The 286996-nt window shown below is 41.8% G+C and overlaps 1 protein-coding gene across 2 annotated transcripts; it reads right to left on the bottom strand.

Moving 5' to 3' along the window:
* Window positions 1-86263: 86263 nt before the first annotated feature.
* EBF2 (EBF transcription factor 2) lies at window positions 86264-277720 on the bottom strand. 2 transcript variants are annotated; one of them, XM_038573773.1, is made up of 16 exons: window positions 277016-277719; window positions 274340-274496; window positions 273233-273296; window positions 272871-272926; window positions 272292-272365; window positions 265934-266002; window positions 143759-143840; window positions 128866-128983; window positions 127029-127159; window positions 126001-126127; window positions 105491-105579; window positions 104082-104147; window positions 103821-103998; window positions 102064-102249; window positions 93643-93810; window positions 86264-88728 (listed from the first exon to the last, which is right to left on the bottom strand). In XM_038573773.1, exons 1-16 carry the CDS (start codon window positions 277144-277146, stop codon window positions 88697-88699), a joined length of 1728 nt encoding a protein of 575 aa, XP_038429701.1. In that variant the 5' UTR covers window positions 277147-277719; the 3' UTR covers window positions 86264-88696. The 2 variants fall into 2 exon arrangements, with proteins under 2 accessions (XP_038429701.1, XP_038429702.1); XM_038573774.1 differs by lacking the exons at window positions 86264-88728; window positions 93643-93810 and adding an exon at window positions 97578-97965 and having other exon boundaries at window positions 277016-277720.
* Window positions 277721-286996: the final 9276 nt, after the last annotated feature.

Genomic DNA, 286996 nt, shown 5'->3' with positions numbered 1-286996 from the left:
GCACTCTCTTTCCCAAATAAATAAAGTCTTAAAATAAATAAATAAACAAGTAAATTAGACAGAGGTTGAAAGTAAAGGCTAAGAAAAGATATACCATGTAAATACTAAGATTAAGAAAAGTGGTTTGACTCTATGACTATCAAGAAGTAGATTAAAGAAACGAGTATTACTAGAGATAAAAAGAATAATTGTGTTAAAAAGAAAAGACATAATCTTGGCACAACTATGTGGGTATACTAAAATTTAATTGTATATTTTAAATGTGAGAATTACATGGTAGATAAATGATATCTCAATAAAGCCATTAATAAAAATAAATAAGGGATCCCTGGGTGGCGCAGCAGTTTGGCGCCTGCCTTTGGCCCAGGGTGCGATCCTGGAGACCCGGGATCGAATCCCATATCGGGCTCCCGGTGCATGGAGCCTGCTTCTCCCTCTGCCTGTGTCTCTGCCTCTCTCTCTTTCTCTCTGTGTGACTATCATAAATAAATAAAAATTAAAAAAATAATAAAAAATAAATAAATAAATAAAGCCATTAAAAGACAGAAGAGAAAAGGTCACTTGGAAAGTTTTGAAATGATTTTCATTGAGTAATATACTGTATCACACTCCTGCTGGGTTAGCCACCCCCTTTTTTTTCTGCTTTAGTTGTGGAATGTGTTGAATTAAATTAATCAAGGCTCATTTATAGTCAAAAGTTTATCTATAGAGACATGTTGCATGTTTATTCTTTTATTCATTTTTTTCATTCATCTCCTTATCTGTTATACTATGAATGGCATTTAAAATAGTTTCGTTCATTTAATAGCATGTTAATCTTTATAATATGTTTTAAAAGTAACAAAACATGTTTACCTTTATACTTTGTCATGTTATTAGCTGAATCAATTTTTAAAATTCTTATCACAGAAGAGAAAAATACATAACAATTCTAGTATGTCTACACTTAATAACAAAGTCTCAAAACATATAAAATAAAAATTGAAAGAAGTAAAGGAAAAAATAGACAATTTTACAATTATTAAATATAAACATGTAAGATAGTTAAATATTTTAATAGCCCTTTTTCCATAATTGCCAGAACAAGTGAGAAAAAAATCAGTGTGTGTATAGGAAATTTGAACATTATCAATCACCTTGGCCTAATTAATATTTATAGGTCACTACATCCAATAACCACAGAACACATACTCTTTTCAAGTGCACATGGGACTCTCAATAGTAGAACACATGCAGGACTATAAAATTTCTAGTACATTTTAGTGGGTTAAAATAATTCAAAGTATGTTTCCAGAACATAACATTAAACTAGAAATCCACAACAATAAACTCTAAAAAATTCATCAAAACATGAAAATGCAACACACTTCTTATGAACTATTACAAAAGAAATAATAAATTAGAAGACATTTTGAACTGAATAATGATAAATACTTATATCAACATGTGTGGAATGCAACTAAAACAGTTCTAGAAGGGGGATACATGGCTTGAATGACATATTAGAAATGAAGAATGAGATAAAATCATTTGCTTAAGCTTCCACTATAAGTAATTAGATAAAAAAGAACAAATTACATTCCAAATAAGTAAAAATATAATTAAGATGAGAGCAAATATTCAATAAAATAGGCAAATGCAGTAGAGTAAATAAAGCCAAAAACTGGTTTTTCAAAAGACTGATAAAATTGATAAACTTTTAGTTAGGCTGATTGAGAAAAAAAAAAAAAGAAAAATATCAGGAAGAAGATAGGATAGCTTCATAGGTCCTGTAGATGTCAGAAAAATAATAAAAGGATACTATGTATAATAGTTTGTCAAAAATTGTGATGACTTAAAATAATTGTGATGACATAGATGAAACTGAAAAATGCCTTAGAACTAGAATTTCTCACAAAGAAAGCTACAGGGACAGATGGTTTGACTGGTAGATCCTATTAATAGTTGAGAAAAAATAATATCAATCTTATGCAGTCTCTTTCCAAAAATAGAGGAGAGGATAATTCCCAAATCATTTGTTGAATCTGGGATTATTCTAATACCAAACTCAAACAAAATATAAGAAAGAAAATTACAGACCAATATGTCCCATGAACGTAGATGGACAAATCCTTAAAATAATGTTAGCAAATCAAAGCCAACAATATATAAAAATGATCAGGCAATATGACATAGAGGTAATTATCTCACAAGGTATTACACTGGTTCGGCTTTGTAAAAAATTTGCCACAGTAGCAGAATATAGAGAAAAATATGTAATAATCTCAATTGATACAGAAAAGTACTCATTCATAATAAATACTCTCAGAAAACTAGAGAAGGTAAGAAATTTCCTCAACCTCAGTCATCTAAGGTCATCTATGAAGTCTATGAAAAGCTGATAGCTATCACCATACTTGATGCCCTCAGCTTGAAAACATAGCTAGGGTATATGATTTCATTATTTCTACTCAGCATTGTTCTTGAGTTCCTAGCCAATGCATTAAGATGATAAATAGAAATAAATAGCATGTACATAAGAACAGAAGAGATAAACTGTTATTTATTTGTTTATGTTGAAAAAACCCTGCACTTGTGTAGAAAGTGCTAAGAAAGCCACATGAAAATGAATACAATTAATAAGTGAAGTTAGCACTTTCTCAAGATATAAAAGATGGCTATTGTTTTTTTCATTTTCTGGCAACAAACAATTAGAAAATGAAATATTTTAGAGAGTAGTAATGTGGCAGGAAATTAGGAGGACCCTATGCTTGCCTCCTCCCATGAATACTACTAGATAACTATCAAACCACCCTGAATACTCAGAAATTGACCTCAAGTCTAGTAGAACAAACTCCACAACTAAAGGTAGAGAAGAAACCACACTAAAGAAGGTAGAAAATGCAGAGATATAATTTGGGAGAGAAATAGATCATGGCCACAATGGTGGGGTGAGAGTCATGAACACCGAAAGGGGCAAGAGACAAACTAGCATTCAGGGAAGTGTATGAGGAAAATGAATCCCCATAACAATTGGCTCAAAAAGTAAGAGGGGCTGAATTTTGTATTTTTGCAACCAGTGGGGCTTAACACCTGGAGTTTTAAAGGTCAGTGTGTTCAGCCCTGGGAGAGATCAGAGAGCATTGGGGCTGCTCTTGGAGGGAATAAAGGGCAAATAGCCTGGGAACATAAAACATGGAAACAGTGCTCTCGGGAACTCTTGGGGACACAGAGTGGGTAGGTTATTTGCTAATCTCAGAGTGTATCCCAGAGAAAATATTCACAATATTTCTGGGAAGAAAGGAACTAACTGGTGTCATTTCCCTCCTCCTCCCCTCATTATAAGCACAGGGCCACCTGTGCAAAACAGCATAGCACTGACAATCCTTACCTAATTTACTTACATTAAGCCCTGTCCCCCAAGCTCCAGTGGAACCAACTCTTGTAATCACACTTGCCTCAGTCCCAGTGCAGTGAGCCCCCTATTCTAGAAGACCATCACAAACCTCTGCTCACACCATGTCTCCTGACATGAGTTTTGTGGAACCTTGGTTCTGGTGGTAGTGGTGACAGGTCTCATTTCACAAACAGACCTGAGCACACCTAGTTAAAATGCTCCACTTTCAGGACAGGGACCAAACACTGCCCACAACAGGCAAAGAGAGCCTTTGTAGCAACTAGCCTGGAGGATAAAGTGGCCATGACAAAATAGCAAAGCACATGCAGCATACATTGGAGAAATTCCTGGAAAAGCCAGGCACTAAGGAACTGAGGCAACTACACAGCAGGGCACTATCCTCTTCATCATAAGGTCATTACCTCCAGAATATGAGATAGCTGACTTTCCTAACACAGAGAAACAGGCACAGAGACTTAGATAAAATGAGAATACAGATAAATTTATCCCAAATGAAAGAATAGGACAAGGCCACAGCTGGAAATCTAAGTGAAACTGATATAAATTACATGTCTGATGGAGAATTTAAAGCAATGGTCATAAGGAAACTCACTGACTTGAGAAAAGAGTGGATGATATCAGTGAGACCCTTAACACAGAGATAAGGAATAACATAGCAGAGATAAAGGGGTTAATAAATGAAATTAGAAACATGCTTGATTGAATGAACAGTGGGATGGAAGAAGCAGAGGAATGAATTAATAATGTAGAAGATAGAATAATGGAAAGTAAACTGAAAAAAAGAAAGAAAAAAAGAACTATGCAAAATGAGAATAACCTTAGGGAACTGTGGCTCCATCAAACATAACATTCACTTTATAAGAATGCCAGAAGAAGACAGAGAAAAGGGGGCAGAAAATTTATTTGAAGAAATAATAGCTGACAACTTTTCTAATCTGGAGAAGGAAACAGATATTCAGATCCAAGAGGCACAGAGAATTCCATAAAAATCAACAAAAGCAGGCCAACACCAAGACATATTATAATTAAATTAGCAAAATATAGTAATTAAGAAAAAATTTTAAAAGCAGCAAGACAAAAGAACAGTTACATGTGAGGGAAAACCCCATAAGGCTAGCAGGGGATTTTTCAGCAGAAAATTTCCAAACCAGAAGGAAGTGATATGATATACTCAAAATGCTGAATGGGAACAATCTGCAGCCAATAATATTCTATCTAGCAAGGCTATCATTCAGAATAGAAAGAGAGATAAGGAGTTTCCCAGAAATTGAAAACTAAGGGAGTTCATGACCACTAAATTCACCCTGTAAGAAATATTAAAGGGGACTCTCTGAGTGGAATTGAAATACCAAAAGTGACAGGATGAGGTAGGAAACATAAAGGCATTAAAAATGAATTTTTTTTTGTGAAAAACCAGTCAAGGAACTCACAAAAGAAGAGATATAAGATATAACAACATATATGTAAGACATGGAAAGGAGAGGAGAAAAGAATGGGTTCAAACTTAAATGACCATCAACTTAATATATACTGTTATATGCATAGGTTACAATGAAAACACATGGTCCAAACCTTTGGGGGTGAAGCAGAAGGAGTTCTAAGAGGAAGTTTATAGCAATTTTCTTGCTTAGGAAGCAAGAAAAATCACAAATAAACAACCTAACCTTACACATAAAGGAGCTAGAAAAGAAGAACAAACAAAACCAAAAGCCAGTGGAGGGAAAGAAATAATAAAAATTAGGATCTCTGGGTGGCTCAGCAGTTTAGTGCCTGCCTCCGGCCCAGGGCATGATCCTGGGATCCCAGGATTGAGTCCCATATCGGGCTCCCTGCATAGAGCCTGCTTCTCCCTCTGCCTGTGTGTCTGCCTGTCTCTCTCTCTCTCTCTGTGTATCTCATGAATAAATGAATAAAATCTTTTTTAAAAAAGAAATAATAAAAATTAGAGCATATATAAATAACATAGAAACAAAACAAAACAATAGAACACATCAATGAAACCAGGAGCTCATTCTTGGAAAAAAATCAATAAAACTGGTAAACTTCTACCAAGACTTAACTAAGTAATAAAAGTGAAAGGACTCAAATAAATAAAATCAGGAATGAGAGGAGAAATAACAACCCACACCACAGAAATACAATCATAAGAGAATATTATAAAAACTATATGCCAACAAATTGGACAACCTAGAAGAAATGGATAAATTCCTAGAAATGCATAAACAACCAAAACTGAAGCAGGAAGAAATAGAAAATCTGAGCAGATTGAATCAGTAATCAAAAAATTCCAGACAAACAAAAGTCCAGGACCAGATGGCCTCATAGGCAAATTCTACCAAACAATTAAAGAAGAGTTAACACCTATTCATGTCAAACTATTCCAAAAAATAAAAAAAAAATAGAAAAGGAAGGAAAACTTCCAAGTTCAATCTATGAGGTCAGCATTACCTTGATACCAAAACCAGATAAAGACACCACTACAAGAGAGAACTACAGGCCAATGTCCCTGAGGAACATAGATGCAAATATTCCCAACAAAATACTAGCGAACAAAATTCAACAGTACATTAAAACATCATTCACCATGACCAAGTAGGATTTATTCCTGGGTAGCAAGTGTGGTTCAATATTTTCAAATTAATCAATGTGATACATCACATCAATAAGTGAAAGGAAAAGAACCATATGGTCATTTCAATAGATGCGGAAAAAGCATTTGATAAAATACAATATCATTCATGATAAAAAAAAAAACCCTCAGCAAAGTAGATTTAGAGGGAACATATCTCTGCATAATGTAGGCCATACATGGCCACTGCTAACATCATCCTTAGTGGAGAAAAACTTTCAGTTTTTCTCTATGATCAGGAAAGGATGGTCACTCCTACCACTTTTACTCAACACAGTACAGGAAGTCCTAGTCACAGCAATCACACAACAAAAAGAAATGAAAGGCATCCAATTGGTAAGGAAGAAGCAAAGCCTTCACTATTTGCAGACGATATGATACTATATATAGAAAACCTGAAATATTCTACCAAAAAACTGCTAGAACTGATAACTTTTTTTTTTTAATTTTTATTTATTTATGATAGTCACAGAGAGAGAGAGAGAGGCAGAGACACAGGCAGAGGGAGAAGCAGGCTCCATGCACCGGGAGCCCGACGTGAGACTCGATCCCGGGTCTCCGGGATCCCGCCCTGGGCCAAATGCAGGCGCCAAACCGCTGCGCCACCCAGGGATCCCTAGAACTGATAACTTTTAAAAAGTCACAGGAGGGATCCCCGGGTGGTGCAGCGGTTTAGCGCCTGCCTTTGGCCCAGGGCGCGATCCTGGAGACCCGAGATCAAATCCCACGTCGGGCTCCCGGTGCATGGAGCCTGCTTCTCCCTCTGCCTATGTCTCTGCCTCTCTCTCTCTCTCTCAGTGACTATCATAAATAAATAAAAATTTTTAAAAAAGTCACAGGATACAAAATCAATGTACAGCAATTCATGGTATTTCTGTACACGAATTATAAAGCAGTTGATAGAGAAATTATGGAAACAGTCCCGTTTACAACTGTACCCAAAATAATAAGATACCTAGGAATAAATCAAACCAAAGAGGTGAAAAACCTGTACTCTGAAAACTATAAAACAGTCGTGAAAGAAATTGAAGATGACACAAAGAAATAGAAAGACCTCCAAGTTCATGGATCGGAAGAACAAATATTGTTAAAATGTGTATGCTATCCAAAGCAATCTACATATTTAATGCAATCTATCAAAATACCAACAGAGTTTTTCATAGAACTAGAACAAAGAATCCTAAAATTTGTATGGAACCAGAAAAGACCTCAAATAGCCGAAACAACCTTTACAAAGAAGAGCAAAGCTGGAGATATCACAGTTCCAGACTTCAAGTTATATTACAAAGCTCTAGTAATCAAAACAGGATGGTACTTGCACAAAAACAGACATAGATCAATAGAATGGACTAGAAAACCTAGACATAAACCCACAACCAAATGGTCAATTAATCTTCAGCAAAGTAGAAGCATTATATCCAGTGAGAAAAAGAGTCTTCATGTTGGACAGCAACATGCAAAAGAATGAAGCTGGACCACTTTCTTACATCATACACAAAAATAACTTCAAAATAAATTGAAGACTTAAATGTGAGACCTTAAATCATCAAAATCGTAGAAGAGAACACAGGCAGTAACTTCTTTGACATCAGCTGTAGCATTTTGTTCTAGATAGGTCTCCTGAGGCAAGGGAAACAAGAGCAAAAATAAACTATTGGCTCTACATCAAAATAAAAAGCTACTGAACAACAAAGGAAATAATGAACAAAACTAAAAGGCTGCCTACAGAATGGGAGAAGATATTTGCAAATGACCTAGCTGATAAGGGGTTAGTATCTAAAATATATAAAGAACTTATACAACTCAACACCCAAAAAACAAATAATCCATTTAAAAATGGGCAGAAGACATGAACAGACATTTCTCCAAAGAAGATATACAGATTGCCAACACATACATAAAAAGATATTTATCATCACTTACCATCAGGGAAATGCAAATCAAAACTGCAATAAGATATTACCTCATACTTGTCAGAATGGCTGAAACCAATAACACAAGAAACAGCAGATGTTGGCAAAGATGTGGAGAAAAAGGAACCCTCATGCACTGTTGGTGGGAATGTAAACTGGTGCAGTCACTCTGGAAAGCAGTACAGAGTTTCATCAAAAAGTTTAAAATAGAACTACACTGCCGTAAGATTTTTCGCTCTCCACTCCCTCTGCCCCTCCCCGCTTCTCAAAAACAAAAGAAAAACTTGATGGTCAGGTCAGAGGGGAGTTGGGCAGGGGGATAGGTGAAATAGGTGATAAGGATGAAGGACTGTACTTGTGATGAACACTGGGTGATGTATGGAATTGTTGAATCACTGTATTGTACACCTGAAACTAATGTAACACTACATGTTAACCAGCTGGAATGAAAGTAAAAACTTAAAAAGTTGAAAAAAAAAGAGATGAAATGAAATATTTAAAAATCATTTCCATAGCATGGAAGAAAATAAAAATATTGGGAATGAATTTAATGAAGAGGGTGCAAGACCTCCTTATTGATAACTAAAAAAATTTGCAAAGAAAAACAAAAAGAAACCTAAATGAATGGAGAGACATACTATAAATTGGAAGATTAAATTTTATGAATTGAAATATTTGATTTTGTTCTGATTTCAGTTCTTTCCTAATTCATCTATAGATTTAGCACAATTCTGGCAAAGTTACAACAGTATTTTTTACATAGAAGTGGGCAATTTGAATCTAAAATTTATATGGAAATGTAAGAGATGTAAAAGAGCCCCAAAAAATCTTTGAAAAAGAATGTTTGGAGATGTACACCACCTGATTTTAAGACCTACATAAAGCTACAGTAATTAAGACAGGGCATTATTGGCAGGATGATAGATAAATAGAACTGAATAGAGTTCAGAAATAGGTCCACAGATGCACAAATGATTTCTGACAAAGTTTCCAGGTTAATTCAACAAAGAAAGGATAGTCTCTTGAACAAATTGTGTTGGATCAGTTGAATACCCACATAAAAAAAATTGAACTTTGATCTCTACTTCCCACAATACACAAAAATTAATTCAAGGTAGTTCCTAGACCTAAATATAAAAGTGAAACCTAAAAAATCCATAGAAAAAAATCCTTTTGACTTTGAGACAGGCAATGTTCTTTTAGACATTACACAGAAAGCATTAACCATGAAATAAAATTTGGTAGGTTGAACTTTGTAAAAACTTAAAACTGCTTCTCAAAAATGTGGTCAACTGCTTAAAGGTCTTCTTCTCCTAATATGTCCATCCCTTTGCAATGTGACTTTGCCATTTCTCACATCCAGAGACAGAGATTTTTTTCTCAGTCTCCTGAATAAAGGCTGGTCTTGTGGTTTTCTTGGACCAGAAGAATGTGGCAGACATGATGTTTTGCAAGTTCCAGAGCCTAGAACTCAAGCCTTGTAGATTCTGCGTTTGCTCTCTGCAACACTGCATTGAGGCTGCCATGTAAGGAAGTCAGTCCAGCCTACTGGAGGATAAGAAACCATGTGGAATTACCCAGTTTCCCAGAAGCCAATGCCAGCGTCTACACATGTGTATGAGGACATCTTGAGCCTTGCAGCCGAGTCAACCCTCTAACTGAATCAGCCTTATAAATAATCCCGGACTAAACCAGAAGAGTTGGTGCTTAAACCATGGAATTGAGAAATAATCAATCATCATTGTTTAAAACCACGAAGTTTTGTGGCGTTTTGTTATACAGCAAAAGCGAAATGAAAGAGAAATTGGTACCTGGAGGTGGGACGCTGTGATACAAAAACCTGAAACATTGCCATTGGCTTGGGGACTAGGTGGCAGATTGAGGCAGGAAGGATGCAGAAATAAACAGTGAAGACTGAAAGATCACAGGAAAGTTCTGTGGAAGGCTGACAAAAAGACCCCAGTTATGTAATGGTGGAAACATTGGCAAAATTGTCATCCCTAGCAATTTAGGAGCTGGAAATGTATTAATGAACTTGTGAGTGTGAATAAGGAGATTTCTAGGTACAATGTTGAAAGTATCAATTCATGTTTCAGCTACACATGATAAGATACATGGAGAGAGAAATGAACTAAAAAAGTAAATGGTTTTCAAAGAGAGATTAAGACATGTATTAAGCTCAGTAATGGAAAAAAAATCAGACTTGAAAATAAAACTAATTTGTAAAATAAAACTACATTTGACCCTTGAACAACCCAGGCATTGGGGCACTGACCCTTGCACAGTCAAAAATCCTCAAAAACTTAACCATTAATAACTAACCATGACTGTAAACCTTACCAATCACATAAACAGTCAATTAACACATATTTTGTATGTTGTGCTGTGTTATACACTGTGTTCTTACAATAAAATAAGAGAAAAGGAAATGTTATTAAGAAAATCTTAAGGAAGGGAAAATACATTTACCGTATTATACTGCATTTATATATATAAAAAAATCTACATATAAGTGAACTTGTGCAGTTCAAAGCTGTGTTGTTCAAGGGTCAACCATTTTTCTTATTCCCAGTCTCTCCCAGGGGAAGCCTTAAAGTAGGAAATCGCCTCTGGGTAAAGATTAAATTAAGGGTGTGGCTTTGAGACAGTGTTTTTAGGAGCTCGGAACAATTTAATGGTGCCAAGACCCTCTCAATCTTCACAAAGGGCTGCTAAGCTTCACAAAGGCCTTGTCCCCAAAGCAGCCTCACACATGCCCTCTGTCAAAGTTATAGATATAGCTTTGGGAGCATTTAATGAATTCCAATCAAATTCATGGGAAAGCCATAATTTTTAACAAGTTGTTTTAGAAGAAACACCACCAGCTTTACAGACACATGGTTCTTCGACTTCCTTGCATTCATCATTTTGTCCCTTCTGAAGTGGCTTCTGCAGCTTCTACTCTATAGAAACTGCTCTCTTAGTGGATGACAATAAGTGCCTCCCCCTCCCCCTGCAAATGCATATCGAATGGACTTTTCATTCCTTCTTGGTTCCTTGAACTTTTTGGAGTATTTACCACTGGTGCTCTCTCTCATTTCCTTTAAACTCTTCTGTCAATCTGACACTACACAGCCTTACTTCTCCTTCAGCTTTTCCAGTTGATTCTTTTCCGACCTCTTTATGATTTTTCTTCCTCTTGCTCACTGAGCAAATCTAGTTCTGGGCCATCCTCTCTTCTTTCTCTGTATTTATTTCCAGGGTGATCTCATATTAACCCCATGACTTAAATTTCATGTCTGTATGGATATTTACATGTGCATCTTCATACCCTACCCTCATTTCAGAACTACAGACCTTCCATTTCAACTATTTTTTAAGTCAATGTCTACCCTTTGAAGCTCAATTCACTTAGGACAAAGTCCGAACTTTGCCATTGTATCTCTAGAGCATTGCCCAGTGCTGAGCATGGTGTCTGACATATAGTGGGTGTGGAATTGGGCAATTTATTGATGTAATGGGTGGTTAGGTGTTCAGGGACAATGGCCCCGAATTTCTTATTTGAGTTACTGCAGAGATGATCAAATCTGCCTCACACAATCTAACCTGGAATTTAAAATGCTCCCCAATCTGGCCACTTGCCTCGCTCTCCAAAATTATCTCAGATCCTTCCCTTTAACCAAACATCTGCTTTTCATCTCCTGGGCATGCGTCAGACAGTCCCACCTACCAAGCCACCCCTTCCATCTGGAATGCACTCCTCCAACCTACCAGTCAGAATCCTATCCGTGCTTTAAGACTCAACTCAAATAGCATTTTATACAATTAGAATAGTTTCTCCAATTACCCCAAGCAGAAAGACTTGTACCTCCAAGGACATATCAATCTTGTTATATGTACTGATCATATAACATTCCTTCTTACTCGTGTTGTAGCCATTCGCATATATGTTTTATTATACCTATGAGACATAAAGCTTTAAGAGGTAGAGATTGTGTTTCATTTATATTCTCAATTCCTCCAAGTACCTAGCCCATCATGTGACATATAATAAATGCTTAATAAATAATTATAAAATGGAAGAATAGGATAGAGATGAATGAATAATTGAAGGCAAGGAGGAATGAATGGATGAAGTCGTTGAGAATAACTGTTCCCCAGTTGCTTTTACATACATACCCTTCAGCAAGTTCTTAATAACTGTACTGAATGTGCCAACACTCAATGAAGCATGTGTTCAAGAGAAAATAAGAGACCAAGAAATCAGCTTGTCGGAAGAACTATCAAAGTTTGGGCTAATTGATCCATGGCTCAAAGTTTGTCGACTATTGGTCCCAGGTAGAACTCCTGTGCCAATTAGTAGAATAGACAGTAAAAATAGAAGCCAAGTGAAATGTTTATACTTCTCCAGGCTCACCATATATAAATTATTAATGCTTCCTGATACTACATTTTCCCTGAATATATTTAAATGTGAATATGTTGATGGAAGCAGAAAATGCATTTATATTTCCATTGCTCCAGTATAATTTATAAAACTAACATGTATAGTATATTTCTGATTACCAAATAAATACTTTCATTGTGGAAAACTTACAAAGCACAGAGAAGCTCAAAAATGAAATTAAAATCACCTATAAGCTCTTTCTTGTGGTAAGTCAGTTAATATATTGGAACATATTATTTTAAGGATGTTTTTCTAAGTTTGGGATAATTGCATTTTCTCATTTGCTTACTTAATCTCAGTACACTTGGAATTTTTTCTGTGATTAAACACTCAATAGAATATAATGCTCAATGGTTGTTGTATTGATGTTTGTAAGACCTATTTATATGTCAAAAATATCTCTTGCCATATATTATAATCATAACTTCCCAGTGTTTGTGTGCTTGTGAACTTCAGTTATGTCGTTTTTTTTTATATATATAATGTTTTCATTTTATGGTGTCTGATATATACTTCTTTTCCTTCATAAATTCTGTCCTTACATGTATACAGATTGATATACTTTTGCTTATCCTTTTTATATTTTAAACTTTCAATCAACTCATAGTTTATACTGAAGGTGGTGTGGGATGAGATTATGACTTTATTTTTCTCCCCAAATAATTAGGTAAGCCTCCCAGTACTATTATTAAACAATTGCTTTCTTTGAACAATTTGAACACCGCTCTTACCATATATTGAATTCTTACACATACTATTTTCTGCTCGAGATTTTCTATTTTGTTTCATTTTTCTGTTTATCTAAGAGGACACTTTTCATTATGCTAGAATTATAAGATGTATAAATATTTACTAAAGTAATTTCACCTTTCTTCTTCTTTTTAGAAGATTTGTTGGCTTTTCTTATCAATTTTTCCAAGTAAACTCTTAAAATGGCTTACTCAAGTTCCAAAAAAAAAAAAAAATCATTTTAGGATCTTTTGATTTATTAAGATTCATAAATTAAATAATGATGAATTGATAACTTGCAAAATCTTGTGTACCCATCCAGAAACCTGATTCTATTCCAACTATTCTTTCATCAGTTGTTTTCTTATGCAGCAAGCAATTTTTTATTTCATTTATGTCTAGGAATCTCATTTTGTTGTTGTTGCTATCATGAATGGAACCTTAATTCATTATATTTCTAACAGAATATTGCTGACATAATGCATATTTATTTTTAACTGGTCAGTTTAGTGAACTCTCCTGTAAGATCTAAGAAGCTTACTTAATTTTATCAAATTATTTTTTATTAAGTTTTTATTTTAATTCCAGTACAGTTAACATATGATATTGTATTACTTTTGGGTGTAATATCGAGTGATTTAACAATTCTATACATTACTCAGTGCTCATCAAGATAGGTGTACTCTTGATCCCCTTCACATATTTCATCCCTCTCCTCAGCTACCTCCTTTCTGATATGTTTTATTTTAAATTAATATCTTCACAGAAATGTGACAGGGAGTCCACTTTCACCACTGTTGTTTGACATAGTACTGAAAGTCGTAGTCTCAGCAATCAGACAACGAAAAGAAATAAAAGGCATCCAAATCAGCAAAGTCAAACTTTTACCTTTCACAGATGACATGATAAATAAACTCTGTTGGAAACTCAAAAGACTCCACCCCAAAATTGCTAGAACTCATACAAGAATTCAGCAAAATGGCAAGATATAAAATCAATGCACAGAAGTCAGTTGCAATTCTATACATTAACAGTGAGGCAAAAGAAAGATTTTTTGTGTGTGTGTCAGAGTGAAATTTATTATATAAATGCTTGTCTTAAGAAAAAAGATTCAAATATACTTAACATTACATACTTAACATTACATCACAAGGAACTAGAAAAAGGAGAAACTTAGCTGAAATCTAGTAGAGAAAGGAAATAACAAAGAAAAATTAGAAATAAAATAGAGATCAGCATAAACAATAACAACATTGAAAGTAATGATCATTTTTTCAAAAAAGTACAAAAAATTGACAATGATTTAATTGTATTAATTCAGGAAAAAGGAGAGAAGACTCAAAAACCAAAATGAAGAGTGGAAGAGAAAACAATACAGCAGATAACAACAGAAATACATAGTGTGATAACAGATATAAGCAATTATATACTAACAAATCAGATAACTTAGGGGAAAAAAAGATAATTCTTAAAGAAGTACAAGTTACCAAGATTGAATCATGAGTCTTAAATCCAAGAAGTAGGAAATCTCTATAGACAAATAAGAATATAGTTGAATTAGGAATAAAAAATCTCTCAGGACAGAAAAACCCAAGACCACAAGGTTTCATTGGTGAATTTTACAAACATTAAAAAAAAATTTAATGACAATCTTTATTAAAATCTTACAAATAATGGAATAGAGAGAACACATTCAAAACTCATTCTATGAGGCCAGTAGTACTCTAATACTAAAGCAGGATAAAAACAATGTAAGAATAAAAAAAGTCTAGTTTGTCTCATATAAGCATTGCTACTCTGACTTCTTTTTGACATTCATTTGTGTGATACATGTTTCTCCAACTCCTCACTTTCAATCTGCAGGTCTAAAATGAATCTCTTGTACAGAGCACATAGATGGGTCTTTTTTTTTTTTTAACCATTCTTACACCCTATGCCTTTTGATTAAAGTGTTTAACCCATTTACATTCAAAGTAATTATTGATAGATATGTATTTATTGCCATTTTATTACTTGTTGTCATTGTTTCCAGACATTTTCTCTGATCCTTTCTTATCTTTGTCACTTTTGGTCTCTCCTTTGTACTCAGAGTTCTCTCTAATATTTTTTGCAGAGCTAGTTTAGTGGTCATGAACTCCTTTAATTTTTGTTTGTCTGGGGAACTTTTTATCTCTCCTTCTATTCTGAAAGATAGTCTTGTTGGATAGAGTATTGTTGGCTGCAAATTTTTCTCCATTCAGCACTTTGAATAAATCATGCCACTCCCTTTTGGCTTGCCAAGTTTCTCTTGAGAAATCTCCAGCTAGCCTTATGGGTTTTCCCTTGTTAAATTAAGGACGAGTTAAGGACTTCTTTTTGTCTTGCTGCTTTTAAGATTTTTTTTTTCTTAATCACTATATTTTGTAAATTTAATTACAATATGTCTTGGTGTTGGCCGGCTTTGGTTGATTTTGATGGGAGTTCTCTGTGCCTCCTGGAACTAAATGTGTTTCTTTCCCAGATTAGGGAAGTTTTCTATTATTTTTTGAAATAAATTTTCTGCTCCGTTTTCCTCTCCTTTTCTTCTGGACTCCTATAATACTAATGTTATTACATTTGAGGAAGTCACTGAGCTTCCTAAGTCTATTCACCTATCCCATAATTCTTCTTTCTCTCTTTTGGTCAACTTCATTGTTTTCCATTATTTGTCTTCTAGGTCACTAATTCATTCTTCTATTTCCAGCCTGCTGTTCATTGCATCAAGCCTGGTTCCAATCTTTTTTATTGCATTCTTCATATCTAATTGATTGTCTTTTATTTCTTCTATCTCTTTGGTAGGGGTCTCACAGATGTCCTCTATTCTTTTCTCAAGCTCAGTAAGTATCCTTATGATTGTTTGCTTTAAATTCTCCATCAGAGAATTTATATCTATTATTTAGATCTGTTTCACTTAGATTTCTGATCATGGCCTTAACTTGTTCTTTCATTTGGGATAATTCCTCCATCTTGGCATTTTGCCTCTGCCTTCCTCTGGTTATGTCTCCTGTTCCTGAAAGTAATGGCTTTATGAAGAAGAGGTCATGTAGTCTCCGGGGTCTGGTACTTTGGGAAGTGTCTCCAGTTTGTGCTGAATGCACTCTGCTTTGGATTTTGGCTGCTCTGTCCTTCAGGCTAGTTATCTGCAGTCTCTCCTTGCCTGCTGTGGCCAGTGTTTGGTTCCTGGCTTGAATGTGGCAAGTTTTAACTAGATGTGCTTCGGTCTGCTTCTGAAATGAGACCTGACACCAACTCCACCAGAACTGCGGCCCTGCGGAGCTCTAGTTGGGAGACATTGTGTGGACAGGGGTTTGTGCTGGTCTTCTGAGGGAAAGCCCCCCGGCCCCCCACAACTGGGACTGAAGCAAGCTTGTCTGAGAAGGGCAGTCCTGCCAAAGCAGAGAACAGTGGGGCTTGGTGTAAGCAAGTTAAGCAGCCAGTGTCCAAGCTGAACTGCTTCCCTCAGGTGCCTCTATGTTTATGCTGAGGAGTGGGGGAGGAAATGGTGCCAGCCAGTGCTTTTGTTCCTAGAGGGGCACCTCCCTGAATGTTGCCTTTCAGGGAAGCGCTCCCAGAATAGTGAATAATCTCTCCCCTGTGCCCTAGGCATTCTTCAGATGCTGTTTCCATGCTGTCTCCCCTCAGGTGGTTTGCCTGCTTTCACTCCAGGAGCAGAGCAGTGACCTTCTGGCTCTATCATTGCCAAGCCCACTGAGCTTTAAAACTCCAGGCTTTAAGCCCCACTGATTGCAAAAACTCATGAAATTCAGCTCCTCCTATTTTCCCAGCCAATGGCTTTGGGGAAATGTTCTCCTTGTGCATCCCCCGTGTGCTCTACTCTCTCTTCCCTTTCTCTGTGACCACAATTCCCTCACCTCTGCAGCAACCATGACCCATTTCTCCCCTAAACCACATCTCCTCACTTCCTACCTTCTTTACCTTCTTCTATGTGGCCTCTTCTCTCCCTTTAGTTGTGGACTTTGTTCTGGCAATCTTCAGGCTGATTCTGGGGTATTTAGGATCATCTGATAGTTATCTAATTGTGTTCATGGAATGAGATGAGCCTAAGGTCCTGCTAATCCACTGCCGTCTTGGCTTCCTTCTTTCCTTCAAATTCTTAAGTATATCACCTAAAATATTTATCTATTTTATATTGTTGATTTGTAGGAGTTCTGCTATTTGCCTTCGTATCTGATAGAGTAAATTTCTTTGATACCTTTTTTTTTCAAAATTAATTTAACAATCAAGAACTTAACATTTTTCCATATAAATTTTTATTTTATTATTATTTTGAGAGAGAGAGTGTGTGTGCACATGTGTGCACAAGCAAGGGGAGAGGGGCAAATGGAGAGTGAGAGAATCTCAAGCAGGCTCCATGTCCAGTGCAAAGCCCATTGCAAGGCTTGATCTCACAACCCTGAGGTCATGACCTAAGCTTAAATCAAGAGTCATATGCTCACCTGACTGGGCCACCCATGTGGCCCTCTTCCACATAAATTTTTAAATAAAGCTGTTGAGTTTATTTTTAAAAGTCCAGCTGGAATTTTAATTGGCCTTGTATTGCATATTGAGACTGTTTAGTTGTATTAAAATCTGTATATTGGGGAGCCTGGGTGGCTCAGCAGTTTGGCACCACCTTCAGCCCAGGGTGTGATCCTGGAGACCCAGGATCAAGTCCCACATGGGGCTCCCTGCATGGAGCCTGCTTCTCCCTCTGCCTGTGTCTCTGCCTCTCTCTCTCTCTTTCTCTCTGTGTCTTTCATGAATAAATGAATAAAATCTTTTAAAAAAAATCTGTATATCATGAGATGCTATCTCATCCACGAGCATAAGTCTATTTTATTCAAATCTTCCATTACATTCTATGCGTTGTAAAATTTTCTCTCTAAAAGCTATATGCATTCCAGGTACTTAATAAAATGTGTTGTGATTGTGAATGATACATTATTTCTTAATTTAGTTTTGAATTGGTTATTGTTGTCATGGAAGAACACTGTAAAAGTCTGGCTGAGCTCTTTTATTAGTTGAAACAACCCCTATTAGGTTTTAGACATAGATGATCATATTTTTATTTTTTTAAAAAATTCCTTATTTAAATTCAATTTAGTTAACATATACTGTATTATTAGTTTCAAGGGTAGAGTTTAGTGATTCATCAGTTGCATATAACACCATTGCTCATTATACCAAGTACCCTCCTTAATAACCATCACCCAGTTACCCCATCCTCATCCCTACCTTCCCTCCAGCAACCCCCAGTTTGTTCCCTAAACTTAAGAGTCTCCTATGGTTTGTCTCTCTCTCTCTGATTTTGTCTTATTTTCTTTTTCCTTCCCTTACCCTTTGTTCATTTGTTTTGTTTCTTAAATTCCATGTATGAGTGAAATCATATGGTATTTGTCTTTCTCTGACTTATTTCACCAGCATAATACCTTCTAGTTCTATCCACATCATGGCAAATGGCAACATTTCATTCTTTTTTGATGGCTAATATCATATATATATATATATATATATATATATATATGGATATGATGGCTGAGTAATATCATATATATATATATGGATATATCATATATATATATATATATATATAATCTCCCATCTTCTTTATCCATTCATCTGTTGATGAACATCTAGGCTCTTTCCATGTTTTGGCTATTGTGGGCATAGCTGCTATAAACATTGGGATGCAGGTGCTCCTTCAAATCACTATGTTTGTATCCTTTGGATGAATACCTGCTAGTGCAATTGCTGGGTCATAGGGTAGCTCTATTTTTAACTTCTTGAGGAACCTCCATCCTGTTTTCCAGAGTGGCTGTACCAGTTTACATTTCCACCAACAGTGTAAGAGGGTTCCCCTTTCTCCACATCCTTGCCAACATCTGTTGTTTCCTGAGCTGTTGTTCATTTTAGCCATTTTGACTGGTGTGAAGTGGTGTTTCATTGTGGGTTTGATTTGTATTTCCCTGATGCCGAGTGATGTTGAACATTTTTTTCATGTGCTTGTTGGCCATTTGTATGTCTTCTTTGGAGAAATGTCTGTTCATGTCGTCCATTTCTTCACTGGATTATTTGCTTTTGGAGTGTTAAGTTTGATAAGTTCTCTAAATGATTATATCATTGGCAAATAATGATAGTTTCAATCTTTCCCTTCTTAATCTTTGACCTTGTACATTCAATGCTTTGTTAAACATACTAGTGATGGATAAAATGCTTATTTTACTTAAATCTTAAAGAGATTATGTTCCTAGAATTCTCCATTGAGTTTGATATTTGCCTTGGGGTTTTTAGCATAAAATCTTTATCAAGTTAAGGAAGTTCCCTTTTATTCTCAATTCTTTAAGAGGTTTTTAAAAATATCATAAATATTTTAATTTAGTCTTAGAAAGTCTTTCTCTGCATCTACTTTTAATGTGGTGAATTTTACTGATAGATTTTTCTGATGTGAAACCATTTTTACTTCTTTGGATAAACTCCTGATCAAAATACCCACTCTTTGGTTTAATTAACTGATATTTTCCTTAGAATTTGTATATCTATAAAAAAAAAAAAGAATTTGTGGATTAATTTTTTCTTTCTTATAACATGCTATCTTCATTTTTTGGTATTATATAGAATTTTATTTCTTGATTGTAATGGATATGTGGTAAATATATTTTGGTAAATTCATATTATATTCATATTATACTAACTTTCTTAACTTATTTTTTTCCTCCTGGAATACTTTCTGCAAGAATATTTCCAAAAATATTTGTAAAAAAAACTTTTTTTATACACTCATATTTAAATGATGATTTCTGTGGATATAAAATTCTAGGCTTTAAAATAATTTCTTTCAACATTTTGAACATATTTCCCCATTGCCATATTCCTCTGGTACTACAGTTAAGAAATCCGATGTCAAACTATTTCTTGTTTCTTTGTAGGTGATCTGCTTTTTTGTCCTGGAAGCTTTTGGAAATATTTCTGTGGTTTTGATGCTTTAAATTTTTATGATTTAAGATGTAGATACTTAGTGTGGGGTGTTTTTATATTTACTCTGCATTTCTTTTTTAACTTGAAGGTTAATTTTTTTAAAATATGGAAAATTCACAATTATTTATATCCTCTCCACTGTATTTTTTCTCTTCTTGCATTTCTAAATATATTTTACATTTTTTGTTTTTTAAAATACATTCTTTGTGTCTTTGGGGAGAGTTCTTTAATATGATCTCAAAATGATTACATGTCAGCATTCAAGCTATTATTTGAACTCTATCCATTTGTTTTTCATAGCTAATATGTACAGATACATTTTCATTATAACTTCTCCCTCCTTCAGTGTTGAACATGTCTTTCTTTTCATGTTTTGAACACACCTCTTCTCATCTCATTGGTATTTTAAATTCTTGCTCTATTTCACCACTTTCTCTTTGTCTGGTTTAACTTGTTCAGATTGTGTTCCGTTTTACAAAGGTTGTGAAAATGTCTTGTTATTATATCTAAAACCCTTGCTATCTCTTGGAGGTTTTGTTTCAATCATAAGGCTCAGGTTCCAGGTTGTACTCCCTCCCTCCCTGATGAGAAAATGCTTGAGCTCCATTGTCTCTATTTTTGCCTGGCTCAGCCTCTTTAGGAGCTGTAATCACCTACCTATTGAAATATGGATGGGTATTACTGGGGTAAGAATACTCAGGGATAAGCCCTATTTGTATTTGTTTCTGTTTTCCAGCTTTCTGGAAGTATAATTGACAAAAATTGCATATATTTAGAGGGTACTATGTAGTGTTTTGATACGCATAAGCAGGTGTGAAATGATTACCACAATCAAATTAATTAACACATCCATCACCTTACATGGTTAATGATTTTTGGGGGGAACATGGTGGTGTGGGAACATTTACAAACAACTCTCTTTGTAATTTCAATGGATGAGACTCAGACCTAGAAAAGGAGGAAATCCTTCCATTCATGACAACATGAACGAATCTGGAGGGCATTATGCTAAATGAAATGAGCCAGACACAGAAAGACAAATACTATATGATCTCACTTATATGTGGAATCTACAAAAGAGGAACGCATAAAAGCAGAGAATAGAATGGTTGGTTGGCAAGGGCTAGAGAGTTGGGGAAAATGGGATGGTGTTGGTCATAGGGCACAAAGTTTCAGTTATGCAGGTTAAATAAGCTCTGGAGATCTAATGCACAAGCCCTAGTTTTTAACTGCACTCTGTTCCAGGCAGGTTGACCGCTAGCTTGACTTTAATCTCTCCCCTTATTGCTAGGGCTGGTACTCTGCTGCTGTTGCTGTATCTGTTGTTATGTATGATATCATATATAACATTCTGCCTTGCAGGAGTAAAGGGACTAATCCTGAAGGGAAAGAAAGGTGCACTAAGAAAATTTTCCCTAGTCCAATCTGGGGTACCCAGTTCTCTTTCCATATTATTTGCCTATATTCCTATACAACCAGGAACCCAATCACATGACTGGAGCTTCTAGCAGTTTTTTTTTTTTATGTTAACTATGATTCATTTGCTAACAGTTCAAAATTTGTGTATTTATGTTCATAAACAAGATTACGTTATATTTTATTTTATTGTTTTATTTTGTCCATTTTGGGTCGATCTTATATTTACCCTTTAAAATGAGTTGGAAAACTTTTCCCCACTTTCCAAAAATTATTTATGGAAAATAAGGAATAGCTATTCCTTGAAAGTCTAGAAAAACTAGGCCATAAAATCATTCAGAGTGGTAATCTTTTTGTGTGTGTGGGAAGAAACATTCTACCAATTAAGTAACTTTGAAGGACATTGACAGGTTTTTACTTTTATCTTGAGGTAATTTTGAGAATTTAGATTTTTTTGGATAGCTGTCCATTTCTCTAAGTTTAAAATGTATTGGCATAAAATTATTCATAATGTTCTCATGATTTTTAAAAAGCTCTTTATGGCAAGTTATGGCCCTTTTATACATTACTAATTATTATTTATGACTTTTTTGATCATTATATATTCCCTTCCCCTCCAACTCTTTCTGGTTTGGAAATTATAATTTTTATTTTTAAAAACTAAAATATGAGCAGTAACTCATATATATATATATATATATACTCTTTCATATATGTATATGTATATATATTTATATATATACATTCTTTTTTTTCTGATGAAAACTATACAAGAATCCTTGGGTGGAAGGTCCTCAGATTGATAGGATTAGCACAACTCTTCCACCATCTTCATTATTGCTGTCTGCAGTTTTAGGTTTGTCTTTAAAAATACACCAAAATTAATTACCTTGAGTCAATTATTTTATGAAATTTATAAGCATATTTTATCAGGATTTAGGCTCATCATTGTTTCTTAAGCATTCCCTTTTGTTAAGGTTACTGGTCACTTTTTAATGGTGCCTTCAAGGTGGGTTGGAAGATGAAAAGCAATGTCAGTTCCTGTATGTCTAGAAAAGTTTTATTTCATCCTCACTTTAAATGAATAAGATGATCTATCTATCATCTATCAATCATCATAATTTGCCTATGTCTGTAGGGTACATCATAATTTGATCTAGCTTAATTTGGGACTTCATAGAAAGGTATGTAACTATATATATAGTTCTCTGGGACTTGTTTCTTTTTTATTTTTTTCACACAGTATAGTAAGATTCATCCAGGTCATTTTTTATGTAGTTGTAGTTCTTTCATTTTCTCTCCTATGAAATATTCCATTGTGTGAATTTACACAATTTAACTTTTCCCTGTCAACAGACATTTAGGGTGTTGGTCAATTTTTATATATGGATAGTGCTACTAGGACATTTTTGCACCTCTCTTGAGACATATGTACTAAGTTTGCTAAGTTTTGAGGTATAAGGGTATTCAATTTGACATTATAATGTCAAATTGATTTTATAAATAATTGTATCTATTTACACTCCCAACAATTACATGTGAGGATGAAATTGACACATATTTTTGCCAAAACTCAATATAATCAGATTTCTTTAATTTTTAAAAATCCAATCAGTAAGAAAACGGCACCTCATTTTGTCTCTATTTGAATTTCCCTATTAACTAATGGAGTTGGACATCTCTTCCCTTTTTTTTAGTCATATGATTTCCTCTTCTGTGGAATTCAGAAAATCTTTTATGTGTGTCCAATTGAGTTGTTTGTTTCTCTCTTATCAAGTTATAGAAATTTAAAAATATAGTCTCAATTTGAATATTTTGTTGGCAACATGAGGATTTTCAACCAGTTTGTAGTTTGATTTTTCACTTTTTAAAGTGTCTTTTTCTTTTTAGCAGTTTTAACAGTCTCAATGTAGTTGAATCTATCAATCTTTTCTTTTTAAAGTTGGTACTTTTAGTGTATTATTTACCTAATCTTACCTTAGCACAAAGCCAGAAAGACACTTAAAATTTTTTCTCAAAGTTTTTTTATGTGACCCAGTTTTTCCACTTTCATGTATTACTTCTTCCAGTTTTATTAAAAAGTAATTGACATACATCATATGTTTAAAGTGTACAGTAAAATGGTTTGATTTGCATTACTGTGAAAAGATTACCACAATTAACATCCATCATTTCATACAGACACAAAGAAAAGAAAAAACTTCTTGTTTGTGTTGGAAATTTTTAGGATCTATTCTCCTAACACCTTTTTTATATATCATATGACAGTTGCTAACTAAAGCCATCATGTTGTGTATCATATCCTCAGTACTAATTTATCTTATCATTGGAAGTTTGTACCTTTTGACCACTTTCCTCCTACTTCCCCTCCCCTAGTCATCTGCTCCTGGTAAACACAAATCTGATCTCTTTTTTTGATGAGTTTGGTGTTTTGTTTGTTTGCTTTTAGATTCCACATATAAGTGAGATCATACAGTATTTGTATTTCTGTTTCTAACATATTTCATTAGTGTAATGATTTTAAGATTCATCCATGTTATTGTATATGGTAGGATTTTAAGAATTTTTTATTGTTGAATATCTATATCTATATGTATATATGTATGCATCCTTTATCCATTCATCCATCAGTGGACACTTAGGTTGTTTCCATATCTTAGCTATTGTACATAATGCTGCTATGAATACAGGAGTGCAAATATCTTTTTGTTAGTGTTTTATTTTCCTCTGGATTCCCAAAGGTGGAATTGCTGGATCACATGCTAGTTGTATTTTTAATTTTTGAAAAACCTCCATACTGTTTGCCATATTGGCTGTGGTAATTTACAATCCCCCCAACAGTGCATGAGTTTCCTTGTATCCACCTCCATGTCACCATTTGTTATTTCTTGTCTTTATGATGGACATTCTGACATTTGTGAAGTGATATCTACTTGTGGTTTTGCTTTTTTTTTTCCCAATGTCTAGTGATGTTGAGCATCTTTTCACAGACCTGTTGGCCTTTCATATATCTTCTTTGGAAAAATGTCTCTTCAGGTCCTTTGTCCATTATTTAATTGGATTATATAGTTTTTTGCCATTGAGTTGTATATGTTCTTTACATATTTTGGATATTAACCCCCATATCAAATATGTGGCTTGCAAACATTTTTTCTGATCCCATAGTCTTTTCACTTTGTTGGGTTTCTTTTGTTGTGCAAGTTTTCAGTTTGATGTAGATGCCCTTTTTTATTTTTACTTTGTTGCTTGTACTTTAGGTGTGATTTCCAAAATATAACAGTGTTTAAATGGAAGCTGAGAATTTTCAGTATAGTATCCATTTTTAACAGCTCTTTCTTGCTTTTTTTTTTTTAAAGATTTTATTTATTTATTCATGAGAGACACACACTGAGAGAGAGGCAGAAACATAGGCAGAGGCAGAGGGAGAAGCAGGCTCCATGCAGGAAGCCTGATGCGGGACTCGATCCCAGGTCTCCAGGATTACGCCCTGGGCTGAAAGCAGACGCTCAACTGCTGAGCCACCCAGGCATCCCCAGCTCTTTCTTTCTTAAAATATCTCTATTTCTCTATGTGTATTTTAGAGAAAACATTTTAGCACTTGCTTCCAATTCACTAACTCTCCCTTTAATTATTTTTTGCCAAGAGATTATCTTGTTAATTAGATCAACAACTGTATTTTTCAATTTATGTTTGAATTAAAAAATATTCACTTGTTCTTTTACATTTCATAATTTTCTTATTTGTGGATATTAATCCTTCATTTATGTCTTTGAAGACTCTAAACATATTTATTTTGAAGTCCATCTCAGATTGTTCTGTCACTTTGTTTCCATTTGTAGTAAATTAATGTTTTTGTTTTTGTTTTTACTGAAGTTCGATTTGCCAACATGTAGAATAACACCCAGTGCTCATCCCATCAAATGCCCTCCTCATTGCCCATCACCCAGTTACCCCAACCCACCGCCCACTTCCCCTCCTGCAACCTAGAGTTAGGAGTCTCTCATGGTTTGTCTTCCTCTCTAATTTTTCCCACTCATTTCCTCTCCTTTCCCTTATAATCCCTTTCACTATTTCTTATATTCCCCATATGAGTGAAACCATATATTCTGGGTTGTTGGTTTTATTGATTTTTTTTTCTCTTTGTTCATTTTCTTTGGAATTTACATTTTCAGGATCATTTTGAATGAGTAGATATTTTTCTCTTTTCCTCTTTTTCTTTTGACTCATTCTCAACTTAGTGGTCTTGACCTTAGGTCCCCGAGAACCATGCTTATAATGGTGACCCAGCCCTCCTTACTCTGCAGTTAAACTTGGGATGTCATATCTTCAGCTTGGCTTGATTCTTTTCTTGGTCTTAAGACTCTGCTTTTTCTTTCTTCTCCTGGCCCAAGAAACACTCAGCGATAATATTTAGAAAGACTGAAATTCATACTATCTGAATAGTATTTTGTATTCTATATTTTCTTAATTGCTAAAGTCAAGAGTGAAATATTATCTCTTGTCCTACTTTCGATGAGGAATTTATGTGATAAAGTTTTACTTCTTGGTTTTGCTGACATGATTTAGGATTTCAAAATAAGATTATTGATCTCAGTTTATGATTTTAAATAGCCAGCTTTCCTCATAAATTGGAAATGCTCCCTTGTAAAGAATAGGAACATTTATGATTTTCTAGACTTCCATAAAATGGAGTACCAGTGAGCATGAAGAAGATGAAGATATTTTGGGGACTGCCAATTTTCTTTTATCCAAATTGCAAAAAAAAAAAGGAAAAATAAAAGCAACATTACTAAAATAGATGCTCTTTGCAGGTCTTTCTAATAGGTTTTTTTATTTTGTTTTTTGTTTTTTTAGAGCAGGTTTTGGCTTATCCTGTCATTGTTAGTAGCTTACCCAATAAGGATAAATTAACTCATAAGAATGTGAAAGTATTTATTATTTTTAAAAAGATTTTATTTATTTATTTGAGAGGGAGCATGAGCAAGAGAAAGAGTGCACAAGTAGGGAGGAGGGGCAGAGGAGAAACAGGCTTTTGGCTGAGCAGAGAGCCTGATGTGGGGCTTGATCCTAGGACCCTAGAATCATGAACTGAGCTGAAGGCTGGTGCTTAACTGATTGAGTTACCTGGGCACCCTGAATGTGTAAGTATTTAAATAAAACATATTTGCAGGCACTGTAGATACAGCAAAACCCCAAACCTAGAACTGGATAGCATTATGCTATCATGGAATTTATAGTCTAGTTAAATAAACTATGAATTATCCACAGATCCTCTTCAAGTTCACCTTCAACACGTTCCATTCCGTCTTCCATTTCCACAGCTTCTATGAAGGATACTCATAGCCTCCATGTGCCAAATCCAAAAGACTTTTCACTGTAGTTGATGTCTTGACAACATTCAAAAACATTGACTATTTTTTAAAATCAATTTTCTCTCTTAATTTTGATGAGACAAAACTCCTGGTTTTCCTTCTATTTTTCTGGCTGTTCCTCTATAATTTTGCTGATAAATATTGGAGTTCTCAAGCTTATTACTGAGTTTCCATTTCTATCAACACTTTCTCCTTATGAAGTCTTATCCAATTCCATAGCTTTAAATAATGTATAATGAGGATTCTCAAAATTAATCATCAGTTTTAAATTTTCTTCTAAGCCCTGACATCATAGGTATAATACTTATTTGAAAGTACTACATGGATGTGTAATAGTCAACTCAAACAGACTATCAATTGTTGCCCACTAAACGTGTTCCTTCTAAATTATTCCCTTATCTCAGTAAATGATTTTACCAGCCAGTTGCGAGGCTAACAGTCTAGGAATCTTTTATCACTTTTTCTTATTCCCAATATCCAATCCATCTCATTACCCACAAAATATATCTTGGATCGATGTACTTTTCTCCATTCCCATTACCACTACTGAAGTCTGAGGCAGCATCATCTCCTGCCTAGACCACAACAATATGATTCTCACTGATCAACATGCTTTCATGCCAGCCACACTCCGGTCTCTTCTTCACATGGCAAAGTGATCCTTTTAGAATATAAATCATAGCATGTTATTCCCCTGCTTAAGACCCCTCATGACTTCCCAGTGCTGTTAGAAAAAGTCCAAATCCTCTTAACATGAATTATTTCACCAACTTTATCTTGTTCTTTTCTCCCCCAGTTCTTTCCAATTTTTCAAAATGGTAGGGTTTTTTTTTTTTTTCTTTTCTGCCTTAGATTCTTTGTATTTGCTGTTCTCTATGCTTGGGAGGTACTTTCCCTGGCTCTTTGCAAAGCTTTGACTCAACTACATCATCATCAAAGAAATTTTTCTCTGACCACACTCCCCCACATTGTTTAATTCAATTAATGTTTTCTTTTTTCCTTCATACTGTTATATGAAATTATTTTATTGTTTTTTAATTTATTATCTATCTCTACCCATTAGAATGTTAGTTCAGTAAAGGAAGGAAACTTTGTCTTGCTCATTGATGTAGTTTCACAACCTAGAACTAGGGTGACAGTATAATTTATTGTCCAAACTGATGCATTTGTGTGTGTTTCTGGCTAAAATAGTAAGATGGATGGAATACAAAGATAACAGTTGTAAACAGGTACTACACCAGGCAAACTATGATGTATAGTCAATCTGCTGAGAGCATTATCTGACACCTACCTGGCCCTCAATAACGAACTTTTAAAAAACAATTACAAAATCACATAGTGCTAAGTGACAGAAGCTGACATGAAAATGTTTCATACTATCTGACTCCATTTCTATGAGATTCTAGAAAAGACCTCACTATGGGGATGGTAAACAAACATTTGCCAGGGACTTGGGAGAGGGGAAGGGTTGAATAGCTAAAAGACAGTGGATTATTTAGGGCAGTGAAACTATCCTATGTGATATTGCAATGGTGAATACATGACACTCTGCATTTGTTAAAACCATAGAACTTTGCAGTACAAACAGTGAACCTTAATAAATGCAAAATGTAAAAACCATTGAGTCAGGGGATCCCAGGATAGAACATGGGCTATGACAAAAGATTTTGTATGGTAAATGGATAAATAACCTCACTGAAGGAAGTGTGTGTATGTAGGGGGTGAAGGGGTGGTGCCCACCTAAGTAACTTTAGAAGTGAGTGGAAACTGTGAGACTAAACCATATGGAACTGCACATAAGCACTGGACTCTGTTTGGTAAAGTCGTTTCCCACAGGATATGGGTTAACAGTTCTGAAACCACTATATATGTATACTGGAACTGAACAATTAATTAAATGGATGTAGTTGGTGTAAGCCAGATTCTCACTGTTGGAATAAAAAGTAAAGAGAAGCAAAAAAGGAGAGGATACTAGAATGACCCATCTGGTACTGAATTAGAGCTGGGGGCGTCAGTAAAAACTCATGTTTAGTTTAATATAAATATGGATAAATATGTATAAAAATACAGATATATGGGGCAGCCCCGGTGGCTCAGTGGTTTAGCACCGCCTTCAGCCCAGGGTGTGATCCTGGGGACCCGGGATCGAGTCCCACGTCGGGCTCCCTGCATGGAACCTGCTTCTCCCTCTGCCTGTGTCTCTGCCTCTCTCTCTCTTTCTCTGTGTCTCTCATGAATAAATAAATAAATAATCTTAAAAAATATATATGTATGCATGAGGGTTAGTATACATATATTTCCTTGCTCTGTCATCATGAGCACATTTGGCATGCAGATCATGGCTTCCAATATCTTCTCCAACAAGAGAAATCACAGCTTTTTGAAGAGATGGCTGATTCTATGCCTGAGGCAGGGAACATACAAGATGAGCTTCTAGTAGTGCCAGAAAATAATCAAGTGTTCACACACACACACACAGAAGAATGGAGGTATGTCAAAGGAACACAGCAGCCAACCTGAAAGAACTCTCTTGGGCCAAAACTGGAACAAATTGAACAACAAAATAAATAACATAATGTTAGGCTATAGCCTAAAATATAAGTATTCAGGAGTCCATACTGTTATATATAAATGATTGAATAAATTAGTAAGTGGAAGAGAAGAGATAGCTCTCTTATGCCAAAAAAATTCCAAAGAATTTATATAGAAACTCATTTCTCAAGGAAGTGGAACATAACTCCCTGTTTTTAAAGTGAGGGCTTCACATGGTTACTTCCTTCAAAAGAGTAAAATATCAAAAGGGGGAAAAATGACTTTACAATAAAGAAAGCTGACGAAGACTACCACAGCCAGATGATCAGGGCCACCATCAGTGGTGATAAGTCTTGTTGATAGTGCATACCCTTGACAAGATGTGATGACAATTCCTCCCCCAAGCCATAACCCCAGTCTAGCCCTAATTGAAATATCAGGCACACCCAAATTGAAGAATGGCTTATAAAATATCCGAACAATACTCCTCAAAACTGTCAAAATAATGAACAATAAGAAAAGCCTGAGAAATTGTAATAGTTCAGAGGAACCTAAGAAAACATGATAACCATATGTAATGTGGTTACCCCAGATGAGATATTAGCATGGAAAAATATGTTAATTAAAAAATTAAGGAAATATGAATAAAATTTCAAATATATAGAATACTCTATGAACACAAAAAAGGATGATTGACTTAGTCTGTTGATATGGGGCAGAGCAGGCTCCTTTAGCAAAGTTATCCATAAACTGAAGCCTGAAAGATGAATAAAGCCAGTACAAGATGGATTCTGAGTCGGGAACAAGTTGAAGAATATTCTGGACAAAGAGAAGCTTATAGGATGACCCACAGTAGAAAAAAATCATGTAACATTGAAGAAAAGTAAACAAGTCCATCATCTTACATCCATCATCCCATTCTTTCTCCAGAATAGTTCTTAAAGAGGCTATGATTAGTCCCAATTTACAGATGAGAAAATGGAGGCCATGTTCCCAGAGGCATAATGGCTGATTAAAAGAGAATTGGAAGCCCAGCCCATCAGACTCTAACACTTATATCCTTTTCTCTCGCACTACTTTCCATTTTCCTAAGAAAGAATTACATAAAAGTGGGCTGTGGCCAAGCAGTTTCTCACTTCCGAATGAGCAAAACTGAGTCTGCAAGGAGTTAACAAACAGATCAGCAGGGATTCTGGGAATGGTTGGCCAGAGCACCATTGGTTCTCACTAAGTTGCTCTCACAAGAAGCGCTCTCTCACTTGCCAGGAATCAGAGTCCTCTGAATCCAGAGGTCAAATTCCAACCTGTGAACCCAAGGGGAATTATGTATCATGAAAATATGGCCTGGGAGCTGGAACCAAAAAAAAGAAAAAAAAAGCCTATTATGGAAATTAGAATTATAGCAGTGGAAGGAGGGATGGGGTTGGAAACAGGCTGTATTCTGGTAGGAGACAAGCAGACAAGGGGAAGGGTTCAGTCTCTACTAGGAAGGTGTGACCAAGGAGAGTCAAGAGTCAGACCAACATTGTTAATTTAAAGGATTCTGCTGCCACTTCCCTGTCTGGCCCCTTTCGGCCTCCTCCATCGCTACCACTTTACCAAAAAAGCCAGGAGGAACTGTCCAAACCTGAAAAGTCTCAATGGTGTCCTCACTGACCAAGCCCGGGATTGAAGCAACATTTGGTGGAGGAGGGTAGAAAAAGGGATACCTTACACAAAACAAACTCAACACTGGATGGAAGCATTACAGCGCTGGTAGCAAAGGGAGTGATACAGAAGTTTTTCAAATGCCAAAAAGAGAGCCAAAAATAATTTAGAACACCCATAACAACATAAAAAAAGCACTCGGAGGAGGTTGAATATTAGGGAAACTTGTTATAATGAATCATTAGATCAACTGCTTTTAACCTAAAGTTCTAGGGATATGTTTACCAACGAAAAGGGACAGCAAATAAAATACTATCCTATGATTATTGGCCAAAAGAATGTGGGGCTGGGAAGGAGAGCAGGGAAAAGCAGGTACTCTTGTTTGTCCCTCCCTCACAGTTCCCAGGTGAATTCCTTAGGTGAGCAATTCAAAGGTTCAGCAGTATGGCATCTTTTGGGTGCCCTTGAGCTCTCCTAGTTGGGCCTACAGATCTGATCTGTCCTGGGTCCCGCCCACCCAGAGGATGGCCTTTTCAGAGCCTAACTTGTTGTTTGTGTGGTCGTTTGAGAGATAGCCAGAATTTTCTCTAGGGTGCATTAGACTGTAGGGATCCTGGTTTGGGGCACGCCTAGTATCTCCTAATTACTTAGCTAGAGAAACTCAATTTTACCACACAGATGGAGTCAGGCATGTTGTTCTCTTTCCAAGCAAGTTTGAATCAAAGGGAGGTGTGGTAGAGATTCAGAACTTTGAAGCTGGAAGCAATTGACATTTGGATCCTGGAGGAGGAAGGGGAAGTATTTGTGGTTCGTGTTTACATTGGCTCAGATAACAGGGCTCAAACAGTTGCGGTATGACTTTCTCATCATCACGCCCTCTGCATCAGCTGCACAGAGCTGGCTAAGTGGGGTCCTAGGGACATTCTTCACCAGCTGACCTTTGTCCTGGCTGTTTCTAACACAAGCACCATTAGCTGTCTTGTAGCTTGGGATATTAAATGTCGGAGAGTGGGGGTAGGGTAGAGTTCACCAGGTCAGCCTGCTGCTCTGACTCTGAGTATAGCATACTGTGGATTGCTTGCCAAGAGGTTCTGTACAAGAAGGTGTTATGACTAAATTTTTAACACAGAATGGGGCTACTTGGGGACAAATATATGAGGTATGTATGCTAAGTACTATGCACTTTTTTACAAAAAAAACATACCAGAAAGTATCACTTTTGGATGAATACTGCTGACTTTAATGTACATACTCATGAGGCCAGCAGTATGCTGACGCCATTTTGATCCTAACGCTGAATACCCTTAATGTTGGAACTCATCTTTGGAAATGGTCTTAGGGGACTTGTTACATTCCTTTGTATATTATCAATGGTGAGTCTTCATTCTTGGAGGATATATTTGATTTGAAGAAAGAGCCAAAAGTCATGATGACCTCATTATGGTAGGTGATTTGGCAGAGAAACATTGTTTTTGGTGAAAATAATTATAAAACCTTTCTTCCCCCTCTCTAGCATCATCTCTCTAACTGACATCATAGAGTCTAAGATTTTTACTTTTGGAAAGATTAGGAGAAATAAAGTAAGGCATTCCAAAAGAACTTCATGCTGAATGATATTTGGACAATCTAAACTCAGTTCTGAATTTGGAGTATCAATATCATCCATTCAGGGACTATTAAAAAAGAATGGTATTTCAAGCCAATAAAATTAGTAATACTAATATTTGTGCAATGCTTTTAACTTTTCAGAGGGCCTCTGGAACCCGTATTTAATGGTTGCCAAGTTACAATGAGGTAATATTTGATTGCAGCAATTTTTAACCCCTTCAGGTATAGTTAAAGAGAGGAACTTAAACTAATATTTGAAATACTTGGTGCTCTGATTGGATGAGAATGGGTGGAGAAAGTCTTATTATTTTTTAATACACTATCATATTTTATGGTGACATACTTAGGAACCCAGGCTCAGGAGCCAGCTTACCAGAGTTCAAATCTTATCTTCATTGCTTACTTAGCTCAAACTAGCCGCTTGAAACCTCAGGGGTTTTTTTTATCTGCAATATAAAAATAATAATAGTACTTATCTCAGAATTTTTTTTAATTATCAAATGAATGTAAGGTGTACATATTGCACATAGTAAGCACTCAATGAATGTTAATTGTAACTATTAGTATTATTATTTTCCAAGCCACACTATAAAATAGGCAGGACAGGCTTTCTGAACCTCAATTTTATTTGATTGGCACAATAATCTTGATTGTAAGACATGAAAATGCCCAAAGAACAACGTGTAAGAGTGTGAAACTTTCTAAAACTCCCTGCATACAAGATAGATTATAATGATAAGATCTGTTTTTCCTGTCAATTATTCTAGTGAACAACATACTCCGTTTCAGAACTTCATGATTAAAATGGAATTTGTAAACTCTATTTTTATCTGTTGCTTCTTCCCTAGTCAGGGCATTTCTGAAAAGGTGTAATGTATGCCAGTGCTTTAAAATTATCATAGAAGTAATGCACAATATGAATTTTACATGTACTTTCTCCTGTATGTTCATTCAAAATCAATGCAAATGGTTGCAAATTCCTCTCCCAGAGAACATTCTAGAAAATTTTGTAGGATTTTCGGTTATGCAGATAAATGGAAAAGTCTTCTTCAACTAATGCTGTTAATTTGGGGTTTACATAATAGAATTTAAGTATTTGAATATAAATGATATCCTTTTTTCAGCCAAATGCTATGATACTTATGTTAATGCCTTGTGATCAAGGGAAAGTCATTTAATTATTCTGGATAATCGTTGGCCAAATTACTCAATTTTTAATCTAAAGTTCCTCATCGATAAAACAGGGTTAAAAAATAGTACTAAACTGAGAAGGAGGATATATGAGTGTTATGTATAAAAAAATCTGCCATCATTTTGTGTAGGTGTCTCCATTGGGGAGTTAACTGTTCTATGAAAAAGGAAATGAAAATACTTACCACCATGCCTGGCACATAAGCTCTCCATAAAGATGAGCTACTAAGCAGCAGCAGCAGCAGCAGCAGCAGTAGTAGTAGTAGTAGTAGTGGTAGTGTTATAATAAAATGACCACTACTGTCCTTCAAGATCTCATTGAAATATGAGCCCACTCTCCCTTTCTAATCCCAACACATGATTTATTCACTTATCACAAGATGCTGGATTTTATTGTATGTGTGCATAACCCAAGCACTTGAAAGGATGCACACACGCTTCAAAAGGTTTCCTTCTATTGCTCCAAGCATTGAACATACTTATGAATATAACTAAGACAGGGTCCTTGAGCTGAAAGAAAGGGTAAAAAGGTGTTATGGTGCCTGAGTGACCCTGGTTCCCAGGATATAGCAAAGAGCCAATAGAATTCGAGTAGTGTGGTTGGGATGGGCAGCATTAGGGTGGTAAAAGCACATGCGGAGAGAAGGAATGAGAGGTAAGGCCCTCATGTCAAGGGGGCCCCACATCCAAGGCACCAGGTGTTAGAAAAGAAGAGGGGGCCTTATTGACCTATCCAGACAGCCCTACATCAAACACTTCATGTTCTCCTCAAGCTGAGTACTGTTTTCTCTACAATGCTTACCCTTTCTCCCCAAACACCCTAAGTAACCCCCCTCTGAGTCTTATGGTGTTATCTTAGTATAATTGTTTGACTAAGGAAATTCTCTCCCTAAGGACTGACTTCAGATGATTTTATTTTTGCCGCTGGCTACCCTCAAATATTCTTTATTGAACATTCATGCCCCTTCTCACTAGGAAATGGGTCCTTTCATGGAACTTTGTTTAAATCCCATAATAATTCAATCATTTTTAGTTATTAAAATTTAGTGTGGTTCCATTTCAAAATTGAGCTTCATATGTGGTCCAAAGCACTTCTAGTTCCCCAGGTGAGGAGAGGCTTGTTCACTAAGAGTTGGAATAAATGCCCTACTCTTTGCTTACCCCTCTACACTCACCAAAGTGCGTTTCCTCTGAAGTGAGGGTAGGGGAGGAGGATAGAAGGAGCAGAATATTCTGAAAGGACCTTCTCTTGGTAACCCTTGCCTCACTCTGGTTTGATCTTTTTCTGTGTGTCTGCTGAAATTGTGGCCTTTATGTAAGAGGATGGCTACATTTTTGTTTTTCCGGGGGATGTTCACTCCCACCCCCTTCGTTGTCAAGGAGTTGGTTGCTTGGTACAGCACCCTTGTTGGCTGTTAGCCCTGCTAGTATTGCACACCCTAGCTTTCCTTTGGGTTGGGCATGACATTTTTTTGGCCCAGTAAAGTCTGGGCTGCCCATCTGCTTCTGCCTCTCAGCTGAGCACTATGGTTCTTCACCTGGAGACACAGGTACTACTGGGTACTCTTCCTCAACCTCCGATGCCCTATGAGAACTGGGAGGAGGAGGATTTTGCTTCATGTTCATTCTGTACACCTGTCATTACATTGCCTTCAAGCCCTGATGATGGCTCAGACGCCTCAAGGGAAACTTCTACCTTCAGAATCTCAGGATGAGATTCATGCTGAGCCCCTTTATACCCCAGAGAGGAAAGACGAGCTTCTCTCCACAAACCCCTCACTCCTTACAAAGCTGATCAATGCCCTTTTTTTCTCCCCAGTAGAAGTGGGCTGAGAAGTGGTCCAGGAGAGTAGTTCTGACACCTCTGGGTAAGCAACATGGGGTAGTGTCTGGTGCCAGTCTGGTGCCAGTCACTGACATATACTCATGGATCTCTTTAGTGTCTAGGAGTCCTGGTTCCTTTCATGTTTGGCTGTGGCGCTTAGACATTAGGAGAAATCCCCTCTTAACATCTTACTCTTTCATATTGGAATTTTCTGTTTATTCATCCATACTTCCTGTCATGAGCTTTAAGAGGACATAACTTATGTCTTACTCATCATATTTTTTACATGTCTCAAAATTTTGTTATTGTGGAAAAATAAACATAACATAAAATTTACCTGAATTTATCTTAACTATTTTAAAGTATGTGGTTTATTTTTTTTTAAGATTTTATTTCTTTATTCATGACAGAGACAGAGAGAAAGGGAAAGGCAGAGACACAGGCAGAGGGAGAAGCAGGCTCCATGCAAGGAGCCTGACATGGGACTCGATCCCTGGTCTCCAGGATCAGACCCTGGGCTGAAGGCGATGCTAAACTGCTGAGCCACTGGGGCCGCCCAAGTATGTGGTTTAGTGCCATTAAGTAAGGGTGGAGACATCACCACCATCCATAAGACAGAACTTTTCACCTTCCATTGACAACTCCCATTTCCCCTCCCCCAGCCCCTGGCGACCACCATTCTGCTTTCTATTCTATGAATTTGACCATTCTAGTTACCTCACATAAGTGGAATCACACAGTATTTGCCTTTTTGTGATTGGCTTAATTCATTTAGTATACTATCCTTAAGATTAATTCATATTGACCCATGTGTCAGAATTCCCTTCTTTTTTAAGGCTGAGTAATATTCTATTACTTGTATCTACCACATTTTATCTGCTCACCCATCAATTAGTGAATTGCTTCTACCTTTTTAGCATTATGAATAATGCTTCTATGAACATAGGTATACAAATATTTCTTCAAAACCCTGTTTTCAATCCTTTTGGGTATATACCCAGAAGTGGAAGTGCTGAATCATATGATAATTCTATGTCTAACTTTTTAAAGTGTTGTCAAAATATATTCCATAGTGATTGCACTACTCTACATTACCACCAACAGCGTGCGAGGATTGCAATTTCTCCTTATCCATTCCAACACTTGTTATTTGCTTTTTAAAATAGTAGCCATCCTAATGTGTGAAACATGATATCTCATTGTGCCTTTGCTTTGCATTTCACTAATGATTAGTGAGGTTGAACATCTTATTATATACTTGTTGGCTATATATCTTTGAAGAAATGTTTATTCAAGTCCTTTGTCCATTTTTAAGCAAAATTAATTGATTTTTTTTGTTTCTGAGTTACAGAATTTTTAAATATATTCTAGATACTAACCCTTTATCAAATATGTAATTTGCAAATATTTTCTCCCATTCTGTAGGTTGCCTTTACATTCTATTGACTGTGTCCTTTGATACACAAAAATTTTAAATACTCCCATTTACCTATGCTTGTTTTTACTGTCTGTGCTTTTGGTGTTGTATGTGAGAAATCATTACCAAGTCCAGTGTTATGAAGATTTTCTTTTATGCTTTCTTCTAGAAGTTTCATAGTTTTGGGTCTTACATTGAGGTCTTTAATCCATTTTGATTTAATTTTTGTATATGGTGTAACATAAGAGACCAACTTCATTTGTTTGCATGTGGACATCCTGTTTTTTCCAACATTATTTGTTGAAGACACTGGCCTTCTCCCAGTGAGTGTTCCTGGCATCCATAAGATCATTTGGCCATATATGCAAGATTTTATTTTTGGACTCTTTATTCCATTATTCTAAATGTCTTTATGCTAGTACCACACTGTTTTGATTACTATATATTTATAATAAACTTTGAAATCAGGAAGTGTAAGACCTCCAAACTTTGTTCTTCCTTTTTCAAGATCATTTCAGCTATTCACGTTTCCTTGAAATTCCATATGAATTTTAAGATGGACTTTTTGCAAAAAATGTCACTGAGATTTTTATGGGAATTGTGTTAAATCTGTAGATCACTTTGAGTAGTACTGATATCTTAGCAATATTAAGTCTTTCAAATCATAAACATATTATTTTTGTCAATTTATTTGTGTTTTCTTTAATTTTTAAATTAATATTTTATAATTCAGTATATAAGTCTTTTTGCTCCTTGGTTAAGTATGTCCCAAGTATTTTATTCCTTCTGATTGAAGGAATTGTTTCATTAATTTCTTCTTTAGATTGTTCATTGTGAGTGTTTAGAAACACAATTAATATTTGTGTGTTAATTTTGTATGCTGCAATCTGATGAATTTGTTTATTAGTTCTGCGTGTGTGTGTGTGTGTGTGTGTGTGTGATCTTTGGCGATTTCTATAATTAAGGTTATGTCATCTGCCAACAGAGAAAAAAATTACTTCTTCCTCTTCAATTTGGATGCTTTTAATTTCTTTTTCTTGCCTAGTTGCTCTGACTAGGATTTCTACATTTATTGAACTGAATGTAAAAAAGAAAAGCACTAGATCTTTCCAACCATGTGGCAACCTATCCTGGATAACTTCACTGAGAAGGGATGGACCTGGAGAAGCAAGGCCTTTAGGTCAGAACTTGGGCCATCAGGACAGGGCTTACAAGGCTGGCCATGAATGCTGGGTGGTGACACCCTGTGAGATGTGGTGGGGTCTTCAGGCATAGAATGGATCAGGGAGACATAGTTGTCTTGCCCATTATGCAGCTCGGAACCTGCAGAGTGAACTTAACCTGGCTATGGGAGCCAGTGGGTCTAGCATGCTTCCTGAGCCCAGCTTGGACAGCTCTTTTCACACTGCTAAAGAGACCACTTGAGGTGCTGTGCAGTAATCCACATGAGAGGTTGTCTGGCAGGAGCAAAGCCTGTCTATCTCTGCGCTTTTGGAGAAGTAGAGTTCAGGCTAAGAGTCACTTAGGGGCTTCTCAGGATGGAGTGGGGCGCTCTCACTTCTTGCCCTTTCATAGTTATGACCAGGAAGGGCTATAGAGAACCACAGGTAGTACATATGTGTGAAGAAGGCATGGCCAGCTTTTGTCTCACAGTTTCTTACTCCACCAGCTTCGAGCCTGCTCTCACAGAAGCAATTCCATAACCTGAAGGGGCATACCTTATCCCCTGCTATGGACAACCAAAGTTGGCAGGCTGTTATTTTCATTTTTATGTAAAGAGCTATTCTACTTACCCAGTATGATTTCGGGCTCTCATTTGTACCTCTGCCATTCCCACCTACCCCGACCCTGACAAGAATCTCTCTTTACCATTTGCATTAGCTCACTTTTGCACATTCCCCACACTTAGTGCTTAGCAGTTGTTTGATAGATAGGTGCTCGATTCCTTCCATTACTATAGTCTTTCCACAGTGTCTTAGTTGATAGAAGATGGAGAAAGGATGTGTTCTCTGATGCAATCATAGAGACCAAGGGGAAATGTGTGTGTCAATGAGACTTTCCTCTGTTTCATTCTTCTCATTTTTATTCAACTACCCAGAGACCAGCATTCTCATTTGAGGTCTTTTGAGAAGCAAGCAAACACAGCAGATGACAGGCAATGCTAGCTAGCAATTTTTTTCCCCCTTCAAAGCAGGCTAGCAGGTTCAAATAAAATACACTGAAGAGGAATTACATGAAACCAAAACGGAAACTGTGAAGCGCAAGCTGATATTTTTAGAAGTTTGTATAATGACAGGTCAGATTCCTGAGGATTAGCCAAAGTGGCAAATCTAACACCATTTATTCAAAAGAGGGTAAAAGATATAGCAGGCAATTATAGTTTAGCAGCAGTTGTGGCGGGGGTGGGGGGGGGATCAACTCTTCTTGAACTTACTGAGGGGACAGCTTGAAAAGTGTAATTTGAATATAGATAGCCAACCAGAAGGTTTCTATGAGGAGGGGCTTGGGAAGGTGGAGGAAAGGGAAAGGAGAAGGAAGGGGGTTGCCAGGAGTTCATTATTTTCATATTTTAAAGCCCTGAATAGTTTGAAAGGTTGATTGCCAGAGGGGACCAGGAAAATTAGTGGTTGTTTGATTCAGGATCAATTTTCAAATCTGCCCAGTTTATAATTGTGCGCCTCTCGCTGTCATCACTCATGTGATTCAGGCTCCAGATGTTCAGAGTTGAAATGTCCCCAGGGCTCGCCACCTCCTTGGTATGCCTCTGAGCCTTTCTGTCTTCCCCCACCAAATAGTTTTCCCCTGGACTTGTTTATTGATATCTGAAATGCCTGCATCAGGGCTTAAAAATAAGAGGTGAAAAAGAGACACTTAAAACACAGGCCTAGGCTTAATGTGTATTATCTTTGCAAGAAGTGGCATTGATTAAATCCACACTCAGACATGATGGGCCAGGATTCTGCTCTTTTCCAAGGGCAGATTTTTGCAAGGACAGAGTTCTGAGATTCCTGTGAATGAGGAAGATACGGATATGAGGAGGGGTGGGGGAAAGGGAGCACAGAAGACAAATTTGGATAACCTGATGGTTGGGGTTAGGACTCACCTTAGTTGCCTGTCTTGGTGTTTATCATTCCTGAGTTTAAGGATAATGGGGGAACTTCAGAACTGGACAGGATCTTTAAGATCATCTGGCACAGCCTTACTCAAACTCGGTTCAGTAAGCTCCCAGGATCCACAAACATATTCTTAGTCTACAAGGTTTTAAATGAGATTTAGAATTTTGTCCTCTCATTTTAATGGTGATATATTTTCATAATATTCAGGGCATCTGAATACAGATGTAGAGTTATGTGATCTTAGGACAGTTTATGGGGTTTTTTTTGAGGGGGGGGCACCACCCAAAGGGAACTTGTACCTGTGCTTGTCCAGGTAGAGCAAGTTGGCAGGTCCTAATATTGCAGTGACAGCTACCAGCTAGTGTTCTCTGTATACTCACACTGAATTCTTTACCAGTAATAAACACAAGACTTGTTTGCCAAAAATAATTTACAATTAAAAGACACTTTCATAGACTATGATTTTTTCCCTAAAGTTTTTTTTTTAATAAATTAAGACTTTGATTTGACATCGTGGAAATGATATACTGTAACAGATGGCTAATGAAAAAGAACAGAGTCAGGTTTAATAGATGAATTATGCATTTCATAAAGTTAGGATGAAATACTATCATGGCACACTGTATGAATGAAAGTTTCCAATAATTTTAAAAGAGGAAAGTGATATGAGAATTTTGTCATCACATAGCACACAGAAATATAAACATATCAAGCCCCAAAGTAACTAGGTTGTAGCCTTCAGCACCCTATTCGTGTTGGGGATAACAATTTAGTTTCTGCCAAACAACATTACTTATTATCTTAAATTAATGACTTTTATTGTCTTTTGAGTTTTGTTTCTATTTACTTTGTGAATGTGACTTTGTAGTCTCTTAATCCTTAGAAGAAGTTATGTCTAATCTTATATTTGTGTAAAACATAATAAAAATATATTAAGTCAACACTGTGTTTGCAATTTTTCCCCCATAACAAGGAGTCTGTATATAACTTATCCTCAAATTAACACTAATTCTGGTCCTTTGCTCTCATTTAAAGAGATGATTTTTCAGTGTTATGGGTTATTTCTCAGTGTTGGAGCCCCTATAGTCTTTCCAAAGAAAGCTCAACTGGCTTGTCTATATATATATATATATATATATGGCTTATTCTATATTTTGCATGGTGTAATGACTCTTTCTCTATTCCTACATTTGCTTCTTTCATTCCCCAGATTCCCTCAGTGTTACACCAACCACAGCAAATTTCTGTTCATATTTCAAGACCAGCTATTGAAGGCTGCTTCTTCTTTGAAACTGTTTTTTCTAATACCATCAAGCAATTCTCCAATTTTTAGGGGACACTGACTGGATAGCCCACAAATTTCTCCCAATTCTCATACTACCTACCTGGAGATAGCATCAGATCCCTCAGGTTAAGGACTCAGTCCCAAAAAGCTGTCCCCACTTTAGAGGCTGCTACAAGTCCAAGTTGTCACTTGACTGGCTATAAATCAGAGGTTTCCCTGATCCCCTTCTCAGGCTCAATGAATTTGCTACAGTGGCTCAGAGAACTCAGGAAATCAGCCTATTTACGGGGTTGCTGGTTTATTACAAAGGATATTAAAGGATATGAATCAATAGCCAGATGAAGAGATATATAGGGTGAGGTTTGGAAGAGTCCCCAACACAGAAATTTCTATCCCTGTGGATTCAGAGGTGTGCCACCCTCCCAGCATATAGATATGTTCTGATTCACCAGCCTGGAAGCTCTCTAAACTTGTCCTTTTGGGTTTTTTTTTGTTTTGTTTTGTTTTGTTTTGTTTTAATGGAGATTTCATTACGCAAGCATGATTGATTAAACTTTTGGCCAATGGTGATTGAACTTAACCTACACCCCTCTCCCTTGTTTGGAAGCTAGGGATGGGATGGAAAGTTCAACTCTTTAATCATAATTCCACTGGCAGCCAACCCAGTCCTTAGTGGCTTTCCAAAAGTCACCTCATTAACAGAAACTCAAGTATGGTTCAAAGGGGTTTGTTATAAATAACAAGACACTCCTTTCACCTTTATGGCTCTGAAACTATTTTAAGAACCAAGGACAAAAGGAATCACTACAACAGAAGATGCTCCCATTGCTTTTATTCCTGATAAAATTCCAACGGTTTTAGGAGCTCTGACTCAGAAGCTGGACAAAGACCAAATATATATTTCTTACTATAAATCACAATAGCACAGACGCCTTTTTTCTTTTCCTGATGTGGTGAGTGGCTTTCTCTGTTTCCTGCAGCTTGCAGTTTCTATGTCTCATGCAGCACTCTTCTTAGGACATTGAACATATCTACTTACTCCCCAAACTTCTGATTCAAGCTTCTCAAAGCTGTGGACCTAGCCTTACCCATCCACTATTCTAATCTGCAGCTCATTGTATATTATCAATAAAAGTCTATTCGGTAAGTTAGAACTCTCTATATTAAAATAATACATCCTAATGAGACTCACCATCACATCATTGCAAGATTTTTAGGAGACATGAAGCTGGCTAGATTTATTTTTACCAAATCAGAGCATGAGAGGAATAAAACAGAAAGAGAGGAAAAAATTGCCAGCGATACATTATTAGAATCCCTGGAATTCATATGCAGAAATGGGCAGGAGGCTGTCTCAAAGGTCAGCTTTTGACCCTCCCATTTATGTTTGAGGAAGAGGGCTAGAAGTTAATTCTTGTTTGAATCTGGCTTTGTGATTGGTTACCAATGGAAAGACTTCTCCTCTCTGCAGGAAATGATGCCATCACATTGAGAAGCTGTTTTTTGGATTGGCAAATGGAAAATGTTCTTAATGAAAACACAGAATAATCACTCTGAGTGTGGAGAAGAAGCACTGGGAGGAAAAAGGAGAAAGAATACATATTAAATAGATGTGCCTACCAGCATACTGATGAGGAAAGGGATTTAGAGGTTATTGTAGGGGGGAAAAAAACCTCTTCATGTTATTATCCTAATGCTTTTCTGTAGCTTAAAAAGTGAATATACAGAATGTGTCATAAATGGAAGGAAAATGCCAATCAGTGGTTTCTAAAATGAGGTATGGTGGTCACTTTCTAAAGTTATGATGGAGTTCAATGTTCTGGCCTATTAAACAGCCCAACCCCTAAATTCACTTTCACATGTCAGACTATTTGTCCAAAGCTTGGTTTAGAAAATATGGTCACCAAATTATCAAGCATATATTACAATAACCATTGTGGGCCATATCTACTAAGTACTGAAATACATTCTTAACACTTATATATATTAGCTTATTTTCGCCATTTTACTCAGGAAATGGAGTCACCAAGCAGGTAAAAAATTTGGCCAAGGTCACATAGCCAGTCATTCAGCCTAACTTCAGAGCCCCAGCTGCCTAGCATTATGACATTCTGTCTTCATGGTGGAAAAACATGGGCTTTGGAATCAGACCAGTCTCCATACAAATCCTGACCATTGGCCCTTGGCAAAGGACAAGTTATTTAATGTTTATCAGCTTCCATTTTATCCCATGCAAAATGGGAATAATATTTAACTCACAGGTTTTTGTGTGGATTAAGTAAGCTACTATATATGAAGTTCTTGGTATAGTACAAAGTAGACAATTTCCCCACACTTACACTATCCCTGCTTTAGGAATGTTTAGAAGACAGAGCCTTAAGGTTTTTGGAATGAGACATGATGCATGAGGCTGGCTTTATGGGCTGGTGTCACTGAGAATGTATATCCCATCGGGTTAAGATCCCACTGCGGTCATGGACAGGTGCAAGAGGATGCTCAGAATCAAAGCCTGATGAGATTGTTCCTTCTGTACTTGTATATTCTTTTCTAGGGAGATATGGCTTAGGAAAATAAGGAAAATGAGACTTAAAATTAAATTGCTTCCACTAATCTTGTGTGCTCTTTGCAAACAGAGTAAAATACCTCCATATATACACAGGCATAGCTCTCATGGGATTGGTGATTAGCTCATGTCCTTTGCCCAGCTCATGTCTCAAATGGAGCTGAAGTTCTGATCTTCTTGGAGAGTTATAGATGGATGATATGGAAGCAAGGGATGAGGCTTACTGGAAACTGTAAACAACCTCATGTTGGGGGTGGACGGTGGGTGATCACTTCTTCAGTGTTCTCCCAGCCCCAGCCACTCACGTTGTTCAATGAAACTAACGAGATTCTTAGAATCTTTTCTACTGTCCTAAGAATGCCAGTCTACAGACCCAGAGTCATCTCCATCAATAATTTAAGCCAGAGTGAGGAACTACCATCAGGTGGCACCAAACCACAGCTGGCACAGAAATGATTGGGATTGCATAGCCAGACCCCTAGAATACCTCCAGAATATCAAGTTGGTCATGAGTGCAAAGTCGACCTGGTCGTTTCATTAGCTTTGAACAAATGAGAGATGATACTTTATACAATTGAAGTTTCTGGACAAGAACATACCATGTTCTTGTGGGTTTTATCATATATGCTCAATAGCAACTGTCTGGGGACATATGTTAAGGGCTTGGGATTCAGAAACAAATAATACAGTCCCAACTTCTAGGAGCTCATGGTTCAGTGTGGAGACAGTAGACTAAACAGGCAGTTACACCATGGTGTGTGACAAGTGCTACCACCGTGGAAAGCAAGAGATGCTTTGGGACTGCAGGGGAGACACAGGAGGGACATCTGAACGATTTTCCCGAGGGGGAACAGGAAAATGGGAAGAGCATTCCAGGCAGAGGCAGAAGCTTGTACATCAACCTAAAGGACTCATGGTCTTTTCCCTAGAAGTAGGGAAGAAGAACATGAGAATGAGATATGAGTCATGAAGGACCCCAAATGCTCTGATAAGGAGCTTGAACTTTGTGCTGTATATTAATAAGTCTTTGTCTTTTCTGGGAGGCAGACTATAATAAAATTTATGGTCTTCTTGCTTTGGGGTAAAAAGATACAGTGTGACACACACTTACACATACTTTTCCATTTTCCCTTTAACTTCAGGGACAGTTGTGGGTCTTCCGGCACCCCTTATTTATGGACTCCTGGTTAAAACACCCCACCTAGAAGTGGTAGAGATCAGTAGAAATCAGATTTTAGATTGAGCAAGAATGTGTCCATCAAATGACTGGTCATATAACCACTGAGATGGGAACACAGATACTGGATTGGAAGAATAACCTGAAACACAGGAAGATGGGACCACAGTTGGAAGCCTGTTGTCAAGGTTTAGACAAAACAATGGTTTGTTCAATCTCCTCTACTTTCAAACCTTTTGTTGGGTGATGGATAAGACGTAAAACCCAATCGTTGGACTCAGAGCATTTTCTGCCCCCCCCCATTCTTTCTGAGGAAGTGCTCACCTGAGGGAAGGCAAGGGCAGGGTAACAAGAGAAGCGGTAATCAAGGGGTGATCTATAACCCTAGGTTATAGATTGCCTAGGATGGCACCCCAGAAGTTCATCTCTGAGAACATGCTCCTGGAGCAAGTCGTCTGTTTCCAACAACCACAGTGCCATCTCACTAGGAGATGAGCAAGTCTCTAGGTAACAGGATGTTACTGGTTTTTCTGTGTACTGGGGAGAGAGACACATGCACAAGGAGGGAAAAGTTCATTCTTCTAGCAGTGAAAGAGGGATGTCGGGACCTGAACTAAATCCTGACCCTTCCTGTGAGAGCCTGGGAAAGTGTCTCCATACTCCTCTTCCTTCATCTAAGGGAGTAACAATAAAAGTGCTAACTTTTGCTAGGAGGAGTAAGAAGGAGGAGAGATTACAAAGCACTTTGTAACTTCTATAGGAAGCTGATACAGCCCTGGCGGATGGCAAGTATTATAGCGTCTTTGTTTTCTCACCAACTTCTGATTTCTGCCATCAGTAAAGGCCCCCCTCCCCACAGAAGTCAGGGAGCCCCACATCCCTTCCTTGTGGCCTTTTTCAACTGTGTTTCCATGTGACTGCAATATGGTGGAAATTCAGAAGGACAAGTTCCATGAAGCAGTGGGAAGTTTGGAGGATTGAGCCAGCCTCACTACCTCTCTGAAAGAGCTGCTAGGGGAAGCCAGGGCTGGCTCCACTGCACATGGTTTGGTTTTTGGTTGGTTGGTTGGTTGATTTTTTAAGTTTGGGTTTAATTGAATTTGATTGAAGCCAAGAGGGCCTCTAGCACTTGCTGCCCCCATAACATGGGCACTAGCTGCTCAGAATGGTTTTGTTACCTTGAAGTCCTGCTGTGGCAGACTGATACACCCGTCCATCCAGTTCCATGCCTGCTGCTTTTTCCGTAGGACCATTCTCGCCCCTGAAGAATGTGGGAACGATGAGCCCTACTGGAATCTAAACTAAGCTGCCGTTCCCTTCAGACTCCCAAATGCTTGCTCCACAGTGTGATGTCTTGTTGGGCTTGAGATTGTTTCTTTTCTCCCTTTCTTTTTTTTTTTTTTTTCTTTTTTTTCCGAAGAGTTAGGTTTTGGCATCATTTCTGTCAGTTGCACTGGAACATGAGAGGAGAGTAGCTACAGGTAACAGATTATTTTTAATTCTGCCTTGTTATTTGGAACTGATTTCCCATATGTTGTTGTTGTTCAATTCCTTGCATGAATTTTCTCAAATATTTGTAACATATGTCATATCTATATGCAGATTTTAAATTATGGATGCCTTCATCCAATCATTTTCGAAGGAGGAAAAACCCAAGTCTAATACTCTCAAGCAGGACCACAGTCTCCTGGGCATCAGTTATCGTTCAGGTAGACACATCTGGTGAAATGCATCACATCAAATTAGTATCAAGGGTATTGAGACTCTGAGACTACAGGCAGACAACCCCCTTCTAATGTACTGCTTTTTAGATTGTTGGGGAAACTTGAATCCCAATTCTCTTGTGAAATGAGTGATACTAACATGCCTGTTCAAATGCTCAAAGTGAAGATCAAAGCAGCAGTGTCCAAATTGCCTTTGCAAACAAAGCAGCCCCTTGCATCCCCCCTGGGGAAACCGTGCTAATTTTATCTACTCTCCCTGGCTCTTCTGCTATTAAATAGCAATAAATAAATGTTTTTTTCTGGGTTTGCCAGTGGCTTATTTGTCTGACAAACAAGCTCATTTCCTTTTAAGTGTGAGGTTTTAGTCCAACTAATAGAATTAATCTATTTTTAATGAAAATGCGAATGGCTTTTACTTAGAAATCTACCTACCCATCTCCCTCTCGGCAAGAGGCCCCTCCCCCAGCGCCTTCTCTGAACACATACAACCAGCCATGAATATTTCAATACATCTCAGGCTTTCAGATCAATATAGGCAACTCTCAAGCCCTATTGATTTTCAGAGGTTTGACTCACAAGGGTGATAAATATTTCTCGACTTATGAAACCTGAGTTAAAGAGGCTTTGCTGGCCCTTCAACTTTTCCAGACATCTTTGTCTCCTTTTCTGTCCTCTTCCCATATTCCTTCTGCTGGTTCTCCCTCCCTCCCTCTACCCCTGCACTACCCCCCCTTCAGCGCCATCCCCCCTATGCTCCCCAACAGCCCTGAGATGGAGGTTTATGACTAAGCAATAAGTCCTGGAGAAGCAGGCACTATTTCCCCACTGGATCCCCTTCAGGTCAGAGGGAGAAGGGGCCAAGGAAGGACAGCAGCCATAGAGCGATTCGGCCCCCATCCATCTCGCCTGCAGGGACCCTGCCAGCTTTCCTCCTGTCTCTCTGATTCATTTATCAGCACAGCCGACTCCTCCTCCTGCACACCTCTGAAGATGTAATCCCAGAAGGCGACCCTAGCAACATACGAGGAATTCCCCACTGAGGCACAGGAGCTGAGCTGCTCCATATGGGTAGGAAATAAGCTAATTATACAGTCAGCCATGTCCAATGCCAGGATGTATGTTGTTATAAGTTTATCCAGCCTAGTTATGAAGCAGTGAGCCCAAGATTCTTGGAAAATTTTACTGAACCTTTGGTAGTTGATCTACTGTGATGTGCATTGGATTAGGAGGAATTTGGAGACCTTGGTGTGGATTTCTCTGGCTAGCCCTGGGGAGTTGATCAAATCAAATGACGTCCCTTTGTGAGCCTCTATTTTATCATTTATAAGATATATTCACTTATTCATTCATTTATTTAACAAATCTTTATTGAGTTCTTCCTATGTGCTAGGGACAGAGGCAGGAATGGCAAACAATGCAGATGCAAGTCTCTATTCTCTTGAAGCCTATCATGTAGCCAGGACTAGTCAGGACCATACTAATGTTTCATCCTCCTCTGAACTCCCAGAGTGCATGCTTCTAGATATCACAAAGACAATGTATTATATAAATATGTCATTATCATGTTTACAGTCTGATCCCTTGCTAAACTGTGTGTTGTTTGTTGGTCTGGATTGTCCCTAGATCTTCAGAGATGTTTGTTCACTAGGTGTTAGTTATACTTTGTGTCCTGCTCAACATAAAATAGAACTGAAGTAACAATCCTCTGTGTGGAGCCTCAGCAACAACAAACTCAGTAGTCACGATCCTGCCTCAATGGTTTTTCATTCCAAGTCTTTGTGCAAGAGAAAGCATATGAAAGGACTTACAGAAACCAAGTTATAAACTGTCAAGAAATTGTAGCTGTCCTTTCAATGGAAAGTTAGAGATGACCAAAATGATCCCAAGACCAAAAGAGACAGATTGAAGTCTGTCTTTTGAAGCACAATCATCTTTTGAGCAAAAGTATGAGCAAACAACTCATTTTTTGTGATAGTCTGGTATATTTTTGGATTTGAACCGTTAAAAAGTTTTAAATTTATTTTTATTTTTAACTTAAAAGTTTTTCAAGCTTTATTGAGATATAATTAATGTATAACATTGTGTAAGCTTAAGGTGTACAATGTGTTGATTTGATGCACGTATATATTGTAGAATGATTACTACAATAAGTATCTGCTAACAGATGAATGGATAAAGGAAATGTATGTATTTGCAGTGGAATATTATTCAGCCATTAACAAGAAGGAAATTCTGCCATTTGTGACAACACTGATGAATCTTGAGGGCATTATGATAAGTGAAATAAGTCAGAGAGAAAGACAAATACTGTCTGATTTCATTTATATTAGATTATAAAAAAAGTAGCATGTATAGAAAACAGTGAGTAAATCAGTGGTTGCCAGGGATGGGGGGTTAGGGGAGAGAGGGAGTGAGGAAATTAGTGAAGTTGATCAAAGGGTACAAACTTCCATCTGAAACTTTTAAATGAAGTCGCGTTTGCTGTTAAGTGAACAGCACTCAGATTCAGTGGCTTATGTTGGAAAAGACTCACAAGTCTCCTTCTAACATTGGTGTTACTTGATTCTACATGGCTTTGTTGATAATTTATGTGAGCACAGAAATAAGTCCCCTCCTTTTTCTCTCTTACTCCCTCTTAAGTCACACAGAGTGAGCACCCCTTTATCCGGGAAGAACTCTCTGGGAGCTTCTTTCACCCAAGGCTCAGTGAACGGCTTCTTCCACAGTTACCTCTGTTGCAGTGATAAGTTTTCCTGATTGCTTCTTCCACTAAACTTGGAGCTTTCTGAGGACAGAAGTTACATTTTATTCTCGTGACACTTCTGACATCTTCCTAGCACGTTGCTGGTGCAAAATAGGTACTAGTAAATGTTTACTTCGAATAAAATTGAGAAATTCTCTGCTTAACAAGTTGAATAAATAAATATTAATAGAAGGTCTAATGTAGGGAGTGGGGAGGTGCTCATGTCATTCCTATTTGCTCTTAAACCCTCAAGAAGCATGTAAGAAAGGAATCAGGAATCATTTACCTTCTGTTTCCATTTCACTGGAAGAAAGCGATGACCATTTTGGTATTATTGAAAGATATTTGGTCTTTGTCCCCAGTTTCTGGAATAGACCTACTAAAAGTTTTAGAATTTCCTGAGTGGTAATTGTAGTAAGGGCCTCTTTTGTTCTAATGAGGCAACTCTTAGGAGGCCCCACATAGCTCCTAAATGGCAGCTGGTCATAGCTTCAGTGGGGGCTGGTCACCAAAAAGACCAATCTGGGATTAGAAGCTTGAAACTTTCAGCCTCACATCCAATCTTCAGGGAGAAGAGACAGACTGGGGATTGATTAATAACCGACGTCCAACAATGTCATCAACCCTGCTTACATAGTAAAACCTCCATTAAAACCCTAAACTATGGGGTTCAGAGAGCATCTGGGTTAGTGAACACACTGAGGTACCAAGAGAGTGTGTTTGTCCCTAGTACATTTTCTTGTGCGTTTCTTCCATTTGGCTGTCCCTAGATGTATTCTTTATAATAAAATGCTAATAGTGAGTGAAGTCTCCACCTGATAATTTTAGAAAATTATCTAACCTAAGAGGGGATCATGGAAACCCCAAATTTGTTTCCAAGTCAGACAAAGTGTGAATATCTCGGCACCCCACTTGAGACTGGTGTCTGAACTGAGGACCGTCTTGTAAGACTGAGCCTTTAAGCCTGTGGAGTCTGGTGTTCATTTGAGGGTAGTTAGTATAAGAATTGAACTGAATTCTAGGATAACCACTTGGAATCAAAATTGGTTGATGTCAGGAGAAAAAGCCATACATTTCATATCAGAAGTGTGAGTAAAACCAGCTCAACCATGAAGACAGCCTTTGCTGTTTGCTTTGGCAATAAAACCATCTCCTTCTATGGGAGAAGGCCCAATCTCCCATCATGAGGACATAAGCTTGCAACTGAGTGAGTATTTCTTAAGTGGGGTTTGCAGGGAGTGGTGTACAGAAGAGGGGATATGGTGAAGAGTTCTTAGGGGCAGGAACTGGTTTGGGGAGAAGATGGAACTCTAGGGCTTCTCATTTGCTCTGGAAATTCTGAAAGATCTGAAGACCCTCCTGGGGAACAATTCAGTTACCCTCCACCAGAGACAGAAATGCAAACCACACTGTAGAGCACAAAGCTGCTCTCCAACTTGGCAACCCAACACCCAGATGGTGGCAGAGCTAGCAGTGGATGTGGCAGTAGGAACACGGTTATGGTGTGAATGACAGCAGCTTTGCCCTCAGCGTACCAGATGCTTTGCTGGTTGCTTCTACCACTTGTCTCATTTTGTACCTCTCAAAATCCTTTTGTAGATAAAGTACTATGATCTTAGAATACAGATCAAGACATTAATTCTGAAATTCTGGAAAAAATATTGATTTCTCACATGAGAAGTCACAAAGGCTGCAAATGTCCCAAACTGAGTGTGTGGCTAGGAGATAAGATAAGCAGAGCACTTATATTGCATCAGTATTTTCAAAGCGTTTTTTTCTTTTGGTGGGGGCAGTATTTTATATATTATAAATGTGAATGCAAATTTTACTTAACTATGTAAATATTAAAAGCACGTCCTGCAAAGGAACCCCTGGTTGGCTAAATCGGTGGAGCATGCGACTCTTGATCTCAGTGTTGTGAGTTCAAGCCCCATGTTGGGCATGGAGCCTACTTTAAAAAAGAAAAAGAAAAGAAAAAAAAGAAAAGAAAGAAGAGAGAAGAGAAGAGAAGAGAAGAGAAAGAAAGAAGAGAAGAGAAGAGAAGAGAAGAGAAGAGAAGAGAAGAGAAGAGAAGAGAAGAGAAGAGAAAATAACATCTGCAAAGAACGTGTGCACAGTAGCAGGTCTTCAGACCATATCCCAGCACTTCCAGTGGCGTCAGAGTCTTTGACAGAAAAGTTTGAAACTCACATACGTGAGTTCTGAGGTCTCACAGCTTGCCATCTGAAGAAGTTGCAAAGAACGTCAAAGTGCTCTTAGGCATTAACTCTGGAGTGTAATTTCTTTTCCCATTTCTGAGAAGCAGAGAAGGGACGGATAGTTTTATTAATCAAATGTGCAAGCAACATTTGTTCTTCAGCTAATAGTTTGACGCTTCACATCCATGGCATACCCTCCATCGCCCCCACGTACCCCTTATTCCAAATAAGACATGCTCTGAAAGTACACTCAATATGGGATAAAAAAAATCAAGTTGCTGTCTCTTAGTGTCTAAATGCATCACATGTAATCAATCATTTGGATGGATTTCTCACTAAGTGTTGAGGATATATGAGTGGAGGTCTGATAAAAAAAAATCGAGGTTATTTCAAGTTTATGAAATTTACTTTCAGGGGCCTCAGAGGGCACTCCAGAGCATCTGAAACTAAGTTTACTTGGGGTGTTCTGATGATTTCTGTTCTACATGTTATACCATCCATGGAAAGAGACAAGAGTTTCAAAGATGAGTCCCAAAGTAGAAGTCTCAAAGGCAGGTGCTCTGAATTGATTTGCTGTGGCGCTACCTCTTATGTGGGTGACTCTACCTTGTGGGGCCCAGGCTTCATTTATATGACCCAGGCGATGCTGGGGGGTGGGATGGGGACAGCTAGTAACACACATTTCCCCAACTGAGCAGCTTTCCTTTTATATCTGCCTCCTTTGCATTGGGCCTTTCTCTATGAAGCAAGTATTAGCCGACTATCACTCCGTACCCCAAACAGTGCTAAACTTCAATTCTAAAGGGTAACCCACTGCAGATTAGGATTTTCAGGCTAAAAGGCACTGTGAATATCGCCTTGTCAAATCTTCTTACTTTACAGTGAGGAAATAGGACCATAGTTATGAAGTGACCTGTCTTACATCACAAAATTAGCTAATAGCAACACTGAAATACGACAGGTATCTCTGGACTCTCATCTCAGTGCTTTATTCTTCCAAATAGTCTGCCATCTTTTCCAGGCAAACATTTTGGAACTTCAAAAAGTATTTGACTCATCTGGTCACTTATCTCTGAAAACAGAGTTCATGACTTCTGATACAAACTGAGAAATTGAAAATAATTTCTGATTGGGGCATTATTGTTGAGCATAAATTCTCTCTCCTCTCTCTCCCCCACAAAGGGAGTAGACTTTTCCATACCACTAGAGGGCTTAGTCATGTGACCTTTTTGGCCAGGCAAATGTGAACAATTATGAAAATAGCACATCTGAGCAGAGGTATGTTATTATGGTGTGAGTTCTGTGTTCTCTCCCTTTACTATAGAAGGACATGCCCCAGCCTCCTACTGCTCCTTCATCCTGGATCCTAAAGTGGAAAGACATGAGACACTGCTGAACTTAACTTGGTGTAATGTGGCTGAAATGCTGACCTACAAACCCACGGGCAAGATTATAGGTTTGTTGTTGGAATCCATGGAAATTTGGGAAGATTGTTTATTATCTATCTTATCACAGGACAAGCTAATAGACTCAAGCAAACCTTTTCTTAGATATCCATACCTTTCCCTCATCTTTCTCATTGCAGTGTATAAGCTCAGGTTGTCACTTCATTTTTTAAGGTAAGAAAGTTGCACCCCAGATTAGATGTTTTTTGTAAGAGCACAATGGAAAAGCATAGAGGCATAACTAAAGTTAAAATTCATATATCCTTCTTGATTTTCACAGTTTAGTTTCATATGGTATTTAGACATAAGATTCTTTTCAGGTTGAAAAAAAATCAAGGCTATTTGGTTTTGTCTCTATCTATCTATCTATCTATCTATCTATCTATCTATCTATCTATCATCTATCTATCTATTATCATCTATCATCTATCATGTCTCTCCCTCACCCCATTTCTCTATTAATCTATTTATCCATCCAACTATGGATTTGTTTGAACTGGAAAAAGATAGTCTTAAAGTTCCATTGTGTTTACTGTTGTGGGGTTGACATTTTCGTGTCTAAAAAAAATCAGCTGAGTTGATAATGTTTAGTTGATCTGTCTGCATCTGATTATGCTTGTTTCCAGATCCAAGCAGTTGTTAATGAAACAGTTGCTGTTTTGTTGACAGAACAGTAATTACTTGATCTTAGGACTCAGTAATTGCACAAGCCCCCTCTGTATACATTACTAATTACATTAGCAATTATATGGCATTTTAAAGACAAAGAAATGACTGAAGCGATTGCAGTGTCACAGGTAACCTGCTGTTAGATTTCAATCACATTCCTCACGTGCCATGATGTGCTGAAGCAGCTCTGATGCATCTGTGACACTGACTTGAAGAAGAAATGGCCTAAGACTTCTTGTCGATGAACCCACTGCCTGGTGGGAAGTGCATCAAGTGGGCAGCGAGAATGTCAGGAAAGTATCTTTAGTTCTCCTGTCCTTCCTCTATTGAAAGAAAAATCAGAGAGAGAAAGGTTGGACAAAGAAAAAAATTCATTCGTTTATTTAACAAATATTTATTGCATTTTACTATGTTAGATGCTAAGTGACAAGTGTAGTCCATGGCTCTGTAGAGTTTATAATCTTGTGGAGAAGACAGATGATAAGCAAAACAACAGTAAAATAAATTGGTAATGGTCAGAGTAATGCTTGTTAGCTGCTGTAACAAACAACCCCCCAAATCTCAGTGACTTCATATAATAAAATTCTATCTCTTATGCAGGTCTTGGTCAGCTCTTTCCAAGCAGTGGCCCAAGGATCCAGCTATCTTGTGTCATGGCCCCATGATTCTGGACTTCTTAGTTCACAGCTGTGTAGACAGGAAAAGAGTTGCGGATCTTGGGAGATTTTAGAGACCAAGCCTAGAGGCCATACACCATTTCCCCTACATTTTACTGGCTGAAATTGAGCACAGGGCTCCTTTCTCTCTGCAAAAAAGGTGAGAAAATATAAAAAGAAAGGAAGAAATGAGCACTCACCCCGTGTCTGCTGCATACTACATAATTATAGATGATGACTAGTGCTTTGGAGACAAGCACACAGTACAATGAAAGCATGCAATGGGAACCTTCACCCACTTTGCATCCAGCATCCATTCCTCCTTCTGGTAAGAGTGTACTCATTGCCTGAGAAGGGAATTACTCTCCATTGTGTGTAGTTTTCGCAGAGCTCTCATTCAAGTTCTCCTGCTGTTCCACCCCATTCCTATGAGGCTTGTGCACATGGTATGAGCTGTGCCCATCAGATTCTCTCCCTGGACCTTAACCTAAACTGGAAAGAAACAAAAGACAAGGAAAGGCAGGATCTCATTCTCTGCTGTGAATACACCATAAATAGACCAACCATTAGTTCTTGTTACTTGAGTCCATGTATCACTGGTCCCTGTCCTTCCTGAGCTTATTTCTCAGCTTTCCTTTCAATATCTGCATGATCTCATATTGTTCCAGTTAACTCCCTTTCTTCCTGAATTAACCAGTTGTTTTCTGTGCTTGCACCAAAGAACTAATTGACACAGGGGTATCATTTAGGTTGTGAGGTTCAGTGTCTCTCTGAGGAGCAGCATTTTTGGCTGATGCATGAAGCATAAGTTGGGGTTAAGTAGGTAAAGAGTGCAGAAAATGGTTTTTAAGGCAGAGGAAATCATATGTGCCAAGATCCTGGTGTTAAAAAAACTTACAGTGTTTGAAAATAGCAAAGTATGCCTGTTTGGCTAGAGATTGTGGAGTGAAGGAGAAGATGACATGAGATGGAACTGGAGAGGTGAGAAGATAATAGATTGCCAATGCTTCGTATTTTGGATTTTATCCTAAGTACAATAATAAGCCACTAAGGGTTTTAAAAAGGAAAGAGAGATGACTCAATCTACACTAAAAAAAAAAAAAAAAAAAAAAAAAAAAAAAAAAAAAAAACAACAGCAAAACACTCGAGCTAATCTGTGAGACACAGACAGAAAGGAGTCAGAGTAGAAGCAGGAAGATCACTCAAGAGTTCAGGAGTCAACAGATGGGAGGCATGACAGTGGTTTGTCTTGGTGGCTGGCAGAGCAAATAGAGGGAGGAAGATACTCTGGCTATGTATCGGGATAAAACTGACACAGCTTGCAGATAAATAATATTCTGGAGGCAGGGAAGGGGAGGCAACAAGAATGACAAACATTTCTGGAGGTTATAGTTAATTGAGATTTAGAAAAAAATTAACAGAGGAATAGGTGAGAAGGATAGAGTTAAGTAAGAATGCCTTTTCGATGTGTTAAGCTTCAGCTGCCTTGGAGATTCCAAGCAGTCTTGTCAAATGTTGATATATAGGTCTGGCATTTAGTAGAGAAGTCTTGGTTAGAAATATAAACCTGGATAGTATGGACATAGACACTGTATTTGAAGCCATGGAGAGGAAGAGACATGATACCTGTTAACTCCTGGATCCATTAGCCTGGAAAATAGACGATAAACTTACACGTCCCACCCGCACACCTAACCAGTTTTGGACTACGTTGTGTCCCTCTGAGCCCTGGGCTTTTAACAAGCCAGCCCTTCCTGCCCTACCTAGCCAGGACACAGTTGAAATGGCTCCCTCTCTTCCCAAAACTTCCTTTGTTCCTTAGTCATTCCTCCTCACCTTTCAAGCCCCTTGCCTAATTTCTGAGTAAAGCAGCCCTGCTCCTGCCCCCCATTTGTGAACAATTTGTGTTCCTGTAGTGCAGCCCCTGGCTCTCTCCCTCACCGGCCCATGCTAGTTCTAATCTGTGGATTATTTCTGCTTCCCTACCTGATCCAGCCTGGCCTCTGAGACGTGCTCCTGGTGAGCTCCAACCTTTGAGAACTAGCACCAGGCCTTTACAGTGCGTCGTGGTGCCTGGTCATTGGCCTGACTACTGCTTTCTAGAATTGAGGGAATGGGTAAAGCAGAGAGAGAACAGCAGATGCTGGCTTCTGGGAAACCAGCCTGGTGACCTGAAACTGGAGAAGTTCCCCCGACGGTGTGAGGAGGATTGTCCTCCTGACCCCTCACCTCCCCACAGCCCTGGGTCACCTTCCTCTGTTTACTGAGAACACGCCTGTGAGAAAAACAGGGCCTGCCTGGGCCAGTGAGCAGTGTATGAGAGAATTTGAACTTTATCGATCTTGACATTTCTGCCTTGGTATGTGTGACTGTTCTTACACATATGGATTGGATCAAATGAGATAATTTATGCGAAAGCACTTTGAAATTTTTAGAGGGCTATCCAAGGTACTGCTTGTTGTTATTACTACCATCCCACAGGAAAGGCTTGCCTCTTTAACATACCCAAGTATTTGATTAAAATTAGGTGGCAAATTGGCAAACCTATAAAGTGCTTTCTTGTGAAGCCTGTCACCTATACCTATGGTGACCATATGGCCTGCATTTTCCAGGATGGCCCAGAGTCCATGTAATTTTATTCTTTACAACAGAAGTGATTTGTTAAATTCTTAACTAAATGTCACTTAATGATTAAACCTCTGTAAGACTTTTCTCAAAAATAAATCCATAAGTCAAAATAAAAACTTTTGTCAGACCATGCATTTTAATTTTTGGAGAAGTACTTGCTCCATATTTATTACCGTCATCTACATATAATGGGAAGTACTCTGAGAAGTCAGAGCATCTCTTTTATCTTGGATGTCCTATCTGGCAAGGCGGCGAAAATGAAAGGACAATCAATTCTTCTCCTTTTTATAAATGAATAGATTCAAGCCAGAATGATCTGTGTGGTACTGTGGCATCGTGAGGACAGCCACCCTGCAATTAGTCGGATTTCAGTGGAAGGGGAAGAGAAGAATGAGGACTGGCCACAGTACCTTTGTCCCTCGTTAGTTCTCACTCCTCTCTTTTATTTCTGGTCATTCCATGTTTGCCAACAGACACTGTAACAGCAGTGTCCACACATGATCCATGTCCATGGCTATGGGAATGAGTCCTGAACTGAGACCAAGAGAGGAGGAGGGACGTGGGCCAACTGCTTGTTACCTACATGCTTATTCTTTAGGGCAGAGAAGGAGGTGGGTGGAGACATCACTTCCTGATCTATTCTGAAGTAGCTGGCCCACGGGGCACCTGAGAAATGTTTCACCAATGCCTGCATCCTCTTCACTACTTCCTCTTCTTTGTTCCCTTTCAAAACACATTCTCCTTTGAACAGCCTTCTCCTAAAATCCTAGCACAGGGGCTTGGTTGGTACTGCTCCGTAGGGATTCAGTGGAGAGGTCATTTTTGGTCTTCAAGTCAAGAGAATTTCTTTAAGTGAGAAAAGTCCAGCTTCTAGAACTTTGTATGACAGGTTGCATTTGAACTTCAGTTAAATCTGGCCCTGACTCCACCACCAATGAGCACCGTGAGCCAGGGCAGCTCAATGAGCACAGTAGGCCCTACTTTTCTTAACTGTGCTGTGAAGGAATGGCCCTTCCAGGCCCATGGAACAGTTCAAAGGACAGAGCACTTTTTGTTCCAGATACTCTTCACCCGGCTTTACAATTTAAGCTTCGCACTCAGCTCTTCCACCAGGTCACACAGCTACAATGTTTCCTGTTTATATAAATCAGGTTTGATGAATGTTGGAACAAACACCTGCTAGATGCTTGGCACTTGTACACACCTTTTTATCATTGAAACTCATCTTCCAAATAACACTATAGGGATGAGATATAACAACATGTACAAAAGCATCTGAGAAAGAATGAGGACTCTGAGTTTCACAGAGCTCACACGCCTCACTTAAGGTCACTCAGATGATAAGCAGCCAAACCAGGATTTCAACCCTGGTGTTACAGTTCCAGAGCCAGTGTTCTTCCCAGCATATCATAGCCATTGCATTTAGAAGTTGATGCTTTTTAAAAGAACCAACAAAATAAATAAAATAAAATAAAGGAAAAGAAAAAGAAAATTCTGTAATCTGGTAAGTCTTCTAAAATTAAAGTTTAGAGAAGAATGTAAGTCATTTTGAAAAGTGAATCACCACAGCATTGCCTGGCCAGGAAAACTTTCGAAAGGAAACACGAACAAAGATATAAATGTTCCCATTCTGACTTTTGATAGTATTTAGATCCTTTCACTTCCAACAAGGCTGCAGTCTGTTCTTCGATATTCGGGCTGGCCTTGGGGACTCTTCTGGTATAGATTTACAGAAATAAGCTCCATATCCTACCATAGCCTAAAGAAGGACATTTGGAACAACTTGTTCTGGGCCAAAAGTCACATTTATACTTCATGGATTGGAATACAAGGAGGGTCATGGGGACACATAGGGCAGGATTTGAAAGGATGGAAGGAGAGGGAAGGACTATTCTTCGATCCTCTAGTATATGCCAGAAAGCAAGAGGTGTGCTTTCACTGCTTCGTATCATAACCACTGTGGTGCCACGAGGTAGGCCGTATGATCCTAGTTTTGATCACAAGGAAGCTGAGTCTTATGACTATGGAGGATAGTGGCTTGCTCATAGCTACAGATCCAGTGGAGAAAATGGAAGAATCTTGCAAGAATCCCAGCATTTTTACTTGAATAAAGGGATGCATGGTATTGCCATTTGCTGATATAAAAGACTTGGATGAGAGGATAAGTTTTGGGGGGACTCAAAAGTTTCTTTCGGATGTGTTGGATTGAGCTTTCTGTGAGATATCCAAGTAGGCAGCTATCTGAACCTCAGAAGAGGAAATATAAATGTGAGAGATGTCAGCATATAAACAGGTACTAAAAGCCAAGCTAGAGCTGAGCATGTAAACTGGCACAAGCTCTGCAATTAGAGGTGACCATGTAGTTTATCATCCAAACCAGACACTTAAGAACAAGAGCTTATTATTATTATTAACAACAAAACTGGGACAAGTTCCTTGGCAAACTAGAGCAGTTGTGTATTCTCTCTCTAGAAGGTAATCTGGCAATATTTGTAAATTACAAATGCACATGTTCATTCACCCACTTCTGGGAATTTATCCTGCAAATAAGCTATAAATAGTCTCACATACATGCAAAAAGGACACATTTTTTGAAATATTAATTATATTATTATTAATAATGGCAAAAATGGAAAACAACATAAATGTCAATAAATAGGGAAAGGGCCAGATAAAATACATACATAAAAAATTGCAAGGGATTAAAGGGGGAAAAGCCTGCTGGGCCCGGGGACACAGGCTGCTAGGCCCGGGGACACAGCCAGTGAATGGTGTGAGCTCATAACAGGTCCCGGGCTTCTCTCCTGGTTCTCTCACTTCCTGCTCTTCTGGGGGTGGGAGCTGTAGCGGGTGTGCCTCCCTCTCAAGAGAACCCTCTAGGGCTTGGGGCTCTTCCTTCTCTTAAAAAAAAGGGGGAGGACGCCTGGGTGGCTCAGTGGTTGAACATCTGCCTTTGGCTTAGGTTGTGATCCCTGGGATGGAGTCCACATCGGGCTCCCCACGGGAAGCCTGCTTCTCCCTCTGCCTATGTCTCTGCCTCTCTCTCTATGTCTCTCATGAATAAATAAATAAGATCTTTACAAAAAAAGGAATATAATGAAGCCATTAAAAGCCAAACTTCTACTTATGGAAATCTTCAAGATGTTAACTATACTTTTTATAAGTGTGTAGCATGTATTATTGTTTGTGGAAAAGAGAGGCAGAGGATAATATATACATGTATATATATATATAGAGAGAGACTATCTCTGGGAAAATACACAAGAAATTGGTAAAATTGATTACCTACAAAGAAGAAAATTGGATGTCTACAGGACAGCTGTCATAGGGAAACTTTTCAACATACCTTGAATTTTGAACCATGTTAAAATATCACCTCTTAAAGAAAAAAAAATTAACTTAAAGATCAATAAAATAAAGTCAGCCTGAACTTTAACTTGTAGAAGAAATGTATTGTGAAGCTGGTAATGTTTCATACATTTTTTTTTCTTTTTCTTTTTCTTTTCTTTTTTTTTTTTTTTACATTTTTTTTTTCTTACGTGGTGAAAACCACAAACACTTAGATCATACTTAGAAAAATGGTACATCTCATGTGTGGTAACCAAGATATCCTCTGTCAGACCAACAGACTGACACTGAATAAAAGATGGCAAAATACCATCAACTAGCATTCCAGATGAAAACCTGGAAAAGGGCAATAATAGTATTCAGACAGGCAGTGAAGTTTAGGAAAGAAGCTCCACTGCACACTTGTTACCAGTATACAGGGATGGCCAGGCTCTCTATCTGCTCCTGGGTGAGTGAATAGAAAATAACAACATGAATCTATACAAATGTTCTGCAAATGTAATGATAAATAGTGTAGAGCCCAAGATGCAGATAAAGAGCATAAAATTTAAAATAATTTAAAAGAAAAAGAACTGAGTGAAATGATAGACTGAAATTTAAAAAAGAGTGACATGAAATAGCAAGAAAAAAGATATATATGTGTGTGTGTGTGTGTGTATATATATATATATATATATATATATATATATATATATATATGACACAGTTGCAGACTGAAATTAAAAGTTGTAAAAAGTTTCAGCTGCCATGGAGAACTGGTCCCAGGCTAGTCTTTCTTCCTTTAACAATGAGTGAACTAGACAAAATACATGAAGTGGCTCCTTTCAGACATTGGAAACAACAGAGAAGGACTGTGACAGTGAAGGAAAAGAAACAGTGCGGGAAATCATGGTCTTACAATTACTGTGGCTTCATGCCCGAAGGCACTTTCTGGACCTCAGCATAGCGACTGCAAGGAGTCGCTCAAGCAGAGGAGGGCTGTCTCTCTGAGTTGAGGAGACAGAGATTGAAGTTTACAAGGTCTAAGGTGGCTGGAAGTTCTGGGGTAAGCTACTGGGGACAAAGAAGCAATGCAGAGAAAGAGAGACAGAAATCTGCAGAAGCGCCTCCTAGAGTTCGATGTTAAATATTAAGCTATCCATATATAGGGTGCAATTCCATTAGGCTCTACAAAATCTACTGATGAGGACTGTAAAGCTGAGCAACTGGCAAAGCTCACAGGACCTGTGAGATGTTAAACTTTCAACCAGCCAAAGAGGAGAGACATTGTTGAACAGCTAGGCATTCAGTACATACCCCTTTAATGAGAGGGCTAACTTAACCGTAAAGAAAAGGTTACTCTAGATTTTCCCTTACAAATTTAACCAAATCCACAAAGGATCAAACTGATCCTTTTCAAAATAAAAAGCAACTCTCTTTAAAGACAGACAACAAAATCCAGACACTTAACAATATTACATTCACAATATCCAGGATCCAATAAAAAAAATTACTAGACATATAAAGGAGCAGGAATATATGATCCATAACCAAGAAAAGAATCAGTTGGCAGAAACAGACCAGAAATTATAGAGATAATGGGATTAGCAGAAAGGGACTTTAATACAGCTATTAGAAAAATGTTCAAGGATTTAGGGACAATTATGAACATAATAGGGAAAGAAGGGTATAAAAAGAATCGATTGGAAATTTTAGAACTTAAAAATGCATTATCTGAAATTTAAAAATTAAATGTGTTCATTAGAATACTACACACAGAGCAAGAAGAGGTCAGTAAATTTGAAGCCATGACAATACAAACTGTTCAAACAAGCAGAGAGCAAAAAATTGGAAAAAAAAAAAGAATAGAGTTAAGTGACTCATGGGACAATATCAAATGATCATATAATTGTAGTCTCTGAAAACTGCAAAACATTTCTCAGAAAGCTTTAGAAAATATCTAAACACATTGAGGAATACACTATATTTATTTGTCAGGAGACTCAACATTGAGATGTTCATTCTCCCTAAATTAATCCAAAGACTCAACACAATCAAAATATCAAAAGACTTTTGGTAGGAATTGATAAACTGGTTCTAAAATTTATATGGAAATGCAAATATCTAAAAAAGCCAAAAAAATAAAGTTCAAAGACTGATTTCAAGACCTACTATAAACCTCAACTTAAGACCAGTAAGGTATTGGCATAAAGATATATATATATATATATATATATATATATATATATATATATATATATATGAAGCAGAATAGAAGAAATAGGCCCACACCAAATATAAGCTCAACTGATTTTGACAAAAATGCCAAGATAAAACTCAATGTGAAAAGAACAAATGGTTCTGGAATAATGGATATCCTTAGGAGTTTGGAAAAAAGAAAAAGAACTTTTCAACCTTATTTCAGACCAAACACACAAATAACCTAAAATAGATCATAATTTAAATATAAATATAAAATTCAAAGTTCTAGAAGAAAAAAAAGGAAAATCTTTGCAACAGTCAACCATTCAACATTGGGATAGGCAAAGATTTCTTAGATCAGATGCGTAAAGCACTATCTGTAAAACTGAAAAAGATTGATAAATTAAATTTGACAAAAATTTAAAAGTGCACCTCTCCAAAAGCCATTTCAATTCTATATCCATATGCAAAAAACTCAACCCAAACTAAACCAAACTGAAACCAAACCCAAACAACCCCCTCACCATAGACCTAAGCTGCAGACACTTACAAAACTTAACTCCAAATGGATCATCATACGACTTTTAGGAGAAAACTTAGGAGAAAAAAATCTTTAAGATCTAGAGTTAGGTGAAGAGTTCTTAGACTTGAAACCAACAGCACAATCCAGAGAAGGGAAAACTGATAAATAAGACCCCATTAAAATGAAAAGTTTTGCTCTGCAGAGGATGCTCTGAAGAGGAGGAAAAGACATACTACAGACTGGGAGGAAACATTTGCAAACATCTTATCCACCCAAGAACTATGATTTAGGGTATATGAAGAATTCTCTAAAACAAACAAAAATTCAATTAGAAAATGAGCAAATCACAAAGAAATATTTCACTGAAGGTGGTATTTAGAAGACAAAACACACATGACAAGATATTCAACCTCATTAGCAATTAGGGAAATGCAAACAAGAATTACAATGAAAATCACTACATACCTATCAGAATGGCTAAAATAAAAAACAGTGACAAGACCAAATGCTGGCAAGGAGGCAGAGAAACTGGATCGCTCAGACTTTGCTAATGAGATTATAAAATGGTACAGCCACTTTGGAAAATGATTTGGCAGTTTCTTATGGTACTAGGCATGCAATTACCATATGACCCAGCAATTGCACTCCTGGGCATTTATCCCAGAGAAATGAAAATTTATGTTCACACAAAAACCTGTACATGAATGTTCATAGCAGCTTTATTCATAATAGCCCCAAAGTGGAAACAACCCAGATGTCTTTCAATGAGTGAATAGTTAAACAAACTGGTATGTGGAATACTACTCAGAATTAAAAAGCAACAAACTGCTGATACATGCAACAACTTGAATGAATCTCAAGGGAATTATGCTGTGTGTGGGGAGAAAACTCCCAAAAGACTGCATCCTATATGATTCCATTTCCATGACATTCTTGAAATGAACAACATTGGGATGGAGAACAGACCAGTGATTGCCAGGGTATGGGGACAGGGTATGGTAGAGGAAGGAAGACCTATAGGTATGGTTATAAAAGGGCAACACAAGGGAGCCTTGTGTTCTGCATCTTGACTATGAATCATACACACATACATGCACACACATACAAAGTTTTTTGTATGTGCATATATATACATACATACGTTTTAAATAATTTTATCACTTGTGTAGGTTCATGGATTCATAGTCAAGAAGAAAGACAAATACAAGAGATTGCATACTATATAATTCCATTTATATGAAATTCTAGAAAAGGGAAACGTATTTTTGGAGGCAAAAAGCAGAACAGCAGTTGATTGCAGTCAAGGGCAGAGGTTAGTACCAGAGATAGCCAGGTACCTCAAGTCCAAAGCCAGCACTTATGGAAAATGGGTTTATTCTAATAAAACAACAGGACTCTTCTCTGTTGCAGAAAATGACAGTACCAGAAAGAAAGCTGACCAAGAACACTCAATGGAGAAAAGAAAGTCTTTTCAATAAATGGTGCTGGGAAATTTGAATATTCACATGGAAAGGAATGAAACTAGAACCGTTCCTTACACCACTTATGAAAACTATCTCAAAATGGATTAAAGACTTAAAAATAAGACTGGAAACCATAAAACTCCTAGAAGCAAACAAAAAAGTAAATACTTTTTGACATGGGTCTTGGCAGTGAATTTTGGAAATGACACCTGACGTATAGGCAACAAGAAAAAAAAATAAACAAGTGGGACTACTCCAACCAAAAACCTTCTGTACAGCAAAAGACAAGATCAATACAATGAAAAGACATCCTGTGGAATGGGAAAAATATTTGTGAATCATATATCCGATAAGGAGTTAATATCTCAAATCTATAGAAAACTCATACAACATACATGTCATGAATAGACATTTTTCTGGAAATATATGAATGGCCAACAGGCACATAAAAAGATGCTAAACATCACTCATCATTAGGGAAATACAAATCAAAACCACAATGAGATATCATTTCAAGCCTAGTAGAATGGCCATCATTAAAAAGATAAGACATGACAAACCATAAAACTTCTAACAGAGAACATAGGCAGCAATTTCTTTGTAGACAGCAGCAACACTTTTCTAGATACGTCTCTTCAGGCAAGGGAAACAAAAGTAAAAATAAACTACGGGGACTACATCAAAATAAAAAGGGTTTTCACAGTCAGTGAAACCACTGACAAAATGAAAAGACAACCTACTGAATGAAAAGATACTGTGTGATCTCACTTATATCTGTAATTTTAAAAACTCACATAAAAAGAAATCAGATTGCAGCTACCAGTGGTAGAGAGTGGGGTGGGGAGGTAGGGTAATTAGAGGAGAGTGGTCAAAAGGCACGAACTTTCAGTTATAAGTACTGGGGATGTGATGTACAACAAGCTGACTATAGTGAACACTGCCGTGTGATATATAGGATAATTGTTAAGAGAGAAAATCCTAAGAGTTCTCATCACAAAGAAAAATATTTTTCTTTTTTGTATCTGTAGGAGATGATGACTGTTAACTAAACTTATTGTGATAATTATTTTACAATATAAGTAAATCAAGCCCCCATGGAGTACACCTTAAACTTATACAGTGCTGTGTATCAATTACATTTCAACAGCACTGGGAAAAAAAATATTTCTCTTTAACCTATTTTTAAAGAGGAAGCTGACTACAATTTGGTGGCACAACCCTTTCATCCTTGATACAAATGGTTAGCAAAGAATGCACAAGCCTAGTGAATCTCAATAATGTAATAATATTGATTCAAAAATATCTTTTTACCTTAAATTTAAAAAATATATATCTTTCTACCTTAAATCTTCAACTTTTTCTCCAATATCCTGAACTGTTTTTTTAAATGGTCATATGTTAGCCCACAGAGAAAATATATCAAAAAACATCTTAAATCAGAAATTGTACAGTCCACATTCTGCAATAATGCAAGAAAAATAGAAATTAGAAGCAAAATTATGAAATAAAAGTTCCCATTGCTTAAGAATTAGAATACATACTACACAATACTCGGATCAAAATGCAAAACCAAAAATAAGAATATTGTATCAGTTCCATGGTTAAGTGACACAACTCATAACATCATATGACAGAGGGATGTATTGAGATGATCCTGATGTAACACAAAGAACTAAAAAACTAAAAGGCAACAGCCAAGGCATCCCAGGAAAGCCGAGGAAGGCTGTGTCTGGACTCACACTGGGAGCTCATAGAGCCTCACTGAGGCTGTAGCTAAACCTGGGAAAAGCAGGTTCAGTAGACAAAAACAATAGTTATTATGACTCCATAGATGAGAAAAATACAATTTAAAACCAGTGGATTGGAACCAAATCTGTCCTTAGAGAGAAATTAAATAACATTAAATCATTTTGTTTCTAATAAGTGAAAAAGTAAATAAACTTCACTTAAGTTAAAACAGGAAAGATCCCCACTATACCATCCCCCTAAAGTGAAGAAATAAGAAAAAAAAAGTAAACTGAAATTTTAATAGAGAATTAGTAATAAGTCTAAAAATCGATTCTTTTTTGGTTGTTGTTTAGAGAGAGAGAGCATGAGTGGGGACAGGGGAGGGGAGGGGTAGGGTTAGGGGAGGATCAGAGGGCAGGAGAGAAAGAATCCCAAGCAGGCTCCACACTTGTGCACAGCCCCATCATGGGGCTAGATCTCACAACCCTGAGATCACAACCCAAGCGGAAATCAAGAGTCACATGCTCAATCAACTAAGCCACTGCAGCACCCCCTAAGAATCAATTCTTTGAAAAAAATAATCAAGTAAATCATTAAAAGTCTAACCAAAAAATATATATACTAAATTAGATCACAAGAGAAATCCAGTAGGAACTGTGTGTAATTCTATGTTAATCAATTTGAAATTCTCAATGCAATGGTCATTTATGTAGAAAAATTTAAGGTAATAAAAAAAAATTTAAGGTAATAAAACTGACAAAAGATAAAATAAAAATCCTTAATTAATCAATAATTAGTGAAATAGAAGAGGCTGTCAGAATATTGTCTCTAACAGAAGCTCCAAACCCACATATTTTTATGAACAAGTTTTAATTTTTTTTCAGGAAAAATAATTCATTACATAAGCTAGAAAATAATGAAAGTTTTCCAATTTATTTTATGAGTCTACATATCCCTCAAGAATGCAAACTTGGTACTTCTAAAACTGAAAAATATAAGCCAGTCTTACGTTTGACTTGACTACAAATCAAACACAGCAGCTTATTTAAACAAAGAATACAGGAGAACCAGGAATTCAAAAATGGTTGGATGATAGAACATCTATTGAGGTAATTCATTATTTTCATAAATGAAAGAGTGAGTTGCATGATTATCTTACTAGTGGCCAAAATCCATTTGATAATTTAAATGTCATTCTTGATTTTTACCAAAAAGTTTTAAAATGAAACTTCTTAGCAAGAAAGCATAGGAGACTTCCTTAGCCAGAGAAAGAATATTTATGTCAAATTGGCCAACATCACATCTAATTGGGCAACCTGGATATTAAAGTCAGACCTAGGCATGGGAGCTTGCTATCATCACAACTTTTTAATATTTTCCTGGAACTCTTAGTCAACAGGACATCAACAGAAAGAAATATGAAGTATAAATATTGGAAAGGAGAGAAACACTGTGATTTGCCTCAAAGGTTACGAGAATAATATCCTTGATGGGCTTGAGCTTTTGGAAACCAAATTCTCCTTATTTTCTGCTTTTTGCTCAGTTCATTTCTCCCCAGGGGCAATGAGCAACAAGTCTTCTATCTGCTTCAAGTAGAGAGAAAAGGAAGAGGGAGAAGACAAGAGGAACTGGAAACAGCTCAAAAATATTACTGCACACACACAACAAACACACATGTGCACACAGAACACAAATCTGGAGAAACGGATAATAAGATATCTATTTCTTGCTGGTAAAATAACAGTTGATTTTTTTCTTCATGCTCTTCAACGATATTCAAATTTTCTACAGCAAACATTTATTACTCCCATAGTAGACAAAATATACATTATTTCAAAAGAGGAGGCAAACAAGGGAATTGTAAGAAATCATACCAGAGCTGTGGCTGGGGGGTGGGGGGGAGTTGAGGAGCAGAATCCAAGGGGAATGGGTCACTGGGGAGCAGAATCCAAGAGGAATGGGTCACTAAAACAGTGGCTTTACCACCAGAAGACTTGGATTTATTTCTAGTTGCATCACTTATAAGCCTGTTAACAGGGAAATCACTTAACTCTCCTAGCCTCAATTTCTTTGGGGAAACTCTTCTTCCCTACTCCTCATGTTCCCACCTGGAGGGGCTTCCCTGGAGAATTAGGACCTTCCTTTGCTTGACACTGGAGCTTATGGCTCAAGTTACCATACATTACAACTTGCCCAGCCCCGTTAATGCTTTTTTCTCACAGTATTTATTCATTTCTTCCCTTTCACTATCAAAACTCTCCTCATGTAAACAATACATTATGTAGTCACTCTACTCATGGCAGCTTTGTCCATGGGAAAATGGCAATTTTCATAGTTTTAAATAAATGTGGACTTTAGCAAACTCTGGCTGTCACAGCAAGCAGGCTGCTCAGGTCTTGGTGAAGCCCATGGGCTCATGCGGCTGCTGCACCTCACCTGCAGCTACTTCTATAGAGCACCTTGGTGTCTTGTGCCAGGCAAAGGTAAAGTAGGGCTAGATCAGATGTCCTGGATGTCAACCCACTGTGTTGTTTCAGATCCCATTTGGAGCTGAGGGAAAGAACCATGGAGGGATTAAAAAGCCAGTTGGATTCACATGATTTACTCATACTTTCCAGAATTCACCCCAGTTTGGCTCTGATTTGCTAAATATGTAAGCACTGACCAAGATTTTAGATTTCAGGACCTATATTATGGGTTAAGCCACAGATTTTCTCCTTCCCCCAAATATTGCTGGCCTCTGGCAACATAAATACTGGGGTCTGAAAAAAAAAAGTGTGATAAGTTAACTTCTCTGGTGGCTGGAGATTTCTTGTGGTTCTAAACTTTGTGGAATATGGGCCTGATGCGATAATAATCTTATGTGTTCCATTAACTCTTTGAACTCTTTAAAAATGGGGCTCCTGAGAGGCCGTGAAGGAACCACACCCATTCCCATGGAAGACAGCCCAGTCTGCAGCTGCTAAAGGCCAAGACCCTCTGGCTGAGACTGAGCAGGACTGGAAATGGAGAAATGAAATTTTGGACATGAATTTCTTCGCATATCAGGTCGCAGGAAAAACTGAAAATTCGAATTCAACTTTAATTTCTTTGGACTTTTAACCCTACAAGTTAAGGAGATTTAACTTCAGACATTAATTCTGTTGGACTGAAACTTCTTTGGACTTTCTCTAGAAGAGTATTTTTTAATTTTTGGACTTCAACATCTCCTTGGAATTTCCTAATGGGCAGGAGTTCATATCCAAATTTGGTCCCCTCTATGTTGCTGGAATCATGTAATTGAATATATTGTTATTTAACCACGTTGCAGAACCTCTGAAAAGCGTTATATTGGAGAACATGGCTGAACAGTTTTGCGAGGAGGAAAACAGAAGCAGGAGTGCATTGGCACTTCGTTAAATGAGCAGCATCTTTGGATTCATTCAGGGTCTTCTGAGGGCAAATTCTTAACTGTCCACCTATGATCCCAGGATTTTCCAAAGGAGATGTGGCTAGTCCTGGAGGGCTGGTCTCATAAAGTGGAAGTGGTACCACTAGGACAAATAGCCACACCTGTGATGACCACACGCTTGAGGGTTAAACTCAGTGGTGTGAACAAAAGAGCTGGGATGCACCAGGAGAAATCACTTCCTGTCGTCTCCTTGTGATTCCATGAGTAATATTTCCGGCTCTCCTGCCCCCCTCGCCTGCTCATCCCTGAGAGGAGGAGAGAGTTACCCACTCATGAAATGACAGCCTTTGGTAGATGCTTCTCAGTTGCATGGAGCTCACCTATCCAAAGTCTTGAAGTGTGAGGATTGTGCTCCTGCTGAATTCTCAGTAAGTGAATCTGCCATGAAGACCCAAACCTGTACCTGAATGGGCTGCCCCGGGTCTATGCTCCCGCATGTTGTGTGTGCCTGTGGGGAGTGGGATGGGAATGTTGACAGACTCCTTGCGTGTGTCAGCTGCTCTCCCCAGCAACTGTTACCAGTAATAAAGCTGACGGTTTCCTCTTCACTTGCCTGGCTCCTGTCGGTTCTGAACTTGGGCAAGAACAGAGGTATTTGTTTAGTCTGAAGAGCCCTCAGGAAACCTCACCTTTAAAGGGTGAATAATAGGGGATCCCTGGGTGACTCAGTGGTTTAGCACCTGCCTTTGGCCCAGGGTGTGATCTTGGGGTCCCGGGATCAAGTCCCACATCAGGCTCCCTGCATGGAGCCTGCTTCTCCCTCTGCCTGTGTCTCTGCCTTCTCTCTGTGTGTCTCTCATGAATAAATAAATAAAATCTTTAAGAAAAAAATAAAGGGTAAATAAGAAGCACCGCTACCATACAAAGTTGTACTGAAAAGCTCAGCAGCTAACGGATGGGAACTTATTTTGTAAATTGCTGCTGATGATGTAGTTTGGCCAATGACCATGGCCAACCTTTCTTGGTTCTAAGATGAGTATCACCCACATTGAAAAAGCAGAACTTCAAAGGACATGGCTGGCTGTCATGCATCAGCAGAGTGAGTGGCCACCACTTACTGACTCCCTACTCTGTGCTGGGCACTCAGGACAGTGTCCCACTCTGAGCATTTCTGGCTCTCTTGACTTTACAGCTTTCCTCAGAACGGGAGAGGAAAGGAAGTCCGTGAGAGAATGCTGCGGTGTGTGCCAACAGGAGGCCCCAGATGCCATTTCCCATAAATACAGAATAAACACATTTGCTATTGACACTGCCTCGTGCAAAAAGAGCTGGGAAGTGGCTGGCCCCCACTCCACACTTTTCTTCCAGGTTGGAAAGGGGCATAGCTTACCCACTTCTTTTCTCCCAACTGGAGATCTTTGTGTGTCAACTTCCCATTAGCTATTCTGTCGACAGGGCGGCCGGCCCCAGCTGCCCCGTGCACCCTATGCCCCAAGCAGAGATAATGAGACAGTGCTACTTATATAACCTGGTCTGATTAGAGGCTCAGATCTTTGCACCTCAACAGCTGTGTGTTGTCACCAATGGAAATTTTTAACTCGTCTGCCAATTCCCAGGTCGCCCAAATAAGTGGCTGAAAGAGTGGCTGCTGTTTCATCGTTTATTAGAACGGAATTTAGGTTCTGATAAACCCTAATGCTGAAAATTAGCTCCGAGGAAACTGGCTACGGTTCCTGGTCTCTGGCTGATAGGAACAAGTAGAATTTATTCAGGTGGGTTTTTTTTTATCCTGTAGCCAGTTCAGCACACAAATTACTTCAGAGCTATTTTTAAAAACGTAATAAGACCAATACTTAGGAGAGCCAGATGCAGTGTGAGGAGGATCAGAAAGCATCTATTATGGGCTCGACATTCACTCTCCCACAAAGCCTCGAATGATATTGAAAAATCTCTTCCTGCTCTTCCTGGTGGCCTCACCACGTCGCCGGAGTCCTCTGGGTGTTGGTCAGACTTGCCATGGGTGAACAAGTCATTTCAGCCACCAAAGTCATGTTAGAATTAGCCTTTTGATTCGGGCAGAGTGAGGGGCACTCAGAGGAAGGCTTTTCAGACCATGTGTTACACAGAGGAGCTCCCTCCAGGATGATGGGTCTGTAATCCGCTCATTCAAAACTCTGGCCCTTGCACCTTCTTTTCAAGGTCTACAAAGAAAGAAGTTTGGCCTCCATGGTGGTGTGTTTGAGCATCTCATGCCCACTTCAGAGGAAAAAGACAAAATTCTTTTTCAGACACCTTCTGGAACTTTCCTTCTTATTCTGACACTATGAAGCATCAACCCTCCTTCGTCACCACTCCCCTCTGATTCCTTCCTGCATGGAGGTTGTAATGAATTCCTCCCCCTTGGCCTTTCCTTCTGCAGACCAGAATGCTCCAGAGATCTACCAGGATACACTGTGTTCCCAGCTGGGAGCCTCTGTGGGAGAGGAGGAGGCCGGCCACTAAGCAAAGTTATAGGACACCGTTCCTGGCCTCGTTGAAACTTACCATCTAGTGAACAAATTCTTTAATTTTTCCCTGTCAGGAAGGGTTTTCTTGACTCTCCCCCGAGCTTTTGTTCATTTTGGCCTCATTCTTCCTAAGCCTTTCCAAGTTCTCCCGATTCCTTCTTCTTGTCGGAGGTCCAGCTTGAACCCCATACAGGAAAACAATAATCTTATTTTAAAAGATTTCTAAATTCAAAAAACTATAACGTCTTGCTTATATTATTTTAAAATTCAAATGGGAAATCAGGGGAATTTGAAGCAGAGTTGGATTCTGGCTCTGCCACTGCTCGGCTGCTCAGTGTGCGGCCAGGCCCCTAACCTTTCTCAGTTTCAGTTATGCCACCTCCAAACTGTGGGTAGGGGACACCTGGGTTGCTCGGTGGTTAAGCATCTGCCTTCAACTCCGGGCATGATCCCAGGGTCCTGGGATGGAGTCCCACATCAGGCTCCCTGCAGGGACCCTGCTTCTCCCTCTGCCTGTGTCCCTGTCTCTCTGTGTGTGTTTGTCATGAATAAATAAATAAAAGCTTTAAAATAAACAAACAAACAAACACACAGTCCACCACAGGCTTGCCAGGAGCATTAGAGACTAGGAGTGAGGCCTCCCAGTACTGATGTTTTTCCTTATACTGAAAAATTGAAAATGCTAAAAATGACTCCCGCCTTCTCATAGATTAAAATAAAACAGGCTCATGGTTCTCCAAAGCCACAGCAGCACCCCCAGCACCTGCTCTGTGGTACCTTTCCTGAGACAGGGCTCAGGGCTCTATGGTTCGTGCATCTCCTGTTCACATGATGTCTTGGAGCTGTGTGTCCATAAACCAGCCCCTCCCTCGGGGAATGAAGCCCCCCTGAGGCCATGGAGGGGGGCATCGACTCATCTAGGGATTCCCCAGTACTTCTGCACTCACCTCCCAGCTTATAAAGCACTTTCACGTGTACTAACATATTATCTCAGTTAATCCCTTCAACAATCATGTGAGCTTGTTCCTCAGGTCCACAATACAGAGGATCAAATGCGCTCAGGAGAACCTTATAAACAAGATAGCTTGAACATAGATCTTGGTCTTCTGGTGGTAAATGTTGCGTTTCTGCAGCCCTCTATGCCGCTGGCCCCGGGTTCTCCATCCCTGATTCCAATGCTGTTTCCTTTACACAGTCAACACTCTCCTCTGCGGCCTGGAGCTAAACCACCCCCAGGAACACTAAAGACTCCAGTAATCTGCGGGTCTGTGAATCCCAGGAACACAGCTCAAGCCCCCAGTTACCTGCGATGGACCGAAGCTCCCCCAGAGAGGCCCAGGCTGCCTGTGGGGGCTTGCTCAGCCTCCCTGTTGGCTTCCTCCAGGCCCCAGAATCTTGCCTGAAATGGTTCTGTGGTATCTACAAAAGCCTCATGAGCAGTTTTAAACTCCAGACAACACGTTGACAAGAAAGGTGTAGCTGGAAATAGCTAAAGCCACACAGTTGGGAGGACCAGAGTCATGGGCTATAAACAACTTACAGGGGCTTCTGGTATTAAGTTCCATTAAGCTTTACTTCCTCATCACCAAAATGGTTAGCAAGTGCAGATAAGGGGATCTCTGTGTTGAGCACAACCAGATTTCTTTTCCTGAGTCACAGTGTACCACAGTTCCTCCCCCGTATCTATCCTGGGACATACCTGGGTGCTTCCCTTGGCCTCTGCCAATGGACTTACTCAAAGGCTCTGTCTGAGCAGAAGTGTGGCCAATCTCCTTGTGCTCCACAAAATGCTTGTTGCTTCCTCCTCTCAGTGAGAGGGAAACAACTCTTTCTGTTTCCTTAACCCCATAGTCTTATATCTCAGTTGATTCTGGAAGCTCTGTGTTCTCAGCCTGGCGATGTCTGCATTATAGTGAGGGAACAGGTGCTGTCTCGCACTCTTTCTGGACAAAACGTGGGTTCCAAGATAGAAATTGATTCCCTGGTGGACAAAAGCCTTCATCTTTATCAACAGTCTTTCTGACTGTAGCAGACAGCACTTTGACATTTTTTCTACTCATTTCCAATCACAGATGAGCTCACTGTGTGTGCAGAGAGCAGACCTTTGCTGACATCTTCACCTGAATTAGAAGGGGATTGTCATACCTCCAGCATCCTTGAGAGTGGGAGAGAAGTGCTCCTTTCATGCCCTGTGTTCTTTGTACAGCCTAAGGACAGCAAAGTAAGTAGGGAGCAGGATAAAGGGGGAACAAAATAGGCAACATAGGCCCCATCTGCCATAAGGCTTAGACACTTTTTCCCTTGGAGTTATCTTTCTGTGTCTCTTTTTGTCTCTTTATCTTTCTTTCTCTCTTTTAAACCATTTATGAAGGTATAATTGACATACAATAAATGGTTCCTATATAAAGTGTACTCTTGGATAAGTTTTGACATATATAAACACCCATGTAAGCATCACTGCAGTGAAGCTAGTGGATATCTCTATCACCCTCAAATGCTTCCCCATGCCCCTTTGTAATTTTCCCCTCAACTCGCAGCAATCACAGATCTCCTTCCTGTCACTGTAGATTGGCTTACTGCTTTTAGAATTTTATAAAAATGGAATCATATAGTACATAACTTAAAAATAAGCCATTTATTGAGGTATGATTCACATACAATACAACTTACTTGTTTTAAATATAACATTCATCAGGGTTCTCCAAAGAATCATATATATCTATATCTATATCTATATCTATATCTATATCTATAATCTATTATCTATCTATCTATAGAGAGAGATTTTAAGGAATTGGCTCATATAATTGTGGGGGCTGGCAGGTCTGAACTTCTAGGGCAACCCAGCAGGCTAGAAAGAAGCAAGAGTTGATGTTATAATCTTGAGGCAGAATTTCTTTTCCTAGAAACTTCACTGTTTGCTCTTATTAAGGCCTTTCAACTGATTTCACAAGGCCCATCCACAATATTATCAAAACGAAATCTCTTTTACTTAAAGTCAAGTAAATATTAACTTGGTAGATATTAACTACATCCATAAAATACCTTCACAACACCTAGATAAGAGCTTAATGAAATAAATAGGTACTGTAGCCCAGCCAAACTGACACAAAAAACAACCATCAAGCGTACAACTCAATAATTTTAGTTTCTTTATTTACTAAAATTGTGTCACTATCACCTACAACCTAATTTTAAAACAGTGCTATTGCCCCAAGGTCCTAAACACTTTTTCTCTTGGATTTATCCATCTTTTTTTTTTTTTTTTTTTTTTTTGCCATCAAGATTATGAGAGGAAAAGGGAACAAGACTACTACCTCTAGTCTAATTCTTGAGATTTTCTAATCTAACCATTTTTTTTATTTTTTAGCAAGGCTTTTCTGTAATTGCTTACTGAATAATCTATTACTTATCAATATACCAGAACTGAAAAAAAGCCTAACATGGGCTAGTTTCTTTCGTTTGTTTTTTTTTTGGGGGGGGGATTTTTTAGAAAGAGAGTGTGAGTGGGGATTAGGGGCAGAGAGAGAGACAGGATCTCAAGCAGGCTCCATGCTCAGAGAGGAGCCCATTGCAGGACTTGATCTAACCACCCTGAGATCATGACCTAAGATGAAATCAAGAGTTGAATGCTTAACTGACTGAGCCACCCAGGCACCCCAAAGGCGAATTTCTTGATTCATGTTCAAGAGCACTGAAGTCTCCTGGTAGGTATTGAATCCTGCTCTGTGCTAGGTACCTTCACAGGAGTCATCCCATTTGATTCTTACCTAAACCTCACAAAGCAAAGAGGAGTCAGCCCATTTTGCAGAATACAGTAGAGTCCCAGAAAGGCCAAAAACTGACACGTTCAATCAACAGACAAACTGAAATTTGAAAAGAGCGCCTCTGATAGTTAAGTCCTCCCATTGCAGCCCAACTGCCCACTTTGGATGTCCCATGTTGTATGTGCTTTAAAGAGCCTGCTACTGAATCACGTGTACATGATTAAAACTTGTCAAGATGAAGATAAGCACTGTGAAGGTCCTGAATGCAAGAAGCTTGGCTGGGACGTGAGAATCCCCAGCTTGAGAAAGGACACCGCAAAAGGGCACTGGCATATTTATGTAGATTTCTTTGTTACAACGGTTGAAGTCCTTGGCTTTTAGGAAACTAGGTTAGAGCATGCTGGGAAAAGCACCCTTCCCAGATATATTCCCTCTTGTCTCTCTCTTGCCAACATAGTGCTCTGTTAGGCAGAAAGAGCCCAGTGCTTATATGAGGGACCTGGAGCATTTTGCCTAAGGCTTTGTGTCTCCTTTGCTCCTTCCCCACATTCTGCACCTGCTGCCTTTGCCACAGGCTCCTTCTCCTCTGCCACTCTGATGAATGTCAAGGTGAGACTCCATGTTCTGCTGTCATTTCCAAGGAATGGATGCCATCAATCATGTCTTCTGTGCTCCCACAAAGGAACAGCCCCCTTTTCACTCCCCATATCAAAATGTGTCCTACAGAACAGAACCTAGGTATCACTTCTACTTGTGCCTAAGGCCTCTGAGAATTTACTTAACTGAGCTTTTCTTCAGCATAGTACTCTGTTCCATGCCAGCATCACTTGCTACACTAGAGAATTCTTCTGTTCTTGTTTTAAAATAAAATTCATATTGTATTGTATATTTGAAAGTTGCTAAGAGAGTAGATCTTAAAAGTCTTCATCACAAGAAAAAGTTTTGTAACTATGTGTGGTGACAGATGTTAACTATGCTTACTATGGTGCTCATTTTGTAATATATACAAATATCTAATCATTATATTGTACACCTGAAATTAATAAAAGGTTGTATGTCAACTATACTTCAATAAAAGAAATCAAATATATACTGTGAAAAAAAAATTAAAAAAAACAAACAAAAAAAACAAAAAACAAATATATACTGTGTTCTCTCTTCATTTTCTCCCTTCCACTCTCTGACGTTCCTACTTAACAAAAGCATAGTCAAACAATTAAGGGAAGAGAATACTAACAGGGATGCAAACTATATGCTATGCATATTAGCATATGCTTACAAACTTACAGGCCTTTGGCCAGTACAATATGATTCAACATAGAAGAAAGGTTTAGCCTGATGCATGAGCATTTCCCCAAGCTTCTGGGCACACCACCTTCTCTACCATCAATATGCCAACCCTGCTAAACCTGAAGAAAAAGCTAATTTTTAGAAGGCTTATTATACAGAAAGACGGTTCTTTTTGGTTTCCTTGCAAAGCCAGGGTAAGTTTCCCAGAAGAGCTGGTTTGATTTCTCTTCTCACCTCTTGCCCACTCAGTGAACTCAGGGAAGTGATAGATTCTTGGGCTTCAGCCCACACATAAGTAAGGATGGTGAAGACAAGAACCAGTTGCCTTAAGTTCTCAGAAACAAGAAAGTGAAGGCATCAGTGCATCACTTAGTAGGGGTTTTTGTGCCTTATACCACAGAACTCTGTATACCCTGGACTTCCCAGGACAAATCCAGTTTCAGATATATCGCTACCTGTCAAATCCCAAGTTCTAATTCTTGGCTAACAAAATATGATCACTTTGGTTATAGGTGAGCCCGTGCTAGTTGAGATCATTTTGGTAACTAATTTTTCTTGGATGGTGTCAAAGATGACTCTGAGCTCTACCAAACTGTACAAATGAGTCATATTATTGAGATGATACAGTGCAGTTACCAGGTGGTTCTGCTAATAATTAGAAACACATTTCTATATTTCATAGAACCAAGCAAGGAAAACATGACCAGGAAAATGTTACATGTGGGGACAATTATTCAATAGGTCCTTGGCTGAGACTTGTGGATATGAACATAATTCAGAGGCAAAAATGAAATACTAGAATAATACATGGAGATTTCTTTTATTGATGCTGCATTACAGAACACAGGAATTAACATTCAGCCAAGTCTTGATTATTCAAGGAATGATGACCCAACGTGTGGATTACCAAACCTTTTCCTCCCCTTTCTCAATGTCATAGTCCAGGGCTTTTCAGATTTGAGTAATGTGTGTAGAAAAAAACCTTTAAGAGGCCAGAGTATTTCTTAAATTATTTATATTAAAATTATAAAATTTGTACAGAACTAAACTTTTTTAAAAAGGTTTTATTTATTTATTTGACACAGAAAGAGAGTGTGAGAACAAGCAGGGGGAGTGGCAGAGGGAGAGGAAGAAACAGTCTCCCCACTGAGCAGGGAGCTCAGCTGCAGGGCTTCATCCCAGGAAACCCAGGATCATGACCTGAGCCGAAGGCAGATGCTTAACCGACTGAGCCACACAGGCGCCCCTGCACAGTACTAAAGTTTAAGATTGAATACTTATGCTTTCATATATGCTTGTTTTGAATAAAAATAATTTGTAAAGTAAAAAATCAAAATAAAAAATCAATTAAATATTCACAACATTAATTTACACTGGCGGATGATGTTGTTTTGCTGAAACAACATGAGGCAACAATGCAATCTTTCCATGTGACCAGAGCAGAGGAGAAGGAAATATTAAAGATCAGAGGCAGACTCCCACAAGCCCCACATCCTTCCATAGAAAGGCATGTTCCTCCCCCAGGGATTTAGGAACCATGGTTTGAGGAATACTGTGGTTATCCACTTAGAATTGATGATCTTTTTCTACAAGGGCGAGTAAAAAATGTGAAACCAAAATGGGTCAGCTATCCTTCTTGTTGGTAAAAGTTCTCACTAAGGGGAACTTAGGGTGATTTGTAGATTCAGATCAACTTCTGACCCCCTTTTATTGGTTTCTCATTGCCCTGGCTATTAGAGGATTATCTATAATATTGCATCTTCAGAATTGCCTGCCTACTGCACAGAATGGGCTGTAGCACAGCATGCAGACACAGGCTTTTCCAAAGACTCCCACATTGATTTTCTAAAGACTGGAGCACATCTATTAGGACTCCCTTACATTGTAAGCAGATCCACTTGAAGGAGCAGCCAACTCATGTATTGTGATGTAAATGGTGTTGTTCCACACCCAGCACTTTCATCTTCCAAGAGTTCCACAAACACTGACTAATTAATAAGCTTCCTTTCAGTGCTGGCAGGGAGGAGTTGTAAGGAAAGAGTGATGGGTGGTTTTCCAGATAAACACATGTTCATTTTTAGCTAAGGCTTAGGAGAAAGAAACAAAAATGTATAGAGCCGAACACTTACTTTGTCTACCACTTTCACATTCTTTATTTTATTTAAACCTCACAACAGTCTTGGCAGGGAAAGAATCTTGGCATAAAGGTCTTTTTGTCACCGGCTTTACAGATGGGGAAATTACAGCTCCTAAAGATACTTTTCCGATAGTTATATAGTTATAAGTGGAGGCTGGAGGTGGGATTTGAACTCAGATCTGCTAATTTCCAGTGCTTACACTCTTTCTGTGACTCCCTCCTACACAGACTGGAAGTTTGGCATTTTTGCTGTATTAGTCATTATCGTTGTAATTGTTAACAGCAAATGTTATTAATATTCAATGACCATAATATTTCAAAATTATTTAGTCACGATCTTTGAGGCATTTAGAGTTCTACACAACTATTCTGCTCTTAGTTCAGAAATGGCAAATATTTGGATTTGATATTAGAAATCACTTTGGTCTCATTTCTGTCTTACAAGCAATTTTTCATGGGTTCGAACTCTTGGAACTTGCAAAAATCTGGAAATGAAAACAATGTTTGCTTTGTCCTCAAAAGTTATGCTCATGACACACCAGATGTTCTCGTCTATGATTTAAAAAAAACAAACTCTTTTTAGCTTTGAATGGAAGCAAACATAGACTGGTGTTAAGGACACATCTTTCACTCCTATTATCACTTACAAAGAGCTGGGACTGTGGCTTCTCCTGAGTGTGCCACTCCTGGGTATGCAAAGTGCTACAGAACTCCTTCCTGGCAGGGCGCTGATTTGCCCACCTTGATTTTTATCATTGGTTCAAAGAGTATCATGGCTAAATAATGGTGCTAGTGCTATTCACTCTTCATCCACAAAACAGACTGGATTGAGCCTCATGCTCTGATTCCTTCCCTTCTGAGCACCTGAGAGGCAGCTAGGACCCTAAGAGGAAGATGTGAACTGACCCCAAGGCAGGAGCAGGTGCTGTAGTTCTGCTCATTCAAAGAGGATAAACCAGAGTCTACTGGGTTTCAGTGCCCACTGAGTCCTCACACAGGCTAATGGGAAGGCTGGGCTGCAAATCTTGCTCGAGCTGCTGTTGTTGAATTGAAGGAGCCTCTATGGAATGCAAATATTTTATATATTCATTCAATTGTTAATTTTTTTGTTAAGTGCCTGCACTGTGCCAAGTATTACTCTAAGTGATGGGAAGAGAGCAGTGAAGACCAAAAACAAAAATTCAACATTCCTGGAGCTTTTGTTCTTTAATGTACATAGGTGTTTTTATTTATTCATAATAACAATGTATATATGCGTATATATGCATATATATGTGTAAGTATATATATCCTCAGTTATGTACATTTTTCATTATGCAATCTTGAATAAATCACTGTATTGAGTCTTCATCTTCATACACATGATTTACATTATGATGGACATGTGAATATGTGCGTATACATATATACATATAGTTGTTCTTGATTGGATGGTAGAATTTGAATCCAGATCTCTGAATTTTAGCCATTTCCATTTTATCATACTGTCTTCTGTGCAAATAACTCATGGAAAATAGATTTTTACCATTCAAAGTGGGATCAGTTTTCAGGGGATAGCCAAAAGCACTGATGGTCCAATAGTTTATGTGCCACTTCAACTTATTTCTGACAGTCAAGCCTGAGCCCTTTCTTTGTATATTATTCATTGTAACAAATTCCAGTAGTAGTTTTGAGAATTACTTGTATTTTATTATTTGTATTTGACATAATCCAGTACAGAGAGTGAAGAAGATAGCCATTGGTCTGGGCCACAGGAGCTGGTTTACAAGAGTAACCTACAAGGTCACAGGTAGAATGACGGGGTTCATAGTACCATGCCACAATCCCATTTTCTTGAATTACCATGTTTTAGAGAATATGAAGACATCAGACTGGCATGCTATCATAAGACCTTTCCATCAATTCCCATTCAAAATCACTTTCTAGGAAAATAGGGAAATGAGAAAGAGAGGCATGAATTTCATCTTGGATGAATCTAGGAAAATTGGTTATCCCAAATCATAGTTTATGGGGAAGGCATGGCAAGTGGCAGTGGGAGTCAAACAAGAACGTGTAAAGACTGAGAAAAGATGCTTCAGCTAATAAAGCTGAAGATAAAGCTGGCCAGATGAGGTGAGACTATCCTAAGGTTGAAACCAATGGTCTGTTATTGAAACAACTAGAATTAACATATTCTGACAGTAGACATCTCTCTGAACCCCATTTTGCAGAGACATAAAGTATACCAGGCAAGACCGGAAGTACCCAAACAAGCCGTGTATGTGAGAAGTAATCAGTTGATGAGGAAGATTAGTGTGTACTATGGATGATGACATAGATCTGTTTCATTTTGCCGAAGAGGATGCAAAAGCTAAAACAAGTGTCTCTCTCTCTCTTTGGTCTTGTATACACACACACACACACACACACACACATCCCTCTGATATAAGAATTTCTGCTAGCCTGGTACAATGTCTTAGATGCTTCCCTCTCAAACTTCTGGCAAATCCAGAAAAAACTCACTTCAAAGATGAGTATTATCAAGAAAGCATCAAAAAAAAAAAAAAAAGATTTACATGCATATACCATAAGAGGGGGAAAAAAAAGAAAAAAGAGAACAAATGATAAGTGGTGAATACTCACCAGAAAAAAAAAGTTTTCATGAACTGATGATAATTCTGATCAAGTTCATTGCCATAATAATTAATAATAATAATAATAATAAACAATAGTTTCTTTATAAAATAATAGCTCAAAGCAGATATGCAATAGCTCAATGAAAATAGGCAACACATTATAAAGCAATGGGATATAAGCTGGTACAGCTTATGAAAAAAGTGAAGCCAAAATTAGAAGCATCTGAAAGCTTAAGGCCATGTTTGAGGGAGTACAGTAGAGAACAAGCATGTGAATAACAATCTACAGGTGTGCTAAGAGTCAAGGGTGGCTAAAGAGACCATGACAGACATGAATGATGGACACTTGGAGATCCAGCATATGAATAACTGGAGTCTCTAGCAAGAAGGACCACAATGAAGGAACAGAGAATGTATTTTATGTTACAATGAAAGAAAAATTTCCAAAAATGAAAGAAGGCTTGAAGCTATACATTGAGAGGGAATGCTGCATCCCAAGGGGGAAAAATACACAGAACTTATCAACACTAAGAGAAATCCCTGGACTTCATATACAAAGAAAGACACTTTCATGCAAGCAGATAAAGATACCAAGGGTGACCAGCTGCCAGTTTGCATGCTTTCCAGGCATCATTATTTACCACGCTCCCTTTCACACTCAGAAGTGAGTGACTTACACAACAAATTATAGGATTTCCTTGCTTATATAAAGGGGATAAGGGCACCTGGTGGCTCAGTCAGTTGGACTTCAGCCTTCAGCTCAGGTCCTGATTCCAGAGTCCTGGGACTGAATCCCATGTCTGGTTCCCTGCTCGGTGAGGAGTCTGCCTCTCCCTCTGCCACTCCCCTGCTCATTCTCTCTCTCTCTCTTTCAAATAAAGAAATAAAATCTTTAAAAGGGGGGGAAATAAAAGAGAGAAATGAGAAGAAGATGCATGACTTCGAACATCACCATGGCAACATTCAAACCTCGGAGCTTGCTTTAAAAAAAATAAAAACAAAAAAAGCAAAAGAAAACCAACAGAAAACCTCTTGTATGAAGGTCTCAGAGAAAGAAAGTATAACCCCAGAAATTTTATACCCAACCAAACAGCCATTCAAATCAAAATAGAGCAATCATTTAAAAAAAATATGCATGAACCAAAGAGTATAATTCTCTGGAGTCCTTAAATAAACTGTGGGAAAACAATCTTCAGTTAACCAAGAAAGAAAAAAAAAGAACCCGAGCAGTTGTGCCCCAATTTGAAATCATTATATCTCTCCATTCCCCACAATATGTTCCTCTTTATTCCCCACCTTAGTTAACGTTAGTGCAGAATCCAATTGTCTAACTAGCAGACTGGGACTTATACTAGTCCCATCTTCTCCCTCATTCCCACATCTAATCAGTCAGTAAAGGCCTGTCAAACTGCAAGGCTTTGTCTCAAATATTTCCTCTACTTTCCATCTCTACTGGCAGTCCTTAGGTCAGGTAGGAGTCCCTCTTATCAGGATTCTTGCAACATTGTCCTAATTGCAGGAGTCATTTAAAAACACTTATCGCCTCGCAAGGCACAGGAGCTGACCATTCAAAATGGGCACCCTGTCGTAGGCACCAGGACAGCACACTGGTGCATATCAGCCGTCTTTTGTCCCTCATCTGTTTGGCCTCCTAGCCACCAGTATCCAATCCATAATTCATACTGTAGCCACTGGTTTTTCTATAGCATAAACTGTATTGTGTCACTCCTTGACGCAGGTTCCTGGAACAATTTCCCACTACCTGCTGCATTGTCCTGGGGATGCAGTCTAAACTCTTGAGCATGGTGAGCAAGATCCTGCTTCATGAAGTCTCACATTCACTCTCTCACATTCACTGCCCTACAGCCACTGTGAACTTGCGGTTTGGTGAAGGCACTATAAGCTCTTTGTGATTCAAATGGGTGATAGATAAGTCAAGTGTCATATCTGGAACAGGAATGGAATGCACATTTCCCTAAAAGGCCCTGGTTCTGGTTCTGAAATTACATCTGAGCAAGACAAAAAGCCACATGAGCTAAGTTCCAGGGCCAAGGGGCAAAACAACTGCCCCCACAGGCTACCAGCCAGAGGCTTCTTCCTCATTTCCTCTCATTTTGAGATTTCTCTGTTTATTAAGCAACCAGCCACTTTACATTATAGACACACTTCATCACTTTTTTTGATTAGTTGACTGACAAGATAGTCCCCAAGGAGTGGACTCTCCAAGTGAAGTTATTTCCTCTCATTTGTGACAGATCGGCTACCTCTCCCACACGACAAGGCAGAGGCTGTCTCGGGCTCAGAATTCAGTGTACTCATTCACTAATCTAACAGGTATCTATCTGTTGAGTACCTCTGGCACTAAACTTGGTGCTCCACAGGAAATATCGAGAGCAATAAGGCCCCAGTGCTTGTAAGCCTTCACTCTAAAGTACACAACAAGTGAATACAAATTGTCATGAAGACACAAGTGGAGTTTGATTAAAGAGAATAAGTGGGAAATTTGCAATGGTCAGAGGTCAGCCAAGCCCTCCCCAAGTAGAGGATAATTGAACCCAGTCCTGAAGGATGAGAAGACAAAGACTGCAAAGAGCAAGCTCCCCCCTGTGAGAAGACCAAGGATGAGCATGGTCCAGGCAGAGCAAGTTTTCACAGAGAAAAGTAAAACTGCAGTGGGAGCTTTCTCAGATTACTGCTTAGAAAGAGCATCTCATCTACTCATGCAAGGGATGTAATCTATGTGGTTTGAAGATAACTATATCCTGGTAGAGAGAAATAATTCCATCATGCATATGTTTGTCAATGTTCTCCTTGAAAATGACATTTAGAATCACGTTAATCTAAATGTGCTTTGTGAATTTCCCTTTCCAGGTCTTGGTTCGTGATGGTCTTCCCATTTGCAGTGCTCACCACCACCCTCTGCCACAAAATTCCTACCATTCTTGGAAGGCCTACCAGCCCTGCCTCCCTCATGGAAACTTCTCTGACCACTCCAACCCTCTGTGATTGCCATCTTTTCCGAGCTCCTGCAGCCCTTTTATCTTCCTGTATAAGCTTTTCCCTGCTATGGATTATTTCCTTCCAAGGGTTGGCATCTTGCTCTCTTCCTGTAATCTAAGATTGGCCTCAAGTCTTTGTGTCCATCCTCCAATTCTTTACTGTCTGATGGATCAATTATAACATTTATTCAACATACAGTTTCAAACCTAAGTAGACTACTCACCTACCTTAAGAATTCTATAAGACCAAAGACCAACCTAGGAAGTAGAATCTCTTTATGAAGGAATTTGACCAGATGGATATATAGATAAATATATATGGAAAAATGACCCAAAGTCATACATATTCTCTCGTCCAAGTGAGTACCTCAGAACACTTTCCATGTAAGCAAAAGCTGTAGTAAGATTTCCTCAATCAGAGCTCAGGGACTAACAGTTATGAGACAATCCCCAAACTTAAGAGCAAATCCCAAACTAATTTTTTTCACTCCAGGAAAAAAAAAAAGGCAAAGTTCCAATCATTTTTACAGTACAAAAATTTTATTTTTCGTTAGGATAATTTAAAGTTTAAAACTGAAGTAGACATATTCATTTTACAAACAAGATATTCTTTAATAAGTAAGACCATTAAAAACAGTAAACAAAAAAGCTGTCTTTACAAAAAGCTCTGTGCATAGCAACTTTATACTGTATATAACTGACAAAGCAAAACGATAAAATGAAACTATACAGTTTGAAAATGAGACCCTACTGTACAAAAGGTAGAGAAGATAATGGTTTTTAAACCATGCATATTGAAATGTGCAAAGAAAAACTGGGAAAAAATATGATGCTATAACAAAAAATGAGATAAATAATGAAGTAAATTGTCCCTTTAAATGGAAAATCTTACACAGCTCCTCTTACAAAGATAGGATAGAATCTGTAGTTACCTATAGAAATACTCGTATTCCAAGTGGCACGAAAAATAACCTGGGACCAGAATGATTCACCAGCAAGACTGAAGAGGACAGAGTAGCTTTGTTCTTAATTTATTAGTACACTAAAAATAATCCTTACACACATTTGTACAATTAAATAGATCGGTTGCTGCCAAGGTTCTAGCTGAATGGTCAAGGATGTCTGGTATTTAGTTACACACATTTTTCGGTGGAAAGCTACCAACAAATTCTACAATCAGTTTGAAGACAGTACTGCACTCATCTTCATGCAAGAGCAAAATTCACAGATTCTAAAAGCAATGCTACTTAAAAAAAAAAACATTTCCTTATGTTGGATTGGCTCGAATCCAGGTCTAAACATGCTCAGTTTTGTTCCGCCTTCACTTTTGGAGGGTAATCTTTGTATTCCACACACTCCTCCCCTTCGATCAGATTTTTCGTGGGGGACCTTTTTCTCATTTGTTTCCTGTGTTTTGGTGCTATAAACCCTGACCATGAAGGACTGTCAGCAGTAATTATAAGCATGCCCAGTTTCCAAAACCTTGGATTCTCATGTGCATAGGAATAATATTTGGGGCATATTGAGTAATTCCAGAATAGTTGAAAGCAAGTAAGACCATTGGGGACTGGATCACTAGCTGTGGGCAGGTATCAATGGGACAAACAGAAGGGGGGCCGGATTTGTGAAGTCGTCTAAAATTGGCTCAGATGCACCAAAGATGTTTTTCCATGAGAGCTGCAACAATTTCTAATGTTAGAACCTCAAACCGAAATCTACATATGGACTGTGCTATGGTGCCAATGAATCAACAAGGAGAACCTTTACTGGACATCCAAATACAAAAAAATGACATCCTTATTGGAAATCCAAATAAATCTGGATACATCTCCAGCATCACACAGACTTTCAAGACTCAGCCACTGTTAGCAGCTCCTGCAATGTTTCTCTGCCTAAGAGCTAGTCCCCCAAACTCCCGAGAGCCCATTGCAGCCCTGGGTCACTGTGCTGCTCGGAACACAGATACCCCTAATCTCTAACCCTGCTAAGAATCTCCATTTCCATCTTTTTGAATATCAGGAGAGGGATTAAGGGCTTTTAACATTCCTCTTCCACACACCATGCCATTCTTGCCTGAAAACTGTGTCAAGTAAGATACATATTTTTTTCAAGAGAGTTGAATGCCATGAGAGGAAATCTGCAGAGAGAAGAAAGGACGTGGACATTCTAAAATTCACACTTAACAGTCTAAGAAACAGGATCATCTTCTTTAAATCCTGTCTCCGAAGTTCTGTGGGGCTTACACCTCTGTGCTTGACTAAGCAACCAAAGAGGAGGGGACATGTGGCTCTGTTGGGGGGGGGGATTCCAAAGGGGCCACTTGGGTGGGAAAGTCACATGGCTTTGGCTCTTCTTTTAGATGAGACATGTCTTTCCTCGGGACACAAAGCCTGGGATGCACTAAAACATGGGAATTCTCTGCACCGCTCAGAGGAGAAGGTTGAAAGCTAACATAAATTTGTTAAAAATTCACAAAGTGAATACCAAAAGGGACACGTAGACTATTTAGAAAGTGGACGGAGCTGGGAATGAACTGATGAGTTTGAGTATTTGTGTATGCGCATGGACTGAATCTTTGTTTCCGCATCAGACTGTTCTGTAGGAATCTATATAAGGTACATGTTCTTGCCCATGGGTCAATAAAATGATGGAAGAAGAGGGGGATGCAGGATGGGGGATAAAAGTCTAGTAAGTAACTGCAGTAATAATCACACACCTTTTAAACTTGTTACTACTTGTTTGCATCATTTTCATTTTACATCAGGAAGAGAAATTCCTCTCTCTTCCAAAAAAGGTCTTAATTTCTACCTCTACTTACAATAAGTTACACGTTTATTTATTTAAATAATTGTAAAACATTTTAAAATTTTTCCCTTTTTTTGTTTTTTTGTTTTTTAAAGAGATTAAACTATAAGCAAACACACATACAACAACATTTCATCATTCAATTCAGGTTTCGTTTAAGAAAGTCTTCCATGCTGGTACCCTGTTTTGTTCAATTTTTTTTTCTGCATAAACTAAATTGGTATCTGAAAGGCTTCATAGAAAATAGAAACTTTCAACTTTTTTTTTCCTACAAAGAAAAACAAATAGTATCCAAAATATTAAGCATGAATTGTTTGCCAATTTTTTTCTTAAATATTTTACAAACATAGGAAGGTGGTTCTCATAATGTTCATAACAAAGAATTGCATTTCTGCTCTTAGCACTGACTACGTCAATGACATATTTTGTCCTTGTCCCCAAGAGGGTCAGTTTGTGTAGCCACCATGAGAGCTATGCGAGAAACGTGAGATCAGGTCCGATGCAGCTCCGTGCATACCCAAATCTGTCCGTCATGTTCATTCTGGGGCACAACTCTCCCCAAAGAGCTCATAGTGCTTTCTTCAGGATTGGTCCATCAGAGTTAAGTAGTTTTGTGCTATAAGGAAGCAGTTCTTCTTCTTCTTTACATTGGGGGCACGACAAGTCCGGTCATGGCTGCAAGGAAAGAGTGGCACAGGAATGAGACTCAGAGATGTTGACACTGAAGCCTACAACCCAGAGAGAGGTCAGGCACTGGGATCGACAGGGGACAATCCAGGGAGATGATGCACTCAGTGGTTGTAGAAACCCATTTCTCTAGCACACAGCCTGTCAGAGGCACTGAATCACTGAATCACCGAATCACTGGAACATAAACAAGGCTTGTTGAAGTTTTGTTGGGAGGCCAAGACCTATGTTTTATCTTGTTTTATATTAATGGCTTGTATACTTGGCATGATGGACATCAACACATAAGCTAGATTTTAAGGTATTTGTGATATATTTCTTTTTCATCATTAGACTATGATGATCTCTAGATTATATGGTTTCAAATCACTAAGTTGAAACAGGAAAGGAAACTCCAGGTGCCGAGCCTATGGAGTAACTTTCCAGGCATCAATTTATAACAAATAAGGCTTTCTCACCATCCCAAGTTTCTCTCCATTCTAGCTGAAAGTGATGAACTATTTTTCCCCCTAACTAGCTCATCTTCCTTTGGTGTTCATGCTGATATGTGATGCTTGTTCACTAATGAGTGCTGATCCACTGGAATAGAAGACTTAATTTAGTTCCTAATTTGGAAATCACCCAGTCTCTACTCTTCATCCCCTCCATCCCCGAGTAGTACCCAACGTCTCCTCCACCTAGTGAAGAGGACACAGACGATACCTGTGGGGGGCATTGGGTCCAAGGCTTCCCCTTGATATGGGAAACAAAGCAGCATTAGCACAATGTGGAAAAATCACACAGCAAACTGCACTCCTCTGACCTTGGCTTTCAGGTGATGAACCCATAGAATTTTCACATTCTTGGGTATCAGCAGAGTAGTCTCCTTGCCTCAAAACTTCAAACCACATCTTGTATTTGATCCTTTGAGTTTTATTGTCTCTGTCTCATCTAAAGCTTATCAACGATCATAGAAGCATTTTGCTGAGTGGTGCTTCCTAAGCTGACAAGCAAATGACCAAAATTCTTCCTGCTTCTCCTCAACACCACCTCTCTCTCCTCCCCCAGTCTTCTTCCTCCTGTCTCTCCTCCCTCTGCCCCTTCTTTCTCTATCCAGCTAGTCTTCTTAGGCAAAATTGTCAGCCGTCTATTTCCCTGCCCATACAGCCTTTATTGAATGTTTGTGAGATCTGGATTAAGGTCTTACACAGCTAGCAAAGCCTTAATTATTTTTGCCTGTATTACTATATATTGAATCGATGTAACTTTTCAATAAAGGCAGTTCAATTCTGGACACTCCCTGATGATTTGGAGACATAGCAACCCTGGTAATTATCCCAGAGTGTAGGAGGGTTTTTTTATTTTATTTTATTTCTTTTCCTGGAGGGAGCTGGAAAATGAATCAGGCACATAGTGCATAATATTATCTCGACAATCTATACTCATCACTGCAAATGCCTGATAAATGAGGTAGAAGGTGGGACACTGCACAGAGCTTTCTGGCAGTAGGATTGTGGCTCACGTTTTCAACTTTAACTTGTCTATTACACTTAAAACTCATCAGCCCCTTCTTTTTTCTGCGTCCTCAGAGAGTTACCCTACAGAGCTTATTAAAAAGGGCAGAGCCACTCAAAGAAGAAGATCCAGTGCGTGCCGGAAGAACGGCAGATGTCACATTGGGCACTAGGTGGGCTGGATCTCTGTTCCACGGTGACCCTGACATTTTCCTTGTTGAAACCACAGCCAACAGACAGAAAACAGAAATTAATTAGAGAAGAAGTAAGCATGTTTGTAAGGGGAGGGGAGCATGCTTAACCGCACTTTGTCCAATTTCTTTCTACCTTTGGCATTTCATGGGAAAACAATAATCCACCTTCGGTCCAGGTGGAAAGCAGGTATGGGGGAAGGGTGAGGAGAGGAATTGCACTATTCTTGTCCCTGGAGACACACCGGGTTGTCACAGCACAGGGTCTGGAGTCAAAATGTCTGAGGTCAGCTTACTGTGTTGCTTTGAGGAAACCACTTAACTAAAAAATAGTGATAATGGGGACACCTGGGGGGGCTCAGTGTTTGAGCATCTGCCTTCGGCTCAGGTTGTGATCCCAGATCCTGGGATCGAGTCCCATATCGGGCTCCCCACAGGGAGCCTGCTTCTCCCTCTGCCTATGTCTCTGCCGCTCTCTGTGTGTCTCTCATGAATAAATAAATAAAATCTCTTTTTTTTTTAAAAAAAAAAAGGGTGATAATGGTATGACCTTCACCTTTCCCTCACATGTGAGGCTTGGGCAAGGTAATTCGTGTAAAGCACTTGGTTCAGTGTCTTGCACGTGGTGCTCAAAAGCAGCAAGGCCCAGAGTCGATTGGATGCATGTCACTCCTGCAGATAATTGAGACCACCTCACCATGCAAGTCAAGAGCAGAACCTCTCCAACAGCCTGTGATCACCCAAGCGCCTCAGACCACACTTTTACACTGTCCATCTCTACAGACATGGAGCTTCCTGCTGATCACCTCTGCAATCCCAGGATTCCTTCACTCAGTGACTATGGCCAGAGTATTTGATGTCAGCTTGTTTTCTCCTTCTATGCATCAGTGGGATGCCTTGTAGCATTGGACCTGGAGCTTCTAGCCACCTGATACAAAAGGAGGACAAGTGGGAGCCTGCACTCCTAATTTACGCACTGCTCTTTCCCTCCTCCTCCTCCCCCTCCCCCTGCCTTCCTTCTTCTTCTTAAGGTTCAAATCACCAGAGAAATCCAGAGGGAATTGTAGGATCCAAAAGCGGCTCAGGACTTCTCAGTGATCCTACAGAAATGAGATTCTATCCCAGAGCCTACGTGTAATTGATGACATCGTCACTCCCACAGACATGGAACGTGTGGCTCAGCCACTTCCTCAGTCTAATTATTCTGACCTGCACTGACCAGGAGTTCACATGGCTGAGGACCCTAGAGAGGGTCTTATGGCTATTTTGGCTACTGCTTCCCCCACAGAGAAACCTCACTATGACCACACTGACTCTTCCATCTCTTGGGGCCAACCCAACCCTCAGTGGGTGATACCACAACGAGAGTTGGGAATGCAGCAACAAGCAGGGTGGGGATTCCAGGCCATGGGAGCCAGTGAAAAAATGCATCCTGGCATGCTCAAGGGCCAAAGCCAGGCAGGCCCCACACATGAATCTCTCTGGATAGTACAGACCAGAAGATTTGAGACAACCTCAACTGCCCCCACTGAGCGCATGTAAGAGAGAGAAGATGGAGGAGGGGTAGAAGTGGAAATCAAGCTATATTTTTTCTCCTCAAAGTGAAGCTGAAAATGTTGGCATGGGTTGTCTGGAATGAGGAAGGGGCTGTATCCCTCCCGACTTCCTCTTGCACCTGCACTCCCTCTTAGCCTTTCATGGGGCCTCTACTCTGCATCTCCCCAATGAGAACTGTGGGGCCCCCACATGGTTAAGTGATATGACTAAAACCACAGAACTTAGAAAGGGGAGACATCATCCCTGAAGTGGGTGTGTAGAAGGCAAAGATGCAGCAGATATTCAACAATTGTATACATTTCCCAGTCTGGAGATGAAGAAGTTCTGAGTGTATCCCCCAAGGATGCGATGGAAACCACACTGGTCCTTGAAGAGAGATGGGGCAGGTGGTGACACTGAGTTATAGGCTGATCCTGTTTTTCTATGGACCGGACATCTAGATGAAAATGAAATATATATACCTATATATACTTCTCCCCCTCAGATACACAGATGTTTCCAACTACTCACACATTGGGTGGCATGTTATCCAGCTGCTTTGTCTAGATGGAAGTAAAAGAATTTTCAGGGACTCTTCCAAGTTCTGGGTTTTCAGTTCCCATTTCACACTTTCTCTGTCAAGTCACTTGACTTTGAGGAGACACCACTGTCTCTTACGGTAGAGTAGGACAGGAACCTACTGTGCCTCCCAGAGCTCTGCTGGGCCACAACTGGCTGATGAACCCTCACAGAGGATCCCCAGAGGATCAGGAATCTATGCACAATATAAAGCTATTAGGCAGATGCCATCACAGGGATGGCACAGTTCTTCCAAGGCTCTGTTGACCTCAGAGGCTTTGATCCATGAGGGGTTAACCAAACCTCTGCCCTTCTTGGTTTTATCCAACACTTGCTTGTCATGAATGTTTTCATGTCAAGACTCAGAGAAGAGCCTGAAAATAATGTGGGTCGTCAGGATCCATAGTGTTCAGCAGGTTCCAATTTGCTCTTTTGCCATCAGCTGCCTCCCATTCAGTGAGACGATTAGATTCTCATGTACTCATCACATTATGTTATGTCATGCTATACTTTTCAGACATTGCTCAAAAATGGGCTTGATGGGTGATACTAATTTTTTTCTTAGACAGTGTATATCTTTTTTTCTTTCTTCCCTGCTCCACCTCCTGTTCAGACACCTGCTATCAATCTGACTGGCATGTAACCAGAATTCTCACAATGTGCTGGTTGCTCCTGATGGATCCTGTCCATTTATGCCATGGGAATAGGTATGCACTACAGATGGGCAAACAAGCCCATTAGGTAAGCAGCAATCACCTTGTGGTGTCTGATGTGACCAGGTACCTTCTGGGAAACAGTGGCATGACCTTGTGGAAAGAAAAGGTCTGGGAAGTCCAGACACTCCTACAGGGTATATATATGGCTCTACCATAGTTAATTCTGTGAACTTGAAGAGCTGACCGACTTCTCTGTTTTCCCCCAGCTTGTTCATGGGTAGAGTATTAGCCCAGTTGTATAAGTCATCTGTATCCCATGAAACACCAAAGCATCTCTTTGCAGGTAAATGGTTAGAGATAAGGAATGATGCTGTGCTGTTTGCTTTTACTTTTCCTGGCCCTGTGGCCCATTTATCATGGTGGTACCAAAGTGGTACCTTTGCTTACCTCTGAATCCATTTCCATTGCCACTGGAGCAGGCGGGTGAAGGCGAGCCTTGTGGCCTGATGACAGGGGCAAAGGCACTCTTCTGTTTGACAGCAGGAAAAACTGAAGAGGAAAATGGGAGGATGGAGGACGTGCTAGAAGATCCAACAGTGGGACTTGATGACATGACTGGAAAGCAAAAGGCACAATCCTCTTAGGAAAGGACAAACCTAGGAGTTAAGTTCTTTCTTCAGGACATACAACCTATACACATTCATTGAGAAATTATCCAGTCATTCACTCTAGGCATTGTCCCAGATTCTACGGATTGAAAAAAGTTGAATGTGACAACACCCCTGCCCAGCCCAGTGGGAGGAACATACAAATGAAACAATGAATAGGGTAACAACCCTACTGGAGGAATGTACACAGTGCTAAGGAGACTCAGCAGGCAGAGTGCTCTTTTGCCGGCGGGGTTCAGGAAGGCAGCAGCAGGAGGTGATACTATGATATGTCTTTGTTCATGAGTAGAAGCTTAACAAGAGAACATTTCGACTAACATCTGAAAAATCATCAAATCTATTCAAGAATGGAAAGCTCTTTTTCACCCTAAAAAGAAGTCCTGTCTGGGAGCTCTATACTTCCCTGTAATTCTCAGGGCTCCAGAGGTTTGATCTATGGGTTAACATTTCTGAGAGTGCCATCTCTATGGGCCACTTCCTCATTAAATGTAAACGTTTATTAACATCTAGGAGATTACCTCCCTCTCTCTCTCCCTCTCCTTTCAGAGCTCCTGGGAAATGAAGCTGCAAGTCAGGCCCCTCTGATGTAATGTTGCAGAAAAAACACCAATATTAACAATAAAATTACTTAAAGGAAGCCAAAAGCTAAGTGTTGTAATTTCCAAGAAAAATAAAGGCAATTACCCCAATGAAATGCCCTACACCTCTTAATGTCAGATACTCTACCAAGTTACATCATATAAGAAGATAATTTTATCTTCTGTGTTCAACAAGCTCAAGTAAAGGGGTAAACTAGAGTTCACAAGGGTAAAATTGTCAGATACAGCATCTTGTAGAATAAGGTCAAGTTCCAGGGACTCGTTTTAGCACAGTCTTCAGAATTCTGAACTGTCACATGACTTGGTAAAAGAATTACTGGAACCTAATGGTCAAGGCAGGGACTGCCAACTTCTGCTTCACATCTTCAGTGACCCAGCTACTCCACAAAGTAAATTTTGAATGTGAGGACATGAGTGTGACTTATGATTCAAAGACCAAGTACAAGGTGAATTGAAGGTCAACTGTCCTGATGACCTGGGTAAGACTCCATCCCCATTTCTCCCATCTCATTGTAAAGATACACTTTGGGTTATGGTCACACAATTGCATATACAAAGCGATTGCTTTGTATCTCCATATGATGTATTTTACAGCCAAACTATAAACCAAAGACTTCAAAAGAAGAGCTTTATCTAAAAACTGCTCATCCTTAGGTAGTCCTGATTTAAAGAGCTATGCAGAAGGAAGCATCTAGGTACATCTCTGTCTTTCCTCAAGAAACATGAATTTAAAAAAAATAGAAAAGAAAATGAAGTCTTGGAAGAATCTAAAATAATACTCGAAGATGAAAATGAAGATAAAATTGGGCTAAGTCACTATAATTATAGAATAGAATACAGGGTCAAATATTGGGAGTAGATTACATTCATACTGTCAAGCAAAATCTTCTCTTCTAGCATTGGCTTTTGCATCATCAAAATGGGGTTGAGGACCTTTCGCCTTTATGTAAGGCACAGAATTAGAGGCCAAAGAAAAGCTGAGACTCAGGAGGCCCTGATTCTGATCACGGTCCAATCTCTGCCAAACTATGTGAGCCATGCAGGCACCTTGTCTGCAATAGCACCACCTCCCCTTCTACACCACGATAGAGGAGGGTTTTTATAAGATGAATTAGGCCTACTATACACACTTGATTCTGTTTTATTCAGCAGAGGACTCACTTTTACAAATGTTCCTTTTCTAAATAATAGATCTCAACCTAAAATGGATTCATTTGGTCAAATGTGGCTGCCTCTCAGTGGAAGTCACATCAAACTTTACTAGGTAACATAAAACAATTGTTGCAGAGTTGAATAAGCACAGAGCTATAACATGCCCATTTAAAATAGTTTTTACAAAATTTTTATAAAATGCTAAACTAACATCCAAGTTAATTTAAAATCTAATGCAACTGTAATCAAAGTCCCAAAATGAATTTTAAATTGTGTATGTCAACACAATTTCTATGCTTATCTATTTAAAAAGCCACAACACTGCAGGAGTCAGAAAGTTTTGTTAATACTTCAAAAGTACTAAGGCATTTATCTTAATAGATATTAAAACTTAACGAAAAATCTACATCAATGAAGTCAGTGTTATACTAACATAGAACTAAGCAGACAAATCCTTGGAGAAAATAGAGGCCAGAAAGAGACCTGGATATATATGAGAATTGAAACTTAATAAAGGCGACATTTCAAATTAATGGGACGCAAATGCATGGGAACAATACACAAGTCCCCTGGAGACGGAAACTTAAAAGCGCTTCCTCATGTTAAACACTAAAGTAAATGTAAGTGGATTAATGAGTTATTTGCTAAAACAAAATTATAAAGGCGCTAGTAGAAAAATTAGGAAGGTTATATAATTTACATAATCCTTTCAACCTCAAAGCCTAAGCAGAACATCACAAGATCGATCGGCCACACTGACAAAAAAAAAAAAAAAAAAAAAAAAAAAAAAAAAAAAAAAAACACTTCTGTAACACACAGAGAAAAGGCGAATGACAATTAGGGAAAACCTTCCTGATAATTATTTAGATATGTTCATATCCTCAATAGCGAATAGGCTTTTATAAATTAATTAGAAAAAAGAAAACCATCCCAATGAGAAAAGTGGGCCGAGGATAGGAAAAGCAAATTCAGAAAAGGAGACAGGAACGAAAATGACCAAAAGACTTTTACAGAACTAAAAATGCTCAAACTGCTTAGTAATCAAATGCAAATTAAAACACTGATGAGAGGATACTTTCCACTTTACCAAATTGACAAAGATTAAGAAGAAATGAACAGGGCAGGGAAATAGATACTCATCCTTTTCTAAGGGGAACATTCATCTCTCTGGAGGGACTTTGGCAATGTGTGCTCAAAATCAAAGTATTTTAAAATGTGCATTTTTTTAACCCAGTAATTTAATTTTGAGAAATTAATCCCAAGGAGATAATCATAAATTTGCAAAAAAAAAAAAAAAAAAAAAGATTCAAGGACATTTTTATAATTGTGGAAAATTAGAAAATAACAGAAATGACCGAGCAAGCAGCAGGGTAAAGTATATTCAGGCTATAAAATAGAATGCTATGCAAATATTAAAGCTAATGTTGGAGAAGAACACTTGACGACTCAGAAAGATGTGCCTCCTCAGATGAATAATACAAATGATGTCATAACATATACATCAAGCCCAATTTTATTTTTTTAGGAAAGCATACAAAGCAAAAGTTTAGAAGGATGCAATATACATCCAAACTTTTAACAATGTTATCTCTGGCCAATGGTTTATGAATATTCTTCAATATATTCCTTTCACTTGTCCATATTTCCAAAGTTGTCTGCAATGACCACGCATTAGTTTTAACGTAGCAGAAACCAGTAAACGCTGTTAAAATAAACAAATGGAAAAATCTCCATCTTTGCGGGGTAAAAGAAGAATGGAACCATTAGCAACAGGCATACTAGCCTTCCGGGGGTGTTAATGTTCTTCTTCGATTTATTTATTTATTTATTTATTTATTTATTTATTTATTTATTTATTTAAAAGATTTTATTTATTCATGAGAGACACACAGGGAGGGGCAGAGACACAGGCAGAGGGAGAAGCAGACTCCATGCAGGGAGCCAGACGTGGGACTCAATCCCAGGTCTCCAGGATCACGCCCTGGGCCCAAGGTGGTGCTAAACCACTCAGGGCTGCCCTCTTCTTCAATTTAAGGCTTTACTACCTGCAAACAAGATTGCCTGTTGACCTTTCTGCTATAAAAAAAAAAAAAAAAAAGAAAAGAAAAAAGCAAAGAGACTAATAAATCTCCAAATTCCTGGGAGAAGTTTATTGACTGTGGTGAACTTCACAAAGCAAACATCGTTCCTCATATCTGTTCTCCATTCTTAGGACCCAGGTGTGCATCACTGACAGATTCTGGGGAGCCTAGCTTCATATCTGTGCCTTGGATATTTCTGCCACTTTTCTTCTACTCCCTCTTTCGTTGATCTCGGGGCAGAATCCCATTAGTTGTGCATCAGAGCAGACACTGCAATTTCCAAAATGCATCTGTCAATGGCTGGAAGGCTGTACTTTAAAAGTTAACAATGGTCATGCCTGCACAGAAATAAAGCGCATCATTTTTCTTTTCTTGTCTATGTACACATGCTTTTTAAATTGTGTATAATGAGAATGTTACTATTGTAATGGGATTTTTTTTTCTTTCCTGGAGAAAAAGACAATAGAAATATGTCAAGATGCTAACAAGGTTGTTTTTTATGGTGGGAGCGCACTTTCTTTTTTGAGACTATTTCCATATGTTCTAAATTTTCTATAATAATCGTTTAATACTCTACAATAGAAAATGTCTTGATATTTATTTTTGAAAACATGAAAATATGGAGCCCCAGGGCATAGTCTAAGACGATGTAAATGAAGTAGGAATCCCTGAACACAGGTTGGATTTCGGCATAGATTCCGTCCCAAACTTTGGAATTGCTTGGGGGGTGATTCTGCTTTGGGGACACCAGAGTGCACCATTTGAGGAACACCGATCACATACATGTGCAATTGAGGATTTCTCTGGACATCTCTCTCTCTCTCTCTCTCTCTCTCTCTCCCTCCCTCCCTCTCTCTCTCTCTTTGGATAGAGGCCAAAGTAAAGGCAAGTACGTCTGGCCCCCAAATCTCTACGAACATGGGGGGTTAAGGAAAAACCACTTTTCTTCTTATAAGGATTGACTGGCTCACACAGTCCCAGCTGGAGCTCCCAGGGCACCATATCCTCCTTTGCATCGAGCCATTGCATTTGTTGGCGCTAAGGGGTCTGTCAGCATTTCATTATAACCCCCTATTGTCAGGGGTTTAGAATTCAGCCATAAAAACTTGCACTGAGCTGGAACTTTGGCACACACTGCTACCGCCAGGAAGTGAAGTTTGTATGTGAAATCGAAAAAACATCTGTTTGGCCATTTTTTGAAGTAGTGTAAGAGCAAAAGCAGTAAAGATGCAGGTTTCTGATACTCTGCATTGGCCATAATGCAAATCAACTTGACCGAGAGGCTTGGCTTTATTTCTTCTGAATGACTCTGGCAAGTGATTGCTCCGTGGCATGGCCTGGCCGCCATCAGACTAGTTTAAAAAAGAAAATGAGAAATCATACACTGGTGTTTTGAGACACAAGCAACAGGACTGACAAAATGGTTTCCCCTGGGCTGTCTTTTTTATTTCCCAGGGAAGTTAAGACTTAGCTGGCTAGAAATACAGGTCAGATGCTATTGTAATGAACTCCATGGGGCATTCAGAATTTTTGTAGTAGGGGATTTTATTGTAATGAAGGCACTGTTTGGAATCCATTCCCAGTTTGTGACTGCTTCAGACCCTCCTGCAGAAAATAAAGGTGCCAGAGATCACACAGACCCAGCAGGAGCAGGGGGCAAGTATTCTGCTGTGCTCACCCCTCCCATTGGGTAGTGTGCCTCTTTCTATTCTGCATATGCTGTCTGGTTTTATTTATTTTATTTTATTTATTTATTTGAGAGAGAGAGAGAGTGACAGGGAGAGCACAAGCAGGGAGGAGAGGGAGAAGCAGGCTCCCCACTGAGCAGGGAGCCTAATCCCAGGACCCTGGGATCATGACTTAAGCCAAAGGCAACCGCTGAACCAACTGCACCACCTGGGAGACCCTGCTGTCTGGTTTTAATGGGTGATTTGAAGCTGTGGGTGCTATCATTTCTCTGTGGCAGCGGGACTGCATGATCAAGAAAGGATAGTAGAAGAAAACCATCACTTGCTGGAGTAAGAAGGGTCCTTCCCCGCCAAATGAATTATCTAGTAAGAAATATCAAGCAATTACCCAGTAGGCATATTCATTTATCTGTTCATCCCCTCTCTCTCTTTGTTTCTCTCTCTCTCTCTCTGTCTCTCTCTCTCTCAACCCTACTCACCTGCCCCTCCCTGTCTTTCTTTTGCTCTCTCTCTCTCTCTCTTTCTCTCATCACCACACTATACACTATAATATTATATTGACCGTTTTTGATCTACAAAGATGACAATTCATATGGTTCGGCTTCATACACAGATTTTTATTCATAAATATATGTTGAACATGTGAAATTACCCTTTTGGGAAACTAAAAAAGTAATTCCTTCGTGTTCAGCCTAATCGTATATTATAAATACATGAAATATTTCTTACATTATTGAATAATTTTAGAACATGGTATTCTGAATCTGATGACATATTTCTAGTCCTATTTTTATTATTTATTGGCTATGAATCCTTGAATAAATCATACTAACCCTTCATATTTTATAAGGAAAAATGACATCAATAATTATGATTATAGACATGGCATAAAGTTGTTGTAAGGATCCGAATGGACTCTGTATGGGAACATGCTTTTTAGGCTGTAAGGTGGAAAGCAATTGTGAATTATGCTTATTATTGTCACATTATGTGCCATCCTTTACACAGTGGCTCTCTTGTCCTGTGTCACTTGTTGAACATGTGATCCCTTCTATACACATGGCACCTTCTGTACAATGATGCGTGGGAGAAATCTCTCCGAGGTTGCAGCAACACAAAAATCATATTTCTCCTAAACTATTAAAAAAAAGTGTGTGGATATAAAATCTTATAACAAATTGTGCTTCTCTCTTTGCTTTCCCATCTTGTAAGTCTCTAAACCAAGTGAATGGCTGCCTCGAATATGCTAAATGGCATCCAGACTAGTCGTTGGATTCATCTAATTTTCCTATCCATATTTTTTCTTTTATTTCAGTGTCTTACAGTTGTTATTTTATACTTTCATAACACTCATCACACTATTAATATCCCCCAAAACATTTTTGGAACAAGATAAGGTAAAAATAAGTAAAGAAATAAATCAAGAAAGCAAGAATTTGTTCATCTAGACCACTCTATCCTCTCATTAGATGCAGAGAAAGCATTTGACAAAATACAGCATCCATTCCTGATCAAAACTCTTTAGACCACTCTAATCTAATTGATCTGGGCTATCCGACATGACACAACACAGAATTCATGTCTTTGCAGCAACAAGATTTTAGTTGTAGTAGAAGAACCAACCTCTGCTATTTGGCTACTACCTCTGCTATTTGGCTACTATGTCCTTATCCCGTTGAGTAGACTCTTGAGGGTAATGAAGTGAACAGATAACCCAGAAATAACTCATGGGTGTGTGTTCCCAGAGAATCAACAAGGCTGAGAAAGGCAGCCTCCAGATCCTTGGCATGTCACTTCCTGAGATGCGGTGGAAATGGCTATGTGCTGGCCTTGACTTGTCCTTGGTTTTGGCATGGGGGAACCACTCTGGGTGAACAGAGGGTCTGCTCTAGAGTTTTGCAACAATAGCCAGCATTTCAAGAACATTCCACTCATTCACACAGACTCACCATGGTGACTTTGTGGCTTCTGCCCTGGCCTGAAGTATTCATTCCCTAGGTAGGTTTGAAGACACATACTCTCTCGGGCTTCTTAGCCCTCAAAGCAACCGCAGTGAGTTTTCATAACCCCCTAGGAGATCTAGCTAACCCAGATTAGGATTAAGAGGTCTGTCTCATGAGCAGCTAAATTCCATCTCTTAGTATACAAGGAGGGGAGGGCCATGTAAAAAAGTGACACGGGAGCATGATGTGACACACAAAATAACCAAGCCACAAATTCTGCATTCAAATGATGGCCCTGCTCTATCCTAGCAGTGTGATCTTAGATAAATTAACTGCTGTGCACCTAAACCTCCTCACCCACAATAAGGACAAAATTCTTAAGAGGATTAAAGAAAACATTACATCTGAAATTACCTAATGAAGAGTGTGCACGATGCTAACTGAAATGGAATCTTTGTTCCTCACTCCACATCCACCCAAGCCTCATCTCCCTTTCTTTGTAAAAAGCAAATAGTTTCACTCCTTTTCTTTCCTTCAGAAGGCTTTGAGCAACCAAGTACATCAAAGTCTAGCTAAGAGAAAAGAACAAAAGGCAGGAAGGACATTTCCTTCAGAAATTGGGCTACTCCTCTACAAGTCAGTAAGGTGTAGGGATGTCACTCTCCCTCAAAAGGCTGAAGAGTAAAACCCAGGGACAGAGACACAAGGACAGCCACATAGATGGAAAGGGCACTTACTTCCATAAGGGGAGCCAGTAGGGGAGCCGTTTAGAAATCCTGGTGACCCTGGGACGCCCAGGTTAGCCATGGGGACATTGCTGTAGCCATTCATGCTGTTACTGGAGGTGCTGTAGTTAGACTGCTGGGGGGTGGAGCTGGAAGAGTAGCCCCGCGGAGAGATGCTGCTTGTGTTGCGGATGTACCCTGGACAACAAGGAAGAAGCCCAGATAGGTGAACTGGCACACACATCCAACACAGAACAAATATGGCGGCATGGCTCACAGGGTTCCCAGACTATAGAACATCCCCAAACCACCCCTATGCAGAGGTAGAAAGTGCATTTTCCTCTCTTCAGCTTTTATACCCCACCTCCCTTCCCCATCCTACAAAAGGCCATGTCCCTGACAGTCCCTCCTTCCTCTTTGTTCCCATTTGTGGTCAACATCTCCAGCTCACCCCCCAAGGAGTGATGACTAATCTTCCTAACACATGAGAGCCCTATGGGTATCACTGAGGAAAATATTCTATGGTCAAGTAAAGCTTGGCGGATGTTGTATACTGTAGCCATTCCTTGAAGACTGGCAAACATATGGGCTTAGAGAATAAAAAAAAAAAAAAAAGTTTAACTTTGCCATCCTAGTGTTTCCCAAATTTAGCACACCACTGTATCTTTTCTGGGAATGGTGAGCTAAAGGCACCCTAAAAACATCTCAAGAGCCACTCGTACTCCACAGATCATACCTTTGGAAATGTTAGTTCAAGATTGTTACCATGCCCTGAGTAGGGGTGGGGAATATCTTTATTTAAAAATTGTTAAGTTCATCTAAATGTGCTATTCTTTGACCAAAGATTTGGAAGCATCAGCAATTGAGTACAGGGAGATCTGGTCTGTGGGAGGGATGGGGAAGGGACCATGAGTCTTCCCCAGGCTTCTGAAACCCCAGCATGGAGACGTCACCTAACCTATCCTGAAATAACCCACTTTGGATAACAGTCTCTAAAGCTACTTAGGAAATGACCTCAATTTGGAAGAAAAATAAAGGCAATCATATGTCCATACCCACTCTTCTGTAAGAAAAACTTACCCTGAGCATGAGAATGAGGAATTCTCTTCCAATGAATGAATGAAATTGGAAATAAAACTATCCCAAGGTTAGGGGCAACATTAGGAAAAGTATTCCTTTTAAAAAGATGATTTGTGATCAACTTAGCACCTTAATAAAATCAACCTCAGTGACAAAAATCTTTATGCAATATGCTTCCATGTAAAAGGCACAGTTAACTATAAAGTGTGTTGCTCTGCATTTGTATATGAGACCATACACAAACAGAAGTCACTAGATAGCAGAACCGCTTTTCCTGGGCAACTAGGAAGAAAGGGTCATGCATTACAAATGGCAATGGCAATGACTCAGCTTGCTTCCACTCTTCAAGCTGATAATCACAATAGCAGAAGGGCACATTGTAGTCAAATTATACCTGTAAGTCTAGTTTCAGGAAGTCAAAACCCTTCTAAGTAAATAACAGTTCATCTTAGCCTTAAATATTTGCAATTAAAGAGATTTTACCTGGGAGACCCCCCCCAAAAAAGCCCCAAATTTCACAAAACACCACCTATCATATTGAGATAATCCAATATATGATTGCACTGCTTATCTGGGGACATGCTTTTTTGATGGTATAAGAAACAAGCTTTACCTGCCCTCTGCTCAAGCAGAACCAACTTTTTAAATGAATAAGATGTTTTGAATTTTGACTCTGAGAAAGGTAGTACCTTGATTATTTCCCTGTGTTGACTCTGAGATGCTGACCCCAAGCTGGGTGCCGTACGAATTGATGCCCATCATGCCACTGTGAGCTGGAGAGCTGGAGAGAGCTGGGATCTGGCTGGGATTCCTGGGGACGCTGTACAGGGCTTCGGCAATGTCTGCAGCTCGCTTCAGAATGATGTCCTACAAAATGGCAGGTTGAGGTGAGCATTTTTATCCAGCACGAAGAGTCAGACTCAACAGAATGTAAGATGTGAGCATCTAACCTGGTTATTGTGTGGGGTGCCATAGAGGGCCTCCACTAGATCTGCAGCTCTTTTCAATAGCATTTCCTAAAAAAAAGAGCAGAAAGGGTGAGGTATAAGCAAAGGTAAAACTCCCAAATGGCAAACTCAAAGGAAAATGATGTATAAAAATAAAAAGTCCAGACATCCTCCCTAAAATATAAATAACTGGCTAAGAGGTCCTATATTTGGTTTGACAGGCAGAGTATAACCATACATAAAAATCCCTCTATAAATATGTATCTACATGGAATTCATCGAGATAAAATGGCTCCATACATGATTGTGCCACCAAAACAAAAAACGGCCAGATTGAAGGTGGGGTTGGTTAAAATTAATAATGTCATGGAAGTGCCATTAAAAACTTTCAGACCATTCCATTAAAAAATCTGGTACACTAATTAACCAAAAATTCTTAAAATGATTGACTGACCTGAGTTTAGCTGCTTGCCAAAGAGTTGTTCATAATACTGAAATTATCTTGGCAGTGCCTTCTGCAAAATTTTATTCTAATAAAGATGAATTCTTTCAATAATATTTCCCCCTGTTCACTTTAACCAGAGAGAATTAGTAATCAGTAATCCCTTTCGTCTCATTTTGTCTTTTCCACCTCCTGTTTTTAACAGCCTTTTAAATTGCTATTAACCTACTTTCCAGATATCATCTAAGTTAATGGTAGGGCTGGGGATTTTTCCAAGAGGAAAATAAAGGTGTGATGTAGAAGCAAATGTGGTACTTGAATTTTACTCACCGTACAGAAAAGAGAACATGGCATATTGTAATGTGTGTACTCAAAATGCAAATGTAGATGTTAAAATTTAATAACATCTCATTAATTGAATACCTAAAAAATTAATATATTTTTCAATAAAGAAAGCTAGAATAATGGGCTAGATTCATGATATAATCGTCATAAGCAAGTTCACTTAAAAGCGATACATTTCATAGAAATTTTATATGGAGGCATTTTTCACTTCACTAAATACCTATTATAAACAGACTAGTCCCTCGATAAATACCTGACTGTGGATTAATGTGTCCCTGCCATTATGGGTGAATAAAATTATATTCAAATACAAAGGAGTGGGAACTTACACTTTTAAGCCAGTATGCAATTAGTTATTTTCATAGAGTTGGCAATGTTTTATAAGCTGGATACTTGTAATGTATCTATTTTATAGGACCAAATTTTCAGATTTCATATTCTCTCAGATATTAATCACAGCATATCTCAGAGTTAGTAGATATTTTATATGTATTTTGTATCTAAAACTTAGCCAAATGTCAGGGCCTAATGTAATTTTAAAGGGACTGAATTTGCTGGCTCTGTCCAAGTTTGCTAAAATCCCATAATAAGGTTTTCACCTATCAATTTCCAAAGTGTTTTTTACCTTAGCTAATCTCTCTGGATCCCCGGGATGCCTCGGGATGACCTTCTGCAGTCTCTGGAAGCCATAGTCTATGGTGGGTTCATTTAATGCTGAAAAATAAAAGTTCCCTTTTTTGAGTATGTTTCATGGCCATAAACAAATCTTCTAATTAAGTCTTCCACCAGCAATAGAGTGGTTCTGATATTATCTGAGAATTGATACATAATGCATACAGTTAGTTATAGATACATGTGACTTTGGTCAATTCACATTTTTAAGTTTGGGATTCATAGTAGTTTAATGTCTTTGCATTAGAATGGTACTTCAAAATGTCAGCATGATTACACTTGTTTTATTATTGCTGCCTTAAGTGCACACAACTTAGAATTCTCTGCTCTCTCTCAAATAATCAAAAATATTAAACAATCAATCATATCCCAGTTTTTTATGAAAACAATAAACTACCCTTACATGCTTCTTCTCCATTCTCTTTCCCAAATATACCTTCACCATATATTAATTCTCCTAATTATCACTTTTTTTATTCTCTCAAATATTTACATTTGTATATTTACAAACCTTCTGTGAGTTTATTCTCATAAAGCCCCGTTCTTACGCATAATACACTTTCAGAATTGCAATTAGAGTTTGCTACATGTACATTCATTTGATGTCAGGCTTCACAGTAAGCTGAAAGTGCCACAGAATGAGGATTTGTACTTGCTTTGTTTTGCCACTGTGTTCTCATTGTGGAAGGCAGCACCTGGCACATAGTAGGTGCTTAGCACTTAGCATCAGCAAATTGTTAAATGAGTGAGGGAGGGAATGAATGAATGACATCACTCGGCATTTCTACTCTGCTAGAGTTTTTGGAGTCGATTCCTTTCTTTCTCCTTCCTCTCTTCCTTGACTTTTTAAAAGTCTGTTATTTAAATTTTGTAGTTTCAAAATTAATGCATGATCAAAGTAAAGAAAAAAGATGCAAAGAATAAAATAATAACCACCTGCACTCCCATTAGGCAGTGGGAAACACAGGAGGGTGTACTTCCTTTTTAATCTTCCTTTTTGCACATATGTTTTATGAATTTTCGTTGCTGTTATTCTAAGTATCAAAGCAACACCTTTTGTTTAAAAGAATTATAAACAAATTTAAATGTGGAAGTAAAAATACAATCATCATACCCTCACCATTTTAGAGATGAACTGGGTTAACGTTTTTGCTTATATCTTTCCAGATTTAAACACACACACATACTTAAAATTATTCAGACATCCTATTCACACTGTTACATAACCTACTTTTTATCATTTAACAATATATCAAACTTTTCCCCAGGTTATTAATTATTCTTTTATAACATTATTTAAAATTCCTGCATATTTTTCCATGACATGGTCTATAATTTATTTAAATGGCTTCCTAATGTTTGGCATTTAATGTGATCCTTAATTTCTCACTATTATAAGAATCAGAGCAATAATTATCCACTGTGTATAGCTTTAATGATTTCAATTAGAAAATTCCAAGAATTAGAATTACTGGACCAAAAACTATGATTTATATTTAAAGACTAACACACAACCTGTCGAACACTTCTCAGAAGAATGTACAAACTCATACTCCCTCCAGCAATGCACGTGGTCACTGCTATTTGATTATTCATCCGTGAGATTGAAGAGCTTTTTCTTATACTTACTGATCATTTTAATTTTTTCTTTTATGAATTGCTTGTTAATACTTTCTGCACTCTTTCCTATTGGGGATTAGTTATTTACTTTTTCTACTTGTAAAAACACTTTACATATTAATCTTTTTAACACTCTGTTACCATGTTACAGTATCATATTCCAATTTGTCCTTAGATATCATATGTAGAAAGACCATCCCAATTCCATGATAAGTACGCATGCACATATACATACATAAGTATTTCGTGTGTATGTCTTTGCATATACATATACAAACATATATGAATTCTTCTCCTTTAGGTCTACAAGTAAGATGTGTACTGCTCATCATCTTGGTAATAAGTTTTTTATTTTTCATTTTTGTTTTTTGCTATGCATTTCACTTTTTATCATTTTCTTGTAAATATGATTCTCTCATCACATTTTCTAAGAGTTTTACTAGTGCCTAGAAACACTTTTGGTTTTTATATGTCTGTGCAGGCAGCGTCTGAGGGTGGCGGTATATGGCATAGACATTACGAGTATCAGTTTAAGAGTCAAATAGATCATGGGTTTGAATTCCATCTACTATTAATTTCTGTAAGTTTATGTTTAAAGTCCATCTTATGGGTTTGCTGTCAAAATTAAATGAAACCATTTATATAATGCCCCCAGCACAGTTCTTGGCACATAAAAGTTCTTAACCAATGGTAGCTATGTCATTTTGTAACCTAACCCTGACAGATGTCATGAATTATTTCTGTTTATTCTTAGGATCACACATTCACAGCATCTATGTATAATGATCATTTTGCCTATATATTAATTCCATTAAGCTCTTTAATCCTATTCTTGTGTTGGCTAAAATGTCCCAAACTGTCTAAGAACGTGGATGATGGTGGATATTCCTTCCTGTTTTTCTCTGAATGGAAATGACACTAATATTTCACCATCAAATTAGTTTTCATGCTCCAATAAGGATTTTTACCAGGACTTATTAGAGTTTTAGGAAATTACAGTCAATGAATTTTATTATTTGACCAATTTATATTATATCTTATAGATTTCCCAATATTTCCCAATTAAAATTCTAGTCATGGATGTGGTATATAACTTGCTTAGTATATTTCTGAATTTGTTAATATTTTCTTAACATTCCTAGTGTGAGGATTAAAATCAATTAAGTTACTGAGAATAGTGCCTAGCATGTACTGAGTACTCAACAAATATCAGTTACTATTACTGTTGCTGGGGGTTTATGTGTCCATATTAATAATTGGGATTGTGTGCATGGTATTGGCCAGCTTCTGGTTGATTTTTATTTTATACCAGCTTTGAAAAATAAATTGAGACACTTCTATATTTTATCCTGTGCTCTATAAGATTTATACAACATGGATATTTTCTCTTGACTAAAAGTTTGAAAGAACCCTGTGAAATATCTCTTGTCAAAGTCACCAACAACATTTTAGCCAAAGCAAGAGGAACTTTTCCATTCTTTTTTGTTTTTTTAAAGATTTATCTATTTGAGAGAGAGAGAGAGAGGGTACAGAAGGGCAGAAGGAGAAGGAGAGAATCCCAAGCAGACTCCCCACTGAGCACAGAGCCTGACCCTGAGATCATGTCCTGAGCCAAAACCAAGAGTCAGTTGCTTAACTGATGGATTCACTCAGGTGCCCCAGAATTTTTCCATTCTTATCATAAACATAAGTTATGACATTGGAAATACTCTCCTGCTGGAAATTCTTCCACCCATCACCTTTCCTGAATGTGCACTGCTGTGTTTCCCTCCTACCTCCCTAGCCAAGCCACCTCAGCCCACTTTGAGGACTGGTCTTCCTCCATCTTGTAATCACTGCTGCTCTTCACACCTGTTGCCAAGCCAGTCTTCTGTTTGGCAATCCATTCTCGCTTGTCTACTTCATCAGTGTCCCTCTGATTTCCATGTCAAGCTACGTGCTAACTATCACAAATCTTTATCTCCAATTCAGAGAGCTTGCCCAAGATTCCACATTGTCTATCCAAATACTGGCTGGAAATTTCCATGGGGATGGGTCCATAGACTCCTCCCACCCAAGATACCCCAAGCTTACATGACTTTGAGTAAATAGTCATCATCCAACAGATTGTCAATCAGAAACCTTAGATTTTTTCTTTATTTCTCGATATTATTTGTATTTTTCTAGAAAACTCATGCATTTTATCAAAATTTTAAATGTTTTAGCACAGATTCTACATTGTATATTTAAAATTTCTAATCTCCTATTTATGGTTCTCCCCCTCCAAGCCCTGCTTTGTTGCAACTTTTTGAATAATCATATTTCTAATTTTGTCTTCCTTTTGTTCCAAAGAGAATATCCTAAAATTTTGAGATGCCTGGGTATTAATTAACTATTTATTCCAGTTATTTGCATTGTATTCAAAAAGGTATCCTGCAGAATATCTGTCTTTGGAATTTAAGTTTTCTGTGAATTAATACATACAAGTGTTTTCTGTGTCCCCTGTGTAATGCTTTAAATGCATTATTTAATGTATCTTTTTGACCATATTATTTAACATATTATATATATAATAGCTACTCTAAATTTATCCTTCCACATTCTACTTTTATTTCTGATAGTCTTTTTTTTCTGATAGTCTTTTTTTTAATTTTTTTTAATTTTTTAAATTTATTTATGATAGTCACAGAGAGAGAGAGAGAGGCAGAGACACAGGCAGAGGGAGAAGCAGGCTCCATGCACCGGGAGCCCGACGTGGGATTCGATCCCGGGTCTCCAGGATCGCGCCCTGGGCCAAAGGCAGGTGCCAAACCGCTGCGCCACCCAGGGATCCCTCTGATAGTCTTTTAATGAATATATTTTTCTCTAGCAATGAGAAAGATACACATCCTATTTTAATTTAAAGCAGTACTTTTAGATTTCTCTAAAAATATTACCTTTTTATTATTTGAGTCTGGTAAGCCCCTCCACGTATAAGGAATTTTGCCCACCTTTAATTTCCATACCTCACACTTTCCACATTTACATTTTGGTTGTTCATTTGTCATCTTCAGCTAATATTACTATCTTTAGACTTTTTATGATCTGTATCTTTTATTTATTTTTTTAAAGATTTTATTTATTTATTTATGAGAGAGACAGAGAGAGAGAGAGAGAGAGAGAGAAACAGAGACACAGGCAGAGGGAGAAGCAGGCTCCACGCAGGGAGCCCGATGTGGGACTCAATCCCAGGACTCCAGGATCACACCCTGGACTGAAGGCAGGCGCTAAACCGCTGAGCCACCCAGGGATCCCCGATCTGTATCTTTTAGATCAATTTTCACATTTACATTAACAATAATTGAAATACTCTAACTTAACTGCTTTCTCTGCTGACCAGTAGTCCTGTGATAGCATAATTTTTCTATTCTTTTTTTTTTGAGACTTTATTTATTGATTGATTTGAGAGAGCATGAGAGAGAGAGAGAATGAGTGGCAGGGGTAGTGGCTGAGGGAAAGGGAGAAGCAGACTCCCCACTGAGCAGAGAGCCTTATGTGCGGCTTGATCCCAGGACCCTGAGATTATGACCCCAGCTAAAGGTAGATACTTAACTGACTGAGCCACCCAGGAGCCCCAAACTTTTCTATTCTTAGGTTCTTCACTGGTTCAATTCTCCAGCAGTCAGGTTATATCAGTAACAATAAGAGTTGAATTCTGTCCAAGCCCTTGAAATAAGAGAATATCTTTCTGTCTTCCTAACATGTAAATGACAACTTCTGAAGATACACCACAGATAAGTATATTCTTCTTGAATCAAGGTCAAGTTTCTGCCTGTGATGCTTGTTCTTACCCTTTGAGGTGGGGAGTGGGGACAGAGGAGGCCTAGAGGGGAATAACATCTCCAGGTTTCACACATCCTCCAACACAACTCTGCACACACATGAACACCAGCACAAAAGTTCTGGCATATTCATGACACCAGGCTTGCTTCAGATGTGAATACTAGATTGCCATTATTTTTTTATTTTCTTGAAAATATCCTCTGATATATTCTGGGGCTGGAGGCAGATTAAACACTTGGACTCAAATTACCGTTTTACCCAGAAACATATGTAGGAATAGATGTGTGTATAATTGGAATTATTCTGTAAACTTTTTTCCCCACTTAGCATTATAACATCAGCAATTTTTGAAGCCTTTCTCTTTAATAACAGTATTTTGAGTGGCTACAATATTCAATAATGAAAGTCGTTACTGCCACTGTTAGAATTTACCAAAGGCTTGCTATATCACAGTCACAATGCTAGCTTTACACACGGTAGCTCATTTAATCCTCATTATAATCCCACTATTTGGGTTTTACCTCTATTTTCAATGCAGTTCCTGGAGTAAAGGTGGGATTTGTACCCTGGTTTCTCCAACTCCTAGGCCTGTTCTCTCAACCTTTGCTGCTGAAATAGAAATGTTGTTCCAAGCCCTGTCTAGATATGCCAACAGCTGCGTGGGTCAAAGGCTACCCCTCTGCACTCAATTACTGGGCGGGAGCTGGTGAGGAGCAGAGAGAGTGTTGAGAAGTGGCCGTGCCATCTTCTGCTTCCACCCCTCCCCATGCTTCCTCTCAAGCTCCAAGCAAAGGGCAGCAGAGCTGGGAAGTAAAGCCCTGCCAGGTTGCCTGACTTCTCAATCACAGAGTGTGAGAGAAGGCTCCATTTGGTATCAATCAGCAAACACAAACAGCTGCCCGCTGCTGCAGGGCAAACAGACCTAGTGACAAAATGCTCTAAATCAATCATTTTCTTGCCTTTTTTCAGATACGTACCATTTTGTTACCTAGGGTACTGATCTTCTTATATGGAGACAATGGAAATTGCAGATATGGGTGTGCTCACAATACATTTGCTATAAAGTCAGGGATTGCTCCCTGAGGTAGAAAATCTAGCCCTTTGAAGGTCCCTGTTGTCCCCACCACTATCCTCATACCCTCTTCCCATTTGCAGAGCTACTCTCCCAGGAGAGCTTTCACTCCCCCTTCTCTAGGGCTCCAGGGATCCCCCCATGACCAGCACTAATCTCGTTATACTTTGTCCTTCCTGCCACTTGCAGACAAATTCTCTAAAGCCAGGCTTTAATCAGTACACAGAGTGGGATGTAGATGGTGGTTTCTCTTGCACAGAATTGCTTACATATTTGTACCCACTGTTCTTGCCATTAGATAGGAAACCACCAGCACACAAGGGTAATGTCAAGTTTATCTTGCCTGCCCAGCCCCTCTCACTCCCCACCCAAATCAGAAATAGAAGACTCTCTTGACCATACTGGGTTAACTATTCATCTTTTAAACTGAGTAAGCAGGTGAGGCATACTCATCGATTTCTGATGTTGAGTGTTTTTTGGCAGGCCCTGCCAGACTTCATAGCACAAACTCTGGAATGGGTTGTATATGTCTGATGAGAAGACAATAATAAAAAAATTTTTTTAAAATCATTGTCGATACAGACAGGAAAAAATCACATGTGTGTGCACACACAATTTCATTTAATCAAGTGCACTTTTGAAGTACAAATCATAAAGTGGAAACTGTTGAGTCACCACCAAACCATAAGAAGCAAAGTCAGTCAATTCCTCCAGTTTTCAGCCTTAGACACGTCGAAATCGGATTGGACAACTTTTACTTTGGTTCCACACTGGCTTCCCAACTGACCAGTTGTTTTTGCGTTCTACATGTTAGCCTCGTATTGAATTCCAGCTTCCTCCCCGCCCCACCTCCCTGGGTGTTCTCTGACATTTCAGGCCTGGTGTGAGCCAAGCAAACCTCAATTAGCTAATGAGGTGCCCAACACCAGCACCAAGACTGCCTCGAAGGGCCAACCAGATCATTAACCGCCATCATCAGTGTGAATTTACAACCTCTCCTACCACATGGAGTGCGGGGGTGCTGTGAAGTGCTGCCAACCTCTCGGCTGACAGGGACACAGAGAAGTGCTAGCTAGGCAAAAATAGAGTAAATTAAAAATATGCTTCGATCTATAGGCTCTATTTATCTATGTCTTTCTTTAGTAACATAACATTAAGGTAAAAGGTCATATCCCCACTGAAATATAATTTATATTTACCTTTTATTAAATAATTATGGCATGGCATGAAGTTAAATATTACAGAAGCTAATCAAGGGGGAATTCAATAGAGAAAACTCAGACATGAGAATTTCGTCTTTGCTATACATAGAATGTCTTAATCCTCCACTGGGAGTCATTCGGGTTTGCTTAAGGAGTTTAATAATACACATTTCAACTGCCACAGAATCTAAATCCCATTTGGATCAGCCTTGGAAAAACTTTCATCAATACCTTGAGATTTCATAATATTTCTCCTGAGAGCCTGGATCTTATGTGTCATTTCTCATTTTGATTATGGGTATAATATATGAGGTTACTTACATATCTTGGACCCAGCAAATAGATATAAACTTTAAGCAATGTGTAAAGGTTTTATTTTATAAGTAAATAGTATTTAACTAAAAATATCTACTGGGAACCACTCATTAAAAAAAAGAAACTGGCTGGTGTTCAATATTAATTTTCCCAAAGGGTTGGCGAGATGTATAAATTCTATATGATTTTTTTCTTCCCTTAAGAGAAGGCACAGAGACCAGATAATGCTTACCCTAGCTTATGCCTCTACTTCTGTTTCCCAAAAATATAGGGGACACTGGCTAATATGGAAAAGGGACTCTTTGTTAGAATGCTGGTCAACCCTGAAAAAGACAGCACTGACACTGCAGGTTGGAGGTCATTTATGCCAACCAATGGCAGTACACATCACAAAATGGCAGCATCGAAGGTTGATCCAAATCCTTTGTGGAAATTTGAGAAGAGACAAATAAGCTGATGAGGTGAGGGAAGATTCAAGTGATCAGTTTGGCTGTTGCTCTGGGATGTTGGCCTGGGTTTCAGCTTTCCTCAGTGGTAACTAAGTCTCCAATTGGAGCCTAGGATCATCATGGAGTGTATGGATGGCCATTAAGAGGCCAAGAAAATTCTAAAATTCTGGGCCTAGCTGTATGTCTTCACATATGTGCATGCATCTGCAGCAAAGGATCTTCACTTTTATCAGATACGTATAGAGTTTGCAGTCCTCTGAGGGGTCTAGCCCACAGAACCAGAGAATCTTTCCAATCCTGACTTGAAATATTATCCTTCTCCAATAATAAAGAAAACAATGGTAAAGGATCCTACTTAAGAAACCTAAAATCTATGTAATGTGACTGCCAGACAAACACCAGATCAGAAGATAACCTCTGATGTGCAAGCAAAGGGGAAAACATACATCAGGAATACCTTCCCTGTGGCTTTGGTCAAAGGTACTTACTCTCTTGGCAGGTCAGGAAGGTGTAGAGCAACCTAGCATGGGGAGGAATTCAGATACACAGAGATGAGCTCTTGCTTTCATGTGACCTCTAAGACTTCTCCATTCTGCCTTCCCTTCAGTGTCCATGTCTTTAAAGAGCCTTGAGCTTACATATTGAGTCTGTGAGGTCTGACTTCTTTGTGCTTTGATTTTAGTACCTATGTCTCTCCCAGCACTTCCTCCCATTTTTGTTGTCCAAGCATCTACCTTCTGCCCTACTGCTCATGTCCAACATGTAGAGCCTACATTTAACTAACATCTTAATGCTCCCAAGTTAAAAATTTTTTTTCACAGCATTTGATAGTCAAGTTGGTCCGGCATGGGATCTGTTTTAGGTCCCAATAACCATTCCCACCTTCAAGGCCAGGTGGACTTTGGTTTATCATTCTGCAAAGACAAAAGGTTGAGCTAAATGGTCTCTAAGATCCCTTGTGAGCTCTTGCTTATATGATTCTATAGGATTCATCTATTTGGTGCAGTGAACTTCTTGGAGAAGCAGAGATGGGTAGGGTTGAACCCATAGGATGTTGAATGATGTGATGTCATTGTTAGCCTTTGCTACATTGAAATCTTCCTCTATATCCATCTGTTTCAACATAGCAAAAGTTCCATGTCACCAATTAAAAAAAAAGGGACAAAGATAATATAGGAACACATTATTAAGAGGTGGTACCTGCCTTTGTGGTTACAGGAACAAGAATACGAGGTGAGAACCAGCGGTGCACAAGTGAAAGATTAGACTGAAGCCTTTTATATTTAATTTAAAATGAAATATTAATTTAATATTTAATTATGCTTTGGTTTCAAGAAAAACTGCAGCGGGAAGACAGATTGTTTGAAGAAGGGAATAATATACATGGTTAAGGAGACAACTGTAAAAATTAAAGATAAATTTCAAGGGTAAATCTAAATGCCACAATGGAGCAGTTATGAATATGCTCATGCTCTCTGTAATGTGTATTTAGAATATTATAGCCGAGAGCACCAGGCCATTAAGGGGCTGGGGGATGTCTCCAGTGAAACAACAGCCCCCTATTCTGGGGCTTCCAACGGAGACATCATTCTTCAGACTCAGCTGAATGATAGATCCGAATTTCACAAGAGGTGAGGGTAGAGGCGACCTCAGTAAAACTACAGGCTACCAGGAGGGCTATTGATTCAACCTGTTTCCAGTGTGAACAGGGAACAATTGTACTCGGGCCAGTATTTGATGTCTGAATTGGGTATTTTTAACTCAAAATCAGATTCATTTCTTAAATGGGATTTTTTTTTTCAGGGTAATGCTATAAGAAAAAAAAAAAGAAATGTGAAGTTGGATAGGCTATTAACATTTGCAATCCTGCTTGCACATCTGTGCAATGCAGCTTTATGAAAAGAGGACCCCACACCACACACCAAGCCTCAGGGAGGAGACTGGAAGTTTGTAGAAAAATCTAGGCCTCCCATTTCTTCTCCCAACTACTGCCTGTTCTTGGCCATTTTCTTATTAACATTTTCTCCCAAATAATGACCAGGGGTAGGTGATCAAATGCATTTGGTCATGCTAAAGTACAAACTTAAGAAGTCCTCTGGGGGAAGGGGTTAGTTGACATGAATTCTTTGGTTTCTCAGCGTCTCCATTAATTCTCATTTGCCAGCTTCTAAGTTCAACCACACATCTCAACAAGCAGCTCCTCCATGTGTGCCTGGGCTCACCTGGGCCAAGTCAGTGTCTTTTGCTCCTTTTGTCCTCCATTGAAAACCCATCTTCCCTTCACTCTACCTGCAGAGCCATGTTCTCAGGCCACCTTGGCCTTCTCTGTCTACAAAATCTGGATATCTAATCCAGACCCCGATATTAAGGGCATGGTGTAGTAGTTCTTTCAAGAAGAATTCACTCTTACCAAAAGGAAAACATGAAAAATCCCACCCTTGATCCAACAGTGATGAGGGCAAAGCCACCTAGAACTCATCCCAGAAGGTGTATGTCTGTCTGCCAAAAGCTGACAGCAGTGAATCGGACTTATATTTTTATATTTCTATAAAAAGTATGCGCTTGCATACCTATACCATTTCATTTTCCCAGGGAGATTTGTTCCTGTTTGTTCAGTTAGAAAACTGAGGTGCAGAACAGTTAAGTGATTTGCAGGAAAGTTGGGGCTCAGATCTAGGCTTCTATACCCGGTCATTGCCTTCCACCCCCAGGCTAAGTTCTCTCTTAATAACAAAGTGGGTCTTGGTACTCCTTTGCCTTCCACAACTCCAGTTATTCATGGACAGGATAGTTTCTATGACTTCGCTGGAATTCGAAGTATTCATAGGTTCTCATCCTATCACATCATGTGGTACAGGAACATCCCACTTTGCAATGTGGAGCACCAGGGTACGGGCAAGGCAATCTCTGAGCTGCCTCCATGCTCACTGCCCAGGCTTGTCTCCTGTGCAATTCCTCACAGTAACAGCCAGAGAGCCAAGGCCATTGGCATTTTCAGGTAAAACTATTGGATGAAGCCAAACAGATGGCCTTGGTGTAATATCTTCTGTGAAGCTACCACAGGATGGTAAGTAGCACACATATCACGGTTCAGAATGCAGCTTTCGAATTAGACAGCTAGGACTTCACCTAACTTGGTGACCTCAGGCAGAAGGATTCTTATCTATAAAGTCGAGATACTAAAAGAACCATCACAGTGAGAAAAGGCAGTGATGACATGAACTCATGAGACAGAGCCTGGCCATACCTCCTCAATTAGTATTACCATTTTTTTCTTACTAGTTCTATCCGATGCTAGAACTTACAGGAGACTTCCTAACCAGCAATCGAATGTTTAGACCAGATTCTGCAAAGAGCCATAGTAATAACACTGAAAAGCTTTGCTCATCTACGCCCATATGCTCAGTGACCTGCCATCGGCCACATGCATCATGACTTTACACTGGTTTCTGTGGCTGGTCCAGATTTAATCATTATAAACAATGGCCATTCCACCCCCAAGTGCATGCCTTCAGATTTTCTCTTTCCGCATCCTCAAAACAGCCCAGAAAGACCTGTGCAACCAATAACCATGATCCCACTGGGTGCCCCTCCCAGGATTATTTTTCTGCCCTGCCAGTTCTCTGTGGAAAGATCTGTGAGGAAAGTAGAGGCTCTTCTCCTCTCTGAGCCTGGCTGGCATAGGTCTCTAAGCAGATAGAGGCAATCGGACCTTTCCCGAGGAGCTATATTCTCACGTGGATTTCTCAGTTCTGCAGCAGCAAGCTGTACTTTAGCAAACCATGGTTGGAGGAAAATAGACCTGCAAAGTCACATGTGTGAAGAAAATGTGTTGTTTTTCAGAGCCCTGATGTTGTTTATGCTGTACTTGGCAGCAACAACCATGGGGAGCTGATTACTGCATTTTGGCTAATTATACCAGGTAAGTTACATCTAATAGGCTTGGGTTTATTATGGAGGTGTATCCTTGGACACAGGAACCACCAATGGTTGGACCTCAGAGTCTCCTTTCCCACCTCCTGTTTTTTGAGTCTCCTAGAAAGTTCCACCTAAGAGTAAATATTATTGTGTTCACAGTGCAATGACTCAGTCTCATAAGAACTGCCCCACATGCAGAGAGCTTTACCAGCCAGAGAGTCTCCACAACAGCCTGATGAGCAGGACTCAGGTTCCTCAAACTCATTTCTTTGTTTAAAATACAGATTCTAAGACCCTCTCAAAAGAATATGATTCGGTATGTCTGGAATGGAGCCAAGCATGATTCTCATACTCAGCCAAATTAGGGAAACACCTATGGGTAATAGTATAATTAGTACCAGAGCTTTACAGATGAAGAAAATGAGGTTCAGGGAGGTTAGGTGACTTATCAAAAGGTCAAACAAGTCATTGATGCCACAGCCAGCATCTGAAAGCACGTCTTCTGGCTGAATCTAGTGCATCCTCCTCTTGGATGTCACCCTACTGCTGGTGGTCCCCATGAAAGCTCTCTAGACTTCTCAAGGTTTTCTTTTCTTGGGAATCAAGATGACATTTTCCACCTGACCACTGGAGCTGAGTACTTTGTCTAGGCCTATAGTGCTTTCCAACACACTATTCTGTAGCCGAGCACATTCTGAGGCCAGAATATGCAGCTCAGGAGGAGACTGGCTGGAAGTCCATGAGCTCTCTGCCGGTCACTCCCACCCCCTCCCCCCAAGGAGAAGGCCAGGATTATCCAGGCTCACCATAGGTAGGCCTCCGTTCTGAGGCAGAGCAGCCCCACCTCCAGACACCTAGGGAAGCCACTGCCTGTCCAGCTATTGGACTAAGGTTTCTAATGGTGGCTGCTCATTGAGTGGGCAAGTCAAGAGATCACGGATTCATTTTCCTGTAGCGCCTGGGCCCCTTCATGAGTAACATTAGCCACTTGTCTCTACCAACCTGAGTCACATTTGGCTCAGTAACCTCAGGTGGAGGTTTTTAGAGAGAGTGACCAGCCTCCCGAGCCAGCCTGAACAACGTTTATATATTTACTCTCTTCTCTGTTTGTGGAAGAATAAACAACTTGTCCCCACCCTCCTCACCCTTAACTGCCTCCCATGGTCCTTCTTTCTCCAAAGCAGTCTTCTGGAAGAAGCCTCACTGCTTCCCTGGCTGGAAACACTCTTTTTGTACCTAAAGAATCAAGTTTACCAATGTTTGCTATTTCAGTATTTCAATATGTGGAACATTAATGTTTTACACCATATTTTATTTCATTACTAATTAAAAATTCCTTAATTTTTTTCAGAAAGTAATAAATATAAGTAAGCAAAAATTGAAACTAATAATAATAATACCAACACCTAGAAACCACCATTGTTAACACTTTCATATGCAGGTTTCTGTATCTTACTAGGGTTTTTTACACAACTGTTCTTTTTTCATATGTATATAAATCAGACTGGACTATACTGTGCATATAGTTTTTAAGCTCTTTTTGAACCTATATCACAGATTTCTTTCATGGAACTAAATATCCATTCACAGCACTACTTTTAATGTCTAAAAAGTATTTCAGTGTAAGGATGGTTCATTGTTTATTTAATGAGTCCCCTAATGGACACTAAGGATGTTTTCAATTTTTCACTACCATAAACACTGCTCTAATGAACAGCCCTCAGGCAAACTCAGTTATTTCCTAAGTATACATTCCAAAAAGTAGAATTGTTGGGTCAAAGGGTATATACATTTTTAAAGCTAGTACCATCAAGATACTCTCCCAGAGCCATCTATCCTCCTACAGTAGTATGTTAGGAAGTCTCCACTTTCTGTCAATTTTGCCAACTTGGGTATTTTCATTTGTTAAAAAAGAAATCTTTGCCAACTTGATGGGGGGGGGGGCGATGTTATCCCGTAGCTCCCTTAATTTGCATGTATTTGATTATTAATATGATTGGGATTTTTAAGAATGTTTACTGCTAAATTGTATTCCTTCCTGAATTAACTCCCGATATCCTTGCTAGCTTTTAATTTACATATCTTTCTTTTTCTCTTTAATTTGCGAGATATCTAACATTCATCTCTTTTATCTATAATGCATAACACAGTTGCTGACAAATATAGGCATTACATAAACTTTTGCTGAACAAATGGATAAATCTTTCTATACGTAAGAGAATATGTCACATGTAATGACTATGTTCTCAGTTTGTCCATTTCCTTTTGATTTAATGACCCTCACCTTGACATGCAAAATTTTTCTTGTTGGGATGCCTGAGTCACTCAGCGTTTAAATGTCTGTCTTTGGCTCAGGGTGTGATCCCGAGGTCCTGAGATTGAATCCCACATCGGGCTCCCCACAGGGCTTGCTTTTCCCTCTGCCTATGTCTCTGCCATTCTTTCTGTGCCTCTCATGATTAAATAAATAAAATCTTAAGAAAAAAAATTTTTTCTTGTTATGTAATCATAGATTTATGCTTGATGGTTGCCTTAGGGTCAAGGTTAGCAAGGTTCCAGATTATAATAATAATATTTTGAAATGTGTAGATTTTTAATAAAAATATCTAATTCAAATGTTTTAGTTTATAATAAGAAATTAGCTATCTAACTTTTTTTTTGATGCTTAACTAGCTCATCCAATACCACTTGCTAAACATTCCATCTTTTCCACATTGACTGAGATGGCTCCTCACCTATATACATGTTTAGGTATTTATACTATTCATGTGTACAAAACCTGTTTATTTTTTAATGTTCTCCATTGAATAACATTTCTATATGTTCCTCCAAAGCCCCATATTCTTCTAATTACTGAAACTTAAAATAGGTTTTAAGTCTGGTAGGGCATGGCCCTCTCATTTTTCAAATTGAGGGGTCCTATTTTAGCACCTTTATTTTTCCAGGTGAACTCTTGTAAAGTTTCCCCAAACATTTTGTTGGTACTTTGATTGGCATTGTGTTAAATTTATTCATTAATTGACATCTTTACGATATTAAATCTTCCCACCTCTCCACCAGCTGGAAGTATTTTGTCCTTCCTCTGAACTCCCTTAGCACTTTATACCTTTTTAAAAATCACTTTCTACACTATACCCACCCAATTTTTCAAACCTGAAACCTGAGAGGCATCTCCTCCCCTCCTTTCCCCAACTTTCACCCCATCCAATCAATCATCAAGTGCTGCCAATGCTACCTCCTAGATTCCATCCCCTTCTGCCTTTTCCCACTACCAGTACTCTGGTCCAAGCTGCCATCATTTCTGGCTGGGGCCACCATACTGGCCTCCAACCGACCTCCTTGAATCCACCCTGGCTTCCAAGTCATTCTCTACAAGTCAGCCAGAACAATCTTTTAAAAGGCAAATCTGATCATGGCACTCCTCAGCTTTAAAATATTCCAATAGCTCCCCATGGCACCTGGGGTAGAGCCAATCAAGCAGGTCCCAACTCTCTCTTCCAGCTTGAGGCCAACCTCTCTTTAACTCATTCTTTCTACCCTGTTCATAGTAGCCATCATATATGTCCCATGTTTTTTCTCACCCCAAGGTCTTCGTATATTCTGTTTCTTGTGTTTGGACTGTTCTTAGCCTTCCCCATTATCTCAGTTTAAGAGGGTTCAATTTCCCAAGTGTATTTTCCCAGCATCCTATACAACTGCTTTTTGGTACTCAGCACATTTGTAATTACTTGTTCAAGTTTCCACGGTAATAACCCTGATAGCAAAAGTTTCCATGGTAGCAATCCTGATAAGTAATCATAAAAATTATTAATAATACTTTTGAATAATAAGATACAGTCGTTTTCTATCCCAAGTGCTTACACAAAGAGGGTGTTCTAGGGCTTCTATTAGTTTGTGACAGCAAGTTGTTAAATTTTCAGAAATTTTGTGAGCCAGTTGGTGTCATACTGGTAGCTTGAAATCAACCATAGTCAGAGTATTTGCACCATGGAAATCAGCAAACACTACCAACCCTACCGCTCCTTTCCCACCACTTTTCCCTGGAGAGCCAATTGTTAAACCTTCATCAGCACACCGCTGTTTGCATGCACAGTATTATTTAGTCTCACCACAGCTTTGTGAGATAGGTAGCCCATTTTATAGATGGGGAGACTAAGAAGTTAAATCACTTACACAAGATTTAAGAACTAGAGGCATCCAGGAAGCCCAAACCTACAGCATAGGTAGTTCATCTTCATACCACTATACCATAATGAAGGAAGGATCCTGCCGGTCGGACTTACCTACAGTATCCCCAGCATACAGCACAGTGTTGAATATAGTGAGCATGCTCAATCAATATTTGCTTCATGAACGAGTCAATAAAATTGTAGCACATCAGGAAAACAGAGCTATTTGCTGATAATAATTGCTAAATAAAAGACACTAGGCAGTATGGCCAAAGACTTGAGTCCTTGTTCTGACTCCACCTTGAATTCAGTGGGCAATTTGTGAACAAGTCACTTCTGCCTGGGTTTCAGTTCTCACATCTGCAAAAGGAGTAGTATGACCAGGTGGTCTTCAACATCTCATCATCTCTATAATTCTTTAAATTTACAAGTAACCTAATATCTATTTTTTCATGGTTATGTGGGCTCTCCTTTTAGCAGACACTTTGTTTCCAAACATTATGGATCATGGCCTCATCTATTCTGTCTGGAAAATTCCTACTTTGCTTTAGAAATGTCACTCTGTGGGATGCCTGAATGGCTGGCTCAGTGGTTGAGCATCTGCCTTTGGGTCAGGGCATGACCCCAGAATCTAGGATTGAGTCCCACATCGGGCTTCCTGTGAGGAGCCTACTTCTCCCTCTGCCTATGCCTCTGCCTCTGTGTGTGTGTGTCTCTCATGAATAAATAAATAAATCTTTCTAAAAAAAATAAGAAATGTAAGTCTATTGTCATCTCCTCTGGAAAGACTTCACTGATTCCCTAAAGTCAGCCACTCTCTGCTCAGTGCTCCTTGCATTGATACCTCTTATGGGACTTAACCCAATTATCAAGATCCTCTTCTAGAACTGTAGGCTGCTAGAGGCATACTGAAATTACTGATTTTGTGCCTTGAGCATAATGTAGAGATGATGTTTGTTCAATGAATATATGAAGTACACTGATACCTGGGCCCTGCCCTCAGAGATTCAGAGCTCCTTATCTGGGGCCCAAGTGTCCGTGATTTAAAGTACAGCCAAAGGTGAGGACCCCTGCTTCAGAGAGTTTTCACATGTGTATACACGTGTGTGCATATGCACACAGCACCAGGCTCTATATATCCATAGCCTCACTGAGTATTGATATCTTTCATTATTTCAGAAGAGAGCTGAGGATTGGTTGCAACATGATTGTTGTTTGTCCTACTTGTCCCCTCACAGGCCAGATGGTCATCCATATACAGCGGGTAGACTAGAGAAAACAGATGCCAGGTTCCTAGATGTGGAAAGCATCCCAAAGTGAGACCCATTCCTCACCCAACTTGGGGAACAGCCCACACTCCTGCTTTCCTCTTGCCCTTTCCTCTTGACTCCTTCTCAGTCACCTTCGTAGGCTCTTTCTGTCACTCTGAGCCCTACATGTTGGTGTTCCCAAGGCACCATCTTGAAACTTCTTCCATCCTGTAGCTCCACTCTCTTCTGGGGCCATCTCATCCAGCCCTGTGGCTTGAAATCCTGTCGGATCCTGGCTGCTCCCTTGTTCCACATCCTCAGTGTCTTTCCCTCCAAACGCTTGCCCTACCTGCCTTTCCTACCTCATCTCCCATCATTCTCCTTCCCACCAGTGCCACTCCAGCTAGAGGAATTCATGCTGTTCCCTGATGATGCCAGGCTTATTCCTACTTCTCTGTCTGTAATCTGTTCTCTGCCTGGGACACTCACCCCCAATTCATTGACAGCCCAATACTGTTCTAGAGAACACTGGTGACCCACACAGAAACACACACAGCCTCAAAGAATTCCAGGCACAGATGGAAGGCAATGTGAATGGAGAGGAGAGAAGGTCAGGAAGATATGGAGGCAAGGGGACAGATTTCCACACCTGTGATATGGGTCTCCACACACTGTCCCTTCCTCACCTTCCTGACCACCCTACCCAAAACTCTCCCTCATTTTCTGTTCCTTACCTATTACTGTTGAAATTATATCATCTCTATTCTGTGTTGTCTGTCTTCCTCTCTAGAAAGTAAGTTTTAGTAAGATGAGGGATTTTATCTTGCCCATTTCTATACCTCAAAACTTAGAGCTATGCCAGCCTATGGTACTAGGAATGTAATAAATACTTATTTAAATGAATGAATAAACTATGTCCATTTGGAAACTAGAGCAGTAAATATTTTATTGTTATTGCAATAGCATCTTCCATAGAAACACACACATACACATACTAACCGAGCAAAGATGCACTTATCTCAAGAGAAAAAATTCAAAGGTGAAATTTTAAATAAGTATACCTAAAAATTACCCTTCTCTATCTACTCCTCATTGATATCTAACCAGACATTTACACATAAATAAGAAGAGGAGGTTGGATCCAAATGTGAAAAGACACTAAAAAATGTTATTAGAATTTTACAATGCACCTGATATATTTTCTAGGTTTATATATTTCTTTCTCTATACCCCTTGTTTCCTCCCTCAAAATACAATGGCCTAGTTGAACCTCCTGCTTCAGTCATTCCCCCGACTAACTCAGTCTTTATATCAATAACATTTGTGTTTCTTATGATAACCCCTTTGACTTACTCTTCTTTGCGTGGGAACACTTAATATTGCCTTACAAATAAAGTCTAAATTCCCATACAAGGCTTTGGTTCCTTCTTTCTTTCTTTCTTTCTTTCTTTCTTTCTTTCTTTCTTTCTTTCTTTCTTTCTTTCTTTCTTTTCATTTTTAAAAGTTGTGGTAAAATACACAAACAAAATTTACCATCTGAAGCCATTTCTAAGTGTTCAGTTCAGTACATTCACACTGTGCCACCGGTCCCCAGAACTTCTCTCATAAAACTAAAGCACTATACCCATTAAACATCCACTCCAATTCTCCCTTCCCCAACCCCAACACCTGATTACCACCATTTTATGTTCCATCTCTGAATTTGGCCATTCTAGGTACCATACAGGCTTTTAAGCTGTTTTATGTTTTCCTTCCCTCCCTTTCCTAGCTCATGTGGGCTAAGTTCTGGTCTAGGTTCTACCTGAGTGCATTGCTACAGCTGTAAACTAGCCCTCTCTCCTCCAGACACCTGCTCATCTTACCCACTGGGCCCTGGCACATGAGATTCTCATAGTTGGAACATTCTTCCTTTCTTCTCTGTCTATTCAAATCTTCCCCACCCTTAAAAACAGTCTTTGATTTCTATCTCCTCCTTGAAACCTCTTCCCCCTATTCTGGTCCACACTAAACTCTTGTCTTCTTAGAACTTATATTCCAGTCATTGGAAAAAACAAACATTTTGAATATTCTAATTCCCCAGCTGTTCTGTGCAATATACCATCACCTCATCCAAAAAAATTTCTACATTTCCAAGTAAGAATGATGTCTCATAAGTCATTATACCTTCCACCAAGAAAAAGTAGATATTCAACAAATTTTGAACAAATATTCAGCAAATTTCAACAAATATTGAAATAATAGATAATTCCTACTTTTATAAAATTTTAAAATAATTTGAATCACTCTGCAGCACAATTGGGCAATTTTGACAAATTCTTTTCAAGAAAATTTAGTCAGAGGCAGCAACTTGGTCTAATTTTTTATCTGATCGCTTAGATAAAAGTCTGTTCTAGCATGGTTCTAGCCGAGTCAAATTTATGAAGATGTGCTCATTAAATGAGCTCCCATGATCATTTCCCAAATGGTTTAGAAATTTAAGTTTCTAAACATAAAATAAAATTTAAAAGCAAGTCTACACTTCCCCATTCAATGCCTATCACCCAGTCCACTCTTCCCACACCAGTAAAAGGACCTAGAAAAGGTAAAATCATTATAAAGTGGAGACACTGGGAACTAGAGCAAAGGTGAACCAGAAGCCCATCTCCCTTGGATCATTTTCTCACCCACCTGTATAAATGAACCTCCCTGGAGCTCCTTTGCAGAACTGTTTGGATTTATAAGATAATGTCACCTCCACTACTCCGGGGATGTGCCGGGGAGGAGTCTGCACTCTGATGGCATGAGGAGTGATTAGCTGAGGAATGAACAGGCAGGGAAATAAAATGCTTGTTATACAAATGATCCCCGAGGATACAGAGGACAGGAGTATCTCCCACAATGACCTCCCAGAACAAACTGGCTATACTCCCATTGCCCCAAACGCTCCAAATGCCCTTCCCTGTATCTCGCATGTTTCTACCCTGGAATTTCCTTGCCACTTAACCTTTCTGGATCCTTGCTTTACCACCAGCCCAGCTTAAGACTTTCCCACCTCGGGGGCCCATCTCTGGATTCACTTCCTCCCTGCTTTCTACATTGCTACTCTCTCATGTCATGACTTGGCAATTTCCATATCCAACCTAGCAGTGTCACTTGTCTTTTTGTAATATCTTGTTGGTTTTCTCATTATGAAAGTGGAACATACCCACTTTAGAAAATTAGGAAATTATAGAAAAATATGAAGAAAAATATTAGCATTGCATAACCTGGAGACAGCCACTGTTAATCTTTGGCATGCTTCCAGGACTTTTCTATGGATGGGTATTATATAATCAGATTTTATATCCATAGACACTCATCCTGATTTTTTTTTTCAGTTAGCATTATAGCGTAAATACTATCCCTTCTCCTGTGTCATTAGAACTTTTTTAAGACCTAATTTTTAATGGTGGAATTGAACCATTCCTATTATTTACTATTTAGGCTATTCTAATTTTTCACAATGATAAACAATGTTGCAATAAATATTTACCTTTTTAAGGGATCCATACCTACAATAAATGTGGTTTACATGTCTCTTAATTCTTGGTGCCTTGCTCATAGTAGGTACTTAGTAAGGTGCATTCATGCTGCTGATGTTCCAGGAATTACATTTCCCCAAATCAAAACCATCTTTGGGTCAAAGAAAATCGGGGAAGCAAGTTGTCTGTACCTACCTCACTCCATACAAGCATGGTCCCAAACACCACTTGGAGGCCATCAAAGAAGTTGTCTCCAATGATGATAACCATGGCTCCTCCTGTGGTCCAGCCTTCGCTTGGGCTAATGGCTTTGATGCAGGGGGTAGCTAAGAAGATAGAAAAGAAAAAGTCAGGACTGTCCTTTGATGGTTGAAATCTGGAGTTTTGGGGATTGGCTGCTCTTGAAAGCTGTTGGTTATTCCAAGTTCAAGTTGAGCTTTGCTGACTTGCCATCATTCCCTAATTGGTTGCTGGTTTTCACCAGGTCATTAAAGCCTAATGAGTTGACCACTATGTATGAAAACGTGGAACACTTAGCTAATTGTGCAAAGGGTGTTTTTAAAACCCTGTTGTTTTTCCCCATATTTTTATAAGTTGATCACACTGGAAATGTGTAAATCCCTTTTCTCTCCCCACCTCCTCTGCCCCAAGATGTTAAGATTTACAAGGCCTACTAATGTGCTAGAGAGAGAAGGAGAAAGTAAAATCTATCACAGTGGAGGTTTTTTTTTTTTTTTTCAGTTCTATCAAGAGACAATTTCTAATCACTTTCCTAACTTTGTAGGATGCATTTCCCCTCCTCCCTTCTTCCATATGTTCAAGGCCTCTGGACTTTACATCCCAACAGGAACCCAATATGGTTTTCAGGCCATAACTAAAGTCAATCCATCACTCCATTTCCAAAGTTGACAGGGTCAAAGGTGGAGGAGAACTTTGGCAGGACTCCAAAAACATGAGCCCCCTTTGAACAGCCAGTCAATCACATCCAATCAGTCAAAAGAAACTGGATGGGTTCCTAGTTCTGAACCCTGGGATTTTCTTCTCTCCTTTCAGTGCCCACTGTGGGAGAATTAACACCACTCCAAATTCTTTACTGATTCAATCATTTTCTTTCAGTTCATTAATTCCTATTTAAATTGATACAAGACACATTTTGAGGGCCATGTTGGGGTGGGGGCTGGTCGGCAGTATACAGCAAAACATCACACTAAAATAGTAGCCTCGGTCAGCCTTTCACCCTACATTATAAAGCCTTAGTACCCCAATGAGTCGGGGAGTGTGAAAGATGGAATTTACCGAGGTATTTGTCAGTTATCTTCCTTGATATGCTTTAATTTTTTGGACAACTTGAAGTTGAACAGTTACCAGTATTTCTGACGACTTTAATGCACATAGAAAACTACCCGGAGCAGATCATGGTTTCTTCTTGTCCAAGCAAACAAAAATCAATTAGTGTCAATTTCATTCCACACATTGTTTTGTTTTGCCCACAATCTGTTTAAGGGCACATCTGACACTTATTCATACATGTCTGGCACCGTAATGTTCCTGTTTAACTAAGATGTCATGGGCCTACGTTTGCCTGAAATGCCCGTCTAGCAAAAAGAAAAACACAGAACTGGATGGCAGAGACGGTGAGGCACGGGGGCCTGAAGGTCGGCTGGGAGGCGCGCGGCCTTCAACAGAACAGGCAGGAGTCAGCGCTTACAACTTCACTTAAAACCCACATGATCTTGTGTGCTTTCTTCACTTCCACTCAGACAACATTTGTTTTGTTTTTTGTTTTTTTAAAGATTTTATTTATTCATGAGAAACTCAGAGGCAGAGACACAGGCAGAGGGAGAAGCAGGCTCCCTTTGGGGAACCTGATGCGGGACTCGATCCCAGCACCCCAGGATCACGACCTGAGCCGAAGTCAGATGCTCAACCTCAGAGCCACCCAGGGGCCTCTCAGACATCAATTTAAAATTCAAACCAGGACAATGACAGAGACCTTGACTTATCAGCCCTCCCAGACTGCTCCCAGCCCTACCTTCTGATGGGTCCAGCCTTCTTGCTCGCCGTCCATGCTTAGAGTTGTTATGAACAAACATGTTGTCAGAAACAGCCAGCACGTGTCCATCCACATTCACTGTTGTTGACAACACAACCTGCATTTTTGAAGTAAAAGTGGGGTTGGGGAAGGGGTGGAGTTAGTTGTTCATAAAGTAGCAAAAGTCGCAGTGTACTGTTTTGCTAGACTCCCCTATGGCTTGATGAGAGACGGAACAGAGTCTGGGGGCCAGGGCCATGCCCTCGGCATCTCAGCCGGTCATCCTCCCCCTGTGATTACGGCAGAGCTTCCTGGAAAAAAAGAGGCCACCCTTCACTCAGGTGCTGGTACGTATTTGTATTCAAACCATGCCCAGGTGATGAGATGGGGAACCTGGCCATCTGCCGACTGGTTCCAAAACCCTCACTCTCTACCACAGGACCTTGGTCACCCTGAGGAGCTGTGTGCACTCAGGAAATGAAGATCTCACCACCAGCTGGGAGGTCATCTCTCCCAGCTCGAGAATGGGTTCTCACACTTCTACTGTGTGCGAAAGTAATGCTGGGCCCACGGATGCTGCCTGAGGAGTTGTTTGTGGTCACCCCGCTCACTAGAGAGCAGTGGCAGAGATGCCCCGGTTTTTGGTGAGGAGATGAAGTTGCTGGAATTCAGTGTTGAAAATGTAGGGCATTTAGTATCTAAGCAGAGGAAAGGGAAGAGATGAGTGTGGAATAGTGGAACACAGATTAGGAGTCAGAACTAAAGTTAACACACCTGCTGTTTTGTGACCTTGTAACCTGGGACAAATTACCTCACCTTTTCTAATCTCCATTTCTCTCATCTGTAAAACATAAACGACAATGCCTCTCTCGGGGCTCAATAAATAATGTAAGGATGAAATGAGATGCTGCACGGAAAGAGTTAGGTGCAGGGCCTGGCACGTGCCAAATTGGGATGAGTTCCACCCTAATTGCCTCACCTCGGCCTTATTTGGCCTGTCAGTAGGACAGGTGACAATACTCAGTGAGCCCCTCCCGTTGTGCAGCTCTAAGGGAGGCTCTAGAAAGGCAGACACATGGACTGGGTACCAAAAATTACAAGGCACCCCCAAAGAGCTCACTTTCGGGGGTGAGAGTGGGGAGAAACATGGCTAACACATCAAACAAATAGCATGCCAAAGGAAATCAAATTAAATTCTATGTGTGTGCTGTAGGTCAGGGGTACAGAAGATATTCAAAGAGGCAGAGGTCAGTTAAGCTCAGAGCAGTTGGAAAAGAGTAGCTGAGGTGGGTGGACTTGAGTGCGCCCACTATCTACTTCACCCAGGAGGATGGGCCATCCTAGATCTGAAAATGACTCTTCGCCTCTATTCCCAAATTAAACTTGCTGATATTATATGTATAATTTTTCTGTCAGCCCTTCCTTCCTTATTAAATGAAGGGTGTGAGGGTGGGAGATACCTTGGCCCTGCCTTGTCTCTAATGTGAAGGATTATTCATTCGTATATTCATTCATTAAATGGCACTTGAAATGAGTAATTTCAAGCAAACAAAGTAAACAGAACAGTATAATAAATCCTTTTTTTTTTTTTAGGTGAAGTTTACATACATTGAAATGCACAAATCTTAGCTGCACAATGTTGTCAGATGCATGCAGGGAAGACATGCCATGTCAGGGCATGGAACATTTCCATCTCCCCAGAAAGTTATCTTGTGTCCCTTCTTAATTAATCTGACCCACTACCTAACCCTCACCCAAGGAAACCCTTCTGAATGTATTTTTACCTTCAGAGGTGTCTTAGATGGTATCTTTAAAATTTTTTAATATGTATTTTAATATAATAGGGGTTCAAGAGAACCCCTAAAAGCATGAGTCCCCAAAAGATTTCACCTAACCTAGTCCCAGGGGCATGACAGATGCAGACAAGAATTTTCCATGGAATAAGTGGGCTTCAGTCATTCATCCCAAAAGCATTCACTGAGCTCCTGCTACGTGTTGGGTATTACATCAGGCCCTGGAGATTCAAAGATGACAAAATGTGCTCCTACTCGGCTATGAGTCTCTTCCACACTTCGGTTCATGAAAATACTATGGGTTCGGTGTCCCTGCCTTTCTGTGACATCAAAAGGAACTTAAAGGAACCTCAGTTGTCATTCAGAAAATTATTGTCAACAGCCCACAAGTCAGGGATGCAGCCTATCTAGCTCCAGATCTGTTTTCAATTGTGCCCATGTCAACATGTTTAAGAGTCTGGGGAAAGTCCTTCCAGAAAGTTCCTATTGTATGGTGGCCACCGAAAGGTGTAGACATCCATCACTCGCCACGAGTGCATGGAGATGCAAGTTCTTATCAGAGCAAGCACAAGATGGCATCATAGTCAAAGAGAGGGAGAAGCCAAGGCTCCTGGCATGGAGTTAAGATGAACATATACTTCTGCATATACTTCCCCCCGCTGAAAATAACAGGAGAAGGTGGAGAAAAAAGAGCAATCAGACCACTTTTACAAATCGTGTGTGTGAACGGATTGACATAGCTGCCATCTCTGCAAAAACCCAAAGCAAGAGGAGGTTTCAGGCTTCAGTTGCTGATGAGCTGTACGAGGCCCAGTGAGGGGAGCCCCAGTCTGTCTGAGGATTCTGTGGGTATAGAGAGTGTTCTCTCGGAGGCCGCTTGACTTCATCCCACAAACTCCTTGTCATACTGTACTTTAGTGCTCCTCATGCATTCCTGCCACAAAATATGGGGCTTTCTCGAGCCAGCTGATTTCATCATTGTCCATTTGGGTGGAGTGAGATTTGGTTCCAAAGTGAACGTTTCCCGAATGACATACCCTGATGGTTCAGATGCACTTCATTATTTTCTATTAACAATGGAAATAAATTTTAATCTCTTGCTGGCTAGCTCTGGCCTCTCATGACAGCAAGGGAATTAACCTGAATTATTTCAGTGTCTGCAAAATTTATTACAAGATTTTAAATTATGTCCAAATGTATGTGCGTGTGTGCGTGTGTGTGTGTGTGTATATATATATATATAGATACAAGGCAAGTTCTCATTTTTAATATTCCAACTATCTTACACTGTGGGGCATCTAGAAGAGCCTGCCGATTAAACTGCTTTGGGAAAATGTAGAGGATTTAATCTTCCACCCCCCCCCCGGTGAAACCCGACATGTTTGCTGGTTGTTCTTATACGTGTGCGCACACACGCACACAAATATTGACTTTTACATACATTCACTCTCCTTCTGGAGGAAAACGAACTTCGTTATGGAGGTGAAGATACGTTTGGTACATTCAAAGCTTCGAATTTAACTTCCTTCACTATTTTCTGATGAACGATGACAACACTGATATTATTCTATTCAGACAAGTTAAAGTTTCTGAATGTTTGGGGACTAAAGGAAGTGGAATGTGCATTCCAGCATCGTCTCACTCCCAGGCCTTCCCCTTCCACAAGCCAACTTCTTTCCCCTAGTGAGTATTTCCTGGGTCACGAAGGCTGACCTTTTCCATCTGGAATCAATCAGTCAACCCCTGACAACTTCCTGAAACACCTCACTCCATTTCCTGTTCTCCCCCCTTCTCTCTTTCCCCCTGGTTTGCTTCACTCTTCAAAACTGCAGGCCACAGCAGCTTAATGTTAGAGGGTCAGACACAGTTAGACTCCAAAACACTACACAAGGACACCTTTGACCTTCAAAAATCTTTACATCTTAGCTAAACAAATCAAGGTCAACATTTCTTACCATTACCTTGTTAACTATTTGTATGCATCTTTGCCAACGATCTTCTGATCATATAACCATCAATACCACTTGTTCTCCTAAGCTCATAAACGGATCTGTTTTCCAAGTAGCAAATTTAGTCTTGACAAAGGGTACCGTTTGGAAGTAGCCAAAACTAAAAGTCACGAGCATTATAACAAACATATGGAGAATCTTGCCTACAAAGGAACTTCTATGTCTCATCAGTGTCTCCTATCGCCTTAACCTGATACCTTGTCTTTTCTAAAGCTGTCAGGCTTTCTTGGCACTGCCATTCTGCTGGCACGGCCCAAAAGAATGCCAATTAAGAATACAGATGTCCATAATTTGTGTGGGATGGACCTCCAGTTTTTGCTGCTGACACTGTGACAGCTTTCATTTTTTTCTCATAGTTGGCATATCTGTATTTTAGCTCAAAGCTTCACAAGGAAAGCCTGCAGATCTGAAACCCAAGCTACTGTAGATGATAGCTCTCCTCGACTGAGACATTTCAGTTCAACACAAAAGCAATAACCAATTATATTCATGCAAGTATTATTTATGACCTGGCACTTTAAAGACAAGATTCCAAGAAGGAGAAGTAGGGACCCATTGAAATTGCTTGCATTTTTTAGAGCAGAAATAGTTTTTTACTTTTGGCAATTCTTTATTTTGCTTTGCGAAATCTTTAACTTTTGGTGAGGCCAGATCAATACACACAGACCAACTGGAGAGTGGTAGTGTAGTTTCCGTTCTGAATCATCCAATTAAATGGCAATTTTAGTTATATGAATAAAAAGTCTGTATCTCCCCTTGAAAAATACAAGACAGTTGTAAGAACAAAATCTACAACTCTGTTAGCAATCTGCTAAAAGTGTTCAAGAAAACTGGCCTTTTCAAATTATTTTTTTCTTCTCATTATCTAAAAGTGCTCCCATGTCCCTCACTCTAATAATTTATACAAAGCAGGAGATAAGTTGTAAAGAGCTCTTTCCTGCCTATATGAGGCCATGGTGGGAGTTACTCTTTAGGTGGGCACATCCGTGAATCTGTACAACCCCTTTCCAATAGAGGAACTGCTCCTTTTGGTATCAGAACGATATCATGCAGTATGGGAACTCTTACAACCCTTGGGGTATTTTTATGTCTCACTCTGAGATGTCTTTGACTGTTTGGGAACATCATACTTTCAGGTTTCTTTCCTTTTTTTTTTTTTTTATCTCTCCTTCTCTGTTTTATTTATTTTATTTTATTTTTTATGATAGTCACAGAGAGAGAGAGAGAGAGAGAGAGAGAGAGGCAGAGACACAGGCAGAGGGAGAAGCAGGCTCCATGCACCGGGAGCCCGATGTGGGATTCGATCCCGGGTCTCCAGGATTGCGCCCTGGGCCAAAGGCAGGCGCCAAACCGCTGCGCCACCCAGGGATCTTATCTCTCCTTCTCAAAGCTATAACTGTATGATTTGGTTGAGTTACTTAAGTCAGAGGAATGACCAGCTTGGAGTCTACCCCTAGCCAGTCTTTCTCAGCTCACACACAGGTGTCCCTGTAAAGACCCAACATCTCCCATAGAAGGGTAAAGGAAAAAGAGAAGTCAAAATGAAAAATGTGCGGAATGACCACACGATCTGCTCTTTGAAACAGATGAGAATCCTAGTGTCTGTAGTCACTAGAGAATAATTACACTGGTTAGAAACCTCCCCATATGGATCAGAGTTCTTGCTTTGAAAACACACCAAATTCTATCATTTGTCAGACACATTTCCCCTCCATTTCATATATTTTTTTAATTTTTATTTATTTATGATAGTCACAGAGAGAGAGAGAGAGAGAGGCAGAGACACAGGCAGTCCCCTCCATTTCAATGGGGGTCATGCACCTTCTAGTCGAACATGGAGCCTTTGGTAGTTTAATCTCAGTAAAGCCCTGATAGGCAGCATTTAGAATACACTCAAGGTGGAAGACTCTCCAATACCTACTCACAAACATGCATCCACCAAGCTAAATAAAACGGTCCAGAAAATTCCTGTTATTTTGCCAAGTATGGAAAAAAATTCTTTATGACATTTTACATCTGGAAATGGAATTAAATTCATGATGTGCTTTTCCCTTATAACTGTTCAGTTGCTATATATGTTATTTCAGCTTTCCCAAAGTGTAACTATTATGTGGGATTTTATTTTCCACCTGTGGTAGGAGGAAAGAGACATAGAGACCATTAAAGGGAAAAGAGAAAAGCAAGACAGACTTCTGGTTGTGGTGGGCAACCAAGTCTGGAGTCCATATCAATGAGGAAAAAAATATTCTGTTGGTGTTTTTATACACTGGCTAATTTTCACATTCAACAAGGGGACTCTGATGAAACAATTTTGTCTAAGCCTCCATTAAGTCAACCCAGGCTAACAACAAACAACTGGCTACTGCGAATTGTTTCTCCCCACCACTTTATTCTTGGCACACATCGTATTTTCAAACCAGATTTAAAGCCTAGATTCTTCTTCGTTACTGGACTCCAGGGTCTCCAAAATTACCTTTAAACACCTACCCCGCAAGTATGGATTTTGTCATCTTTTTTTTTTTTTTTTTTTGGTAAGGAATTCCCAGAATTCTTAGCAATCACTGTTGTTTCATATTCCCTAAGGCTAAATTTTCTGTTCAGTTAAGGATCAAGTGCCAAATGAGAGAACATCAAGTTGATTGCTGTTGAGACAGATGTGGGGCATTGTGGGGCTGCTCACACCAAGGGATGGGGGGAATCATGGCATTAATGACATAACTCCTGAGAAGACACTTTTTTAAGTAAGAAGACAGCCCTATATTTCAATCAGTTAGAGGTATTTGTTGATACTGCCAGTGACATTCCCAGCAATACTCTACTGCTATATGCAATGGAGACTTACAGAAAACATTGCCACTACTTTGAGGGCTTCCAGGTGGTTGATGAAGCATAAGAAACACTGCACATAATCAGAAAAGATGGCCATATAGTAATGTATAATTAAGGTCTAAATTGTGTGGCCATTGTATACTCCAAGAGCCCAAAGGTGAGAAAAATTAATCTGAACTGAAGGCAGTGACCAACATTTTCATCAAGGAAATGAGATTTGAGATAGGCCTCAAAGAATTGAAAAAGTTTCGTTATACAGCTTGAGCTTACTGAAATCATTATTCTGACACTTTAAAAAAATCTAATTGGCATAAATGCAGTAGCATGCTGAAGACTTTCCACTGGCATATTTTGCAAATTTGGCTTAGGATGGCCATCTATTAAGAGCCTTTAAAAAAAAAAAACAGTTGACTGTACAAAAATCAAGTGGCAATTTTTTAAACCAGTCTTTCATGTCATCAGGGAGCCTGCTTTACAACTAAATTTCCCCCATCTCTAAGGTCATAGACACTTGCTACATCTACCTTCCCTTTTATTCCACTGAACCCATTGCTTTTCCCATCTAAAACATATGCCAAGTGGGATGGTTATAGCCAAGGGCAGTATTTTACTAGCAAACATTTTGAGAGCCACAGGGGAGCCTTAACATATTTGATGCAGTTCTTGACTTGGCTGGGCCATTCTCTTCCACCAAACTCTGCCCCCTCAGGGACCTCATGAATCACCTGTCGTCCACCAAAAACCAGGAGCACGTAGTCCCCATAAGCAGCTACAAAATCTATATATTCTTACTGCAAAACTATGAAAGCTTTGCTTTCCAGGGAGTTCTGCATCTGATTGTTCTGGAATGTGTTCAGAGGTAGATTTCAGAGCCCAAATCTGAGTCTCCTAAATGTTGAAGCATGTAAGCTTTGTTTCCACCTAACTGAAATCTGACATGCCCTTTCCCAAAAGTTATACAGGCAGCTACTTGCTATTACGTCCCCCTCTTTTCTTCCACGAATAACTCAAAACACATTCCCTACGTGGGTTGGTTAAAGTTTTTATCATCCTGATTCTTGTCTGCATTTGAGATACCAAAAGACACAGAGTGGGGTAGCAGAAGGGTATCCTGTGGAAACAGAGAAAAGCTTGATGTAACCCACAGAAAGCCTTCCCCAAACTTTCTGGACTGCGGGAAATATCCTCAAACCCTCAGAAAGTTGGTTGGTTTTTTTTTCTGACTCCAAATAGATAATTATTATTTCTCAGACTATCTGGTTTGTTTTACCACCAGATAATGGACTCACCTGTTGATTAGAGAGGCCATAAGTCAAGTGATTTTCATTATGAGCTTAAAAACTGCTGCTCGGTAGCACAACAATCTTCAAATGGCACATGAGATCACAGAGCAGCTGGAGTAGCTCTTGAATTGAAAGATTTGAACTGAAGAAACCTGCAGGCAGCTGGAGCTGTATTAAATTTTTACCATTTGGAGTTAATTTAAACTCTCGTTTCCCTCTTCAATGGGTGTGAGAGAAACATTCAACATTTTTTATTTAAGGAAAATAGATGGTGGTGCCATTAAAAAGTTTTATATAAGAACTGAGGGTTTAAGAAATCATAAGGGTTTGTTGGATGGATCTTGGCCCTGTTCCAAGACATGAGTAGCCCTGCCCTTTGCTCCAGCATCATTCAAAGAGACTAGTGGCTAACGCCCAGCTGTGTGGACTGGGTGTCTTTGTCATCCACGTTAATTTCCCCATTGTTCCTGTGCAGTGGCTGCATCCAGGCCCTCGGCCTCTCACATTATCCAGCTACCCCAGTGATGCCAGTCGGTGTTCACACAGCCTCACTTTCTTTCTACATCCTGATAGAGATCTTTATGTCTTCTACTCCCTTCTCCCCACCACGGTGTATTGCTTTTCTCTTCCTCAGAGGTCTGACAGACCGGCTAGGGCACAACCCTTTCCCTCATCCCCTCCTAGTACCCCTCAAAATCCCCTTCTGGCAGGCCCATCCTGGGATTGTGTGAAGATCCTATAAACAAACAGAAATCAACTCAGTGCTGATATCCTTCCCAATCTGGCTCCCAAGATAACTTTTCTTTCATTACAAATGTATGCGTGTGCCCCTCTATATATCTTGACCTTTTATGTCTCAAGGCAGCAGATGGCAAGACCTGTCTGGATATATTTCTCTGTCCTCTCCCTAGAATAAGTGTGATTACTTTGGTGGACCTAATCTAAAAATGGAAAAATTTAGGAGCGAACCTGAGAACACAAGAGTCACTCAGAAAAGTTCAGCAAATGGCAGTAGGGATCTTTATCCTAACTACGTGAAAGCTGCAAGTTTGTAAATGAGGAGTTTATTTAAAATTATTCTAGGATTAGAGATGTGTCAAGGCACTAACTAACTCCAGAATGACAATGGGCAAGTTGGTGCTACTCACACGATGGAAGATACCCCAGCCCTCTACAGTGATCATGCTTATGTAAAACAGAGTCCTCTTGAGGCAAGAGGAAATAACTGGCACCCGGGTCTTTAACGTTCCCGATGTCAGATAAGTTAGTGGTCTGCAGACCTGAGTGTCCTGTTATAGCTGATACCGTGGAAAACTTTGAAAGCTATTTGGAAGAGCATCCACATTTACTATTATTATAATGGTAGGTCTCACTTAGATTTCACCAAGCCACCCATGACCAACACCACTGAGTTTTGGCAGTCAGCATAAAGACAACTGGCTTCATGCTGGGCCCTGTACTTCCAGGCAGGTTCCTTGTAGACCACAGAGAAGCAGAATTAAAGCTATGTGAATCACTCATTTATCATATTCTCATTATCTCCCCACTGGAAGGTAAGTCCCTCGAGGGCAATGAATTATATCCACTTTACTTGTTGATGTATCTCTAGCACCTAGGATAGTTCCTGGCACACAGAATTTCCCCAACAATATAGGTTGGGTGAATGAAGAAATGAATGCGGGCATCTATGTTTTCACTGTGACTCGGAGCAGACCCAGTCAACCTATCTCTGAGGATGATTGGGCAACATCTACCCTAATTGTTACCAACTTTGGTGTTTTAGACTATGAATGTGGGAAATGACAACATGTTTGACTTCTCCTTGGCTTGCTTTTCTTCCAGATTTCCAACTGCCTTCTCTCTACCCATAGTGTAGAGAAATAAATGGGGTCCATTGTGTCTTAATAGGCCTGTCAACTTAAACGAGACATGAATTTCTTTCTTTTTTTTCACTGAGCTGTTATTCTGGGTGTTTCACCCAATTGTTCTGGCTCAAGAAGGGCAGAAATGATTTTCTGTATCTGTATGGCCCATGGATTTAGAAACTTTGGGGACCACAGAAATCTTTTCTTTTTTCCCTTTATTCCTTCACTTTTCCCCCTTCTCTATTTAAAAAAAAAAAAAAGGTATTTAAGAACAATTTATTGAGCTCTGCACAATGGCCAGGATTATGCTAGGCATCGGGGAGAAACACAAACATTAAAAAAAACCTATCAGTTACCCTCAAGCAGCACAGTCTCTTAGATGAACAATAATGGCAAGACAATGTGATCGGTGGTATAATAAAAGCATGTAGAGAATGGTATTATGGCACAGAAGAAGGAGCCAACAAGTCTGTCAGGAAGAGTCAGAAAATGCCTCACAAGAAGGTGACATTTAGGCATTGAAACATGAGTAAGTCACAAAGTCACAAATTGGGGAGGGGCGAAGGGTTCTCAGGCAGAGAGGCAAATGTGTGGAAAGTTCAAGTAATATTCCATGTAATAGAAATCAGTGAAGTGTGCCTAGTGAGTGGTGGGTATATGGAAACCCTAGAAAATGTGCATGGCAGGAGTACTGCTGGGACAAAGATACTAACCAGCCACACCTTTCAAAATCTGAGCTTTCATCTACAGATAGTAGGTAGTTATATTTTAAGCAGAGGAGCAAAATGTTTTAAAAGATAACTTTGACTAAACAAGGAAGGAGAAGAATCAGAGACCTTATTGCAGTTAGATTTAGCAGATACTTAGGAGGAGGAAGTGACACTTCACCAATAAATGAGGGCACGGATCCAGAGAGTAAGTATTGAGTTCTGCTGTGAACAGGTGCTCATTAATAACCCAAGGAAAGATACCCAGGAAGAAGGTAGAGAGGGATTTCTGCAGTTCCAGAGAAGGGTGAGGCTTGAGGCTATGGATCCAGGCATCACCTGGGAAGAGATGGTATTTATAAGAAAGTGGGAAGATTATCAGGGAACTCCCAAGTGGACTGATCCCCTTTGTAAGGGTTATATTACATAGGGGATGCCCATTTGGTAGATGACTTTCATTTCTTTATGTCGGGGGACCATAGAATCCTAAGAGATGTTTCAAGAGGTTTGGGAACACCGGACATTCTAAGCAAAACTTGGTTTAACAGTAGCTTTTTGTGGCAACAGAATCTATAGCTTTCATCAAATTCTCCAAAGGATCTGAGCCAAAAAAGGATTAAAACCTATTGTGTTTTGGTAAATAGACATATGTATTTATATATGTCCGAGATACTTAGGACTTGAACTGAATTAAGAGGTTTGTTTCAGGCTAGAAGAAAAATTAATATAATGATCATGTTCTCATTTGGTCATTTTGAGAAAAAAAAATCCAAGTTCCATGACTGTTTTGGGGACAGGGCAAAGAAGAGAGGTAGGAGAGAAGAGGGAATTTAGTTGGATTCATGACTTGGTAAGAAAAATTTCATATCTCTATTCTATTCAGAGCATATCTCCACACAAAAAATGATTCAGATTAAATGATTGATCATATATAACAAAATGGAGGAATGAAGCAACTATCTGTATAGTATTACCTTTGTCATAAAAGTATTACCTTTGTCATTTTGAATAAGATATGTATTTCAGAAATTCCTAAGTTACCATTCCTTCAGATCACTCCTCCCATCACTACAATATCTAGTTTGGTTTCATATTTTGAACTTGCTCCAAGTCTCTCACTTGACCATCAATGCACATAGTCAAGACTTTCTCCATAGTAGGCTTCTCCAGGTAAAGAGTATTCATTGAAGGTTATACTATTAATGGAATCTAAGCATAGTGTAAAAATCATCAATTATTTTACATCAAAGGATGCTATCAAGAGAGTCAAGACATTAATAGAACAGGAAAAAACTGTTTGCAAATCACTTATCTGATAAGGGCCTGTATCCCAAATATATAAAAAACTCTTACAATTAAACAATAAAAAGACAAATAACCCAATCTAAAAATGAATAAAGGATTAGAATAGACAGTTCTCCAAAGAAGATATATAAATAAATGGTCAATAAGAACGTGAAAAAATGTTCTCCACCGTTAGTCATTAGAGAAAGACAAATCAAAACCACAGTGAGATACCACTCACAGGATGGCTAGAATTTAAAACAAAAACAAATTTAAAAAACCCAGAAAATAACAAGTGTTGGCAAAGATGAAGAACTGGAACCTTTGTACATTACTGATGGGAATATAAAATGATGCAGCCACTGTAGAAAACAGTTTGGCAGTTCCTCAAAAAGCTAAAGATAGAGTTAACATATGACTCAGAAATTCTACTCTTAGATATATACTCAAGAGAATTGAAAACATATGTTCACACACCAAAAAACTTGTACACAAATGTTCATAGAAGCATTATTTATAAAAGCTTAAAAGTAGAAACAACCCAAGTGTCCCTCAACTGACATATAGATAAATAAAATGTGGTACATTTTTACAGTGGAATATTACTCCACCCTAAAAAGGAATGAAGTAGTGACACAGACTTCAATGTGGCTCAACCTTGAAAACATGATGCTAAGTGACAGAAACCAGATACAAAAGGCCACATTGTTGTATGAGTCCAATCAGATGAAATGTCCCAAATACAAAAATCCAGAGACAGAAAGTGGATTTGTGGTTGTCAGTTGGTGGGGAGAAAAGGGAATTGGGAGGTATGGGGTTTCATTTGGGGATGGTGAGCATGTTCTGGAATTGTAGAGTGGTGATGGTTGCACAACATTGTGAATATACTAAAGGTCACTGAACCGCACAATTTAAAATGGTTAAGATATGTTATATGCATTTTACCTCAATAAAAAAATATCAAAAAAATTTGCCAATTAACTTCAGCTCTAACCCCAAAATAAGACAATTAGAATCTACAAAATTTTTCAAAAAGTCTCTTTCTTTGCAGAAGTCAAATATTTACACATTGGATGAGAATCTCCCATCATTTTAAGATTTATTCTACTCTGTTAGCAACATTTATTCTAATCCTGTTAAAAGCTCAGGCACATTGAAACCCTCAGTAAATAACAGAAGAAGCATAGAAAACATGATCATGCCTTTGCTTAGTGAGTACATTTCCAAAATAAAATGACAAGACATTCTTTTAAAAGCCTCTTCAAATGTATATGAGTATTCTCAAGTTTAAAACTCTTTGGAAGTAATGCTGGAGAATAAGGGGGTAGGAGTCCACACACTACCAACCTCTCTTCCTATCTCTGTTTCTTCAGGATGTGAAAGCCGAGCTTGGGTCATCAAGGTACTTTGGAATTCTTTTGAATCTTGAACCTTTTTTTGCATTCAAATTATTTCCATTTGCATTTGGAACACAGAACACCAGAAACTTCCACCCTGTACAGTCCCCAAGAAAGCTCATTCTATTTCTGTTTGTCTTCATATTATACAGCAGGGGGAAATCTGTGTGCCACAGAGGAGGGGTTTGACTTTTTTAAGAGAGGCTGGTGATCATGTTAGATAACTAACAAAAAATGTCCCTGTGCCAGCAAGACCATTTGATGACCCCGACATGGGGGGGGGAGGGGGAGGGAAGAAATTACAAGACATTTTTTTTTTTTTGCAAAGTGTGCACCCACCTCCCGTGTTAACTCCTGAAGGACTCTGTCCCTAAGCCCCGAGGCTCTCCGAGTGGCAGGCGGGAGCAGCCACGATACCGTGCAGGCCAGTGCAAAATGAATGTGGGCGACCCCTTGCCCACAAATTATCAAGAATTTCAAAAAGTCGACAGCAAGGCCATCCACTCAGCAGCTGTCCACGGTGCAAACTCATGGAGGAAGGGATTTGATCAGATGGACCCTACCTGCGATGAGAGGTGAGTTACCGAACCCCCAGAACCTCACCATCCTCACCTAAAACAGGAGTCTAATAATCCCCATCCCTCCCGGTTGCTGCCAGACTTTTTTTTTTTTTTTTTTGGTAAGTCTCAAGCTTGAATGCTATTGTTGAACATGTTTCCCATTTTTCTACGGGGAAGCGGGTGCTATGTATTTCGACGGGGTCTGGGAGTAGCAGGAAAGCCTTTTGGCGGATTAACTATGGGTCCCTCAAAGATTAAGGAAGGGGCCAAGGGGGCCGGCACTTCCTCTCATCTCCAACCTGACACACTTTGCCTCTCTCTGTGTTTTTATTAGCTCGTATCCTCAGTACATCAGTGGCAAGGGTGATGAAACCGGTGGCAGATTTAACTGCCAGGCAGCTGGGTCACTGTCCCGTGGGTCTTGTTGTCATGCTGCGATCTTAAAGTGACCACGGCTGCTTGGGCTGCTGCTTTCCCGAAGACTCCGGGAGAGACCACTGAATAGTTAATCGGTGGCGAAGGAAGGGAAGAGGCTGTTGCTTGCAGAAAGCGCAGAGAAGCTGCTTTGAAAAATCCCAAGGTGGCTGGATATCAAGAACACGGTTCCTGCTGTGGGCAGCTGTGTGTGCGAAGGGCAGCCCGAGGGCTTAAAATCAAATCTCCAGCATGGGTTGGTACCCTCCCCTGGGGCCACAGCAACAGAGGCGAGAAGCCTAAACACTACAAAATGCAGAAACTCTCAATGCTATGGGATGAGGGTTATCATTTAGAGTTATCTTTATTGTTAGCAGCATCGGTGAATAATGTGTTCTCAGGGAAAGAAAGAGAGAGGAAGGGAGGAAGGGAGGAAGGGAGGAAGGAGGAAGGAAGGAAGGAAGGAAGGAAGGAAGGAAGGAAGGAAGGAAGAAAGGAAAGAAGGAAGGAAGGAAAGTAAGAACGAAAGAAAGAAAGAAAAAGAAAAAGAAAGAAAGAAGCCGACCCGTCCCACCCCCTCCTAGACCGCCCGTCCGCAATCCCTGCCGGGCACAACGCAGCCAGCGCCCCCCACGGAAAGAAAGAACCCGCCCCCCCGAAAAGAAAAGAAAAAGAAAAGAAGAAAAAGAAAGTGTTAGAGAGAGAGAAACCAGGATGACTTATTTCACAGGGAAGAACTGCAGGCCCCTTACCTGAAACCGTCTCATGTCCCTCGGGTTCCCTGCTGTTTTCAAACAATTCTGATTGCACTTGAGGAAGAATTTTAGAAAGAATCTGCGAAGAGAAAGCAATGTGTTACATTTTGGAGTAAACATTTTTTAGGAGAAAATAGATCTGCATTCTATTAGATTTGATTTGAAAGTGATTGTGTTTCAAGTCTGGGGAATTTCAGCCGGCCCTGCCTGGGAAAGAACACCCCTGACCCTGTGCAATTTGCAAATTTGGATGTTTGCAATCACACGCCTGCTCCACCACCATTGAGGATTGTGAAGCGGTTCACAAGCGGGGCTCTGGTTTGTAGAGCGGCCCCCCGAGTTGCAAGGGCACTCTGTCTCCCAAAACTAAGGCTTCCCAAGCAGCAGTGACTCCTGCCGTGCAAAAATGTCTTGCTCCTGGGTAAAAAAATGGCATGACTTCACCCAGAATCGCAGGGTTTCTCACGCATGTGGCTTTCCGCTGGCCACACACACCTTCATGCTCACACACCTCACACATATACCCTCGCACACAAAGGGCCCCTGATATTTTTAACCAATGTACATAAAATCAGAAAACAGTACGTTGCCATCCGGAGGCAGATCAGTCTGTGCAGGTTTACGTTGGGGTTTTTATGACTCGTAACAAGTGTGAATGTCCTCTCAGACCTTCCGTAGATTATCCAGAGAAGTACAGAAGCACCAAATAATGATCTGAGCTTATCATTCATCATAAGGCATATTTTTAAGCCAAGAGTCTCTGTGCAAAACTATCTGTGCGAATTTTAAAATTGGGCATCTTTAATCAGAAAACTACATCAACCCAGAGAAATGGCAGAGGTGGCCTTTTCAGCCATTTACCTATTTAATGTTTGGGATTTTGTTTCAAAACACAGTAAGTTTTTCATTTATCTCACTTGCAGAGTCCTTTTCCTTAAAAAAAAAAAAAAATCCAGCTTTTGCAGTGTTAAAGTCCCAGGTGAGCTAGGCCTATTTCCCTTTCTGTTACTATGACAACGAAATTTTACCGCAGTCCCAAAGTCCCTCCAGAACTCTCACATCCATGCCTTGAATTAGAACTTTAAAGGAAAAGATATACATTTTTCCCCAGGATTTACCAACAAAAATAAGTAGAAATCAACAATGCTTCCAAAAATTCTATTTTAAAGCAACGGCTGGTGAGATGCTCTCATGGTGACCTTCTGTTTACTTTTATTTTTTTAAGAATCACACAAAAGAATTAGAGAGCGCTCCAGCTAATTGTATTTAGCACTTAAAGGGAAAAAAAAAAAACCTGATGGAAAGATAAACAGTAAATGATAAAGGAGGGGAGAATGGGAACCGCGTTCTTCAAGATGGTTTCTGTATTTGAGGCTCTTTTACTCTAGATTTGCTGAAAATATTTGGCCAAGTGCTCCCGACCCCTATTTATGAATAAGATGGGGTGTGAATTTGGAAATAACAGCTGAATTTGTTTTCATTATGTTATAACATCTGCTTTCAACTTCCCTCTTTTAATCTTTGCTGGGGTGGGAGGTTAGGCACAACCTGTGCCATGAAAGTATCAGGGTCTTTATCCGGAGGACAGGGCAGTGCAAATACTCCACCACACAGCTTTTTTTTTTTTTTCTTTTGCTCCACACTGCTTTCTGCAGTGTTCAAATTCACAACCTGCCTTTGCTTCCCAAAGTGCAGGGAAATGTCTGCCCGTATGAATCAGAGGTTGATCAGAATGCAAACATTTTATTTTTGTAAGGGGAAACGTTCTTGCACTTGTACCTTCCCAGAAGACACAGCTACAGCCACTCACAATGCACGGAGATGCTCTCATGATATGCTTAAAACTTGCTTTTTTTCTCACTCAAGTCTCCTTCCAAACAGCAGCCCCCACTCCCACACTGCATTTGTCCTCCAACGCCCCCGAGAGTGATTTATACCTTTTTCCCCTCCTATCACCAAATCAAGTGCTCTTTCCTACTCAGTCCTTGATTTGGGGAAAGTTTTGCTTTGACCGGTCTTATAATGCACACCCTCTGTGTGCTATACTTTCCCTTACCTACCTGACCCTTCCTCTAAAACGTATCTGGTGAAAACATTAATGCTCGTGAAGGCATTATTATATGCCTGGTGTGGTAGGTGCAAAAGTGCAGAAGAAATAAATGTTTACGTGGAATCAAATTGATTTAGGGAAACAAGGGGCCTGCTGAAAGGGTCGATTCAGTTTCAATTAGGACCCTTATCAGTTCCTCGGGTGGGAAGTTTTAACTCCTTTGTCGGCCTGGGGACTGAGTTTGTAATTTGTAACCGGCCCCCTGAACACTGAGGATATATTTTTCCATTCACAAAGGCGAAGAGAGAGGTGGAGGTGAGAGGAGAGAGAGAAAAAAAATTCTCTTACATTGTATAGGACTTCCTAAAAGAAGGTATGGCTGCTTCTAAATGGCTAGCTCCAGAAATCATATTTTATATGTGAGCCTAAACATTAATTGAAAGGAATTCAGGGGTTTACTGATATCTCCAATTTTTTCTCTTCCTTTTACTGCTGTCTTCCACCTCCCTACCACCCCCTCCACCCACCATGCTCAGGGGCTTGATACAGAACCCTTGACTAACTATACCATCCATTAACCACAGGGTGACTTGCAGGGAACAAATCCCTTGGGTCTGGATCCCTCCGAAGCCAGAGCTGTCTGGAAAATGTCAGCGCTCTGCACTCAGAAACGGGAAACCCAAATGAATTACAAGATTCAGACTAAACGTGCAGATTCTCATCAGGATGGAAGTTGTTATTTCCACTTTCCCCGAACAATGTTGACTACATAAATACTAGAACGGCTTAGCGCAGTACACTTTGCAAGGTTTCTCATCTCATTCCTTAGGAGGGAACACCAACAACTAACAAGGATTATCCTTGTTCTCAAGATACAGGGGAATAGAGAGGTGGGATCCAAATGTGAACTCAACCCAGCACATTGCAACCTGGCTCCTAGGTCAGCTGAGGTGACGTAATGTACCAAATGGCATTTCTTCACCCCACAGATATTTATTACATGTTGACAGTATTCTAGTCTTGACCTGTTCCAACTATGTAACCAACTTAGCTCACTTCTCTGGGTCTCAGTCCGTTCAACTGGTTTTAACTAGCTTATCTCTAGGGTTCTTCCAATATTAATATTCTATGATGGCAAAGAAAAGTATGTAGAGTTGAGAGCCCTCCAGAAATGGCTACACTGATGGAAAAAAAACCACTGAAGACAAAAAAGACCATGATTTACTATAGTCCAAGTGGGGTGTACATAGGATTTTCTGAGAGATAGGTCAAACCCACTGATCTGAGGGGGGCGGGGAATAAGCAGAGACAGCTGGTTGGTGGACAGTGCGGCATCTTGAGTGATGCCTTGGTCTGAACAGGCAGTTCCCCAGGGCTTGGCAGGCAAACTGTTGAGTGACCATTATCTTAGGCTCCCCTCTACATGCTTCTGAGGCAGAATGTGACTCAGGAACATCACTGATCAGAGCCATCTCTGTCCCCTCTCACCATCCTATGCTGGTCCAGTAGCTGAAAGGTACAGGGGTCACAGAGGGGAGGGAAAGAAAGTTTGCCAAGTGTCTACTCTGTGCCATGCCCTGAGCTAGGTGCTTCCCATACAGTGTGTCATTTTTTTTTTCTTACAACAGCTTTACTAATGAATTCTGATGAATCATCTCACAGCTAGGAAAACAAAGTCACCAAAAATTTTAAAAAGTTGACCAAGATCGCACAGCTTGTAAGTGGCAGAAACAAGGATCTGAACCTGGGTCCTTCTCACAGCAAGTTCCATCTGGCAGTCTATGCTTCCTGAACCAATTAGATTGTGGTGATGGTTGCACAACTCTGTGAATATATTAAAAGCTATTGAACTGTACACTTTAAATAAGTGAACTCTATCATATGTAAATTATACCTCAATATAGCTGTTCTTAAAAAAACTCAAAAAATGGTCCGAAAGAAAGAAAGAAAGAAAAAGAAAGAAGAAGGAGGGGAGGGGAGGGGAGGGGAGAGGAGAGGGGAGAGGAGGAGAGGAGGGGAGAGGGGAGGAGAGGAGAGGAGAGGAGAGGAGAGGAGAGGAGAGGAGAGGAGAGGAGAGGAGAGGAGAGAGGATGGGAAGGAGAAAAAGAAAAAAAGAAAAAAATCCTTCAACATGAAGGATTCTGGTTTCTTGAAGAGTGAGTGGACCATAGCATCCCAAGAGGAAAACACTAGGTAAAAGGCAGTTGCATGGAAGTAAATGCCTATTAATGAAAATCCCTGCTGAATTCATTTATTTACCCATTTGATCAATCATAGTGTATATAGTTTGTTCCACAAAGGTTCTGGATGGCAAATAAGATGGACCAAATCTTTACCCTCATGGAGCACACACCAAACTATTCAAAATATGCTTTTTCCAATTCTGAGAGGAATCTGGAGACCCCTGAATATGGGTTTAAGTTCTCAGGGGACTTTTCAACAACCCAGAAATCTCTTTCTCTCTCAATCTCTGGGAACACTGTTCAAGAATAGAATGAGAGTTCCTAGGTGGGTCTAGACTTGTCCTGAGGCCATTCCAAACAGAAACCGAGATTCAAACTAGTTGGCACAAATAGGGTGCAAAGTCAAGGTTCAGAGGTGAAGGCAGTGGGGCAGGGGTGGGGTGGTTGTCTCTAAATCAAAGGAAGGGCAATTACTTAGTATTCATGCCAGATGCCAGAATTATAACCAATGATCTGACTAGTATAAAACCTAGAATAACTTTTGTCCAGATTTGTGATAGAGGTCATGCAATTCAACTCCCATTTGTGATCCAAGATCTAGTGTCTTCTTCTAAAAAACTTGCAATACAAAAAGTGTTGAGAAAAGCACGAGAGCTTCTTTCAACAAAAGGATTAGACAAGGATGTGTATCAAAAGAATGTGAACTTAGCACTAGTAACAGCTACCATTAGGCAGAACCTTACTCTATGCAAAATAATATGTAAAATACCTTTCACTTTGAAACTTATTCCCTTAAAAAAATCTAATTCTACCTATGCTGGGAATAATTTCTGCAATGCCATGGTCACATATTACACATCATGAAGATGAGAACACCCCCCCCATACTCTCCGAAAGCCAAGGACAGAGGGTACTATATCTGGTTCTTTCTCTCTGCCACAATGCTGTATAAGCAGGCTGGCTCACTGAAGTCCGAGCCATATAGCCTCACAAACTGTGTAGGTGTCTAAAGGCCTAAGTCCATTGATTTTGGAGGAAGACACATTTTATCTGGATTAACTACTAACCATCCTTTTCTGGAGTCCACAATAAATTGAAATACAATTGGCTTACACTGTTGGTGTGTGCTTCCTTTCCCTTAGAACACTCATACCATTTCTAAGAACTATCAAATGCAGGGATAGACTGGATCATAAAATCATATTTGAAAGAAATGAGCAGTTGTCTCTCCTCTCCCACAGCCCTGTCGAGCTTTTGTCCTTTGGGGGACGAGGTAGAGTGAGGGGTCATGCTGGATGGACACACCCCTGGGTCCATTTTCTCATTCAGGGCAGCTAACATGGCAGCTCACTCTGTTTTATAAGGTAGGGAAACCTCTAAGTGCTGGGTTTCCCCTTGAGACCAATAAAAAACAAAATGATGGTGTTCCAGGTTTAATCTAGGTCTTAACTGCGAGATCCTCTTTGAACCTTCCTACAACAGAAAGAGTATATTTTCCTCTCCCAAAAGCCTCCAACAGAATCCAAATCCAGGCGGCCAAAGTAAGGTGAAGGGCAGCAGAGGGCCCTATGCTTCACTGGAAGATAACATGCCCTATTGATTGTTTCAGGTGTCAGCCCAAGTAAGAAATGGTCCTGAAGCTTCAAGGGCTTTGTGAAGACTCTCACCAAAGTCCACAAAAACTAAGAAACTCTGGAAGGTCAAACTCCCCATTGGCTCTTGCTACACCTTAAGAACTTTGACAATGGGGCATCTGAGAATGTTCCGTACTTGCAATCTGCTTGGAAAGATGAAGGGCAGCACAAAAGTTCAAGAAGATCCATGGAAAGGGGAGATAAATGAAAAATCTTGACTGACTGGCTTCTTTAGGTTTCAATCAAAACTCATTTTTATAAGCTGATTTTCTATGTAATTCATTTATTCAAACAACCCCTTAAAATGTAAATATAAATACATGAACATAGTAGGCACAGAATCTTTCATCTCCACAGACATTCCTATGGAAGAGGTTTATGACCACTAAAGCTTATTCACTTAGACTATTTCAATGAAAGGCCATCTCAGATCCAAAAAATGTAAGTTTACAGAAAATTTTGAAGCACTAAATTTTCTTACTTACAACTATACTCAATGTCTCTAACTTCCCATAGCTAAAAGACTAATTATGATGATGATTATAATAACAAAGAATCCACCTTCACCAACTTCATATTATGTGCCATGTGTGATTTCTTTTAATCCATCCACCTCTGAGAGTAGGAGGATCAACATCTCCATTCTACAGAGGAGTTAAACAAGACTCAGACAGGTCAGCTCACTTGTCCAAGGTCAAGCAGCTAATAAGTGCAGGAGCTAGGAGGGGAGCTCTGCTTTGTCTGACTCTTAGAAGAACATTGCTCTGGTGGGAACCCGGCCATGCTTCTTTTGAAGGAAAAGGTAGGACACACTGCCAAGCAGCTCTTTGTTTTGGGAACTACAACCTCATTGATCTACGTGGGGGATTATGTTGCATTCTTTGTTTTACTCTCTGGAAATGAGAGTGAAATCATTCCTCATGTCACAAAACCAAACAAGCAAGCAAACAAAAATGTCTCTCATTCCTATCAGGACCTGCATTCTCTGGAAATTCGGTAGCTCTTATGGAGTGTGCAGAGAAAGATAAGCAAGTCTATCAAGATTTTGGAAAACGGGATGTCCAAAGAACCCACCTGGTCCAAAGATGACAGGGCCCAAAGAGCCACTACAAAAAGAATGTACGAAATTGCCCTGAGTGGATGAGGAAGATTCCAAACCATTTGTCCATCATGACTACAGAGAAAAAAGGGGCTGGAAGTCAAATGTGCAACCTAAGAAGTTGAATTAAGTCTTGGAAAACATTTTTTGAGAGTCAAGTCACCAAGCTAAATTTTGAAAGCCTTACCCAAGGGACAGAGGAGACTCTCCTACATTGGATATTTTTAAATAGACCAGCAAGTTAATTTCTTTGGCAGCAGAAAATTTCAGTCTTTTATGTGGCAGCTCATTGGGGCGTCCCTTCCAAGTCATTTCCACATTATGCCAAGGCTTCTGCATTATTATTATTATCATCATCATCATCATCATCATTGTCATTATTATTATTATTTGCTTGCTTAGTATTTATTGTAAAAATTCGGGACATTCAGTTTCTCCCTCCTATAACGTGATTCTCTAGGCCAGTAGTGAGGAATAGTTACCCATGCAAAGTGTTTGGTTGAAGAGCTGGGACATAGTAAGTTAGCTCCCTCACCTTTTGCTAGGCCTGCTTCTGCTCCCCTCCCCTGAACTGCCCCTTCTTCCCTACCACCTTTTAAAATGGCCCATTTTCCAAACAAAACTATACCAGAGGGAGTTGCCATAAATTCAAATATGATTCTCTCTGCATTGCTTATCTGTCCAATATTAAAGTTCTTTTTTTGATTTTTAAGAAGAGATATTTTAAAAGGAAGAAAATGCCATTAAATCTATTATAGCAGATTGCAGGAAAAGAGGTACAGGAGAAGACAGTGAGTCAGGATCCTCATCACTGTCTTCAGTAAACTGTGGCCAGGCAAAATCATTTGGTTCCTAACTGGCAGCAGGCCCCATCAAATCATATTCTAGTCCGTGTTCACTCCAATTACAAGCTCCTGGAAGTGGCATTTCAGTGTGGCAACAGAGCCTTCGATCCCAAACATGCTGCCTCGGGAGTGGATCTGCTATATTCATTTAGGCATCGGGAGGGAGCGACTTCCCCCGCTGTGTAATTCTGACTCTGTATCGATAGACTTCATTTCATGATTTCTTTGGAAGTGAACGTCTCCCATAGCTCAAGTGGCAAACAATTGACTGGCAATTGTCACCGAGGTACATAAAAACAGGGAGCCACTTTGATTCTCCACTTACTTCTGACCAATAACCCACTATAGTTTCTGAGGACCTGGGGTTATATGTTGGGATTTTTTTTTTCTTCTGTAGTCAGACATCTTCACTCTCCTGAATTCCATTACTTGGCAACATGAGGCTGGTAGGGAAAAAAATCTCCAAGGAAAAGTCCTTGTTTTTGCACTCCGATGAGAATCTGACACCATTAATGAAAATAATAATTGAACTCTTTGGGCTTAAATTGGAATGAAACACAACACGAAGAGCATGTTTGTAATTCCAATTGTTCTGGTAAACCGTCTTTGGAGGGCTCTTTGCAATGTGCGCAGTCCCATCTTTTCCTTCTGTGTTTTTGTTTGTTTTGTTTTGCTTTTAACCCAAGTCCTCTCTTTGGCCCTATCCCTTCTTCTCCCTTCTGATCAAGAAAAGGAAAAAAGACAGAGGGAAACAGAGCGTGTTACCGACCGACTTCAGGGAGCATCTTTCTATGAGACTTCAGAATTGGAATACAAATCTATTTCCCTTTCTAATGCCACGACTACTCGGGTGAAGGAGAGAAATGAAGTTATTAGCCAGCCATCAGCTTAATGGGTCCTCACCGTCCTATTTCCTTAGCGCCCCTTCCCCCCTGTGCAGCCCCCCTCCCCCTCCCAGCGCTCTGCCCTCCCTGTGAAGCTCATCTATGCTAGGCTGAGCAGTGAACACCAATTACACCAAGAGCCCTTTGCTGCTGCCTGGTCCGCTGGTTTTACTGTTTTGCCAGATGGTTGAGGCCAATGTGTAAAACTCTCTACCCTACCATTAATTCATAACTTGGTAATAACTTTCCCACGGCTCCAGGAAATTGAAATGAAGTGCAAATGTGAATATTTGGAAAGGGAATCAAGGTTGGACAACTCTTTTATACCTGCCAGAGTAGATAACAGTCAGACAAAAAGGATCTCCTTTTTTTACACAGGCCGGAATGTGATTTTCCCCGAAACCAAGGTGGACTGACACAAATACGCACTATCGGATAAAGTGGTGAACGAAGTTCAGAGTTTGAGTCTCTCCCATCATTGCTTTCTCTCTGCAGTTTTTCGCTTTCTACTTATTGCACCTATGGGTCCACTCACTAATGACCTTGAGTTTGAGCGTCTATGTAATGTTACATTCTTATGACAGAGTCGTAGATTAGCAGATATGAGTGCATTCTCTTGCTAAGACAGGACACCATCCAATGTTTGTTAGCATCATTAAACTAAAACTGACTTTTCACCTGCTCCCATACCATATGCAGCTGCAAATTTTTAAATTAAACTATGAAGCCATGCATAAATTTACATATATTACAGACTAGCCTCTCCATTTAACATGCAAATGTACTCCAATGTTTCAGAACACCTTCTGTCGCTAATTAATTTGCTGAATTATAATTAGACTAATCCTGCATAATTAATAAGCACAGATTTTTTTTTAATTTGTAAGCAGCTTGAGGAGATCATTCACTTCCTTCTATAAACTGCTAAGTAAGTGTTAAAAAAAATCTGGAAAGAACATGTGTGAAAAGGTATGTTTGATGTCGCATACAAACTCAAACTAGCGTGGAAGATACAGAAGTCAGTATTGATAAAGGTACATATTTGAAGCCAACATTCAAACAATCAAAAAAAAATCGCATTCAGAGGATGGGGACTAATTCTCCCTTTGTCTCCTTGTATATAATGTTTTATTCTTCGCCTTCTATCCGTCGGATCTTCCAAGATCACAGAGGCGGGAGAGGATTAAAGTAACCGTATGTTGTATTAGGAGAGATAATGATATTAACACTCCACTGTATATCAAAACACTCTGTGCATGCTGGGTGCTTATAAGCCCCTTTGATGGTATTTGGAATCATTTTCATTTTGGCTGCCAAAAACACCCGAGATCCATCTAGTGGAAACAATTAAGTTCCATTAGTACTGTATCCATTCGGTAATGATTACAATGAAGGGTCCCCTCTTTAATGCTGAAGAGTACAGTCTCAAAGAAACGTATGCATCTGCGCTCTTGAAAATGGGAAACTGTATAGCCGTACAACCAAGCATGAAGCTCCATTTCGACTCCTAAAATAAACCAGAATCAGAAGGGTCAAGGTAAGTAGACACCTTACTGGAAAATTTGAGGGACAGTAGGAATCTGGAAGGTCAAGGCAAGCTTAATACAGAGTCATGCGAATTGAGAATGAACCTAAAACAACAAAGTGGGAAATGCGTGTTCTGGCAGGGGGAAGTGATCAAACTTTCAAAGAGAGGAGAAATATAACTTTGGAGAAAGAGGGAGCTCCTTGGCCCTCCCACACAGCTAAATCACTAATAGCAGCCAAAAGATTGGTAAGCCAAAAGAACAGAGCTGCTTGAAATGTGCCTGGCTGTCTATCCCTGGAGTTTAGGTTTTTACAGTGACTCTACACACAACAGCAACTTCTTCTGAAGAACTGGGGGAAGCAGTTTTCCCAAGTTCGTTACCATATACTTCCTCGTTACTAGTCAGCCAACTTTTTTATTTTTTTATTTTTTTATTTTTTTTTGACAAAGCAAGGACATAAGCTAGCTTAGGAGTTGAGATGAAAGTTTAGGAGTATATATGCTCAGAGGCCTGTGGCCACAGCCAGGAGCAGATGCCAGAGGGTCAAACCAAGGGGCAGCTTCTACCTCTGCCCCAAGGGGCATCTACCTTAGACTCCAGCTATGTCATGGGGTTATTACAGTGACTAACCAGACTGAGAAAAATATTTTGCAAGCACCTGGAAAAAGTGCAACAATTTTTCTGCGCTAAGCAAAGTTATTACTTGGAAGGTTTGGAAACATAAGACATTTGGACAGTTTTTCTGAGCCAAACCGTAGCATTTGCCTTGGGTTTCCACCTGAAGAGATTAACCAGTTTAGGAGGATTTTTATAAGCCTAAAAGAAAGGGAGCTTTCTGCGTCTTCCATAGTTATGCAGAAAGAACTTAATAACGACAGCTGGAATAATACTACTACTAAGAGGCTAAAATTATTTTCTTTCAAAAAATATGCAAATGGCCATGGAAATCCTTAATACTGTCTTCACCTTTCAAAAAATTCATTTTAATGTATTGTGTTGGACCTAGCACGCCACATCCTATATCTGCAGCTTAGAGACAGAAAGAGCCAGAAGGTCACCCAGTCAAGACCCACATATGGAGAGGCAAGTGATTTGCTTTTGGTTTGGGGGGTTTTGGATATTTTCTTCAGCTTTACCAGCCAATTTCAAAATATGTACCCATGGGAGAGAGCCGAGAGGAAGCAGTTGCGACCCATGTGGAGTTAGGTTTTGAGACATTCCTGACAAGTTATTAGGGAGAAAGAGAAACAACTTTGTGGCATTTAAACACTAAGGTGTAAAGCAATTAGTTAGCAAATCCACATCACTTTTGGCTAATGGGTTTTTCCCCTCACATACATTCCAGGAAATTTCTCTAATTTTATTTTTTAGCAGGAAGATTTTCCCCCATGAACATCATGTCCGGTTTATTCCTGTGATTCATTCTGTCTCTTTCCCTCTCTCTACCCAGCTCCCAAATTCAGGATGATATATTGTGCTTTTTAAAGGCTACATAAAAGTTGTCTGGTGGGGGGCAGAGGATGAGTTGGGAAGAATGGGTGATGGAAGAAAAGAAGCCAAGATTATAATGACATCAAAGATCTACTTCATCTGAGTACTATGACGGCTTGCCTCTACTAGCCACGAAGGCTCACATTCACCGGTTAACGTAACCTTCATGCCAAAAAAGGGAAAAAGAAAGAAAGTGTAACCTGACAGGTAGCAGGTGGTACATATGGAATTATCATTGGCTATTAACACCAGGTCGGGTATCATATTAGCCACTTTCAGACTGCATTTGCCAAACCCACATAAAAATATAAAACCAGGTATTTCAATATTGTGTCACTCCCTTAGCAAAACAGATTTTCTTATATTACTCATAGTAGAGTCAGCCGGCTTTTATTAGAATTTTTTAAACTTTTTTTTTTTCTTAAAGGAAGCACTAAACCTAAATGATATAAAAAAGAAACTGGGACAAAAATCAGGTCAAGAATTTGATACAAAAGGCATCCAGATAAAGCTAATAATATTCCAGAGTGTTGTCAGTAGAGCGGAATACAATGACATTAGCCTAATCTCGGCCCAACCCCTATATCTACACGAGGTTCCAGGAATCAGGCATTCTGTCTAATTTTTTTTTTGTTTTTGTTTTTTTTGTTTTTGGGTTTTTTTTTTTTTCATTCAAACTTTGCTGATTCTACAGCCTCTATTTACTTTATGGGTATCACTACCTTTCTGGAAATTTTGAAATCTTAGTGCCAAAAATGGAATCTTTCTTTTAAATGCCATTAAGAGGGGCAGCCCGGGTGGCTTGGTGGTTTAGCGCTGCCTTCAGCCCAGGGTGTGATCCTGGAGACCCGGGATCGAGTCCCACATTGGGCTCCCTGCATGGAGTCTGCTTCTCCCTCTGCCTGTGTCTCTGCCTCTCTCTTTGTGTCTCTCATGAATAAATAAATAAAATCTTTAAAAAAAAATGCCATTAAGAGATTTTTATCTGTTCTACTTTTCTTCATTCTCTAAAATACCACTGCATTTTGTACTAAATCTGATTTTCTCACAAAGGCCACTAACTATTGGTTCTCACTTCACCCATGAGTAGATAACTAGAATCTCCTCCCTTTTTTTTAGAGGGAGGAGGGGCAGAGGGAGAGAGAGAGAGAGAGAATCTTAAGCAGGCTCCACGCCCAGCACAGAGCCCCATAAGAATCATGACCTGAGCCAAAATCAAGAGTTGAACGCTTAACTGACTGAGCCACCCAGATGCCCCTAGAACCTCCTTTCATTTTCTCTTTAAAAAGCAGAGGCTCCAATGAAAAATCTCATAATGGAACCAGATTCAGGCACTCTTCGGTGGGAACAGAAGCAGTCCCGGCACTTCTCCTGGGACATCCTACATTCCAAATCTCTCTCTTCCACACCATATCATATTGTTGGTCAACATGCTGGATTACTAGAACAAGGTGATGCAGAGCTACTTTATTTCAAAAATGAAGGCCAAGCATAAAATCCTCCCCCAAATTTGAGTTACTAGGACTTCTTCCCCTAGGTCAAAGAAAGTATAAATGTGAATGGGGAAGATTCATGTAACATCCTATATGTCAGCCCCAGTTTGCTTGAAACAAGACCCTAAGTTCATTTTAAGGTTTCAAAAGTCTTAGACCTAGCCTAAACAAAAGTCTACCTTTTCAAATAACTTCTAAACTAATGACAATCATTTTTCTTTTTTTAACCCAGTTTTATGATATGCAGTGTTTTACAAGTCCAGCCCATTTGTAAAGAGGAGAGTTGATTTTAGATACTTCCTCCTGCCCTTCATTAAATAAGATCTGTTCTTGCAGTCAGGTGCAGTAGAATATGTGTCTATACAGCATATTCACTTGAGACCATATAATCATGATGACTCAAATAAAGAAAAAATTTTTTGAGAAAAAGCTCATGATGATAAGATCCTAAACTTGGTATCTACAAAGATCCTAAACTTTAATAGTTCAACCACGCATTTCCTTCACCAGAACAGATCATTGCTGCATCAAAATACACAACACACACACACACACACACACACACAAAGTAGGATAGCACAAAAGGTATATAAAAGTTGCATCTTTTCCCCAAAACTCAGTTGAGGCTTTCAATGCCATTGGCTTTCTCACTCTCCAAAATGCCTTTGAAATAAGTGCTGAGAAGCCAAATGGACCATCCCAAGTTCCTTTTGGAATACGGCAGAGAATTCAATAAGTGGCTAAAATTTCAGCATTATGAGGGGAAGAAAGGCTTGGATAATCGACAAGCTCAATATTCAATAATCTGAAAAATCCAAAGAGTTTGTTTTATTCATATGAGCCTTCCCTGGTCCAAAACTTAAGAGTTGAGTTTGTGGTTTCTCCCCATGCAGTAGATAATGGAACGCAGCCATTAAAGAAAAAAATTACTTCCCTTGGGGAGTCAGCAGCTGACCTGGAAGTAAAACATATCAGCCCTTCACTCAGAGGCCACAGAGCCTGTTCTGCTTTCTCAGGGAGCTGCCAGGACTCAAGCGAGCAGTAGGACTGGGTCCAGGAGCATGGGAAAATGATGGTCACAGCTCCCTGGGGAAGAAGCACAGAAGATTGCAGAGCCACGCTGGGAGAAAGGCAGCTCTGTCTAGCCCAGCATTTTCTGCTGACTCGGACACCGGTGATCCAATGCCAGCCTCTGCCTGGCAAAGCTATCAGCAGGATGGCCACCCCCAGATATGGCCCAGGAATGCCTCTGGCCCAACACCATCACAAGGAAGTCATCTTGGCTCATGCATGAGTCAGAATTTATTGGCTGCACATTAGTCCTGAGTTGAAGCTACAACTCTACCATTCCCCCTGCTAGAATCCTGCCTTGAAATATGACAGAACAGGAAAAAGCACGCCCGTGCTGGTTACCATCCCTTGGCTTGCCAACGTAATTACAGTTAAGCCACGCTGAGCAATAGCTAGGCGTCCAATCCACTTCTAGAGTCCTTTATTTTCTAAGAAGAGGGAGACTTCATCACTCCCAGGAACATGGCTGCTTTAAGTTTTCTTCAGATAACCCAGGTTCTAAACTGATCAAAATGTGTTTCCATCTCCCTGCCTTATTTGCCAGGGTCTTGAATTGGGGGTGGCACGTTAGTTCAAGTTTAAGATGTAGTCCACCTGAGAGGCCCAGTGTAGTTCAGTCTTTCAGATGGTTTGTCCCCATCTTGAGGCTTATGATTTTGTTAGGAATATATTCTATCTTGAGGCCAGCCACAGTTGTAGTAACAAAATCTTTTTTTTTTCTTTTTTTGGTGAACAAAGCAAGGCAGTTGACTTTTATATTAGAATTTTAAAAAGCGCTAAACCAGTTCTCCAAAATAAGTGGGCTCAGTCTGGCTTTAACTCAACTATCTTCACCTGGGTTGAATGTTTACCCTTCTCCTAATGAGATGACTCATTGAAAAGTGAAGATAAATGTCACCTACTTTTCATGCGATCTATAAAATTAATCTCCCATGCTTATGTTAATACCGATAATGTAGTGTAGGAGGCAGTGTGACCCAGAGGATACAACTTTAAGGCTAGTGTGTTCAATTACTGCCTATAATACTGACAATATTTTCACCTCTCTGTTTCGCTGCCTACTCCCGACCCTCGTACACGTTCCCTCACATATCTTCCCTGTAAAATTGGGTATTACTTCAGGGAGATGCTGGGAGAATTACTTAGGTGCTTTGGGAAACAACTTAAAACACCTTTTAGAAGTTTCTTGTGAAATAGCAGAGATTGTTAACGTCCCCACCATGGCATCAGCCTCCGGTAAATAACCATGACACATTTAGCAAATTGTCTTTCTACTCCGTGAAAAACGATCCCACGCAGGTAACCCTCCACCCAAAGGGGTCCGTTTATTTCCAGAGAATAGATGACACAGAAGGAGGGCTCCACGGATAGTAATTAAGTCACCAAGCTAAGAAGAGATCAGTGCTTACTTACACTTCAGGGGTTAAACCAAGAGCTGATTACAGGGAGAAGCAATTCATGTTCTGTATTCAGCTGTAAAATAAACTGGGAGTTCTGTGTTTGGTGTCTGAAACATCTTTCGGAACACTAAATCAATTTAATATCAATAATTGCCAGATAGATGCTAGATTAAATGAACCAACACAGATAGCTTTGTTCGCAGAGAAAAGAGGGCCAAATGGCCTTCATTAGCATGACTAATCCCAAAGTTCTGTGGTTTGATAATCAGACGCCTAGGCCTGAATTTTGACTCTCGCAATATATAGTTTGGCACGAGACATTGTAAATTCAGCTATTCTATGCCTTTAGCATACATGCAGAATATCAGAACAGCAAGGTGACATTTATAAGCGTCCCTATTAGCCACCACTGCGCCCACTGGCGCTCGGAAACACACCAGACGCACAGAAAACGAGGAGCTTGCTCTTCAGTGCAGGGCTGAGGCTTTTCCCAGACCTGTTTCTGGGGCGCTTTAGAAACACCTGCTTCGGCCTTGGGGGGGGACCATCTTAATGGGAGTTTCAGAAACCAGGCCTTTCTTCCCAGCTCTCCAGCAACCCCACGATGCTGGTCCCTTTCCTATTGTGGTGATTACAGGACCGAATGGGCCTCGTAACCGAAGGCTCGGTAGTATTTTCACCTTAGACCCTGAGAATATTTCCTTTTTTTTTTTTTTTTTTTTGGTTTGAAATTCTAACATATCTTCTTTCTTAGCAACTTCTCAATTTTGAAAATCATCGCGAATTTCATCCCTAAACAACCCTGTGAATTTCCGGCTTCCTCGCCGGCTCTCCTAACTAGAAAAGAATGGGCTTTGCGGAAACCCGGCGGCCTATGAAACGAGCCCAGGAAGGTCATCAGAGTGACTGGCGTGGGTGGGAGCTGGGGGGTTGTCAGGGCCTGGGTTCCGCCACGGGCATTTGGACGTGCAGAGAAGTGTTGGCAGGGCACCAGAGACCTGGCAAAAGGGGACTGTGGACGTTATCAGTTGTCGGCCCCAATTCGCTAATCCTGGGGTCCACCCCTCACCCCTAACCTACCATTACGTCACCTCAGCCAATCCTTGTGAATACGCTTCACCAGCTGCCCTTTGAAGAGTGAGCGAGCCTGTGTGTGTGTGTGTGTGTGTGTGTGTGTGTGTGTGTGTGTGTGTGTGTGAACTGCCAGAAACACAGAATAGCTCTTCAGGGTCTAATCACTGGGCGGCCAAGCCTCTGCACAGTCTCCTTTGGAGGTCTGTGAGCCTCGGGTCGGAGCAGCTGCCTCTGAGTCATGGTGGGCTGTGGGGCCCCAAATCCCTTCATAGCTGATCTGGGGAGAGAGAGAAAGTACTCAGCTTTTCATTTCCATGATAGAAAGGAAGATTTTTTTTTTTTTTCCCAAAACCCTCACAGCCCATACAGGGAATGCATTTTAAAGTCAAATATGACTCTCCCTATACTTTGGTTTGGAAAATCACAGACTCTGATTATAAATGGTCCTAGAGCACAACTGATATGTGCAAGTACCAGCCAATTCCTTGTAGGCTTTACTCCCCTTCACTAAGCGTATATGTGCATGTGTGTGTGTGTGTGTGTGTGTGTGTTGCTCACTGTCATGTTTCTCTTACTTTCCCCGATTCACACAACTTGAGGTTGAAGTATTCCTCAACCGCCCCACCTAACATGTGCTCTAAGGAGTCTTGACTCAGACAGGCAGCCAGTTCAGAGGAGCAAAGAAGGTCCTTCGACTGTGAGGCAGGACCACCAGCTGCATGTCCCCAGGAACTGAGGCCAACAGTGCAAAGTGTGAGGAGGACCTCTTTATCCTCTCCACATGGCAGCCTGGTGAGAAGTCAGGGGTTTCTGTGAGTTCTCTGGGACTGAGTCAAAAGCAGGCCGGCTCACCCACTGTAGATGCTATTACAAAGGGAAGCATTTAGGAGACCTCATGTCTGGCCTGTGAAGTCTCTCCACCCAGCCCCACCTCTCCTGTCTTTCTAGTGTTCTTCTCAAGTCTTGCTAAGAACAATACACTAGAGCTTGGACTGGATGATGATCAAGTCTCTTGGGAAATAACCTGGAGAGGTGGACAGGACTTGTGCCTCTGTGAGTGGAACATCAGTCTTTATATCATGACTTTGACAAAGGAGACATAGCTTTCTCTCTAGGCATCCCCTTCGCTGATTCGGAGTGCGCCATATTAAGGGTTTTCATTTAGTCAGAAAGTGTGCATTGGTCCCACTCTCCTTAATACTCATGGACTCCCCTGACGTGTTCCGCCAACTCAGAGGCACGAGTCCCTTCCATCTTTCCAGGCTATTTTGTAAGAGATTTGATCACCATCAACCCATGTAATCATGTATTGTTGCATATAAGACTAGAGAAGTACCCTAGAAAGTTCTATTCATAGCCTTTGGAGCCATCGAGTTTCACTAAACTACCCAGAGGGTATGAAAACAGGCTCTCCACCAGATCAGAAATCCCCTAAAATGAAGAAGGAAGACCCTATGATCCTTTGAAGCCAGCAGGAAGATTTGGAAGTCCCAGGATGTAGGAAAAGGAAGAGAGTTTCAGGACTGTGACAGTGAGTTTTGAGTGTCAGCTCAGCTAGGCTCTAGTGCCCAGTTATTTAACCAAACATTAATGTAGGTGTTGCTGTGGAGCTATTTGTAACATGTGGTTAACATCTGCAATTAGTCGGCTTTAAGTAAAGGAGATTACCTTCCCGATGTGGGTGGGTCTCAGCCGGTTAGTTGAAGGCCAAAAGCAAAAACTGACATTTCCCAAAGAAGAGATTCTGCTGCAAGATTACAGCACTGAGCCCACTTGAACTTCCAGGCTGCAAGGCTGCCCTATGGGATTTGAACTCCTTAACCCCCACCCCACAACCGTATAAGCCAATTCAAATCCATATACAATCTCCTATCAGTTCCTCCCTAGAAAGAATTTCCATCATTCTAGAAATTTAAAGATGCAAAGAACCTCACAGTAGCAAAGAGTAGGCACTTTTCTGCCTGGGTGGCTAACTCTTGGGTGCGCTGTCCTATCCTTGGTGCGTATCAAACCTCCTGGCGACTTTCCTTTCTGAGTGGTAGAAGAGTGGGCGGGAAGGAAGAACAGGGAATATTGCTGTGATTCATGCTGCTGTTGGCCTCACAACAGTGATTTTTACATACAGGCTGCAAAGTACTCAATTGGAACTTAAATCCTAAACCGAGTGAGTTTAGATGATATTATTGTTACCATGGCCTGCTACAGTGAAAGTGTATCACATACCGTGGGCTTTCCTTCCTTCTCAGAGAAATCCTCTATTTTTCCAGAGGAGTTACATAACTCTGATAAGAAAATCTTGTCAAAAATAAAACCTGGCCTGCATTGTCTCAGGAAAAGAAACCGAATGCATTTATTCCATGCAATAAAAATGGAACTAGAAGGAATCGTGCCCACTGTATAAAGGAAGAAGGCTTGTCCCCTTCTCTCCACACAACTGTAGCCAAACTGTTAGAAACAGTCAGAAATGGGTTTGCCCTAGCTAACAGGGAGAAGAAATGGGTGAAAATCTGGTAGGGGTGAATGTTTTTCTTTAGGAAAACAAATGCACAGTTAGCATGGATTCCAGAAATCTTTACCCTACTTTCTTGGGGCTGCTTGGCATCCAGGATGCACGCATTGGATCTCCACAGGCTATAGGAAGAGAAGAACCTTTCAGACGCTGGAAGCTTACATCCCAAATTCACATCCCACCCACCCCTCAAAAAAGAGGGGTATGGAGGTGGCCCATTCAATTAAGCATCCAACTCTTGATTTCGGCTCAGGTCATGATCTCAGCATGGTGAGATCGAGCTCAGTGTTGGGCTCTGTGCTCCGTAGGGAGTCTGCTGGAGACTCTCTCTCTCTCTCTCTCACTCTCTCTCTCTCTCAATATAAATAAATAAATAAATCTGAGAGGAAGGAAGGAAGGAAGGAAGGAAGGAAGGAAGGAAGGAAGGAAGGAAGGAAATAATGCACCTACCTAGTGCTGATTGAATGTTGGTTGATTGATGTGATCTGCTTGTATTTCATTTGAACACTCACAACAATCCTGTGAGACAGGTAGCTACAACAGCCTCAGTTTACACAGACAGGGAAATTGAGGTATGAAGAGGTAAAGGCACCTGCACAGGGTCCCATAGCTACTGGATGGTGGAGAAGGGACATGAGCCCAGACATCCTGACTCCAGAACAGACTTATTTCCCCAGTGCACTAAGTCCAGCTCCAGAAGTCCAGCTTCTCCCCATGAGGGGGAGAACTAATCATTGCAATTTCTTTTTTTCTTGCCTGGGCATTTTATCAGGGTTTATCAGATTACTTAAAGCACTTCAGACACTGTTTATTGAGAGCAGACCCTCAATACGGCTCTTTATTATGTGATTATTATGTTTTTAAGGTAGGAAACTTGTCCATTTTAGTATTTATCCACTTTGTCCCTTCATCCCTCCCTCTTGAGTACCTTTATCTGTCCTGCCTTTGAAACTTTGTAAGTTGGGACACCTGAGTGGCTCAGCAGTTGAGCATCTGCCTTTGGCTCAGGGCATGATCCCAGGGTCTGGGATCAAGCCCTGCATTGGATTCCCCGCAGGGAGCCTGCTTCTCCCTCTGCCTATGTCTCTGCCTCTCTCTGTGTGTCTCATAAATACATAAATAAAATATTTTAAAAAAATAAAAAGAAACCTCGTATAAGTTGTACCCATCTTCAGGGGCACAACACATACATCGTCTCCTTTATAACTCTCCATCCGTTGGTCTCCAGTGTCGCTCCCCTCCTTGGCACATCTACACACACTCATGAAGGAACATAACACTGGTCTTGAGCATCCTTCACAGCTCACCCCACACACACACCCCAGCCCAAGCTGCGCCTTCTCCAGATCCGGATAACTAGTCGGGGGAGGAGTAATGTTGGGGCTATGTTAGAAAGGACTAAGGTTCACACAACAGAGACCAGACAAAAACAGAGAGAGACAGAGAAAGGGGAGTAAGGGGAGGCGGGGGAGGACTTAGAAGAATGGAGCGTGAACAGCAGAGATACAGTTTTCATGGTAGCTGAGGATGGGAGAGGGAAGGAGAATAGAATAATGAGGCAAAATCTTATGAATGGAGTTCCCTTTAATTACTTTACTGTTCCTTGAAAGTTGCCTAGAAGAAAATGAATTACTTCCAATTACTTTTAGCTCCTGAAAGGTTCCGATGTGACACCATGCTGAGACAGGCACGCACAGGCTGTTGGTTTTATTCAGACTGTACTCCAAGGCTCCTCCGAGATCATGTGTACTTCTGGCCTGGACTGCTCACCCGGTACTTAATCCTATGCTGACTCGCACAGTGTCAAGTAGTGTCGAAGAAACAGTTCTGGAAGACCTAGACTAGAGGCCGTGACTGCAAAGCTGTGTGACTTTAGGGAAGTCACTGAACCACTCTGAATCTCACTAATAATTTCTGTCTCTAGGAAGCAAATAAGACAATGTATGTGGAAGTGTGCCGCCAACCACCAAGGGCTGCATACATGTTACTCTCGCTTGGCTCCTAGCAGGGACTCATTAAAATCTTATCGATTGATTGATCAACTCTAGCCAGCTTCCTCAAAAGTTTTCTCATTTAGTTGAGAAGTGGGATAGCCATGTAAGTCAAACAACATCCAGGGCAATCCACGTGGCTTTGCAGCAGCCTAGTCCAAGAGATCCTTAAGTTTATAAATTCACTCACAAACAAAACTTCTGTTGTTTAGTGAATTTCACTTCGGTTGGGATGATGAAATTTGTCAGAAGAAATGAGAATGGCATTTTGGCTAAATGCACATTTGAGGTTGGAAGAACCCAGATTCTGAACATCGAAATGAAAAAGTCAGGGGTATCAGCCCCCACCCCCACCTAGCCCCACCAGCTCTGGACACACAGTAGGGCATTTCTAAAAATGTTAGGGATTGAATTGCGCCTTCAATCCAGCCAGCCATCTATTGCAGAGTACCCTGGACTGCCTGTAAGATTTTTGAGAAACACCTCAGAGCTTATATGACCTCATGAAAACAAAAATGACTTGAAGTTAAATACAGTTGAAGCGAATGAAACTTCAAACTAAATTTTTATTGAAATTCTCTTCATTGTCAGCCGACATTTTCAATTTTCATTTCCCTGCTTCAGCCCATTTTGCCATAGAAACTTGGATGTTTTCATTGAACAGCAGCCAGTGAAGGCTGGACTGAAGGGGCACACTATAAATTTGGAAAAATAAATAAATGCTTCAGAACTTCCACTTGAAAACCACAGCTAAAAATGAAATCAAATCTGACCCACCCCTTTTCTTTTAAATTGTGGGAACAGACTCAGTCTGCCTCAATTTTTAAGCCCATATTAAATTTTATATAAGCACCTTGCAGATCAATGCACGGCCTGGTCTAGAGCGATCGTGGAACTTTTGACTCATACAGCAAGGTTTGGACAACTTGAACCAGAAGGTATCATCCCTCCTACACCATATTCCTTAATAAACATGTGTGCTTAAAAAATAAAAAGGGAAGAAAAATCAGTTTATGGGCATAGAGAGAATAATTCACTCCAAATTGCTCCTTTGATGAATGTGGACAAAAGAATAAAATTTGTCACCCAGCTAATATTACCATCAATATTTTGTCCAGCTACATTCCTTCCAATTTAAAAACAGTTCAATATCCCTTTTACCTTCAAGTAGCAGCACTTAATAAACAGTGATGGATGGTTTTTATTTTTGTTCGCATTTCAGTCTTCCCTGCTTCTGTTACAAGGGGACTATTTTGCTTGGGGGAAATGTAGATCTTCCGTCTTTCTTGCATTGACATGCATCCCTCAAGGAAAGACGGCCATATTTAATTCATAACCCCCATCGGCTACACAAACATACAACTTCCCATCAATTAGGCAACACAGAGATGTTGTTAAAAATCAATGAGCTTATTATTAAATATATTTTTTTCATGTAGCAATAATAGTTATTGCCGCACTATTGTTATTACTGCAATGTCAGCTGTTTAGGCAGCTTTCAGAGAGTTTGATTGGTTTTGATGTTGCTAGCAAGGCATTCTATGAAACAAGGGATCCGGGGGAGGCTTTCCTGTTGTGTCTCCTGCCTGCCGTACCCAGAGCCATCAAGAGAAGAGGCGAAGGGAGCGCTGTAGTGCAAGGAACCCTGGAATGCAGGAGGAAGACCTGGGTTCTAGTCCCACCCACCCCCCTGCACAGGACCAGCTGTGTGAGCATGGGCAAACCCCTTCCGCATTCAGGGCCTCAGTTTCCTCATTTCTAAAAATGAGAGAGCTATTCTACAGGATTTCCGAGGTCCCCTCCATTCTGAAATTCAGGATTATTTAATAACTGTAGTTTTCAACTAGCTAATGAAACAGGAAGATTGGTACAATTCAGTGACTCCCAACTGTTCCTTTCAAAAGACTCCTGATTTTTTTGTTTTTAAAGAGGAGGTTAGAGTGGGGTTTCAGTGGGGGAGGTGGGGAGAACACTCCTGAATCTGGAACAGACGTTAAATTGATCCGAAAACCAAATATGCCCATATCTGTGTTTTCATCCTGGTTGTGTGTTTATTAAAAATAATTTTGATATTTTGACACATGCCACTAACTGTGGGAGCCTCCTGCCTACAAACAGAGATGCTAAAACTGTGCCAGCACATGCAAAGGTTAAAAACAACATTGCACAGATTTTGGCAACTACATCATATGCTGTCTGGCCGCAGCTGATCTGAACTGAGTCCCCCGTAATTACAGGAGAAGGTGGAACAGGTTTGCTGCTAATTGGAAAATTCTGCAAATGGCAGCACTGAAGTAAATTGACAGTCGTTAGAATATTAGCAAAATGAGAGTACTGATTAGTAAAAAGCTCAGATGCAGACTTTTTTTTTTTTTTTACTGCCGGATTCTACTGGCAAATTGATAATAAAAGCTGAACTTAATAATAACAGCTGTTATTTGACCTGGTAATATTTTTTTTAATCTGTTGCTGTTCCCAGACCAATAACACATAAAAAAAAAAAAAGGTTTGTATCCACTGTTGCAAAATTATTTTGAATCCCAAAAGGTGGATTCAGACTTCAGACTCCATGCTGGCAAAGTGTGCTTCAAAGGGCAGCCCATCAGCAGGGATGTCCTAACGGAAGTGGCGTTCACCTGAGACGCTGTGAGTGGTCTTGTGTTTGCCACCTCCCAGCAGGCCGTGGCGGACATGCCCCGAGTGTTAAAGGAAATGTTATTTCAGAACTGGTCCTGAATTCTGCTTCCAGCATACTTTAAATCTGTCACTGGCAAAAAATATCAAAGTTAACTTATTTTTCACCTTAAAGTGGACAGGAAAGGAAATTGGATGTTGCCAGACTATGAGGCTTCTATCAGCACTTAGCTGTTTATACTTATTATTTTTCAAGCATCGCAGGCAGAGAAATACAGATGGGAAGGGATTTGGGAATGTACATATTAATTAGAATTGCTGCCATGAATCTATGGACTGAGCAAGACTGCAACTTCACCACACAGAGTTCCATGTTACACAGACACATGGATATGCCCAGAAGACTTCCACTTTGGGGGACTCTGATCCCACTGGTGGTGGGTGTATAAACTAGTACAATCGTCCTGGTTGTATAGCAATATGGGTCAAGAGTCTTAAAAATACGTATGGCCTTTGACCCAACAATTCTATTTTAAGAGTTTGTCCCAAAGAAGGAGTCTTGGATATGCTTAATGCTTTACCTCCAAGAGGTATTCCTTGCAACGTCGCTCGTAATAAATATCCCAGTGGAAACCACATTTGTCCTGAAATGAATAATTGACTATGATATATAGAAGAATACTGCACCATTATCTAAAATATGTTGTAGAATATTTAATGATACTGAAAGATAGTCTAGTAAGTTTAAAAATACACACGCACACATGCACACACACACACCAGACTACAGAAGAGTCAACACAGGATAATCACTCTTTTTGAACTACAGAGAAAGAAGAGCGGAAGAGGACTAGCCAAGGGGACTGGTGGTTATTCCTGAGTGGTGAGCTCATGGGTCATTTTCATTTTATTCTCTTTTGCCTGTCCATATTCTAAACTGGTCATACACTGTTTCAGAAGAAAATACAGAAATGATTATTAGGAGAAAAAAAAACCTGGAGGCTTCCTGTTGTCATTTTAAGTAAAAACTCAATCTGGGACAGTGGGAACAACAGCACTCCTGAATGCCAGGTAGGCTTCTTTGACTTAAAGTTCTGTTGCCTTACAAACACGAGACCACCTTCGTCGAAGGAAGGGTCAGCTGAAAGCAAATCTTAGAGCTCTATGTGAAGACCTGCCTGCTGATTATGGTTAATTCACACACACACACACACACACACATACACACACACAAGCACCAACCTTTTTTGATAGATCTCTGTTCTCTGAAAATGCAGGTAGCTCAGCAACACTTTAGGTGCTCATACAACCAAATTTCCCATTACGACTTTGGACTTCATACCCTGGTAATTCTGCTATTTACTTTTGCCTTTATTATGATAACCCAGAACACGACTTATTTCGAATCAGTGCAAGAAGGAGTCATGGCAATTTTCAAATTTTATCTATCCACCAGTCGATTAGAGAGGACTGGGGGCCAGACCCACACAAATCCCAATCCGGCCCACGGCCTCACAAAATAACACTCTGTCCTTGCATCCTAACGAGAAAAGTTCACTCCTAACTAGACGCGGCCCTGCTGCATAGGGCCCCGTTGACGGATCTCTGCATATTTCACCCTCAGCCACAAAATATTAGTGCCTTGAGCTCTCACGACACTCCCTGTACTTGAATATCAGCCAAGAAGTTGAGTGAGGCTGCAGCCTTTCCGAGCTGGCCTTACGGCGCATGCACGTTGGCCGGGGCAAAGGGAGATACACTGCATTTCTTAACAGGTCTGGTTTTTTAAAAAATTCGTATTAACATCCTCCGGCACCATTGCCAAAGACATAAAATTCCAAAGGCAAATCCCGTAAGTTCTAGCAGTGCCAGAACTGGTCCGACCGGGCTCTGCCCAGGGACTGTGCAAACTGCCACAGTTGCTCCTAGCGAGGAGCACAAAGCCCACGCCATTAGTTTCAGCCACAGGACCAATCCACTTTCAAGCTGTTTCTCGCCAGGAGTGTGGGTGGGCAGCGGGCACCATCCCAGCGCGACAACTAGACTCAATTGACTGTAACCCGGAATTTTTTTTTTTAAGTGGCTGTTTTGGATGGTGGTACCCGAGCCCCCCCACACACTCCTTCCCCCCCTCCACTACCCCAAACACCACCACCAATCCTTCATTCTTTCTAACAGTTATGCATCGGGAAAACAAAGCGATGGGGAGGGGGGGTGTTGCCACAGCCAGTGTGTTGCCAAATACAGTTAAGGGTTGGAGAGGGAGGCAGCATTGGAAAGGGGGGTAAAAATCAAGTCACTTTCAATCAAGTGTCACACCTTTAAATAGTGGTTAAATCTTTGCATTATGCAGCTCATCCCTTTACAACATGGGGTTCCCTTGGAGAATTCCCTGTTTACACTGGGAATTCCTCCAGGGCCGCATCAATAAAGCTGAACAGATGTCAGGGTGGAATGCCAGCGGCAGTGGCTGTTGTCAGGGGTACTGGGGAGGGAGGCACGGAACAATGAGAGAGGCATCTGCTACACAAAGCCCTCACGCGTGGGTCAGGTTCTGCTAGTGTGTAGAGATTCCACCCAACCCTTTGTCTGGGCACATTGCCTTTCTTGTTTCTCGATGACAAGGGTTGACACATGTCACCCGGCCCTATCAGGAGTGTTATTTGTTTGCCGCTTGCATATGCACCAGTGTTTCTGACCTCCCCCGCGCCGCCCCGCCGCAGAACGCGGGGAGCAAGGCTGCAACTCTCCAGCGCTGCCCCAATCTACAATTTCATTATGCACTTTGAGTGGAAAGTGGGATGTAGATGTCCTTCTTTTTAATTAAAAACATGATTGATGAGACTTAACTGACAGTAGGAAATGCAATTTAAATATTCCTTAAAGAGGCACTAACCCCGTTTGCGTGGTGAGGGTTGCATTCGGGCTCCCAAAGTTGCAACCAGCGGGAGAAAGGAAATTAAAATAAAAGCCCCGCTAAAGTCCGCCCCGGCTGGGCTGAGCGAGGGTGGTAACGCCAGCCAGCATCTGCAGCCGTGTAACCAGAAACTTCTGCACATTAGGAGCTAATGTGAGGTGTTACTCGGTAATGGTAATGTTCAGTGTGCTGAAAGGCGGCAGATGAGCGGACAAGAACACGATATCAAATCGTGTCAAAACAAAACACAACTACTTGACCGTACTTTTCAGGGACCATCGGCTTCTAAAAGACCTTCCACCAAAACTCCGCATTTGCCTGCTCTGCAGAAGTGGGTTTTGCCTCCGCTGCTGCGTGGCTGGATTCCTCTGTCCCCGGCTCCTCTCTTGAGCTGCATTCCCTCCACTGTCCTTTAACATGTGCATTTTAAGGGGAGTCCTGGGTGCCCCCCTCATTGGTTCATCTGCAGCCTGGACTTAGGCTGTGGTCCTCAGGCAAACGGGAAAGCATTCACGAGTTTGTATTAAAGGCCCCCTCCGTAGTCAGATTTATTCCCTCGGTGACCGCCAAGTTATTAGGGAAAATTATGCGAACCACAGGACACAGTAATATACAAATCATGGGAACCCCAAAACGCCAGAGTCAGGGGCAAGAGTAAGTTATCCTAATTACAGGGACTTAGCGTTGGTGTTTTCCATCTAGAAATGATGGGCGCAGTTGAATCTCGGTCTGTACCAAAATAGCCTAAGTTAAAATACCAACAACAATAGCAGCCTAAAATTGATTTTCAAAATAAATCTCCCTTCTCTTTCTTGGTATTGTTTACAAAGGGACTTTTTTTGTTGTCCTTTTGGGATGTTTGTTTTGTTTTGCTTTGTTTTCCATGGAAATAGTTATTTTCCGAGAAACAGGAACTCTGACTTTAAAAAAAAGAGACTTTTTCCTAAACGTATACACAAGAGTGGCTGAATCTACACTGTGGAGGCCTACTAAGAGCATAATCTTTGTACGATGCTCATGCCTAAAGATTTTATTGTAGGTTTTCAAAAATCCCCTAAAGAGCAGTAGATACCACCCAGTATAGATCTTTTCCACTTAATTCCTAATTAAAGACTGATAAAAACAAAAAGCTTTTATCGAAACGCTTGGATTAGAGGAAAACAATTGGAGTTGATTTTTGGCGAGTATTTAACCAGCAAAGGTTAATTAGAATTGTAGCAACGAGATGTAAAAGAACAGATTCTGATCAATTGATTAATGAGATGTCAGAAGGTACAAGAATTCACCTTTGGGAGAAACATATTAAAAATGAAATATATTTGCAAAGCCATAATGTCTTCCCTCTTATTTAGTTTATTAACACTAGCAGCAGCTACGACAATGTGCAGAAAATTATGGCCCCCAAATCTACCAAAAGTAGCACCAAAATATTCCCCAATTTCCCCTAACACCCGTAAAAGTTAACAAAGGCTCTAGGAAGAGGCCAAAATCTTCAGCAATCCCTGTTTCCGCTCCTTCCTGTCTGTCCTCCCCCCACACCTCTTTCCCTCTGTTATATATTCAGATTAATTTAAAAGATAAGTGGTTTTGAAATTCTGGATTTGAAATTATTAAAATAGGGCATGTAATGCCCATTCTGGATTTATCGATTCATTAGCCCCGTATCAATTTCACTGTTGACAAGGGTGAGGGGGTAGGGGAAAGGATCTCCCAGACGTTTTTTCCTTTCTCAATTGACGGTACTGGCGAACAAACACATCTCCCTGTTTGTGGCATAGATGTTCTTTGTCACAATAAACCACAGTATATTCTGTTTATATATGTCCTTCAGGCATGTCACAACAGTTTGGCATTGTGAGCGGCTCTACCACTGTGTACATTAAATAGTCATGTAGTTACATTAAACAGTGGGGAGTTCACACTTCACAACCACTCAGGGTTTTAAAACAGATGTGGGCTGTCTGTTGTCAGACTCTAGTGGAAAAGCTCAGAAGGATCTTGGTGAGAATCTCCAAATGATGGAGGGCTCCCCAAATTTTCCACCCAAGTTCCCTCGCCCCCCCCCCATCCTATAGGGTATAGGTGGGAGAGATTTGGGGTAAGCGAAGAGAAAAAAAAGGGTGGGGAGGGAGAAAGAAACAACTTTCATGTCTTATAGTACAGAGATCTGAAAAAAAGAATTCAGAATTCGGAATAGTTTGTGGCATGGAATATTTTGAGCGGGGTGGGCTTGCTGGGGTATCGTGGGATTTACTGACAGGAGAATTTTTGACAGTTGATGGACAGATGAATTCCGTCATGGAAGCGTTAGTCGAAAGCGGCAAGGCCAGATGGAAACTCACAGCTTGTCTTTAATATTAATTTTCTTTTTTTTCAGGAGATCAGAATTCCCTAATTCCCTAAAATGTTTCAATGCATCTTGAGGTATTATTTTTCAGATGCCTTTCTCCACCTACTCTTAGTAAGAGTGTTCCTTTGTGTTAATGTTATTTTTCCTCCCTTACTTTGAAAAAAAAAAAAAAAGCCTGGTTTGTTCTCTCTCTCTGTCTGTCCGTCTTTCTTCTTGGCTCTAGTTGTACAGCTGTTGAAATTCTTCCATCGTTTCCAGTAAATACAGAAGACAAATATCTTAACCTTATAAGATGCTAAATCTAAATGCTTCCAAAGCGATTGTGACTTCGCGCCACGATAACCGAAGGAGATGACAATAAGATTTTCTCTGGCTGAATGGAAGGCAGAACTCTTCATGCTTTCAGAGGGTGGAAGGGGTGATTGTTTTCAGGGTGTCCATCTTCTGGACGGTGAGAATTAAGTCATCCACTCTGTTCAGTGATGCCGTCGGGAGAGCGCAGGGCTCAGACTCAGAGACCAGAGCTCTGGGCTTGGCTCTGCCTTGCTTACCGACTAGGCGGTGCTATGCAAGTCATGGCAATTGTGTGAGCCTCGTTTTCCCTACTTGTACAACATGGTTGGTATTGCAAGGAGGCGATGAGTCCTAAGTGACCCCCTACGTCTCCCTTTAGGACGCTTAGAATCTTCTAAGGGAAAGCCGACTACTCATATCCAGAAGTCACAGAAGGCTGCTCTCCTCGGCTCACCACCAAGCTTCTCAGGGACCTAGGCAAGCCCTCCATGGGGTGGTGGTGGCGGTTAGCAAGTGGGACAGTCCCCTCCCTTCTACTCTCACCTTTTCTCCTTCTGTTCCACACACAAAACATAACACCATGCTGTTGTTGTTGTTGTTGTTCTTATGCTGACTTCCCTCTAAAACTGTAAAACTGAGTGACCAAGGGTAATAGTCTATAATCTCACAGAACAAAGCTCAAATACTCTTAACTTTTCTGTCCTATGATCTTTTCCTTCTAGTTCCTTCATTTTACATCACTGGGTTCATTCAGGTTGAGAGCATTACTTTAAAACTCAGAGATATTTCTCCTATGTCCACGCATTCCCTTTTTTCCTAGTAGTATTGCAAGTCTAACATAAAAACACGAACGTGGGATGGCTTTCCCTGGAGTTTCATACCTCACTTTGGTTACACATGGGTTTCCAGTGTGTGTGTGTGTGTGTGTGTGTGTGTGTGTGTGTCCGAACACACACATACGTTAATGAGTCCGTCTTGGTCAACCAGGAAAATCTTTTACAATTAATGTGATGAAAACATTTAGCTAAACAAAGGAATTCAAAACAAAGCAAAGGATTGTGGTTTGTTGGCAAAATGAAGCAGAGGCTCCCCCCATATAAGTGCAAAGACCGTTTCTATGTGTCTCAGGAGGGGTAGGCAGCAGTGGTAAAACCTCTGGCAGTCAGCTCTCCCCAAACCCTAATATGCCCCACTATGTAATCAGGGATGAGCCACTTAACTCTTTTCTTTCTCCTTATCTGTGAAGCAGAGAGAAGATTATTAACCTAGACAAGAGAGGAGTTTGAGACAGCGCGAATGCAAATAACTTTAGGTTGTTTAGGGTTCCAGAAGACAGAAGTAGGAGCACAGGGTGAGATTTACCAAAGTGTAGATCTTGGCTCAATAGGAAAAAAAAAATTGCTGAAGTGTAACACTGTTCAAAATCAAAATCAGCCCCCTTGTTAGGCCTGGTTCCCTCACCGTGATAACTAACCCGTTGTCCAGGATTCCATCATGACGGCACGACTTAGCAGGCTGGACTCGATGGCACTGAAGCCCCTTCTAATTAGAAATACCTGTGTTTGATGATTCTAAGATACATAGCTAGACAATAGGGTGTTTCACAAAAATAACCTGGAAATATCGTCACGAAAGTATAGGCTATTTAAGCCAAAAGAGAGGGATGCCTGGGTGGCTCAGTGGTTGAGTGTCTGCCTTTGGCTCAGGTCATGATCCCAGGGTCCTGGGATCGAGTCCCATGTCAGGCTCCCCATGGGGAGCCTGCTTCTCCCTCTGCCTATGTCTCTGTATCTCTCATGAATAAATAGAAAAAATCTATTAAAAATGTTTAAAAATAAAACTGAAAGAGACTTTGGAGGTGGGGCTCTGCACAGTGCCTACATCCCCCTGAAGCTGGTGGCACAGCCAGAGTTCCCGGTGACCTATGTCTGAAGAGCATCCTACAAAACAGCTTTTCATATACCTCTTTTGCACTTCACATCAACCTTCTAAGGTGAGACTTACTAGCTGCACATTTTACTGTCATAGAAACCAAGAACAGGAAGGTTACATGGCTTGCCTAGGTCCGGGCAGCTAGCAAGTGGAAGAGCAGAGGCTAGAACTCTGAGCAGCTTCTATCCTGAGCTGCACCCTCGTCCCCTGACACCTTTCTTTCAAGGATCTCTGAACATTTCTCTCTCCGTCTCGGTGTTCCCGGCCACATCCCAGACATACGCATTCAGAATTATTAGCCACAGAGAGCCACTCATTACCAGACGCGGAAAGGAACCTCTGTGGTCATTTCTCTCCATTCTTTCATTTTATAAAAGGAAACTGAGGCTTGGGGAAGTCATCATTCAGCGGGCCACCTGAAATAAAAACCTTGATTTCTGCATGGTTCCTCAAAGACCTTAAAATAGGCGCCCGCCCCCTTGACCAGGCAAGTAATGATTTAAACCAGGTGAGTGCAAGAATGATTTCATTCATTGCATTTTCCATGTGCCTCTTGAGGGAAGGCATGTGGAATACGTATATAGAGAGAGACCCCCAACCTCCATGGCCTCCCCCTTCTACCACACATGGTAGACTAGTAAATGTTTGCTAGCTATTTGTAAGGCTGACAGCGGGGATAATTTTTCCCATGTGCCAAACAACTTCATCCTAAAGGAAATATTTTACTCTGGCAAGATTTAATGACAATTATAATGATACTTTATATTTATACAGCCCTCTATCTCTAAAATATTTTTTCAAGCATTATTTCATGGGTTAGTTGATAGGGTGTGACAGCAAACCTCGTGGGTATGAAGAGTGACAGTAATGGCAGGGATACAGGCCACTCCTCTCCAGTCCCTGGGACTGCATCTCCGTGCTTCCAGTGCTACTGAGCTGGATGTCGATTGGCATCCCCCCAAGTCATTACTGCACCCCTTCCCTTCTGTTCACCTTTGCCATCTGAGATTGGGGGCGAGGGGAATGGAACAACACAACTACAGAAGAAGCAAAGGAGTCCAGGAAAGGAAGAGGCAATAGAAACAATAACTCCTCCATTATCTGACCTCCTAGTCTGTGCCTTATGCCACAGTAAAGACACCTAGGTTGACCGGAAGGATCCAACAAGAGTCCCAGACCACAGGCTATTGTCAGAGGGGCCACCCTGACATCCACACGGCCCACTGGTTCTGTCCTTGTCCTTTTTAAAAATATTTTTTATTTATTCATTCATGAGAGACACAGAGAAAGAGGCAGAGACATAGGCAGGGGGAAAAGCAGGCTCCCTGCAGGGAGCCCAGTGCAGGAATTCATCCCAGGACCCTGGGATCACGCCCTGAGCCGAAGGCAGACGCTCAACCACTGAGCCACCCAGGTATCCCTCTTTTTTGAAGAATATACAATTCAGTTGCCTCAGTATAATGTTTGTTCCTTGTCAGTCCTCAGTCCACAGAGTGAATGAAACCCACAAGATAAGGTGTTTCCAGAGAAGTGGAAACAGAAGGACTGGGCATAAATCCTATTATGTTGTTAAGCACTCAATTTCTCTAACCTCTTTCAGATATTGTGTATTTATATTTGATTCATTTGTAGGATTTTTTTTTTGGAGACGTTCATTATTTGCAGTGTTGAAAACTAATAACAAAAAGTATTTTCCTTTTAAAAAACAGATAACTAAAAAGCCTTGTACATGGGCCCATGCACTGACTGCCAGGTCCTGGAATAGTCTGGGTTTATGGATTCACCACTTGACAATAACTCTGGGCACTCACTCCGGTGTATGTACCCTATGCAGTGTGGCACTGTGAATGGCTTGCATTTCGTGCCTATTAATATGCACAGGCTTGAAGTCTCGAAAAATATTGAAGGATTCTTCTGAGGGATTTACTGTGTCCTATCACTTGACATGAGAAACATATATATATATATATATTATTGAACATATATCATATATAAAAATATATAAGATACAGAACATAATAAACTCCATAAATGTCTGTTGGATTCGTATGCTTACCAAGACACTCAGTAACCACAGCTCCTCCCTTTCCAGCACCCTTGCGCTTGGAGGCAGCGCTAGTGTAGCAAGAGGATTTTAAAACTCTCTCTTCTCTTTGCCTTCCTTCTTGTATTCCGATGCTCCCCCAGACCCTTATTCTGAATTCTCCTCCCCTTTCCAGGGCTGAGCTCTTTGTTACCTGGAAGTTCCTGGGTCCTTAAATAGTCGGAAAATTGGTTCACCCACGTCCTGTTTAGGATGGAGAGAAGCTGCAAATTCCTCTGCCCTGGGAAGAGCAAGTCTTCAGGCTATAGTGTCCAGGAAACACACTGTTTTCCTTTTCGCCTTGGTGGGAGAGGCATTCCTCCAGTACTTGGGGGGGTTTTCAAAGCCTTTTACAGTCATTAGTAGCCTGACACAACATCCCTGTGGGGCTTACGCCCCTTTTAGAGAGGCTCCACGGAGATTAAGTGCCGTCTAAGGTCAGCCAGGGCAGAGGCTAACCCCTAGCCCCCTCCCCAGGCCGTTGCACAGATACATATATGGCAAAATCATTCTGCAAATAGAAACTGAAAGCCTTTTCTAACTTGACCTCAGCCTCAATTGGAGATTCTACACATCTCTCCTTTCTTTGGTAATTAAGTGAGGAGTTGGGGCTCAGAGAGCCAGACAACTATGGTAAGAGAAGCACACTTGTCCCCACCTACCCCTCGCTTGCCAGGGCAGGGACTGCTTCCCCTTGGTGCCGCAGAACTTAGTGAATATTGTGTAGGCTCTTCTTCTACTGGTCACAGGTCGCTATGCAGACTTCTGCGTGGGATGGGCTGGAGGATGTTTTGTAGATGGGATAAGGCAAGTTGCATGTGTTGTACCTCAGTAAAGGGCTAACTTCCTTGAGCACAGAATTTTTCTCCATGAAGCTTGCCTGAAAACTAGAGTTCACATCCATGAAGAACTTCATAGGACTCTTGTCTCTTGATACCCAAGCACCTCATCTCCCTAGCTGTGGAGGGGCTGAACTGGACTGATGGCCAAACATTTGTGTCTTCTATGGAATAAAACTGTTAAACTAGAGTAGAATTTCAGAGGTCGTCTGGTGGAAACAGCTCATTTAAAACTGAGGATTCCTGGCTCCCCATTCACTGCCTTTTTCTCTCTACAGTCTTGCTAACAAAGAATCTCGCACAGGGTTGGCCTTTCAAATAGCAGACCATGATGACTTTAGTTTGGAGACCTAGTTCATGAGTTAGGTAACAATAGTCCACCTCTTACAACAGAAACCTCTGGATTTATCTGGGAAGCTGGACACCCCCAGAAAAATGCAGCTCTTCCCAAAACACTATAAGACAGGTCTATTTTGATCTGGAACATTCTTCTTCTCCTTCCCATGCCTTCTTGGAAATAGAGCAGAATAAGATACCGGAGAATCCCCATGACTGTCCTGATATCTTAAGGGATCAATGTCCTTATCAGCTTTGAAGAAGAAGAAAAAGACCTAGGGGAGAACAGGGCCCCAGTGTGCTCCAGACCCATGGCCCCCAGGCCACACCCAAAAAGGGCCCTTGTGCTCCTTTGAGAAATGACTGTGTGAACAGATGAACTCAAAAAAGAGGATGTCTTCATAAAAAAAAAATTCATCTTAAAATTTTTAATTTAAGTGAAGCTCAGCATCTTCATCATTTGCTTGGCTCATATTGGATACTCTACAGGGATAAAAGAAAAGGAGAAGGCAGGGTTCCAGCCCTCCAAGGAGCCACAAGCTAATGAGAGGAAAAGACACAAATGACAGAGAGCTAGAAACTTATGACCTAACGTGTATAAACACACCTGTGTAACCATTCAGCTGAAGTAATCTTTCTCATCTCTACACTCCCAAGAACATCTCCATCTTGTTTCTCTTTAGACCTCCAGTGCATTGCCTACTGTAGACAGTCCATTACTCCTGGGTGTCAGTCTTCACTCCCCTGATAAGACTAGAAGTTTTTGTAGGCAGAGGTCAAAATACGCTGTTAGAATCGCCCTTAGCATCCAGCATATGACTTTGTACATGCTTGGCCTTCAAAAGTAGATATGTTGGTTCAGTTCTTAAGTGCAGTAGTATATGCAGCCAAAGAGTCGGGGCCTCAGTGGTGTTCTGACCCATGACCCCTGTTTGGTAGGATAGGATGCAGTATTTGAGGCTGCTCTTAAGAAAGTTGCTTAACTCTTTGGGCAACAGGTATCTCAAATGTAAAACAAAACAATGGATTCGATTTTAAGGCCCAGGGGTTAGAGACCTGTCCTCATTTCGTGCTATAATCCTACAAGCATCTGAAGATTGCTATGTTGCCTGGTCTCCTCCCACCACGGCCTCCTTGCTCTAAGCTTTTCCAGGCCCTGTGACCCGAACTATGGGTACTTTCATGGCCTGCATAATTCTAATTCTCTCTTTATCATAGGCCCAGTTTGTCAATATTTTTCTGCTGTGGCCTCAAAGTTGAAGTCAAGACCTCTGTCTTATTCCACATTAATTTCTTTTAGGCAGTATCTCCCTTGTTCTGTATCACGTGCTCATCCAGATCAGAACATTTCTAACATAATTCCTTGGGCTGTTGACTTCAGGGGCAGCTGGGCTAAAGAAACCCAGGGAAAGATGCCACCCTCTTCTCCATTTTTCCTGCATTTTATTCTCATTTCATTCAAGATCTTGGCCTGAATGAAGCTTCTTGTATCACCTGGTTACAGAGGCAAGAACAAACCATTCTAGGTTCACCTAATACAGTGAAATCAGGATATGAGAGGCATCATTTCTATAGAATCAACTATTTCTTTCTCCTACTTTATGTCTCTTTCAGCTTAATCTGTGTTTGGCTTCCAGGGTACAGCCAAAGCCCATGAGGTTTGTTTTTGCTAATGCAATGTGCCTTGAGGGCCCGCAAACAATGGGTCTATACTGGGGATTACAGGGAAAAGACAGAGAAAGGGTAGAGGGAAAGTGCTCCTGATTCCAGCTCTGTTAAATGTTTAATGCTGCTGGAAGATAACTAAATTGATTGGGGGAAAGGGAATTTATATTTCTGGTGCTGTATAAGGATTCAGGACTCCTAAACTTCCTAAAATGGCCTTTCATTCCAAAGATGAGAGAGGCTTTTACTATTAATCAAGAGTGGCTGGTCCCTGAATAAGCAAAGGGTTGGAACTAAGAGGACAATCCAAGGTGAAGGAGAGCAGGCTGCCATCTTAGTGGTCTCCTTACTGAAACAATAGGAAGTCCTCATAGGCCAAAAAGTATCTTTCTTACTCTCTGCCATGATGGGGAAATGCCACCGTTAGAATGAATTCTTTCTGGGGGCTCCTGGGGGGCTCAGTGGTTAAGCATCTGCCTTCAGCTCAGGTCGTGATCCCAGGGTCCTGGGATCAAGTCCCGTATCAGGCTCCCCACAGGGAGCCTGCTTTTCCCCCTGCCTGTGTCTCTGCCTCTCTCTGTGTGTCTCTCATGAATAAATAAATAAAATCTTAAAAAAACAAAAGAATGAATTCTTTCTGATAAAGAATTCTTCAACTTTCATAATTACCTATTAAAGTGCACCTACGTGCTCGCTTCGGCAGCACATATATTAAAGTGCACCTACTTAGAAAGGCCAAATCTCATAACCCTTTATCAGCCAACACTGTATCTGGAATGAGGCAAGAACTAAGAACAAATTCCCTTTGGGAGTGGAGCCCAGTGAGCATAAGCACAGGATGGGGCAGGCCAAGAACAGTGCCGAGGAAAGAGACCAGAGTATAAACACCCTGCCAGCATGGATTCTTATCCATGACTGGTTCTCTAAGGCCTAGCGTCGTATCTGAAACCATATGTATTTTTTTATACTTCCTGAGACAGAAGTGACTGAAAAGAAAATGCAAAAGTACCAGAATTCCTAATTTTCCCAACAGTTATCTGGGACAGTGGTGAGGGGCAACCATGATGAACAGGAAAGATGGACGCTTCTGGACTCGACACTGATAACATAGTTTCCTCCCTTCTCTACCCTCCACCCACCCCATCTCAATTACCAAGACCAGCAACTACTCCTAGACTGTCCTCAGGAATGATGCTACCCTCCATATTCAATCCACCAACCAAGGCAGAAACCCAGACAGCAGCCTAGACTTCTCCCTCCACCTCATCGTCACATCCAATCAAATCATGCTGATTCTACCTCAAAAGAGCCTTCGAGCTTAAGGTACTTCGAGTAGGAGCACTCTCTACACCTACTGCTATGCCTTCATTCAAGCTGCCCTCGCTTCTTGCCTGAATTATGCCAACGGTCCCCTAACTGGTTGTTGTGCCTCAGGTTCTCCCCTCTTATGTAACCCTCACTCCATACCTTAGCTCCTGTCAAAGGCAAATTCAATCAGGCTGCACTCCCTCTTAGAAATTTTTGATTCTTGCCCAACCATTGCCAAACTGCCACTGTGCTCAGACCAGAGTCCATAACCCTTAGCTTCACCTAAGAGTCCCTTAATAACTTGCACCTGTTAGTATGAGCCCTGTTAGAAATGTTGCAATGTGACACATCCCCCCACCTTCTCTTTTCTACACTCTGCTGTTCCTTCCACCTGGATGCTGTTCCTTCCTTCCCTGCCTTGGTAGCACCTCTTCATTCTTCATTCTTCATTCACACACTCTGGGAAACGATCCCTGATTCTTTATTCCCAGGCAGAGGTAGGTAGGGGCCCTTCCTATAAATATGGTACAGACCTCTGATAAACACATGCTCTTTGGTCATTTTAGGTTTCCTCATCCGTCTCTCAAGCTGAAGTGGGACCCTCTAGAAAGCAGTGACCCTCTAGAAAGCAGTGACTTAACTCTCTCCATAGAGCAGAAAGTCTGTTATGTGGAAGACACATAATAAATGTTCCTTAAGGGCATGAATGATGCTAGAAAGTTCTTTCGAAGACTTAGTTGGCCAATGTATTCATTCATTCCTTTGTTCATTCATTCATGGAGCCATTCCACCAGCCTCCTGTGCTTTGGTGGTAGGATCTGATTAGAAGTTAATCCTAAAGGAACTGCTTTTCTAAGTGATTTGATTTCTCCCTGGTCTGTCTTGAAGAAACCAAAAATGACAATGTGCAGTGTCTCTCCTGCCACATACAATCACCCCAGCTCACAGGTTCTGTGGTTGAATGAAAACTCTAACGTGTTATTTCTCGGGAGAGCAGGCATCGTTACTCTGGGGAAACAAACCGATTTTCTGACTTTGATCAAGTATCCACACAGAGAGGATGATTGGCAAGAAGGCATTCCTTTTCCAGAGACCTCTCTGATCCAGAGGAAGCAAACCAGCTCCTTGCTTCACTTTCCCCAGTTACAATGTCTTGTGAGGGATGGGCCCAGAGTCCCACTCTAATTATACCCTGTTTGACTAGGAAACAGAGCTCCTGATCCATTCCTAAATCTCAAACTGATGTGACATTTATAACTACATTAAAAAGGAAATGCTCTTCGCTGTACGCCTTCACTTGAGATAATTGTACAGTGATAACACTGCTGAGGGGCCTGAGGCCCTTCCCAAAATGACAGAGCAGAACCATGACTCATAAAGCAGAGGAAATAGTAGTTCCCTCCTTGAGCCCTGAACACAAGGGAAATAAACAGAGCCTTAACTGAAAGTTGAACATATCTCAGAGAACTCCTGGGTTTTAGAAATCTGGGAGACCCAAAGTCTAATCCTGCCTTGGTGCTGACTACCTCCATGCTTCCTGTTCTCCACTAAAGGAGACCAGCCAGGGTGTGCTTTTCATCCAAACTCCAATTACGACCACAGACCGCTGGGGCACTGGGGGTTACCACTAGTGATCTAGGAATCCAAACACATACCAAAAATCATAGCTGAATAAATAACAAACATACCCTTCTACTTTTCAAATGTGTTCAATCATCATCATCATCATCATCATCATCGCTACCATTTATCGAGTGCTCACCACATGCCCAACACCTTCCCAATGCTATCAGCACATTAACTGGTCTCATCCTCACAACCACCCAGTGAGGCACATGACCATTGTCGTTCCTCTTTTACAGATGAGAAAACTGAGGTCCAGAGAGGTCACATAACTTGCTCACGCCTCACAGCAAGAAAGAAGCGGTGTTGTGATTCAAGTCAGGCAATGTGGTTGCGGCGCGGCTTATCACTACTACATCACGCTGCTCCCTCTGCTGCTAACAATTACTAAAAGTGCCCCCATCATGGTATTGGGAGTCTGTTTTTTTTTTTTTTAATATTCATTTTCTTTAACAAGGGTCCTCATGTAATCCCTAATTTAGCCTCATGGAATCCCTAATTGGCTAAATAAGAAGGTTGCAACAAGCTACTTCCTGATAGAACATGCCTACCAATCCTGAAAGCTGGCCATTAGAGATCCCGCCCATGGGCTTAAAGGGGGCCCTCATTGCATCCTTTTTTTTTTTTAATCTTTATTTATTTATTTTTAAGATTTATTTATTTATTCATGATAGACATAGAGAGAGAGGCAGAGACACAGAAAGAGGGAGAAGCAGGCTCCATGCAGGGAGCCTGACGCGGGACTCGATCCCGGGACTCCAGGACCGCGCCCTGGGCTGAAGGCAGGCGCCAAACCACTGAGCCACCCAGGGACCCCCCTCATTGCATCCTTTTAAAATGCAAGTACTGGGGCACCTGGGTGGCTCAGTGGTTGAGCATCTGCCTTTGGCTCAGGTCTTGGTCCTGGGGTCCTGGGATCAAGTCCTGCAGTGGGCTCCCCATGGGGAGCCTGCTTCTCCCTCTGCCTGTGTCTCTGCCTCTCTCTCTCTCTGTCTCTCATGCATCAATTAATAAAATCTTTAAAAATCAATAAAATAAAATAAGGTACAAGTACCTTAAGAAGTATAACATAAAAAGTTACTAGTACCTTAGTACTAGAAAGTTTTCTGGATCATTCTTTCATTGGCATGAAAGAAAAAAATCGAGTGCATTAGAAGAATAACATTGGAAGTGGAGGAAAGGTCTTGAGAGTGAGGGAAAGGGGGAAAAGGAAGGAAATGACCACATTTGGAGGCAGTCAGGGAAGTCGAAAATAAACTTGGCCTACTTCACAGTTTTGCCCAGAGCTGGCCTAGGGGCATTCATCAGTACCACACAAGATGACATTTTTGGAGAGATGTTTTAAAATCAGTTAAGGGCTAAATCATTATTTCTAGAAATATTAACCTCATCACCTTTTGAAATAAAAACTGTACCAATAAGCAAGAGGCCAAGTAGATCTGAGATTTTACAGGAGACAACAGGGCATAGCGCATCAGTTCGGAAATGTATTAATGAAGACTGTCTGACGACCAACTTTGATAAAGGGCAGCTCCTTTATCAGAGCATCTGAAATGAGCCGCCCCGCTGAGCTGGCTGTTTCCCCTTTTATCACTGACTGATAAATAATGGACTGCTAGGTCCTATTACTTTTGCAAAGACCTCTTCCTTTAAACTCATACAATGGCCTCTCAAATTCCATAGTTTGCTAAAACAAGAAGGCTGCCATCACCGATGCCCACCCATATCAGATTCACACACTTTTATTAAAAAGAATAATAGAAATGTACAATAAAATTGGCCTCATTTTTCAATTACAATCAAGGCTCAGAAACATATGCAGAGTCTCTACCTAGAGGAGGCTTCTGCAACACATGGGTCCTCAGAATCTAAATGCTCCTGTGTTCCCAAAGGTTCCTGGCTGCCCAGGCAGGTAGCCAAGGCACCTTTAGCCACTGCCCCAAATATCTCCATGATTCAAAGAGAAACAAAAGTAGCCATCAATGACACTTTATGCATTGCTGTATCTGAGTAACAATGTGCAAGAGTAAGAGTAAAGTTTGCTAGAGCCAAATGAATAACAAAAAGAGTAGGTCTCCTTCCAAGAGGAATGGGTTAAAGACTGTTAAGCCATTGACCCAGGGGTCAAAGATGTCACCATAATTGTTCATCACCTGCCTCAGGCCTAGAACCACAAACCTGGATTTGGGCAACCTTCAGGCAATCTTTTAATGCCTTGGTACTCTAAATTGTACCAGAAATGCATAATTCACAGGCCAGTTAACAAATGAGGCCAATTCTCCACAATTTTAACACAAAGTGACAAGAAGAAACTAGAATAAAAATAAGTGCAACTCAGAAATAAAATGAAAATAAAAGGGTGTTTTTTTTTCCCCCTCTACCTACCCCCACACTGAGTTCATATCCCAGGCCAGGACAAAGTAGCTTTTAGAGATTTTCAAAGAAAATAAAAGTTTCTGAGCATGCCGTACATCTTTCTCCCCAAATGAAAACCAAAAATAGATGCTGCTTCGCTAATCTATCTGATTTGGAAAATATTTGGCATTTTTAGAAATTAATTTTCCCAGGCAATTAAATTAGCCCGTAATGTGATATCACCATCTTATGTCATTATATAGAACACATGCTGAAATGACACAAATCTCATTTTCATTTATTATTTTTGCAAATTCAGCACTCATAAAAAGGTGTCGGATTGACTATGCCAGCAACTAGAATCTTCCCTCCTCACTGGGAGAGCTGAGAAGTGATTACGTGAGCTGGAACCCAGGCCCATCCAGGCTGGAATTACCAGCTGTGAGAGCAAGAGCAAGTCCCACGTCGGACAGTCCTTTATTCCCTGCTCCAGAATCCTACTTGGCCCATCCAAGTGAACATGATAAATGGCGCCACCACTGGATAGAATCCACCCCCTCACTTCCCAATGGCCACCTGGTATTTCTATGATGCCTCTGTCCAAAGAATTTCTAAACCCTTTCCAAGTCATCCAACTCTTTTAGACAAAGACAGATCTTTGAAAACCTGGAAATTCACTTGGGAGGAGAGAGAACACACACACTTTGCTAGAACAGAGATGAGTGAGTCTTTACTTCTCTTCAGCCTCTAAGGGTGAATTGTTATGTTCTACCAAGAGCAGAATGAGATTGGAGATTTCTTTGGGTTCCATAGGTTCCTAGGAAGAAATGAAGGCACCAAGTATTTCATGGGTAAGCAAGGGTGCAGAAAGAAGAAGCAATGGCTTCAAGCGTACACTCACTCTAAGACAAAAAGGCAAGGTCAAGATTAACATTCAGGACTCATCAGAAATGATACTTGTTTAATCATTCTTAATATGAACACTATGAAGAGTGTTCAAAGGGGGCTCTGGTAATAATTACACCAGGAAAACAGGCACATAAACCAGGCCAGTCCAGGGCTACCTGAGACATGTGCTCACCCTGTGTATGTGGAATTTACAATCCAGCTGGGCAATCATTAGGTTAAGAACTATTACAAATCATTTCAGCCTTTTGGCTCTTCCCCAATATGCCGTGTTCACTCCTTCTGCAGGCTTTGTTAATCTTTCCCCAACTCCCTGCCTAGAGGATCCTCCCTAACCTGCCCTTCATCTAAGCAATTCTTACACTTTATTTAAAACCCAAATGAATATCCATCTCTCCCACACAGCTCTTTCTGCCTACTCTAACTCATTCTACTCTTTCCCCTTTTTGCATTTTAAAAAATACTTATCATACATATCCTATAACACAACACTGGCCTACAAAATACTTTGGATTTTTTTTCTACGTGTTCTAAAGTATGAAGTTCTTTCCCCAATAGTCTTGAAGTCCTTAGAAAGTTAGGATCTTTCCTGTGCTGCTCTTGCAGCCTCCCTTGGACAGCCTCATACCTGATTCAGGAAGTTAGGATAGGAGAATAAAGAAACAAATTTCAGAGACTACCTAGTCCAGTTGTAGCTCAAGAACCTGAGACCTCCCAGCCCTAACACAGGATAAAGCCCCCTGCTCTGGGCTTCCATGGAACCTTGAGTGATTCACTTCATGGCACACACATTGTGGTATTTCTTTCCTGTAATAAATGATGGCAATGACTTGTCTACTTAGCTGTCCACCACCATATTGGAAATCTCTAGAGGGCAGAAACTCTGTTGGATAGATTATCATATCCTCAACACATATACATAATATATAAGAGACACTGAGTAAATGTTGCTTGAAGGAATGATCGAAGGAATGAATGAACACATGGTTTTCCTTAAAGTAATAAAATAGGCATTTATCGGGCTTAATCAAATTACGAAATTTAGTTAGGAGAGAAGAGACCGAATCTTCTCTTCCCTAGAAGAGAAGACAAGTCATAGGGTGGCTGAGTCCCAGCTTCTGCTTGCCTTCCAGACTGGCTAGCAGAATCCAATGCGATTGGCTTTCCAGCCTCATGCCATGTAGGGAAAAAGTGGATTCAAAGCCAGAGCATGTGCTGTGGGGATTGTCTTTCATGGAGTCTGTGCCACCATCAGCAAGACAACTGTGCTTTGGACTGCAGATTCTCCATCAGAAATAGGGGCAGTCTGGCCCCAAAGAAGATAAGGGCCCTCTCCAGTTGCAGAGCTAACTGGCCCACACACTGAGCGTTCCTCTAGGTGAAAGCTGGTTCCCAGGCCGGGAACCACGCCAGCCGGGCTGGTGCTCCACACACAAGGGCTCCTGCTCTCCACAGTCACGGACTAACAGCTTAGCAAACAGAACCTCTGATTCTCCCTCAGCTGCTTCCCAGTGGGAAAGTGAGCCTCACAGTAGCACCATTAGGTTGCATATTAAACAGATGGGATGCAGATTTGAGACCTCTTAAAGGTTGGGGCTTTCCATTTTTTTTTTTTTTATATAAGCTGCTGTCAAGGTGTGTTAGGATCTCTTTATTTAAACAACCTCCCTAGTCTTCGTACACAGAGCTGGGACTCAAAAAAAAAAGAAAAAATAGGAAAAATGAGTAGAATAAATAATCTATCATGCTAGCAACATAATTATAAGAACATATGTTAGCTCGAACTAGCTATATTCTAGTCATAGTAAGGGTATGTGTGGGAGAGAGAAAGATGGCAGGAGTGTCTCAAAATAGTTCAGGCGGAGGAAGAGTGAAACCAGGCTACATGGGAACCCAAACTGCTTTCCCAAAGCTTCCACCTTGGCACCCCTAGCAACCAGGAAGGCTGCTGGCAGTGGATGCCTGCTTTTAAATGCAGCCATGTGGTTCTAGAGCTCCAGAAGCATCCTACTGCTCGGTGGCCCCACCTGAACACACAGGCCAAGGGAGTCACGTGTTTCTGTTTTACCCTGTCTCTCTCCATCAGGTGTAGAGATAACGCAAGTCCAGGGAGAAAGATCCCCAAGAGGCGGGGACAACCAACAAATGCCTCCCACTTTGAAGTGCCAAAGAAAAAAAAAATCCATACATTTTGACGGCCTCCCTCAAGGGAAGGAGTCAACAGGGAAAAAATATATCCTATTCTCCTCACTGTGTCTTCTTCTCCGCTCATCTAGATTGTACCCATCATTCAAAGCCCTACTCAACTCTCCCTTCTCACCCCCACCCACCTCCAGCCCTGTGCGGCCCCTTCCCTACGGAACTCCTTCCTGCTCACCCTGCGGGAAGTCTTTCCTGCTTTCCATCTGGTTTTGGTCCCCTGGATATTTGCTGCTGAAGCACCCTACAGGTCTGGGTGATACTAACACCCATTGCACGTTTCATTATACCACGTCGGTCTTCCCCCAGTGGATTGTTGGCTCTGTGAAGGTAGGAGCTGCGCCTGATTTGTGAAGCACGGTGACGGCTGTGCTGGCTCTGGGAGCTGGGGTCTCTGTTCTGAGGATGCCGACACAGCATGCCAGCCTGTGAGACAGCTGTAAACAAGGTGCCCCCGAGAACTGCCGTGCACCAGGAGGATCTGAGAAGGCTTGTGAAGACAGCCGGTGCACATCCCTGAGAAGAGCTCCAGGCTGCAGCAAAGTGGAGAGACTAGACGGCCACTGCCAGCAGAGAGAGCCACAGCTCCATCTTAGCCTGGCTGAGGCAGGGACCAGACCCCAGGGGTGGGGGTAGGAGGGTGGAGGTGGGGGGGGGGCTTCCCTCATGTGGCATAGGAGCTGGGGCCAAGTCCAGACACAGAGGGCACCCACCCCCAGATTTGTGCTCCAGAAAGTTCACTTCTGAGGCTGAAGAAGGGCCTGGAGACAGGAAACCAGCTGCAGGCCATTATATTTGCCATGGTGAGAGATAAGGGCCTAAATTAGCAGAGGCCTTGGGAATGGAGAAGGGGATGAAATTCCAGAAACAGTTTGTGAGACTCTGAGTGTTTGGGGGGCTTAAAAAGTTCAACATATAATGAAATTTAATAAATATTTGCCAACCCGTAAAATATGTACATGCATGTGTCCAGGAATGTAGAAGAATGCAAATGGATTTTTATAAAAAGATTTCAAAACATTGTTACTTTAACACATGTCCTATATTTTTAGGTAGTCTACTGATGCTGTTAAAAGGACAGGAAATAAAGGAAATGAAGGGAGGAGAAAGGACAGCACTCGGGAGACTCCGCTGCTTCTACCCTAAATGTTTGCAACCACAAGCCACGTTCAAGGGCAGTTTCACCTAAACTATTCCCTTTCAAAGCTTTTATTCTGGTACATTTAAGTGCTACCTTCTGGGTTTGGTGAGTACAGATACAAAATTAAGGTACCCATATACCTTTCCTTCCCCCAGAAAGCGTGACACTGGATGTGCGGGTAGGTCTGCAGAAGGATGGGGGAACCGAGAGCCATGATTTCTGAGCCAGGAACATCAGAGCGGAAAGGTGGAGCTCTGCATGGTGACAGGTGGCACTGCTGTGACAGGGAGCCTTTCATGGTCACCGGCCCTCCACCTCTCACCTCAGTTACATTTAAATGCTCACCTTTCAGCAGTATCCCTTCCCAAGATGACACACAACCAGAACTGTATGATCCAGACTGTTGTGTCAAAGGTACTGATAAAGAACACGTGCCATTTGGGCTCATCCCCAAGGAAGCACTGCTGCTCACCAAGTGGAGGCCAACAGGAAGTCCAGATTGATATATTACCCACCTCCGTACATGTGCCAATATCCACATTGATGAATTGGAGATTTTGCCGAGGGCCACGCTTATTGCTCCGTCTTCCCCTGCTCTTAAAACACATCAAAAAGCCCTCACTTTCACTCTTTGAAAGAAAGATAACAGTGGGACTTTTGTGTCCAGACTGCCCTCCTGCCTCGGTACACCTCACCTCTTTGCTAATACTGCCATCTCGCCTCCAGGAACAAGCTTTTCTGCCCTCCAGATGATGAAGACGATGGCGCCTGGCACACGATGCTCTGCAAGACACTTGCACACTTATTTCTTCAAAGGCATCTCATCAAACAAATGAGGATCTCTAACACTCACTGGGTAGCTATTGTTAACTTGTCCTTTCTAGAGAAGGACAAACCCACATCCAAGGATGGCAAAGTGACCTTGGCCAGTGTCCCCATCCTATTTCAAAGTCTGAGACTTTTCCACCACCACCAGCCCCCATGGGCCACCCGTTCACGGTCCCCACTGCCTCCCATGCCCACTGCCTCTGGAGCACTTGGTTGGTACTTGGCTGGGTCTCTTGCATTATTGTCCAAGGCTGACAGGGAGTAGAAGGGGACAGGGTACAACCACGGAGGCCAACTTCAGCCTTCCTGTTAGTTAAGCCAAGTAAGACAGTGTTTAAACTCCAGCACTGTCCTATAAGTCAGCAGAAATGGGGCTCAAGCCATCACTGCCACTTGGGGGTTGGGGAGGAGTGGGAGGGGAGGTTGGTCAAGGGGACAGGACCAAACTGGCCAGGCTCCCTCCACCGCCATCAGAGAGCACGACTGGTTGAGAGGGTCAGGGCTCCTTGCTGCACACCTTCCCATGAGCTCCCCACAGACAATGAACCCACACACTGATGCCAGCTCTCCAGAGATGGCCCAGTCACTTCCAACTGGAGGGGATGCAGCTCCCGGGCAGAGCAGACCCAGACGGCCAGTCACACCTGGATTCGGCCCGCCGAGCACCACCGAGAGCCTCCGACAGCCACGGCCCAGTCGGCCCAGAGCAGGAAAAGGTAAAAGTAAATAAACGCTGCCTTAATCTCCCCCGTAGATTGGAACAATCTGAACCAACCTGTAATTTCATCCAGACACGCGGGGAGAATAATTTTTAAAGCTTTGCTGAATAAATGTACCTCCACTCATTATGATTTCCCCAGCCTTTTTTTTTTTCTTCCTACCCCCTTCTCCATCTGCACTTTATTCAATGAACACATCTGCATTCCTTCTCTCTCTTTTTTTGGCCAGAAACTCTATACAACCTTATCACTGACACCTCTCTGCAGTTTCAAATTCCAACTTTGTGCCAAATCCCCATTTCCTGCTGCTTAATTTCCATTCATTTACTCTTGTTTTTGCTTCTTCTGCCATTCCCAGCATGGACCAGCTCCAGCCCAGCTTCTTCTAATTTTTTAAGGAAGGCTCCCCATCGAGTGCTATTGGAATCTGAGCCTGTGCTCCATGCCAGTGACTGGCCATTGTTTATACTACCTAACGACAGTTGCCAATAGGACCGCTTCTTTTCCTTTCTTTGTTTCACTCCCCGAGTGTGTATCCTAAGGCCCAAGAGAACTTTTCCCCACATATGGTGACCCAGTAGGTCTGGTTTTATTATTACTTCAGGAGACTCTGAAGTAGCCTCTTTCCATCTCTTTTTCGAGAGGCAAAAAATGAAAGAAAATTGAGTCTGGAAGGTTTGTTTACACTGCCGATAGTGGCATGATCAGCCCCAGCCTGTGCTAACCTGCTGGAAGGACTGCGTCCTTGGGAGCCTCATCTAGCTAGGCTCAGGAAAAAGACAAGGGGGAGGCACTGGGGGCCAAGGGCAAGGATAAGCTGAGGCCCAACTTGATAGAGATGTGGCGGGATCACCGCTCAGTACTTCTTGGGCTCAAGGATGTCTTGTTAAGATTGTTCTGCAGAGCCAGGGGCAACCTCACGTTGGTTTTCTGGCTTCCAGGGAGAGAGGAAGGAAGCTCTTAGAAGCAAATGAATTGAGGTATGAGAAGGTAATCAACATTTCTCTTCCCACAGCCAGACTGATCCTTGTCTGTTTGCGGTTTAGTTTTTTATTTTATTCTTCTGAAATCTATAGCTCAGGGGCCAGCTCTGTCCATCACACCAGAGCCATTTTGCCATCACTGCAAACATCTCTGCCCCCAGGTTCAGTCCCCCTTTCCTTTCCCTCTGGGTTTTATTACCTACAACTGCATCTCTGTAGCCCAATCTAAAACATGGCATCCAAAATGGAAGGATGAGAAGAATGGGGATGCCTCAGTAGCAAATGTCACCGAGGAGCAAGAAAAGAAAACCGTCAGCTATCACAAATGCTTAAGGGACATCAACCACCCCTGACCATCTCTTCTCCCAATTGTCTCTGCTACAGATGCTACATTGTAGACGAGCCTCCCTGAAATCTGGCCATCTCCCACCTTGGGCCTCCTGATCCTAAGATTCTCCTACACTGCATTCCTTCTCTGAAGCAGCAGTTAGAATATTCTATATCAAGAGACAACCTCCATTCCACAAAATCTGAAATGTTCTCAGATACAATCTCTCTTTCTGCAGCTTGCATGGCAAGAATATTATTACTTCTTAGGAGAGCAAAAGGAAGATGCTGTTTTATGGGACAGATGTGCGTTTAAAACATTACTTTTGATCGATTGATTCGCTTTATTCATATTTAAGAGTAAAGTCATTTTTCCAGGAGAGTAGAGTGGGTTATCCGCTTGACCCAACTCAGGCCAATAGACTCTCAAGTGGTATAATTCACACCTGTACAATGCTAAAGACTTGAAAGCATTTCTCAGATTTTTAAAAAAGTATGCATGCGTGTATGCATGTGTGTGTGTGTGTGTTCCTTCTCAAGAATAGGAATAATAATTAGGTTATAATGCTCCATTCTGCAGATACAAAACCAACAGTTGAGGGTTGCAACTAAGAATAAACACAAATGATCCAAATCCCAGCCCACTTGTCTTTCCTGGTTTCTGGCAAAGCTACCCTTGAACTCCTCTCTTACCCTGAAGCAACGGTCTTGCAAGCATCTAAGATGGGAGGTTCAGGGAGAGCTTTACCAGCGACTCAGAGACTATGACCATCCTCCCTTAGTTTGTTCCTGCAGTCCTGGTCTCCACACCATGACAGGAAGATTCAGCCCTTGCTCAGCCTTGTAGGAGTATTCAATATCATGGCCTCATTTGTGATCCTGAGTGAAGGAAAGTCTATCATCAGATGGGCAGTCTATTTTTAAAGAAGTGGGATTCCCACCAGAAGAACCAGTTCCATGCCCCAGGGCCAGCTGTGCCTCTCTTCACAGAGCTTAACACAAGGTCCCTGAAGCTAGCTTGTAAAATAAGCAGTACTGCCGGCTGTCCCAACAATGGGCAGCAAAGTGAAACCACTGCCTCTGACAACAAACTTCATGTACAAATAAACAAGTGGATGGCCAGAATAAATATTCATCAGCTCTCGCCTGTGTAATAAACAAATGAGGAATTAAAATTGTGGGGACATTTTGTCACACCAACAGTTATGATGAACCCCACAGGAAAGGTACAATTTTCTGCAAATTTTCTGCTTTGCTGGGGGTTACCTGTAGATCTCTGTCACAACAGATCGATCAATAAAAAAGGAATTGGTCCCCTAAAAGTATTTTGCATGGTCAAGAGTCCTTATTCTTTAACACTGTTCTTTCCTTACCTAAAGCATCATTAGAAAGTCTCCCAAGAGAATGCCTGGGTGGCTCAGTCAGGTAAGTATCTGCCTTTGGCTCAGGTCATGATCACAGGGTCCTGGGGTTGAGTCCTGTGTCAGTGTTCCTTGCTCAGCAAGGAGCCTGATTCTCCTTCTCCCTCTCCCTCTGCATGCACACTGCCACACACACACCCCCAATAAATAAATAAAATCTTTAAAAACAAAAACAAAAGTATCCTGAGAGCTGGATATGTTGGGTTGGTCAGAATTCTTTCTACCATTGAACACTCACTGGTAGGTTCTTCAGAAAGCTGGAGTATAATGTGTAATTAAACTCACTAAAGGTACTTTCCCACCTCTTTCAATTCCCCAGTTTTAGACTCTTAAAATTATGAGTGAAGATGATGCTACAGGTTGGCATATACACAAATACATAAATACAAATATATATGCATATACCCACATATGTTTTTAAAATGTTATGCACGTGCTCATAACTGCCTATATCAATCAATGTGAAAACACAACCAAAAGACTCCTTTCATGATATGCATGGCACATGGTGGGAAAGAGGCAGATATGTTTATACTATGTTGCATTGTACATATAAAAAAATGCAGAAGTTTATCATTAAAGTTTAAAAAAGAAAGTTGGAGTATGTATGAAGCAAGCTTGGGTGACATATAACATGAATTTTTCACTATATTATTCTCTTTACCTTTACTTGTATTTGAAATCTTCCATAAGAGAAAGTTTAAAATTTAAACTTAAAGATAAAAATTCAATTTCCCTAGAGTAAATAAAATGAATTCTTTACAATGTATTTATTTATTATTGTGGAGGGGGGCAGAGAGAGAGGGAGAGAGAGAATCTCAAGCAGACTCTGCACTGAGCGTGGAGCCTGACCATGGTCTGAGCTAAAAACAAGAGTTGGATGCTTAACTGACTGAACCACCCAGGTACCCCTATAAAATGAATTTTATAATTTATTAATTAAGGGACATTTCAAGTAATCAACAACATAGAGACTCCTCCTCATTATACTGATTTTCCTAAACTGCTCTAAACTTGTTGAACAGAAAAGAGTAATAATGAGTCTTTTGGGAGAGAGTCCAAACTCCAGGGCAGCATACAGTTGAAAATGGGTGGGAGGGGAACCAAATGGTTTTGTGTGATCACCCTCAGATGGAAAAATGCATTTGCCATTATTCCTATGAAGTTAAAAGCTCATTTTTAAATTATCTTTCTGTAGAGTACAACCTCTCCAAACTGTCCTTAGAAAATTTATAAGCCAGGGCACCTGGGTGGCTCAGTGGTTGAGCATCTGCCTTTGGTTCAGGTTGTGATCCCAGGGTCCTGGGATCAAGCCCCACATCAGGTTCCCTGGGGGGAGCCTGCTTCTCCCTCTGCCTATGTCTCTGCTTCTCACTCTCTGTCTCTCTTGCATAAAAAAAGAAAATCTTTTTAAAAATTATAAGCCAAAGCATATTTTCCATAATCCTAAAACGTTCTTCTATCCCTTGATTGCCCAACTGACCTGGACATAAGGAATACAAATTCTTTGGAGTAGTCAGATTTAAACACAGATAACAAAGGTGCGGAGGGATGTGTACTCTGAATGCCAAATACAAATCCTATTTGTTTTATGCTCCATTCAAGTATACATTATGCATTAATGTGTCTATACATGATGGGTAAAACAAAGACACAAGAAGGCGGTCCAAATTTTGATTCCAGATCCCATCCAGGACCCACTTTCTTGAGGATCGTAAGCAATATGAGCATGGGGTGTTGGTGGTGTTAGCTCACTGATGCACCTGGTTTACCCTGAACCCCAGTTCCAGGAGGGCTATTTTGGATAACAAGTTAATCCCAGGATAACAGGCCCCTCCAGAAGTAAGAAGTATTGGGCTCAATGTAAATTCTCTGGGTCCCAAGGGACGGCAACCCCTTCGGATCGGCTTCTAACTGTTATCCAGACATAACTGAATCTAGCCTCTGAACCTAAAGCCATCCATCTATCACGGGTAACACCACACATTTTCTTGGATCCATATAGCCTGACTCCCCACCCCCTACCACAAAAAAGGAAAAGAAAGAAAGAAAATAAAAGAAAAATCCAACAAGTGTGTGACATCAACATGTTTTCCTCAGCTAACAAGCTTCTCTATTCACCAGCAGCCAAAAATTTTAAGTGGCTCTTAAACAAAGACAGCCCAACAAAGAATAATGATGTCAAACCCAAGCCATAGTTCCGTGGTGTGAACACAAAATCTACAGGACTCAAGTTAAAAATGATTTACACACAGTTTGATCAGAGTCAGATGTAAAATGGTATCTTACTGGAGACAAGCCAGGGGCTATCAATCCGAATCCCCTACAACAAGTGATGTCATTAGTCAGAATCAATACATTATGGAGACAATTTTCTCTTTTTGTCTCTTGGCCCAGGGAATGTTCTGAGTTGAGTTTCATCACTAGATTGCAAGGCACTCATATTACAAAGTGGCTGACAGGAATCGCAACCAGGACACACTCACGTGGCTCTTCTGGAGGAACAGGGGAAAAGTTAAAGGAATAAATCCAATGAGACATGGGAGACTGAGAATAACACGTCCAAGGTCTTTGTTGGCAGCTCTATTTTGGACTTTTCTAGCCCATTCCTGCTGTTTTATCCCTTTTAAGGTCATGACTTTGGACTCTCAGGTGTAAGAACAACACTGAGGAAAATGTTTATTTATGTTTATGTTTAAAATGTTTATTTTATCCACTTCTCCCCTGGAAGGAACCACCTCATCACCTTGGCTTAGCCACAACTTAGAGAAAATGACTCGCTGATGAAGTTCAAGGCTCCCAGTCTTTGGCTTTGGCCTCTGTGCCCTTACTTTTGTCATCTGTAACACCAGACAGCCCCCATTTACCCAAAAGATCTTCATGTCCCTGCTCCCTTCTTTAAACCCTAAAGAATGGCCAGAATGCGACCATCTAACGTGAGGGAAGTTCTGTAAGATTCTTCCCCAGGTGTTAATATGTAGACAGTACTTTTTCCATCATTAACATTACCAAGGACATCTTGCCTCATAGCCTTGGTGCCACCTTGTAGGACCTTCCGAAGCTCCCTTAGAGGCATGATGGAGAATAAGAAAAAAAAACACAGGAAAATTAAAGAAAACTAGACTCTTGTTTCCTTTATCGCCTTCAAGCATTTCCTAAAGAAAAATTCTCTATTCAGTCCCATGTGCGACTCCAACACAGGATATTTTTCCAGCTCACTGGTATTTCATAAACACCATTTGTTGTCATGTGGTTAAATTAAAACTGAGGATATCAAACATCAAACAGTATGTTAATGTCAAGTATGCTTGAATAAATAGTAAGAGTTCAACTGAATGGAATATGTGGATTGCTAGCTAATTAAGCAAGAAGCAGGTGTGAAAAAAATCTAATTTAGGCAATTTTTTATAATTAATAATGTTTACTTGTAGTACCCTTCTAATGGGGCTCTAGTTTAGCCTCTTGTGAATTGCTAGGAGTTTACTCCCCTATTTTAAAATTATAATTGAATGGATAATTTTACGAGATATCAGGTTTCCTTTGCTGATGGTGAAGCGCAATGTACATAGAAGGTTCCTGACCAGTACTTTGTATCAATAGGATCAATTAGCAAATCACCCCCAGCAATTAAAACTTAAAACACACAGAGGCATAGGTCCACACCTAAAAATTCGCTTGTAAACTCCAGCACTGGTGAAGGTAGAAGGGAACTTGGATGAGCCAAGTTGAATGAGAATATAGTGCCCATTCGAGCCAATTGTTGGACACAGGCGACAAGGGTTTTGGTGAATGTCTGCAAAGAGCAGCGACAGCACATTCTGTTACAATTAGGAACAAAATATTAAGATCATATCTAAAGTGTCCTGGCAAATTGCATGCCACCAATCAATTAATGCAAGCATACATTTAAGGTTGGTTTTCCTTCCAAGAAGCCAAATGGAAGGAGAGGAGGAGAAAATGTCCGCAGATGTGAAAACAGACCTGGAATATTTCATGGACGTGACATATCTACTGCATTTAATTAAAAGAAGAATGTATGAGAACAATGTATCCTTCTCAATCCGGGTCAAGGGAACAAAACAGGACTGGATTAGATAGGACAACTGTAATCTCTAGAGACAGTCCCATGTTTAATGGGAGCGCCACATGTTTGATATGTAGGGAAGTAAGTGGGTGTCCTGGACACAATCCACTATTCATCATAATACCACAGCCCTGTTCATTCCCAGAGAGGAGACTTAAAACCATGAAACCATATGTAGAATATTAAAAATCATTTAACGTAAAAATGCACATTATGAAAGCATGTACTTCGGGCAAGGCTACGGTCCAAGAGAGCTCTGAGAAGTCTCCAGTTCAGGAGATAATGGTTGTAAAGGTAAACACACGCACACACACACAGACACACACAGAATTTCACAGAAACCCGGTCCTCATCTCTGCAGCACTGCCTTTTATCACTCTGTTTTCCTTACTGATTTCTGTAGCGAGGTTAGCATTAATAATTGATGGAGCAATGATACCTAGAGCATCAGTACATTAATTCATAATTAAAGATGAGAAACACCAGTTCCTCTCCCATCACCCATCATTTGGTTTTAAATCATATATATATATACGATTTAAATATATATATATATATATATATATATATATATATATATATGGCAGATACTAAATTGTTTCTCAGACGGAGTCAATAACCTTACTATATTTTCATGCTCTTTTCATTGCCACTGAATTAATCACAGCCCTGCCCCTAACCACATGGAATTTTATTTCCCATAAGAGCGATGTTTACTTTGGTTTACTTTGTTGGAACTCACAGTACTTATTCAGTCTATAAAGATTTAGTGTAACAGATTTTGTTAAGCAACATTAAAAGCACTCCCTGACAGATCTTGTCATATATTGCTTTGCTTATATGCAGATTCTGTGTGTTTTTTATTTCATCCAGCTCTCCAACGAGGCCAATGCTGAGAGTAGCTCCAGTTGCATGGAAATGCTAACAACGCCTTTGGAGATTGAGAGTTCTATGTATTTTCCTTAGTTGCCAAAAATAATATATGAAGTGAAAAGTGGATGCCACGAACCTGAGCGTGCACCCTGCGAGAAATCCTATTTGTCAACTTTTAGCAGGAGACGACAGACACAAGATGGTACCAACTCCAATGGACTGTCAGTACTTCCATTCTTACCATTCCGACTCAAAACACAGGGACAGACAACTGTTATAAGGGTCACCAGAGGAATTAGAGCCCCTGGTCAAGGGGACCCACCTTCTTCCCTATGCCATCCATAAACTCATCATAGGACCCTAAAGCCACCCCTTCTGCTGGTTGCCTCAGTCCCCTTGAGTGGAGGATGGGAGGATATTTACTGGAATGGCAAACATCAAATCAAGTGAAGCAGAGAGAAATCCCAAGTTCTGTACCTGACCAAGAGCAGTACAGCCGTGACGTTCTCTGATACGGCATTAAGCAAAGTGTTTCCTGCCCTCAGTTATACTGACTGTGGTTGGCCAGTGTACTCTATGGCCATGCCATAACTCATTCAAGGATAAATGTAGAGGAGTGTCACCTCCCTACATAATTATTTGGGGAGTAGGTTGAAACAGTGCAAGGTGTGAGAAGCCCAAGGGAAATAAGGATGGGGAACCCTCTAGCAACCAGACATGGGTACATATTCCACTTCATTCTGGATCAACACGGCCCCTCTTCAAAGGGCAAGAGGGCTTTTGCTCAAGGCCTGAAGCCTTAGGGATAGCAACATCTTTCCCATCAGGGAGAGAGTACGTAAGTTCTGGAGATTCTGATTAGTAGCCTGGCAATAAAAGAACAGGTGTATTTGCAACTCAACACCAAAAAAATCCAAACAATCTTATTTTAAAATGGACAGGGGACCTGAATAGACATTTCTCCAAAGAAGACATACAGATGGTCAACAGACACATGAAAAGATGTTCAACATCACTCATCATCAGGGAAATGCAAATCAAAACCACAATGAGATATCACCTTTCACCTGTCAGAATGGCTAAAATCAAAAAGACAGGAAATAACAAGTGTTGGCAAGGATCTAGAGAAAAAGGAACCCTTGTGAACAGTTGGTGGTAATGTAAATTGGTGCATCCACTGTGGAAGACAGTATGGAGGTTCCTCAAAAAGTTAAAAATAGAAATACCATACAATCCAATAATTCCATGACTGGTTATTTACCTAAAGTAAATGAAAACACTAACTCAAAAAGATGTATACACTCCTATGTTTATCATAGCATTATTTACAATAGTCAAGATATGGAAGCAATTTAAGTGTCCATCAATAGATGAAATGGATAGAGAAGATATCATACACACACACACACAACACACACACACACACACACACTAGAATATTACTCAGCAATTTAAAAAAAAAGGATGAGATCTTGCCATTTGTGACAACATGGATAGACCTACAGGGCATTATGCTAAGTGAAGTAAGTCACACTGAGAAAGACAAATACCATATGATTTCACTCATATGTGTATCCTAAAAACAAAACAAATGAGTACAAAAAGCAGAATCAGACCTATAAATACAGAGAACAAATCGATGGGTGCCAGAGGGAAGGGGAATGAGGGGTGAACAAAATGGTGAAGGGGAGTGAGAGGTACAGGCTTCCAGTTATGGGAAGAGTAAGCCATGGGAAGAAAAGGTACAGCATAGGGAATACAGGCAATGGTGTTGTCATAGCATTGTGTGGTGACAAGTGGTGGCTGTGCTTGTGGTGAGCACAGCATAACATATAGACTTGGTGAATCGCTATGTTGTACCCCTGAAACTAATGTAACATTGCATATCAGCTCTACTCCAATTTTAAAAATATATTGTTTCTTAAAGAATAGATATATTTGATATAAGTCATTCAACCTGTGTCCAGTCCCAAGCAGGGAGAGAAAGTAAAGTGTGGTAATATGGTGTAAGGCACTGCTTTCCCTCCACACATTTCCCACCCAAGCCCAAGCCTGATCCTAGGAAAGGAAATCACTTCCTGGACTCTGTCCTCACCCACGTATTTACAAAACAACAACAACAACAAAAATCAATTGAAGCAACAAGAAAAGGCAAGAATATCACAGCCATCTGAGAAGTTGGCTGTAAACTCTGGGGCGGTGGAGGGGAGAGGAGACTGTATTCCATTATATAAAGTATGAGGTGGAGGCATCTAAACTGTCTCACAAACCTGAGTCTTCTTCAACATCCTGATGAGAGAGGGGCCCATCTCCTCCCTGAGTTCTTAAGAGAAGACAGTCTATCCTGCTCCCTCCTGGGGTATTTCCACCTTCTTGCCATTTGGGTGATGAGAGAATTAATAAAGCAAGGCCACCCACTTCCTCTGCAAATGCAGGCAGCGCGCCCCACCATACCAGAAGACAAGGAGGAGTTCTCAACACCAAGGCAGTGAAGCTACGACAAGCTTCAGTGCCCTTCCAGGCACAAGGTTGGCCACCGGTCATCTCCTGTGGACTGTCCGCAGATGGCCTGCCCAGACACTATCCCTGAATATATATAATTTCTTGAGTCAATATCAACAATGGATGGGAGAAGTAATAATGGATAAGCTGCAGTGGATATAGCTACAGTCGATGAAGGGGGGGCTAATCAATAAATTCATCGTCAGTGATGCTACGGAAAAATGAAGATGAGTCTATATGTCCAGGAAAGCAAACCTCTAATTAGTGGTGCACACAGCATGTTGCTGGATGGGAGCTGACACTGGGTGGGATCCTTATCCACTTTCCATGGGAGGCAACAAGGAGTTCTATCACAACTCTGGAGCCAGACTGCCTGGGTTCAAAACCTGCTCCCCCCATTTACTAACTCAGGCAAATTTCTTAGTATTTCTAAGTCTTAATACATCCAGATGTATAATGAGGGTGATCACAGAACCTGAACAAAGAAGTGTTATTGTAAAAATTAAATGAAGTAACCAGGGGGTACCTGGGTGGCTCAGTCAGTTAAGCATTAGCCTTTGGCTCAAGTCATGACCTCAGGGTCCTGGAATCCAGCCCTGTGATAGGCTCCATGCTCAGCGGGGAGCCTGCTTCTCCTTCTCCCTCTGCCCCTCCTCCCTTCCCCCGCCACCCCCCAGCTCATACTCATGCTCTCTCTCTCAAATATATACAATATTTTTTAAACAAACTAAATAAGGGGCACCTGCGTGGCTCAGCGGTAGAGCATCTGCCTTTGGCTCAGGGAGTGATCCCAGAGTCCTGGGATCGAGTCCCACATGGGGCTCCCTGTGAGGAGCCTGCTTCTCCCTCTGCCTGTGTCTCTGCCTCTGTGTGTGTGTGTGTGTGTTTCTCTCATGAATAAATAAATAAAATCTTAAAAAAATCTAAATGACGTAGCCAGATGAGACACTGACCACAGTGCCTGGCACACACACCGTGAACTCACAGTAGTGAACACCTACAGTACATACTTACATGTGCAGCTTAACTGAAAGAATCAGGGCCAAAGCTTTAAAAAAAAAAATCTCTGGGCTGTAGGTGGTACTTATTCTGTTCACTAGTGGGCTATTTTGTGAAAGATGCAGCACTGGAGAGCTACTTAAAAATCTCAGTGAATCACATAATCAAAAAGTCCTCTATAGAACACCTGGGTGGTTCAGTGGTTGAGCATCTGCCTTCAGCTCAGGGCATGATCCTGGGGTCCTGGGATCGAGTCCTGCATCGGGCTCCCTGCATGGAGCCTGCTTCTCCCTCTGTCTGTGTCTCTGTCTCTCTCTCTCTCTCTCTCATGAATAAATAAATAAATAAATAAATAAATAAATAAATAAATAAATAAATAAATAAAATCTTTAAAAAAAAAAAAAGTCCTCTTCAAACGCAGATTATGGTCACTGGTCTCTCGACCCTCCCTGCATCAGACCCCTTCTCTGAAGATATCCCGAAGTCAAACCCTGGAGAATAAGGAACTGTCTAAGAAGATTTAGGTTCGAGTCTGACAAACAACACAATCCATCACTGAAAGTTGGCAAATCCCTCTGCCCCATAGGTGAATTGCTTCCCTGACATCCAGGACTGGCTCCAATTCAGTGGGCAGTGGGATCAGGGATAAAAGAATTCATCCAGCAGCAAGAGCTAGAAAGGGAGGCTCTGAAATCAATCACCTATTTCAGAACATGGAAGAGAGTGGAGACTCCTGTCTTCCGAGGGCGCAGCGCTAGGCCTAAGGACCCCTCTGAGCGCCACCGGGCCTGGGGTACTTTCAGGGCTGGCACGAAACACAACACCCATATGTGTGGAGCACCCATCCTGGGAAGACACTTTCTAAACTGAAACTGCAAAAAGGCAGAAGAAATCCTAAATGAGATCATGTTTGCTTAACCGGAGCATCTCCCAGGACATGGTAACTGTATTATTTGGAAGTTCTTTCTCCCCCACGAGTCTCATTTGAGACAGGGTAGCTAACAGCTCAGGCTTGGGAGTCAGAAGAATCTGGGTTGCTGAGTAACCATGGGCAAGGTGGCTCCTCTTTCCTTGTACGGGTTGCCTCACCTGTGAAACGTGGATGACAACATTACCCATTTTTTAGGATTGTGGTTGACATGCAGCCGTATGATGTGTAAAACAGGCTTAGTGCAGTTCCTAACACATAACAAATGTTTGATGAATATTAGCCACTATTATTTATTATTCTCACCATAGACCTTCCTGACCGATTTTATTATCCTAACATTATCAAGAAGGAAGTGGCACATAGAGGTGAGTGACTTGGATAATGTCAGCCGATCTACGTTGTTCCCCCTCCTGGTTCCATTCTTTCTGGTCCACTCTCAGAAGAGAAGAGCCCTTGGGAGCCACTGACAGGCCAGGCCAAAGGCTCTGGTTTCCAGGTAAAACAGGAAACTGCCTCCAGGCTCACTGCTGACTTTCCCCCCCTCCTTGGGTGGGACCAAAGTGGAGGTGAAACACTGTGCCCTGCTCCTCTGTTCGCCCCGACAGGAGCCCTCATCTGCTCTGCCTTCTGGGAGAGTGTGCTGGTCTCGGAGCCCAGCGCTGAAGCAGGTGCGGGCATATTTTAAGCTCCAGCAAATAACTTTAATTGAGCTCTCCTTAGACATATGAACCCACAGAGCGATTTTTTTTCCTCTCTTCTAATAAAAAAAGACCCACAACAAACCAGATGGGTCTCAGCTCCTCCCCAACACCCCCTCCCCACTCTTCAGACTCCCCTAATAAATCTTTTAACTCTAAAGAAATTACCTTTCTTGAAGTGGGTATTTTATTTGGTCGCATGTGTGGACTCAAGCTGCCTCTGTGGGCCAGAATGTGGGTCAGAAGGATGCGGGCCAAAGAATGAGGCCGGAGGCTGAGGCCTGCTGGTTCGGGCTGGGTTGGTACCTGCATTCCGACTCATCCAGAACTTTCACCAATTGCCTCCGTGGGCCGGTGCCACTCACTCCTGGCTCACTGACCACCACTGTTGCTTCCCCCACCTCCCCACAGATTCAACATCTTCACCCCTCACCATCCTTACCTAAACTAAACTCTCCGCCGTGGCGTGGAGCTTCCGAAGCTGCTGGCTCACGTGGAAGGATCCAGATGGATTCCCTCCGCCAGAAGCCAGACTAACTCCTTGACAAAGTGTCCAGAAAGAGTGATGAAAAAGAAGCTCCCCGTACCTCCTGTCACCCAAACAAGGTGGTGATGTGGGGCATGGAGTTCTGTCTCAGTTTGCAGACGTGTGTTCTTTTTGAACATCCTGTATGAAGATGGCAGCAGGAGGAAGAGAGAAATACAATGGGAATGGATTCCAGACTCCCCTAGAAAAAAAAAGACTTCAAGAATCGCCCAGGGCAAGAGAGAGAGAGAAGCAACACGCTCTGGGTTCTGATTTATGAGCACTGAATTATTGGTAGGAGGGCCCAGAAGGAGTCGTTTACAACAGAAATTATTGCAGGCAAATGTTGGTTGGTATTTTAAATCACTCACTAATATTGATAGGTTAATGCCTGTCACACTTGCTTAAGGGTCATGGGGGGAAAAAAACCCCACACAACTTTATCTTAGACTTGTTACCGGCTAAGGATAATGATAAATACACCTTTTCGGCTTGGTTTTGGGTTGGGTTTTTTTTTTTTTTTTTTTTCCCTCCAGCAAAGCCTGCTGTATTATTTATGGTTTTCTGAGTCCACTAGCTGTAGCCGGTCTCTGGATTTTAAAAGGTTGATTTGCAAAACAACAAAAACAGGGCACCCGTCTCGTGAGGCTGGTGGGAAGGCAAAGCGGCCCCTCCGAGGACCCCCTCGTGCAGCGGCCTGGGCGCCTCGGGCAGCGGGGGCCAGATGGCCAGGGCATATTGTTCCCTTTTTGGTGATAGTCCTGCTGCGGCAAATAAAGTTAAATCAAAAGGTTAGTGCTCTGCAAGAGGGTGGCGGAGCTGGCTGCAGCTGACGAGGGGCAGGGATGCTGAGCAGCGAGGACGCAGCGGCTGCTCCCTCGGAAGGCGAAGGAGAGGCCTTGGCTGCACGAGTGGAAAATCATGGATCTTGGAGTCCTCTCGTCCCTGGGGCCTGAGGAGCCACAAAATACAACCTGCGTCTACCTAAGACTAGGGCAGGAGGGAGGTACAGTCGCTCTCCCTCTGTCTGAGGTCTGAAGAGCTCTCTTCACTTCCCCCAGACAACAACAGTGCATTCCTCTGGGGGTGATCTGGGGTGATTTTGAGAGGGTCAAATGCCCACGACTGTCAGAAGTGGAACAAAACTCTGGAATCCAGGTGAGCAGCAGAGGATCATCCTAATGGGTGCATGACACTTTTAACCCTGACACAGAATTCACAGATTATTCAGAGAATGTCTAGAAAAGATTTAAGAAACTATGGACAACCACCCCCACCCCTTATATCTATACAGTTGGACAAAAAGCAGGCCACAGAGGGGAAGTGAGCTGCCCAAGGCTCAAGGTCACACGACAAGGAGGCAGAGCCGGGCACCCAGAGCCAGCCTTCTATGCTGCACACCCCCTTCCCCACCGGGGAACCACACCACAGGGATCCACGGCGGGGTGGGGGCTTGGAGGGTGCCAGGGATGTGCAAAGTCACAGGCTCCACCACATGTGCCAATTTTAAACAGTGACTAAGAGAGAATATTCTCCATAAAGGTAAACACAATATCCAGTAGAATGCAATCCTGGCGTTGTCTTTTAAATCACCTTTGTCATAAATCATGTCTGAGCTTGCCTTAGATTTCAGAATCCGCTACCCCCTCCCCAGTTCCAAAGGTGGGATGGTCTGATTTCCTGCCCTGCACTGGGCTCCGCTCTGTGCTCTAACTCGAAGACGTACATCCTTGAGCTCCTTTTCTCCTGGAGTTGCCAAAGCACACCGTTTACCCACGAGGCCTGCAGTTTCCAGGGTTTGGAACACAATTAGGCAGTCTGCAAAAGCATTTGTTATTTACCTGTGAGACTCAGGCCATCCTTCGGTGCCAATTGGGTCTCGCAGGTAAATATGAACTTGGGCAGACTTAAAAAAAAAAAAAAAGGCAAGCATTAAAATACGTATTGAGGGATTTTTAAATGCTGATTTCATTCTTTTTGGTTAAGTACCTTTCTTTCCACTTCAGTCCCCCAAACAGAACATTATTTATGCAATTTCAGTGCTTTTGATGTTGTTCTAATCTAGAACATATTTATAGGCAGAACTTTTGGTTTCCTGCCACTGACTTGAGTGCACATCAGCCACTGTTTCTGCTAAGCAATATTCTGGCCTCCCCTTTGAAAATTACTTAGGAAAAGGTGGTCTTTCCAAAGGAATGTAAAATCATTGACACAACAAGTTTAACTTTTTAAAAAATGGAGGCTATGGGGACGCCTGGATGGCTCAGTGGTTGAGCAACTGCTTCAGCTCAGATCGTGATCCCAGGGTCCTGGGATGGAGTCCCGCATCAGGTTCCCCACAGGGAGCCTGCTTCTCCCTCTGCCTGTGTCTCTGCCTCTCTCTGTGTGTCTCTCATAAATAAATAAATAAATAAATAAATAAATAAATAAATAAATAAATAAATAAAATCTTTTAAAAAATGGAAGCTATGTTTCTGTTCAAGCAAAATTTGAAAACGGCAAAATTCTCAAATCCATCTGCTCCGTTAGATTGTTTTATCCCCTTGAAGCCAGTCCACGTGTGTCACTTCCATTAGGAAATGTACAGGGCTCTCCACTCCTTTTCAGAGAATGTGAGGTTGGTGCCACAGCTCTATTTAGAGTTCCAAATGGAAACTGAGAGATTTTAACCTCTTTCTAAAGATGAGAACTTCAGAGAGGGAGGAGACAGGTGAGATAGTATTGTCAAACTCGGATTTTATAGATGATCTCTGAGTCCACTAGCTGTAGCCAGTCTCTGGATTTTAAAAGGTTGATTTGCAAAGCAACAAAAACAGGGCACCCGTCTCACCCAGGCACACCCACCCAGATCCCAGCTGGAATAGGCAGGTAGGAAGCCAGAGGGCGGTACCCAAGTCCCTGGACTCCTCACTCAGTGCTCTTGCCAGAACCTCCCACTGACTTCCTAGCACCCCAGTCATGACTCGAGCAACCAGGGACTTCATTCTATAGGCCTGAGCATCACCAGAAAATAGATTTAATCAAAGTCTAGTGCATCCCCTTGTGCTCACTATAAACTGAGACCACTAATAGATACCCTAGTTATCAAAGTGAAACCTCCATCCTCACACTTGTTTGCGTAAACCTGTGGTTTGGATATTAGCTAGTGGCTAGAGCCAAAAACTAAGTGATGTGAGTTTGAACTTTCAACATTTTTGCGAACTAAATAAGCCACTGAGAATTTTACCATTCAACTAAGGATTTCACAATAGATCCTTGAATTAATATTTTTAAGTTTTTTTCTTCTAACAATACACAAACACACTTGAACTGGAGGCTAGGATGAGCCCTGCTCTCCTACACACACCCCTCCTCTCTCCACGCCCACCCCAGCCAAAAAAATACAGTTTTCTAAGAACTACATTTTTTCTGACATCTTGTACATTCTGACGTCCGGAGAGAATTCCCATTTTCTACACTCAGCACTTTGAGGGCCATCAGGGTCAAAGCACCAGTATTCCCAAAAGATCCCTGATAGTTCATCCAGAACAATCACTACTGGCTGCTCCGCCCCTCTTGTTACTAGCTGACGCCAATTTCTCAAATAAGCATCACCTTTTTGTTGTTGTTGTTTACCAGGAATACAAAGCCAAAAGATAAATCAGAGACACAATGAAGTTGTAGCAGTTCCAGACTAGCTCTAAATCCTATTCTGTAAACACCAGGTGCCCAAGTTAAGAAAAGAAAAAAAGAAAAGAAAAGAAAAGAAAAGAAAAGAAAAGGAAAGGAAAGGAAAGGAAAGGAAAAGAAAAAAGAAAAGAAAAGAAAAGAGAAAAAAGAAAGAAAAGAAAAGAAAAGAAAAGAAAAGAAAAGAAAAGAAAAGAAAAGAAAAGAAAAGAAGAAACTACATCCTGGTCTCAAAGCTTCCAGAGACCTGTCCCACCTTTCTTGATGGCAAAATTTAGATGCAGATTTTTACTGGTTAAATAATAGGATGGGGATAAGTCAGCATCCAAGCCCTCGTAAGTTAAGTAATATGCTTTGTGGGTCATTACTATGATCATAAACATTGGCGTTATTAAGGAAAACATTGGAAATACTCAACCTGCTTTTTCATTTCTTAAAACTGTATGTTTTAAGACTGCATGTATGTTTTTATAAAAATAAGATTTATTTATTTTGGGGTGCTACATGTATTTCTATGTACAAGATTCTAAGATTCTTTCATCTTTTTCTTGCCAAACTCAAAACTGCTATATTATGCTAGATAAGTAAAGGCTTTATATTGCCAAGCAACACGCTTTAATAAAAGTTTTTTTTTCTTTCCATTTCTATAGTAACTCAACCTTACCCTAAGTTGTAAAAATTGGCATTGTGTGCAGAATTACTGAGGAGGATTAATAGGCAGAAAATCATCAGAATCTAAAAATTCTGTTTAAGCAGAGCTGGTGACTGGTGATTTCATATCTAAATTTGCACAGCTGCCAAAGGAAAGTTAAAAACGACATCTAAAGGATGAACAGCTGTGGTCAAAATTATGCTGCGGTGTTAATCTTTATGAGCTTCTTCGATAGGATTCAAACCAATGCCAGAAATTTCCAAATAGATTCCTTTCCAGAACGAGTCAGAATTGCCATGTTCTGAGGTTTTGGTCTTCTTTAAAATAAAATAATAATAAATTCAATTACATTAAAACTCTCCTCAGATGAAAATTAAAAACTCAGTTCTGTTGCATCATGCTTTTTTATGAAGATGAATTAAAATGTCTTCATTGCTTTTAAAGGATGTGGTTAAAATTATTAAATTATTACTGAATCTCGTTCTCAAAAACCACTTGCAGCTTTTTTCCATGTTCTTCCACATGTTATAATGGAGATCCCTAAAATTTTGCCAATTTGGCAACAGGTCCAATAGATGATTATTAAGCCATGCTCGACTGTAAAGCTTTCTAACTTCTATAATATTTTGTAGTCTTCTATAGAACTCAAAGGACCACTCGCCATCTTTGGAATCACTCATAATGTTCTGGGCAAAACCTTAGGAAAATGACACAGAGTTAGAGTTAGCTGCCAAGACACAATATATTTCAACTGAAGACTAATAATCTTTGGAAACGAGTTCCTGTATTCCTCCTCTACTTATTGGTTAATCTGATATAGTTTCCAAGGTTTGGAATGGTCATGCCTTTTGTGTTCTAAAAAGAGATTAGGGGCTCCCTGAAAAGAAAAAAATCGACTCACTTTCTCTAGCTTGAGCCTGCCTGCTGAAGGTCTTTCGAACCTTCTAAGTAAACAGCCATGTGCATACATTAGTGGTGCTTGCTCTAAGAAGGAAAAAAAAAAAAAAAAGGTTGGCCTTTTCCCTGTAAATATGGACTCTTAAGCCTCTAAATGATTTGCCAAACCGAATCGGATAATAAAGGGTTTAAACTTTGCCACTTTGGGGTTAATGTGAAAGGCTTGTCAACATCAGATTGTTTAGACATTAAAAGGAACGCGCTGTGCGCCTCCTTTTCAACCTCAGTGTTGCAGCTCCCAGTGAATTTACCCAGCTGTAAGTGATTCCAGATGCGCTGCAGTGACAAGCTCCAGTCTCAGGGTACTTATTCATTTCACATTAAAATCTCATGTTCCCAGGTCTGAGCCGTTATCTGACTGAGATCTGATTAGGGAATACAGCAGAGAGGCATTTCCAGACCCGGAGCCTGCCCTCACTCCCTGGCACGATCGCTGACCAACAGGCAGCTCAGATCCAGGGAGAGGCGCTTGGGGTACGCGGGGGGCTCAGCTCTACCTTTGGGTTACTGTATCATCTCGGCCAATCTCGTCCTACTGGGCTATCTCACTGATCCTGGACAGGCCCGTAGACATCTCAGCTTGGCTAATTCCTCAGCCAAACACAAACTTTCTCCCCCCACCGAAGAGGGGTAGGGCCTGTGACTTTGTACGTTGTCTAGCACGGCCCCTGCATGCAGAAGGGCTCACGGTGGGCGCGCTCTGAGTGATGACTGATGTGCAGGATCCGCAAGCCCTCAATTCTCGCTCCTGCCCCCAGCTGCTGCCCGCAACAGCAGAAGGAAAGCAGAAGTTGCAAGAGGAGGAGAAAGAAACGGTAAAGGAGTTCGGGAGCACGGAGAAAGCCCCCAGTCAACCAGGTAGTCGTGCCTTTTCTTCCCCGTGCAAAGGCCGCGAGGGACCTCCCTGACCTCTGGCATGAACAGGGTGCTTGGTTCTGAGTCCGTTTTCATTTCTTTACCCAAAGTGCCAAAGTACAAATGCTATTGGCTGATGGTTTCTTCCATGACACGTGTCAGAGGCACCTGGCTGGAGAAAGAGAAGGTGAGCTGACGGCTGTGCACAGAGACTAAAGATAATGCGGGGAGGATGCTACTTCTGTGACACCCATGAAAGGACTCAAAATTAAGGATCACTATTATTTTATTTTGCCTTCTAGCCAGGCTTTCCGTTTGTTCTGGGCTTTACTGTTTTGTTTTGCCTTTTGCCCTACTCCGTTGTCACTTTGAGGAGGTAGAGAGAGAGAGAGAGCACCATGAACCCCTAGCTGATCGACTGTGGTCACAGGCTGCTGGGCAGCCCCAGAGCCATCAGAAGCTCCTGTCACTGGACTCCCGTCACACTGGAAGCCCCAGAAAACATGCACTGAATACTGTAACCCCCTCACCATGTGCTCAGTCTCCCCCAAGAGGAACAGGAAAGAATCACTCAAACCCCAGATTCAGAGTGGAGAGGATTTAAAAAGTCAGGGAATCCCCAGACCTGCCTGGGGTAGGGGGAGCTCTAAGTGGGGGTTGGGGGGTGCAGAATGAGCTGGCCACATGGAAGGAGAGCAGCGGCATTTGGTTTGGTGGTGGGCAGATTTTCTTTTATGACTGCTAAACGCCTGCCTTTCTCCCCAAGCAATTACAGTGCCGCTTCCCATCAAGGTGGCTGTTAGCAGATCTCCAAGTTGCGGTGAATAAATCAAGAAGGCTATTGGCAGCTGTTGTGGAGAGTGGCCCGGATGGTCCTCCTGGTCATTCCATCACAGGGATGGGGGCATCGCGGCAACAGTCTAGGCTGAGTGGTTCTGTGGCTAAAGAAAAGAGGGCAGCAGCGCTCCTGTGGCCCAAAGGGGCCGAAGAGGGAAGGTACGCTTGGCCCTCCCGCTGCAGGTTGAGAACAAGGGCACCTGCCAACTTGAATTCCCCGCTACGGCAATGCTCGGCCCAAGGAAAACTAACCAAGGCACCCGCCTCCGGCGCACAGAGTGGTTTCAAACGCTGTCATTACCCTTAATGAGAAGCAACACAAACGGGTGATTCGGTGCACAGTGGACACAATTCAGTTAGTAATGAAAGCTTTTAAAAGACGCCGTCGAAGATGCATGTTAGACACGCGTGGCAAATCTGGGGTGTGGCGTGGGGGGATTTCACCCTACAACGTGCAGTGGCTTCGGGCGGGCAAAAGGCTGCTCAAACCTCATGGGACCTTTGATCCACTTGCAACATGAAGGGTTCTAGAAGCGTGGGTACCCGTCTTGGTGTGGCTAAGCACACACCCACACGCAGGACCCACATGGAGAGCGATGGGGAGTTCCCCGTTCGGTTGTACAGATCTCTGCTCACGGGCATCGTCACACTCACATCCCACAAAAGCATTAGCAGCAACCTGCTGTATGCCCTACTGATGCAAGGAAGCATTTCCTCCACGATCGTGTTTGGGGGTGAAAGGAGAGTAAATGATTTGGGAAAGCTGCCAGGGGTGTTTGGAGGCCAGGTGGGCCGGGTCCTCAGAGGGGACAGGCGTGCTAGGCTAAGTAGCAGTCCCCACACCGGACAGGCTTCGTGTGCCAGCTGCAGACCCAAGCCCTGCCCCCGGCCCTCGAGTCACATTGTGTCATGCCACACAGCATTTGGATCAGGAGACGGCTGTGGCGTGCTGCGTAATATTTTTAAAAGCCCATTTCCCTGTTCAGGGGGAAGCAGGTGGAAAGCAGAACCCCTGAAGGGCAGATACTTTCAAAGGCCCCACAGGCAATTCTCCAATAAAAGAGCAAGCAAAGCTGGCATATATCCCAAACTTTCAAATTGACCTTCTCTCTTGATCTGGGACTTAATGCCTCCAAACCAAACTAATTCCAAAAGTCACCTTCTCAACTTCTCTGCACAATTTTTTTTTTTTAAACAAATGAAAGCTCAGGTACAGGCTCCCCTCGCAGCCCTTCTGACGTCCTTAGCTGCTCAAATTAAATCTGAATGGTTCGTCTCTTTTTATTATACGATGGGCCATATGTCACCAAAATAAAAACCCAGCTGAAATCCCAGTACAGATAAAGGGCATGAAAGGCTGTTCCGGCCACAAAATAGAGACCCTGTTTAAATCTTATTAAACAATAACACCCACCCAACCATCCCCTCCCCCCTCTGGAAAAAAAATTCAGGAAGGAAATTGTGGTTAAATCATCTCATAGTTTGGCAAAAACTTCTACCTCTGAAAAATGAAAAGAAAAAAAAACTTCGTTCTGTGCTGGACTCACACAGGCTAATAAAAAGCAGGACTGTATTGCTTTGCACTGTAGCTGTCAAATTCTCAGCAATGAAATACAGATCCTGACTCTCCTGGTCCCTGGAGTCCTACCCCCTCAGACCACCAAAAAAGGAACAGCCGGGGGTGTGGGGGGGGGGGCATCATTTATCCTCTCCCACTCCAGAGTGAATCTTGTTTGTTGCTTTGTTTTATTTTTAATTTTTGCTTTTTTGGCCTGCAGATCTCTTTTCCTGAATAAAGTTTCCAGTGTTCTTATAAACACAGTCAGATAGACGTGTAAGGGGATGTTTGGGGCTGCTGCTTTCAAGAGCGGTGATTGTGCTTTCTTGCAAAGATGCTCTGCACTTACATTCAGAGAAGTCTAGGCATTGCCACAATGGCATGTGTGTCTTTAAATTAAGAAAGAAAGAAAGAAAGAGAGATCAAAAAGAAAAAACATTTCCATTTCACAAGGTCCCCCAGTGGCCTCAAACGCTCCTCCTCCACCATCAAAAATTCATAAAGGGGATCAGCATTCTTTACTGAATGGATCCCAGTGGCACCATAGACCTCGTTGGGGAGAGAGGCAATAAATATCGAATTATACACCTCATGGGAAGAAAGGACTGAAGGCTCGGCTTCAAGCCCTCCACATGGTCCCTGGGGGAGCTGGGTCCAGACTCAAGGTCCAGCACAGAAAGGAAATGGGTCAAGTGTGTCAATTTCTAGACTGATGACCTTTGACTTGCTTAATGACACTAGGAGGCCACCACAAAAAAAAAAAAAAAAAAAAAAAAAAAAGATGCCAAATGCCTTGGAGGAAAGAGATGGGGGGAGGGGTGCAGTTGGGGCCACAAGGAAACTGCAGCCACAGCACTGCAGTGGAGGATGGCCCCGGACCCCCTGCTAACTGTGATCTGTCCTTGGGAAGCTGACCAGGTGAGTGGTAGAAAATACATGCACAGAGAACTTTAATTCCCTCCGATGTTTGGTTCCTGGCCCCAGGAACACTTCATCTTCTGCCTGAAACTCCAAGAGCATGGTTTGTCCACTCCGCCACCAGAATTTGCCCATGCATAGTCCTCCCCTCTCCCTACTGCACCCCCAAAGCCCTCTTCCTCACCCCCACCGATGACTCTCGCTTCCAGCTACCACCGCCTGCTCTCAGCCACACCGGTGGCCCCAAAGCTTTGCTGTTTGGTACCACCCCCTTTGCATGCGCATTTTTGTGCCATCTCCCCACTTCTAACTCCTGACCAGCAGGAGCTCCTTGCCCCCACCCTGGCCTCCCGGCACTGCACACTGTGTCACAGACGCTGAATCAACGCTCTGTCACCCATGTCGATCGATCACTGCAAAGCAAAAGGGAAGAGTCTGGGTTCCAAAATGAAAATTATAGGGCAAAGCAAGTGGGGATGAAAGCATAAACAAATGTGTTCAGCTAGCATGTATCTGCATTTTGTCAGTTTAAGAATGCATGCACTTATTCATTCAATTAGCAGCATACAGAATAGGTCCCCAGGACTCCTTTCCTTAAACTGAAGGGTCTACATAGAAACTTTCAAAGTACTCTCACAGCTTAAATGCAAATTAGGAGTCTCACAACTGGTTAATAAAACGGCATAAAACCTTTTATGGACCAGAACACTTCCAGGTAGTCTTACAGAGCTCATGGACTAAGCTTTAAAAAACAAAACAAAACAAAACAACCAGGAGGCTGCACTTGTCCCAGAGGGAGGTCTCAGTAGCTTCAGCCCCTCATATTATATATAAAGTTGACCCACTTAGAGTTTGGATTTGGATGGGCATTTTTAGCTCCTGCTGTCAGACACCTGGGCTGAAGTTCCCACTTAGGCTTCAGAAACAGTTGAAGTTCCTCCCACTCGAGCTTTCTGAACTCTACTGCCAATTCTGTGAGCTAGTACTTCAGACATTTGCTAAATGGTTAAGTGGCAAGAAGCTTTAAGCCCAGAACACCCACACTGAACTGCTCTCTTTTTCCGCCCATTCCCAGAGCCCAGGCTCAGTGGGACAGAGCCTAAGCCCTCTCAGCTCCACTCCAAAGTGAGAGCTTCCCACCCAGCTAGCCGGTGGCCCTGCTTCCCCATCCTTCACCCACCTCCTCAATCTTGCTCCTTCCTCAGTGTGTCTGACCCTCCCCAAACAGTGGGCATGGGAAGGAAAAGGTGAACTTTTCCCAGGGGAAGAGTTTTAATGCTGGGCTCCACGGGGAAGGAGCCTGAGCCTACTATCTAAAAGAAGGCTGGGGGCTGTGTGCGGATTTCATTGAACTGTTTACACTGCCCTCCAAGACCATTAAGAGGCTGGGCAGTGGCCCCTAACCTTTTAAGAGTGGCAACACACTAGCGCTGTCAGATTTCACCAGCACCTCCGCTCCCTTTCACCTTTACAAGGGGGAAAAGGTATTTTTTTTTTTTTTTTTAGTTATGGTTGGTTTAAATTATTTTGGCTTTCAGAATATGGAACCAGTCATTAAATTGAACAGAAACACACCAGGGTATAGATATATGGGCCAACCTTTTTGTGTTTATATCATAACATGTTATTATAATATATAACAGTGTACATAAATGTGTAATCATATATCAATATGTTATATTGACATATGATTATGTTGTATGTATATATTTCTATTTATAAGGTTGATATTTATAGGTAAGATAGATATGATCATCTCAATTCCATGGTGAAAAAATGAGACTTAGAGTATTTCAAGTGCTCTGAACAAATCACTCAGTTAATATGTGGCTGAAAAAGGACTCACACTTCACCTTCTTGAATGAATAGATTCATTATGACATTTTTAAAAATAAAAAAATTAGAACTTCTATATATCAGAAATAATAATGAAATGGTTATTCAAACTATGTCACATTCATCTGCTCAATGGAATAGTATTTATTCATTAAAAAAGGATGGGGGACACCTGGGTGGCTCAGTGGCTGAGTATCTGCCTTCGGCTCAGGTCATGATCCTGAGGTGCTGGGATCGAGTCCGGCATCAGGCTCCCTGCAGGGAGCCTGCTTCCCCCTCTTCCTGTGTCTCTGCCTCTCTGTGTGTCTCTCTTGAATAAATAAATATAATCTTTAAAAAAAAAAAAAAGGATAGGGGATTGCTGGGTGGCTCAGCGTTTTAATGCCTGCCTTTGGCCCAGGGTGTGATCCTGGAGTCCTGGGATCGAGTCCCACATCGGGCTCCCTGTGTGGAGCCTGCTTCTCCCTCTCCCTATGTGTCTCTGCTTCTCTCCCTCTCACTGTCTCTCACGAATAAATAAAATCTTTTTTTTAAAAAAAGGATAAAGAATATATAAGAGCTTGCCAAATGTTCATCATTCAATGTGGAAGTCAAAATAACAGAACTCAAAATCATGTGTCCTTTATCATGCATAAAAATACACCTGTAGGGAACACACAAAAGTAAAAATAATTATGCTAAACTGCTGAGAGTTGTAGTGAGTTTTATCCTGCTATTTCCAGACTTTTATTGTTTTGCTATTTCATTTTATAAGTGAAAAGAAAACTTGAAATAAGTCTTCTGATCTGAGCTCAGTGCTGCCTCCAGTGGGAAGACATCTTTCACACTCCTATCTTCCCCCTTGGCCACATGGCACCCAACTTGAGAATTGGGCTTTGGGTTCCCAACATGACCCAACAAGCTGGGGTGCAAGGAAGAGCCAGGACTCTGAGCTCCAGTCTCTAGCCCTGGCCCCAGCTTCCCAGGCACTCTGCTCAGGTTCTGGCTGCATGTAGCCCCTGCTCGTCAGGGGCCTCTCAGCTTATGAATTATGAAAGCTCTCTGGGTGTGCCCACTGGTGCATATGGATCAGCCGAGCCCCCCAGTGCTGGAGACATAACAAAGGATTTCCCTCCATGGTATCAATGTCAATTTAAAAATCAAAAACTGTACTTTGTGAACTACAGCCTTCTATGTCAGTGGGGTGTTGTTCAAAAGATACCCCAAGATAACCGTTCAATGATTGCTTCAAAAGAAATAACAAAATCTAAGCATTCTTTTAATGGCAGATGTATTCCCTCAATATTTATCACACTGCCATATGCTGGGCTCTCTCCTCTCCTCCTTCGCTCAAAGAGATTGAAAAGTAAACCAAGAGGTGTACAACTTTGTAGGCTGATGTATGTACTCGGGTGCAAACTCAAGTTTCTTCTGGAATGTGAAATCTAGGGGGAGCTGGATCTCCAGATTTATGAAGACTATAAGAACTTGAGCATTTTGGGGCACCTGGGTTGCCCAGTGGTTAAGCATCTGCTGTTGGCTCAGGTCGTGATCCCGGGGTCCTGAGATCGAGTCTTGTATCAGGCTCCCTACATGGAGCCTGCGTCTCCCTCTGTCTGTGTCTCTGCCCCTCTCTGTGTGTCTCTCATGAATAAATAAAATCATTTAAAAAGGGGAAAAAAAGAATTCAAGCATTTCATGGAGTGGTGCAAAAAAATGGCTGTCTCACAAGAACAACCTTGGCTGAGTCCATTCGAGTGTCAGATTCACACACAGTTGCATTGGCCATATCATTAAAAGTGGATGTAAACATACCCCCAAACCTAGGTTTACCAACATTTACAAGCAAACAAGGCACAGAGCCTGGGAAAACTCAGTGAGGTCCATCAATCCTGCTTGCACCTCCAAAATCCCCGTTTCCAGGCGATGAAATTTGCCCAATGTTCCTTGACGTCTAAATTTTGGGAACAGCCCAGGGTTCTTCCTTCGAGTAAAGGCTGTTATATTTTTACAGAATGAGATGTGCAAAGCTCAGAGCTGCAGCTATCCGTCCTGGGTGTTCTCAAAGATTTTTATCCGCCTACTCCCTGAAACTGAGAAACTTTTCAAAAAACGCATTTTCTGCCAAAAAAAAAAAAAAGAAGAAGAAGAAAAAACACATTTCTACAATAAGCAAAGGGAAAGGTATCTTCTGTCTCCAGATCTCAGGGATAGTAAAACTCCCCTCTTAAGGTGGAGAATTGTTTTATATTTGAATAGTGATAGAAACAGAACTGAACAGAGCATGGGCTGGGGAGGAATGTCACCAAGGTGGGAATTACCCAGTATAATTCATGCCTCCAACGAGATCTCGACATTCTCCAGGGCTCCCTGTGGCCAGCCCCCCTCTCTCTGCCAATGCCATATAAGACAGACCCTTTAAAACTGGCTGGGAACTTAGCTCCTGTCTTCTCTGAAATACCCAGTGGCTACATTTAAAATATATGATACCACAGTAGATTTCTTCGCACATGATATACACATAAAATTTCAGCATACTCCATCAGTAAACCCAGGTGGTAGGCCTCCCGAGAGCAAGGATGGAGAAATGATCTGGGGGGACTCAAGAGGTTTCCTGAGTCAACTTGGCCCTAATGAGAAAGTCAGGCACTTACGTGAGAAGCCAGGCTTCTGAACGAAGAAAACGTCATAGTGCGGCCCCTAACTGGCTGTGTGACCTTGGGCAAGTCACTTAACCTCTCTGTCTTTCAGTTTCCTCCTCTGTAACGGCATACACTAAAGGTCATCTCAGGTCCTAGACGTTCACCAAAACGCTCTTCTTGGTCTAGGACAGGAAGTGCTGAGGATCTTGCTATTGAAAAACGAGGTGAGGTGTTGGGAACATTTTATGAACTTAATGGTGATAATGCATAGACCTAAGATACACATTTATTTATTTAACACGTATTTGTTTAGGAACTATTATGTGGTGGGCATATATGGTGGAGTACAAAAATCCATGGTTCTTGCCCTCGTGAAGCTGATGGTTCAGCACCGCAGTTGTCTCTGAGCCTATCAAGCACCCTCTGGGACCCTTATATATGTACCAAGTGGGTCCACCTCGTTTCTCTTTGCTCATGCTGCAGCTCCTGCATGCAATGCCCTCCACCTATTTAACTCTGCCTCTATTTCAAAGCCCAGCTCCTTTGTGAGGCCTTCTTTTACCAACACTGCAGTCTACTCTGACTTCTTTCTCCTCTGGACTACTGTCCTTCTAGGAGCACTATTGAATATGAAACCATATCACTTGGTGAACTGCTGATAAGTACCCCCCAAATTATTACCCTACTGGATTATAACCTCCCCATCAACAGGGACATGCCTTCTTTTTTTTCATGTCCCCCATGGCACCAAACTTAGCGGTTCCTCAGTATATACACCTTTACTGATGCTCAACTATTTGAAAATCTCAATGAAGGAGGCTGTTTTCTGATTACCTGAGAGTTAATTTTAACTCTTTTTTCATTTTAACCTTTATTTTGAAATTCTTTTAAACTGGGTTGGTATTCCACTTTCTTAGTGTGGCACGTCCACAAAAACAATGTTTTAAAAACTAGTTTTTGGATGGCACATTACTTTGTGTTTCGTCAGTATCACCAGCATGTCTCTCCGTAAACTGCACTAGACGTGGAAGGAAAAGGTCCTGAGATGGGAGCTGAATCTGTGTTGACTCTGAGCCAGCAGGTCTCAAACTTTCTAAAGTAGCTGGACTCATGTAAAAAAAAATAAATCGGGGGCGCCTGGGTGGCTCAGTAGTTGAGCGTCTGCCTTTCAGCTCAGGTCATGATCCTGGGGTCATGGGATTGAGGGCTGCATCGGGCTCCCCGCAGGGAGCCTGCTTCCGCACTGCCTGTGTCTCTGCCTCTCTCTGTGTGTCTCTCATGTATAAATAAAATCTTTAAAAATCAGTCAATCATACAGAGAAGCCTGACGCAGAAAAAGGCTCTGCCAAAGCCAAAACAGGGAGCCCTGGCCTTCACCTGACTGCCCTCCCCTCACCCCCAACAGTTCTGTGGAACTTCCCTTGCACCCACTATGTGGGACCCAAAAACTACCACTTTTAACTTTAGCATGGAATTTTTTTAAAAATCCATGATAATTTTCATCTTTTCCATTAAAGAAGAGAAGGATAAAAAAAAAAAAAAAGAGAAGGATAACGCTAAAAAGAGAAGAAGGTGGGAATCCGATTTATTAAAGATTCATGTTCATTAGATAATAATCTAAATTATATATGATATGCATAATATATGTACACACACATTATGTATAAGTATTTTATAAGTAAATAAAACATTGATTGAGACCTTCAGTGTGTGTTCAAATGTCATTATTTCCCCCATTTTGCAGATGAGGAAACTGAGGCACAGAGTGGTTCAGAAGCTTGCCTGCCATCACACAGCTGGTAACAGCAGAACTGGGAGTTGATCCCAGGTAGTCTCAAGAGTCCTCTTTTTTTTTTTTTAAGATTTTATTTATGTATTCATGAGAGACACAGAGACAGAGGCAGAGACATAGGGAGAGGGAGAAGTAGGCTCCCCAGGACCCCGGGATTATGACCTGAGCTTAAGGAAGATACTCAACCACTAAGCCACTCAAGGGCCCCAAGTGTCCTTCCATTAATCACTGTATGGACAGCTGGCTCTGCAGGTCATCAAGCCTTCAAAAACCATCATACCATCTTTCGTTTGCTCTATACTTCAGAGTGTCCTAAGAATTTCTGAGCATGGTATCCCACCTGAACCACTCAGCTATCATATCTGAGGATCACTGGCCCAGTTCTTCAGCTGAGCAAACTGACGCACACATAGATTAATTATATTCAGAGTAACAAAGCCAAACCAAAACATAGGTCTCCCGACCTCTAAGCTCAGTGCTTTTCTATCACACTACTCTAAACCAAACTTTGCAAGGACCCCACATCTTTTTAATTCCCCTTTGGAAAGCTTCTATCATGGTCTTTAGAAGCTCCTCCTGCTAGGGGGTTCCAAGCATTCACCTGGGCTCCAGATAGTAGCCAGGGTTCTAACACATCATCGACCACTCCAGTGTATGTTACAGTAGTAATACACTGTAATAATACTTAACAAAACAAAACAAAACCTCTTGAGGTCATTTACTGATTTGGTAGGTTTTATTTTTTTCATTTTACAGGGAATCTTATAATTCACTGAATTCCTTCATGACACAGGTATCTTCCAAGGGTTTCACAAGAGATCTACTATCCCAGCCTGGCACCTCTTGTCTATAGATCCATTTGGCCAGCCATTGGATAGAAGGTTGGAGAGTGGGGATAGGTTGGAAAATAAGAGTTGGGGCATATATTGCCACCCTGGGGCCCTTACCACAGCTCTGAGGGCCCTGAACACATCAAAGAGCTGCGCACGGAGCTGCAACAGCCATAGACAAGCAGACCAGCTTTGATCTTACAAAGGTACCATTAGTCCCTATGTATCAGGCATCAGTGACCCCCCCACTAATAGTGAACGCCCCACTCACCGGCAGAAATATTCTACAAGGTCATTCATGCCCACATTTAAATAAATTTTATAAGCCAGTGTACACCAGAGGAACATTGATATGTATATATATTAAGAAACATTTTTCCATCTGCCAGAAATGATCTCTGGGATGTCACCATTTGAATGGATACATATTAGGCACCAGGGAAAAGAAAAAAAGGAATGGGAAGGCATGATCTCTTCAAATCAATCAGTAAGTCATTCAGCTTATATTTATTGAGTAACTTTTATGTAGCTGGCATTATGCAAAGTTATAGAAATAGGAAAGTAATATGACATAGTCCAGCAAGAAATGGACAGTCTAGTTGGAGGGAAAATTAGAATAAACTTTTACATTTTGCATGATAGTTTATGTTTTACAAAATGCTTTCTCAACACCATCCCCCATAGCTTTCCAACACATCTATCACAAATCAACATGGATTTGTTCCAAATCGCATCACTAACAGGTAGAAGAGTGATAATTTCAACTCAGTTCTTCAAACTCCAAATCCACAGCTCTTTCATAGAAACTATGCTGGCTATGCAAAGCAGGACTAACACAGGAAAACTAGATGACCAGCACCCTACCATCCAATTAGATTAAATTAATTGCATCTGACACAACCATGAGGGACAGCCCGGATTCCATCACTTGCTGATAAGAACCTAGGACTTTCCACAAATCTCTCAGCCTCTTTGAGCCTCAATTTTCTGTAAAATAGGGACAATGGCAGCTTCCCAGTGGAGGGGCTATTGTAGGCAGAAAGGCAATAGCGTATGCGAGGGTGCTTTACAGACAGAAAAGGAATAACTGAACGTAGTTCACTAGGTGTGAGCGGTAGCACAGCGGGAAGGGGGGCTCCCCTCTGCTGGGCACATGGATGGATGCAACACTCATGGATCACATGGGCCAATGCCATGTTAGAGTAGGCTTCACTGTCTCCCATGTGACATGTAAGGCAAGGTTTTGGCTTGTTGTCCATTCTGAGCCATAAAGATGTATGTTGTAGCAAACTTGTGAGCAAGACCTCACCTAATCCACCCTAGAAGATGTAAAAATGGACAATTTGCGAAACACTTTAGTTGCCGTGTGAAACTCTGATTCTTTAAACAAATATCCACCTAAAGGAGGGGGGTGGCTGGAGAGTACAGGCATGGTACCATTCAGCCTCACATACCTGAGGCCCTTGGGAATAAAAATGATTCAGATAGATGACAATCCAGATGTTTGCAGAGAATTTGCCTACAATTACGAGGAGTTTAAATTTTTATGCCAGGCTCTTTTTAATACGCCTACAACAGAAAGACGCCATGTATTCCATGTAATAATAGGAAGAAGGGCACAAGAGGCTCCCTTTCCACAAGCTCAACTGACTTGGCTTTCTGGATAAAAAGGCCAGTGGGTTGCCCTGTTCTTATCCTTACCAATAAAAAAAATGTGATAAACAGCAGCAGGAGCAGACTTGCCAGGAAGCCTTCCATTGGGGGTTAATGGTTTTCCTCTCTGCCAGTTCACTTGGCCTAAGGGTCAATTTCTAGAGCCTAAAGCAGCATTAGGATTAGCATGGGAATTCAGCTCCTGGTGGTTCTTCTTTCCAGCCCCAAAAGTGGCAGATAGGAAAGGAAGCCCAAGATCAAGAACAAAAGTTACAGTGGTCTACACATAGTAGGTGTACAATAACATCTTACCGAAACCACAGTTTTACGCAACCAGCCATACTATCTAATTATGTCCTCATGCACATGCATGCATATAATATACTGCATTGGGTGTACACACACACACACACACATACACTCTACACATAATCGATAGACTGATTTCTACACTAGCTCATCTTTCCTCTGAGAGCTTAAAATTCTCTCTATGTGAATTGTTGTATTAAATAATAATAAAGTCTATAAGTAGAAACTTTATAAGATCATATATAATATTGTTTTAAATAGAAAACTTAAAAAGCACAATGTTGGAATAATCTGAGAACCCTCCTTGATGTCAATCTGTATTGAAAAATAAAAAACTAGAGCCAGTCATCTTGGAGCCAAGCATTTATATCCAGGTTCCTAAAGACTGCTGGGGGAAAAAAAAAAAAAAAAGCCTGTTCTTCTTATCCCAACAAAATTTAACATCCCAGAATTGAATTCAAATCCTCTTCATTTCTAGGTGAAGAAAAGGGAAAGGGGCAGTCCTTACCACAACAACAGAATAGCCTGGAAATATTAAATTGACTCAACCCATGTTTTATTAGACACAGCTTAACAACTCTGAGTTTACAAAACTCAGCCAAACAGCATCAGGCTTCAGCATAAACTTTTGCTAACTAGCCCACATAGTTCCCATATGCTATGAGATGTTGTTTGAGCCAACTCGGTACCTTATAATTATAAACACACGTCTTTCAGCTCTTCTGTGTATTCTTCCCAGGCAGAACGGAAATATGTCACTTAAATTAGCACTTGGAGTACAGAGTGGGTGCCAAATTTGGGTTAGCACAAACAGGGTAAATAAAGCAGCACCAAATTAAAATGGTAAAATAAACTTCTTTATGCTCCAGTGGAAACTGCTAAGTCCTAGCTGAATGGCAGCTAATGGGTCTGGGAAAAGGATATCCCTCAAACTGTAGCTCTTGGCTTTTGAATAAGATTTTCTCATCCAAGAATCTCAAAGCAATTTCTTGCAAAACCCGAGCAGTGTGAAAAAAAAAAAAAAGGAGATGCTATTTCTTCTGCAAACTCTTTTGCCATCACTTTTCTTCATCATTCCCTTCCAATAACACTGGGAAGGTTTATATTTTTATCCTTAGGTAACTTGTGAGGAAAAAGAAAGATTTTAGAGGAATACATGAAGGCAGCTAGATATGACTTAACCTGGCAAAAGCCACTGAGCTAGAAAATAATGCAGAAATCCAGCCATAAAAGGTCTTCCAACTAGAAGCCTTTGTGTCTTCTCTGTATAATCACGACTATCATTTATTGAGTGTCTGCTGTGTAGCAGGGACTGACCTGGAAGCCGTTCATACATTGCCTTGCTTTCTTCATACCACAACCCTGTGAGATAGGAATTATTCTCACCATTTTACTCATACATCCTGAGTGTGTTCTGGGACCAAAGCAGGGGGAGACACGGGGGTAGAAAATAGAAGATAGCAAAAACAAAAGGGAGGATTCACAGCAGCTTCCTTTTTTTTTTTTTTTTTTTTAAGATTGACTTACTGATTTTACAGAGAGAGAGAAAGAGCAAGTGTGAGTGTGGGGTGGGTCAGAGGGAGAGAATCAACTTCATTTCTAATGGTAAATATTGGCCATTCATAGGAGATTAGCTATGGATTACTACTTGGCAGTCAAAAAGGAACAACTATTGGTAGTCAGACAAATATTAAAAACATTTTACTGAGTATAAGAAGCCTTTCAGAAAGGAGTAAATTCTGTGTGGTTCCATTTTATGAAGTTCTAGAACAGGCAAAAGAAATCCAGAGTGGGGGCACATGGGTGGCTCAGTGGTTGAGCATCTGCCTTTGGCTCAGGTCATGATCCCAGGGTCCTGGGATCGAATCCTGCATCAGGCTCCCCATGGGGAGCCTGCTTCTTCCTCTCCATATGCCTCTGCCTCTCTCTCTCTGTGTCCCTCAGGAATAAATAAATAAAATCTTTAAAAAAAAAAAAAAAAGGAAAGAAAAGAAAAGAATCCAGAGTGGTAAATCATCAGAACAATGGTGGTCTCTCGAGGGCACGTTGGGACAGGGATTGGCTGAGAGGAGGCATGAAGGAACTCTCTGAGGTGATTGGAAGGTTCTCTATCTTGACAGGGGTTTGGGTTACCCAGGTGTATTCCTCTGTCACAACTCATCCAAAGGCACATTTAAGATTTATGTGGTTTATTGTCTGTAAATTGTATCTTAAAAGTGGCAACTATAAACAAATATTGAATTCTAGTTAATGATAGGCATGCTAAAGTACTTACAAGGAGTGTACTGATGACTGATGCCTAAAACTTACTTTGAGATAAAAGAGAAAATTGAAGATTTCTGGATGGATAGAGAGATAAACAGATATGTAAGAAAGCACATTTTATAAAATGTTAATAATGGTACCTGAGCGGTAAGGATACCGGTATCCCTGTAAAATTGCTCCAATACTGTATCTTTGAACATCTTCATAACAAAAATGTCAGAAAAGAGTGGGAGGATTGGGAGAAAAAATAGAATATGAAGGAAAGGATAAGAAAAGAGAACAGGGAAGGTAAGACATTGAAGAGAAGTCTAGGAAAGGAATAAAAGGAAATGAAGTTGGAGGAGACCAGAAAATACAGAGATCAGGAAGGAAATATAAAGAAAGGAAATAAAAAATAAGAGGAAAGAGGGGGGCAATATGTGTAATAAGAAAGAAGCAAGCGAAGGGCAGCGTACAGGCTGATGAGACGTGCAGCTCGGGTCTTTTCCAGACCACTCAGCTCAGGGCAGCCGGACTAGGACTTGCACGGCCCGTGTCATGGCCGCCCTGTCACTTTTATTGGGTGGAGCGAGCACTTGGCCACTGGATTAAGAGGATGGAGATCATTCAGGTGTGTTTTGTATTAAAGCCACTGGACTCATCAAGCCCAAAGACTAGAGACAACATAGTATCCTGAAATGATTTTCAAAAATTATTATGTAGCAATAGAATCCCTTTGAATAAAAAGTTTATATTTATAAATTATAAGATTTTAGCAGGCAAAGGGGGCAATGCTCTGTCAACAGAGAGGTCATGGGGGCCAGGCCTTGTATGCACAGTTGATCTGCCACTTGTCTCTGCCCCTCACCCCCAGGGTCTGTTCCAGAGTTTCTACAGATCCCCAAGTCTCCGAATACCCTAAGTAGAAAGTCCGCTGCACTAAAAACCAGAAGATAAGGTCATGATTCTGTCACTAACTACTGACTTCATTGAATCACTGAACCACCCAGCATCTTAGTTTTATTGTCTCTATGTGTACTGTCAACCACTCTGGGTAAGAAGCTTAATTAAGGCTGTACTGTATAAGTTTGAAAGCACTTTGCAAATGCCAAACTACTAGGACTCCTCTTCCCTATAAACTTGCCTCAGTGGAAGCCTGGGAGGCTCAGTGGCTGAGCGTCTGCCTTCAGCGCAGAGCGTGATCCTGGGGTCCTGGGATCGAGTCCCACATCGCACTCCTCCTGCATCAGCCTGCTTCTTCTCCCTCTGCCTATGTCTCTGCCTCTCCCTCTGTCTCTCATGAATAAATAAAATCTTTAAAAAAAAAAAAAAAAACTTGCCTCAGATATCTATGAGCCAATTTCTGGTTCAAAATGGCTCCAGCTAACCACTCCCTATCCTGCTACCTTCTTAATATTAAGATCCAGAAAGACAGAAGAAGAAGAAAAAGAAGAAGGATAAGAAGGAGAGCTCACAGCAACATGGAAAATTACTTGTAAAATGTATCTCAAATTCATTTGTTTCTTTCAATCTGTACTGGCACCACCCTGGTCTGTAGGCCTTAACTGCTCTCCTGGCTGCCTCACCTCCCAGTCCCCTTTCCACATAGTAGCCAGGGAGAAAACAAAAACCAGTATGTGGATTGCAAGCTTGAAATGTTCTGTAGAAAACACAGGGAAAGGGCAAAATAATGCAACAGAAGGAATATAAGAAACATGATAGAGAAATCTTTTTCTAACTTGAAGAAATGTAGGCAGATTTTTAAAAGCTCATTATGTTCCAGGAATAATCAATGAAAATCAAAGTATTACGAGACTTTCACATTTCAACATTAAATACTGGAATACAATGGGCTATGTCTAAGTAGTTTTAAGTGAAAAAGGGTATGACCCAAGAGTTTTATAGCCAATATTATCTTTTTTTTTTAAGATTTATTTATTCATGATAGAGAGAGAGAGAGAGAGAGAGAGAGAGGCAGAGACACAGGCAGAGAGAGATGCAGGCTCCATGACAGGAGCCCGACCTGGGACTCGATCCCGGGACTCTAGAATCGTGCCCTGGGCCAAAAGCAGGCACCAAACCACTGAGCCACCCAAGGATCCCCATATAGCCAATATTTTCTAAGTGAAGACCTCAGAAAAAGACTTTTAGATACACAAGTGTCAGAAAATATAGCACCAAGGCACCCTTCCTGACAAGATTATCAAAGATGTAATCCTACTCCTAGAAAACAAAACAGAATTAGAAGCTCAGGGATCCCTGGGTGGCGCAGCGGTTTAGCGCCTGCCTTAGGCCCAGGGCGCGATCCTGGAGACCCGGGATCGAATCCCATGTCAGGCTCCCGGTGCATGGAGCCTGCTTCTCTCTCTGCCTCTCTCTCTCTCTCTCTGTGACTATCATAAATAAATAAAAATTTAAAAAAAATAAAAATAAAAAAGAAGAATTAGAAGCTCAAAAGTGTGGGTATTATAATATGAAGGAAGTAGTGGGGATGCTGCAATCAATTAAAATAGAGGCAACCTAACAAGTAAGACAAATATCATTACAAACTTAAATATAAATGCCAAAAAAATATTCAAAAGGAGGGTATATGATGAAAAGGTTTGATACAATCACATTAATCTGGTTATAAAAGCCAAATTTATTTTTTTAAAGATTTTATTTATTTATTCATGAGAGACACAGAGAGACAGAGAGAGAGAGAGAGAGAGAGAGAGGCAGAGAGAGAAATAGGCTCCATGCAGGGAGCCCAACGTGGGACTTGATCCAAATTTATTATTTTGAAAGACTAAGAAATGGCATAAGGAGAAAGAATGACAATGTGAAGATATAAAAGGTAAATTGTGCTCAATTGTTTGTGTCAAATAGAGAGAGAGAGATGAATTTCATTCCTGGCTGACAATAACTGACATACAGCATAGGAAATATTTTTTGAAAAAATTTTAACCAGTAGGAAAATTAAAAGAAGATATATACATTCAAAGATATTTGAGACTAACAGCAAAGAAAACAAGATCAATATACAGAAAGAGAACAAAGGAAACGACAAGGTAATGAAGTGGAATGACACATGTTTGAACAAAAAAATCACCTATAAAATAAATATAAATAAGTTAAACTCTCCTATTAAGAGGGAATTGAATGAGATATTCACATGGAATAAAAAATACATCCAACTGTATGTTATTTAAAAGAACACTCAGATACCCTATAACTCAATATCAAAAATTATACACTGAAAATGGGAGGATTTTATTAATGTCAACTCTACCTCAATAAAACTGTTTTAAATAAAAAGAACACTCAAGTCAGAGATCAGAAATAAAAGGATGTGCAAGTGATTATAAGGTAAAGATAAACAAAAATAAAGCAGAGGTCATGAAACTAATGGTAGACAAGGTAAACTTAAAGGCAAAAAACAATAAACTAGATAAAAAAGAAAAGTTTATAATAACAAAGAGAGCTAACATTTATATTGATAACAATGCATAGTAATCATAATGCAAATACGCTATACCAAAATACATGGATCTTAAAAGTATTAGAATTTGAAGGATAAATTTGTAGAATTATAATTATAGCCAGAGATTAACATAGCCCTCTAGCTCTTTTGCAGATAAAATAGACTAAAAAAACAAGGTTGGAGAAGATGTGAACAACATTAATAAAGTCCTGGTTTTTTAGAATGCCCCAGAATAGAAATGGTCCAAACCATATTTTCTAACCAAAATGTTATATTTCAAGGTAATCTCCTCAATTTTAACAAAAAATAATCCAACCACTTAGAAATCAAAACTGCAATTTGAGTACTTATAAGTAAATGATAATTAGAAAGAAAAACATAAGGGTGTCTGGGTGCCTCAGCTGGTTATCTGAGCTCATGTGACTCTTGATTTTGGCTCGGGTCATGATCTCAGGATCATGAGATCAAGCCCTGCATCTGGCTCCGCACTCAGCAGGGAGTGCTTGAAGAGTCTCTCCTTCTGCCCCTCCTCCCCTCAAATAAATAAATAAATCTTTAAAAAGAAAGAAAGAAAAGAAAAAACATATCAAAACTCATCGAAACCCGGGATGCCTGGCTGGCTCAGCAGTTGATCATCTGCCTTCAGCTCAGGGCATGATCCCAGTTTGGGGATCAAGTCCCACGTCAGGTTCCCTGAGAAGAGCCTGATTCTCCCCTCTATGTCTCTGCTTCTTTTTCTGTGTCTCTCATGAATAAAAAAAAACAAAAAAAAAAAACAAAAACCAACCTCATGGAAACTCAAGGCCAAAACTTTACACAGAGGAAAATGCATGGCCCCAAATGTTTTCTTTGATTAAAAAAAAAGAAAAGACAGGAAAAAAAAAAAAACACTAAAAAAATAAATAAACTAAAATTTCATTCAAGGAAACTTGAAAGTGAAACAAACCTGCAGAAAGAAAGAAGATGGAATTAGGAGAAATGAAGCAGACCGTAATTAAGTAGAATCGACAAATAATTTTAAATAATTTCCTTTTGTTTAGATTTTATTTATTTGAGATAGAGAGAGTGTGCACATGAGCAAGGGGAAAGATAGAAGGAGAGGAAAAAACAGACTCCCCAGGGAGCAGGGAGCCCAATGCAGAACTCGAGGTAAGGCTCCACCCCAGGTCGCTAGCATCATGACCTGAGCCTAAGGCAGACACTTAACTGACTGAGCCACCCAGGCACCCTTAAATAATTTCAATACAAATTAGAAAAGTCATCAAGGATAATAATAAGAAGAGAGGATACAAAAGTGAAAAAGAATGAGAACGCAAATGTGTCTACCTCCTCAAGAATGAGGGACTCAGGGAATTTACCACAGTTCAAGTGGAGATCTGTAAAACTGTAGGGGGTACTATATATAACTATGTGCTTAGAAGTATGAAATTTTGACTTACATTTGCCACTTTTAGGATAATACTGAATTTTAGAATAAAACTTCTTCAAGTAGAAAATGTAAACTGACCAAAAATTGTTATAAAGCTGAAAACATTTTTGAAAGGATCCTTTTTAAAAATTTTCTATTATTATTATATAGTTGTATTATTATATATTTATATAGTTGACATACAACATTCTATGAGTTTCAGGTGCACGACATAGTAATTTGGCAAATCTATACATTACACAATGTCCGCTGTAAGTGTAGCTACCATCTGTCACCATACAACATTATTACAACATTACTGATTGGATTCCCTATGCCGTACATTACATTCCCCATGACTTATTTATTTTATAACTGGAAGTTTGTACCTCTTAGTCCCCTTCACCTATTTCACCCACTCCTCAACCCATCCCGCTCTGGCAAGCACCAGTTTATTCTCTATAAATCTGTTTCTGTTTTCTTTGTCTTGTTTTGTTTTGTTTTGTTTTGTTTGGCTTGTGTGTAGCTGGTGTACACATATGATGGAATATTACCAGGCCATAAAGAAGAATGAAATCTTGCCATTTCTGACAACATGGGTGGACCTAGAGGGTATTATGTTAAGTAAAAGACGTAAAAAAGGTATCTAGGAGGGCAGCCCGGGTGGCTCAGCAGTTTAGTGCCGCCTTCAGCCCAGGGCCTGATCCTGGAGACCCGGGATCGAGTCCCACATCAGGCTCCCTGCATGGAGCCTGCTTCTCCCTCTGCCTGTGTCTTTGCCTCTCTCTCTCTCTCTCTCTGTGTCTCTCATGAATAAACAAAATCTTTAAAAAATAATAAAACAAATCTTCAAAAAAAATTTAAAAAATAATAAGGTATCTGGGAGACAAGACTTTGTATTCCAAATGGTCAGAGACAAATGAGAGGTGCACGAGAGGGGTCAGCATGAAATCCTGAAGGTTGCACGGTGGCAGCCAACCTTACAGGTTGTGTTGTGTAACCCACCCCTCCTGCCCATCCCATGCTAAAATACATTCTATTTCATGCAATGGTTTCATTACACCAAGATCAGTAGGTCCCAGAGCTACATATCCTCAGATTATCACCATTGTTTATGCAATCTCAATTTTTTTATAATCTGACAGACAAATTCCAATCATCTCCATGTGACATGGGGTAGAGCAGAAAGAGCATTCAAACTGAGACCCCAAAAGCCTGAATTCTAGTCCTGCTCTACCCCCAACTACAGTCTGAATACCATCTGGAAGAAGGCAGTGGCCCTCACCTGGCACATAAGCTAGTTTTCACACAAACCTGAGAGAAAGAACAGCCCTGCTGGTCCCAAACACAGTTCCTTCCACACACATTTATACCTTCTACCCCAACCCCCTCCCCTGCTCTTCACCCTCCATCACATCCCTGGAAAGACTGGACAGCACCTAGAAACTTCCACTTGGAAGGTCACTGGACACCAACTATGCAAAATAAGGTGAGACATAACCCTGCTTGTGACGCTCACCAGGGCATGGGACCTTGGGGCAAAGGGGAGTGTGAGTGAGGCTGACTCTACAGCGCAAGGCCAAACTTGAACTTCCTCGCCATATTTCAAACAGTACACAAAGAAGGAATGTTAGGCCTTGCAGGAGTCATGGGCAACACGAAGTGAGACCAAGAAAGTGCACTTTAAGTGGTTGTGTTAGTGCCAAATTGCCATAATTTGAATAATCTCTGCATCGTAGTGGAGAGGGTTCATCCCACACAAACTCCTCTTGGTAATGTTCTGCTTTCTTCCCATTTATTTGTCGTACTTTCTGGGTTGTGTTTCAGAGTGTCATTTAATGTCATTTTATGACTCCCTGGTTGTAAGTGTCTGAGTATTACCAGGGCTTGGAGATTTACAGCCTATTTTAAACTCAGATAATGATGTTTAATTTGTTATTGGCTGTGTAAAGGTTAACAAAGAAATAACTCAAATTATCATCTCAGGGATAACACATTACAAGAGGGCAATTAGGAGCGGTACCTGGCATTACACAAAAGATTGATATCTCGTTCCAAGAGTACAGATGAGTTCCGATTTCACAATACAGGAAACGCACTCGTCACCACCCTCTCTCTTTGAATAAACAAATAGCGGGTCCCACTTATCAGCGCCACTGAGTAACCAGGAGGGGAAGAAAACACTTTTCCAGAAAGTGAAAGACTGACATCCAGCCAATTGCTTGGAGAAGAGCTGGAGGAGAAAGAAAGAAGCTCAGTCTCCCTAGTGAAGCTGAGGTTGGTGCTTCTCAAGTAAAAGATCAGGTTCCCTCTCAGTCATAAACAAATGATGCTAACAGGCAAGGAAAACAGAGATGGGGTCCAATCCGCCACTGAGAAGAGGAAGCAAAATAAATAAGAGCATCAAAGCCAAATCGCTATTAAATTGTCTCTGAAATGGGAAACGCGAAACACTCTATTGCAACAATCATTTTTGTCTCTCTTCTTCTCCCCCAAACACCTTTCCCTGATGATTTGGTCTGCCTTCCAAGAGTTTTGGTGCCAATGAAAATATAAATAAATAATATTTTTTAAAAACTCATCAGATTAAAAACATCTTCGGATTTCTCCTCTCTCTCTTCCTCGAGTCACCTAACAAATGTCATGTGTCTCGTAGAGAGTCTCATCTGACTAACACTCTATTTATCATCCTCAAAGAGCACTTCCAAAAAAAAATTACAAAAAATAAAATTAATTAATTAAATGTTACAATTTTTTTTAAAGAGCACTTTTTTTTTCTCTATATTCATTTTCCAGCTCTTGCTTTTCCTTCCCTCTGTAGACTGGGTCTCTCTCCATCTGGGTTTTGAATTTCCTCTTTTATTTCCCCACATATCTTCTGCTTTCTTTCAGATTCTCACTCTAGATCTCGTCTCTTCTTTTTTCCCTTTGCCTCTCATTTCCCAGGACTTCCCCCACGTGCTCACATCTCCTCTTCCATGAGCGTCCTCCTCTCTATTCCCTCTTCCCATTTGTTCCCTTCCATCTCCCGACCCAGTTCCTCTCTCTCTGTTCCATCCACTATCCCATTCTTCAGCAAGTCTCTGCTCTCTCTCTCCTTTTTCCTCACTTCCTACCTCCCACCAAACTTCTCCAGTCCCAGCTGCATGGCTCCAGCCCTGCTGCTCCATTTGGACCAAGGACATCTAATCAAGGTCTTGGAAATGGGCACTCTCCAGGATCACTTTGACTGGAGAACTGCCAGCACCAGTAACTTAAAAACGACAGGTCTGTGCACCATGGTCAAAAATTCCCCAGCAGCCAGAAATGTGAAACCAGGCTGGGAAAATTGTAGAAACCACAATGTTACTGTCCAGTATGTTTTTGGAGAAACATACTGGACCAGAACCTCCTCCATTACAGTCCAGTGAGAACCTGACATTTGGAGTCCTTCCTCCCAAACCATGCTACCACTGGGGATATGAAGCAGGCCCAGCCTACTGTTTGGCTTTAAGTTGAAAGAAACAAGGGGTGGTGCATGTGGCTTGCCACCAGACATCACATTTTTTGGCTTGCCCGATTGACAAAAGCAATGCAGATACTAGCAAATACCACCATCATCGACATCATCGGGTAGCATTTACGAAGCACAAACATAGTTTGCATCTGGTGCCAAGACTTGTGGAAGATGGACAGGAGACCTGGTCCCTGTTGTCTCAGCGCTTATAGCCTGGAAACAGGCACCAACAGCAGTGCTCGCCAGTGCCGAGGCCACACTGCATGAGAAAAATCAGACCGTCAAATTCAGTAAGTAGCCTCTGTTGACACATAAATGAATGCCCTATTCATTTGTTCCTTTAATCAACCGGCTGTACCTTCGTTCTGTAACCCCTAATAAATGGAATTGTTAGTATTTCATAAGGATGTGTACATTCTAACAGTCTTGAATGTCACACCAGGGAGCCAAGCCCAGACAACACTGTCATATGGAAACACCTGGTATCAAGGGATAATGCATTAGTTAAGCAAACTAACCTTGAGCTTTTGGAACCGAAATATCAACAAAAGGATAAAATAAATGTGCAAATTGTTCTTCCCTGTGGACATTAGCCAGGCGTTTGTTCTTTAGCCAACAACAATCAACAGGCGCAACACAACCGTAAAAATGCCAGCCGAGGAGCTAATCCAATAAATAAAGAAAAATCCTTGTATTATGGAGAGGCCACCAATGGTCATGCTGTGGAAAGTGAGCAGTGAATTCAAATAAGAGTCGGGAGGTTAGAGTCAAAGTCAGACCTACCTCAGGGAGGGGCTCTGACTGCTAACATAAATTTCAGATTTAACACTTTCTTTAGCATATGATTTCCAGTGTGCAAAGCAACAATATGGCATGTGAGGTACCTCAAAAAACCTCAGTAAAGCATAACTCACTGAGTACTGAGTGCATGCGAAGTGCCAGGCACTGTGCCTGGCAATGGTTTGCTTGGCACTTGAAAAGGCCAAATCCTGCTAAGCTGGAAGGCGAAGGAAAGGTAAACATGAGTCAGCATTTTCTAAAACTGGTTCCCACATTTCAAAAAACTTACCTATACAGTTGACCCTCGAACAACATGGGTTTGGGCCATGCAAGTCCGCTCATACACAGATTTTTTTTTTCCAATAAGATACAGTACTATACATGTATTTTCTTAACCTTTCCTCTTCTCCAGCTTATTTTAAGACTACAGTATATAATACACGTAACAAACAAAATATGTGTGAGTCAGCTGTTTATGTTATCTGTAAGATTTCCAGTCAACAGTGGGCCATTCGTTAGTAGCTAAGTTTCAGGGAAGTCCGATGTCATACATGGATTTGGGGCTGGTAGGGGATGGTCAGCACCCCTAACCCTAACCCCCATGTTGTTCAAGGACCAGCAGTACCTCTAGGAAAAGAGGAAGGATGGAAGAGAGAGAAGGAAAGAGATTGATAGGAAGAGATCTGACTAGATTAACTAGATATCTGGAAGGATATTAACCAAACGTCGTTAGTGTGGTTAGTCTTAGCTTGTAGACTTTTTTTTTTTTTTCTTAAAATGTCTGTACTTTCAGATCAGCTTTCTCCATTAAACATAGTAGGCGTAGAAAAGAAAGTAAGCTTATTTAAATATATTTTTAAAACAGCTCTACCTGTTTGCCCTCCCCCACCTGCTCCCCAAGCAGCCTCTGCATCCTAATGACGCTGTTCACATGGGGGCACCAGAAATAGGAAGGATGGAGGACAAAAGTGACCTGAAATAAACTGAACTCAGCATGATGACTATGAAAAATCAGAGAGCTTCCCTTTAGGAGGCATGAGAGCCAGAAGAATCCTGATACTCCCTGACTTGAGCACCAACCAGGTGGGTGAAGTGTTCGAAGAAAAGAAAACCTCTTGCCTGAGAGCTGGGTTCAAGGTCCCAGCCAATGCCAGGAGCCTACTTTGTGGCCGATGACCTCCTGGTCTGAGAGGACACTCAGAAGCCTGCTGGGGTGGGATGAAGTGGGGGAGACAGTGCCAAGGGATGGGCTCCATAGGAGATGGATTTTATTTGTCGTTTGATTCTCGGATAAGGGTGTTGGGAAAAAATTATTGATGAACTACTTTGTCATCGTTAAGAGTATTGCTGACATGCTCACAGCAGGCCCACTGCGAGGCAGACAGCGCCAGTCTACCCAACGCCTTTTGTAGCCGAGACATGTGCTGTGCATTAGGCAAGGTGTGTAAATTATGACAGCCCAAGTGCCTCGGCAAGGGCCCGGTCTGAGTACTCTTCTGCCTCCTTCTCCCTTCTGTGTTCTATTTCCCCATGGCACTTGCCTCAAAGCAAGTGGCGCTCCTCAGAGAGAGCATTAACAGGCAGAGGCTCTGGCTTGGAGTAAATATTGCAGGATTGAAATGCAGAGGGAATTATACTCCTTTCCCTTGCAGACTTTGGAGTGCTGGGTGAGAAATAAATAATGAGGGTAATAATGGGCCCGATTCTTCCCGGCTGTGCCTCTCCCCTTGGGTATGGAGCATCTCCTAAAAGTCAGTGTGGCTGCTTGTGGTTACAGATGCAATCCTGAAGCCAATGGATAGCCAGCCTTGGTCAGGAGACAGGTGGCTAAGAAGAGGTCATGCTGCAGGACAGTTCCAGATGCTTTCATCTGGGGAGGGTATCCTCCCCATTCCTGGCCTCATTTTGTAGACAGGGAGCCCAGAGAACAAAGAAAATCCCTGATTGTTTGGGGGAGGGAATATAATCCTAGCTTGCATTCCAAGAAACTATTTTGAGTTGCTCCTTCTGAAGCCAGAGGGGGAGTGCCTTGGAACTTTGAATAAAAATGGTGCTGGGAGGGTTTGAGTGTCCTGTGTGTGTAATGGATACACAAGTGGTATAACTCATCCGAGAGCACTGAGCCTGTGAGAAAACCTGCAAAAAAAGTGGCTGGAAACTTCCAGGCCCTTTGAGAAAGGTGCTGAGTGTCCTACTGCCTCTTCTCCCACACCCTTATTCAATCACTGCTGCTAGATTATTTTCTGTGAGTGAGAATTTTCAGAATTTCTCTGATAGCTCCATCTTTTCCCACTACTCCCAATCCTTTCTCCAAAGGAGGGCAATGGATGCCATTTACAATTACTTATATGCAGTTAAAGCAGCAGGTACATCAATGTCCTGCACTTGAACTTCTGGAATCAGATCCAGCCTCAGGAGGACAGAGCCTACAGCCTCAAGAGGATGGAGGTGTTTCTATGGTGAGCACAAGTGGTGCGGCAGGGAGTGGGTGTGGACACATCTCCCGGGTCACAGGCAAGCTCAGGTTGAAATCTGCAGCGCTGTAAGAAACAACTCTAGGAAATTGGGGCAACTCTCACTGTAGGTGTGAAAATGAAGCAGGTCTCAGAACACCGGCCCATCAGGACAGGTGGGGCAGTGAGTGATTCCCCCTGCCTCTGCTCAGAACTGACCCACAGGAGCAGAGTCAGATGGTCAGATCTGCTTGTAGACATGTCCTGAGACGGTCAGATCTGCTTGAGACATGCCCTGAGAGGGCAAATGTTATTGACTCTCCCCACTCCCTAATTCTCAATTTCTTTCATCTGAACTCACGTTTTCTCCTGAAACATCACCTCTCTGGCAAGGCACCAAGAGAACAGCTAGGGATTAACCAAAGTGCTCTCTCTTGCCAGCAAGAGTTTGGACTCTCAGGGGACCAGGGGCAGTTTGTACCAAAGCTCTTTGTCTCTGGAACTCCCTCATCTTTGTTTTCCATCTCATTAGAAGAGGCATTTTCTTCCACCGTGCAAAAGATTTTTCCTTCTAGGTGTCATTTAATTGTTGAATTAGTATTTTCTCCATGTCCAAAGGCCCTAGGATAATAGCGACAATGTTGGGGGGAAAAAGGGATTAAAACCACTTAAAATAAAATCAACACGTAATTTGTTGTTGCTTGGTTTCAATATTTATAAACCCTCACACACTGGCTTTTTCTGGAACACAATTTTAACTAGATCTCTAAACCAGCATACATTTGGTAAAATTATTGCCAGATAAATTAACAAGGTAGAAATTTTCATGATTTTTACTGACACTCAACTTCCAAATTGCACTCCAAGTGCAAAAGACTATTGAGATAGGACCCAAATCAAAGTGGTCCCTTAGATAAGGTTACCTATTAAAAACTACTTCATCAAAATTAAAAACATAATTTCTTAAAGTACAACATTCCCCTAAAAGACACCTAAGCCCTTCAACATTCCAAATGGTAGCTTTATCATCAGGGCTGAGAGATGGGTGCCATGGCTCAAACTGAGCCCCACCTCACCCGGCAATATAGGTAACAGAATTATCTTTAATTTCTTCATCCATCCAGAACAATGGGATCATACACAACAGTCCCATAGGGCTGTAAATATTCCTTTGAGTTAGATAAGAAACATGAAAAAGATAATCGAGGTACATAGAGGAAGAACCACCTGTCCAGAAACACAAATTTAATAGCAAAAAAAAATCAAATTAAAATGCAGGATTTCCTTTTCTTTTTCTACCAGGTCATAAAAAAACCTATGAAACATTGCTAAGGAGTTACTCAGGATGTTGGAGAACAGCTGGGCTATTTTTTTCTAGGAGATGTTTTTCTATTGATGTGCACAGCAACAACTCTATTATGAGATAGAGTAGTCTGTGTGTTATTTTAATGGGAAGAGTTTAAAATGATACTAGAAACTGGCCCATTCCATAAGTGATGACGTCAAAAAGCATGAGTCTTTCCAAAAGTAACCACAATTTAATTCCCATTTTAAAATGGCCGGGGCCTCCATGTGGCCCGTCTCCATTGGCATCCCAGTTCTCTTCCTCAGCACAAGAAGAAAAAAAAAATTTTTTTTCCTTCCTGCAGGATAAAGACTCATTTTTACAAATGGCTAAATATCTTGGAATGCAGATGAACCCAGAGTGGGAATAGAAAGTTAAAACACACTCTGAGTCAAGTTATCAGAAAAGCTGGTCGGCATGATCCTTCCTGGGAACATTGGTTGTAATTACATTAGGGAAGGAGAATAAAAGAAAATAAAAAACAGATCCAAAGCCATAACTGCATCACCTTAACCACAGACTATTTTACTTTCTCTGCTTCTTGGGGGCACGCTCTACAGAGCAGCAATCCGTGACTCTACAACATACATTCTATTTTTCACTAAACATTTTCCCATATGGCTAGCCAGGCCCCACAATTGTCTTCAGTGGCTGTCCCCTAGTGCGTCAAATTGCCATGCTATCATGTGCTTACTCCTTCTCCCTCCTCTCTGTGACATGCTCTCCAGTTGTTCAGGTCTTTACTCTTCTAGATAATAAACAAGGTAATGAACATCTTCATGGAGGGAGGGTTGTTTCTGTTGCGTTATCCCCTAGGAGTCGATTCTTAAATAAACAACCTTCTATGTGCTTCCTGGTAAGAAAACTCCACTGGCCAGTTAATTACCTTTTCTTGACACCACCTCCTTGCCAGTGCCCAGCAGGGATGCTTTCAAAGCAACCCTTAGAAGCCCACTAGCAACGCTGATGTTGGCTTTAGTGAGACATGGCCTACTGCCAAGGTCTCGTCCGTCTGTTTCTAGAGACTGGAAATAGTATTTTCACTGATGAGTTGTGTCCCTTCAGAACCAGAGTAATTTCTTTTCCCCTCAGAGGTCGTGGGACTCAGCAATACGAACACAGCAGCACCCACTCAGCACATAGTCTTCAGTCCACAGGCCAGTGAAATCTCCATCAAGGAAGCGCTCCTCAGGCCATCTTTACGTGGTCACCTTGGCATGGCCCAAGATAACAGTGCAGTCTTCCTCCCCAGAAAGGACAAATAAGTCTGTTACTGAAGAAGCGGCCTTTCCAGGAAGCCATAGTAGCAGACATTGAGTTAATCAACAGAAGCCTTAAGAAATATTCTCTCTCATTTTTTTAAAGATTTTATTTATTTATTTAAGAGAGAGAGGAAGAGTGCATGTGCATGAGCAGGGGAGAGGGGGATGATGCGGGACTCGATCCCAGGACCCCAGGATCATGACCTGAGCCAAAGGCAGATGCTCAACCTACTGAGCCACCCAGGCACCCCAAGAAATATTCTCAATGAGAAATGAAGTGTAACCTAATGAGAATTGCAGTCGATCCTTGGCCCTCTGGGCCAACCTTCTTCAGCAAAGGTTGCTCCTGTGATCACTTCACATCATGTTTTAAATGACTGGGCTAACAGAGAGAGAGGCGGACCTTTGGGTGAGCTGTCAGGAGGCCAAGGCTTTGCATCCTGCCTTCCACATTGACTCACCCCACAGCCCTGACCAAGTCCCTGAGCACTCTCTGTGGCCTCTGACATTCTCTGCTCACAAAATATGAATCATTTTAGTATCAGTCCCCTTTGGGAAACCAGAGATGCAATTTGCTTCATCATGTTTTCCTGCCCATATTGTCATTTACTGTTTGTTCTTCCCTACTTGAGTGGTGTTTTGAAAATCATCTAGTCTAGGCTCAATTTGTTAAAAAAAAAAAAAAAAAAAAAAGATATGTAAAGAAATGGATACTAAAACAGCCTCATACAAAAGCAAGAGTGGTGGGGCACTAGGATGGTTCAATGGTGGAGCATCTGCCTTTGGTTCAGGTTGTGATCCCTGAGGTCCTGGGATCGAGTCCCATATCAGGCTCCCCGCAGGGAGCCTTCTTCTCCCTCAGCCTATGTCTCTGCCTCTGTGTGTGTGTGTGTGTGTGTGTGTGTGTGTGTGTGTCATGAATAAATAAATAAAATCTTTAAACAAAACAAAACAAAAGCACCAGTGGGAGCTCAGACTGAGAGGATAGAGTAGTATAAAAGACATGAAAACTTCCATATCCTTCTGTAGAGATCCCAGGATCACCCTGGGCCTCCAAACCAAGGAGTAGAGGCTGGGCTGCAAGATTGGGGTTGTCCTGGATTCCTGGATCAGACTCAGACCTTGACCCCCCCCGGCACCCCTACCCACCGAAGGACCATCACTTTCTCAGCTGCTCACAAATTTTTGCACACCACACACACGCACTATGCACACACTACAGAGAAAGCAGCTCCCAACCATCACCCTTCAGCCCAGCCTGGTCTAACTGGAAAAGTATGGCACGCAGGTTTCCCTTAAAAAATAATTTTGCCAGATATCTCAGCATTTCTCCCTGAAAAAAGAAGATATCACTGCATAGTTTCCAAGTGAAATAGTTTTAAATGTCCTACATTTGAGCTGTTCACAGAGGCTAATATTTGAATCCACTTGGGAGACTGTGTCCCCAATTCCAATGCAATCATCATGACCAGCAGTGCCTGGGATATCTTCGAGGTCAATATAAGTTTTCACAAATTGCGTACAAGATGGACTTAAGCGATACATGGGCGTGGGCCTGTTTTTACAAAGCAGTATTTACAGCCCATGGCAAGAGACAGGGAAGCTTTCTAACGCCCAGTCCTGGGGAAGTATTCGAAAATCACAATTCCGGGGTCACCTGCATTGACACTTTTTTCTCCTTTTGCTGCAGTTCCCTTCACACCCTTCCAATGCTGGGTTTGACCCATAAAACTGCAAAACATGTTCTGCCTTTATAACTGTGAGAAGCCTCAGTTGACAAGGACCTGGTGAGGTCATGATCCATGGCCACTAAATTGATGTCTAAGCTACCGTTCAAGAGCAAAACGTCAGTCTGTCGGGGCCACAGAGACAGACGGGGTTGCTACCCAAGCCAGCCCGACACATCAACCCTCCTCAGCCACCAAAATACTCACTAAGATAAATGTAATTAACAGGCGGGAAAATCACTTTTGAAAAGCGCAGTAAGTACACTTAGGACAAGAATTATGAATTTCCATTTTATCCTCCCCCCCTTTTGCCTGAGATTCTAATACCAACATTAAATTAGCAGCATTTTATCACCCTCACTTTTCACATCCCAGGCATTTGTTCCCTTAGTAACTAAACATTACAGAAAAAAAAAAAAAAAAAAAAAAAATGGACTCTGTATAGAAACACACAGTTAACTATCCTTCCCCTGAATAAACAAACAACTCGTAGCCTTATTTATCCACCACTCACAAATAAAAAACTAAAACTAAACTAAAAACAACACACCATGTGTGTATAAAACTGTAGGCAAAGCTAGCTAAGCCAGAGAGTTTGTGATATTTTATACAGCATGCTCACAAACTGAAAACAAATTTTTGATTGCTTATATATTCTGAAGTGTTTCCTGCCTACATATCCTCAGAAGTCCCAGGAGCTTTCCTGGACACATGGAAAATTTCAAGTTGAGCCATTTTTAAGTTATCCATGAGTGAAAGGGAAAAAAAGGGGGGGGGGGGAACCCAGCACATGGAGTGGGAGTTTGAATTTGTCATAAAAGAAGGAAAAAGTTATTTTGTTCTTTGCCTTTCTTTGAGTTACTTGACAATGGCTGAGCATACTTTACCCAAGTTTTTAAATTTTTTTCAGAAAGAGGAGAATCACCTTTGTGCCGAAGCCAAGTATGAACGTATTCAGCATGTTCTTTCTCTACAAGTGCGCACCAGGGAATTCTTAAGGCAGATCTATGTGTAACCGTAAAACTAGCATTACCAGACACAAATCAGATCACACATCATAATGATAAATAACTGCAAGAATCGGAAAGCAAGCATGTACTTAGCATCCAGCATCCAAAAAAAAAATTAATGTTTAAAATTATTTTAAAGCATTTAACACGGAAATATTCCTCTCCCGGGTAGAGCTCCTCAACTGAATGCAAACAGGGCAAAAGCCTGGCAACTAGGTGCTTGATGAGGTCTGCTGTGGTGCAGCTGCGCCTCTGAGAACCACTGCCCCCAAATTAAAGGTTTCCAGGATTCTCCGCAAACTGGCATCCACGTGGTATCTGCTGGAGCCCCGGGATCAGAGATTCTGGGACGTTTACGCTAAAAGAGATGAACGAGTCAAGTGGAGGGGAAGGGGCCAGCGCTGTTGGTGCAGGGAAACACCCCACCCAGAAATTTCGTCCCTGGCCTCATTTCACGAATCTCGCACAAACATCTGTAGAGCCTGCCGACCTCCTCGAGCCAAGAGGAAAAACATGCATGGCAAGGCCGAACAAGAGGAGCCAGAACACGGACCCCTCATCTCGCTGGACGCCCTCCACCCCACAACCCGGGGGGGGGGCTGAGGCTCCCGTTTAAGAAGGAACAGAGAAAAACGAGTGAGAGATGCAGCCTGGCCAGGAAGGGAAGAAACTTCGCTTTTATAAATAAACTTGTCACGGAGATAGGCCACACATCCAAAAGGAAAGCCGGGAGGGGGGCCGAGGGGGGTGGCTAGTGTGCAACCTGCATGGACAGGGGGCCGGAGCCGCTGCAGCACCCCCACCGCCCCGGGTCCCCCAGCTCGGCTGCTGTGCGCACGAGGCAAGGGGAAACCGAATATTAGCATTGTCTGGCCGCCGCAATTTTTTTTTTCTCCTTCTCATAATATAACTTTGTGAATATGTTTAAGAGAGTGTCTGCTGTTATTGGTCTAATGAGCGAACTCTGAAATCTGAGCTAAAGACAGCTCCCTAGTGGCTGCTCACTGTTCCACAGACCGAAAGGAAACTCCTTTCAGGGGCCCATCAGGGCGAACCACTGCTGACAGCTTGGAACGGCACAGCACACAGATTTATTTCACAGACAGCCACAGACAGGAATTTAGCACCCTGGGCTGGCCTCCTGCTTAGTGGAGAAGGTGTTAAAATGCAACCATGCAGAGCTCTCCCTTGAACAAAACCCAGTAGCGACTAATCAAGCGGTCACCCGTCCCCGGCAGAGGATTCCGGGTGCCGAGCAGCTGAGCGCCGAGCGGGAGCACCATCCTGACAGCTGCTGCACGGGCGCCCGCTGCAGCTCGCGAGCTGCCTCGGAAATCGCTAAATATTTTGCACGACCTTTCAACTTACAAATTAATTGATTTATAAACAACGGCAAATGTTATTTATTTATTTATGACATCTCGGGATGCCTTGCCTCGATTTAAGGGCAAGCCGAGCTGCCGAGAATATTCCCTGAGGCCTGCCGGGCGCATCAGACCCCGGGGTGGGGAGGGGGGTGATGGTGGCTCTTGCTGTCCTTCGTCAACACGCCTTGCGGGGACCACGGGGGACTAAAGCGGGCGCAGGGGTGGAGACGTTCACCTGCCCCCGCTAAGCAAGTCTGTAACGTGGTACCCACCTCCCCATGTGAGTGAGACCAGAGCATCAGCTCAGTTCTATACATATCCTACCTGCGAGAAGGTGTGCATCCGTATATTTGTGCATCCGTATATTTGTGCATGCACCGTGTGTGCATATATATGTGTGTGTGTATATGTGAAAAATATACACACACCCACACACGGATAAGTCTCTAAGGCAGGCTTCACCTTCAGATTTAACAGCAAAAGTTAATAACTCTCTCCCCACCGCTGCAGATTCTAAACAAGTACTCAACAGCTGATCAGCCGAGCTATTTAGGGATAAAGGCAAACTACATTTATCGAAGCGATTGAAATTGCATCCCGGTCACTGGGGGTTGTTCCCAAGGAAATTGCATACAGTTGGTAATATTGTTTATATTGATTACTTTTGCTAATCTCGCTCTCCCTCACATAGGCTATGGTTCCTTATGCTTAGTTGGTGTGTTTACGAGACTACCAACTTGTTCTGGCAAAAGGACGAGAGAAAAAGAAAGCCAGGAGAAAGAGGAGGAGCAGAAGAAACATTTTTTCTTTCATATTTTCTGTGCTGGGAATAAGGCACCGGTTCTCTCGTTTTTTAATTCCATTTTCAATGGCTCTGAGTGCCGTCCTCACCTATTGTATTCCCAATAAATGTATCCCTCCAGCTCACTTCCCTCTCTCTCCCCACCTCAACTCTTAAAGTTTGCCAATCGATGCATAATAATGACCAGATGCTCCCTCTGTCCAGTGCTGTAACTGTGCGCGATGCCACAGGCAGGATGCCTCAGATCAAACAACGATCTGTGTCCTGGAAGGTCTTTTCCCAAGTGTCGCAGGAGTGAGATGCGTTGGCACCATCATCGATTGAAAGGACCCTGCCCAAGACCCCAAAATGCATCTGCTCAGAATCAGGTCCACGTTTGTTGCGACTGCACTGTGGCACCTCCCAGGTGCAATTTGCCATCCCACCAGCATGCTTAGGCGAGAATAATATTTATTTGGATTTTTTTAAAACCAATGTGTTATCCAATTTCAGGGGCACTTGCACAGCCAACAAGAGGGCATACTATGAATAAGAAACTGATGCCTGGGCAAGTGCCCCTCCTGGAGCTCCTCCTCCAGAGCGGTAAACCTTTCTCCACCTCGCTGTGCTAACTTTACAAAGGGAGCCTTGAAAGAACCGGAGCTTCAGAAAGCCAAAGTGGAGAAAGAAACCTCATCACCTTAGGAAGCCAAATCCGTCTGCTTCCATTCCAAGACAGAAAAGAAAAAAATTACGCCCTGTTTATTTTTCTACTGCTCCCACTTCTTCACAAGCATATCATTTTCCTAGAGCTCTTGTGTCATCGATTTTGGTTAAAGAAATGAGACTGTATTTCTGTCCTAAAGTCAAAAGGAGGTGTGTGTGTAGGGTGTGGGTGTGGGGGAAGGAGGAAAGGAAGTCACAGGTAAGATGTGTTGGAGGGACTTTCTTGACACTTCTTATAAGTAATTTTGCACACACACACATACACATACACACATATATACATATATATACATACATGTATTTTATATATAACACATATACATGATGTATTTATATATTATACATATATATAAATGTAAAGTTAACATCATATTTACTAGTATAGGGAACATTAGGAAACGTGTATTTTCATTTACATGAGAATAGCAGTTTACAAGAAAAATGCAATCAAATATAACTAGCTTGAAATAGAGAAATTTGCCTTAACCCCAAGCTGAAAATCATCTAAGGGAGTCCTGATGCACACTAAGCTTGTCCCTCTCACTCATGCTCTTGTGCTCTCTTCCTGGAGTCAGGATTTAGTATATGAAACAGGCCCTGTTCATTCTACAAGTCAGTGTGTTTGCATTCCAGATGAAATCTATTAAGACAAGGATGAAGTATGAGCCAAGATGGGCAGATAGGGTTCTTAACTCTTCCGCTAATGGACATAGTTACAGTTTTTATTCTAGACTTACGTAATAGGTTCCTCCTTTGAGACATTTTCCCCATTTGTGCTGTTTGCTAGATTTCAAACAGGTGCTACTAGAGAGGCGCCCAAGTAAAAGGAAACATCCCTGTCTCTTTGCTCAGTGTACAGTGTGTATACTAGAGGCATCCCTGATACCTCTGACCACTGAGACATTAAACAAAGTCTGTCAAAAAGTAGGTCTTCTTTTATTCACTCATTAAATAAACATTCATTGATACCTACTATGTGTTAGACATCATTCTAGATGTTGGGGATAGACCAAAGAACGGAAAGACAAAAAACTCTCTGCCCACCCCCGCCTCCAACCCAGTACTCAGAGTCAGAGAGGGCAATATATACAACCAGCAAATGAGTGAAATAGATAACACACTAATTGGTGGAAGGCATGATGAGAAAAATCGAGTAGGGAAGGTTAGGAACTGCAGGACCCAGGAGGAGGCATCTAACACCCAAAGGACATCTGAGCAAAAACTTTACACTGAAACATAGAGTCCCAATTAGAAATCAGATATGAATTAACTAAGGACAAGGATTTCTTCCTTAGATTTTATCATGCCGATCACAGCCAATAGTAAACCAGCTGAATTATTCCAGAGACCAGATTGCACTTTCCCGCACCCTTTGCTGCTTCTTTTCCCACTGAACTTGCACCATTTGGTTCCTGCTGTCTTAACAGTAGGTTCTATCATTCTTTAAGTAATATTTGCTGAGGGTCTACTCTGTGTCAACATTTCAAAGAGGAAATATCAAAATGGTGTAGAAGCAACATCTATGATGACACATGACTCTTTCCCCAACTCTGTTTCTCCCCCAGCCCCCACTTGCTCTGCTTCCTTCCTGAGGTGAAAACATGCAGAGATCCCAACTCAGTACTTGGGATTTTTAATTTCAGGCACCCCGCCCCACCCCTGCCACGTTGTAAATAGATGTGCTCCAGTGATAACAATTCAGATTCCCTGGTTTTCTGATACACACGTCCCAAAATCACATTTCTACTCACTATTAAAAAATCAAGGCAAGCCACAACAAAATGACTCCATGCAATTTTGTATCACAGGTAAAAGAAAACCTTGTCGATATGAAATCAGACAGTGTAAAATTCTCTCCCAGAGGAATCTGGCATTATTACATCCCCCATCAATCATGGTATTGTTTCTGCAACAACTGTATCAGATGCAGCATCCGGATATTGCTATGTCATCCTTCCAATTCAGCAGGGAAGTCAGATACCATTACAAACAATTCTGGGCCCACCAAAATCTAAGCTCTGCCTAGAGATTTCAAAGTCCTCATTTGTTTCCAACAATTATGTCCACGTTCCAGGACTTTGCCATTGGGTGTAACAGAATTTGACCTAAATATCTGTGTGTGACTTGCATATGCACATTTATGAGGAAACTATGAACCTGACCTAGGCATATACAAAGAAATGCCATATATACATTATCATAGATTAACATATGATGTTATATTATTGGATGGCACGGACTTTAAATCTTAACTTATCAAAGATTAGTTCCTTAACTTATCAAAGATTAGTTCTAGACATTTCATTTAATGACAGGCACTGATTCCCTCCAGCCCATATCATGGATCACCTATAGATAGTATCTAGGCAATGCTCCAAGTCTCCAGGATATAATAGATAGATACGCTAATGGACCCAGCAAAGCATCTGCCTTCTAAATTTACTTTTTTTTCAGTAAGTAGGGAATTTTGGGTTTTGTCTCATCAGACACTCCCGATGTGGGTGAGAATCACAAAACCAACCTTAAGTACAGATATCATCTGAATTTTCAAATCACCTTTTCTTTATCCCTTTATGCCATTAGGATAAAAACACTCCCCATTCTCCCCCCTCCTTCACCCCACACACATACACACACACACATACATACACATACACACACACAAGTTGACTTTGAAGGTTTCAATTTCCCTTAATGTTTCCCTTTGTCCCTGCCACTGATAACCCAAAGCAAGTGAAGTGAGGATCTTGCCTTGGCCCTTGCACTGAAAACACCCACAGTACATCCACCTTATGTACCTTATTTATAATCCTCTGTAAATTCACCCAAAAGTCATGAACTACATAATACTAATTCTTAGAGGTTGACATATTTCCCTGATCTTTCATGAGCCACATGGGGAAACAGTTTTCTCCTGATCTGAATGAAGAAGAAAAACAGTGATCCTAATCAACCATTTGCCCTTAGTGGCTTCCCTAAACAAATCTGGGAAAGCGCTTAAAGGCTTGGGAATAACCATGACCCTGCTTGATGCACTGTAATAACCCTACCTAATTATACTGATATAAAAACTAATTGGAAAGATAGCAAATGTCAGGGTAAGATGCAAATCGTAGGGTGTTAATTGCTGAACAGGTGCTGGAATAGAATTAAATGAGCATTCTGATTAAAAGAGTGGAGGAAACAAATGTGGACTCCTGATACAAACTTGGCCATGTGACTTCTTCAGCAGTCCATTCCACCAGGAAAAGGTCATGGTGCTGTGACCTCTGTTTTGTGATGGGTGGACCAAGAAAATAAGAGTGACCACAGAAGAAAAAACAACCTAGCAACAATATCAACATGACTTCTAGAACTGACTGCTTGGTTTGAGCCCCAGGGACTTGCAATGTGTTTTAAGAGTTCTCAGATACAGAAATAAGCCTCGATAGACTCAGTGCATACACACTCACCTTTTCCCTTCCACCTTAAATCAGAAGTCCTTCTGCAACCCGCCCCCCACCCCCCCACACCCCCCCCACACACACACACACATGCCCACAGCACTACCATAGTGCTAAGTGCTACTAGGTACTCACAACACACTTGGGCGGTGACCAAGTACTTGATTAATTAACTGAATCAATAGCCCTGCTTGCCATCAATAAGGTAAGAAAGCTTATGAGAGCTATGGCATTAGAGCAGGATGACATGACAATGAATACATCAGAGGATCCACCTGCTACAAACCGGTCATTCTTATTGCAAAAAGCATTTACTGTTTTGCTCTAGTGACCCAAACTGTAAACTGCAATTTTCTCCTGAGCCTGGTGTACCAATGGAGAATGTTTCTTGGTAAACTCCTGGTGCTTTGGTCAAGCTCTCAGCCAATCATCGTTAATTTCCTGACGTTTGGCAATGCCTAGACCAATAGCACCTGTATGCTGAGCCCATGGAAGGAGGACACCCTGACAGCAGCAGCTGTAGGCGAGTGCTGGGAGATAGTAGTTACAGCTGCCAAGCTCCAACTCGATAGGACCCCTTTCCAACACCATGACACCCTCCATGCTTTCACATCATAAAGAAGTCTTTTGCTTTGGCCCTACTAGGCCCTCACACCAAAAGAAATGCTCTATGTCAAGGTCCTAATATCCTCCCCAACATACAACCACAAATAACCCAGAAGGAAATTATTCCATTTCCAGGAAGGAGGCTGCAGTCAAAATGCTCTTTTCTCCGCATAGTTTACAGGGCCTTGAGATTTATGATGCCAGAGACCTAAACCAGCTCTTCAGTGCAGGGAGGGTGAGGCAGCACAGTCCCGCCCTAGTGTACTGATATTTCTCACTCCGCCCCTCCCCCGGGGGTAGAACACCAATTCATTTACTGTGCTCACTCCACTTGGGGGCCTCTCTACCCAGAGTCTGCCAACTGCATACCATATATCTGGTTTTGGTGATACAGCCTAGGGATAGCAGGGTTCACAAAGCAGCAAGGTTAATCCTTCTAACTCAGACCTAGGTCTACTAAAGTTAGACCACAAAGCTGATCAACCCAGTTCACTTCCTTTTATTTTTTTTCTTTGTATTTAATTGATTTGGCCTCCACTTATACTGGCAAAAGAAAATAATATGATGGTTACATTAGACAATGCCTCAACTCAGCAACCCAATCTCAAAGTGCAAACAGAGGAGCTCCCAAATGCTTTAAGAGGGGAATGTGTCTACAGGAGGCATGGGTGAGGTTTCATCTTGTTTATTTATGCTTTTATAAGGACACTGAGAGTAATAATAAAACAGGATGGGAAAGAGAAAATTTTTGCTCCGGTATAGAGATGGGTGGGTATAACCTCCTTGCTCTTTCCTTTTCTTTGATCTTAAGAAAAGCCCACTCTCTCTTGTTCACTCTCTCTTTAAGGAAAAAAAATAAACTGTCTCCTGAGTAATAAAGTCAAGACACTTGCCAGTAAAAATTGGTTAAGGTCATCACTTCCGAAGGTCAAACGAGTTTTAGACAAGATGCCATGTGGGATCACCATTCAGCACATTTAGTTAAATGGTTAAAAATAATAAAAATAATGACAGTAGTGGAGTTATTTAAAAAAAAAAAAAAAAGCACAGAAGTCAGAGAGAAAATGAGAGAACCAGATGTCTTGAAGGAATGCTGGGAAATGCTTAAGAGAAAGATTTCTCCCACCCCAAACAAAAGCTTCCCCAAGGATCTTTTGAGATGCGCTGTCAGTATCTGATGTCGCTACAACATCATATATCTTTTTTGTGTTTTGCTGTGGGGTTTTCTTATTTATTTATTTTATTTTAACAAAGAAGACACAATAGGGAAAACTTTTTTAAAAGGATGTCAATTCAAGTTGACCCCAAAGCAAGCATTTCCCCAGATCCCTCATGCATCCGCCTTGTCTAAAGATCCAAAAGACAGCAGAAGTGATGTCACTCCAATAGTAGATTGGAATAGAAAGAGGCCAACCTCACAGTCAGCTTTTCTGAAAATGATACCATCGACTTAAGTGAGGAGAAGACACCACAATCTAGGCAGGTTCCAGAGGAAGATCTCTGCTTTTTATAAAATAGAGCACGAACAGGTGGAGGCCAAGAGACCATTCCGAGATGCAAATGAGCTCTCACGGGAGACCTCTACGGCTCCAAAAACAAACTCAGAATCCACTGACAGCACAGTCCAGGTTCCAAGTTATGTCACATCCTTTCACAGGGCAACAGTGGGCAGTCAGGCCTGGTGCTTTTTATGATCTGCTTGCTTTTTCAGGCCACAGCTCACCCACGGAACCAAAAAGTCTCCTGTGCCAAGGGATGCTTTAAAACTCCAGTGCGGCCACTGCAAGACTCAAGTTCCAAGTACTGCTCGTTGCCAGTGACAATTAGAACAATCTGAAAATGTTCCTCCCAGAAAAATACACTCTTTTTTGTTGTAACAGGGGTGTAAACGCCAGCCAATCTCTTTTGGCACCCAGTGCTGTAAGAAGTGCTTTCACTGTGCCACCTCTCGACAAAAACGCCCTCAATGAGCGTCCTCCAAGGACCGGCTTTCAAAAGGGGTTTCGCGTATCAGGTTAATGCATGCACTTGGCACGGCCCAACTTTTGCACCAAGGCTCTGGGGTATGGGGTGATAAGAGCCAGGTTCTGTTTGTTAACGATAAGGCAATTATTTCTTTGGTACTTCATAGGGAAAAAAAAAAAATTCTTACAGCAAAGATTCAAACAAGGATCCCTAGGGAGACAACGGAACTCGTAGGTTGGAAAAGTTTCTTTTTTTTTTTTTTTTTTTTTTTTCCTTCACAGGAGCAAACAAATGGGCCATTGAGAGCAACAGAACGGCTGAGACCAAGTTCCCGACAAACACGCTGGCTGTCGGCTCCTGCACAAGTCCACGATAACTTAGGGAGGGGAAGGCAGACGGCAAGGGGAAGGAGGGCCAGGAAAAAAAAAAAAAAGGCACAGAGTGAGAGGAGATGAAAAAGAGAAAAGGAGGCAAGAACAAGAGCAAAATAGGAGCAAAGAGGCAAGAAAGAGAACAAAGGGGTGATGATGGGATAAGAGAAAAGAAAGGGCACAGTGCGTGGTTGGTGGAGTTGTGGTGTGTTTGGAGATTGAAGAGGTCCATGTAAACATTAGATCTTTATTTCCACTGACTCGTAACTGAAATTTAACATCTCCTTCTATTTGGAATGTAGACAACAAGCCACAGTGGGATTATAGATCCATAGGCTTCCCTGGACCATTGATAGCATCCATGGTACCAAAAAAAAAAAGGATGGGGTAGGGAGGGATGTGAACACTGACACCTTGGTAAGGTATCAGCCATCCTCTCCCTCTGCAGGCATAATATGTCAGAGGACAGGTATGCATGATTTGGGTTGGGCAAAAAAATCTTTTCATTTTCTCCCTGGCTCTCTCTGGTTTCTGCCCTTAGGCCTTGGTTCCCTAACCTTCCCTGGAACCCACTTAGGTGCAACAAGTCTAGGCTTCCCAGGCCAGGGAGCTTTCGGGAAGTTCTTCTCAAGGTCATCACATCTGATTAACAGCTGAGAGTTGGTTCCACAGCTTTGCAGGCCAGGTTAAGCATGACGATTTTTTCGGACACAATTTTGCCCAGCTGGTTCCTGCTAAGCTCTGTAAAACTCAAAAAAAAAAAAAAAAAAAATGGTAGGCTGTGACTTCGCAAAGAAGCATGTCACCGACGCCTCATTTTTAGTTTCCTACCAGGGGGGAAAAATGTGGAAGAGACCAAGATCTACAGATAGAATGGGTCTCAAAACAATTGGCCTTCTGTTCAACCTTCCTTGTGCTCAGAATTGCATGACAAAATTCTATTTCCACAGAATTTCAGGTCGGCTGTCAAGGTAGACTAGCAACCAGCAGTCAGTGGACCATTGACCCTGTGACCCATGGAGTAATCTTCTAGTAATCTACCCTTGGAAATTCCCACTTACTGTTCCAGCATCCCAGGTCAGGCTGGCCCAACTGATAGAAATCATGCCACCTCACCAAATTGATCTTTCTGCCCTGGTCTGCAGATACTTAGGTTTGGGTTCTGTTTCAGAGATTTCTAAGCCAAAGCATCCCCCCTGTTTGTGAAGCGAGGAGACCTAACACCTTGGCTGGGGGCTTCTTGATGCTAGACTGGATTGCAAACCTTTAGAATGGTGTCATGCTCAAATCCAGCTGCCCGACCAGAGGTTAAGAAGCGGGGAGGCAGCCGTTTTTCCAGGTGGTGCCAATTTTGAAAAACTTTACACACTTCCCTCACCTAAGGAGGGAACGGTCTGAAAGGACAGGCGAGAAGAGCCCACAGCTCCACCTCCTCGTCGGAAAAAGAACATTTCTACCTGGCAAGAAGAGTTCAGGGGACTCCAGATGAGAAGTCACATCCATGAGTCGGCAGGTGCCAGCCACCAGAGTTGCAGAGGTCAGGCACAGGATTGAAAAAGATGCTAAACCAGATATGCCCCGACCAAAACCACATCCAGGCTTACCTCACTGCCTGGTTAATTTGCCTCCAGTCTCAGTGATGGGAATTAGACAATTGCTTTAAAAACTCAGAAGCCACCATAAAAATAGAAAATTATTGCTTCCTGTCATGACCAAATATTAAACACAGTGCACACCTAATGACTCTATCCCTCCCCAGGGAAGAAGCTTTATGAACAATAAAATCCCAGCAGACTTCTACTGTTTGGGTTTGGAGGTCTCATTATGGGCTCACTGATCCAATACAATTTACAAGCTCAATGGACTCCACTCGAAGTGAAAACCGCCAAGCCGGAGTTATAAACAGAACACCTACAGTGAAGCCAGCATTTCATTCTTCATCAGGGAATGAAAAGAAGAAAGAGGGGATTCAGGAGAAAGGCGTTAGGGTACGAGTTGCTCACGGAAACGTTTCTGACAGTCTGTGTCGGAATCAAGGTTAGACACCTCACTGAAAACGCAAGGCAAGGTGAGGGGGGTGGCGGGAAGCAAGGGAGACCCTAAAATCAAAGGCAGGAAGTAAAAAGAAAAGTCAACAAAGGAAAAAAGAGGGAAATGGGGACCGTGGGGCGGGGGGGGGGGGGGGGCAAGGGAAGTGAGGGAAGCAAAAGCGGAATTTTAAAACCTGCCATCCGCTTTTCAACATGGGTTGATTCAAAAATGACACCAAATTTTCAAAGTCAAATTTTTTTTCCAGTTCACTAAATTACCCAGATATATGTCTAAATGGTGGTTATCCTTCATCTTGTGACTCAACATCTGGATGATAAAATGCATTAGCCACTCTACATTTACTTGGGCAAGCATCAAGTGGACTGTTAGCATTAAATCGAAGTAGAGTCTGGCTCTTGTTCAAACGTCAGCCAAGACCAAGTGGGGAGAGAGGAGCTTCCCCTTTACCTTTAACTCCGTGCAATTTATCACTCGAGCCTAAACAATCCCACATGTTTGAAGCGCTGAAGGAGACTTAGGGAACGCCGAACAAAGGCTTTCGGGGAAGTCAGAATGAAAGTGAACAGGAGATGGACAGTGGACACTAAGCAAAAGCAATGCACGGGAGGCGACAAGTCCATAAAACAGGGTCTAGACAGAGCATGAGAGCAAGGCACCGAGAGGTGACAAAAAGAGACAAGAGACAGAAGTCTGAGGAGGAGGTCTGGGTAGAGAAACTGGCAAAAGCCTGGGGGTGGGGGCCAGGGGGCGGGTAGAGAATGCTACTGGCTCTCAGTAGTGCTTTCTGCTTACCTATCAGCCTCCTAAATGGATCTCCTGAGTGTGAATCAACTTCCACATAGACAAGAAGATGATGATGATGACTCCTATCTAAAGGTAGGGAAAAAAAAAAAAAAAACACGAAAAGGAAGGAACGAGGCATATGCTGATTGGCCCAAGGGCCAGTCATGGCCCAGGGCTCTCCCTCGCATCCTCTCTCCCCATCCCAGTCCTGTGGGGCAGCCCTTACTCCCCTATTCTTCAGATGAGAAACTGGGATTTGGGTAGGGTTGCCAGATAAAATACAGGACGTCCAGTTAATTCTGAATTTCAACAATAATGAATGGGTTTTTTTCAGTGTAAGTATATCCTAAATATGGCATGGGAAAAGTTTACACTGAAAATGTATCTGTCTTTTATCTGAAATACAAATTTAACTAGGATGTACTTACACCAGAAAAAAAATTCATCTTTATGTGGTATTTAAATTTAACTGGGCATCCCATATTTTTATTTGCTAAATCTGGCAAGTCCAGATTCAGTGAGAGGCAGGAAATGAATGAATGGGTAAATTCATGAAGGGCATAGAGGAGTGATCAAACTCAATTCTGAAGGCAGATTTTGCTTTTTATCACATGGCAGGAATAATAGCCACTTTTTGCAAGAGTACAAGCGCCATGTCATAAATCTGTGTTGTGTGTACAAACTTATTTCTTCTAACTAGGTAGGAAAAAGCCTTTCACATGGACCAAACTGGCTACATATAAAATTACGGATTATAGTGAAGTCAAGAGTGTGCTTGAAAGGTGATGAACCCTTCAAAGCTCCAGTCCAGTTAGAAGCTTTGCAATTCAGTGGCACCATATTTGTCACAAATGCTATTGTTTCCCCGGTCCTCTCCTTGTGTAGACCATCACGGTTTTGATCTGGGAGAAAGAGATCTTGCCTCTAATCCCAGTTGAATCTTTGACCTGCTTGCTACACAGCCACTGAAGGGGTTGCCCTTCAACTGAGTTTCTTCATCTGCAGTGTAGGGTGACAGTCCCAGTATAGAGCTAAGATGAGTCATGGGCATAGCTTTAAACTGATCAGGAAAATGTCCTGCCCAATTGTGCAAATCTGGGCCCAAAACAAACAAACCAAAAGCTCCTCCTTTGTCTCTACAGAGACCCACCTCAGGGCTTTATTGGAGGGTCTATGTGTGAATAACAGCATTCAAAGGTACAATGACCCAGAACACATGACCATTTTGTGAGTTCTCTTTTATAAAAAGTCCTGGCATCCTATGTGCCTTAAAAATGCAGGTGTTAACCCCAAGGGCTGGCCTGAACCCAACTGGTCCCATCCCTGCAAATTCTTCCATTCCTGCCATGGTATCTGTGGGATTAGGGATTTCTCCCTATTTCCTTTTCAAAAGCTCCTGTTATATGTGAGCAGCTGCAGCATTTCTCACCAGTTCTGGCTCCGTGGTGGTCTTGAGGGGGCTGGGAGAGTTTGAGTTTAGAACAAAACCTTCCTGGAGGACAATCATTTAATTAATTACCCAGTGCAGACTGATGAAATGCTGACTGACTCCTTATAGACATGGGTCTAATCTGTCTGACATGCTTTGAGCCTCTTGTCACCCAACCACCTTCCTTTCTAGCAAATGCCCACTCCAATTGCAACTCTAGGTCAATGTGAAGAACAGAGCAACAGAGAACAATTGTTATAAGATTTCAATCAACATATCATCTAATCAAGTCCTAACGGGTAGAACCCTAAGTCTGCAAATCACCTGTGAATAACTTCCTTCCTATCTCTTTGGAATACATCATATTGCCCAACCATTTGGCCTATTAGCCTCTTGGCTGGTCAAAGATAGACCCAGAAGAACTTACCAAACCAATCTACTCAAATAGAAAAATAAATAAAGAACAGGGAGTTCTAGAAGGTTCTCTCTGGATGAACGTGTAGTCTTATCAATATTTCCCATGTTCCAAGTCTCTCTGTTCCCTTGAAAGCCAGCTAAACAACCCTGGAAAGAAATATCTTTCCTAGAAACAAACATCTATTTCTTATTTCCAGCACAAAACAACTGCAGAGTACTGTTCTTCTACTCTTGACTCATCCACTTCCTGAAAAATCTACTATTTAATCCCATCACACAATTTTATGAGGAAAAGCTGGGAGTTGAAGCATACCATTATTTGTTCTGCATAACTGCATACAAACACTTGGTCCTCCAACTTTCACCAGGAATTGATCCAGGCGACCTCTGCAGGCACTTTGAATGAACGAATGCTAGTAAACATGAACTGGTTTGGGTTTTTTCACCTCTTTTCTCAAGAATTACTTGTAAATGGCTTGGATTCTGGCCTCTGAGTTCCTGCTTTCTCACAAACATCCAGGCTACTAAAAAATTCACAGATTGCCAGATGGTACAACAGCAGTTCTGTGCAAAGGATCTGAGCTTTCCAGTGAACAAAGGACGCGTACTCATGGGGACAAGTGGCAACATCAGCAAAAGCTTTGGAGTGGTGGGTGTATTGGGGGAGGGGAAGTGAAATGTGGAAAGGTGAGAAAATGGGCTTTTTACCTCCAGTGACTGGTATCTGGCAGGGAAAACCCAACTCCCAACCACTGCTGGTGGTAGAGGGAGCACATCCAGAAGATGAAAGAAGCTAAATCAGAAACTGGGATATTTTTATCAGAAGTCACAAAATTTGAAGACTGTGCCCATCTTCCCAATTCCTGGTGGTACAGGGTGATGGAAGTAATGCCTAAGCTCTGGCAGATAAACTGATAAATTCCCCAAAAAGGCACAAAAAGAAAAGCATTTGTGAACTATTGGTAATGCCTTCCTAATAGGTTTGCCTAGTTCAGTTCCCCATTTTCCAATTCATCCTCAAAGTTATCTCTCCAAAATATTGACCTGGCCACTACTCAAAATCTTCTGATGTCTTTCCACCAACAACAAAACATATCAAAATGCTTTCGTACAGGCATATTAATTAGGTGTTACAAAATCTAGACTCAAACAATCTTTCTAACTTCTTCTCCTACTGTCCCCTTCACGCATATCCCCTGCACTTTTAAAACTATGAGATGTAGGAAATTCTTTCCTTTCCATATGTCTTCTCATACACACTTTCCTCTTAGAATGCCCTTTGACCTCAACCATGAATGTCTAAGTCACAGTTGTCATCCCCCGTATCTCTACCTAGATGAAAATCATCTCCCCACTATGGTTCATCAGAGCTTTAATCTCCACCTCTCCTATGGCATTTTTTGCATTTTACATTGAATTAGTTTTTTCTGCACATCCTTTGTTTCTCCATCTGAACTATATAAGCTCTTGATGGGAAAGCCTCGTGTCCATTCAATTTTATTATTCCTAAGGGCACCTTGCAAAATCCATAGTATAAGAGAACCTTGATAAACATTTACTGAGTGATTCATTCTACCTCACAACCCTAGATACCTGTTCTTGGCATTGTTTTGGATCTGTCTGCCACTGGGGGTAAGACTGCTAAGCAGCAGTAAAGTATAAATAGTTACAAGAAAAGTCCTATATGAATTGGCAAAGGACTCACTTATCCAAACTCTTCAAGGCCTGGCAGTCACAGATTAATCTGCCAAGTAATATTTACTGAGTGACCATAGTATCAAAGCCACTGGATAGACACTGTGGGGGATCCAAGGTAATAATTGCTATGGCTTTTTAAAAGCATCCCTTCTGTCATGCAATGTGGTAGTCACCCTACACATACTAATGTTTTTAAAACCAGAACTCATTGAAAAAGGTAGTATTATTAGCACCATCACAAAACTAAAAAATTTTATAGACATAAGTGACATATGATGTCTGACATCCAAGAATAACAATCTGTGTGGAGATGTAAGGCAAAACCAAACAGGTAAAAAGATTACAATGTCCATATAACCTAACAGGAGTGACCACAGGTGACAAATGTCAAGTGAAAAAGACTTGGGCTATAAGAATTGGTATCTTTGAAGAGGCAGGATCTGAAATGGGTCTTGAAAAACGGATAGGATTTATACTGGCAGAGCTTGGGGTAGGTACTCTCAGTAGCACTGGTATGTGCAAAAGGAGAGGGGAGGACATATTCAAGGTCTGCTTGATGAAACAGACGTTTTGATTCCATTTTGATTCATGGGGAAAGAAATGATGAGACCAGAAAATTAAAACCTATCCTTGGGACCCCTGGGTGACTCAGTGGTTGAGCATCTGCCTTTGGCTCAGGGTGTGATCCTGGAGTCCTGGGATCGAGTCCCACATTAGGCTCCCTGCAAGGAGCCTGCTTCTCTCTTTGCCTATGTTTCTGCCTCTCTCTCTCTCTCTCTCTCTCTTTGTGTGTGTCTCTCATGAATAAATAAATAAATAAATAATCTTTAAAAAACAAAACAAAGCCTATCTTTATTTCCTGACAGTCTCTTAGAGCCTGGAGTTCACAAATATTTGCTTAAGAGCTGAACAATTGAAAAATATCCCAAATGAATGAATGATGGAGTGAACTGATGTACAAATGACTGATCAAATCTTAAAATTCAGCCGGTCTAGGAAGACTGGTCTGTCAAGTAGAATAAGTACAACTCTTAGACATTAACCCAATTACAGAAGTAAACATCATAACTCTTCTGTACCATCTCTTTAATCAGCAGGAGGAAAGAGATTTTCTCAAAGGAAATTGCGGTTCTTATTTACCACTTGGTCCAGGCTATCATCCAGTGAAGTGCTTCAACCCAAAGGGATGTTTTTCCTACACCAGCAAGTAGAGGAGTCCCTTCTCCTATCTATGTCTCCATAAAATAGCCAAGAAACTAGCAAAGGTTTTACTCCACAACAAAGGACAAGGAACATGAAAGAATGATGCATTCACTTTGGGCAGATAATCCGTGTTTTCTTGGTGAGAAAATCTGCACCCTCTCTAAGAGAATGGAATTTTCACTAAAAAAAAAAAAAAAATAGCCCGGGGCCAGGCTTTTGTAGACTCTTCACAGCACTGGGCTCCCCTACACTAGAGATGGGGAATCTGGGCATGGAAGGCACATATTAATAGCTCCCGTAAATTATTGATGAGCAAGGCTGATGAATTAGCATGCCTGATGCCCAAACCTGGGTCCTCAGCTAGAATCAGAGAATTCAGAGCTGGAAGGTAATGTAAAGGTCATCCATTAATCCAATGCACTTCCTTTTACAAATAGGGAAACTGAGGCCCAGAAAGGCAGCTCATAACCTCTGTTACATTAGACAGCTAGTTACTGAATGATCCAGCGCCAGAAGCAGGCATCCTGATCCTAGTCCAAGGCCATATCTTGAGAAAGGTAGTATTATTAGCACCATCACAAAACTAAAAAATTTTATAGACATAAGTGACATATGTCTGACATCCAAGAATAACAATCTGTGTGGAGATGTAAGGCAAAACCAAACAGGTAAAAAGATTACAATATCCATATAACCTAACAGGAGTGACCACACTACTAGTCCAAGGCCATATCTGCTTCATAATGCTGCCTCTCAGTCATGAGGATTAAGGACTGATATTCCATCAAACCTGTCACACATATGAATGTGACTTGTACAATCTCAAAGTTAAATGCCACTTTGGGAGCTAACAGTGCCCCCCCCCCCACTTCCCAGAGAACAAATCTCCTCTCTAATGATCCCATCAAGAGTGTTTCTAGACCATTCTCACCAGGCTTTTCCACTCTTATACAGTTCTAAATTCTTAAAAGCGTTTCTTTCCTTTAGACCAAAGTCTTCTTCTCTGGAACTTCCACCACTAACTACACTCCAATTTCATCACGGAAGCTGGCTATGTAACCCTGGCTAAGTTCTCCAACTCCTTAAGGCTCATTTTTTTTCTTCATAAAATTGAAACTTTTCTCAACCATTGAAGATTAATTAAGAAGATTATTTAATTAGTGCAAGTTGCTTAGCACGGTATCCAGCACACAATAAGTACCAATTAAATGTTGAGTATTGGCCTTATCCATCCTTCTCAAAGATAGAAATCCTTGTTCAGGAGGTATCTCTACTGATACATCTGGCTTATCCATTTCCATCCAAAGGGAGGGAGTGGTCACAGATTGAAAACCAGTCTGAGCGACCTAAGACAGCTGGAATCTGCTAGACTTCATGGACATAAATCTCAGCAAGAGGTCAACTCCAACTACTTTCCAAATTCTGTTCCTATGCTGAAAGGAACAGTGGGGCTAAAATCTGAATCTTCACCACAAATCAGGAAGATATTGATATGGAGTCCATTTGGTAAATTAACAAAAACTGGAGTGTTCAGGTGGAGTGCAATACCCTCTGGCATGCATTGGTTGGTAAAGGGCTTTACTCCACACAGTTATTCTCTGGAAGTTCCCATCCCACAAATAATACTTTCCTGGAGTTAAGTGATACACTGGAGAGAAGCATAACAAGTATGGGCCAGAGGAAAGAGAATCCAAACATGTACTCTAATGGAATGAGATAGTTGATGAAGTAGAAAGAGACAGGAAAATGATGTGCCAAATGGCAGAGAAAGAGCAAACAGGAAGCGTGAACCAAAGGGGAAAGCAGCAGGTGAAGATGCCTACCAAGATGACAACAGGAGAAGAACTTGGGATTACAACTATTATACCTAGATGGCTCAGTCGGTTGAGCCTCTGACTCTTGGTTTCAGCTCAGTTCATGATCTTGAGGTTGTGGAATCGAGCCCTGCATCAGGCTCTGTGCTTGACGGGGAGTCTGCTTAAGATTCTCCCTCTCCCCTTCCTCCCCCTCTGCTTTTCCCCCTGCTCCCACACACATGCTCTCATGCTCTCGCTCTCTTGCTCTCTCTCAAATACATAAATAAATGAAAGAAAGAAAGAAAGAAAGAAAGAAAGAGAAAGAGAGAGAAAATATCAAGTAACATAGGGGCATGGAGAAATTGGGTGCATGATTGGAGGGAACGTAAAATGAGGTAGCTGCTATGGAAATGTTATTGTCGTTCCTCAAATTATCCGATGGTCCAGCAATTCCACTTCTGGGTATATATAATCAAAAGAAGGAAAAACAGACTCAAAGAGATATTTGTAAACCCATGTTCACAGCAGCATTGTTCACAAATAGCTCAAAGATTGAAACAACCCAAGCGACCATCAACAGATGAGTAGATAAAGAAGTGTGGTATCTTCAAAATGGAATACTATTCAGCTTTAAAAAGGAAGGCAATTTTGACACATGCCACAAGACAAAAGAACAACAAAGACATTATGCTAAGTGAAATAAGCCAGTGACAAAAAGACAAATGCAGTATGATTCTGCTTATGTGAGTTCCCTAGAGTAGTTAAACTTATAGAGAAAGAAAAGTAGAATGGAGGATGCCAGTGGGCTGGGGGTGGAGAGGGGGCTGGAGAGAGGAGAGTTAGGGTTTATGGGGACAGAGTTTCAGTTTTGCAAGATAAAAGAGTTCTATAGATGTGTGGTGGTGCCCACTGCACAACAATGTGAATGTACCTAAACCACTGAGCCTGCATACTTAAAAATGGTTAAGATGGTTGATTTGATGTTGAGTGTATTTTTCCACAACTAAAAGTTTAAAAAAAGAAAGAAAGAAAGATAACATCAGGAAAACCCCTTGTGGGTACCTATACACTAGATCTTTTTTAAGTAAACATTTTAAATTTGGTTCATTCTATTCTTTGTCTGGGTCCTCAAAAAAAGAAAATAAACAAAAATGCATCAACATAAAATGGTCCTCCTGGAAGCAGAACTCAGACATATGGAGACCAGTGTCCCCAAACAGAAGACTAGGATATTTAGCATGTGACACATAGGTTGATCTGCCCTTTTAACAGAAAATATCATGCCACTCTGCCCATGGGCAAGGACAGCCTACAAAGACTCAGAAAGAACTCTTGCCCTCGCTGCCCATTTGACCTTTTATGGACTGCAAGAACTGGAACAGTAAGAACATTTTTTTCACTCTCCTACACTGGTGAAACTGTCCCTAAAATACTCTTTCCATGGACCACCAGATTATCCTGAGAGCCCCAGAGATTCAGCAGATATTCAGAGGAGGCTTCCAGACGGAGAAGAGAGTCTGAGAAGAATACACAGAAAAAACAAGGTTGAAATAGCTCTGAAACCACAAAATGTGGTTACATTTACAAAATGTAAATCAGCTTGAGGCTTTTTCTTTTTATTTACCACACACAGATCTTTATAGACAAGACTTAGGCCGAAGACCAAAGTAAGAATTGTGGTTTCATTGCTGGTTTTGTTTTGTTCTCTTCTGCTGGGGGTCTTTTTCTTTCCAATAGCAACTTTGGATTTTTACACTAAAAATTAATAAACCTTACTGCCACTCTACACATGCACACATTTGTACACAGAAGGAAGGCTCTGCTGGAGGCCCGTGATTCAGCAGCAAGTCCTGCTGGGCTGTGTGTTGGCCTGACTTTTTGGAGAGGGGTGTGGCTGCACAAGAATTCATAAAAGCATGCTGAAAAGACAACTGAAGACAAATATTAAATTTATGCTTTTAGGGAAATCAAGGCAGGGAATAATTTAGTAGGGAAAATAATCCTGGTCTGGGGCTAAGTCTTAGGAAATAAAAGAATCAAATCTCTACCGGGGGATGCCCTACTATAAAATCCAATGATTCTCAATGAAGGGACCAGTAGGTAGTAAAAGCTATTTTTCATATTTCAAGCAGCCTATTGGAAACTGAATATCTGCCAGGATGTGGTCACATGGGCTATGTGAAAAGTCAAATTGTTTTGTGTCAAGTAAAAAGTCAAGTCAACAAGACAACACTGGTTGTCTCATCCCAATCAAAACCTCTGATTGGGTATTGATGAGACCAAGGGTATTTCTAGAATGAGGTTTTCCCTTCTCATTCTACTGTATGTCTTTGATTAATAGGAATGGAATTACAGCTGAGTGCTTACTTGCTAATTCCAGTTCAGCAGGCAAAATCTTACAAAATGCTGGGTTAGCCAATAGAAACAATAGAAGGGATCCTTTGTGGTGAAAAGTTTGGGAACTACCCTTGAGGCTCCCCAACCCCTCCCCCAAACATGCACAATTCCAAGGGAATAAACAGGCTTCCCCGGAGCCAGAGTGGAGCGTGCCTGTTGTGTGAGAAAACTCAAAGAGAGACAGTGTAAATTAACTGCATCTGGTTAGATTGAGTGAGCAGGGGGAGGAGATAATTAGTTGGCATTATAGGAACAAGGGCAAAGAAGAGAGTTCTATATTTACTCAGAGGAAATCCAAAATAGACTACTTTGCACCCGTTTGGTGCTCATGGGGGATCTCAACAACTCCAAGTTGGCAGATGTTGAACACAGGGACTGGATACACAACTCAACCAAACCCCTGACTGACACAAACCACCCATCCCACTTCCAACAAATGGAAACCTGACCATTTATCTCTTTCTACTTCCCAATGAAGGGAAGGAGGCTAAGGTAAGCCCAAAAGATATCCAGAGGCAATAAGGCAATATCTTCAAACAAAAGCCTTACAAGTGAGCAAGCAGAAAAAATGCATCTGTTTCTAATGAAATGGGTTCTCTAAAAACCTAATGAGGGCCAATTTATCATACCCATTGGTGTGTATGTTTCCATGTGTAGATGTGCAACATTTCAAAAATAACACATATTTCAAGCGATGCAGAGACATCACTGGGCTGTTTTATTGTGCACAGAATAGTAAAAAAAATAAATGCCAGAGGCACATAAAGCTCTATAATATGCAACCAAGACATAATTTCCACCTTCTGAGAAGAATGTAAGTCATTCTACCACAAGCAATGAAAGCATCTAATTTGAATATCTTCTCTCTCTGTAGATGCAAAAAGACTACCTTCTTTTGTATCTGCAACATGTGTTTCATATAGGGTGAAAGTGTGAATACGTCGGGCTTTATCCCTGGGTGCAGGCTACATGCAGTTTCTCAGAGTCAGAACTGCTCAGGGTGCAGTCATCAGGATGTGGGCTGATGAGAAGTAAGGTGCAGTTTAGCATTTACAGGTCGGCAACCATCTCTAAAGCTGGCTTATGGGGTATTTACGACAAAAGAAGATGTACTAGTCCTGAGGTTGGAGGACCGTCTTGAAAGGGGAGTGGAAGTGTGTGGAGAAGAGATGATCCGGGAGGTCAGTGTACACGTGGGAAAAGACTGGGTCTGCATCTAGGCTGTTCTCAAATGCTTCAGATTCCACCCCCAGAGGATCCTAAAGGCATCCTGGGAGGTTAGGAAATGGGGCCACGTGCAATCAACACATCCAACTCACATAAGTCAGGACAGACAGGGCCGGGGAGAAGGAGGGAGGCTGTGGCAGCAAGGAGCACGAGCCGAGGACAGGCGACTGTCCCAGTGCCAGCTCCGCTCCACCCAGCTGTGCAATCGTGGGCAAGTCACGTCACCATTCCCCAGGTCAGTCTTCTTGTCTGTCAGGTGAGGAAGATGGCTGACCCCAGAGAGTTCTCCCAATTCTTTAACTGTAAGCGTCTATGCGCTTCCAGAGAAAAGAAAAACAAAAAACCAAAAAAGGAAATTCCAAATGGCTTCCTAAAACGGGTCTCACCTGAACCTCCTCCAATGGCAAAGACACCCTACACATCCAAGAAACATTTTACATTTGGTTATCATCCTCTTGCAAGCATCTCAGAGAAGAATGCAAAGCTGCCCATGGATACTTTAGGAGCCTCCTGAAACCGAGAGTGGCAGGCAGTACCATCCAGTGGTACCACCAAAGACCAGAGGGGCTGAGCACTTCGTCCAAGGTCAGAAGTGAGGACAGGATCAGGATTCCAGCCTCCTCATTCCTAGGCTAGGCTATACTTTCCACAAAGAAACCAAGCTGGCTTTCTGGGAAGAATGCCAGAGGTTCCATTCTCCCAACTGAGAATTCATTGGAATATTGGAATAACAACTTTGGAGACTATGGTCTCTCCAATCCATTTCAGGACCTGGCTAGAAACACGAAAACCCAAAGAAAGAAGCAATAGGGAATTATTCCGTTTTTTAACGAAAGAGAAAAAATTAGGGGTGGGAATAGGGGATTTCTTAAAAATTACATGATTGCTGGAAGTTAATTTGGTATTTCTTCGTTGGTTTGTAAGTTCTGTTTCCAATCACAAAAACAGACAGCTGAGGATGCCTAAATCACATTTCAATGAATTAGCATCTTGTCCCAGAGAATCTTTCCCACTCTGAATATAACACAAGACCAGAATGCAATGCTCTGTGGTAGAATGGAATCTCCCTCAGTGCAAAAGAGAGCTTGTCGTAATCCCCTAAACTGTAATCTAAATTGATAGTCTTCAAACCCAACAGCAATCACTGAGAATGATAAAGGGGTTGCCGCTTAACTTAGGGTACACTGCCTCTTCCAAGAAACTTACTGAGACCCAGCTCTGCCAGATAGGAGAGCTGGCATCTTTTACCATCCACATACTCCTTATTAGGTTGACATCAGTGCACCTGGAAAAGAATCCCATCATAGATTTAGAGACACATGTTCAAAAAGGAAGATTCTGACTTCTTCCGAGAAAGGCCAACCAGAACAAGAAATCACATGTTGGACCAGCTTTGCCTTGAAGATAGCACAAAACCAACCTTATGGCAAATCCCAAGTGATCAGTAGTCAGCGCTGAGATTCATAAAGGAAAGAAACCAGGAATGATTGTTTCAATCACTTTGTCCCCCTACCTGTCTATGATGACGGGGTCTGAAGGAGTCTCATTTCGGTTCCCACAACTTTTCTTCTCGCAGCATCGACTGTAGATTGTACAAAAGAGTATAAGAAATTTGGTAAAATCAAGAAAATACAATGAGCATCCAATGTAGAAGCATTCACAAAAATGATTATGTCCTAGGTAGCCTCTTAGCATTTAGCTGCTTGAGCGCAGAATTTATGACCATGTTTAAAAACAACACTAGGGCAGCCCGGGTAGTTCAGCGGTTTAGCGCCGCCTTCAGCCCAGGGCCTGATCCTGGAGACCTGGGATCGAGTCCCATGTCAGACTCCATGCACGGAGCCTGCTTCTCCCTCTGCCTGTATCTCTGCCTCTCTCTCTCTCTCTCTCTCTCTCTCTCATTTATAAGTAAAATCTTTAAAAATAAATAAATAAAATAAAAACAACACTGAACTCAAAGCCCAGAGATACTCCCTCAAATTCTCATTCTATGGCTCATAACTGGGTAATTTTCAGCAAATCACAACTTTCCCAGGAGGCATATTTGTATTCTGAACCATGGACGTTGAATTTTTCAATCTATAAGGCCACTTCCAGTTCCATGTTGAATGATTTTATGATTGCATCTTTTAGATCTTTGTTTCTTAATAAATATTTGAAGAAAGAAAGGGAAGGAAAATGTATAAAAATAAACCCCAAGTAGCTGCCTGGATTTATCAACCTTATTTACATAAAAACATCTTTCCAGAGAACTCACTGTACTTTATAAACAGTTATTTATCTATTTCTATCATTTTCTAAAGATAAAGGAGGAAGACCAGAACCATGGTATATACTGTAAAATAGGAAGAAAATGAGGCAGAGGGCTGTAAAATGATAATTCCAATAATTTTCACCAAGTCTAGAACAGAAATGGGACATCCTGTGTAAGTCCCATCATGAAGACTCTGCCTGCCAAGACTTCCACCTAGCAAAGTACTGGGTACCTGGTAGATGCTCAAGAAATGCTTGTGGAATTATCTGAGAGGGAGAGAGAAAAAGAGGAAGCCCTACAGCAATTAGAGCAGATAGGAAGGACTCAGTCAGACCTGAACAGAGAAAAAAATGCTCCAATCCCACGGTGTCTGAACAGAAGACCTAGACACAGATGTGACAAAAGCAAAGAAAGCTGGGTGATAGCGAAGCACTGGAAAATCACCTCCCCTCATTGCTGCCTGCTGCCACCAGGACCACAGGCTTCTGAATACCTCCTGGCTCATTCAAGATGGTCTACCATCAACTGTAGTTGCTTAAGAATATAGCCTTGACATGGCATAGGAAAAAAAAAAAAAAAGAGACATTACCATCCATACTTGTAGGAGAATATGCACCATAAACATTAGCAATAAGCAAACTATATGTAAGCACTGCCCTTCCCACAATCTGTTTGAGTTTGAGAGTGAAGCAATACAATGGAAAGATTGCCGAAGTGAGAATCTGGGCTCTGGCATCCAACCCGACCCTGTCACTAAGCAGCTGCGTGAATTTAGTCAAATCTGTTTAACCCCTCTGGGCTTTGCCAACCTCATATATAAAATTAAAATATTGGACTCGATTCCCTCCCAGAGTCCCTTCTACGTTTAGGAAGCCGGTGAGGTGATGAGATCCCCGAGCTCTCTTTGGAAGTGATGAGAGAATAAGGAAAAGAGGGAGGCCATGTGGCTGCAGGGACCCCAAGGCCTATCACCAGCCCAGACACAGATTTGCTTTCTGGCTCTCTCCAGTCCATTTGCCCTTTCTGGTCCTCCAAAGAATTAAAAACAAACAAATAAAGAAGCATTTTTAAAATATTTAAAGTTCATCTTCACCCCTACAGGGATGTGGGATCACCCGGTGAACCATTCCACCATTCTCAAAGAGCGAGATATACATGAGAGATGCTAATCAAGTTTCACCAAATGAGCACTAAGACATTTGTAAGAAATTTAATCAAATTAGTAGGAAGTAAAAGAAAAACCATCTCAACTTTCTTAAATACCAGAGTTTGCCACCAGGGACTTTCTGAAATAATATTTTGCCTTTGAAATTATATTAGGTCTTAACTTTTAAAATTTCAATCCATCCCAAGATTAACACCAATAAAAATGCTGGCCAGCTGCTTTCCCCGCTTCCCAAAGCTCTTGCCTCTGTTCCCAACTCCCTACTACCACCCACTTCCCTCTCCTACCTTTCCTATTTCCATTGCTTAGGTCAGCAGAATACCTTTGCAGCTCAGGCAAGCCTTTTTTTTTTTTCCCTTAGCAACACAATTTCAAAAGCCCAGGCAGTCTAGTTACCTAAAGACCTTCTAGCTAGACTCCCCTTTGACATCATCAGCATGTCAACCTAACCCAAATATGTGTGCGATGCCTGTACAATTTAATTACGAGAGCACATACTGTCAGGATGTGCCAATCTGTTTAGTTTGAGAAGGAATGATTCTGAAGAGGCCCAGTAAGTTTGCAAAATTGCTCAGCTGAATTCAGCTGCCTTCCATGGGGATTTTCTCTGAAGGAAAAGAAAAACAGATAAAAATGTAAGCCTGGTGCCAGTGTAATACAATTTGGAGAATCTCATCGGGGAAGGAAATGATATTCAAAGAAAAATGCAGAGGAACTTTAGGACTGTCTTCCGTTTTCCAACAGTAACATATTTAAGTATAATCTCTAGTGTTAATAGCACAGAAAAGACAACACTTGCTTGGTGGTTGGGCTGAAATACTAAGGTGTAAAAATAATAGAAGTGGACTGCATTTGCTCCATCTGAGCCCTTCTTACAATTTCTCTGGGTTAGGCAAAACTAATTCTTTTGCTTTCTTTTTTTTTTTTTTTAAGTTAAGTTCTCATCAAGATGTCCTAGTTATTTTTTTTTAATCTGGTTTCCTCAATGACATTCCATCCTCATGCCAGTAATATTAACCCAAGTGAAGGGAAGTAGAAAGTGGAAGATATTCATGAACCCACAGTCTCCAAACAACCGCTCTGGGATTAAATCTGTGGACAGTGGATGTGAAGGACTAGGGTCCTAAGTCACTCAGATAACAAACTTCCCTTTGCTGTAGAGACAAAGCCTGGACGACCCACTTCAGCTTCAGCTACTTTAGTGAAAAGGCTTTATGGGGTCATCTTCTAACAAGCAAGTCTCTAGGTCTGAAGTTCCTGGTAAGTGATTTTTTTTTTAAACGAACAAGACTGTAAAATAGGAAAGGAAGGGGGGAAAATAAACAAAGAGAAGAGGAAACTGAACTTGGCACCAGGTTGATTGTGTTCCTAACTCCCACGGAGAGGCTCAGAAGGGCTCTTGTTCCCTAATGAATGAAAATGCAGGTTACTTCTCCGACTCTTCAGCTGGGTTTGGTTTATCTTACTCTAATGCTCACTCAGAGAAGCTTTTCCCTGAAACACTCTTCAATTTGCCTACAGGCCTCTCCGGTCCTCCCCATCTCCTCACTAAGTCTTTAAGAGAGAGAAAGAGAAAAAAAATAAACCAAGTTGGGGATGAAGGCTGGCGGAATATGGAAAATTGCCTCCCGATCCTGTATCTTACCTGCATTTTTTGGAGAGGAAGAAAGAAGGGAGAGTAGGGGGTGGCTGAAGAAGAAAAAAGCCCCAGCCCTGGACACAGGGTGTCCAATCAGTCAAACTCCTGCTCAAGACAAGCGAATGTGCCCTTTCGCCTCCAAAATCGTTTTTAAAATTCAACCCTCAACTTTCAAAAATCTGTCTCTAATTTCAAACTCAAATAAGCGCACAGCATGGTGGCTTTTGTTTTGTTTTCTTCTCCCCAACTCCTCCCTGCGATTGCATAACAAAAGTGTCTAAATTCACACCATCTGGCCGATAAAGACACTGGCCCCACTGCCCGGCTGGCCCATCTGATTAGGGCCCTGTCTAGCCTGCGCCTTGTGGCGAAAAGTCACAGCTGTGGGGTTTGCTCGCGCTCAATACAACTCTGTTATTAGCCAGCTGTAGGCCTTGAGACGACTTCTGTTCAAATTATAATATCTTTTAACCCTCTGAGCATTGAGGGCACAGGGGTGGCTGGCAGCGACATAACAACTAGATTTCTCCTTGCTAATAATTGGCAAAATGAACTAAAGCAGGGAAGAGGAGTGCAGAGACAAGTGGGGAAGGAAAAAAGTTATTCCTAAAGAGATTTATTTTGTTCCCTGTGATAGCTAAGAGCCAATTTATGTGGGTTTTTTTTTTTTCCTAAGGATTACAGAACATAAAACATTCAGGGAAATATGCCCAGGTATACTCAAGAACACCATGCAAAGGGACCTAAGAGTAAGCAATAACCCCTGAGAACAGCGCATCTGATTCATCCCTCAATCACTGACTGCTCTCACTGGCCCTAAAATGTGGGAGAAGCAACTTTCTTCCCTTACTGGAGAACCAACCTGCTCTGACTGACAAATTGAGATCTTCCCTTCTGGATACATCCAATATTTGCCATCATCCCAGCTATCTCACACACACACACACACACACACACACACACACACACACCCCTCCATACACAGTACCCATCCAATGGGTCATTTATTTACTCATAATTAATATTTGTTTTAAATTCTAGTTTTGGGAAGAAAATCGCAGAGCGTCTTCCTGGGTCTCAGATGCGGAGAAGTTACAGTACATTAAATTTTTATATTGTGTTACTAATGCAGACTAAACTAGAGGCTTTAAAAATTGATGCTGTTACTTAAACAGCATAAAATGAGGAGGATTTGATTGGGCTTAAAAATAAAAATGTCAGCCTTAACTACAGCTGAATGGGGCGTGCAAGTGTTATTTAAAGTGATAGGTATAATTCGTCAGACAAAGGGCCAGTTTGGGGGGTTTGTTTTCTTTTCTTTTAAGAAGATAATCTCTCCAAACAAAGACGTTTAAAAGTATAAAGAGGGACAAAAAAAAAAAAAAGGTCCTTGAATTAGCCAACCAAATCAAAGTGTTCTAACTATTTAATCTAGGTATTACATGCTAGTTCATCTTGGAATTCCATTTCCTTTCTGAACGAATCTATCAGGGGCCCTGGGATAGTGGAGCGTCTGTCTGCTGACTCCATCACCCACGGCCTCTCCCAGATTCTCAGGCAGCGAAGCTCCATTCCCCTCCGCTGAGGCCACTGGCTGAATTGAACTTTGCATTTGGCAAAGTTTGTTTTTCTAATACTTGGTCAAAACCAAAACAAACATGGCTGATTGTTATGGTTTCTTTCTGACTGCGTTGGGAGGGAGCTGGGGCTGCTGGGAGCTGCCCATAAAACAGTCCAAACTAAATCAGATGGCCTGCAATTACCCAAAACTAGCAAGTCTGGAGCTGGTCCACGTTCACTGGGGCAGTAGCAGAGGAAGGAAGGGCTGAGGTTTTCTCTCCACTCAGAGATTTGGGGAGGAAGAAAAACATGTGTGCAATAGACATTTAAGTAAAACAACCACCTCTTTCCAGAGTTTCCTTTTTAGATCCTCTCTCGTTTGCCGGGGGAGTCCCCAGTACTCAAGCATTTGTTGAAAGGGTGAATGACTAGGTGTATCGATAAATTTCCTCTAAGTTTTCATTCTCTTCTAGTTAAGCAGAAGAAAGGACTCAAAATGGAATGATTGGTGTCCAGAAAGAAGATGGGGAAAGATGCAGGAATCTGAGGAGAGTGCACCTCTCACAATTCGATGCTCAGAGTCCAGTTGTGGCTCTGGACCCCCCCCCACCATGGGGTCGTCTCCCTGCCTCTCCCACTGGTGGTCAACCGGACTGTTCTTTCTACCTAGTAGTTTCTCCTGACCTCAGAAACTCCCCTGACACTGGGAATTCTAGGAGAAGCAACATCCCCGGAGGAAGGAAACCCTCCCGCATTGCAGACAGGTGCCTCAGCAGTTTGGGGGGGGGTGGAGGGGAGGTCCACTCCCAGACTGCAAGTCTTTCCAGTGCTTCCTTACTCCACAAGTGTCCCCTCCAGGAAATCTACCCGGACCGGGTGGGACAGGCAGGAACCTAGCAGTCTGGACCTTGGGTGGAGACCCCAAACTTGGTGGGAGGGCTGCCCAGCCCCTCCTCACACTACCACGGGCCGCTGGACAGACAACAGAGACTTTCCTCATAACGGAGGAAACTTCTAAGATACCAGGGGAGTGAAATCCTAAGTGGTTCTGGATCTCCTTCTGGGGTTTTAACGGATATGCTGTAAGAATCTGGCCTTTAACGGGGAGTACTAGAGGATCGGCCCGGGGTAAGGCCTCCCTCCCTGCAAGCCACCACTCCTGAAAGTCAATGCCAGGGACGCACGGGAGAGCAACGAGCACGGCCCACCTGCCCCGCTTTCCAGCAAAGCCCGCAGGAAAAAGCGACACTTACCTGCACATCACTTCATGCGTCAGGAGAACTCGGCACATTTCCGGATTTTTATTTTGTCCCTCGTAAGCTATGGGCTGCAAAGGAGTTGGGGAGAGGGGAGGAGGCAGGGCAGGCAGGGAAGATGTGAGGGCAATGGAGAGACAAAGGAAAGGGAACTTCAGAACAAGCACAGAATCGGCTTTTCCCCCTCTGCCCACCACTGCATTAGGAGTTAGCACAGAACCAAGCTGTGGCCTGATTAACTCAAGCAAAAGAATAATAAAGAAGTTTGCCCTAGCGAGGACATATTTCCTGCAAAAGGGAATGTTTCGGGGGACGGGATCTCCCAACAATTGCTTCCTCTCTTCACCCCTTTGCTGCCCTACCCCCAACTCCAGGCTTAGAAAGAAACAGGACAAGGGAGGGAGAGAGAAGGAAAAGATTGTTCTCCAGGTTGGACAAGGTGCTAGTTGATGTGAAGAGGCACGTGAAGTCTGACCCAGGAAACCAAGGTGGGGTGGGCAGGGGCAGATGGCAGCGGGGTGGGATGGGGGTGCCCAGGAGAAGAGGAGGCGGTGGACCCGTGGACCGCCAGCTCACCTGCTTGGTGACCGAGTCGATGAGCCTGACGTACAGGTCCTGCTCCGTGCGGACGCCTGCGGGGCAGGGGGCAGGGGGCACGAGGTGAGGGCCACGGAGCCACTCTGGGCACCCCAAGCCCATCACTGCTGTGGGAGCGGAGGCCCAGGCAGCCACTCCACGCTCCCGGCTGTGGGTAAGCACGCAGGCTGTGCGGTCCTGGGGGCAAAGACCACCCACCCGCCCCTCACCCTGACCCGGCCTCCCTCCCGCAGCCCTGCGCTCCTCAAGCCCGGAGGCTGCCCTCAGGCGACTGCGACAAGGTCAGATGCCCTCCTCGCAGGAGAAACGCGCAGGGCACCGGGCCCCCGCTAAGCTCTCACCATTGCTGTACAGGAGCTGTAACTTATAGTGGGTGCCGTTGTTGGTCTTCTCGTTTCCTTGTTCCTGAAAAGACAGGCAGCAGCGTTCGAATCCCTTGCCTCCCAGCACCCCCCACCTACCCGATGAAGGAAAAACCAGAGAGCGCGCCCCACACCGCCTCCGCCTCCAGCAGCCTTACCCGGCTGCTCTGAACAACCCCCTGCCCAGCCCCAGGTCAAAGGGCAAGACCGTCCGCCAACCAACCTCTGAAACTTGCTAAGGCTCTTGACCCTCTCCAACCCCTCTGTCCCTGCCCCCTTAAGATTGTCCTCAGAAGTTTGACCCCCAGAGCCGGGACAATAGGACACTGTGCCAAGGCTACCTTTAAATAGGCCCCACCCCAACTCAACCGGCTCCATCCGTCCTTAAGAAGCCCCAAGAAGGATGCAGGGACCTGTCATTTGGAAGGGCAGCGTTGGTTTGGCTCTATCCCACCAAGATTGGAGCCTCTAGGGCCATAAGCTCAGAGACCCAGGTCCCGATGCAAGAGGGACCTCAAGAAGCTCCTGCCCTAAAGCTCGCATCCTGCAGCTGAGGAGACTGAGGCCCAGAGAGGGCAAGAGGCTTCCCTTTGGTCACATGTCCATTTCATCTGAGATCAAATCCAGTCCCCCACACCCGAGCCTGGGTCAGGAGTGGGCACTGCACTGGGGAGCCAGAGTGGGAGTGAAGGCAATGGGGAAGGCGCTCCAGGACTGGGCTCTGGGTTTCCACCCTGCCTGCCTGCCGGCGCTGGCAGGTGCAAAATAAGAAAATACAACCCGGAGAAGGGCATGCTCTGGTCTGAAGGACGTCTGCTCTGCAGTCCGTCCACGACCAGGCTCTGCTAACGACCCAGAGGCTGGGTGCGCAGAGCCGCCAGCTCCCCCGCAGCGTGTGGCGCGGGGAGTGGGGCCCCCGAGGCGGTGCCCGGAAATCGACTGATTCCGAGGCTGGGACGAGAAGCCTCGATTTATCATTCCTGATGATGTGAGTGGAAAAGTGTCGCGGGTGACAGATGGAATCTTTAGTGCTTTGCAAGGAGCTAGTTATGAGGCCGTGGGGCAAAGAGGGGGACCTCCGCTTACTTTGTCGTTCTCCACAAAATCAACGAAGGCTGTGCGCTCAATCTCCACCGGCTGCCCCTGCCTGTCATAGAGCGCCAGAACGAAGTGAAAGAAGTTGGATTTCCTCAAGTTGGAGGGAGGCTGCTTCTCAAAGTGGGCCCGGGACAGGGCGACTCCGCTGCGCAGGAAGAGACATGGGGGACACCGGACAGAGGGAAGGAGAGAAAGACACCATGTTACCAACGTGCCCACACAAACACCGGGGAGGGTCAAGGTCCTGGTCCCGGTCCAGAGTTCTGGGCCTCTCGGACCCTTTTGCAATTCGGCTTAAGGAGAGGGGACTCCGTAGAGGAGCTGCGGTGGCCACAGGGGCCGGCTGGCGGTTGGCCGGGGAGGCCGCCGCCCCTGTCCACTGCCACCACCCGCTGTTGCAGCCTCCGGGGCGTCCCAGCGCCCTGCAGCTCAAGGTCTGGCCTTTAGTGGAGACCAGAGGATCGGGACTGCGGACCAAAGCCCACAGCGGTCCCTGAAGGAGGCAGCCCAAGTCTAAGCCGGTGGGGGCACCGCGATCTTCACCCTCAGGTAGGGCCGCCGGCTGGGTCAGGATTTGGGACGAGGCTCCCGGGGTAGGGCAATAAATGCCTTCTTACTTTTGAAGAAGTGACCCTTTTCTTCATCTTCATTGGAGTTACCTGTCCTAGTGCTACTCTGGATCTCTACAAAAGTTGGTGGGTGGGAACTCCCTGGGGGCGGGCGGGAGACCCAGAGCCCACGCCGCGGTCCTACAGGGGAGAGGCCTCACCTCCCGCTTCCCTCGGTCTTCCGAAAAGTTGAGCCCCAGACGGTGGCTGAGTGAAATCCCCGGGACCAAGGATCGCGGGCCACTGCGGAAGACGTGATCCTGGGGACCCCGCCCCCAGAATTGCTGCGCTTGGAGAAGCCAAAATGTTATTAAGAGGCAGAGAGCGTCCTCGCCTGGGGCCAGGGGGATCCCCGCCTAAGCTGCATCTCCCCGCGGCGCCAGCCAAACCCGCTGACCGCGAAACCCTTGTTGGAGGACCCGGGAGGCGCCCTCGAGCGTTTTGAGTGTATGCACACACCTCCCTGCAGACCTGTCGCGGCCGGGGACAAACTAGCCGCCAGATCACATTTAACAGAAGTCTCGGGGCCCAGGCGAGTGCGCAGATGGCCAGTGCTGCCCCGCGGCGCTGCGATCTCTGGGCCTCGCACCCCAGGGCGCGAGCCCTTTTCCCTCTTTTGAACGGTGTAAAATTTTGGCTGGAAACAGCCACTCGGGCTGCCTTTTCCAAATTTAACAATTATTTGATCGGGGTAAAGGAGGAAAGTAGGGAAGGTGTCTTGAAGGTGCTTGGCCAAGGAAACGCGCCTCGGAGCCGGCTCTGCGAAGCTGCCTGGTTTCCCTCCGCCTGCGCCCTGCGAGTCCGCAGACCCCGGGCGGAGAGCCGCCCCTGCCTCGTGCCGTCTGCCGGGTGGGGAGAGGCGCGCCCCGGCCCCGGGCAGACGCGAGGGAGCCGTGGCCCGCCCGGGTCTCCTCTCCTCCAGGGTGGCGCCTGGTTCGCTCTACCCGGGACACCTGGAGACGCGGCCTGTCTGGGAAAGGAGTAATCTCTCTGCGTGATGTCAGGACTTGGAGGGAGATGGCTAGGAGAGCGGATAGGAAGGCTGCAGTCGTGGGAACAAGTCCGTGGGCTCTTTGGGTTCGGGTTCGGGGGAGGGAGGCTGCCCCTTGAAGATGAGGACGCGGTGACCGCGCATCCCAGCCCGGTAGCGGCGATGAGGGCAGGAGACCAGAACGTCTTTGTGGGGTGGCACCCTGCACAGGGCGTTTACTATCTCAGCACGCGGACGCTCGGAAACAAAGTCAACTTCAGTAACTAGCGGGGGGAAAAAAAAAAAAAACTAAAGGCTGCGGATCCCTGCGTTTGTGGCCCGTCTCCTCCTGGCCTTTCCGTCTTCTGCGACTCGTTCTACCGTTACTCCTGCGTCTTTGCTTTCCAGTCCCCCGGCTGCCGTCGCCCCCTCCTGCGTGCGCCTGGGCCACCGTCCTCTCCGGACGCCTGGACCCCCCAGCCTAGCGCCCTCCCCCGCCCCCGAGCTCCCGGCCGCGCTGCCTTCCCAGCAGCGGCTCCGGCCTCTCCCGCTCCTCGCGTCGCCGCCGCCATCTGGCCGCGGGGCGTCCGGCCTCCGGGAATCACCGGGCGCGATGCGGGAGGAGAGGCGCCTGCGAGCGGCGTGGAGCAACCGAGGAGCGGCCGGGAAGCCGGCTCCCCCGCGGCCGCAGCTGCAGCTCGGGTCCTCGCGCTCCGCTCCCGGCCGGGCCCGCACCCGCGGACTGAGCGCAGAGCTGCCGGGCGTGGGATGCCACTTTGGTTAATTCTCTTCCCAAAGAGTGGTCTGTGCGGAAGGAGCGGGCGGAGACACCCAGGCGGACCCAGGCAATTCGGAAACTCGAGTGTTGGCTGCGGGGTAAGTAAGTGTCCCCTGGACTGCGGCGACCTGCCTGCCCTAGGTCGAGCCCCAGCGCGCGCGCGGGGCCAGGGCGACAGATGGGGGGGGGGGGGGGGGAGAGGGAGAGCGCAACGGATAGAGAGGGGTGAGAGCAAGAAAGGGACCGAGGGAAAGACTTTAAGATCATAGCAACATGAGTGATCATCGCGAGGCCGTATGGTTGGTTACCTCTGAGCCGCGACATTGGCGTCCACCACGCCGACATTCCGCACCCAGGACCTGACCGAATCCATCTCGGCACCCAGCGATTTCTCTTTCAGAGCTGGTCCTCTTCCTAAAGTATCTTGAATCCCAAACATTTAAAAAGTCTGGTCTACTGTCGCTTTAAAAATACAGAGTTACAACACTGTCCCTACTGTTCCCAATGCTGTCACCGAACCGTCTCCTCCAAAGCAATCCAAGAAAAGGGATCAGGAGCCGAAGTTTGAGTCTCTCTTGGGCGGGCGGAGGGGTGGGGGGGGGGGCGGGTGGGAAAAGGAGATAACCCGTCCTTTGCTTCGCGCGTGAGGTGCGGACTGATGTAGTTAAAGTTTGCGTTTTATCCTCCGCAAGTTCAGATGCGCCGCCTCGGGGCCTCGGTCCTAGGTCGCTCGCATCCTTCCAGCGGCAGCGCTGCCTCCAGAAAGTGATCACAATTTAGAAGCATCACCTGTTCTGGGAGAAACAGGACGAGATTGATGGCTGCCTAATCTCTCCCCTTCCTCCTGGTACCCCCCCCCCTTACTCCCTGCTCCTCCCCACCGCACGAATTTAGAAGAAGAAGAAAAAAAAAATCCCCAACAGGATCAGTTGTAAAAGGAAGGGGAAGACCCGGAGCCGAGAGGAGGCGGTGGCTGCGAGCACCGCGGAGCCGGGCTGCAGCCGCGCGCGGGCCCCATGAATGGGTTACTACGGCCGCGGCCGCGGGAGGCGGAGCCGCCGCCCGATAAGGAGCCTCATTTGCATGGACGCTCGGGATTGGCCGGCGCCGGGCAGGCCGGGCCGACGTCCTCCGGCGGCGCGCGCCACGCTCGGCGTTGCCGGGAGCCCGGGAGGTGAAAGGGGACAGGAAGCCGTGGACGCCGCGTCCTTGCCCGCACCCCGAGAGCGTGCGCGGGCCGGGGCCCCCGGAGCCTGCACGCTGAGGCCGAGCCTTCCGGCGCGGCGGGTTGCGCTGTGCTCGCTCAGTCCGCCCGCGGGAGCAGCGAGCTGGCGCACATCTTGCCTCTCGTTGCAGATTTTTGTAGCCTGCGGGGAGGCACCGTCATTCCCAGCCTTGGGGCTCGGATCCGCGTGCGCCTGTTTGCGTAGACGCGGAGAGGGTGACCCCTTGTACTTGTGTTTCGTGCAAACGATCCGCGGAGCAACCCAGGTCCCCGAAGGGCTCTCCCCCCCCCCCCCCCAAGTGTCCGGGAGTGTCACGGGGACACAGATTGTGCGTGCGGTTTACAAGTTGTTGGGAGAGGAGGAGGATGCATGAATGGAGGCAGGCAGCAGGGGGAGGGGGCGAGCCAGGCTCGAGGGTTCGGCCAATAAATGGAGCGTCGCGGGGGGAAACGATCCCGGGGCAGACACGAGCGGGAGTCGCCCCCCCCCCGTCCTCCCCCCCGCCCCCGGTGCAGAGAGCCTGCTGACAGATCGTGGTCCCCGGAGCCCCCACCGCCCCCTCCCCTCCCCCTCCCGTCCCCGCAGCCCGGGGCGCTGCAGAGGAGCTGCAGGGAGGCAGCGGGGAAGTCGCGGAAACTTTGCCCCCGGCGCGCGGTCGCCGCGCTCCGGGCCGCGGGCTGGTGGCCGGGAGGCGCCGGCAGCTCCGCCAAACAGCTGAAACCCTAGACGGCTTTTTTTTTTTTTTTTTTTTTTTTTTTTTTAACTACGCCCGGGCAGCTCGCGGTGGTGCCTATTAAAAATCCTCCTGGCTGGGTGTTATTTTCTGGCTTCTCCTTTTGTATTCTGATCTGCGCCTAGATCTGCTGCTGAAATCTAGAACACCAGCGCGAAAACAGATTTGAAGACAATGAATGCAAATCTGTGCTCAAAGACCATCTGCCGTGGAGGAGACAAATCAGCTGTTCCGCACAGTTCGAGCGACTGCGCCCGAGCCTCCCGGCTTCGTTACTGAGAGGGCCTTGGCGAAAGCCTGCATTGCGTTCGGGAGACTTTCCCCCCCTTCCTTGTAGGGCTCCAGTTTGATTGTGAATTGACTCCCGAGCAGATCCCTTAGGTGTAGGTGAGCGCTCAGACACGAACTGCGGGAGTTTGCCGCTAGAGGACACAGCGCCTTGCAACTCGTTTGCCAGAGCGGGCTGGAAGCTCGCACTTTCAGAAAATGCCGCTCTCTTGAGAGAGGGACGGGTCTGCGCCTCGCCTCTACCCCAGGGGCAAACCGCGCGACCCTACACCGCGCCAGCGGATCGCGCTCAGGATGCGCAGGTCTCTACTGCAGATATTCCCTTGAAAACCAATGAGGGGGCTGGGGGGTGAGCGAATCCTTTATGCACATAACCAGGGTCCGGGGATTGGGGCAGTGGATTTAGGGGGCGGAGAACGTGAAACCTCCGCCTCTGGGTTGTGCTGCTTGTGGCACCCGCGACCCCAGGGCTCTGGCTCGGTCCTGCTGGACACAAGGGAGCGATGAAGAAGGACTGGGCGCCCGGATATGGCACGGGACTATTGTAAAAACCGAGATAGGAGTTGTCCATGGAAAGAAGGAGGGTAGGAGAGAAATTTGTAGGATTGAAACTTCTACCCTGTTTCAATCTGGCAATTCTCTGTTATATGCGGCTTTATGGATCCTTTCGGTCCCTGCAAACACTAAGTCCTCCGAGTCTTCTACCCAGGCCCGCTCTCTTTATAAATGTCTCCGAACCTAAACCACCCAGCCCCATTCTCGTCTGGGATCTGTGCCCAGCGGAGCCAATGCCTTGGGTGGCGGAGAGCTGATGAACCCAGCGATTTTTTTCAAGGGGCCTCTGATCTGCGGCACCTCCACGCTGTCCAAGGGAGGTACCGAGCCAGGTCCGGGGGACCGCGAGGCAGCCGTGGACCCGAGCCTGGCCGGACAGCCTGCCCTCGGGTGCGGGGTAGCTGGGTCAAAGGGCAGAGCCCGGGTCAAGGACGCTAGCTAGCTCTTCTCTCCCGCAACAGCTGCCACCCAAATTATGCCCTCCAGGAAGCCAATGAATTGGTCCCTTCTCTGGGCTCCCTGCTGCCCTACCCCAAACTAGACCGCCGCGCTGCACGGGAGCCCCCACCCCGCCTCCCAGTGACAAGTACTGGGGCCGCGGTGCCCTGCAGGGCCGGAGTTTGGGAGAGCAGAAACCCGGGAACTTTGACCTGGGCGGGGGCGGGAGCTGCACGGCACCCCTCCTAGCCCTCTGCGCTACGGGTGCCCTGTTCGCGCAGCTCCCGGCGCTCCGGCAAGCAGCCCTGCGGGGGGCCCACCCGCTGCGAGCCGCTGGCGCCCAAGTTCCCTCTGGGCGGGGACGGAGTTCCCGGGCCAGCACCGAAAGGAGGGCCGAGGGGACAGGCAGTTGGGGGGGAGAAGCAGCCTTGGGGGTCCAACCAGGCGGCGCTTTGACATTTGGGGAGCAGGGAGCGTCTCTGCCAAATGAGTTGGGTTTAATTCGGTTTGTGTGGGTTTGGGGGAGGATGGACGCACAGTTGGCCACCCGCGCGGAAGGAGAGTTGGTGACGAAGTGAGCGGCTGCTGCTGGAGGGTCATTCCCGTCCCCGTAGCCGCCAGCCACCCCCAACAAACCTCCTTTGAGAGCGCGCCACGGAAATCCCGCCCCGAGCCGCGCGGGGGCCCGGCGGGCGCAGCTGAGGCCCCGGGAAGCCCGGCCCTGCGGGGGCGCAGAGCCCGCGCGCGCATCCCCCGCTCCGGGCCGCCAGCTCCGTTCTGCCCCGTGCCTCGGTCGAGGAAAAGCTAAAACGGCCCTTATTAACATTCTCCCCGACATTCTAGGTACACCAAATTGAAGTGGGGGTGGTGGTGTTTCGTCTTTCACCCTGTCCCCTCCTTTGTTCACGCTTCCCAAGGAACTCCCCGGTCCCCTTTCCGTTCACGTTTCACATCCGCACCTCCGTGCGCTATGTTCAATTTCCTTCGGATCGGTTTTAAAGCCCGTTTCCCCAATCTCGTTCGGTCCAGTCTCCTGGGCATCGCATCTCTCCTCCGGGGCAGAGGTTCGGACGTTTTTCTTAGGAAATTGTTCACCAAGCCTCGTTCTCGACAGGCAGGACCCAGGAGTGAAATCAGAGGTGTGAAAACGCCCCCTCCCCTTACAACCTGACCTTCACCCCCACCCCCTAGACACTCACTGAGGCGCCTGGGTTACGCAGCCCGAAGAACAGAGCCTGGCTAGTACCCAGGGAATTCGATCCATAGGGACAGGCCGTCTGGGTTTTGTAAATGGAACAAGTAAGTGTCTCTTAGTAATTTTTCCAATTTGTTTGTGTGTTTTATTGGGAACCTTTGCTTTTTGTTTGTCGGAATAGAAGTAAATGGATTTGCTCTCCATTTCAAAATCCTGCCCCAATATTTAGCTCACAGTTCTTCGTGGACTGATTTTTTTTTTTTAATATCCAACTCCACTAACTCCCACTCCAAATTTCAACATCGGTATTTTTCTTACAGAAACTGGACTTGTATGCTCCATAAATAAGAATTCCGGGGGGGAGGGAGAGGATACTACTGTGTTCACAAATGCACCACAAATATTTCAGGAGGACTCCACCATCCCATCCCGAACAATTCTCTTTCAGGACAATTTGGTAAGAAGTTAGATTCGCTTCTTGATTTGTTTTTACATAGTGAAGGAGATTGGAGCAGGAACAGCTGCAGAAACGCTGAGGCAAGGAAGAACGTTTTCTAGACACATGATATTGCTTGCACCCAGGCCAGTAGGGTCACTGCAATGAGTTTACCCAAAATGGGCTGAAGGAGCCAGAGTTGGCTCTGCCCTAACACTTGGCAACTCCAGAAAGCTCTTCCTCCTCTCATTCCTCTTGTTTTCCCCTCCTCTCTGGCTTGCTCCCTCTACCCTCAGTCTTCCCCTTCTGAAACACACTTCCTTCCCATTTCCTTATTCCAGGCGCAGAGAGTGAGGGAGCCCCGAGCCCAGGCAGAGAAGCAGAAAGGTCAAGGGAACAAATTTTCGAGGCAGCAGTCGCGCGTGGACGTTTGGAGAGCTAGCGGCGGAACTGGGCCCGCCGCAGCGCGAGAGTGGCTGCCGGGGACGCGTGTGCTTTGGGAGGCAGGTGATCCGTAGAGAGAGAAGCGCCTTCTGCAGCCTCCACGGGAACCTGGGGGCCTGGCTTCCTGGGGGGAGGGGGGAGGAGGGCATGAGCGTCAAGCCCGCGATCCAGCTGCGCTGGGGTAAACCGGCGTTGCAGCCCCTTCCAGGTACTTGTGCACGAAGACTTTGGCATCTCCCACACAGCAGCTCTTAAGGCCCAGCCATCGATGGCAAATTGACAGGCATTAAGGGACCCAATGGAGTAGATCCTTACTCAAGATAAGGCCGAGAGTAAGATACAAAGGAGCGGAGGTGGCACGTTCACCCAGTACTTCCTGCGTGCCAGGCACTGCCGCACACTGTCTTACTTTTAAACCCGACAGCAATACTTCCAGGGGGATTTATTTGCCCCCAGTTGACAGATGTACAAAATGAGGATGGGAGATGGCCTCTGGGCCAATAAATTAGGAAACTAGAAACAAAGACCCACACCAGTCTTCCACTTCCAATGCACAATTGGCGTGCAATATAAGGCCTTTAATCAGAAAAAGTTAAATGTGACTTCCCCCCTCCTCCCTTTTTTTTCGGTTTCTCAGCTCAGTTGAGGGGAAAGATAACTGAAGAGCTTCTCAGAAATGCGCCCCCCCTTTCCCTGGTGGTCCCCGCCCCCCGCCAGCCGGCTGGGGAAAGCCCTCGGGACCTCCCAGCTCCCTCCCAGCTCCTTCCCGGCTCGCGGCGAAGGTGTGAGCGATGTGTTGATTATTCATATTTTCGCCGAGCGTACACTCCGCCGCGGCCGGCGCCGCCACATTTCACACGTACACTCACGTACACACATGTACACGCGCGCACTCCGGCCCCGCGCTCCCTCTGCACTCTGTGCGCCCGGGGGTGGGGGGGATCGCGGCCCCCATCCCGCACCGCCCTCCTCGGGTAGGGCAGGGGCGACCAAAGGCTCCCACTCACCTTCCCCAGGTCGCCTCTCCCTCCTGGCCCCCAGAAACACACCCTTGGCTTCCGGATCCAACTTTCTTCTCCAGAATACACTTGTTTTCCCAACTCCCCCTCCTGAGTTGGGGGGTGGAGGGGTGCGGTAACAACTACAAACCTGGCACCAGCTAGAATTTCCATTTGACGCTAGGCGATCTCTTCCTCCAACACACACACACACACACACACACACACATCACTGTCACCTCCACCCGCACCGCACACCTCCGGTGGCAAGAGAGAAAATCGAGGAAAAAGCGCACTGGAGTAAAAATGCATGCTTTCAAGTTGTCCTTGAAGGTGTCAATTGGACTTCTAATTGTGGAATCTTCTCAAATGCTACCCAAGGCCTAGAAATTCCATCTCCCTCTAATGGGGACCACACACACACACACACACACACACACACACACACACACACCCTCACCTCCGCACCTCCGCACCTCCGGGAGCTGGACACGCATTTCGCAGCAGGTGGGTCCAGGGAGTGCGGGACCTGGCGCCTGCGGTGAAACCTCAGAACCAGCTGGGAAAACAGAGCTGGCTCGCGGGGCCGAACGGCTCCGGCCCACCCTCCAAGGGGCGGCTGACTTCCATTCCACTCTTTCTGGTTTTCCGAAGGAGAGCAGAAGGGGGTCACAAGCTCTGCGGGCACCCGCTGGAGAGCAATCCCAGGGGCGCGCCACTCTTGGAGCAGTTTTTAGCAATGCTGGCCACACCACATAGGGGGCGCTGGACTCAAGACCTCCAGGCCCTAGCTACTGCACTTTCTGTGGCTCTGACCCAGGACAGAGTGGGGGCACCCCGATTGCTCCTACGGGGTCGGCTGCGCGACGAAGGAGAAACTTTCCAGCTTTGGTGTCCGCAGACTGGGACACCAAAAGGTGAGGTCTTGGGAATTTGATCTGACTCTTCCGAACCTCAGTTTCCTTATTAAAAAATTGGGGATAATTATTCCCTCAGAGCTTCACTTGCCCCATGAATTAGAAGGTGGTTTAGGCGAGAGTATCTGGCACATAGTAATGTGCTCAATAAACGCTTGTTTGCCTTGACCGTCTGCATCCGTAAAATGAGCAGGATAGTGTTTGCTTGTTATACCTCACCAGGTCCCGAGAGTCACCTGTGGGGGTAGTGTTTCTCCCCACCTGGCCTGCGAGCTCCTTGAGGCCAGAATTCCGACTGACTTGTCTTTTCAGCTCTTCAGCTTGTCGCGGGGCTGGTTCCCGCAGTGGGCGCACAGTCATTTTGGTTTAGCGTGCAATCATATCTGGGAAAGTGCTTTGGAGCCTATTCGGTGCTCAGCAGGTGGCAGAGGGCACTGAAGGCCACCAAGTGGGACGTCTTTTTGGGGAGGGAATGCGACTTGCTAGAATTTTGCTTTCCTTTCCCGGGCTCAGCGCTGCCTTTTCCCGCCGCGGTTGACAGGTCGCCACCGGGACCAGAGCGCTGTTAGCTGCGGGGACCGCTGCAGGAGCGCAGGGATCGCGGAAATCGCCAGGGGATTGAAGAAAATCGCAGAGTTCTGGAAAGAACTAGCGGCTAGCGTGACAAACACCGGTTGAATGGTGGTTCAGAGAGTGCCAGGAGCCTCTCTCCCGGCCGCGCATCCTCCGCGGGAGACGCGGATAGCCTGGAGAGACGGGTCAAGGTCTCCGGCAAGCCGAGCTCCAGAGCGGCGCTTTCCAGGGCGCGCGTTAAAGGAAACTGGGGGGCAGGGTAGCAGGGAGGCCTAAGAACCCAGATGGAGTGAGCCCAGAGCCGACAGAAAATGGGGGAAGAGGACAGAAGGAAGAGAGAGGTTCCAAAATTCTGTTTTCCGCAGGACTAAAGCCTCCCAGAATCCCCTTTTTAATTGCACCTTTTTGGGCAAAGGCAGTGCATGCTTATTGCAGGAAAAAATACATAAAAACAAACAAAACCAACAACAGAATAAATTCATAACCATCCCTAACCGCATCGACATAAACTATTGATAATATTTAGGTGGGTTTCCTCCCAGTCTGTCTTCTATGCATATTTTTATGTTCTGATTTGTAATCTTGACTCACAGCATATAGTCCCATACCATTAAATATTTTCCCACAGTAACACATAATGTTGGCATAGTATTTCATTATCCAGAAGAGGCATACAGTTTATTGTGTAGTCAGGCTGTGGCTGTTAAACAGTTAAGTTGTTTCTAATCCTTCACCATTATAAGCAACACTGTGATGAACATCTTTGTGGCTATAGCTTTTCACATAACTGTAATTCTTTCTTTGAGATAAAGTCCTTGATGTAAAACTGCAGACTCGACTGTGCATGTGTTGAAGCCTATATACAGATTAACAAATTGTCCTCTTGAAAGATTAAATTTACACTCTCTTCTACTCCCACCCCAACCTCCCTCAATCCTTAGAGTTATTTTCTTTATCTAAAACTTTGCAAAAAAAATTAAATAAAATAAATAAAACTTTGCCAATAGGATATGTCTTTTGGTATTTTTATTTGCATTTATTTCGTGAATTTCCAGTGAGGGGAAATTATTATTTATTCATTTTTTAGCCACTGTTCATCTTTGGGGAGTTGCAAGTTCTTATGTTATTAAAGGCATTGCATTTTAATGTATCATATATATTGCAAATATTTTCCCCAATCTTTCTTTGCCTTTAATTTTATTCATGGCAGGGGATCCCTAGGTGGCTCAGCGGTTTAGCGCCTGCCTTTGGCCTAGGGACATGATCCTGGAGACCCGGATTGAGTCCCACATCGGGCTCCCTGCATGGAGCCTGCTTCTCCCTCTGCCTGTGTCTCTGCCTCTCTCTCTCTCTCTCTTCTCTCTCTCTCTCTGTGCCTCTCATGAATAAATATAAAATCTTTTTAAAAAATGTATTCATGGCAATTTTTTGGTGGTGGCTATAGTTGTATTTCATTTAGAATGTTTTCATCTGCAAGTAACAGATTGAGTAACTGACTTAAGTGATAAAGACATTTAATTATCTGACTTCACAAGAAGTCTGGGGGTAGATGGCCATAGGTTAGGTTTAGCACTTGCTAATGCCTAAACTACCCTGTTTCTTTTGCTCTTCACCCCATCATCCTCTGCATGTTGAGTTTTTAATCTCCTGGTCACTGTCTTATGATGTTAAGGCGGTTGATGCAGCATTAGGCATCATAGCACACATTCAAAGCAGGAAGCAAGAAGATTCTGTACCTTTGTATAGCAAAGTAAAAGCTTTTCCAGAAACAGTCCTTATGTCTCCTTGGCTATAACTAAGTCACGTATTTTATCCATAGTCAGATGGGTAGCTGAGAAAGTAAGTACCCAGTTTTCCATAGTCTGTGTGACAGGCCTCAGAAATGGGGGTTGTGAATGGCAGTTTGATTAGACAAACAAGCCCACCACACACACACAAAAAAAGCGTCTTCAATTGTATGTGATTAAATACATTCATCTTTTCCTTTATAATACCCTCCTTTTATGTTATTCTCAGGTAATCTGTTCCCATTCTAAAATAATTTAAATATTGACCTATATTTTCTTATGATCTCTTTTACCATTAAAATTTTTTCCCTCAATAAACAAATTTGTTTCTGTGGTTTTGGTTCCACTTTCATCAGTAAACACCAAAATTTTAAAAAGACTGATTTAAATAGAAGATTAGTTATGATGCAATAAAATATTTAATTCAGTCCTTCTTTCATTCATTTGATGTTTATATTTCAACTATATGCCACCTGAAATTTATTGTGGTTTATGTTATGAAACCAAAATCAAACTTGTCACCAAATTGTGATTTGTACTAATGGCATTTATTAAATAATCCATAATTTCCCCCAAAATGTGAAATGTCAGTATATACATAAAATAAATATTGAGATTTTACAATTAGAATTGGAAATTTGTGACATATTTAGAAACTAGAAAAACCACATGCTATCCAGTTACTTCATTCATTTTCTT

The sequence above is a fragment of the Canis lupus genome, chromosome 25 (genome assembly GCF_011100685.1).
Source record: "Canis lupus familiaris isolate Mischka breed German Shepherd chromosome 25, alternate assembly UU_Cfam_GSD_1.0, whole genome shotgun sequence".
In the NCBI taxonomy this organism is placed as follows: Eukaryota; Metazoa; Chordata; class Mammalia; order Carnivora; family Canidae; genus Canis; species Canis lupus.
This window is presented reverse-complemented; position numbering and strand designations above follow the sequence as displayed.

Coding starts and splice junctions, on each gene's coding strand:
- EBF2 (XM_038573773.1), bottom strand. CDS start 277,146: ATGTTTGGGATTCAAGATACTTTAGGAAGAGGACCAGCTCTGAAAGAG. Junction 266,003..272,291: donor ACGCATGAAGTGATGTGCAG/GTAAGTGTCGCT, acceptor TACAATCTACAG/TCGATGCTGCGAGAAGAAAA. Junction 127,160..128,865: donor AAGGCTGGACCCATCAGAAG/GTAGGGCTGGGA, acceptor CTATCTTCTTAG/CTACCCCCTGCATCAAAGCC.